The sequence below is a fragment of the Canis lupus genome, chromosome 7 (assembly GCF_011100685.1).
Source record: "Canis lupus familiaris isolate Mischka breed German Shepherd chromosome 7, alternate assembly UU_Cfam_GSD_1.0, whole genome shotgun sequence".
Taxonomy (NCBI): domain Eukaryota; kingdom Metazoa; phylum Chordata; class Mammalia; order Carnivora; family Canidae; genus Canis; species Canis lupus.
This window is the reverse complement of record NC_049228.1, coordinates 74,902,927-75,167,846: the sequence shown is the minus strand read 5'-3', so window position 1 is coordinate 75,167,846 and position 264,920 is coordinate 74,902,927. Positions and strand designations below refer to the sequence as shown.

Genomic DNA, 264,920 nt, shown 5'->3' with positions numbered 1-264,920 from the left:
AGAATTTCCCAAGTCTGTGCTTGTATGTTGACGTCATAAAAACAACAATGTGGTACTGAGTTTGTGGTCATCAGTTCTTTATTTAGAGACTGAGTTTTAACTCAGATAGTGAAAGCTGGAAATGTATTATGCATTCACCATGGTAGGCTCCACCGCAGGCAACAATATAGCAGTATACATAAAACATAGTCCCTATCAAGAGATTAAAAGTATTCAAAGAGAAGAAATTTGGGCAAATACTACATGTCTAGACCATGATCAGTAAATTGAAGAAGTGGGGTATTATTGGTGCTGTTTGTATAATTTTAGGGCAGTGGTGGGACTATGAGGTAGAATCTTGGGAAAGAAGAGCAAAGCTGGAGGCATTACACTTCCTGATTTCAAACTATATTACAAAATAACAGTAATCAAAAGAGTATGGGATTGGCATAAACAGACACATAGATAGGGGTGCCTAGCTGGCTCAGTCAATGGAGCATTTGACTTTGGATCTCAGGATCTCAGGATCAAACAAGAGTTTGAGCCCCTTGTTTGGTGTGGAGATTAATTGAAAATCTTAAAAGGGGTACCTGGGTGGCTTAGTCAGTTACACTTTATTTTTATTTTTATTTTTTTTAAAGATTTATTTATTTATTTATGATAGACAGAGAGAGAGAGAGAGACAGAGGCAGAGACACAGGAGGAGGGAGAAGCAGGCTCCATGCCGGGACCCTGACGTGGGACTTGATCCTGGGACTCCAGGATCGCGCCCTGGGCCAAAGGCAGGCGCTAAACTGCTGAGCCACCCAGGGATCCCCAGTCAGTTACACTTTTAATGTTGACTCATGATCAAGTCCAACTCTTGATCTCAACTCATGTCTTGATCTCAGGATTGTAAGTTCAAGTCTCATGTTGGGCTCTATTCTGGGTGTGGAGCCTACTACAAACAAACAAACAAACAAACAAACACACAAACACACAAACAAAATACCAGACACACAGATCAATGAAACAGAATAGAGATCCCGGAAATAAACTCATGCATATATGATCAATTGATTTATAACAAGGGAGGCAAGAAAATACAAGGGGAAAAGATGATGTCTCTTCAATAAATGGTGTTGGAATAACTGCACAAAACAGCAAAATAATAAAGTGCACTCATTAGCCAGTACACACTCTCCATGAAGGATGCCTTTGAAATGTGGGTACTAAATATGGCCAAGAACCTGTTAGGTGATTGGAGATGTCTCTACAGGCTCCAGAGTGATTTGCTACCCAATTCTGCCAGGTAACTGCATTTGCACACTTTCCACAATGGAGGCTACTCCACAATGAATTGAGGTGCGCTACTGTAATTGGAAATGTGTAGACATAAGACGAACAGCCCACTGTTTTGGATATTATAGAAAGCATGCCTATGAGTGGAAGAAGATTAGAAGCCATAACCACCAAGGGCTTTTTAAATCCAAACACTCTATGCCTTAAGGAAACTCTAGTTTTTCTGGGTTGAAGCATAAAGCCGCATCATCATTTCTCATCACAATGTATGCTAATGCTTCTGTGAGCAAGATGATAGAATGTCTGTACATGACTTTACTGGCTAATCTACCATATGAAATCTAGTTACCATGAGCAGTCAGATGGAGAAAAATGAATATGACGAAGAGAAGAGCCCAGGGAAAGGATTTTTCTGCTTGAATAAATAAAATTAAATCCCTTTCCACTGGGAAAAGCATATCAAATTCTAAAAGGAAGGAGCCACAACAATGGGAAATGGAGACTAGCCCCTAGCATAATGTTTTCCCAATATTTTTAAAAACCACAATCAGAAATACATTTTACATCATGATTCACTACACACACATACACCTAACTATAATAAAAGTTTTACAAAACAACACTTACCTTCATTAAGGGCAGGCTACTCTGACATTTTCTATTTTATTCTGGTTTTTAATAATTCTTTTGTGAAGCATAGCAAATATATAGAAGCATGCATGATGGTAAATGAGGAGCTTGATGAATTTTCACAGTGAAAATTCTATTTTATTCTGTTTGATTCTATTCTATTTCATTTTATTGTAGTTATTTTTTATTTAAGTAAAATATACATAATAGACAATTTACCATTTTGACAATTTTAAGCATACAGTTCTGTGGCATTAATTACATTCACATTGTATACCCATCACCACCATCCATCTCTAGACATTTTTCATTATCCCAAAATGAAACTCTGTCCCATTAAACAATAATCTCCCATTCCCTATCTCTCTGCCTTTGACAAGTACTTTTCATATCTACCTTTTGTACCTATGAATTTGACTACCCTAAGTACTTCATATAAATGGTATCATGCAGCCTTTTTTTTTGTGATTGGCTTATTTCACTTGACAAAATGTCCTCAAGATTCATCTATACGTAGCTTGTGTCAGAATTTCCTTCCTTTTCAAGATGGAATAATATTCCATTGTATGTATATACATTTTGCTTATCTCTTCATCTGCTGATGATATTTGGGTTGCTTCCACATTTTGATTATTGTGAATAATCTATTATGAACGTGGGCATAAAAATATAGTTTAAAAATGTTGGTTGCAACACATTAAATTGATTTTCTTGACCTTGAAAAATACTGGTGTACTAGTTGATGAATTGAAATCAAATGTACTATTTCCTTTGAGCCAGATTAAGCTAACCAGGGCACTTTCAGACTCTTCACTTTCCTTTCTTGAACTGAGAAAAGCCTTAGCATGCGCCAGAAGGGATGATGTAGGTGTGGAGTTTATTCCTTTAACAATAGAAATTGTCCAATTGTGAAATGTAATGCCTCACGGAGCAGAATCCCTCAATGCAGCCACTGCTCTGACATATACTAAAACCTTATTATCTCTGAAAGTGAGAGAGTTTGGTGGGCCAGCCAGTTTTTTTGGTCATGCTCAGGGTTGGGGTATATCTGAATAGTTACAATACCTACAGTTAAACCCCAAGACTAGCTGAACAGGACTTGCTCAGAAAACTTCTGAGTGTCCACAGACTGCTCTAAAAGTTGGTTATTGGTTTCTTTGGTTAACATACTGTACATCACTTCAAAATCAGTCTTATTAAGAAAAACTACTTTCCTGAGGCATCAGATGTCTATTGTTGCATAATAAATCCCCTAAAAAATGAGTAGCTTTGTACAACAGTAGGCCTTTGGGGTGGTGATTGGGCTGGCTTTGGTTGGCATTCCTGCTGTCTCTTCTGAGGTCACTTATGTGTCTGTAATCATTCGTTAGTGCCACTGGGGCTCTTTTCTCATGTGCTGGCAGGTGGCTGTGCCTCTTTCCACTGGTCTCTGCTTCATGGAGGCTAGCCCAAGTTTCTTCATGAGGACTCATGGTTCTGAGGAGAAAGAGAGAAGTTGCTGCAAGCTTAGGCTTGGAAATCCTACAATATCACCTTCTCCACCTTCTGTTAGCCAGAAGTCACAAGCCAGCTTAGATTCCAGGGGTGGTGAAACAAACACTACCTCTTGATGACAGGAGCAGCAAAGTTACATTGCAAGAGGGTGTGTGCACAGAGATGGGAGGGATTAGGATAAGCATCTTTGCTAACAATCTGCCACACCCTACTCTTGTGAAAAAAGTAGGTTTGACTCCATATTCCCATTTCTTTAAAATTTTTTAAGTTTAAATTCAATTTGCCAAAATATAGTATAACACCCAGTACTTGTTCCATCAAGTGCCCTCCTCAGTGCCTGTCACCCAGTTACCCCATCCCCCTGCCCACCTCCCCTTCCACAACCCTTTGTTTGTTTCCCAGAGTTAGGAGTCTCTCATGGTTTGTCTCCCTCTCTAATTTTTCCCCACTCAGTTTCCCTCTTTTCCCTTATAATTCTTTTCAGTATTTCTTATTTTCCATGTATAAGTGAAGCCATTTGATGATTGTCCTTCTCCGATTGACTTATTTCACTCACATATTCCCATTTCTGATAATGTGCTCTACAGATCTCCCTGCACACATATAAAATGATATATGTACAAGATTATTTACAGTAGCACTCTCTGTGATTAGAAGCAACCCAACTGTCCATTAACAGGAGACTAATGACCCGAACTGAAGCCATAACCAACTGAGCAACCCAGGCGCCCCTTTATTGTGTGCATTTCTTATTCACTTATTTAGCCCTGTGAATTTGGAATAATAAATTTTAACATTAATGCTTTTATTTCAGTCAGTGTTCATTATCTTCAATCAGAGATACCGAAACAAAATTAAAATTATATATTATATAAAGGGATCCCTGGGTGGCGCAGCGGTTTGGCGCCTGCCTTTGGCCCAGGGCGCGATCCTGGAGACCCGGGATCGAATCCCACATCAGGCTCCCGGTGCATGGAGCCTGCTTCTCCCTCTGCCTGTGTCTCTGCCTCATTCTCTCTCTCTCTCTGTGACTATCACAAATATATAAAAATTAAAATAAAATAAAATAAAATAAAACCTGTTTTAAAAAAAAATAAATAAAATTATATATTATATAAAATTCACATAACTAACCAAGAGTAAAAGAGATTCAAATAATGAAACTTTCAAATAATGTTGTTTGTAAGTTTATAGTATTTGCACTCCTGAAGTTACTAAAGTCTAAAACCGCACCAAGACTTTGCACCTATCCAAGGTGTGCTAATTTTTATTTAAGAAAAGGGTGAAGATAAGTTGTGTCCATTTCCTGTTGTTCCTGTCGCAGATTACCACAAACTTAGCAGTGTACAACATTTATTTTCTACCGGTTCTGGAGGTCAGAAGTCTAAAATGGATCGACAGGGCTACATTCCTTCTGGAGGCTTCAGGGGAGAATCTGTGTCCCTGCCATTTCCAGCTTCTGGAGGCTGCCCGAGTTCCTTGGCTCACAGCTCCTTCCTTCATCTTCTTAGCCAGCAGTGTAGCACTTTCCAGCCACTGTGTCCTTTCTTGTTTCTGGCCCTCCCGCCTTCCTCCTATAAGGATGACATTGGGCCCACTTGAATGATTCCACATCTAAAGATTCTTCACTTAATCACATCTGCAAAGCTCCTTTTGCCACAAAAAGTAGCAGAGTCACAGGTTCCAGAGGCTCCAGGACATCTTTGTGCGTGGGGAGGCGTTAATCTATCATGTTGATATATTTACTTTTGTCTGTATTTGCATAAAGAAACATTAAACGGATATATAAGAAAGTAACACAAATGGTTACTCATGGGGACTGTGAGGAATGTGGACAGGGTGGAAGAATTCTTTTTTTGGTAAGATTTTATTTATTTATTTGATAGAGAGAGAAAAGCAAGGGGAGGGGTAGAGGGAGAGGGAGAAACAGAATCGGAGCAGATTCCCCACTGAGGCAGCCCGGGTGGCCCAGCGGTTAGCGCCGCCTTCAGCCCAGGGCCTGACCCTGGAGGCCCGGGATCGAGTCCCACGTCGGGCTCCTGCACGGAGCCTGCTCCTCCCTCTGCTGTGTCCCTGCCTCTCTCTGTCTCTCTCTCTCTCATGAATAAATACAATCTTTAAAAAGGGGAAAAAACAAGAAGGCCCACTTCTGCGCCCCCGCCCCCCGCCCAGGCGCGCTCCAGGCTCCTCCAGGCGCGCTCCAGGGAGTCGGGAGGGAGGCGGGGAGGGATCCGCTGGTCACTTCCAGGGCCGCGGTGGCCCAAGGCCGCGGGGAGAGGCCCCGAGCAGCGGCGGGCGCTGGGCTGGCGGCGCCCACGAGGAAGGCTCTTCTGCCTTCGCGGCCGGTCCCCACCGAGACCCGACCCGGGGGCTCCCCGTCCTGGGCAGCAGCGCCTGTGGCCTTTGATCTCCGGCTGCATCAGAGGGAAGCTGCGCTTGGAGGGGGACGATTGCTTATTGTTTAAAGGTCTCCCGACCGGAGACCGCCCGGTTTTCCGCCGACGAGGAGCGGGGCGCATCCTCTGCTGGGTGACCAGTCAGCGCGGGTGCGGACGGAAGGGCCTGGGGGGCGGGGGGGGCTGCTCCCCCCCCCCGCCCCCCGCCAGTTCGTCGCGGGCCGGGGCCCTGCTGCGTGTCCTCCAGCTGCTCCAGTCGTTTCCTTCCTGTCTGCGCTTTAGGTGCCCCCAGGAGATGGGGGGGGGGGCAGACCCCCCGCGTGCAGGTGGCAAGCCCTGGCCTGGGAAGGGACCCTGGGGCTCAGAGGCTGGGCTGCTTGGTCCAGCCCTCGCGGGTGCAGCTGGGGGCTCGCGGGGCCACCGCCACCCTCTGCTCCCTTAGATCCCGCCAGCCCTCTTTCCAGCACCCGTCCCGGCCTCAAGGTCAAATGGGTAAGAAGATGTGGATGGATAGTAGCAATACAAGTAATAATAGGATTAAGTGATTCACACCTGGATTATAATTCTCATCCATCGCGGTCCTGTTACCCTCCTAAGGGGAAGCCTTCCTCCACAAGGTCATCTAGCAGGACTTTCTTGGCAGTGGGTGGGGAGGAGGACCATTCAAATGAGAAATTTGTATAATACAGGTGTGGTGACAGAAGGGAGAGGAAAATTCAGAGATTTCTAGCTCGGTGGGAGAAAGGCTAACAAGGTCTTAAGGGGCTGGAGGTACTGCAGGAAAATTTGGGCAGCTGGGATGGGAAGTGAAACTTGGGGAGGGGTGATATAGAAATGGGAGTTTGGGGAGAGTTTCCATGTGGACTATGGTGCAAATTCCCTTCTCCTTAAGTATCTTTAAAAATACATCTGTGAAGATCCAAATTGCTTTTCAGCGTGTTGGAATCTGGTGTGTGTTTATATATATATATATATATATATATATATATATATATATATATATATTTAAAGATTTTATTTATTCATGAGACACACACACACAGAGGGAGAGAGAGAGAGAGAGAGAGAGAGAGGCAGAGACACAGGCAGAGGGAGAAGCAGGCTCCATGCAGGGAGCCCGACATGGGACTCCAAGATCACACCCTGGGCTGAAGGCGGCGCTAAGCCACTGAGCCACCCAGGCTGCCCTCTATGTATATTTTTAAGTGCAGACCGGTCCAGGGAGGCTACTAGACCAGCAGTGCCAGCCTCCACCCAGGTTCCCTAGACAACAGTGCCATCATACTCTATGGGTGGCAGGTAGGGAATCCCAGGGCTTGGGGGTTCAGGGAAAGGACTGGGAGGCAAGGAAGGAGGGAAAGCAAATGAAAGGAGGTGTGATTCAGAGTCAGCCCTGGCCTCACAAGGAAGAGAGCAGGTGCACACAGGACATTCTGTAGAAGCTGTATGGGATCATTGCTCTTCAGATAGCCATTGGGGTGGGAACATGATTGAGCAGTTGATCTATCAGCTCCTTCTATCTCCTCTCATTGCCAAAGTGCACTCCCTGGGGGCATTAACCCCCTGTGTTTGTGTGTATGTTACCTGTTACTTGGTCCCTCTAAGCAGCCACCAGGACAGTTAGAACCTCTGGAGTCTGTTTGGTTCACACTCAGGGTGCTGGGGCTGTGGCCCTCACCCACAGTGGATGCTAGGGTGGCCTCCACTGACCAAGAGAGGCAAGACAGGAAGCCATGCTGGCTGGTAGTGACACAATTGTGGCTGTTCCTGGAGCAAGGAGCTGGGGCCTAGGGATCAGAGCAAGCAAATCTGGGGAGGCACACCAACTGGGAATGGTGTAGTACCTTTATGCTAATGCGGAAAGGCACATCCTCTTCAAACAATTGTGTTTCTATTTGTCGGGAAAGTTGTCATGATACATTTAATTTTGTTCGTAAAAGATTTGTACTCCCATCTGCCAGATTGTCATGATAAATAAATACATGAAAGGTGCTTGTGCAGTATACAACGTGTGATTGTCCATGGTCTTTTTTTTTAAGATTTTATTCATTTATTCATGATAGACAGAGAGACAGAGAGAGGCAGAGACACAGGCAGAGGGAGAAGCAGGCTCCATGCCGGGAGCCCGATGCGGGACTCGATCCCGGGACTCCAGGATCGCACTCTGGGCCAAAGGTAGTGATAAACCGCTGAGCCACCCAGGGATCCCCTGTCCATGGTCTTTAATTGGCCTCACGGGCCCAGGTCAAGAGTAGGCTGGTCCAGAAAGACCTTTATAAAGTCCTTTCACATTCCAAGGGAATGTTGATTTGTGAACACTGAACACAAATTTTCTGGAGGATTCTGGAAGGAGGAGACTCTCCAAGTGGGAATAAATGCCAAGTGAATGAGTGAATGAATGAATGAAATAGTCCAGTCACAGTGATGCTTTCCCTTTCCCTTTCCAACTGTCCACCCCCATCACCAACAAGCACCATTTTATATATTGAAATTAAGTGTCATGTTTCATTTTTAAAAAAGATTCCCCTGCTTAGAAATATAAACTGAAGCACCATTTTTTTTTCCCTAGGATATAGCAGAAACTTGGTAAACAATGGTTATTTGCTGGATGGCTCAGGGCTGTGTGAGCAACCCAGCTACCCACTGGGGCAACTTTGAGCAGTTTGGGTGGAAGACACATGTGCAGGAGGCAGTGGGATTTCCCCCCAGTGAGTGTACAGTGAGTCTACAGTTCCTAGACACTGAGGAACTGTGCTCTTGCTGTCTCCTCCTTTTTAATTGTCCTGTGGATTTCCTTCTTCCTTTAATAAACATCCTCTACTCGGAGCTAAGGGCAAAAACCCTATGATGAATCTCATCAGTGTACTTTTGAAGGTACATCATTAAAATAATAAACAAGAACAAAACTCGAGGATGAGGTTGTTTTGGAATCAGCCAGGTGAGCGTTAGCTCTCAGGCTGGGATCGTCTATTCAATTTTTGGATGAAAAAAAATTCTTGGATGATTCTGGACATAACTGTTCTGGGGCCAGGGGAAAAAAGATGCCAAATTGTCAAAACAGAACAGACTCCTCATGGATCCATGACTGTAGATAGTTGGGGTGACTCAGTAATTTTCCATGCCAGAGACCTGTTCCACCAAGCCTACATGAAACACAGGAAGAAAGACATTACCGACTTGGAAAAACTGGGACATGAAGCTATCTCTATTTGTAGGTTAAAAAAAAATTATTTCCATCCTTATCTTGTTCCAAAATGGCTTCAAGGTGGCTTACAGAGATACAAAGACTACAGCAAGAAGACATAATCCTCACACCAGTGAGAATGGGGAAAATTAACAAGGCAGGAAACCACAAATGTTGGAGAGGATGCGGAGAAATGGGAACCCTCCTGCACTGTTGGTGGGAATGTGAACTGGTGCAGCCACTCTGGAAAACTGTGTGGAGGTTCCTCAAAGAGTTAAAAATAGACCTGCCCTATGACCCAGCAATGCACTGTTGGGGATTTACCCCAAAGATACAGATGCAATGAAACGCCGGGACACCTGCACCCCGATGTTTCTAGCAGCAATGTCCACAATAGCCAAACTGTGGAAGGAGCCTTGGTGTCCAACGAAAGATGAATGGATAAAGAAGATGTGGTCTATGTACACAATGGAATATTCCTCAGCCATTAGAAATGACAAATACCCACCATTTGCTTCAACGTGGATGGAACTGGAGGGTATTATGCTGAGTGAAGTAAGTCAGTCGGAGAAGGACAAACATTATATGTTCTCATTCATTTGGGGAATATAAAAAATAGTGAAAGGGAATAGAAGGGAAGGGAGAAGAAATGGGTAGGAAATATCAGAAAGGGAGACAGAACATGAAGACTCCTAACTCTGAGAAATGAACTAGGGGTAATGGAAGGGGAGGAGGGCAGGGGGTGGGGGTGAATGGGTGATGGGCACTGAGGGGGGCACTTGACGGGATGAGCACTGGGTGTTATTCTGTATGTTGGCAAATTGAACACCAATAAAAAATAAATTTATTATTAAAAAAACATAATCCTGAAGTAGGAGAGCAAAAATAAAAATAAGGATAAAGGATGAGACAGCCTGCGGTTAATACAAAAATGCACCCTGATGGGCCATTAGATTTGACTCTAAGCTCTTCTTTTTCTACCAGAAGAGAGAAACCAGATAAGTTGACGAGACTAGGTCTAGAGTGAGAGGGACAGATACTCAGGGGAAAAGGAAGGCGTTTTGATGTGAGGAAATGGGGCAGTAGGGGAGAGCTAGCGGACGAAGCCACAACAGGACAGGAAGAAGCAGGAGATGGCAAAACATAGGCTTCGGTGCCCATGGAAATTTCCAGAAAGAAGCAGCCAATAGGCACGATTAGGCCAATCCTAAGTGGCCTGTTGTGTTAGGAGAATGACTTACTGTACCCGAGAACTCTGAGGAACAGACACCAGATACCACCTGCTGTTTTAATTTTGCTAGGTGATTTATAGAATTCTGCACACATATTCTCTGTGACTTGATTTTTTACATCCATCAGCCAACTCGACAAAATATTCTCGAGCCTGTTCTGTTTGGGCTGAGTAGCCTTCTTGTCGGCTCTTCTATATTTCAATAAGACTTCTGAATGCTTGAAGGATGGGGAGCTTGGTGCAGTATATTGGAAAGGGCATTGTTAGGACGTTAGAAGAACCTGGATTTAAAATCCAGCTCTTCCACTGAATACATATGCATAAGTGACCCTGACAAGAAGATGGAGATGAAGTGTCGTGGATGCCCCTTGTCCAGGATATGTTTAGTAAATGCTGGTTATGATTACTGAAAATAGCTCGTAATATCCTCAATACTCAAGGATCCAGGGTTGGGAAGCCTTAGCCCGTCTATTTCCTCCTCTAGAAACAGGAGAGAGTATATGAGTGGCTGGCTGCCAGGGTGTTATTCACTCAAAGTGATGTGGTCTAGTTCAATGCCTCTTAAGCTTTTTGACCGTGACCCAGAATATAAAATATATTTACCTTGCTACCCTATATACACATACTGACCTGTAACTGAAAAAAAAAAATCCTAAACCGGCACTGGGATATTTTCTTTTCCTTTCTCTTCCATTTAATGAAAAATGGTTGGTCAAGAGTCACTAAATTGATTTCATGACCTATTAGTGCACCTCACCATATAGCTTGAAAAACCCTGGTCTAAGTAAACTAGCTTGGTTCTATTAATATGGATCACATCAAGAGACAATGGATGCTTTCATTTTTAAAAAGCAAATTCTCCAGCTCCCATTCTCTAGAGATTGTTAAAAATTTAATATTGGTCATTATTATGGTTCTTTCAACCTGACCCTCTCAGGGTCCTGTGAAGGTCTTCCAGTCTCAGGCTGGCCAGTGCTGGGGGATAGCCTCCTGTTCTTGGGTCTGAGCTCTTATAGCCCTGAAAGCCTGGCTGAGGCCATGACTTCCATAATGAGCGAGCCCAGAATAGGCTTACTGGGCCTGGGACCCATGGACTCCAGGCACAACCCCTTCTGTGTACCATCCAGGCCATTCCCCTGAGGTCCTGCCCCCATATGGTGTTCTGAAATGCAGGAGGTCCCTCTCCTTCTGGACTGACTCTTCGTTCCCTTCCAAATCAAGGAGAATCTTCTAAGCTATGCTCAATTCTATTCTCTTCAGTATCCAAGCAATGTCAGAGCCTCTCCCTCACCTGGGGCAGAGGCTGTGCTGCTTATCTCTGTCCTGCTGCCCCGAAAGCCCAGGTCGCCTGGAATAAAATTCTCCTGTGCCTTCAATACCCACAGATAGGACTTGCAGGGTGGAGAGCGGTGGTAGAAAAAAACCCCGATCTTGGTATTTAAGATTATAGATTCTACTCTGGAATTGGCTTCTATAATGTGGTCCTTCAGGTATTGCACAGAACCCAGCACAGACTGATGCTCTCAAATATCTGTGAAATGAATGAATGAATGATTTGGGACAAGTTTTGACCTCTCTGGGCTTTGGTTTCCTCACGCATCTTCTGCCTTCGGCTCAAAGTGAAGGTTGGCATAGATGGTCCATGGAGCCCACTGTTCAGCTGGGATGTGCCAGGAAAAGCAGAGTCAGAACCCTTGGCTCCTCTCTATACCCAGAGTGGAAAAAAAGGGATAACTGAATGTAGTCACATTTGGTCTTACTGAAGACAATGTGCCTTTCCCCGCCCTCCACTGGGTGGAATTGACTATGTTTAGTTCTGATCTCATGTGCTTCAAAAAAACTGCTGCTTTCCAAGGCCTTCACTTAAAGAGTCAGTAGATTTAGTGATTTCTTTCCATCTCTATATTTCTCTTTTTAAGGGAGTTGAGAATTAAAGAAATTTTATTAAACCAGTTCCTCTGTTCCCCAGCTCTCTCTCCTCCACTGCCTACAAGTGACAAACAGCCCACCCTGGAGTTGTGCACCCCAGTGTGATGGCAGTTCCACCTGCCCTAGAATCCACAAAACCTTTGGAATGTGTGGACCAATTTATAGAAAACATACTTGTGTGAGAACTGGAAGCTTACTTGTTGGCCACCAGTTGCCCTAGACCTAAGGTAACAAATACCCTCCAAATGTAGACAGGCTCGGATGATGAAGATGGTGATGACTCCACGTGTTCCTTTCCCATGCCTTCTGTACTTTATGCAGGGAAGTTTAGAAAGTGGGTATTTTCTGCCCTAATTCTTCTCTTTTCTTTATATGAACTCTATGATTTTAGTCATGTAGGACTCCATTTAAATTAATATACCTGGAAAATTCTACTAACATTGTGTTCATTTTTTTTTAAGATTCTATTTATTTATTCATGAGAGCGAGAGAGAGAGAATGAGAGAGAGAGAGAGAGTCATAGACAGAGGGAGAAGCAGGATCCTCACAGGGATCCCGATGCGGGACTCGATCCTCAGACCCAGGATCATGCCCTGAGCTGAAGGCAGACGCTTAACTGCTGAGCCACCCAGGCATCCCCCTTTATGTTTTTATGATCCTTGTGTATACCTCTATTGATGCAATTATCATTCGTATGAAAATTTTCTGTTTACATGTCTATCTTCCGAACTAGATTGAGATCTTCCTTAGCATAGAAATTGTGCTTTTTTCATGTTTGTATCAACTTTGTATTTAACAAGGGGCCACCACACAGTTTATGACCAATAAATGTTCGTAAGATGAGTTGAATGTAAACATTTAACCCGAGGGCAGTTAGTCTGTAACACAGCCCAAGTGCTGACATTCCCAGCCCTGTGACCATAGCAGACGTCACTAGTTCATCACTGACCACAGTGGTCTTGCCCATGAAGCTGGGATATAGCCACTAGAATTTGTCTCAACGCAGCACTCTGAGCAGTAGCTATAAATAGACAGATCAAGGTTGGCACACAGGAGGAAATCTGTCACCTAATGTTACCCTTCCTGTAAGCGGCATTAGCTGACACACAAGGCCTGGGTCAGGGCCAGTGTCTGTCAGTGTTATGACCCACTGATTGTTTACGGCTAGCATCTGTTCTTAGTAATTAGTGCCCAACTCTGCCTAGGTTGTTTTGAGTATAACCCTGGGATCAGACCATCACTGATCATCCATCACTCATCCCTCAAGCTCAGTTTCACTCTTCCGTTCGAGGATTCGGATCTCTCTGACTCCCCCAGGTCTGAGAGGGGAGATACCATCTAGTCTTCCCCAGTGGCAGGAAGCACTGTCCCTGCTTCCACCTCAGCCAACCTCCTTTTCCACAAGGGCGGGGGGTGTCATTCTCATTCCCACAACACCTGAGATGCGAGGCATTGCCTGCCTGATGTGCTTAAAGAATGAAGCCCCCAAATGCCCACAGTGGTCTTGAAAGTGGAGATTCAGTGCCCTCAGTTCCCCAGGACCTTCCTGCTCCGTACTTGGCACAACTGCTGCTGGTTCCCACGGCGCTCAACAGGGAGCCTTGGACAGACGTTGATTATGCCAAGGGCTCAGAGGTGTTGCTGCTGCTGACACTGCCCTGTGGTCTTGCCCCCAATCTCTCCGTGGCCTCCCTTGCTGAGGTTAATCTCTGCTTCCTGGAGCTAACACAGCTGTCTTCCCAGCTATGACACAGACCATTTGCTTCACACAATTGTCGCTGTGCAATCGGATTTCCACCATACCACCTTTGCATTTGGTCACTTTGTGGTCCAGGAAAATATTCCGGCAACTACAGATCCTCTTTTGGAGAGAGAGAGAAGAGACGTTGTGTTGGACACTTCTTGTGCATCACTGCAAGATCCCTTGGTTTACCTGACCTTCGTTCCAGCCACGGTGACCAGCTCTCACGGCTCCGACCAGCTCCATGCGGGTGCAGCCTGCAAGCATCTTGCTTCAGGCCCAGGTTGTAGTCTCTTGCGTAGTGTCCTGGGGCTTTGCTGTTGACCTCATGGTGTAGAACTCGGAAATGTTCGGTGTCCACATATATGCAATCTGAAAGTATGAAGGTTTAGTGCCCAAAGGAAAAATCTTTAGCCAACATGAGATGAGAGCCGAGAAAATGCTTCTACTCTCTTACAAAAGATCCTGAGGTAGTATAAAATCTTCCAGACTATAATTATGTTTATATACAACTGTTCAATCTGTCTTGTGTATAAAGACAGTCTCTCCCTTCTCTCTCTCTTTGGTCTTTTTCTTTGTTGTATTTGTTGTCCAACATATAGTGCAGAAACAATTGACTATCCATGTACTCAAAGACAAACAAAACAAAAAAAGCCTCATTTCCATACACAAAAAATTATTCAAAATGTATCATTGATCTAAATGTAAGAACGAAAGCTATAAAACTTCTAGAGAGAAATATAGGAGAAATTCTGTAGAGTCTCCTTAGGGAAGATAAAGATTTATTACATGATACCAAATGTATGATATATTAAAGAAAAAATTGGTATGCAAAAATTCATCAAAATTAAAAAAAAAACTTGTATTCTTCAAAAGCTACCTTAAAAATGAAAAAACAATAAACTACGGAGTTGGAGTTAATTTTTGCAAATTATGTATCTGACAAAGGACTCACAGAATATATAAAGGGATCATACCATCAGAGCTAGTACAAGAAAACTCATTTCTTAAAAGAACAAATATTTGACTAGCCAGCAAAAATGATATATGAATGATTAATAAATACATGAAAAGATACTCAACATCAGTAGGGAAGTGAAATTAAAATCAAATAAGATACTACTATACACCCACTAAAATGGCTCTGCTCAAAACAGATAATAACAAGTATCAATGAGGATATGGAGAAACTGAAACACTATTACATTTTTGGTGGAATGTAAAGTAATAGGAGCCACTTTGTAAATTTTTTTTTACATTTTTTAATTTAAATTCAATTTGCCAACATATAGTACAACACCCAGCGCTCATCCCATCGAATGCCCTCCTGAGTGCCCAGTCACCCAGTTTGTAAATCATTTTTGAAGTTGATTGAATAAAGATACACTTACCATACGATCTTACAATTCCACTTCTAGGGAAATGAAAAACTCCAAGAAGAAAAAAAACTAATGTCCACACAAAGACTTGTACTCCTTCACTTGTGACTATTCATAGAAAAATTATTCACAATGACCTTAAGGTGGAAACCACCCAAAAGTCCATTAGCTGGGGAATGGATAAACAGAATAGGGAACATATCCATACAGTAGAATAGTACTTGGGATTAAACAAACAAACAAAACTACTGATGCAAAAAGAATGAAGCTCAAAAAAATTCTAACCAAGGGGCACCTAGGTGGCTCAGTTGGTTAAGCGTCTGACTGGGTTTGGCTCAGGTCATGATCTCATGGGTTGTGAGATCCAGCCCTGCCACGGGATCTGTGCTTAGGGGGAGTCTGCTTGAAGATTCTCTCCCTCTGCCCCTCCCCCGACTCATGCATGTATGTATGTGAACGCTTTCACTCAAATAAATAAATAAATCTTTATACAAAACAAAACATTCTAAGCAAAAGAACTCAGACACAAAAGATTATCCATTTTTGTTTCCATTTATATGAACTTTCTAAAAAAATGAAACTCTTCCATAGATAGAAAACAGACCAGTGGTTTTCTGAAACAGGTAGAGGGATGTGGGGGAAGGAGAGGAGTTGCTTTTATGGTTTGTGCTGCTGTGTTTTATTTAAATAATCTCTGCCAAAACCAAAGGCCTCTAAGATTTTCTCCTATGTTTTCTCCTAGAAGTTTTGTAGTTTCAGTTCTTTCCTCTGGGTCTCTGATCCATTTAATTTATGTCTATGGTGTAAGGTATAGATTGAAGCTCATTTTTGAACTGTGAATACATATTCAGTTGCTTCAGCAACTTTTGTTGAAAAGACTAGTTTTTCTCTACTGATCTGCCTTTGTACTTTTGTCAAAAATCAATCTATCATATATATGTGGATTTTTTTCTGGACTCTGTTCTGTTTCATTGATCCGTAATTTTGCCTAAACTTATCAATCTCTACCCAAAAAAACTCTTATAAAAAGTTGGTTATGGTTTTGTTACATCTATAGATCAATTCGGGGATAAGTGCCACTATAATTTCATAATCAAATTTATTAAAACCAGCAATTAAAAAAATCTCATAGGCAGCCAGAGGAAAAGGTCACATTACAGAGTAACAAAGACAAGAATGACAGCAGACTAACTTCTCATTAGTGAAGATGTAAGCCACAAAGAGTAGAGCTGGAGTTTGTAAAATGGAATCATAATCTAATAGACAAATGTGATCTATTTATGTTTATGTTATGATCCATTGAATTTTTTTCTGTTATCTTATTCTGTGTTTTCCATTTACTGTGGTCTCTCTCCTCTCCCTGACCTCCACCTCATTAGCCAGTCTTATTGTTGTCATTATTATTTACAGTCAGCGCTGATTAAGACTACCCATGTGTTTACCATGTGCTTCTGGCCTACCATTCACATCCAGTCTTCCTATAGAACATTCTATCCAGGCATTTCACGCAAGTCTGTAAGTAGTAAATTTACTCATCTGAAAACATCTTGATTTTGTTCTCAGTCTTGAGCGATGGCATCCGTGGGATAGAACTCTAGGGAGACAGTTGTTTTCCCCCTCAGAACTTTGAAATATCACTCCCTTGTCTTTGACTTCTGTGCTTAAGTCTGTCTTTTCTAGTATGATTGCCATTCTTTTTTTTTTTTTTTTTTTGATTGCCATTCTTTGATAAATAATCTGGTGGCTCTTGAAACTTTTTTTCTTTGTTTTTGATGATTTGGTATTTCATTATAATATGTTTCATTGGGATTATGTTTTTATTTTTCCTGCTTCGGTCCTGATATGTTCCTTTAATCCAAGACAGATTCCTTTTTAACCTTTTTTTTTTTAAAGTATTTTATTTATTTATTTGAGAGAGAGAGAGAGTGCACAAGCAGGTGGGGCAGAAGAAGCGAAAGAAGTATTTATTTATTTAAGAGAGACAGAGCATGAGTGGGGGATGAGGTGGGTAGGGGAGGGGCAGAGGGAGAGGGAGAAGCAAGCTCCCCACTGAGCAGGGAGCCCCATGTGGGGCTCGATCCCAGGACCCCAGGACCATGATGTGAGCAGAAGGCAGACGCTTAACTGACTGAGCCACTCAAGTGCCCCTGTTGATTTCTTTTGTAATTTTTAACAGACATATTTTGGCATTTCTTATTCAGCCTTTATGTATCTTAGCCTCTCTTTTCTCTTTTCATCCTAGGCCACAGGTTTCTTTTTTGGGGGAGAGAGTTATATTTCAATTCACTAATTTTCTACTTTCCTGGGTCTAATATGCTATTTCCCACCTACCACTTTAAAAAAAAATAATTTCCACACCCAAAGTGGGGCTTGAACTCATGACGGGGAAAATCAAAAGTGGGATGCTCTACTAACTGAGCCAGCCAGGGACCCCTCCACTACACTTTTAATTTCAATTATAACTTTTTTCCCTTTTTTAAAAGGAGGCTCCATGCTGGGAGCCACCCTGAGATCAAGACCTGAGCTGAGATCAAGAGTTGGTTGCTCAACTGACTGAGCCACCCAGGTGCCCCTATAATTATACCTTTTATTGCTACAATGTATATATGGTTTCCCATCAAAAACATGTTCTTCCCATATTATGCTGTACTTACAGTTTATATGCCCTCTTTTAGCTCTAAATATTTTAAACGAACTTATTTTATAATATCTTTCAGCTTGTCCTATTACCTTTAGTTTCGAGGAATGCAATTCTCCCGTTTGATGTTCCCTGTGACTCCCTTTCTTTGTGAGGTCTATAAATTTTTCTTGTGAATTTATCTTCGGTGAGTGTATCCAGACTACCGTGTATCCAGGAGTGTCTTAGTCAGCTTGGGCTGCCATAACAAAATACCACAGCTGGGGTGGCTTACACATAGAAATTTATTTTCTCACAATTCTGGAGGTGCTAGAAGTCCAAGGTGAATGTGTTACCGGCAGGTTTGGTTTCTCCTGAGGCCTTTGTCCATGTCTTAAAGATGGCCATTGAGAAATTCTCACATGGTGTCTCCTCTGTATGGGCATCCCTGGTGTCTCTCCTCTGCCTTTCTGAGAAACCCCAGTCCTATTGGATCAGGGCTCCACCCTTATAATCTCATTGAATCTTAATTGCCTCTTTAAAAGGCCCTGTCTTTAAATGCAATTACACTAGGGGCTAGAGCTTCAACATATAAATTCAGTTCATTGCAAGGGGTAAAGAAATGTCTCTAAGAACAGATTTACAGGGCCTCCTATGTGTTTCTAGTGGTTTCACCCATTTCAGGAGAGTTTTTCTATTAATTTCTTAGCATGAGGGTTGTCTCACCATATCCAAATCGTAAATTCAGACCTCACACCTCTATTTTGATATCTTGTGGGTGGCTGTTTTGGTCCAAAGATCAGAGTAGGTGGCTATCTTCTTGTTTCTTCTTCAGGCAAAGGTTTTCTATTCATAAGTTTATGAAAGAAATGAACATTTGAGATCCCAACATTATTCAAAACCATCCTTTTCCCATGATCCTGGCACTAATTCTCTTGTCTCCTGTGCTAAAACCTCAACTCCCAGCTTATAAGACCTTTATTTGGGTATGATAGTCCCAGGCCATGCTGCTTCCACTCCTCATACCATTCTGGCTTTGGTATCCTTTATATATTGGACCAGTTTCCTAAATCTTGTAAGGTGGGCTACCCATCTTTTAAGTCTATCCTTAGGGGGTTATACGTGTTTAGAGAAAGATGGTGGGAGAGGGCAACGAATCTGTCCCATGTCCACTCAGTCTATTATCCCGACCAAAATCATAATTCGGAAAGGCTTGTCTTCACTAGTTCCCTTTAATGGCCAGTATTGTTCCTTTAATTTCAAAGCTACATTCTCTGTTTTACACTGTACCACTTCCCTGTTTTCCTAATTGGGAGACATCTTTAAATCTGAGCTTACAAAAGATTATCAATGGATGAATGGTCACATTCTTCATGATTATAAGTTTACATTCTATGTAATCCTCCTCTTTGAGAAGATCAGGTTCTTCACTCCACTTGCCTTCTTTGGGGGAAATAGACTCTCCCCCTACCCCATCAATTACTTGAAAATTACAAATGCAACAAAAGTAATTGCCACCAGAGGAAAGGATTTTATTCCCTCTGTGGCCATAAAAAATGTGACTGGTCATGTTTCTGTAAAAAAAGGAAGGAAAATACACAAAACCCAATATATTTTCTCTGATTTCATAGATCAAAAGCATCGAAAAATGTTTTGGCAAAGCATAGCTGTAATGGAGACTGCACCATCTCTTGCTGACAAAACTCCTCAAACTCACATTTTCCTTTCTTTTCTGGGTAGGCTCTCAATGAAGTCTCCAGGGGGCTCTGTACTGACAGCAGCAATGAGCTGATGATGATGGAAAAACAACTCCCAATGGGATTTGCATAATAGACACTTCACAATAGAAGATGATATAACAATAATTACAAAAATAGGCAAAGGGCCAAGAGCTAATGGATTTCTAGCTCCATTTTCAGCAACACAGGTAGAATTCTGTTTTAAGAGATCTGATTCCATGCAATTTAAAGATCTGCTGATTTCAACATTTGGGGTCTCCTGCATTTGTTCTGATCTGTTTCTTCTGAGGAAAAAAAGAGGAAAAGATGACATTTACCTCCATGCAAATTACTTAAACTGGAAAAGGTTCATTTAGAAACTAAGAAAGATTCTATAGCTTACAGATTTAGCATAACAACCATTCCTTTCACATGTAAAGCTATTGGAAAATTGTGGCCCTAAAGTCCTTCTGATTGCAGCTAGAAGTGACAAAAATGAGGTAGGTGAACTTAACTATGAGCACAGACCATGCTTTTATGAGGTTCTGTGCACTGGTTATACTCTTCCATCAGTTCCTTCCACAAAAGAATTGGAGTCGTTGTGCCCCCTGGACCGATTCTCTAAATCAACCTGTGCGTCTCCACCATCCTGTCAGAACAACAATAAGGTTAATGACTGCTTTTTAAAAATATATATATTTTATTTATTTATTTGAGAGAGAAAAGGAGAAAGAGAGCATGAACAGGAAGGGGGGCAGAGGGAGAAACAGACTCCCTGCTAAGCAGGGAGCCCAATGTGGGGCCATATGTGGGGGATTGATTCGGGGGATCGATGCAGGGGATCTGTGAGGGCCTCCATCTTGGCACTCTGGGATCATGACCTGAGCCCAAGGCAGATGCTTAACCAACTGAGCCACACAGGTGCCCCTGTTAATGACTGCTTTTGATGACTAGGATGGGTGGCAAAAGTCCTAGCTCAATCTCAGGTCTCCTGTATCACCTTTCCTTATCCTGTCCAAGTTTACTTGCTTGTCTTTAAATAGTCTAACAAAAATATGAACCAACTATATTAGCCAAAGAGCTAATGTTAGGGAAAACCCAATCCAAAACAATATATAATGAAGCAGAATTCACTGAAGTTGAAAAGCAGTCAACATCAACATGTGCATGAGAGCTGTCACGGAGGATTAGCAGCTATGAGGTTGAGGGCACTGGGCTCTAATCTGAGATTCTAGAGACTTGGGCTGCAACCAGATAATATATGTCTCACCCTATACTAGTTAAAATGCTTTTAAGTAGCACAGATACAGAGGCATCTGTAGAATGAGGGCATCCAGCCATCTGTTACCATTCCTGATCCCCCGAATACAACCTTTTTGTGAGCTCCCCTGATCCCCTGAATACAACCTTCTTGTGAGCTCCCCTGAAGCTAGGCAATATGGCATCCTGCATCAAAGGGGTGGGGCTGGGAGGAAGAAGGGAGCAAAGAAAAATGGTTTCCAGAGTGGTTACATCTGGATACATCTGTGCATATACAATGAGTATTTTGGGCAATTTTATATAAAGCAAATTAATGCTATGCTTCATTTCCCTAAAGAGGGAGGACAAATATATTACTGGTCTGAATATGTTTTATCTGCCCTTGGCCCTAAGTCATTTATTTGTCTATTTACTTACCTATCCAACCAATATTTATTGAACATTTATTGTATGCTCCTTTCTAGGTGCTGGGGAGGCAGGCATAGATATAAAAGATACTCAAAAAATGTTAAAAAATAAAGCAAGATGAAGGGGGCAGCAAGTGACAGGGACTAAATAAAGGGGTGGCTTTTATTTGGGAGAACATAATGATGATAATAGATTTGCATAATAGCTGTTAGAAAAATACTGTGTTTTTTGATACTCAAGTGTTTTGTTTAGATTGACTTATACAATATATTACATTTCGGTCTTACACAATTCCACAAAGATAGTTTATATGTTCTTCCAAAAATAGGCTTACAAATCAAGTTATACAGTCATATTATCCTATTTGAGATCATTAAAACTCAAAGATGAAATGATATTCTGATTTCATGACTAGGACCAAGGTTTGAAAAGCAATATAATCACTGTCCCAACTGTCTTACTCCAGTTTTTCTCAAGTAAGCTAATCAAGATCTTTAAAAAAAAAAATCCGCTATGGTGGATATACAGTGTTATATTAGTTTCAGGTGTGGTACTTAGCTTCTGAGTCTTTCATTCCAATAATCATTCTATGAAAGAACCATTTTCTTCTATGATTAAAAAAAAGCCACACTATTTTCTTTTTTTTTTATGCACCTCTATGTTTATTGCAGCATTCTTTATAATAGCCAAGATATGGAAGCAACCTGTGTCCAGACAGATGAATGCATGTTTTGCATTTTCGATGTCATATTTTACATCATATTTTATTTATCTTTCAATTAATTATTATAGTTTTAGTTAATTTTACTATTCTTACACTTTTACTATGAAGGTTAAGGTAGTTGCTTTGAAAGTGATTGATCCACTACCTTTATTATATATTTACCATTTCCAGTGAGAATTTTACTTTTGTATGTTTTCTGTTATTAATTATTATTAATTCTTTTCAGTTTAGAGAAGTCCTTTCAACATTTCTTTTTATTTTATTTTATTTTATTTTATTTATTTTATTTTTTTTATTGGTTCAATTTACCAACATACAGAATAACCCCCAGTGCCCGTCACCCAATCACTCCCACCCCCCTCCCTCCTCCCCTTCTACCACCCCTAGTTCGTTTCCCAGAGTTAGCAGTCTTTACGTTCTGTCTCCCTTTCTGATATTTCCCACACATTTCTTCTCCCTTCCCTTATATTCCCTTTCACTATTATTTATATTCCCCACATGAATGAGAACATATGTTTGTCCTTCTCCGACTGACTTACTTCACTCAGCAAGCCACACTATTTTCTATGTAAAGGTGTATATTACATCGGATATTAATTGAACAATTAACTTCCAAGATGTCACAGGTTTTTTTTGTTTGTTTTTTTGTTTTCAGAAACAGATGACAGGATGGAGTTTGATGTATACAGTGTTTATTGCAGATCAATATGTATGGAACGGAGGTGAAGGAAGTGTGATTTCTTCATGGGAAAGATCAAATTTCAATGCAGGCCAATAATAGAGAGCTCTGGAGCAGAAATGGCCTGTTAGAGTGGTCCCATGTTGGGCTGATGTGGCTGGACCTATGTCTCCTACCACAACCACAATATGGGTCCCCCAGGAAGAGCATGTTCTTGGGCAAGTCAGCCCTCTGCAACTGAGGCAAGAAGCAGTGGGAGAATGTCCTCCAATGGTTGGCACAAGTCTTTCCTTGAAAGGGTTGCAGGCTCTGCATCTCCATGTCTACCACACAAAGATATCTATAAAACTCACAGGCTGGGTGCCTGTGTGGCTCAGTGGTTGAGCATCTGCCTTTGGCTCAAGTCGTGATCCCGGGGTTCTGGGATCGAGTCTTGCATCTGTCTTCCCGTGGGGAGCCTGCTTCTCCCTCTGTGTCTCTGCCTCTCTCTCTGTGTCTCTCATGAATAAATAAATAAAATCTTAAAAAAAATCCTTGCAGATCAACTGGAGAAATATTCATAATGTACTAATAGGCAGAAAGTTACCAAGTTTTGGTAATTTTGAATTAAGTTGCTATAAACAACCATGTGCAGGGTTTTGTGTAGACATAAGTTTTCAACTCCTTGAGTAAACAGCAAGGAGTTCTGTTGCTGAATCATAGGGTAAGGGTCTGTTTATATTTGTAAGAAATCCAAAATTGTTTTCCAAAGTGGCTGTGTCATGTTCATTCCCACTGCACCGAAGGAGAGTTCCAGTTGCTTCACATCCTTATCAGCACTTGGCCTTGTCAATGGCCTGAATTTGAGCCATTCTAACAGGTGTGTGTTAATTCATTTCAAATTAATTTTTTATGAAGCTCTCTGCTTTCAAATAATAAACATATTTGAAAGAAGTCCTAACTATGAATCTTTGAGTAATGAAGAACAGAAGAAAGGAAACTGTCCCAATGGAACCAGTTTCTGAGTAACACTACCTTGTCAAAGGCTTACCTTGATCAAAATCAGCCAAAGATTCATGTTTCTGTATGGTTCAAAACTGCTTTTTTATTACGTTGATAAATAATAGTTAAAAATAAAATACTAAACCAAATGATAAGAAAATGCTATTTCTTAATTTTGGCAGTGATAAATATTTGTACACTGATTATTTTAAATTCACTAAAATAATTCTAAAGCTGCTTATTGAATTGCTAATTAATAAAAAAAGAAGGTGCTTTTGGTACAGATTAGGTAAAAGTAGTTTTAAATCCTTCATATTTAGTTTTTAAAAAGATAGCTTAAATTTGACAGAAATCTTTGGGGGTGCAAGTAGTATCTGAAATATTAAAAAGTAACATGAGAGACTCCTAACTCTGGGAAACGAACACGCGGTAGTGGAAGGGGAGGTGGGCGGGGGGATGGGGTGACTGGGTGACAGGCACTGAGGGGGGCACTTGGCAGGATGAGCACTGGGTGTTATACTATACATTGACAAATAGAAATCCAATAAAAAATATACCAAAAAAAAAAAAGAAATACTAAAAAGTATAGCAAGGACTAGTTCTAGTGTGGTTGCTGAATTCTAAGGACGGTGGGTCTGCCTGAAGCAAGAGTGGCGTGGTGGAGCTATAGAACCTACGAGAGGTGGTGACACCAACCTGGGATTTGAAGACTCCTTCTTTTTCCTTCTATGCCAGCACAGATGGTAAAGGATAAAATCCAGGATTTTGGATTCTCGCTCCCCTTTACTGACTTCCACGCTGAATATGAAAAAGTTACTTGCAGAACTTTAAAAGCATCTCTGGTATTCCTTAGTGGGAAAAAAAAAATCACACTTTTCTAGATTTTTTTCCCCCTAAATAGGGCAGCTCTGCAAAGATGGAAAGACGAGGAAATGCTAAAAATAACTTTCCCTAATTAGTGGTAGCCAAACACATATGGGAAGACGGAAATAGTTTTCGATGGCCCAAAGCAAAACTGTGATGCAAAATGAACTCCCCAAGTGCAGGGGGTAATTAGAAACAGCCACCAAAACGTACTCAGGATGCTGCGGGGACAGCTGCCGAATGTGGAGGGAGGGGTTACGGTCCTGCAACTTCTTGGAACCTGCAGACATTGAGGAACTGACCCTGAAAACATTTATTCCTGTTATTTTTCACAAAGGTGTGGGTGCTGGGCTCCTTCTTGGAAAGTCAGAAATTCCGGATCTTCTAACAGAAATTCTAGGGAGGGGCATGTGATCTGACTTGCACATTTCAAGAAGCCCAGAGGCAAATGGCTCTGTTGCTGCTTCTCAGCTGGCAGGGATTTTGTTTTTGACTTCGGCATGTGGAGGAGAGCCACCTGTGGGCCGTGGGCAGCGATGAGAGGGCAGGACAGACTGCCAGGATCAGCATCACTCTGGGCTTTGGCCCAACTGACCAGCTGGCTTTCCTGCCTTGGAAATTTGGGCTGCCGCTCGGCCAGCTGGCTGGGCGCTCCTGCCAGGGCTGCCTTCCCGGGTGGGAGGGTTAACAGCTATGACCCACAGGGGCCGCCTGACCCGTCATGATGGGGCCACCCGGGACCTGAGCTGACCTGAAGGGCAGCCCCTCCACGCTACTGCCAATTTCCCTTTGTCATTGGCTTTCATGCCCGTTAATGATCCCAGAGAGTCAAATTCTCTTTTCTCTTCCTTGTCTCAGCGCAGATGGTCAATCAATGTATACCTGATGAGAGCAGTGGTTGATAAAGTACTGCATTGCTTTGTACTGGTCAGCACCCAGGGCCGGAGCCCCCAAGTGACCTCTCCGGGTCCCCCGGCCCTCCCCAGGGTCTCAGGGACGCAGGGCTCACGGCTGGCAGGGAATGTCCTTCAGGAGGGCAGCACGGTCTGCAGATGGGCCTGCATCCACCTTGCATGGTTGTTCAATACTGTGAAGTCAACCTCTGTGCGCACCTGTTCTTGTTCTTTCTCCCACTGACCCATAGTTTCTTACCTATTACCCCAAATTCTTTGGGGAATGCTTTTGGACACCTCCTTCTTCTATGCTCCTTCAAACAACTTACAGGCCAGTCTCCTTCCTTCCAGAACCCTGTGCTGGTTCACCTTTCCTGTGCTGAAGAACGGCCTGCCTTCCTCTGCTTTGGTCCGGTCCTGGCAGATGATGACCGATCTTCAGACAGTGCTCACCTCCTGGCAAAAGAGGCTGACCAGGGAAGGGGGAGGACTCTGGACATGCTGCACAGGCAGCCTGGCACTTACACCACAGCCAGACTCCCAAGGTTATTGGGAGCTGTTTCCTTGGCTGCTTCTATTCAGCAGGCTCAAGGGTGGAGCTCCCAGGCTGACCTCTTGCTCCCTGCCTGCTAATCAGTTCCCTCCAAAATGTAAACCAAGCCCCAGTGTTCCCAGATGAGCCTGCTTTCAGACAGCCTGCAGTTCTCTCTTCCTCTCCCTTGCCTCTCAATTATAAATCCTACTCTGCGTTTGTTCCCAGGCAGCACCCTCCTCACTCTCCTCCCTCCTGGGAGAGCGTGTTTGTAAACAGACATCCAGCTAAAGGTCCCTGAGTTACCCTGACACCAGAGGCATCCTCAGATCTCTCCTGGAGAAACCTGAACTCAGAATCGACAACCTTGTAGTCGTTGAAGGAGCCGCAGTTTCACGAGTTAGGTGGATGGACACACGCCTTTCCTGAGCACCCACCACATATGAGATTCTGTGTGCACAAAGATGACATGTTGGGAGACAATGTATTTCATGGGGTTCGAATTTCTGCTTTAGAGAAAGGAGGGAGAGAGTGAAAAGTGACAGGAAGAAGACAGAAGGGAATGGTGGCAGAGGATGAGGACACACCACTTTGGCCGGGGAACTCCCAGGCCATGTGTTGAGAGGAGGGTCCTCGGCCTGGGGAGGATGCAGCTGAGTTTCGATGGTGGCTTTGCAAAGGGCTAGGTGTGTGCCCTCACCATGCCTCAGTTTCCCTGACTGTGAAATGGGAGTAATCATACTACCTCATAGGGCTGTCCTGAGAATTACAGGAGACAATGCTCGTAAAGCGCCCAGCACAGAAATGTGGAATTAGCAGAAGCTATTGCTGTGTGAGCTTCACGGAGGAGACACCACCTGACCTGGCCCTAAAGCCCAGGCACGTGTGCACATAGGCCCAGGGGCCCAGGAGTGTTCATATAGAGTCGGGGACTCAGAGGCAACCAGGGCACGGTTCTTACCAGCAAAGGGCTTCTAAAGAACTGACAAATCTCATTGTTTTGGGCTGATAAGATGAATGATGCCAACCCTAATGATACCGTGTTTTAATAATAGCTATTAAAGAAAGCTGCTAATGAAAAAGACAAAGCACACAGGCGTCCACTGCAGCAAAGACTGTCAACTCGGGGACTGAAGGTATTCACAGGCGACAGATTTTCCCTGAGATGGTTATTTCTCCCCACGGTGGCTAGGGGGCGATGGAAGCATGCAAAAGCGGTGAGAACGTTTGCGTCCAGGCTTAGCTGCACGGCTGACAGGCCAGTCCTGTGCACGGCTCTGCTCACCTACAGCATCCATCCACCCCTGCCCCTGCCCCAAACACCCCACATGCCCATCCTCTCATCCCTTCCTGCCTTCTCTCTCCAAATACTTCCTGAAAGACTAAAATGTCTCAGCCTAATAGGTGCTAAGGAGCAGAAGTATATGGAAAACTCTATAGACGATAAATACTGAGTCTTAAATGTGGCATTAATCTGTCAGTTTGCCATGTTTGAGAAATGCCTATCTGTTAAGATGAGGTCTCATTCAAACCCTTGAAGGCTCCTTTAAAACTCATCCCTGTCTAAACACCGTTCAAAGTTTTGGGGACTACCCTCAATTTGAGGAAAAAAAGCCCCAACTCAACAGTGAAGTATGGAGAGTGTATGGCTTTGCCATCACAGTCTGAGCTGCAGCACGATCAGTGGCATGACCTCAGACAAGTCATTTAATCTCTCTGAGCCTCAGGTTTCTACAGCTCTAAAAGGTAACACATAATCCTACGTATGCATATGCGGCATTCAGTAGGCATTCGACAGGTGCTCCTTAGCCTCTGTTCTTTAGGAGGAAGAGAAAGGAGGGAAATGTGGCAACAATGTGGAGCTACATACTCCGTGTGCATGGCTGGCGACATGGCCACTGCACAAAAAGCATGGTCTATATGGACACACACAGGGAGCGTCCGTTGATTCCAGGGCTCTAAAACACTTGAAATCGTAGGGGAGAAAATCGAGATAGTCTGAAATATGCTTATTACGAGGCCAGGAGAATAGTTTAGTCCAACAGACATGTCTTGAGTGCTCCCTCTGTGTGGGGCAGGGGGTCAGGGAAGGGAAGATCAAGACAAGACCAGGTGGGAATCTGGCCAAGTGCAGAAGCTTCTTGAGCAATGGTGTGACACCTGTGCAAAGATACTGAGGAGAGGGGTGAAGAGGGAGAGAAAAGCCATAGAGTGAGGACATCTGCTCCCCTCCCTGCTTCCTGTGGATCTATTAATAGCTTGTGTCAGCTGGTTTCTGGGTAATTGGGTTTGATGGCTTAGCCTGGAGTTGATTGACATGTGTGCTGCGAGGGGCTCCTGGGGGAATCCCGAACTTGATTTAATCACGGTGAATTTTCCATGTCACAAAGTATTTTATGAACTGCAGGTGCCCTGGATGACCTAAGAAGATGTTTATTTAGGGGATATGGTGTTTGCTGTTAGAATAGGGGTGTTATGTGCAAGGAGGCACTTGGGTTTAGGACGCTTACACTTGACTGCAACTCCAAATTTGCTCCTTATTACTCACGGATCATTAGACATGCACCTGATGACTTCTAAGATAGAGCTTGTTGCAGAGTTCCCGGATGGCCCCCCAAATTCCTGTCCTTGGGATGCAGGTCCTGGATAATTCCCTCCTCCAGGTGTGGTGGGACCGTTGAATATGAAGGGATATCATGATTTTCTTACATCCCCTTTCTTACGGCAAAGGTGAGGGGATTTTGCTGAAGTAATTGAGGTACCAGGTCAGTTACTGTTGAGTTAATAAAAGGGAGATTATTCTGGTGGGCCTGACCTAATCAGGCATACTCTTGAAAAGAGGGTCTAGAGGTCGGAAACTGAAGTCAGGAGGATTTTCCTGATGGCCTTGAAGAAACAAGCTGCCATATTGTGGAGAAGACCACATGCCAGAGGACTACCGCAATGGAAGGTCAGTAAAAAGGTTAGGGACCTAGTGCAGCCACCATAGGAAACTTTGACTATCATTTCAGGGGCGGGCCATTTTGGAAGACCACAAGCAGTGGGCTCGGTGAGAAGAGATCATAGCCCAGCTGGCATCCTGACTGCAGCCTTGTGATACCCCGAGCACAGGCCACACGAAGCCATGCTGGACTCTTGATCCATAGAAGCGTGTCCATTTCAGCCTTTATACATTTACGGTAATTTGTTATTCAGCAATAGAAACTAACTCAGAACTTTAATTACCTACTTTACAAGGTCATTGTGGGAATTAGGGAAGAGGTATGCAAAGTGCTTGGCTTATAGAAGACCACGAATAAATGATATCTTTTAGTCCCATGATCCGTAACCATCCCATTATTTTTTAGGGGACATAAATCTCTCTTGAGTTGGGGGGCTCCCCTGACCCAGTGGATTGCCATCTGGGCAAGCTACCACACTGCCACCAGGAACCTGAAATTAGGACAAGCTTGAACGTACATCCCCCAGGATCAGTACCCCTGCGGCATCTGATAGGGCTGATCCCCCTCCCAGGCCTAGACATTACCCAGGGAAGCCATAAGAAGCAGAGTTTTTAGAGACACATTTAAAATGTACTTCTAAAATTTGTTATACAAATACATTGAAATGTATTTCTATACTAATGTTCGATTGATCAGCTCCCTGTGAAAATTGTGGGAAGTAAAAGAGCTAGTTAAAAACCCACCAGTATGTTAGCATCGAACCTAAATAGCTGTGAAACTAGAATCATGCTGGCCTGCGCCGGGCAGGGTGTCGCGAGACATAAGCTGGCCTGGCCTGACCACACATGAGTGATTAATTCCATATTATTTCTGCTCCCAGGCTGCAGCCACCTCCTCTCCAATGCGAGTGGTTTCTCCTCCTCCCCATAGAGTCCATGAGACTGAGTAGACCAACTGAAGTCTCAGTCTGGGCGGGGGATAGACTTGGCCTGTGGGAGGCATTTCATGAAACAAGCCACTGCCGAGCATCTCTTTGGGCAGAGCATTTGGAGGTAGAGTCAGGAAGCCAGCGAGCACCTGGGCCTGTGCACCCCGCCCTTGCCTCTGCTCTTGGGATTCTCCTCCACCTCTTGCCTTTGGGGCTCCTGCTCTCTCTTCTTCCCTCCTCATCACCCTTTCTCCAGGGCTCAGGAGTCAAAGAACAGGATTTAGTCTCTGGCTTCCATCTCAAGGGTATATCTGCTTTCAAAGCCTTTTCTATTACGAGGGATCAAAATGTCCTTGCTCCTCCTTACGGTAGATTTTGGCTCAGTGGCACCAGCGGGAGAGAGGGCATAAGCTCTGTGAATCACCGGGTTACTAACTTTCTCTTCTGGTGTATACTGGTTTCTCCTTCCCGTTATCCATGATGACTTTGTGGGTGCTCCTGTGTCCTGAGTATGCGAGCAGCACTACTGCATTCCACCGTGGCTGTGGCCCTAGGAGGCACATATTAGCCCCATTTCATGGGAAAGACAGGGAGGCCTGGGGGGGGTTAAGTCACATGCTCAAGTTGGCTCCAGGATTGGAAATGGCAACTGCCCCATCCTGCCCTTCTAACCCCCTTCAAGTTCTTCCCTGCTCTCTGTGGTGTCGACCAAGTCCTCTTCTCTTTGTAGCTTCCTTGTTCATTGGGTCTATTGCATGTGGTCTGTCTCCCTGCCTTTTCCCTGGCCCCCGATGAGAGTCTACCTGCCTATGAAGCCAGAGGCTTTTGTCAGTTATGTTCCCTGGGGTACCTGGTGGCTTAGAAGAGTACCTGCCTCCCAACAACGCTGAATACATTTTTAAAAAAGATTGAATTAATTAATTTATTTGAGAGAAAGTGCTCACGTGAGGTAGGAGGTGAGGGGTGGAAGGTTAAGGGCAGAGGGAGAGGGTGAAGGAGAGACAATCTAATCAAACTCTGTGCTGAGTAAAGACCCCGAGGCAGGGCTCGATCTCACTACCCTGGGATCATGACCTGAGTTGAAACCAAGAGTCAGATGCTTAACTGAGCCAGCCAGGCACCCTGAATAAACACTTTTTTAAATGAATAGATAAAAGTAGCTGAAGCAAGATTTCTAATGAAGTATCTTACCCCAACTTTAGTACCAACTTAGATATTGCCCAAAGCTCTTTTCTTTTCTTTTCTTTTCTTTTCTTTTCTTTTCTTTTCTTTTCTTTTCTTTTCTTTTCTTTTCTCTTTTCTTTTCTTTTCCTTTCTTTTTTCTTTACTTTTCTTTTCTTTCTTTCTTTTTTTTTTTTTTTTTGGTTTTTTTAATACATACAATTCATCTCTTTTGTGTCCTCTGAGGAAATAGGGTTTGGAAATTTTATGTAGATAAAGCAAGCCATCTGAACCCACTCCTTGAGCAGCTTTGCATTTGTTTCTACCCACTGACAGGGAGGTGTGTTTAGTTGTTGGTAGCCACATAAACCCATATTCATTTTAAGAGTTGAGCTCTTTGAACACCATGATGGAATGCATTAGTGCTGCCTTGGGAATCGCATCAGTGTAATGTTCAAGGCACACTTAGGGGTATTCATGCTTTTTGTTATTAGATTTTTCCATATAGCTACCAGCTTTGCATGTGTTTCTGCACCCAGACAGTAGCGTTTGTAAACACTGACACATCTCTCAACCTCTTTCCCAGCCCTCCCTGCCAACTGCCTTCCAAAAATGAACCCAACTCTGACTTGAACACGTGTTTGTGTGCATGTCCTGTGCCATTTTTCTGTATACTCCTTATATGGGAATGTTCTGGGATTTTCGTAGATTTTTTTTGTGTGTGGGATTCAATGTCTGCTTTAGTTGCTGCCTTACATAATTATTCTCTCTATTCATATACAGATTTATTGGTTTCAGAAGACTCCACGTGCAGTTTCTCATCCATTCTTCCCCCCCTGCCAGTGAGGTTAGCAAGACAGGCATAATTATTGGTGATATTCTATAAATGAGTAGGTTGATGCTCACAGAGGCTAAGTGTCTTTTCCAAGGCAACAAGGTAGTAGGAGGCAGAAGTGGGACCAGACCCAAGTGTTCTGAGGACATGCCCCAGACTTTCCCACTGTGCTACCCAGGCCTGCACTCCTGTTGGCTATGTGTCAAGTGCAGTGCCATGTATAATTAGGTGCTTAAAAAATGTTTTTGAGGCCGGTGTTTCTGCAGCTAAAGTAACAGTCCATGTGAACAGTGTAAAAATAATTGAGCTAAGAGAACAAAAATATAATCCAAGGCAATCAAAGAGGCTGAAGGGTATCATGTGAGGCACAAGGAATAAATAGATTGGGTGGAGAGAAGATAAATTCTTCTGACGAGGGACAGACTGAGTGGGAAAGAAAAAAAGAAAGCCTTACAAGGGTCTGGTGTTCTTCACTTTCAAATAGAAGACCTCTTTTATTCCTCAGACCAAACTCGTAGGCAGATGTTACTAGAATCACAATTTAATTGATGAAGATATTGCAGATCAGAGAATTTAGTGTTTTTTCAACTAGTAGTTGGCAGAGCTGGAATTTAAAGCAACATTTCTGCCTTTAAAGACTGAATTCTTTCAAGGGCAAAGCCTAGATTATTTTTCCTCCAAGAATTTGAAGTCAGTTTGGGTGCTTGCATAACGTCTAAGTTCTTCTCTCATGACAATGGTTGCCCTCTTCAGTGCTCCCTTTGTCTACTCAGTTCTAGAGGGATATAGTAGCCCACGTGACAAATATGAGTTCAAACCCCTGACTTACCACTTACTAGCTCTGCGAATTTAAGCAAGTTACTTCCGGTCTTTGTACCTCATTTTGTGATCTGTAAAATGAAGATAATGATAAATCTGGGCACATAGGATTGTTTTAAAGATCAAAGGAGATGTATATAAAGTACTCGCCACAGAGCCTAGCACCTAGAAAACCCTCACTAAATGTTAGTTGTCATTGTGCTGTGTGATAGAGCATTTGTCTGCTCTTTGTCTCAGGTTCTAAACTTTTGGAATTTCCTGAATGCTTGGACCCTGTGGACCACACCTGTGTTAATGCTACTGAGGTTACTCAGGGTGGGGCTTGTAGTGGTATCAGCCTGACTTCACCATTTCTGGGGAGAGGGGCTGGAATTTGAGTTCAATCACTTGGTCAATGATTTAGTCAATCATACCTGTGTAGTAAAATCCCAACAAAAGCACTGGATGCCCAAAGCTGCCCCAAGGTTGATGAGCATACTGATGTACCAGGAGGGTGACACATTTTGATTCCACAAGGAGAGGGCATGGAAGCTCCTTGTTCAGAACCTTTGCAAACCTTGCCTGATGGATCTCTTCATGGGGCCATTCCTGATTGTATCTTTTTTTTTTTCTTTTTTTAAATTTTTTTATTTTATTTTTTAAACTCCTAGCGTGGGGCCCAGTGTGGGGCTTGAGCTCAGGACCCTGAGATCAAGACCTGAGCTGAGATCAAGAGTCAAATACTTAATCAACTGAGCCACCCAGGCATCCCTTGGTTGTATCTTTTATAGTACAACTGTAATCATAAATATAGCACTTTCTGAGTTCTAGGAATCATTCTAATGAATTATTAAACCTGAGGGTGTCATGAGAACCCCAAATTCATAGCCAATCGGTTAGAAGTACAGGTGGCTTGGGGACCCTCAAACTAGCAGCATGTATCTGAAGTGAGCCAATGTGGATGGAGACTGTGCCCTTCACCTGTGGAGTCTGCTAACCTAGATGGTTAGAGGCAAAGGGGAAGTGCGGTGTTGCACTCTGTTCTCATTGGATCAAACATCACCTGTTCCAGAGAAAGAAACACTTGCCAGAAGGCCAGGTTCTAGGTCACAGGGGCAAGAAAAATAGACCACATTCCATCAGAAACTCAAATTCCTCCGCATGTTGGTCTTCCTTGGACTATGAAAGAAGGTGTCTTTGTGAACATTTCCAGGAATGGAGGTGGAAGTATGGGGCATAGCAGGGGTAAGTAGCGATAGACTTGGAATCCTATCCAAATTTGTTTGTAAGTGATGCGCCCTTGTTCTGAGGACACATTAATTCTTTCTGGAATTAAAATAGTGCTACTACTACTACTATTACTACCACTAACATTCCAGATAATCACTAAAGTGGCTTATTGAAAATCGACTATTTTGAACTACCTTCCTTTTTCCTGGACATTTGGGGCCCTTCTAAGCTCTCTCATCTCAAAAGCAGATTATTTTCCTGATGATAATCTCCCCCTCCTGGACACCTTCCAAACACTCCTAGTTGTATGGATTTTCTGGCCAAGGCTCCTTTTAGGGGGCTGGCCCCTGCTCCTCCTGTCCACACAACTTGGTCTGTGTCAGCACAGGGCGACACCGGATGCCCACCTTTCTCCCTGTGGTGGGTATCCTTTTCTCTCTTCCTTCTCAGAGTTTCAGATGTGCCTCTGTGTAAAAGCTTTCTGCTGCTTCTTGCCAAGACTTTTTTTTTTGCCTTTCCTCTAAATTCTGCCTTAAGACATAAATCTTCTCTGAAGTCTTTTATGGAGATTTTTGCACCAGAATGTTCCTATGATTTGTAGCAACTGAACAGCTATCTCCTCTTCTAGATTTATCCTGGAGGACAAGGAACAGCAAATGAGCCTATGGTAGAAGAAGAAATCAGGAGTATTTACTTCTGCAGTTCTGTGATAAAGATGAGGTTTTCCTTAGAAAAAGGAAAACAATGAGGGTGTTAAAAATGGACAAGATGCACATTCTAGAGGCGGTCTGAACTCCCTGACACAGTGAGCTGTGAGCGTCTGGGAGCTGGCGGGAAGACAGCAGATACTGAGCAAATGTGGCCAGGTCCGGGCCTGTCCCATCTCCAGCCCTGGACACAGACTGCTTCAGTTCTCTAGAGAAGGATGTCCCCAATTCTTAGGCACCCACAAACTCACCAGCTGTGACCTGAGTTTGCACCACCCATTTGGACCTGTTGGACAATAGCTCTTCTGTTGTAAAAACCAGAGCGACGAACAATTCCAAAGCTTTCACAGTTTTCTTCTCTGACAACCAAATGACACCCTTCAGAATCCCACCTTCTTAGAGCCTTTTCTTTGTATCCTAATCCTGTCTTTCCCTTTTCACTGAGAGAGAGTCACTGAACACACCCTTGGGTGAGCAAAGTGGCTTTCCCTTGTCTGGCAAGCAACCAACGTAGCTTGGTTTTTCTGGCTCTGGTTATCTTTGTTCGGTTTCAAAGCTGTCTCTGCTATTTAAGAAGAGATGTGACCTCGGGTAACCTTACCGAAACTCAGTCCTCTCAGATGAGGATAATAATAGTACTACCCTCAGAGAATTGTTTGAGGATTAAATAAGATAATCCACATAAGCACTTGGCATGGTACCTGGCACATAGTAAGCATTTTATAGCCGTTAGGGGGAAAAACGAAATGGCTGTAAAATAGACAGAAATCCCTAGAGTGCCATTTGACTTGGACACCTTGTTAGCCTTGACATTAGCAAGTACGGGAGGCTTAGTGCTTATCTCATCCACTGGGTCATTTGATTCTCCCAGCACTTTTCAGGAAATTCGGAGTGGGCGTTACTGCTATCACCTCACAGATGAGGAAACAAAGGCAAGGAGACTCTAGGTCTTAACCTGAGGTCACCGGTGTGTTAATGACAGGAAGCCTCCTGACTGGTGTTGCCTACGCTGGACCATGATGCTTCCCTCTCAGGACAAAATGTGAACAAAATGTGTGGATGAACAGTATATGGTTGACCCAGTAGACTTAGGTTGTCCAAACTCGGCAGGTTCCAAAGAAAGGTCTAGCCCTTGACTGGTTCCTGAGAGATAACTCTAAACCCAGGGAATATCTTGCCAGCAAGAGTGACTTTATTTACCAGGAGCACTGGGCCATGCCAGATAATCTATGACTGCAGTGTGATTTATGGTGGGCCCTTGGCCATGCTGCACCAGTTTGGAGATGCTGGAATCTGCATAGCTAAGGTCAGTCATGAGGGTACTCCATGCCTACATGACTGACCCCAATAAAATCCCTGGGCACCAAGGCTCTGTAAGTGTCCCTGATTGGCAAGATTTGGCACATAGTCTCACACCTTGTTCCTGGGTGAATGAAGTGCTTTCCTCAGGGCTCTAGTAGAACAGACAGTGGAAACTTTACTCCTGGAACTCCCCTGGACCTCTGAGCCTTTTCCCTTGGCTGATCTTATTTTATATATATATATATTTTATTTTTTAATGGTTTTATTTACTTGGGAGAGAAAGAGAGAAAGAGAGGGGGAGAGGAGAGAACAAGCCGGGGAGGGGCAGAGGGAGAGGGGGAAGCAGACTCCCTGCTGAGCAGGGACCCAAATGTGGGGCTCAATCCCAGGACCCTGGGATCACAACCTGAGCCGAAGGCAGTTGCTTAACCCACTGAGTCACCCAGTGCCCCCGTCCTTCCTGCCTTGGCTGATTTTAATCTGTATCCTTTCTCTGTAGTAAGCCATAACCATGGGTAAATCAGCTTTTCTGATTTCTGTGAATACTTCTAGTGAATCACTGAATCTGAGAGTGGTCGTCAGGATCCCTGACATAGTAGGGAACCAAGGATCTGCTGCCTCATGACTGAGAGAAAGACATGGCATATGGGAGGCTACATTTCTGCTTGGAGCCATGTGCATTCTCCCCACCGCCACCCCAGGCCTAGGCCACCACTCTAGTCTTCACTTCAGTCTGGAAGCAGTGAGTCTTGAGATCAGCCCTGTTAAGGTGGCTTTCCTGAGAATGATCATCTTTCCAAAAGTGCTGTGCTGGATTGGAAAGACAGGAAGCCTGCCTTTCTCCCAGCACGTTGGGTTTCCCTTAAGGAAATGGATTGAATTGAATCTGGAGGACATATTAGGTTTGAAAGTCAGTTAGATTCTGCCCCAGGGTCTCAGGCTTGGTGTATCTTCGCTGGGGGTGGGATGCCTGGCTCAGACAGTACAGATAGAGAGGATTCAGAGGCTCTTACACACTGGCATTTTGGTAATCCTGTACCAACGTGATGTGGGAAACTGACTCCACGCTGTGGGATTTCTATCCCGTGACTGATCTCCTGGGTAAGGTCTACAGAAATAAGCGAAGGTTATCTATGTGATTGGAATCCCACGCTGCGATCGCCTTGGCAACGAGGAGGATCAGAAAGGAGCTGGAAGGCTATCAGAAAGGACGAATACCCACCATTTGCTTCGATGTGGATAGAACTGGAGGGTATGATGCTGAGTGAAGTAGGTCAGTCTGAGAAGGACAATCATCACATGGTTTCACTCATATGGGGAATAGAAGAAATAGTGAAAGGGATTATAGGGGAAAGGAGGGGAACTGAGTGGGAAAAATTAGAGAAGGAGACAAACTATGAGAGACTCCTAACTCTGGGAAACAAACAAGGGGTAGTGGAAGGGGAGGTAGGTGGGGGATGGGGTGACTGGGTGATGGGCACTGAGGAGGGCACTTGATGGGATGAGCACTGGGTGTTATGCTAAATGTTGGTGAAAGGAACTTCAATAAAAACAAAACAAAACAAAAAAGAAAGAAAGAAAGGAGCTCTAAGGGAGTAGTGAGGATGGACAGGGCCGGGGAGTGGAGGAAGTTGTGAATCACCCCACAGGTTGGGGAAGTCGCTTCTCCACCATTTTATTAGCTTCCGTTCACTATTATAGATACTAGCCAAATATGCCATATTCTTGATTTTGAGCAAGTTCATCCTTTGGGGAGCACATTTTTCTCCTTTTGGTTCCCGTTTCCATTTAAAAATGCTAATTTTCTAGGCCAACATCTATTTCTTACTGTGGTTCTGACACTTGTGGAACTCTCCCCTCACTCTGTGTAGCCACTTTCTGTCATCTTTTGGGTCTTAGCTTCGATGTCACTTCCTCCTGGAAACTTCTCCCAGCCCCAAGTCTGGGGTAGGTTGTCATACGTGGTGGCTTTAAAATCTGCAGTGTCTTCCAGAACTCCCTTCCCTGTAAGTGTCCAGTCACGATGAGCCACCAGAGATTCTTGTAGGAGGTGAGAAGGGTGGAGATGAGGCAGCAGCCCTTCTGGAGCTGACACACATAATCTTGCACCTGCTGGCTCATCTCACTGGTGGGAGGCAGGGCGGGCCCTGAGTTGATCTCCCTTCCAGGGTCCCTTTTAGCTTCTCCCACTCCTGGGCCAGATGTACGTTTTCCTCCATGACAAAGGGGGTTGGCTTGTGCCTGACACCCACACCAAAGACAGAGGTGACAAGAGGACTTCTTTATCTCCCCTATTTTATGTCCATCTTTCTATCTATCATCTGTCTTCACAATAGCCTGTTGGAAGATGCCTTAGCGAGCTCCCACAATTGCATGAGGCCAGTCCCTGTGACAAATCTATCATCTATCATCTATCTATCTATCTATCTATCTATCTATCTATCTATCTATCATCTACTCATCTATTTACTACCTACCTACTTATTTTAGACAGATCAGGCTGCTATAACAAAATGCCACAGGCTGGGTGACTTATAAACAACAGAAATTTATTCTCATGGTTCTGTCAGACTTGGTGTCTGCTGAGGACCCTCTTCATCATTGATGTCCAACTTCTCACTGTGTCCTCACAGGGTGGACAAGAGAGGCAGCTCTCTGGGCTCTCTTTTATAAGGGCATGAGTTCCATTAGTGAGGGCTCCATCTTATGATGCTATCCACCTCCCAAAGCCCCCTCTCCTGACACTGTCACACTGGGGTTAGGTTTCAATGTATAAATTTAGAGGGGACACACATAGCCCCACTTGTGTTTTTATCTATCTTTTAGTGATTCTGCTTCTCTGAACCCTGATAGACCATCCCACCTACTTCTTAGCTATCCAAACTTCCCCTCAGAGCCTTTACCACACTGGGCTGTCATTTCCTGCAGCTCTCCAAGCATTCACCTGGATGTTCATTCCACCTACTTGCCGGAGGCCAGGACTTTGTGAAGGCAGGGACTGAGCATGGCTTGTTCTTGCTATATTCCCTGAGATAACAGTCTCTGGCAGAAAATAGGTGCTCAAGAAATATTTGATGCATGCAAAGTGAAATGGGTTTTATTTCCATTGGATCTTTTCCCTCCCTGTTCAGCAGGAGTTTGCTTTGACAGTTACTAGTGAGGACATGGGCACATTTCTTGTGCATACACAGGGATGAAAAAAGTCAATGTGCAGTAATTGTGGGAAGAAATAAGCATTTGGTTTGGCAATCTTTTGGCAAAATAAAATGCTTTAAATAATTTAATTGTACTTGGAGCTCATGTTTATGTAATTTCCATGCTTTTACTTTTAGACAAGTAAGCATGCTTATGAGCACACCAATCCATCCATTTCATTCTCTGCATTTCTTAAGTTTGCTCTAGAGGAGAAAGCTGGTCTGGGCAGCTAAGGCTTTAGGTGTCCGAGGCCAATGAAGGCTGACTTTTCTTGTTGTGTGGGCTCAGGTAAGTTATTTCAGTTCTCGGTTTCCCCTTCTGCAAAATTAGTTGGTAGGACCAGTTGATTCACCATCGGAAACTTTATATTTATCTTGTCAGTCTGACTTCTTCTACCAGCTGACATTGCCTACCTCATGACCATATAGCAGAATGGCATGATGTGGGGAAAATGCTCTGTGCTCATGAATAAAAGAAGATATTTAAGGTCAAAGTCTAAAATCCTGTCCTTGTGAGTTTTTTTTTAAGTGTGGTAAAATATATATACCACAGAATTTTCCATTTTAATCATCCTTAAGTGTACAGCTCAGTGGAACTGAGAACATTCATAATGGTATGCAACCAGTCCCACCAGCCATCTACAGAACTTTTTCATCATCCCAAACAGAAATTCGGTATCCATTGAAAAGCTCTACATTTCCTCTTCCCCGTGGCCCCCAACAACCACCATTGTACTGTCTGCCTCTATGTATTTAACACTCAGAATACCTCAAATAAGTGGAAGTATATAATATTTGTCCTTTTTTTGACTGGCTTATTCACTTAGCATAACAGCTTCAAGGTTCACTTATGTTATACCATGTGTCAGATTTCCTTTTTGTTTTTTTAAGGCTGAATAATATTCCATTGTATGGATGTAACAATTTTGTTTATCCATTCATTGTTTAATGGGCCTGCGGGTTGTTTCTACTTTCCCAGCTATTGTGAATAATCCTGCTATGAACATTGGTGTCCTCAAACATCTGCTCAAGTCCTTGCTTTTAATTCCTTTAGGTATCTATACCTGGTGGTATACTTGCTGGATCATATAATTTTTTTTTTTTTTTTTTTTATGATAGTCACACAGAGAGAGAGAGAAGCAGAGACATAGGCAGAGGGAGAAGCAGGCTCCATGCACCGGGAGCCTGACGTGGGATTCGATCCCGGGTCTCCAGGATCACGCCCCGGGCCAAAGGCAGGCGCTAAACCGCTGCGCCACCCAGGGATCCCTGGATCATATAATAGACTATGTTAATTTCTTGGAAAATTGCCAAACTGCCTTCCTAGTTCCTAATTTTTTTTAAAAGATTTTATTTATTTATTCATGAGAGACACACAGAGACAGTCAGAAACATAGGCAGAGGGAGAAACTGGCTCCTTGCAGGGAGCCCAACGTGGGACTCAATCCTAGACCGGGATCATGCCCTGAGCCAAAGGCAGACACTCAACCACTGAGCCACCCAGGTGTTCCCCTAGCTCCTAATTTTTAAAGTCTACCATCAGAATCTGACCAACCCCTTTGGTCAAGGGGTTATTATGTTGCTTTTAGAATTGGCTTTCATCTGCCAACCAGGAAGAGGGCCCTTGCCAGACATCAACTCTGTAGACACTTTAATCCTGAACTTTCTTAGCCTCTGAAACTATAAAAAATAAATGTTTAGTTTAAAATAATTGGTGTTGGGATCCCTGGGTGGCGCAGCGGTTTGGCGCCTGCCTTTGGCCCAGGGCGCGATCCTGGAGACCCGGGATCGAATCCCACATCGGGCTTCCGGTGCATGGAGCCTGCTTCTCCCTCTGCCTATGTCTCTGCCTCTCTCTTTCTCTCTCTGTGACTATCATAAATAAATAAAAATTAAAAAAAATAATAATAATTGGTGTTGAAGCCCAGGCCAAGTTAGAGAATGGGAGAGTAAATGCTTCAGAAAGATAGTGGGTTCAGATCATGGCTTTGTCACATCCTAGCTGTGTGATCGAGGAAATCATCACCCACCTTGACTGGTGGTTTCCACAACTGTGAAGTGAGTAGTATATGCTTTATTGCTTAGGGTCACTGAGGGATTGAACACACAGAAAGTATTTCATGTAGTGCCTGGCATAGAATAAAGGATAATGAAAATCAATCCCCTTCCTCCTTTGCATTTCATGGTCACATCCTCTCCACTTGGGTCCACCCTCTGCACCCCTTAGAGTCTGTCCTTCTGCTACACTCTTCTTAGAACACTTGAACCTGGCCCATCTGCATTCTTTCCAGGCCTCCCTCCCTGCAGATGCCATTTGGAAAGGAGTCCCTGACATGCTCTTGCCAAGGACTTAATAGTCCATAATTTAATGCACAGGCCTCCTGGAGGCATCTGTTTTTTTAAACAGGGCTTGAGCTTGCAACCAAAGGATGTGTCCTAACAGTGTTTCAGACACTTAGGCTAGAACCCTGAATGGTAGTGATGGAGTGGTTGACCTCCAGTATGCAGTTTAGATCCTGCTGTGGGCCCCACCATGGACTTTCTGCAGCCAAGAGCAGAGGAGATGAGGTAGATGGACTAATCAACCTGAAAAACCAAACCTGACTGGTCAGTTGTTGGAAACAGAGAGGAGACAAACATTTCTGACCAAACTTCTCAGAGGCAAAGTGACATTTCCACGGTTGAAATGGTCAACTCACAAAACCCCTGGAAGATGCTAAGTCAGCAAAGCAGACTGATGCCACTAAGTGACCCAGTGAGATCTTGTTCTGAAATGACCACTATAGACTAAGGCGATTTGGTATGATATGATCTCTTTTTGGCTAGGACTCCCCAGGCCTGGCAAGAATAAACCTCAAGCTCATATAGTTTGCTGGTATATGAAGGTGAAGTGAATGAATTTCAACCAGAAACTGAGGCACAGGCCCTCAAAATTAATTTTTGTATTTCATCCTAGTGCAAGAAGTTGTCTGATAGATGTAGTTTGTATACTAAAATATTGAAATTTCTGGGGCATCTTGATGGATTACAGAGACAAGGGATATATTCAAAACTGAGATGGTTTTAGAAATGCTAGAACATATGGTACCCATCCTAGTGAAACTCACTGCCAACACAGGAACCAAGAACAATAGGAATTTTTGGTGAGGTAAATTTGGAGACACTGCCAGAAAGTGGACTCTTCCTGTCCCTGTCCCTAATGCCTGTAGCCTTTGGCCAAATGCTGCCCATAGATGAAAAACAAGGTATCCCAGGAGGTTGCTAAGTGGATGACGCCATGTGGGGGAGCTGGGTTTGCACCACTGAGCCTGCCGCAGACTTGACAAGGCACATATGGTGCTCATTCTTGCAAATGTCAACTCCTCATTTCAAAACCTAAAAATGAATAAAGTGCATTTTAAACATTTATGCGCAGATCAATCGGGAATATGTTTCCAAGGATGTGAGTTTGATGCATGAAACTGTTTTCACACTGTGTCTTGCATATTCCCCTGGTAATCTGCTTTGTTCTGCCCTGCAGGGCACCAGGGGAATGGACTCACTGTTACTGAAGGGCATCATGCCTCTCTGCTCTAGTTCCACTGAAACTGCAGATTAAGTAGCTGTCCTCAAGTGGCTTTTAACCTTTAAGCCCTGCCTCGCTACTAAGACTGATGCCATACAACAAGCAGACTTTGGACAGGAAAATATCCTCAGGAGCATTTACGAATTTGACAAAATATGCAAACCTCTTTGCCTTTACCTTTAAGTGGTCATTGGCTGTGTTAGTCAGGATGGGCTAGGTTATGCTGCAGAAAGAAAATCCTCTGACAGAGGTATATTTCTTGTTCATGTTGTATGTCCAGCATAGGTCAGCACAGGTCAGCAGCTATGGAGGAGTGATCTGTTCCACATAGTGACTCAGGGACTCAGGCTAACAGAGGCTTTGCCATCTGTAATGTGGCTGGTGGCCTAGGAGAGAGATCCTGCATGGAGAGCTCCCATCTGCACTTCAGATCAGAAGTGACACATGTCACTTCCACTTGCAGTCACATGGCCCCATTCGATGGCAGGGAGGTTTGACCTGTAGTTTCTCCTGTGCCTGGGGGAAAGAAGACTTGGAAATAGAGCACTAGTAATGTCTATCAGATTTTCGAATTTCATTCATTCACTCACTTATTTATTCATCTAATGAGCCTGTACTGAGTGCAATTCTAGGTCCCGTGGAGGATATAGGCACATATAAAGTACACTTGCCCTCAAAATCGGGAGGTCCATATGCCTTGAAACAGCTGTATCTCAGGATGGCAAAGGTGAGTTTGGAGACTTTGACCACCCACACTTAAATGACTATGTCATTTGGAATCTCTCTTTCCTGGAAGATGGAGAAAAGGATTGCCCAGAGGAAGGGCAGGTCCAGGCAGCATCCGACAAGCAAATGCAGAAATTACAAATGGTCCCTACCATCAAGGACTTAGCAATCAAGTACCCTCTCACTATCTCTGCCACAGCCGCACTCCTGGGCCCTGGCAACCGAGATTGAGTAGAAGGGGTCGCGTTCACAGGAATGTTAGAAGATGTGAAAAGCAAGAATACCCTGGCTGATGACTTATAGTAGGCTTTGAGGCAGGGCTGGATCTGCCAGTCATCATGGCTCCTCTTAATACGGTCTCAGAATTTCTTTTGATTTTGTTATCAGGCCTGATAGTCAATGGATTTGAGATTCGCTTTGGTTATTGAGCAGCTTTGTTCAAAAATATACCCACTGCCCAGAGGATTCTGAAACTGATGGCTTTTGAGTATGAACTCTTTCAATCAAATATTTTTCCTTCCTAAGGCCTCACTGAACTTGGGGAAAGAGATTTGACTGAGGGTCAGGGATAGCAAGGCTAATTGGGGTGAAGGTCTTGGGGCATGACTATTGAAATTGGGCTTGGGGAAAGAAACACAGTAATCCAGGGGAAGAGGTGGTGTTTAGACCTTTGGGGATGACCGCACCTCGGATGGTGGGGAGGTCAGGGAGAATGGTTTGTTGAGTACTTGTTCAGGGCCAGCACAGAGCTGGGAGGTTCACATTCAGCTCGTTCTATCTTCCCAAGAGCCCCATGGGTTAGTCGTTAGCTCCACTATAAGAGAGCAACTAAGGTTCAAAGATAATAAGGAGTTTGTTCAAAGGGCTGGCAATGGCCAGAGGAGGGATTGAAAACTCCACACTCTTTCTCTGATGCTACTGACCTCTGGTCACTGGCCTCTCCCTCACTCCTGCAGTGCTAACCTCCTGGTGTCCACACAGCACTCAGGTCAGGCCTGGAAGGACCAGATTTCTCTGATTTTATAGTCAAATGGACCAGTTCAGAGATCTGCCTTATGTTGTTGATACTTTTCCTGTGGCAAAAGGTGCACTGAGCTCCAAGTTGCTTGCTTACAGATGCAGTGGAAAAAAATACAACTGCTCATGGAAGACTGCTCATATAATTAACCCTCTTAAAGATGGCCAAGTAGGCTTAAAGTGTTATTTTAATAGTTCCGGGATGGACTACTGTCAAAAATGTGAGTTCAAGCCCTGCATTGGGTGTAGTGCCTACTTAAAAAAATGAATAGGGGTCAGTTTTCCTTGTTAATTTGCAGGTAGGGCATCTGGGTTCACTTGGGTTCCTTCTAGAACTGGATCTACCACTAGTTAGCAGTTAATTGATGGGGATATCATTTAACCTGTCTGAGTCTCAGACTCTCTGAATCTCAACCTGAAAAATAAGTATAATGAACTGTGGGACTTCTAAATCGATTCAGCCCTCTGGGATTCTAGGATCTGTGAACAGTGGGATCACTGAGAAGACCAGTTCAGGATCAATGTGAGGTTTTAGGTCTTTTAAATTAGGAGATACGACGTTCTGGCCAACTTCCTGCTGCCTGGATGGACACCTGGCATATTATTTTCCATTTGGCACCTGTTCTAGTGTGTGATCAAATATTCTAGACACAATAATTTCTCAGAGCAGCAGAAAGGCTGCCTTTGGTTCTCCAGAGATTTGGAAAGGAACAAAAACAGGTGCAGGAAACAAATAAACCATTTAATGTTGTCATGGCCTGTTCTTTGGGAAGATTTGATCATCATTATGTGGCCTACTAACACATCGTTTTGAAGGCAAAGGAGTCACAAGAAGGTGACCTGCTAGCAGCTGCCTTTTCAAAGACAAGGCTCGACAAAGAAGTCTTTTCATGAAGGTCCAAGAACTTCAGGTTTAAAATAAGGATAAGAATTTTTCTATAACTACACATGAGAGCTTTTGCCTTGAAACCTTGGACACCTTCCTCTCAGAGAAAAACCTCACGTCTATGTGAAGTTCCTTTGCTTTTCTATGACTCGTTATTTGGTCAATTCAGGCTGTTTTGAGACGCCAGATTGTTGCTTGCTCAAGTCAATACGATAATTAAAAAACCGAGTCAAAGCAACTGTCCGGCACCTTGTAGACCAAACAACCTATTGCATGAACTACACAGACCACTTCTACAGCTCCCTAGATGAGATGGGCAAGATGGGAGATGCTTGCCTTCTTCCATCTTTAGGCAAGAATTAAGAGAGAGTGTGAGCAGACAGGAACGCACATTGATGTTGCATACACGTGGCTCTGCTTCAACAGAGTCTGACACATACGGGGGACAACTGTGAATGAAGATTCTCATTACAAACGTATTCTTTGGATTGCGAAACTATTTTGCTCTTTTGTCACTTTTCTTTGATGGATTCAATGCAATGTACTATAGGCAAAGCCCTCTGCTAGGAGGTGTGCACACAGAGATGTCTAGGAGACAGAATTCCATCCCTCAAAAAGCAGATGAGGAGGGATCTGAATACCTATAGAATTACTGTGTGTGTGTGTGTGTGTGTGTGTGTGTGTGTGTGTGTGTGAAGGACCGGATTACTGGTCACAAAGAAAGCCCACAGAGATCTGGTGGCAGGGGAGGGGAAGAGCTGGGATGCCAGAAGGGAGCTAGCAGTGGGCACACAAACAGCAGACTGACCCCAGCTATGTGGTGTTGGGGACTGCAAAATGAGAGGAGCACACTTAAAAGGCATATTTAAATGATCACTGTTAAAATTATGGTACAAAGATGTTAGCAGAAAGAGTAAGGAGGCAGAAGGATGAGACAAGCAAAGAGGTCTCAAAGGTGATGCCTTTTCATGTTCATCACCCCAATCTCACCAAGGTGCAGAACCCATCCCCTTCCCTATGGTCACCTCACTTCTGCTTGGTTCCTCCTAAACGTTACACCTGGCTGAACCTCTGGGATCCTGAAATGAAGAAACAGATAAGCAAGGGTGGGTGGCAGAAAAATGCCAGGGATATGCAGGGAGTATTGACTAGATCAGCTTGGTTGACACCTCTGGATTGTGGAAGCGAATGGTAGAAAATAAACCTAGAAGAATAAAAAGGGATCTGATTTTAGAAAACCCACTGAAGCCTGCGGACTTTGGTCTTTTATCAGTAGGCAGTGGAAATGTTTTGACCAGGGGAGTAATACAATCAAAATAATGCTTTAAGAATAGGAACACTCTGACTGTATTTAAGAATTTATTTACAGATAAACTACTTGGCAGAAAATCTTGGGTCAGCAGGGATTGAGGCTGGTATTCAAAACTAGGTTAGTAACCATTGTCACGACCCTTACTGACCTCCTTCTCATTTGGCCTTGATCACACATTCTTTGGAACTATAATCACCACCCTCTGCATGCTGAGCTATGACCAGGTAACTAGATCCCAAATTCACTGGAAGAGTCAGGGAATAATGCATTGTAACTGCTCAGGACGTGTTTCTTATTAGAAACGATGATGAGACAGGAAATTATAGTGGAAACCAATGGGAAAAGAACCAAATCTGTGAACCCTTGATTTGCACTCAACTTTTTAAGGGAGGATCTGTTGCTCAGGGAATAGAATTTGTGCAGAATTTGTATTTGAGACATAAGCAGTCTGTGTGAAAAGTTATGCCTGTTTCTTTTAACATTTGTTATATTATGAATATATATTTTAAACCCGTGAAAATACATTTAAAAATATGATCATGAATAACAGCAACAAATACATACATCTCCTGATGGGTTTACCTCCTCCAGTTGCTGGAGTAATCACAATGGTTCTCAAATGACCAAGGTGGACAATGAAGACCTTTTTAAGAGGCCAAAGTCTAAATTCATTAAAAGGGACAGTCCTATCAAAATTCGATCTTTCCTCTAAAGGCCCAAACAGCCCAGGTGCACTAGCTACTGTGCTTCATATCTTCAGCGCGTCCATTACAGACTTGGCAACTACTTCAGAACCTGGAGAGGCCAGCCAAAAGTTAGTCATTAACTAAGCGAGAGAATTCTTACTCAACTGAGTAAATGCAGACAAAGCATATGACTTTCTAAGAAAAATAAAGAGAGTAGGGTCCTCAAGGAACTCTTATAGGAGTAATAAAGTCATTGAGGACAGTTGTTATTCCCTCCCTCAGGTGAGGCAATGACTATTTTCTTGAATGTCCAATATGAAGTGAGCTCACTGATTCATTTTCTGATTTGTTTCTTTTTTTTTTTAAAGATTTTATTTATTTATTCATGAGAGAGACAGAGACAGAGGCAGAGGGAAAAGCAGGCTCCCTGTGGGGAACCGGATATGGCACTCAATCCCAGGACCCCAGGATCACAACCTGAGCCAAAGGCAGATGCTCAACCCCTGAACCATCCAGATGCCCTCCTGGTTCGTTTCTTAACCTACATTCTCTCTGTTGAGAGAAGGGGTGGTTAAAACCGATTCAGCTGACACATCACAGGTGAATAAAGTTTAAAAAAAAAAAAAGAAAAGAAAAAGAAAGAAAGCAGGCCAGCACCAAAGTGAGAAATGTCGAATGTGTTGCATTTATTCTCTATTACTAGAAGCCATGTCTGTTTTGTGTTGACAGTGGTCTTCCCAAAGAGACCAGCAGAAGCACTTGTTGATCAAGCAAAGTGGATGGTATTAGATCTATAGCAGGATGGGAGAATATGACATTGTTAGTTTTCGCAGGCCCTGACATAGAGAAATTAGGAAGAGGCAAAGGGAGGTTGTTAGGGCCTGGACTGAGTGACTTGAAGGCGTGTCTTGCAAGCAATGAATGGCATCAGATTGGACTGTTCAAGGCATTATAGCTTTGAATTGGTGAGCATAGGACGCAGGGGTCTTGAACTAAATCTTGGGGAGCAAGCTGTTAGTTTGATAAGCAAACCACTTTAATTGGGTCACAGTTTTATCTGCCAGGAGCAAGGATTGCATAGAGCAAGTAAGTACAAAGACCTTGTTGCTTGCTGCCTGGGCTGTTTAATGCAGGGGCAGTTCTCACTCTCATTCCCCACTTCTCCATCTTCTTTTCAGTTAATATACATCCTGAATCCAGGAGAAGAGGTAGGGCAGCCCTTCAGGGGGTTCCTGTTGTGTTTTGTGGAGGGGGCCTCGGCAGAATTTGCCAGCACAGCAGAAGTACTGGGCCTCACTGGGGAAGGGTGGGTCGCCTCTTGGGCCCAGATGGTCTGGGGGCCACTGTCAGATACACATCTTCAGGCCATCATTCTAGATGTTTCTGTCCCACATTTCAAGATCCCAGGTTTCCCCACCAGGGCCCTGGCCTTTGCCTAACAGGCCTGCCTTGGCTGAGCACAGCAACCTTCCTGGAGCTCCAGGACCCTCACAATGAGGTCTTCAGCCTGCATGTGGGCCATGTCTGTCATTCTTCTGCAGGAGATAAAGGCCCCTTTGTAAGCTCTCACAGAGACCCTATGTTAACAGCCCTCAGTTGCCCATTCTTCTTCTGCCGGACATCAAAACAGTGGTGGCACCCGCCCCTGCTGCTGTTTCTGCAGACATATGCCATCTGTATTTTTAAATGCCTACATCAAGGCACCTGTCATAACATTCTCCTCCACCAGGATATTCTCCAGGTCACCACTTGTGAGATCTGGAGCAACTGAGCCAATACCTTCCACCAGGAATGCCCCATCTGCCAACCAGAAGGACAAGCTCTTCACCTACTGGGAGGTGGGGAGCCTGGTCCTGCATCCCCATCAAATTGCCTGTTTTCTCAGACCATTCCTGCTTGCCCTCACTTGTGTTATTCTGGGTCCTCCCAGCATCAGATGCCACGAGAAGATTGTGCAAAAAACTTGTTGGGGGAAAGTCTATGAGAGGAAATGGGGAGGGGGTTGGGGGGGGAATGGAGGAGCGGCCAGATCACAAGGCAAGACTGGGCACAGTGAGGGAAGGAGGAAGGGAAGGAAGTCTAGATGGAAGCTTCCAGACTGCTTTGAAGTTCTCAGCGAGGTTCCCATCAGACTCCCAGGAAGGGCCTGCCCTACTATCCTGCTGTGCTGGTTCATGGGCAGGCAGCAGATCTTCATGCAAGGTCAGTAATCATTTCAGAGTTGGGCACCTGGGTGAATGAGAAACACTTTCACAGTGGCCGCACTTGCACAGGCTCACGATGGACAGACATGTGAGAAAGTGTTTCTTTTGCTTTCTTGTCATCATTTAAATATCAATTTTAACTGAGTAAAAAGCATAAGGTTTAAATTTTTATGATAATGTACTCTACAATTGCTAGGTTGGAATTTAAATCTGACTAAATCTTAGTTTCAAATTCATTTTGGGGGAAAAATGTGCATGTGATTAATTTAAAATATGAACATTTCCTTAACTTAATGTTCAAAGGGCCCCATGACCTAGTCCCAAACTCTTTGTCGCAATTCTGCACTCAGACCACATGATCTTACTTGGCATCGTTCGCTTTTATGAGTCTTCACCTTTGCTTTGCTATCCCGTCTTATCTAGTGCTCCCTTTCCTTTCATTCTCCACAAAGCAACATCTTGGATCCACATGAAACACGATTCCCATGCTTTCCTGATTTCTGAGTTGGAACAAGTCACTTCATAAGGGCTGTAAGATTCCTTGGAAAGACAGAAGGGGAAGTGTCCACTCGTGCCTGGAATTATGTTGGCCACTCTCATATAACTTGTGTTATCCTCACATCAACCCAGCACAGCAAATGCTATTATCCTTATGTCTACACCTTGTACTAGCTTTTTATGCTGCATAACGAATTGGCATAAATTTAGCAGCTTAAAATAACCCACGTTTATCGTCTCAGTTTCTGTGGATCAGGAGTCCTGGCACAACTTAGTTGGGTCCTCAGCAAAATAGCAGTCAGGGTCTTGACCAGGGCTGATTTCTCATCTGGAGGCTCAAAATGAGAAGGGTCGGCTTCCAAGCTCACGCAGAGTACTGGAAGGATTCACTTCCTCGTGGACATAGATCTGATGGTAGCTTGCTGCTTTAAATCCTTCAAGGAGAGCAAGCCTCTGGAGCAAATCTAACAAGGTGGAGTCTTATGTAACAGAACAGTCATGGGATGGCATGCCACCACCTTTGGCTTATTCTGTGGGACGGGGGTAACTCGCAGAGGCCATGGTGGCTGCCTTAAGGTCTATCCGCACACACATGTGAAGGCCCAAACTCAGCCAGATAGGTAATATTCTAACTAGCAAGAGGCAGATGTCAGAATTCTAACTTTATTCTAATTGAACCTAAAAGCTGCCTTCTTGACTCTAAGCCATATTCATTTATTTTATTATAGTTGGATGGTATGGAGGGATATAGTTACTTGGAGTGAAGGAGGCTGCAAAGTCGGGGTTCCTTATCTGCATAGCCGCCTCCAAGGCTTTGGGAGGGGCCCAGCAGGGGGTGGGTGTCAAAGTTTTGTGAACCCTGAAACCTACACAGAGTTGCAAAATAACAAACAAAATTGTTACGGCTCCTCCCAGGGACCTACCATGACCCTGCCAGTAAGGGGCTCTGAAGCTGAAGTTTCATGGCTTTGGGGTAAACCTGTCCCCCACCTCCCTCCACCACTGCGCCCCTGCCTGTTGACATGTCTTCCCCATTACACAGTCACTGGGATTGTTTACCTTATTGTCAACTACAGGACCTGGGAAATGGTAGTCATTCAAAAATATTGCACATCACCAAATCAGCAGGACCACCCTCTGAGCATGACCTCTTCTCTGGAAGTCTCCTTGCTCATTTCCCCCACCATGAGGGGGCGTTAGCCCCCCACCCTGCCTCCTTGCAGGGGGCGGGGTCCTCTCTGCTTCTCCCAGCCATAAGCCCTCCTCGCTTTACTTGCCCTCTGACCAGCTGGGCTTTCACAGAACAAACTTCTTCACTCTTTTTACTTTATGTGGAACCCATCCGGCAAAAACCCTAATCCTAGATAAGACAAAAAGTATGTATAGACTTTCTCACTTCTCTGGAGGAATTATGCACCAGAGCCCCTGGTCTCTCCGCTCCCCCCCCCCCCCCCCCCCCCCCCCCCCATGCTCTGGGAACACCATGTGCTACCGGGCTGCCTCATGCTCTTCCTTCTGTCTCCCTGGCCGCTTGCTCTCTCTCTCCAGATGATCCATTCAAGTATCACCTCTCCTGGACACCCACTCCTCCTCCTCCCCTTCAGCAGATGACTGAGCATCCCACTGCACAGAGAAAATAGAAGCCACCAGATGGAGATGCCCTGTCTGTCTGCGATCATCTCTGCAAACCTTCCATCTTCACCATTCCAATCTTTCTCCAGAGAGAACCCAGCCTCCCTCTGAGCCCAGGTAGCGACCCTCCTGAGCTCTGGATGCCACCTGCCCACCATGCCTCCTGCCTTCCCAGAAACCTCACACTCTGGGCCATTGTTCCTCTTTCTTTGCATTATCCCTTTTATCTTTTATTCAACTCCTCCCTCGCAAAGGGCCCTTCATCATCAGTTTTTAAGTCTGCAAACCAAGCCAATCCAAGTCAGAAGGGAAGAAAGGAAACCCTCCTCCCCCTCTCCCCATCCCTGAAACTGCTGCCGCCCTGTCTCTTCCCACTTCTTTGCAGCTCAGTTTCTCTAAGTTTACTTGCTGGCTGCCTCTTCCACTGCTCCAGTTCTCTGTCTTATTTAGGTATCCCACGATCACTGCATTGAAGGACTGTGTTAGCTTGTCATTGCGCTTGCTTTCTCCGCATGGGGTGACACCGCTGAGCTGCTGACTCCTTCCTGACATCCTGTCCTGCTTGCCTTCTGTGGAAGGTACAGCAGGTTGGCTCATTCAGTGTTCATTCCGCTCCTCTCTTGGCATACCTTCTTGGCAAAGGGGAGAACGCCAACAACAGCGTTTTCCATATATTCCCTGGCCACCGTTTTCAGCTGAGAGTCAGGTTCCAATCAGACTCCCTCGCAGAGGACTGGCAGGGATTGCGGTGTCTGTTGTGCAGGTGTGCCTCGGACAGGTACAATTAGGGGCGGGATGGCTCTGAGACCAGCAGCCGGGAGGAAGCTTCCAGACCAGCAGCTCCCCGATGATGCAGGCGGTAGCTCCTTTGGACAACTGTCTCTGCAGTGCGGTTTGCAGAGTTTTTCCTGGAAGCTCAGCTCGAAGCCTGTTTCCTTGCCTTTCCCGACAATTCTATAAGTTGCCTATGACTTTTGATAAATCTCTTTTATTTAAATTAGCTACTGTGGATTCTGCTGTCTGAGACTAAGAACATTGACCAAAACAGTGACTTTGTTTTTTTTTTTAAACTGATGAATCATTTATTTGGACAAAACAAAAATGTGTCCACATTGTTTCCTTTTATACAGAAACTGGGACATTTCAAATGTATTGTTTTTTTTTCTCTTTTCCAACAAAATTCATTTCCATCTGGTCCCAAGAACTGCTTCTCATTTTAGGCTTCATGTTTTAGTAACACACATGCACTAGTTACAGCCACAAGAGCATACTTGAATCTGGGGTGGTCATTTATTATTATGGTGACCATCCCAAAATATGGTAAAAAAAATCCTCTGGCTCACTGTGTCCTGCTTTTTGAGCCAGTTCTGGTCTTTTGTACAAGCCTTTATTGTCAAATGTATTATTATCTCCTTTAGACAAAATTTTGATGTTTGTCTTTTTCATGAATTTTGATTGCTCTATGAACTACTGAAATGTCCCGTCCCCAAACTTTAAAAACACCTGTTTCATCAGCACTAACAAGGTTTTCCTGGAAATTTGGTAGGAACAGAAGGCCTACCCTGAGAAAGGCTGGCTCTGTACTGCCACTCTTCACTTCCATGATGGGGGGCCCCCTGCCAGAGAGGATGGCCTATCACTGTCCTCATCTTCCCTGTGTCTCGAGGCTCCTCCTCCTTCTGTTTCCATCAGGCCACCACAGGGTCAGGTCCCAGGTCCTGCATCTTCTTACCCTTCCCCCTCCCTCAGTACTCTGATCCATGTCCACGGCTGTGGTCAGCCCCTATATAAAATGATGCATGGGTGGTATGTACAGATAAACCCTTTTCTGTTTATAACCAATGTGTTGTTGTTGTTTTTTAATTGAAGTATGGTTTGCATGCAATAGTATAGTAGTTTCAGGTGTACAACACAGTGGTTCAACATTTATGTACATTATAAGGTGATCACCAAGATAAGTGTAGCAACCAGCTGTTCCCATACAGAATTGTTACATATTGTTAGTTTTTTCATTGCTACCATACCAAATTACAGTAAACCTAGTGACTTAACGCAATGCCCATTTATCATCTCACAGTCCCATGGGTTAAAAGTGCTGGCACGGCGTGGTTCTGTGGGATCTCTCACTTAGTGTCCCACCGGCTGCCACCATCCCCTCTGGAGCCCCTAGGGATGAACCCACTTCCAGTCTTATTCAGGGTGTTGGCAGATTCAGGTTCCTGAGCTGCTAGGGCTGAAGCCCCTGTTTCCTTGCTGGCTGTCTGCTGGGAGCCTCTCTGGGTGAAGGTGAAGGCCCCCTGCTTGCCTCCTCAAATCAGCAGGACACATTGGGTCTCATGCCTTGAATGCCTCTGGCTTCTCCTTCAGCCTCGTTTTTTTCTGATGGCTCTTGGAGAAACCTCTTGGCTTTTAAATTTTTCTTTTTTCTTAATAATCTTTTTATTGAGATAAAATTCACATAACATGACATTCACCACTTTAAAGTATATAACTCAGTGGTTTTTAGTATATTGCCAATCTTAAGTAACCATTTCCACCGTCTAATTCCAGAACATTTCTGTCAGTCTAAAAGGGAACCAGGTGCTTGTTAGCAGTTACTCCCCTTTCTCGCTCCCTGTTCCCTGGCACCCACTAATATCTTCTGTCTCTATAGATTTCCCTATTTTGGGCATTTCGTATAAACAGAATCATATAATATGTGAATTTTTTGTGTCTGGCTTCATTCACTTAGCATGCTTTCAAAATTTGCCCAATATTGTGCCACATATCAATACTATAGTCCTTTATTTACGGAAAAATAATGTCCCATTATGTGGGTGTACCACATTTTGTTTATCCATTCAGCAATTGCTAGATTTTTTGGTTGTTTATGCCCCTTTGCTGTTGTGAATAAAGTTGCTGTGAATGTTCATGTAAAAGAATTCTTGTATAAACATAGATTTTCATGTGCCATAGCGTAGAATTGCTGGGTGAGATGGTGACTCCATGTTTAACCTCCTGAGGAATGGCCAAAATGTTTTTCCACAGAGGTTGCACCATCTTACATTCCCAGCAGCAATGTGCAGAGATTCTAGTTTCTCCACATTCTTGCCAACATTAGCTGTTTTCTTTTTCTTCTCATCTTATTATAGTCATCCTAGTCATATCTCATTGTGGATTTAACCTCCATTTCCCTAAAGACTAATAATGTTGAATGTGTTTTCAGGAGCTTGTTGAATACTTGTGCATCTTCTTTGGAGAAATATCTAATCAAGTCCTTTGCCTCCTTTTTAATTGGGAGCTTGGTATTTTATTGTTGAACTGTAAGAGTTCTTTGTATATTTAGGATACTAGAACCTTGTCAGAAATATGAGGTGCAAAAATTTTCTCCCACTCTTTTCACTTTCTTGATAGAACCTATGATGTACAGAGGTTTCAACTTTGATTAAATCCACTGCATCTATGTTTTCTTTAATTGCTTGTGTTTTGGGTGCCATATTTAAGAAAATTAAGAAAAGACAATTAAAGGTAAGAAAATTGCATTGCTTTTAAGGGCTCATGTGATTATATGGGACTCATATAGATTAATAAAGCTCCTAAACTTAATCACATCTACAAAGTCCCTTTTGGCACATAAGGTAACAGAATCCGACGATCCGGATGAGGACATCTTTGGGGGATCATTTTGCCTATGACAGCCAACTCCTTGACAACTGCTTCCAGGTATCTCAAGCCCTTCCAATTCAAAATATTCACAATATGGCCTCTTTTAGTGTTCACTAACCTAGTGAAGAGTATCATCTATCTATTTCAAAAGCCAAAGAGTTCAAGATCATTCTTGATCATTCCCTTTCTTACTTTCTATACCCTATTCTGTGGAACACGTCCTAGGCCAAGTTCTCTGATTTTTACCTTCCAAATTTCACAGGTATCTGTCTATTTTCTTCACTTCTATCAGTCTTGCCCACTTTTTGCTAGTGTTTCTGATTTTTAGTAAGTAACAGATATGATTGTAAGTGTAACATTATCTCTAAAACATTGAAAAATGTGCCTGATACATAGTTAGCTTTCAGTAAGTGTTAGCTACTATATTGCTGTTGTTAGCTTCAGAGAGAGACAAAATTCTTTAACAATGTCTGTGAGACCCTGTGTGGTTGGGTCCCTCCCCCTCTCTCAAACTCTACCTGGCAGTGGCCTCCCCTTGCTCTCTGTGCTCCATCCAGGCTCACCTTTCTCCAGATCCCTGTATTCCTCTGTTTTTTCTTTCACCCTGTGACCTTTGTCTGGATTTTACTTTTCTTTCCTCTCCTTCATCTGGTAAGCTCTCATCCTCTTCAAATTCCTCTAAGATGAGTAAGCTCTTATCTTACTTCACTGTAAGTGACACTTTCTCAGAGAAATCCCCTCTTCTCCTTAGGCTCTCATAGTATGGTGCACAGCTCCTAGTCACAGTAGCAATTTTACATTTTATGTAATTATTTGACTTATGACATTCTTCTTCACTAGACTGGATGTTCACCAAATAGTATCTAGCATTTAGCACAGTACATGGCATGAACTAGATGCCCAGTAAGTATTTGTAAACTAAATTTAAATTTTTATAGAATCCAAAAACATCATGGCTGAAGGTCAATCATTTTTATATGGAAATAAATGCAGACACTAAAACATCCTGGCAATTTTGGCCAATTATCTCAGGGATTATTTTTTGGCTTCCTAGACTGTTTGCTAGAGATAGTGGGCTGATTTTCTATAAGTCCAACCTATAGATAATATATTGGTTTTTGTAGACTGGTTATTATAGATCATGGGTTACTTTTCCACTTGCTGCAGACATGAATCAGAGTTCTATTTTTTTGTATGGTCTGGCCATCTTCCATTTGTATGTTCTGTCTCTCACTCGTATATATGAAAAAGGGGATCTAGGACCGTTAAGAGACTTGCCCAAGTCCACCGACCTTATAAAGAACATTTATCTAGTAATGTATACCTTACCCCACCAGCCCATCCCACTCATGCAGAAGGCTGTCTATACCTGTGGTGCAAATGATAAGTTTCTGTATAGTAATGTATGAATCAAAGGCTAAGAATCCTTTATAATATCGTTAAAGAGATTGAAGAGAGATTATAAAATAAGAAATTTTGAGTTGAGGGTGATAATATGGCATTTAGTCTTATGGTTATAGAAATCTGCACATCTTCCCTTGCGCAGCAAGTGAGTTAGCTTTCATTTTCTCCTGGTGTGGCAGGAGGGTGCAGACTGACTCATTTAAGTAGAGTTTTCCTTAAACCTTTAAGACTCAAGCTGACTGACATACAGGGCCGCATTAGACATATATGACTCTGAGGAAGGTAATTGTGTCAGGCATGGGAATAGAGAACTATAATTTGTAGACCTAGGAAAGGATCATTCTTAGCTTCAGGGAATTTCTTAAGGAAGCCCTTGTCTGGAATTCGGCTGGCTGAAAGATTTGTGTATCAAAAATCTCAGTGCCTGTTGTGGGGAACAGAGGCAGAAGAAAAATGATTAAACTTCCTTACTACCAACAGCCCATTGACAAGTCCTTGAAACAGGCAGAGTGTTTCTAGAAACTCAGCTGCCTTGATGTTAATACTTTGCTAAGGGCAAAAGGCAAGCCTACCTGGCCTGACCGCCAGGGTCCTGTAAGTCTACTTTAACATATAAAAATTCCTTTAGAAATTTCCCGTATCTCTAAATCCCCCAAGCATATGACCCACTCATATACATCTGAAGGGTCTTGTGACTAAGGTTTTATTAGATGGTAATAAATGACCTTTTTCCAGCAATAGCTAGCTCCATCAGGATCCTGGAAACCTTGCTTCCAAAATTCCTTAGTGACTGACTCTATCCCTATCCCCTCCTAACTTCAAAGTATATAATGGGCCACTTCTCATGACCCCATTGTAGTTCTTTCTGCCCACGGGCCCTGTCCCGGAGCTTTAACAAAACCATCTTTTTGCACCAAAGAGTCTCAAGAATTCTTTGTTGGCTGTAAGCTAAGAACCCTAACTTCTTTCCTACATACTGTGATTACCATCAGAATACAAGTGGCTTCTCAGTAGCCCCGTGGAGCAGGGCCCTGTGGGAGCTGCATTGGTGGAAGTATCTGTGGTCTATGTTGTTGAGCACACTGGGCAGCAGTAATGGTGTGCTGGGAAGCTGCCCACCTGGCCCACGGAGCTCTCTATTTAAGAGCCTGCCAGAGACAGGGTCAGGCTCCTACTGACTTGAGCCTGGTTTGGCTTGTACTCAGGCCTAATGGAAATAAAACTCCTCCCAAACTTGAAATATCTTCATTAAAAAAATAAGTATCCTTTAAAAATGTATTTTAAATTATAATTTAATTTACTATATGCCAATAATATATAAATAAATACGTAATACATAAATATAAAGTTATAATAAATTTAAAAATAAATATTTTAAATAAAATTACTCTCAAATAAGCTACTCATATATTTAAAGGAATTGTGCTATTTAAAAGGAGTTTTCCAGTGCAAAGAAAGAATTTAATAATATTGCAGGAGGGTTAATCCGCAGCCCTTTTGCAGGGTAACAAAGAGAACAAAGGATAAAAGAACCAACTGCTACTTTGCATGATAATGGGCTCACAGGCTCCTAGACAGGTGGGGGTCTGGTCTTTTTTTAAACCATTTATTTTGGAACTTTTCTCAAAAGAGTACGTTCTTTGGAATATTTTATGGCAAATCTCAGAAATAGTGTCTTGTCACTTGCAAATAAATATTTCCTTGCACATTTTTACCAGTTGAAAACAAAAAAATACCACGAGTACACTAAAAAAACCAATTCCTTAATAATATCATCTAAACCCTAGTCTATGTTTAAACCTTCGATTGTCTCAAAACTGTCATGATTAGGGTTCGTTTGTTTGAATCATGAACTAAAAAGGAGCTACATATTGCCTTTAGTTGTCATATCAGCAGGTCCTCTTGGATGAAGGAACACATTTTCTTGTAGTTGGTTGACACCAGGGAAGGAAGTCCAAATTCAGGCAGGTCTATGAAAGAGTGCAATAGGTTTAAAAAAATAATAATATTCTTTCATCATGATCACACTTTGTACATGAGACATCTAGGCATGTACTTCACTTCTAAAGAAACCTGAACACCACATTCCACCTCCCCACCTTGTTTAGTGATGGAGTTCAGGAGTTCTACTCCCTGGCACAGCAGAAGCAGAGTCATTCTATCTCCCCCTCGCCCTTCCTTCTTCTCCCGAGATAGGTCAACCCTCATATGAGAGGTGCCCTCCCCATACGCAAGGAAAGGAGCATCTTATTTCTGAAGACCTAGGGACTCAAAAAGAATCCTAACGGACAGCCTTTGCTAAGTGTCCAGCAGGTCCCTACACTCTCATACTCTGTAACCTGTCCTATTTCTGCATGACGGCCTGCTCTTGATCAAACCTAGTAGTAGAAAAGTACACACGTATAACTATTTCTTCTGGTCTTTCTTTTGTTTTTTGTTTGTTTTAAGATTTTATTTACTTATTTTTAAATTTTATTGATTTATTTGAGATTGAGAGAGAAAGAGAGAACAGAGGGAGAATGAGAGGGAGAAGCAGACTCTGGAGCCCCATGTGAGGTTTGATCCCAGGACCCTGAGATCACGACCTGAGCCAAAGGCAGATGCTCAACCCACTGAGCCACCTAGGTGCCCCTAAGATTTTATTTTGAAGTAACCCCTACTTCAATGTGGGGCTCCAGCTCATAACTCTGAGATTAAGAGTTGCACGCTCTACTGATTAAGCCTGCCAGGCGTGCCCTTGGTCCTCATATCCTTTAAAAGTTCTCTAGTCATGTAAAATTAACATTAAATATACTTGTATGCTTTTTTCCCCTGCTGATTTATCTTCATCAGTTTGATTTCCAGACCCAGCCAGGGACCCTAAGATGGTGGAGGAAACTTTATTTTTCCTCCCCTACATTGTTCTATTTCTGTTTTTGATAGAGATGTGGGTACAAGAATTAGCTCATTTTCCTGGTAGCTCTATAAATAATTAAAAATCCACTCTGACTGTAAGATCATTGATAATTGGTTTTTGCCTTGTCTGGGGAGACCACGGGGGTTTGGACCATCTGTGACAAAGGGGAGAGCAACTAGGGGGCAGCTGTATTCACGTCCATGGCTGAGGCCATTGGTGCTGCTGTCTCTCAGTGGCCCAGTGTTCCTGGTCTTCTAGAGAAGCTAGAAATCCAGATATTCAGGGGAAAACTTCTGAGTTAAAATGCTGGCAACTGATGAAAATGGAAAACAATATAGACATACCCACTCGCCATGTTTTGGCAGTGTTCCTGGTTGGTTTTCCTGTGCCTGCTCCAGGAAAGTGAAGTTTTCCAGAGTAAACCCCCACGTGGATTACCAGACTGCCTTTGGGTCACTGTCATCAGCCTAATCAGGCTGAAGGATCAGGATCAGTAGAAAATGATGTTTTCCTGTTGAGATTCGACGTATTTTCAGCCTTTCTCAGCCCTTGCTAGAAGTTAGTTGCTCAACATTGCTGTTACATCCTGACCAGTGTACACCCACCTACTTACTGCAGCTTACAGAATCCAGCTACTTGTACCTTCATGAATGTATGCAAAAAATATGTCTTTTTGCAGATTTAAACCCAACAAGTTATTAATTGAAATCATATAAATGCACTTTTTTGGTATCCTTATGTTCACACCGTGAACAGACATATTTCACTAATTTATATTTGGTTCCCTTGCTGGAAACGCTCAGGTTGCAAGGGGCTGTTGCCAATCCAACATATATAGAAATGTAATGAAAGCCCATAATTCGTATTTCTGTAGTTTGACGTATGTTCTGATCCAGGGGGATGGAGGTAAAATTTGTAGTTGAATTCCCTGGGGGTGGGGGGGAACGAGATGATTGTGGAACAAGATGTCTCTGTAAGATAAGCTATTTTCATGCATCACAGAAGCTCTTTCTTAGCCACAAGTGTGCTAACTATAAATCACTTTGTGTATACACATAAGGAGCATTTGGTTAGGCAAGTCCAAGTTACTGTTTGTACTCGAAAATGATAAACCTCCATTTCTTCAAAGAAAGAAGGAAAAGAAGATTTTCTCTTTGAAAAAACACTATAGAGCAAACACAGATTGTACACTACTTTTCCAAAATAAAATGCACAGCTAGAAGCATGGATTTTCTGGTTCACCTTGTTAAAAGATAAATGGAGGCACACTAAAAATTTTTAGAGTTTATTTATTTTTTAAAGATTTTATTTATTTATTCATGAAAATACGCAGAGAGGAGAGAGAGGCAGAGACACAGGCAGAGGGAGAAGCAGGCTCCATGCAAGGACCCCTATGTGGGACTTGATCCCAGGTCTCCAGGATCAGGCCCTGGGTTGAAGGCGGCACTAAACTGCTGAGCCACCCAGGCTGCCCTAGAATTTCTTTAAACAGAAATGCATTGAAATAGAGGGCAGAGCCAAAGCGGAAGTGGTTAGCTATCCCGGGAGAAGCCATGGGAAAGATTTACAGAGAGAAAATGAACAAGCAAAGTAAGGAAATTATCGATTGTTAACAGCTTAAAGCCTCGCTGGCTGTTGGTGATCGGTTGTCTTCAGGGTTTTGATTTTGTAACCTTGAGGCATTTACAGGCTTAGATTTCGGGTTGCTTACCAGCAGGCCACCACCATGGCATTACAGCCGCCTCAATCTAACGGCTTCCTTGTTTAATGAAGTTAACCTCGTCCAGTTAGTTGGCAGCTTGGGATTTGATTTCTGGTGTGTCTGATGGAGAACACAATCCCAGCCACCCACCCACTCTGAGAGCTCCTCAGCCAGCCTCAGCCTCACACCAGTGGCAGGAGCTGCAGTCTCAGTTGGAGGTAGCCTCTCCACCGCTCCCCAACCTTGTGGGGAAAGATTGATGCAGAATCAGCTGCCTCTGTTTCTCCAGCTGAGTACTTGTCAGTAGGTGGGATCTCTGGCACATCTACCAGGCTGCAGACAATGCCTCTGAATGGCTCAGAGTTTAAATTCCTGCCTGAGCATTGCCCTGCTCACTTTCTGTGTGCATTGTGCCCCAGACAAGGTCCATACACTTGCTTCTCAAGGACACCAGATGGTTGTCCCAAAGCTGTGCATGTGCCAGGTGGCTCTCTTCCCCTGGTCTGCTCTCCCACCTTCGTTCCTTTGCTCTGCAGAGGAGCAAGGCTTCCCGGGCTGGGCGCTTCCTCTTGCTCCTTTCCCCTACCTGTTCTCGCACCCCCATCCCTGCAGGTGCTAGGCTTCCCATCACGAGGATATCCCAGAACCCCAGACAGGTCCCCCGGCTTGTAAATGCTGCTGCTTCCAGGGCTCGCAGAATTCTACAGGCGTGCTTCTCAGCTCGGGGGGCTGGTGACATCCGTCACCACATCTATTCGTGGAGATTGCGTGTTTGGTTTTCTCACCTTGTAATAAAGAGGTTTCTTCCCTGGATCCCTTGCTCCCCCAAGTGTGTCCATAAACGAGCGGTACTGGCTAACCTTGGAGCTTGTCAGAAATGCCCGATGTTGGGCTCCTGGTGCATGGAGCCTGCTTCTCCCTCTGCCTGTGTCTCTGCGCCTCTCTCTCTCTCTCTCTGTGACTATCATAAATAAATAAAAATTAAAAAAAAAAAAAAAGAAATGCCCGATGTCAAACTCCACCCCAGACCTACCTAATCAGAACTGGCATTTTCACGAGATCTCAGGTGATCCATATGTACACGGAGGTTGGAGGAACTCGGCTCTAGGTAACCAGGGAAGGCTGTGGGCCTGAGGCTGGGGCCCACCAGCAGAGCTGCTCTTCCCCCTACTGCTGAACTGGACCAGTCCCTCCGCTAGTGAAACCTCAGTGCCCCTGCGGCTGCAGAGTCTTAGGAGTCCAGGCCCGGTTGGGGGCTGTGCATTTGTTGGAAGGACAAGAAAAGACTTCAGTGCTCTCATGATGAGACTCGTCTCTGGATTAGTTCATAATCCCCGAGTGACTCTAAAACTGACCTTGACCTAGCAAACCAGAATTCTATCAACGCTGGTGTTTGGCCCGCACTTTGTCTCTAGCTCCCCTTTCTAATGATCCCTGTTCCCAGAGAGCTATCCTACAATCCCATGCACGACCGTCCCTGAGATGCCAACTGTGTCCTGTCTGGAAGAGGTTCAATGTGTCCCCACCCCCACTGTGGAAAAACCAGTTGCCTCTATTTGCATATTAATATCAATGTACCTGACCTAGAAATTTGTTCTCCAGATTTTCTTTTGAACTGGCTATCAGATTTGCCTCCCTCCTGAGTCAAATAAAATCTTTATTACAGGTTCTTTTTTTTTTTTTTTTACTCTGAATGAGAGTCCTGATTGTCTCCTTTTTTCAAAATGATCTCCTAATTGCAACTACCTTTCTACTCTCATTCTGGTTTATGGACAGGTTTCTCAGCCTCTGCACTGTTGACATTTTGAGCTGGATCCCTCTTTGCTGAGGGGGCTGTCCTGCGCCTATGGTAGGAGGTTTTGCAACACCCTTGGCCTCTACCCACCAGATCCGATAGCGCTCCCCTCCCCATCCCACCGAGTCAGGGCAGCTCAAACCATCTCCTGACATTGTTAAATGTTCCCTAGGGGGCAAAACCACTCCCCCCTAAATACAGCCCCCCAAATTGTGAACCTCTGGTTTACAGTGAATACGCAAGACTCCGTGTCTTATCACTATTACACTGACAGATATTCTCTTGATATTTTCCTAAACGTAGGAGAGATGAGGAAATCTGCTGGGAATATCACGTTTCAGAAATTATGAAAGGTCATGAGAGCTTTGGGAAAAACAAACATTGCTGAAATCCAAGACAGAAGCCAAGAGAATTTTTTTTTTTTTTTTTTTTTTTTGGCAGAAGGCCTTTGGTTAAGGGAGATTTCAGTGCCCTGAGGTCATGAGGAGCCAGCTGGGGGAGCCCACCAGCTGCCAAGAGGAGGTGCGTGTTTGTTTTGGGCTTCTGTGGAGTTAGAGACTCGATGCCTGAGGTTGGTGATGGGTTGCAGAGCCGTTCTTACCCTCAGGGGGCCCCCTGGACCATAGGTCACTTGGACAGTCCTCCTTTCACTCACTTGCTCCTTCACTCATTCACTGACCTGCATCACTGGCCGGAAGCTGTGCGTCCTGGCTGAGGGGAGAGATGCAGAGATGCTGAGATACCTTCTCTCTGTCTTGAGAGTATTTAGTCTACAGGAAGAACAGCGATGTGGCCTCACAGCCGAGAGAGTAGCTTCTACTTAGAGAAGGATGCTCACTGCAGACTCTTCTATAGAATGTTCATCAGTACCCTAGGAGGTAGGAATGGCCCTTGTCAAAATCATTTGGCCACAAATGCAAGGGTTTATTTCTGGGCTCTCTGTTCTATTTCTTTGGTCTCTATGCCCGGTGCCACACTACTTTAGATTACCGTAGCTTTGTAGTAAGTTTTCAAGCCAGGAGGTATCAGTCCTCCAACTTTGTTCTTTTTCATGACTGCTTCGGTTATTCAAGCTCCTTTGTGATTCCATATGAATTTTATTTATTCTTTTATTTTGAAAGATTTTATTGATTTATCTGGCAGAGAGAGAGAGAGAGAGAGAGAGCACACAAGCAGGGGGAGTGGCAGAAGGAGAGGGAGAGGCCAGCTACCCGCTGAGCAAGGATTCCCCATGCAGGGCTCGATCCCAGGACCCCAGAATCATGACCTGAGCCGCAGGCAGACGCTTAACTGACTGAGCCCCCCGGACACCCCCGTATGAATTGTAGAAAGAGTGCCACTACTGGATTCCACGGCACACTTCCTGGAGCACTCTCTAGCATCAGGAAGTGTAGCTTCTCTTTGCTGCGTTGTGCTCTCTGTACTAAATCATCTGATCAACAGTCTGTCTCATTGCTTTGGATTTCCCACCCTTGGGATTAAGGGAGAACTTTCACATATCCTGAAGATATTGTTTGTTTTTTTTTTTAAAGATTTTATTTATTTATTCATGAGAGACATAGAGAGAGAGAAAGAGAGAGAGAGAGAGAGGCAGAGACACAGGTAGAGGGAGAAGCAGGCCCCATGCAGGAGCCCGATGTAGGACTCGATCCCCGGTCTCCAGGATCACACCCTGGGCTGCAGGCAGCACCAAACAGCTGGGCCATCAGGGCTGCCCTGAAGATGGTATCTTGCCCCACTCCTGAGAATTACTGTCTTCTGTGTATTTCTAGAGCCTAGAAGGTTGTTGTTGACTCGTTCCTTTAACTCCTATCTTACAGTATTTTTTCTGACTTTAACTAGAGCATTATAGGGTAATAATGAATATGCTTTTAAAATGACACTCCCTTGGTCCTGCCTCAGTGATCCTGGGATTCTCCGCCCCTCCTCCATTCAGAAGGTGACCCGCAGGGACAGGACAGACCTGGTGGCCGCCGGCGTTCCTGCCAGAGGCCCTCCGGGTGCTCCTCATCCAAGGGCTGTGCACTTGGATCGGGGAGCTTGGCTGCCTCGGGTGAGAGCTGCCCATGAGCTCCTTCCGGAGACACGCAGCCCAAGCCGAGACCCCTCCAAGTGCAGGCTCGTGAGCCCCGACGCAGATTCCGTGGACTCCCCCTGGACCTTTCTCAGCCAGGCCTTAACACTTGGGCTTCTGTTTGTCTCCATGTCACCCAGTTTTAGCAAGAATCCTGGTAGTCTGACAAACCCAGGTAAGTCCTGATGAGTTTAGGAAGAATCCTCTCCCCCCACACCCGTTCCTCTTGACCTCTGACAGGTTCTCACTGCCCCCGGGGGGGTGTCTGACAACCTGGCCTGTTCACCCAGAAGCCCCCTCATCCCCGATCTTTCCTCTTCCTCGTTTCCCCCCACTGACCCTGCCCCCTTGCCCCGTCCTACTCCTTGGCCATACACCCCCACTCTTCCTTGAGCTTGGAGTTGAGCCCAGCCTGTTCCCCGACTACAAACCCCCCTGCAGTGGTCCTCATACCTGTCACTGTAGTTCCCTGGCCATTCTCCAACAAGCACCATGAACAGTGTCTTCTTCAACAGTGCCTCTTCATGAGGAGGTGAGGGAGGCATTGCCCTCTGGTCTCAGTATCAGGAGAAGTTGTGCTTTTTGTGAATGTCTGGTTTGCTTTAGCTTCTAGAACTATCTTGCAATAGCACTTTTTCCCTGCATCAGGTGTGCAGAGCTAGATGGCGTGCATTTCTTTGTGCTACTCCTATCCTGCTTTTACTATTTTCATGGCCACTTCTTTTCTGATATCACTTCCCTTAGATGCTTACTTATCTTTAAATGTCATAGGGATCCCTGGGTGGTGCAGCGGTTTGGTGCCTGCCTTTGGCCCAGGGCATGATCCTGGAGACCCAGGATCGAATCCCACATCGGGCTCCCGGTGCATGGAGCCTGCTTCTCCCTCTGCTTGTGTCTCTGCCTCTCTCTCTCTCTCTGTGTGACTATCATAAAAAAAAAAAAAATGTCATATGCGTGTGTGTGTGTGTGTGTGTGTGTGTGTGCGTGTGTTTGTAAGCTGCCCCAAAACTTTATGGAACGTAGTTCATGTAAATAGATCTTTAAAAATAGATTGAAGTGTCATCCTCAATGAAACTTGGTCTCCCAGTTGCCCCCAGAGCCACACCAAACCCACCCAATCCTGCACTGGCCTCATGTCAACCCTAAGCTTTTCTGGAATGAAACTTAGTAAAACTTTTAATATATAAATAGGAAAAGCGTAACTTTGAAAAATAATCACATATTGGTCTACTTGCCAGAGGGGTCAATAGAGAGAGTTATCAAGTATATTAAATATTTCTAATCGTTAAAATGCCTAAGTGGCCTCGCCTCCCCACTCCAAACAAGTTCAAACACTAAATTAGTTAATGGTACTGCGCCTGCCTTTCATTTCCACAGATTGCTGTTTGTTTGGAGAGAATCTTAAAGCATCTGAGCTCTTAGAATACAATGTAAAAACAAAGCAGTCTTAAGCCCATCAGTGTTTTAAAAAAGAATAAAACAACCAAACATAATTGTGGTCTTTGGCTAACTTTCTAGAGAGAAGAAAACAAACCATCTGCCGTAACAGGCTGCTTTGGGGACGGCTGATCACAGGGCCGAATGAAACATTCATAGTAATTAGTGGCAGCCCTAGAATAGAAACTTCAGCAGTGCCTTTCCTGTTGTTATGGTGACAGTCCCCCCAAACAGCCCACCCCTCCTCTTCAAGGCGCTCAGCACTTTCTGTGGCCTTCCATCTGCTATGTGTCCTTGTTGACTGCAATGAAATTAAATTGACTGCTCATTTGTCACCCCACAGTAGTGTGTGTGTGTGTGTGTGTGTGTGTGTGTTGGGGTGTGGGAAGGAGGAGGACACTGATGAAGGAATGGGGGTGGGGAAGCTTGTCCCCTGAGCTCAGCAAGGGGTACAGGGGAGCAGCTGGCACATCAGCCCAGATCACCAGACAGGTGCCGTCAGGGGCTCCGACCTCGCCGACAGCTCACAGCGCCTGGGTGATGATGCAGGAGAGCTGGCCTCGGGACAAGCAGGCTGTTAACCTGCCAGGAGGAGGAGTGGTGCCCAGACCCCTGAGTTACCAAGACGTCCTTCATATTCACCCTCTACTTGTAGGTTGTTTCATCATTTCCACAAGTCCTTTAGAGGTTGTGAAGTGTCAGAAAGTCTCATTGCTCTGTCAAAAGTCTAAGGATTTGGCCAGGAAATCTGGTGTGCTCCCGAGCATAAAGTAGATTGTAAAGTGGAAATTGGGCTGCTTATTTTCCTTAGGGTCTTGTTCATCTTGGAGCTACGTGTTCAAGGCATTGATTTGAGTACCGATATCGTGTGCTGATGTCAACAGAGGCCCCAGGGGCTGCAAACTGTGCAGCCTGCTTAGGATGTAGCTTCTCCACCATGGCACTGAAGTCACGGACAGGACATGGACGTGCTTGTGAGAAATGTGTGCTGAACCTGGCAGAGGGTGTGTTTTCCTTGTCATAAGATCGGTAGGTTTTGGATATTTTATTCCTTTCGTAAATCTCCCCGTATTATGTTGCCCTGTGGACTAGACTGTTCTATAATGGATAGACTTGATGCCGTTTGTCTGGGCTGCTTAGTGAAGAGATCTCTCGAGAGTTCTGGGCAGAGGCGGAGCCGTCAGAGGGAGAGACTGCTAACAGGGAACACACACTTTCAGGGTGCACCTGTCCCTCTCCGTGTGAATTGCAGCCTCAAGGTCTGCCAGTTAGACTGCTGGTGTCTCCCTTGCTGAATTTTTGTGATGTTCATAGTCAGCTTTGAGGTTGTTGCACTTGATACATCCATGTTTATTTTAATATTTCCGTACTGGGGAGCCAGACTGTGCCATTCATCATGCATTCTCAGTTCTAAGGATACATTTCCAGTGTGACATTTTTAAACAGAACCTTGTTGGAGTTGATGATCTTTACGTAGGCTGGGCACAGTCCCGTGAAGGGAATCATGTGGAGCAGCAATTCTGAATTACAGAGTGTTGGAGCTGGAGGCTCGTAAGGAAGAAAGGCTAAGTCATGTCCGAGAGCTGCTCTTAGTGGCTGAGCTGGGACTGGGGTCTTGTAGTCTAATTTCATCAGAATGTTTGCGCACCTACAGTGAAGGGGAAGTTATAAGGAGAGACGTAGCGATTTCTGGTGTAGTCAGGAAGATGAGATGCAGGATTATGTCCCAACTGGGGATGTTCTAGGGCTGTGGGAGGCATGTGTGAGGTCATGTGCCCCAGGGGGCACCACAGCGTGTGGGCTCAGAGTGCCCGGGCCCAATTCTCTGCCCACCTCTTGCTGACTGCGTTATTGGGAAAATTATTTGAACTCTGTGACTTTTGTTTTCCCAATTGTAAATTGGGATTGGGAATACCTTCTTTGGGGAGTTATTGTCAAGATTTGCAGAGACAACGCAGAGGAGGTCTGGGCATACTGCCCGGCACAGAGTAAATGCCCGTTTTCATTAGTTATTCTCATCAGTCGAGCTAATCCCCATTGCTCCTTCCTGCCTGGCTCTTCACTCACTCATTTCTTAGACCTTAAGCTTCCCCTCCAGGCTCTCGGTAAATAGATGGTACATCTCTCCCTGCCAGGCAGCTGTTTAGGTTCCGATGGCAGATGGCCAGCGTCCCCATGCCATTAACATCTGACAGTCTTTGTGAACAGAAGTGGCTTAGGTCTGTCTTGGCCAGCATGATCCACAGCACCAGACTCATGGTTTCCGTTGGCAGTTCCCGACACCGGGGTGGGGGTGGGGGTGGATGGGGTGGGGGGTGGTCTGGCCTCACTCCCGGGGGTGGAGGCAGGCTGGGGAAGGCAGGGAGCCAACAGGAGTCCCTGGAGCCTTGTTCTCTATGCCGCCTGCCAGTCCTCCTGGAGGCCCCAGCCTTAAGCCTGCTTATCTTTATCTTTCAGGGTAAATTCATTCAACAAACATGCCCAGCACTGTGCTCAGTGCCAAGGACACAAAAGCAAGGATGACGGAGTTCTTGTCTTTGAGTTGCCCAGGGACTAGTGAGCTGGATGCCTAGACAGCATGATAGGGCCAACAATCAGCCATGAACATTTAGTGGTGTTTATCATAGAGGGTCAAGTAGCACCTGCCACATCTGTGAGGCTGAGTGTAGTTCCAGCACTCTTCCTAGGGGGTCTTAGGTCCTTTTGTCCTCATTGCAGGCTATGGCATAGGTGCATCATCCTCACTTTTCAGGTGAAGAAGCTAAGCCTAGAGAGGTTAATGACCTGGCCAAAGTCACCCAGTCTGGCTGTGTGTTGTTGGAGTCAAAATTTGCACACTATGTCAGATGTACGAAACCCATGCTACTCATCTGTGCCCGAGCCCGTCTAGTCCTGGATGAGATTCCTGCTGATGGTAGCACACATTTAAGCATGTTGTCCATCTCCTCCAGCACTTTCCAGTTTAAAACAGTAATTTGAAGTTCAACACCTTATCTGGGCTCTTTTCTTCATCTTTCTCCTCCTTCCACCGACGCATCATCTGTAGTCCAGGAAGAGCTCACGTTACCTCCAGGTGTGCTGCTCTCCACTGGCTCCCGCTGGCTGAGAAGTGAGTTGGCCTGATATTTTGGTAATGGTCTGGGGTCTCTGCTCTGGTAAGAGTGGTCCTGATTCTTTGATAGTTGCACAGGCCCTGATGCTGATGTGTCTATAGCTGATCTGATTTAAGATCTGGTTTCTAGCACAGAATCTAGGGTCTATACAACTCCAAATCCTTTGTCTTGTCTCCCCTTCTCCCCTCTTCCCTAGGCAACTCTTCCCCACCTCAGCTTGGGCTGGTGCTGTGGGTCTTGTGTGTTTCAGCCCTGACCTGATATGACCCTGGGAATAGTGAGAGCATCCTACTCTCTTGCCAATTTGCACCTGGCAGCCAATGGCTTCCCACCAGCAGCTCCCTATGAGGCTCCCCCAAAAGTCGTCTGGGACTCTCTGGATCCTAAACTGTCTTGTTCAGTCAGCCAAGCCTGGCTATTGATCTGTAAGCAGACTTTTTGGAATTTAGAAAACGCTTTCTCTCTCCACAAGTCTGAATTGTTTGACTACAGACTCCAGAAGGTCAGCCTTGAGACTCCATGTAGACCAAGAATCTCTTTGTTCTAGGTAGTTTCTATTTGTTCATCTTGGATGAGTGACAACCCTCATGGTTGAACTTCAAGGGTAGAAAGGCTACAGGGGAACAAACCAGCATGATGAGGATGGAGACATATTAGAAGACTCATCAAAGAGATTGTTACCCCCTAAATACAGCAGAGGCAGTATTTCTATACAGTCTTTGTGTGCCCTGGTGCCAATCTTTATGTGTGATTGTCATGGGCCTTAAATACTGGACTGGGGGTGGGGTAGGTGGGGCATGCTTTAGAAAAGGTGACTTCAGCTTAGTCTAGAAGATGGAGGGTTATGCTAATCAGTTGAGTGGCATAGTGTTAGGGACAAAAGTGATAGCCTGGGGAATGGAATGTGGGAACGCCTAGCAGTTTGTGGAATTGCATGTATTCATTTATTCATTCATTAAGTGTATTTTGAGCAGGCACTCCTGCCATGCCTGGGCTCAGAACTGAGGATGGAATGGCACTGGTATCACAGCTGAAAATCTAGCAAGTTTTTCTCTTCCCATCCATGGGGCCACTGGGTGACCCTGGGAACTGTGGTGCAGTGTTTGCTATGAAGAGCCCAGGAGACTGGAGGTGACAGGGGAGATGGTTACTTCTGATTAGACAAGCAGAATTTGCCAAATTAGTGGACATAGGCAGATGTACCATTTCTGATGGAATTGGTTTAGGTCCGTGTCTCAGTTATCTCTAGCTGGTGAACGATCCTTCCTGCCCTGACTCAGTGGTTTAAAACAACAACTGTTTTATTATTTTACTCGATCCTGACTGACTTAGTGGGGTGGTCCTTCTGCTCCTTATCATATCAGCTGGGGCTACAATCAACCAGGGTCATGACTGAGCTGGCTAGTCCATGGGCAACTCAAGTGAATTCCTGCTGTTAAGAGTACAATCAGACCTTTAAACTGCTAACCAAAGCTAAGGAATGAATATTCTCGAATGCAAATGTGACCGTGGGCTGCAACGCTCCTCAGGACCTTGGAGAGAGGCTATACCTGCTTTGCAGCACTTTATAGCGTTGATTGCTGAATATTTAATTCGTTGGGAAAAAAAAAAGGCTTTTCATGTTCAGTTATTACTCTTGTCATCAGAATTCTATCACATACTTAGGTTTCATGCTTTGTAGGGTTTTAGAGTCATCTGTGGTTATGTATTGGAGGATTCAGTAGCATAGGCAGAAAGTAAGACAGGCTTCATATTATTAAAGACCTTTTAATATTAATATAATATTTCTTTGAGAGTTTGTGATAAGAATTGTCCTACACATTTCCCGTGGTAAGAATAAAATGAGACCAGCTATGTGAAAGTACTTTGCATACTATAATTATCTCTAATAATCACTCAATAAATGTACTGTATAGATTTTGTTTTCACTTGTGTGCTTTTTACATCATGTTTTGGTCCCTGAATGACATTTTCTTGGCACTTGGGGAGATCTATTGGCCAATTTGAGGTTGTACCAATTTCTGTAAAAAATTGACGATATTTCTAGATACAAATACCAAACAGCCTTTGAATTGCTTGAAGACTCAGGATTGATGCTGGCCATTTTCTTGCTACACTGCCCCACATTTTTCATCTATAAGATGTGAGTCAAAATCTAGGCTTCAAAGAGAAGTTGGAAAGCATTACGTGAACAATGGGCTAAAGCACTTTGCAAATATATAGCACTGAACAATTGTAGCACTTTACTTACTATTATTATCCCTCAAAACATCTTGGGGTGTAGTATACCAGTCTTGTTGTCTATAGATCGTTTCAACTTCTCAAGAGATATCAGGGAATTTCTTCTTAACACTGAGGTTTATTAAGGTACAGCTTTATTTCCCCATCTTATGACAATACAGGATGTATTATTTCAGCTACTACTAACTTATAAAAATGTTGTTCAATTACACTTGTCTTAGCCTAAGTGAATGTACATCATTATGTTATATACACACAATTTGTAAAATAGTTGTCAGCTACAAACATTATCCTATACATTGAAGTTAGCAATGGGAAAATGCTGTTGTCACAGAAAATTGGACTCTGAAAATAGATAAATGTTCAGATGTTTACTTTTGAAATAGGAAGCATTCATCTTGTGACATTGACTTACAGTAGCTCTATTTCCATCATGAAAGTGCCAGGCAGGCAGTTATTGTCCTTGAAGAATATAAGAACTTCATCAGTACAGAAATAGTCTTTCCATTAAATGCCAGATATATTCCAAAGTCCTAGATGCCAATTCAACCTCTTGATATAAATTTTTTAAAATTTACATACTCTTTTGATACATACATAGTGTAAGCAATGATACAAAATTCAGAAGGTTCTAAAGAGAATAAAATGAAATATCCCCCTGCTCCCCTATCCTGCAGCCATCCCAGCCCCATCCTTGGAAACAAATGATAATAATTTCCTTTCTTGTGTATACTCCATCGATATTTTATGCATCTATAAGCATGTATCTATATCTTTCTTTTCTTTCCCAAATTGTGTCTCCTGCCCCCACACTCATTTCAGATGTATCTCAGAATGAGACTCTATTTGGAGATAAGGCCTTCACAGTGGTGATTAGGATGAAATGAGGTTGTATGGGTGGGTCTTAATCCCCAGTGAAGGTTGTTCTTATAAGAAGAGATTAGGACCTGGGCACACACAGAAGGGAGACCATGTGAAGGCCAAGGGGGTCCTACAAACCAAGGAAAGAGGTTCAGAAGAAACCAATACTGTCAATACTTTTTTTTTATAATAAATTTATTTTTTATTGGTGTTCAATTTGCCAACATACAGAATAACACCCAGTGCTCATCCTGTCAAGTGCCCCCCTCAGTGTCTGTCACCTATTCACCCCCACCCCCCACCCTCCTCCCCTTCCACCACCCCTAGTTCGTTTCTCAGAGTTAGGAGTCTTCATGTTCTGTCTCCCTTTCTGATATTTCCCACACATTTCTTCTCCCTTCCCTTATATTCCCTTTCACTATTATTTATATTCCCCAAATGAATGAGAACATACAATGTTTGTCCTTCTCCAATTGACTTACTTCACTCAGCATAATACCCTCCAGTTCCATCCACGTTGAAGCAAATGGTGGGTATTTGTCATTTCTAATGGCTGAGTAATATTCCATTGTATTAATAAACCACATCTTCTTTATCCATTCATCTTTCGATGGACACCTGCAACGTGAAAATAAAAGGTTGGAGAACCATTTACCATTCAAATGGTCCTCAAAAGAATGCAGGGGTAGCCATCCTTATATCAGATAAACTAAAATTTACCCCGAAGACTGTAGTGAGAGATGAAGAGGGACACTATATCATACTTAAAGGATCTATCCAACAAGAGGACTTAACAATCCTCAATATATATGCCCCGAATGTGGGAGCTGCCAAATATATCAATCAATTAATAACCAAAGTTAAGACATACTTATATAATAATACACTTATACTTGGTGACTTCAATCTAGCTCTTTCTATCCTCGATAGGTCTTCTAAGCACATCTCCAAAGAAACGAGAGCTTTAAATGATACATTGGACCAGATGGATTTCACAGATATCTACAGAACTTTACATCCAAACTCAACTGAATACACATTCTTCTCAAGTGCACATGGAACTTTCTCCAGAATAGATCACATACTGGGTCACAAATTGGGTCTGAACCGATACCAAAAGATTGGGATCATCCCCTGCATATTCTCAGACCATAATGCCTTGAAATTAGAACTAAATCACAACAAGAAGTTTGGAAGGACCTCAAACACTTGGAGGTTAAGGACCATCCTGCTAAAAGATGAAAGGGTCAACCAGGAAATTAAGGAAGAATTAAAAAGATTCATGGAAACTAATGAGAATGAAGATACAACCGTTCAAAATCTTTGGGATGCAGCAAAAGCAGTCCTGAGGGGGAAATACATCGCAATACAAGCATCCATTCAAAAACTGGAAAGAACTCGGTGTTCTGCCAATACTTTGATCTCAGATTTCTAGCCTCTAGAACCGTGCGAAAGTTTCTGTTGTTTTAGCCACCCAGGTGTGATATTCCTTACAGCAGTCTTAGCAAACCAACACACCCCTTCCTTTTACAAACTGCCAGCACACAACGCTCACTTTGCTGTGCCTTCCTTTTCACTTAGTGTATTGTAAAGAAGTACATAAAAGCTTCCTACTTCATTTTTTTTTGTATAAATACATGGATTCTTTTTATTGTATGGACTTAGCATAATTTATTTGACCACTCTCCACTGATGAACATTTAGATTATTTCCAGTATTTAAAAACAACACTGCAATGAGCACTGGGTGTTATAGTATATGTTGGCAAATTGAATTTAAATAAAATATTAAAGAATTAAAACAATACTGTAGATAAAAAAATAAATAAATAATCTTTTACATAACTAATTTCACACATGGACAGGTATATCCATGCAATCAATTTCTAGAAGTGGTATTGAGACAAGGAAACTGAAAGCACTTTATGAAAGTCTGCTTTTCTGCTACTTCTATTCTTGCTAAGACCTACACCCCTCCTTACACATGCCTTACACAACAGATAATGAATGTCCTCCTCCTAAAGGTCAAGGTGTTAATGATTTTTTTGGAGTGTTCCAGCACAGTAGATAATGCCTGAGGGGTGACTTGGGTGGGTAGGGTCATCATAAATGTTTTCCAAGACCACAGACTCACGGAGACCCTGGCTCCAGGGCATGAGTATCTTATGGAGGACACCCAAACACTTCTTCCTGGATGCCTCAGAGGACGCATGCACTGGACCACAATCCTCAATAAAAACCCCCAGACCCCAAGCAAAGACTAGACTCACTCTTTTTTCCTTTGTGAGCCTCCTGGACACTCTGTGTTTATTCATACTCTCTCTGTCTTCAATAAACTCTTTCCTTGCTTCCTCTTGACTTGCACTTGATTTCTATTTGCATGGAGCCAAAGACTTCCTTGGCTCGTCTTGGGGGACACCCTCTGGGTCCTCGGGCCCAGCCAGCCTGCATCAGTATTGATGGGCTTATGGGCATGTGCAGTAACATTTTTTACAGTCATTGATGGTTTGTCTTTCCTAGAGTATAGAGATTTGTGTGCCTCATAGAAGTACTGAGGGTAGTAGTAGTTTACGCTCCACTCCCTCCACAGTCTGTGTCTTGCCTTGGGAAGTATCATCTTGCATTTCTCTCATTATGAGTGGGGTTGAGCATCTTTTCATAAATTTAAAGGGTATTTGTATTTCATATTTTGGTTAAGCTTCTTTTCCTACAAAGCTTTTTTTTTTTTTTTTTTGGTATGGTAGATATCTTTATTTGTTAGAAAAATAGTCATTTTCAGTGACACAAGTGGCAAGCATTCCCTCAGTTTTTTTTTAATTTTTTTTTAATTTTTATTTATTTATGACAGTCACAGAGAGAGAGAGAGAGAGGCGCAGAGACACAGGCAGAGGGAGAAGCAGGCTCCATGCACCGGGAGCCCGACATGGGATTCGATCCCGGGTCTCCAGGATCGCTCCCTGGGCCAAAGGCAGGCACCAAACCGCTGTGCCACCCAGGGATCCTTATTCCCTCAGTTTTATTGGCCTTTTTATATATTGCTTCTGAGGTCATGTCAAAAAAATTTTAATGTAATTAGATTTATTATTTCCTGTTTTAATGATACAATGGCTTCTGATTCCAAATACACGGAGTTAGGTCAAACTTTGGAGATAAGGATACCACCCTCCACAAGACTGCCCTCACTTCAGACACCAGCCTCTATTCAGGCTCCCCAGGATCACTGGGCTTCAGTTCTGACCATGGGGCTGCAAGTTTGGGTGTTTCCACTACCCCTGCTGGTTGAATAATTCACCAAAACACCTCACAGAAGTCAGGGAAGGGCTGTTCAATTTTATAATTTCAGTTTTGTTATAGCAAAAAGGAAACAAATTAGAACCAGCCAAAAAAAATAAATAAATAAAAAAGAGAGAGAGAGAGAGACACCTAGGGTGAAGTCTGGGAGGGTCCTAAATGTGAAGCTTCTGGTGTCCTCTCCCTGTGGAGTCAGGATTCATCACCCTTCTGGCACATCAGTGTGTGACAATATGTAGAGTACTGGCAACTAGGGATGCTCACCTGAATGTTGATGTCCAATGGGGTTTTTTTTTTTTTTTTTAAGATTGATTGATTGATTATTTGAGAGAAAGAGAGAATCTCCAGCAGACTCCCACCAAGTGTGGAGACAGACACAGGGCTCCATCTCAACAACTCTGAGATCATGGCCTGAACTGAAACCAAGAGTTGGACGCTAAACTGACTAACCCACCCAGGTACCCCTGTCTAGTGTTCTTAATTGGAGTTTCACTATTAATTGAATCATTGGCCACTTCACTGAACTCAATCTCCAGCTCACCTGTCCCTTCCTGGGGAGTTGGGTTGATATCACGTGGCTCAAAGCCCCAGCCCTCTAATCACTAGCTGGTCTTCCTATATAACCAGCTCCCCTCAGAGTCATGTCCTTACTATAAACCCTCAGAGTCCACCATGAATAAGAGACATTCTTATTATTTGGGAATCTCCAAGGTTTTAGAGCTTATTTCCCAGGAACCAGAGGCAAAGACCAGCCAAATTCCTCATCACCCAGGATACAGATTCTGGATTTTGTATCATACGTAGAAAGTTCTTCCCTTTTTAAAGATTATTACAAAACTAAATTGCTCCAGAATTTCTACTACAACCTGATTATTCCATTTTTTCCCCAAAATATGTTTTTTGATCCATTTGGAACTTATCCTAGCTTATAGAATAAAGATTTAGCTTATTTTTTTCTAGACAGTTGTCTTAAAACATTTATTAAATAAACTATTTTTCTTCCGCTGATTGAAATGCCAGCCTTATGATATACCAAATTCCTGTATGGATCTAGACCTATTTCTTAATCTCTTAGGGTGTTCCATTGATCTATTTTTTATGTGTTCATACTGCACAGTTTGAATTATTACAGTTTTATAATTTATTATTTCAAATTAATATTAATAGTAAATTTCTGTAAACTTCTACAAAGCATTCTTTTGGAACAGATTTAAAATAAAATGCCAATTAGAGGTAAGATACCAATATAGCTGTCAGGTAAGTTGCCAGGATGTAATTGATCTGGCTTCTGAGCCATTTAGCAGCTTAGAGTAGGAATTGCTTCCAATTAATTCAGGCCCCTTTTATGCCAGAATTGAAGGTTACTCACCAAACTGTGTGCCATACTTTTGCCTTTTATGAGAAATCATTCAATCACATGCACAATTCTCACTGCATTGGAAATAGCCCAATGAACTGTAGCTTCTGTTCTTCCCCAGTGCATCAGAAGCACTGGCTTTCTCAATAGCCAGTTGTTGAATGGGTTGAGCACACACTTTCCTCATGCTTTCTGCCTCCTGCCCATCATGATCCCTGGGTGAAGTCAGCCACTTGCTCCCAGCAGACTCAATGGGCTTCCTTCTGCTCCTAACCAAGGTGAATCTAAGTCAGCCAGTCTAACCCCGGCCCAGGGTTGGAAGGACCTAGTTCTTTGTGGTCAACTCTGGTATTTTCACTTTCACACTGGATTTTTCCTCCAGACTAGGCAAAGAAAATTGGTGGAACAGACCACATACTTGTCTCTCTCATAGGTAAAAGTGAAGGATTGTGAGCTTGTCTGTGAATAGGGCACAAATTTTAGATCTTGCTTCTGTAGCATCAGCTGAGAAGATGAACTTTCAGAGTTCCCAATAAGGTTGTCCAAATGTCTGCCTTATCCTATCTTTCCATCTTATTTAATCTTTATATCCATCAGCATTTAAAGGCATGTAATGTGTTCTTCAATAGAAAACTATGGAAGTCCTATTTATTTATACATGTATTTATTTATATCAGACGAGGGTCAAATCCATCTACTGCTGAGCACTGTGTGATGGAGATGGAGGGGGTAACAGATAACAGAGGACCTCAGGTTTCAGAAAGCCTTTGAGGGATGAGGAGGTGAAGCATTAAGCCTGTACTTTTCATGGGAAAAACTGAGTTAAGAGAACTCAGGCTGTAAAGTGAATCCATAAGAACCTGTAAACCTTTGATGTTTTATTTCTCACTGTCCAGAAAGGACTTGAGGTGGTTTAAGTTTTATTGACATTTAAAAAAAAAAACTCTAGTAAAGTAGTATATTCACAAATATAAAAATCAATAAAATGTTATTATACATTAAATTAGTAATAACAGCTATTAAATGTTTGAACACAGGTTTCACCCTGCAGTCTGAAAGTGAAGCATTCCTATGACTTCCCTAAGCCAAAATGGTGTAAAGCAAAGAAGCAATTACCATTAATTTATACAGAAAAATTTGGAGTATTTCTGGATCTCTCTTTTCTGATTCCTTAGAACACATCTTGTTAAGGAGTGTACCAGATAAATCTAAGTACAGCATGGATGCTCACAGATAGCTCAAAGGTATGATGCTGGACACTGAGATGTTCTTTCCAGGGAAAGAGCTGGGAGGGGCCAGCCCTGCTGCTTGGGGTTGGTGCTGCCTCAGTAATGGCTGATTGCAAAACAAATGCTGAATGCTATTTTTGCTCTTTGCCTTTTTAGGTAAAAGCAAAAAATCTCTTTGGGTTTCTTCCAGTTAGCAAAAACATGTACTAATGTAGGTCTTTTGAAAAAGCCATGTGGTATAATGTGAATTTTTGCAAAACGGGGGACACCTGTATCTGTTTCCCTGAGGCAGAATGATTCATAAATATGAAGCCTTTTTATTATCGCAGGCACAGCAAAGACAGATAAGAAATGTGCTAAAGTTTTTGGCTTATAAATTCAAATGGTATGATGTAGAACAAGTGGAAAGGAGAAAAGTTGGGTGGAGTAGATATTATTGTAGGGTCTCTGGTGGCTGTCTTCTGGGCCATGACCAATCTAGCACCTGGAAACTAGTTGCCTGGTCCCTCCCTGGAGACTGCCCTCTACTCGCAGAAGACTGCCTCCCCTGAGATGATACCTCACCCCCTCCCTGAGGAGGTAGCTAGTGGCCAGTGACTGGCTAATGTGGGATACACAAGCCCTGCCTCCTTGCCTCAGTTTGGGCTCTAAAAGGCTGTCCCAGCTCCCCTTGGGACAGGCTGAAGCTGCAGTTTCCAATGCAGTAAGAGTGAGCTTCTCTTCCAGCCCCTACTCCCGCCTTTCTTCTGGAAATTAGCTAGAACAGGAGAAAGATCCTGTCCCAAGGAACTTCCCAGAGCTCATGACAGGGCCAGGAGACCCAGTATCAGAAAGTATGACATGGATAGTTGGTGACCCAGTCATAGTAGTTCATGGAAACTGACCTTGGAGGGTGTGGTAGGCAGGGTTCTAAGATTGCCACCCCCCATTCCCAGCCCTGGGTGGATGTACATCTTCTCCCAGCTATTCAAACACCCATCTAGGAACTGTTGTGTTGGCACTTTGTAAATGTGATTAAGTTTCCAGATCAGTTGGTGTCAAGATAGGGAGATTATCTAAAGGTGAACATGCTATCTAATCACATGAGCCCTTTAAAAGCATAGATTTTTTTCCATCTGGTTACAGAGAGGGAAGTCAGAAATTTGAAGCATATGAAGGATCTGATGTGCTCTTGCTGGCCTGAAGATGGAGAAGCATCTCTGTCAAGGACATGGATGACATCTAGATGCTGAGAGCCACTCCCAGGTAAGAGCCAGCATGGAAGCCAGGACCTTGGTCCCACAACCAAAAGGACTTGAATTCTGCCAACAAGAAGAATGATCTGGGAAGTAAATTTCCCCCAGAGCCTCCAGACAAGAACTGCCTGGTCAACACCTTGATTTTAGCCTTACCCTGAGCAGGAAGCCAGCCATGTCATGCAGGACATAAATGAGTGAGCTAATAAATGGGTGTTGCTTTAAGTCACTTAAGTTTGTGGCAGCTTGTTCTGTATGCAGCAATAGTAATACAGGGACAGCCTGAGTGGCTCAGCGGTTGAGCACCTGCCCCTGGTTCAGGGTGTGATCCCAGGGTCTCAGGATCGAGTCCCACATTGGGCTCCCTGCAGGGAGCCTGCTTCTCCCTCTGCCTGTGTCTCTGCCTCTCTATCTCTCATGAATAAATAAATAACATCTTAAAAAAAAAAAGGAAAACTAATACAGGGGGACAATGCCGATAAGCTCCTCCCACTGCACAAAACTGCATTTAAGTGGGTCCATTTGATAGTATTATGTCCTGGGAGAAGAGGGGAGGAGTCCTTTGAATGTGCCTAGCCCTGCACTCAAGAAAAAGAGGAACAGGAGGCCTTAACAGACTTTGGAGGAAAAAAAAAAAATCCTCATTGGGTCTGATTAAATTTATCTAAGACTAGATCAAGTTTGCAAAAAAGAGACAGAATAAGGACTCAAGTTAAAAATTAGTGTGAGATCTAAAAAAATAAAACACCTAAGAGAAAACACAGGCAGTAGTCTCTTGGACGTCAGCCTTAGCAACATTTTTATGGATCTGTCTTCTCAGATAAATAGAATAAAAGTAAAATTAAACCACTGGAACTACACCAAAATAAAAAGATTTAGCACAGCAAAGAAAATCTTCAACAACAAAAAAAAGGCAACTCACAGAATGGGAGAAGATATTTGCAAATGATAAATCTGGTAAGGGGTTAATATCCAAAATATGTAAAGAACTTCTACAACTCAAGACCAAAAGAACAAACAATTTGATTTTAAAATGGGCAGAGGACCTGAATAGACATTTTTCCAAAGAAGACATCCAGATGGCCAACAGGCACATGAAAAGATACTCAACATCTCTCATCATCAGAGAAATGCAAATCAAAACCACAATTCACCTCACTCCTGTCAGAAAGGCTAGTACCAAAAAGATAAGAAATAAGTATTGATGAGGATGTGGAGAAAGAGAATACTTGTGCTATCTCTATTGGTGGAAAATAAGTTGGTGCAGCTACCGTAGGAAACAGTATGAAAGTCACTTAAAGGGATCCCTGGGTGGCGCAGCGGTTTGGCGCCTGCCTTTGGCCCAGGGCGCGATCCTGGAGACCCGGGATCGAATCCCACATCGGGCTCCCGGTGCATGGAGCCTGCTTCTCCCTCTGCCTGTGTCTCTGCCTCTCTCTCTCTCTCTCTGTGACTATCATAAATAAATTAAAAAAAAAAATTAAAAAAAAAAAAGAAAGTCACTTAAAAAATTAGAAATACAATATGATCTAACAATGTCACTCCTTGGTATTTATCCAAAGAAAAGGAGAATACTAATTTGAAAAGAAATAAGCACTCCTATGTTAATTGTAGCATTGTTTACAGTAACCAAGATATGGAAGCAATGCAAGTGTCCATTGATAGGTAAGTGGTTAATTAAAGTAGGTGTGGTATATACACAATGGAATAGTATTCATGCATAAAAAAGAATAAGATCTTGCCATTAGCAACAACATGGTTGGACTTCAGGGTATTATGCTAAATGAAATAAGTCAGACATAGAAAGACAAATACCACATGATTTCACTTACATGTGTAATCTAAAAGACAAAACAAGTGAAGAAACAGACAGAAAACCAAACAGACTCTTCAATACAGAGAACAAACTGGTGGTTGCTGTGTTGGGGGAGTGGCAAATGGGTGAAATAGATGAAGGGGAGTAAGAGTACAAACTTCCAGTTATGATATAAACAGATCTTGGAGATGAAAAGTACAGCCTAGGGAATATAATCAATAATATTATATAATAATGTTGTATAATGTGACAGATGGTAGCTTCAGTTATTATGGTGGGCACTAAATAATGTATAGAATTATCAAATCTGTATGTTGCACACTTCAAAATAACATTGTATGTCAACTACACTTCAATAATAAATAAAATAATAATTAGTAAAATGAAGTTACATTTTTACACTTCTGAGTCCATGATATGTGAAATTTCTACTTACTGTGATTTGCATTTGGTTGTTAAAAGTGTTTAAGATTTAAAAAAAAAAAGTGTTTAAGACTTTCCTTACCCTGTAAATTTCTACAGGACACAATGATACATTTATCTTGTCCTGTTGCAGGCTATTCACATGCTAAGAAGGATTTCCCCATGCTCCCAGATCTTCGCTGAAATATGGATTAAAAGACTAAGAGAAACATCTACCAACTGCAACACATGAACCTGATTCAAACAAACTTTAAAAAAAAAAGTTATGAGATAATGGGGAAATTGGAACCCTGGTTGAATAGTTTACAGTGTTAAGAAAAATTATTGTTAATTTTCAAAGGTGTGATAATGGATATATACGTGCTTGGATGTAATCACACATAATGAAAGATTTATGGATGAAATAATATAATGTCTGAGATAATGTCTGAATAATCACGTGTGGGGCTGGGGGATTAAGTTCATAGCAGACACAAGTTTGGTCATGAGTTGATGGCTGTTGAATTTTGGGTAATGGGCACGTGGAGTTTCATTATATTCATTCATTATGACAAAATATTTATTCTTTTTTATTTTGTGTATTTGAAACTTTGCCTTAAAAGAAAAGAAGGCCATGTTGGTCCCATTCTGGTTTTGGTGACTGACATCACAGGCAGTCTGCTCCCTGCTGGGTGCAGGGCTCCTCTGAGGGCTGCCTCTTTGCCAAGCAGAAGCTGTTCCAGGTATGGCCTTTCCCTTGCTCCTTTCATTCCTCTCAAGGTGTCTTGGCAGAAATTCTACTGCTCTTCTTTTATATCATCTCTATTTCTGAACTCCACCTCATGCTTTTCCTAATTATTCCCAACAAAGAGAAACTTGAAATTCACGTATGCTGCTGCTGCACATCTTGTTGCTGAAATGGCTTACAGAAATAGCCCAAAGAGCAGAATTTGTGGCAAGGAAAGCATCTGGGGAAAGATTTCTGCTTTATTTTTCTTTAAAATAAGGATATTTAGCACAGGTCTCAGGAAACACATAGTGAACCACATTTCATTTTCCTATTAATTATATTTGAGCTGAGACACAGAAGTAAAAAAAAAAAAATTTCCTTTTTTTTAACAAGAAGTTTTTAATTCAACAACAAAGATGCATAACTTGATGGGAAACTATCTAGAAAACTATCATTTCCTTTAGAGTAATTTATCTCTACTTAATGTTACCTTGTGCTACATATAACAGCTACATACAAAAAATTGTAAAATCACCCTTGGTTTTACAATGATAAGTGAAAAACATTAAAATTCTCCAATTGAGCAAAGTATAGAAGAATTTTTATATGGGTTTTTTGTTGTTGTTGTTGTTGTTTTTGTTGTTGTTAAAGATTGATAGCAAAATAATTTTACTGGAATGCAAAGATAAGAAAGAACTAAAGGAGTGCGCCACAAATGGAGAAAGGGAATATTTCCATAGAGGCATTTCTCTCCATCCCATTTCCATTTGATTTCGATCAAAACATATCATTGTCCATTTACTAAAAAGCAACAATGAAAACCAGAATGCTTATGCATATACACCAATTATTTTCTGTGCAACAAAAGAATGGGGAGAGGGGAAATGAAAGAATAGAGAAAACTATACCATACGATACAATACTAGTCAGGGTGTGGCGGAACCAAATTGTGGTTTTCTAACTGGGAATGTCTTCTTAGTCTGGAGGAACAGAGTTCTGTAGTGAAGTAGTAGACTCCCTTTTTAGGAGACACCTCCGTCTGCTGCTGGAACACAATTGCATGTTCTTCATCCATTTCCAACTGGGCAGGTATGTCTGTTTAATGGATTGGCTGCTTGTCAAATCAGAATCTGATCTGCCTCACTGACAAATCCTATCATTCACAACAGGCTTTTATCAGTTTATGAAGTAGTGTATGCCTCCTAATCCTAAACTGCACTACAGAAACATCCTGACCTGCTATCTTCAAATTAATGAACGTAGTTCTCAGGCTTAACTCATTTCTTGGGCTCTTCATTGGCCATGGTGAGCCCCAAGGTCTCCTGAGCTGCAGCTTACAAAGAAGGTACCAGGTTGGCACTGAAAGGAGGATGGGCAGTGGCCAAAAAAGCATTTTCTGAAATAAAAAATAAGTCCCTTAGAAGTATAAATTTAATTTGTTTAGAACCTACTAGACCAGCGCAGGAGAAAATCTTTATCATGAGTTTATTTCCAGTTTATTAATTGTGAAATACCTGAGACTTAGCTAGAGAAGTCTCAAACTCCCAGGTAACTGACATACCTGTGTAAGAGAAAGCTCTTAGCTGGGCAAGGCTTCCCAATACAGCCTGAAGAGCAAGAACAGCCCAAAGAGCATCAAAAAAGTGTAAAAGACTTGAGAATGAAGTTAACAAAACAGAAGGTCGACTCGGAAAACTACAAAACATTGTTGAAAGAAATTAAGGAAGATCTGAATAAATGAGACGATATCTCAGGTTGAAGGATCGGAAGACTTAATGTATTGTCAAGATGACAGCACTCCCTGCAGTGATCCATAGAGTCATTCGCTGCCATCCTTATCAAAATTCTAGCTGAGTTCTTTGCAGAGATTCACATGAGGATCCTAAAACTCATATGGAAACACAAAAGACTCAGAAGAGCCAAAACATTCTTTAAAAAGAAGAGCAAAATTAGAGGACTCATTTCTTAAAATAAAAACTGATTTTAAAGCTACAGTAATCCAGACAGCATGCTACTAGCAGAAAGACAAACATATAGGTCAATAGAATAGACACATTTGCAGTTAACTGATTTTCAGTGGGTCTCAGGGCCATTCCATGGGAAAAAGACTAGTCTTTTTGATAAATTGTTCTTGGATAACCAGATAGTCACTTGTAAAAAAATGCAATTAGATGATGTACCATATACCACATACAGAAATTAACCCAAATGGATTTTTAAAAATCCCATTCTAAAACTATAACACTCTTTATAGGTATAAATCCTTGTCACTTTGGATTAGGTAATGATTTCTTAGGTATGACACCTAAAGCATAAGCAACCAAAGAAAACATTGGCAAATTGAACTTTATCAAAGTTAAAAACTTTTGTGGGGATCCCTGGGTGGCGCAGCGGTTTGGCGCCTGCCTTTGGCCTAGGGCGTGATCCTGGAGACCCGGGATCGAATCCCACGTCGCTCCCGGTGCGTGGAGCCTGCTTCTCCCTCTGCCTGTGGCTCTGCCTCTTTCTCTCTCTCTCTCTCTGTGTGACTATCATAAATAAATAAAATTAAAAAAAAAAAAACTTTTGTGGTTCAAAAGACACCATCAAGAAAAGTAAAAAACAACAACAAAAAACCCCTACATAATGGGAGAAAATATTTGTGAATCATATATCTGATAAAGCATTGATACTTAGAATATATAAAGAACTGTTACAATTTAATAATAAAAAGACATATAACCCAATTTAAAAATAGGTGAAGGATCAGAGTAGACATTCTCCAAAGAAGATATGCAAATAACCAAGAAGCACATGAAAAAACGTTCAACACCATTAGCCATCAGGCAAGTGCAACTCAAATTGCAGTGAGATACACTTCACACATACTAAGATAGCTATAATCACAAGGACAGATTGCTTTTTTGACCACTGCCACATGCCTCCCAAAAAGTGTCGGCAAAGTCATGGAGTGTTGACCCTCCAGCGTTGCTATTAAGAATGTAAAATAATGCAGCTGCTGTAGGAAATAGGTTGGCAGTTTCTCAAATGGTCAGATATAGAGTTACCATATGACCTCCCAATTTTACTCCTAGGTATATACCCAGGAGAAATGAAAACAAAGGTCTACACAAAGACTTGTATATGAATGTTTGTTGTAGCCTGGGGCTAGGTGACCCTTTCTGAGATGGTTTGTCACAGGGCAGGCTATTGGCTGATAGCTCAGCTGGGTCCGTGGTCCTGAGAACTTGGTCCTTTCTCCATGAGCTCCTCCATGGGCTGTTCTGCTTTTTTGTGTTATGGTGACTGGTTTCCAAGAAGGAGAAGGGGCATCCCAAGAGACTGGAAGCAGAAGCTGCTGGTTTCTTAGGGCCTGGATCTGGAAACTGTTACCATTACCTCTGTTACATTTTATTGGTCAAGCAGTCGCAGAGCCTGGATTCAAGAGTAGGGGACATTGACCTCCACTCTTGATGGGAAGCATGTTAAAATTTTGATGACATGTTTTATAACTGCCACACCCCATAGTAATTTCCAGAGCTGGGATATTAATCCAGGTATGTCTGAATCATAAAGTTCAAAGTCATAAAAACTCTGCTTTAGATTTCAGATAGGAGGGAGTGGCAGACCCTTCCCTATCAGGAGCAGGGATGGAAGAGTGGGAAAGCTATTTAAAAATTTTTAGTTGGGGGACACCTGGGTGGCTCAGCGGTTGGGCATCTGCCTTTGGCCTACGGTGTGATCCTCGAGTCCCGGGATCGAGTCCCACGTCAGGCTCCCTGCATGGAGCCTGCTTCTCCCTCTGCCTGTGTCTCTGCCTCTCTCTCTCTCTGTGTCTCTCATGAATAAATAAATAAAATATTTAAAAAATATATTTTTAGTTGGTTTTAGGAGGGGTGTTGCTGTTTTATTACCCTGCTCGTAATCATGACCATTTTGGAAAAAAAAAAAACCAACTATTTGCAGTATTTATGGCAAATTTCAATGATGTCATTTTAATGCTGAATATCTGAAGATGGGAAGGTCAGAGACGAGGCTATTAAAAGAACAAACAGAAGAAGGGCTTGTTTCCCTTTTAGCAACAGATCTGAAGACAGGACTTGCCATGAACAAAAAGAGCTCTGTCTATGCTTTGGTTTTGAAGGAGAAGAACAGTCTCTTTACAGTGGGCATGTCTTAACTCAACACCACATTACTCAGCTGGGCTTTAATCCTAGGGCTACAATCAAACCATTCAAAACCCCATCATTATACCTGACAGATGGGGCATGTGCCAGCGTGATTCAGACCTCGTAGCACATCAAAATGGGAAGTCAGGGCTTTGTTCAACTGTTGGTTTTACGATGCAAATAGAATCCAGGCTCTTTCCTATTTTATTCTGTTATTGTTCCCCCAAGGTTTTCCCCAGAGGATAGAGAAATTCCAGCCATTGCCCTCATTTGCTTTGGGCATCTTGGATTTTGATACCATTACAGATGAAGATTTGCATAAATCCCAGCTGCTAAAAGGCTGGCTTAAGTGAATACGTGGTAAGTAGGATCTTGGTGCCTGGATGAGACCAGGTGCCTGGGAGTGAAGCTGACACAACTGTGTGTGGGACTGGAGCATCGTTACCAAAACAATGCACTGAGTAGGTCCCGAGGTTTTTCTCGTGGTGCTAACAAGGAGAAAACAGTCATTTTTGCAAACCACTGAGCTTATTTTCCAGAGTCAGACATCCTTACTGGGATTCCTAAGAGCTGTTATCCTGGGCCAACTGGAACGACCTCACTTTCAGCTGGGCATAGGCTCTATCTGCCGCAACGCTGCCCCCGGGGTCCCGGTCCTCTGAGTGGTCCACGTATAAGGGCTCTGTGACGGCCATTCACAGGAGTGGCCTGCAGTCTTGGGAGAAGGACAACTGTGTAAACAGGCGGTTCTACTAAAGGAACAGGCAAAAATCTGCTTCGTGAGCTGATTTTCTGGAAGGAATTGTCTCCTTTGGACGAGAAAGGACAAGGAATCTGGCATGGGACAGAATGGCCACAGGGCCCAGAGAGAAGTTTTTTCTTTCTGCAGTGTCCTGCCCTGAGGGCTCAGGCAACTACCAACAACCTTCCCAGCATCTTTGCCTGGCCGGGCTGTTCAGCAATTTGCTGCTGCTTTGCACAGGCTGGAACCCTTCCGTCCCTAATGGACCAGAAGCCATTAGCACCATCGATCGCTGGCCAGGATGCAGCCCCAGCCCCTCCCTGGGTGGTTTATGATCTCAGTGCTGAGACAGAGCACCGACGGACTGTCTTCCCAAGATGCGGTCCGGGCGGCGCTAGGATTCTTTCAACACGAGCCTTTAAATCAGGAGCAGAGACCCCAGAGGTTGAAGCATTATAAAAAGTTAGGCAGGGTTTGAGGCTGACAATTTGACATCAGTGCCGGTCTGAGGCTGCACACTTGGAAAAGCAGCTGAACACTTTAAGGGGACAGGGCTGGCGGAATGGGAACCATCGGAAGAACAAAGTTTTGGTTGAGTGGTATCCTTTCATCTCTGGGGAAGTCAGGGTCAGGAGTAAAGGCTTAAGGTCCCTGTGACTCTCACCTCCTCCCTGTGGCCTTTGCCTTCTGCTTCTTCCAGAGGATGGTTTGTTTGCCTGGTGCCTCCAGTCAACCCTGTGGTTCCAGCAGCAATCTCACCCAGGGGCTTTAGAGATCAGAGGTTTCCTTGGGGTGCTGGTGGCAGGGGGTGACTGGTTTTTTTTTTTTAATTTTTATTTATTTATGAGAGAGAGAGAGAGAGAGAGAGAGGCAGAGACATAGGCAGAGGGAGAAGCAGGCTCCATGCACCGGGAGCCCCATGTGGGATTCGATCCTGGGTCTCCAGGATCTCGCCCTGGGCCAAAGGCAGGCGCCAAACCGCTGTGCCACCCAGGGATCCCGGGTGACTGGTTACATAGTACCAACTCTTTTTTTTTAATCCTTGTGTTAGGTATGATACTTAACATAAAATTTACTGTTTTAACCATTTTTAAGTGTGCAGTTCAATGGTATTAAGTGCACGCACATTGTTGTACATCCATTTCTACAAATTTTCCATCTTCCCAACAGAAAATTTATAGCCTTGGCACAATAACTTCCCAGTTGCCTTGTCCCCCCAGGCCTTGGCGGGGGGGCGGGGGGAGTAACCCATATAGATGAATATAACTACAAGGTACCTTATATAAATGGGTTCATACAATATTTGACCTTCTGTGACTGGCTTATTTCACTTAGCATCAAGGTTCATCACGTTGTAACATGTGTCAGAATTTCCTTCCTTGGTAAGGCTGGATAACAGTCCATTATGTGTTTATACCATATTTTGTTTACCATTCATCTATAGATGGACATTTAGGTTGTTTCCATCTTTGGATTGGAAATAATACTGCTATGAACATGAGTGCACAAATATCTAGAGTCCCTGTTTTCAACTGTCTTGGATATACTCAAAAGTGGATTTACTGAATCATATGGTGATTCTATGTTTAATGTTTTCAGGATTTGGTATACTGTTTTCCACCGCAGCAATGCACCAGGGTGCTAATTTCTCCACATCCTTGCCAACATTTGTTTTATTCTTTTTCTTCTTTTTTCCTTTAATGATAGCCATCCTAATAGAGGTGAAGTGGTGTCTCCTTGTGGTTTTGATTTGCATTTCCCTAAGGGAAATGCATTTGCATCCCTCATCATGTTGAGCATCTTTTCACATGCTTATTGGCCATCTGTTTATTTCTTTGGAGAAATGTCTATTTAAGTCTTTTGCCCATTTTTAAGTTGGGTTTTGTGGTTTGTTTTTGTTTTTATCTTTGAGCTGTAAGAGTTCTTTATATATTCTGGATATTAATCCTTTAACAGATAGATGATTTGTAAATATTTTCTCCCATTCTGTGAGCTGTGAAAGAGCCCATTCTTTCACTCTGTTGATAACATCCTTTGATGCACAAAGTTTTAAAATTTTGATGAAGTCTAATTTATCTATTAGTTCTTTTGTTGCTTATGCTTTTGGTGTCATATCCTAGAAATCATTGCCATATCCTAGAAATCATTGCCAAATCCAATGTCATGAAGATTTCCCCCTATGTTTTTCTCTAAGAGTTTAATACATTTAGTTCTTCTGTTTAGACCTTTGATCCATTTGGAGTTATTTTTTATATATTATATAAAGTAAAAGTCCAATTTCATTATTTTGCATGTAAATATCCAGTTTCCCTGCATCATTTGTTGAAAAGACTGTGCTTTCCCCATTGAATGGGGGAAAGTGCCTATTTTTTTTTTTTACTTTGGTAGATACTGCTCCCCTAAACCTTTCAGATTCCATATAGATCCAGGTAGATTTAAGTGTCTCTGTCATAAGCCTGAATGTGCTTTTAACCTTTGGGATCTGCCATCCACCCTGCATTCATAGGAATCAAATGTAGACCAGATTTAAGCAGGACTTAGGTTGTCTGGTTAGTACACAGTCAAAATTAGCCTTGACAATCTTTGTAGCACCATAAAATTACATTGAGTGACCCACCACAGAAAGTCAATCACAGCTGGCTTCCTCTTCTGTTTTATTATTTCTTAAAGATTTTATTTATTTACTCATGAGAGACAGAGAGAATGAGAGAGAGAGAGAGAGAGGCAGAGGGAGGCAGAGGGAGGCAGAGGCACAGGCAGAGGGAGAAGCAGGTTCCATGCAGGGAACCCAATGTGGGACTTGATCCTGAGTCTCCAGGATCAGGCCTTGGGCTGAAGGCGGCATTAAACCTCTGAGCCACCCGGGCTGCCCTCCTCTTCTGTTTTAGACCTGACTACTTTTTGATGTGGGTAGTGGAGAGGGAGTTGGGTTTGACCACCAGATGGAGTGATTGGTGTGCATTGAAGGACCATTTTCTTAATGAAAAATATGAATCTATACCAATAAAATCATTTCCAGGATATCTAGATACTCACAAGATGCCCTGTCCCAGGCAGAGATTGTCCACTGAAACAGCAAAGCCTTTGCTTCCACTCACTGCTCATTCCAAAGAATGTGTCCACTGGGTGAGGTGTGCTCCTGGCACTGTGTTAATTGTGTTTTCTCTCACTCTCTGCAGATTGCAAAAGGTTTAATTTGCATACGTTAAAAGGTATGTTGTATGGCTCCACTATGGGCCACAGGCAGCTGAACATCTGGCCTGTTTGTGGGTTCCAAAACCACTCCTTGTCTACCTTCATTTTGTTGCTCTTTGGGCTCCATTGGCTAGAAGTACATTGGTCTTCTGACTTCAGTATGGCTTTGGCCTTGGCTCCACTCCTGGATTAACTGCTCCCTGTAATTTGGCTTTTGGATGGCTGCAACTTCTTGGATCTTGGATTGTTGTTTGTTGAAGCTTGGTTGGCTTTCAAATTAACTTCTGAACTTGGACAGCTAGATTGCAGGGCTCAGGTTCACAATTGGAAGGCCTGCCCTTCCTCTGTCCCTGTGTGTGCCAGGCCACTGCCCAATGAGGGTTTTTCCTTCCTCCCCACCCTCCCGAGTAGAGAGAGAGAGAGAGAGAGCGATCAGATACTGAGGACTCCCAGGCTTCTGGAATCTGCTTCCCAGACTGACCCTAGATGCAAGTTGGAATCTCTGGTCTGGGGCTGGGTTCCTCTTCCTCTGGGACATCCTAGACCTTCCTGAGGGAGGAAGGAGACATTTCCTATCACTCCTGAAATATCATCTGGGATCTAGGTGGTCAATGTGGACTCTGTGACCACAAGGTCACTCTTCTCTGGACATTCCACCATTCAGGGTTATTGAAAAATGTCTTGTCAATTCTAGTTTTCCTTTACTCTTGATTTACTTCAGTGTGTTCACTAGTTAAATGTCACTGCTGGCTTTTTAGGGAAGACTCTTCGGTCCTGCACCCAGGGTATTATTAGCATTTCCTGGCACTGGCCACTGTCTTGAATTTCTCTGGGTAGACTGGCTAATTCCTCAGCTAATTCCAAGAGGGAGATCTTCCATGGTGCTCTCACCACTCATTTACAGTAGGAAACCAAACTGAACGAACCAAATCATAACGATATTTTCCACATTGAGAGGTCATGGCTATTTCCACCATGCTAAGAAGCTGGACCATCCCATATATGTCCACCTCCAGAGCTGGTGGGGAAGCCAAAGACACAGCTGATTGAAACAGAGATTCCCACTCATTGTAGTGCGAGCAGAATTGGGACACCTGTGGTCCTTGCCCATCCCCAGCATCCATAGATTTTCTGACAGAGTTTTTGAGCAGTATAAGAGGTGCCATTTCTTGAACATTTCCATGCACCATCTCTGTGCCAGATACTTTCTCTATACAAGATACTATACCTGTCCAGACAATGGTTTATCTTCACAACCCTTGGAAGATAATGCCCTTATCTTTGTAGAGAGGGCATTAAAATCTCTGATTCATGGTCAATGGAAACAGAGATCAGATGGTTCAAGCAGCTTGCCCAGGGTCACACTGGCTGGTGACTGGCAAATTCCGTGCTGCTTGATTCCAAACCTTTTATTTTGAACATTTTACCACATAAGTGCTTTCAAAATTGTGAAGTAGCTAAATCTCATCTTTATTGCTTTCAGCTTTTCTCCTTTCCGGTATACTCCATTTGTGACACCATAATTCACTACAGTACCTCACTTGGTCCTATGCCTTCAGGTGGAATCCTGAGCTACATTTTGTTTCCTAATTTTTCTCCTCATTCTGAAATAATTGGCCCCGGGGCCATCCCAGTAGGCTTGGCACTGGACTGGGTAATTCATTATGCAACAAGTTTGCAATATTAATAGAAGATAGTGGCTTCATCTGTCTTCCTTTTTATTATATATTTGCACTTTGATGGAACTCTAGTTCAGAGGACTGTTGGTAGGAATTTGAGGTACATAACAACTGAGGAATGGAAAACATTTTTGGACACGCCTTGTCAGTATCCTGCAAATTGCAAGTCATACCACAGAGGCCAAAGGGGACAGGCAGGCCACAAGGCTGACTGCTCCCTTGGCAGGGAGGGGAAAGACACCATCTCCTTCCTGACTCCCTTTCCATAAATGCTGAGATGAGACGGAAGAACTTTGTGGTCAGCACTGTAAGCACTCTGATGGGATATATGAGATCAGAGACACTGGAATCACCTCCAAGGAGCCAGACAGAAAGGCAAGCAAGACTGTGGTAGGGGACCAGTGTAGTGCAGACAGGTGGGGTTTAAACCCAAGATCTGCCACTTGTCTGATGCAACCATCACCCACTCTGGGCCTTAGTTTCCTAAGACAGGGATAGCAGCATTTATTTCACAGGTCTGCAAGGATTAAGGGAGTGCTCCACATGCTAAGAGTTAGTTATGCATGTTCTGGAAGAGCACTCAGCAAATGGTATCTCAGGAAGTGCAAAATACCACTAACTGTACACTCAAAAATGGTTATGATGGTAGATCTTACGCTACATATATATTATGGACTGAATAATTGAGACCGCCTTCTAAATTCTTATGTTGAATCCCAGCTCCCCAGTGTGAAGGTGTTTGGAGGTGGGGCCTCTGGGAAATTATTAGATCATGAAGGTGTTGATTTCTTGATGGGATTAGAAGAGGACAGTCGAAGAGGAGACAAGAGACAGCTTGCCCCCTCTGCTCTTCATCACATGAGCACACAGCAAGAAGATAGCCATCTGCAAACCAGAAAGAGAGCCTCACCAGACGATGGATCTGCCAGACATTGGCCTTAGACTTCCCCTCCTCCAGAACTATGAGAAATAAATTTGTTGTTTAAGCCACCCAGCCTGTGACGGATTTGTTATAGCAGCCCAAGCTGATAACATGGTGTATTTTTATTTAACGATTTTATTTATTCATTCATGAAAGACACATAGAGAGAGAGGCAGAGACACAGGCAGAGGGAGAAGCAGGCTCCATGCAGGGAGCCTGATGCAGGACTTGATTCCAGGACCCCAGGATCACGCTCTGAGCCAAAGGCAGATGCTCAACTGCTGAGCCACCCAGGTATCCCAAGACAGTGTATTTTAACCACAATCTTTAAAGGTGCAGAATGACACAGTGCTGATCCACAGTGCTCCCTTTCCTTGTTCTTCCCAGAATAAGACAATTTGCTGGGGGTAACACCTGACTTCTATCACATTTTAGCCAAATGTCACAGTGTTAGGGGGCATAGGCCTGGGTCTCCTATTTTGGAGAAGTTATTTGAGGCTTGGTTAGCGCCTCATTCTTATCCTATCACATGGAGGCTGAAAGTGGCCGTTCTGCCGTCAGCCACAGCAGAGTTGATGCAAAGAGATTAAGCCCTTGTGGCCACTGTGCTGGAGGAGGCAGTCTGGGCCATCTGCCCAAATGTATGTCAAGACCCAGTGACTCTGACTGAGTCTCAACAGATGAGCCACCTTCAGTCTCAACAGATGATCCACCCTCAGCCTCAAAGAAGGAAAATGGATTTGCAAAGAACGAATGGAGACGCCATCTTCTCCTGACAGAGGTAGATCCTGGCTGGGAGCACAGAATCTTGGATCCAGACAGCAGGGTCTCAGGAAATGGTGGGAAAGCAGTCAGGAGCTATCTCTTTGCTGCAGGTAGCTGGAAGGCACAGAGTAAATGGGAGGACGCAGAAGAGCCAGCAAGAAAGAGCGACAAGCCTTCAAGGGGGCTCAGTGACTTGTGAACAACCTGAGAACAGGCAGGAGGCAGGCATCAAAACTCCAAAACACCATGGCACAGGGGAGTCCCCTGGTGTGTGTGACCGTAGTCAAATGGGGCTTCCATTCCCACCATCAGTGAAACCTTGGAGTTTCTGCAGTGCAGCAACACGGATGAGTCTCAAAAACATGTTGAGGCAAAGAAGCTAGACAAAAGAGTACACATGGTCTGCTTCTATTTGTACGAAGTTCAAAGAGACCAACAAATTTAGGGTGGTGGAAATGTGAGCGGTTATATTCTGGCTAGGGACAGAGCTTTGGGTGGGGAGTGGCTGGAAAGGGAAGCAGGAAGGAACATTCTGAGGTGGTGGTTCTCTGTCTCCATTGGGTAGTGGTTACCAGGTGTAAAACTCAATGAAGAGTACACTTAAAACCTATGCAGTTTACTGACTTCTACTCTACCCCAATCAAATTAACTAATAAACACACACAATTATGTCCAAGTGTACAAAGCCTTGTGCTACATGTTTACAGGCTACAGGCATAAATCCCAATGAGAATCCGCTCTAAGGGAGTACAGAGCAGAGAGGGGGTCTAGGTCAGATGGGAGATATGGTCAAAATCCTAGAAGAAGAAAGCCGATAATAGTGTCCTTCGAGAGGTAGGTACAAAGGGCCACCAGAGGCTAGAGGGAGGAGGACTACTTCTAGCTGGAAGAACTGCACTGGGCTTCATAGGGGAAGCAGCGTATGAGTGGGACTTTCAAGGAGTTGGACAAGAACCAATCAGGTAGTAGTAGCAGCAGAATGAAAGCAGAGTGAGAGGATGTCTGGGAAGCGGCCCATGGTTCCATTTGGTTGAGGGGCAGGTCATGAGAAGAGAGCAGTGGAAGAAAAAGTTAAAAAGAAGGTGGGATCCATCTGCACAAGGGTCTTGAGTGTCAAGTGGAGGAGTCTGGGTTTAGTAGCAGGCAGTTGAAGCACGTCAAGCAGGGATGTGATACTGGCGTGATGTCCAGCTTAGACTCAGGAAGAAGGGTTCTTCACAGTGACGCTTGGTTTACAGCCACCTAGTGTCTTCTACCCAAAGAGAGATCCGTGACCAGCAGCACCGGAATCACCTGGGAGCCTATTAGAAAGGCAGACTGCCCAGTCGATTCCACCTAGGGAATCAGAATCTGCATTCTGACAAGATCTCCAGGGAGTTCTTGTGCACATCAAAGTTTAAAAAGCACTGAGGGGGGATCCCTGGGTGGTGCAGCGGTTTAGCACCTGCCTTTGGCCCAGGGTGCGATCCTGGAGTCCTGGGATCGAGTCCCACGTCAGGATCCCGGCATGGAGCCTGCTTCTCCCTCTGCCTGTGTCTCTGCCTCTCTCTCTCTCTCTGTCTATCATGAATGAATAAATAAATCTTAAAAAAAAAAAAAGCACTGAGGGGGGCACTTGTGGGACGAGCACTGGGTGTTATGCTATATGTTGGCAAATTGAACTCCAATAAAAAAAAATTTGAAAAAAAATTGAAAAAAAAAAGCACTGATCTACAGATTAGATAACGGAATACTGGTCTTGTGTGGAGACAGAGGGTCCTCAACCAATCCTTTGTTGCCTGAAATCCTGAGCACCATGGGGGGAATGTATGTAGATGAGGGATCTTTATGCTGTTGACTGCACTGGAACAACGGTTCATCTCTGGAGCCTACAGAAGAGCAAATGAAACTCAAGGTAAGGCAGGGGCAAAATACCCAAAGCAGAAGTGCGATTGCTTCTCCCTTTCACATTGGCATCTGACGGCAAAGGCCTCTCTGGGTTAGTAATGGTGGAATCAATATTCCTGACTATAGAGTGGAAGCCAGGAGTACTTCATTTGAATAATTTATCATCCCCCAGCATTAGGAATTGAAGACTTGCCAACTACAGAGTTCTTTAAAAGGTCATAGTCCCTTTTAATCATTTTCTCCCTGCCCTTTCAGGCCCGCTCCCCATATACCATGCCAGACTTTGTCAAGATAATTCTAGGTTGTTTTTTTTTTAGCACTTTTTAAAAAAAAATTTTATTTATTTACGATAGTCACACACACACACACACACACACACACACACACACACACACACAGAGGCAGAGACATAGGCAGAGGGAGAAGCAGGCTCCATGCACCGGGAGCCTGACGTGGGATTTGATCCCGGGTCTCCAGGATGGCGCCCTGAGCCAAAGGCAGGCGCTAAACCGCTGCGCCACCCGGGGATCCCCTGTTTGTTTGGTTTTTTTAAAGCTACTTTGTCTATAGTGAATTTTCCTGTTTAAAAGTCAGCTGACTTTTGAGAAGTGCTCCTGTTGGTTCCAAGCACAGTGAGGATCTGGTCAGTGAAGGCTACTGTTGCTGGGGTCCCCTGTGTTTGTATAACTCGTCCTGTCCTACAGCCCAGGTGCTTCAGTACCTGTCCTTGTCCCCCAGCCTATCTGAAGCTCGCATCTTGCCTGGTTCATGTAACAAAAATTTCTCCATCAATTTATATCATCAAATGTTCAGACACAAAGAAAAGTTGAAGGAATTTTAGTCATAACCATCCATCCACCCAATCACCTAGACTTTGCTATTGATATTTCCTATCTTTTTCTTATCCCATATTTATTTATTCATCTATCTGTCCTCCCACCCATCAATACATTTATATTTTTGGACACATTTGTGTGAGTTTTTTTTTTCCTGTTGACATAAAATCTATAATCAAAGCAATGCTCAAATCCTAAAGGTTCTCACTTCTTTAGTTTTGGTAACTGCCTAGATCTGTGTAACATAAGCTCCTACCCACCAAGCGACAGAACCTTCACCTACCCCAGAAAGTCCCCTCATGCCCTTTCCCGGCTGGTATCTAGCTCCTCCCTCGTCAGAGGCACCGCTGATCTGATCTTTTTCTATTGTAAGATACCTTTTTTTTTTTTTCTTGACAGATGCTTTTCTTTTTTTCATACGTTCATCTTGTCTATTCTAGGATATCAAATAAATGGAGTCCTGCATTATGTACAGTAGCACATGCTCTTTTTGGTCTGGCTTCTTTCACTTAGCCTGATTTTTAAAAAAGATTTTATTTATTTATTCATGAGAGACACAGAGAGAGGCTGAGACACAGGCAGAGGGAGAAGCAGGCTCTCTGCAGGACTCCATCCCAGGACCCTGGGATCATGCCCTGAGTCGAAGGCAGACACTCAACCACTGAGCCACACAGGTGCCCCAGCATGATGTTTTTGAGATTCATCTGCGTTGTGTCGTGTATTGGTCATTTGTTCCTTTTTCTTGCTGAGAAGTATCACACCATATGAATATACTGAGATTTGTATATCCATCTCCGTGTGGAGGGACACTTGAGAGTCCTCCATTTGGGATATTACACATATCCATTCTTTCATAAGGCTCATGGATATGTTTCATTTCACTTGGATAAATGCCCGGAATGGAACTTCTGAGCCATAGGGCAGGTACATGTTGTAGTCTCACACAAAACTCAGAGACTACAGTGCTGTCCCAATAATATATGGGTTCTAGTTGCTTCAGTGTTGGGACTGGTGTTTTTAATTTTAGCCATTCTAGTGGCTGAGTAGTGCTATCTTGTGGTTTTAATCATCTGTATCTTCCTGATGACTAATGGGATCCAGTGATTTGTCATGTGTTTATTGGCCAATGGTGAACCTTCTTTGCAAAGTACCTAATCATATCTTTTGACCTTTTAAAAATTGGGTTGTCTTTTTATTATTGAGTTATAACAGTTCTTTATTTGTCCCACATACTAGTTTTTAGTTTTGTGACTATTTTATCTAAGCCTATGGCTGGCCTCTTCATTTTCTTAACAGTCACTTGATGAACAAATGTTTTTAATTTTGGTGATGGCTAATTTCTCCATTTTTTTTCCTTTTATGATCACTGTTTTCTGTTTCCTGCCTAAGGAATGTTTCCCTACTCTTAGAGTCATAAAGATGTATGTTTTCCCTTAAAAGCTTTATTGCATTTATATTAACTTTTGCATTTAGGTTATAGCCCATCTCAGGTAACATTTTCTGTATAATGGAGGGGGGGACAGGTACTGAGATTTATTTTTTCCATGTGAACATCTACTTATTTCTACACCATTTGTTGAAATGACTCTCCTTTGTTTACTGTATTGCTTTGGAACCTTTGTAGAAAATCAAACCAACTTTTGCTTCTGGCCAAGTTTTGACATTGGATAACAGACAGCCCAGGAAAGGTCATTCATGAGAGAGGGGAGAGCAATGAGGTGGTCCTACCATGCCCACAGCTGACTGCCTGGAGAGTCTCCAAGCCACAGTGCAAGGAGGGGGACTCAATCTGTGGTCTTCTTCAGCAGAGGAGTCTGAGGAGGGGATTCAGGGAGATGAAGGCAGCTGGAATTTCCAAGGCAGAATGTCAGAGAGGGGAGGGGGAACTCTACTCTTTCAGGCTGTGAGCGAGGGGCATAGCCAGTGGGTGTAGTCAGTAGGTTGGGGTCTGTTATTGCTCTGTTACCTTCCTGGCACAGAGGCATGCTCTGCCTCAGTGGGTTGCTGTTACCTTGTGCTCCATGTGGGGCCTGTGGGGTCAGAGGGTTTCCTCCACCTGCTTCATTGGTTCCTGCCTGTCCCTCCATGCTTGTACCCCCCTCCAGGAGACTGCGGTGGCTTATTCCTCCGTGTTAGGCTTGTGTGAGGAGATGGGGGCTCTCAGTTCTTTGGATCCTCCCTCAGCTTTAGGCACGGTCTCCTGCCTGGCCCTAGTCCTTTTCACGATGCCTAGCAGAGGCCATGATGTTCCTGTGCTGCCTGTTGTCCAATGTTAAAACCATTATTTCACAGATTTTTGTCCAGGTTTCCAGTGTTTTTATGGCTCAATGGTAAATCTGGTCCCCATTATACCATCTTGGCCAGAAGCAAAACTTCATTTGATTTTTGACAAAGGCTCCAGAGTAATATGATAAAAAGAGCTTGCATGTGAGTGCAGACCACTGCCCCTTGTGTCTGGAGCTCCTAGTCATTCTAAACTGTGACACTTGGGCCACACTTAAGAATTGATGACATTCCAGCTATTTCCTTCCTACGTGCTTCTCATGGTAGCCACGTGTTCTTCATCTTGACCAAAGGTGAATCAGCTTGTGTCTGTCTTTTCTCAGCTTGTCACCCTTCAAAATCTTGTTCATTTCACTGTCTAGTGCCTTTACTTCTTTGATGGGTTCAAGAAAAGTGATGATTTTTTTTTAGAGTATTCAGCTTTTTCTTGTTCTTAGAGTGGAAGCCATGATCTCTTGCCAAGCGAAATGAATCTCTGCCTAGTTCCTTTTAACAAACATTTGTTGAGCGCCTTGCTTGCTGCGCTCTGCATCTGCCGAGGAGATACAACATGGTCTTTGCCGTGTGCTGGCTGAACAGCTCATGCATCAAGCTAGTGGCATCACAATAGGATGTGTTCACTGGTGGTATGCGTGGCACTCACTGGAACACTCAGGGGAGCCAGCACCCAGGCCTGTCTGAGCAGCCCTGGGGAGTTAAGCTGGTGCCAAAGTCTCATCACACAGAAGAGCAGTGATTTCCAGGTGGACAGAGGAGAGGAGGACCTCACTGGCAGAGAATCACCACACCTTTGTTCATGATGAGCTGTAAGAACACGGCTGTCCTTGTGGGTCCTGACACTGATTTCCAAATTCGCTGCCGGCTGCTAGAGCTCCCTGACTATCACGCCTCAGAGCCCAGGTTAGATACCACCTTGTTATCTTGATTTTTCTACCCGACAACAACCCGACACAATCACAAGCCTCATCTCCCACTGTCCTATCACAGCTGTGTTGAACACTCCCGTGTACACAGTTCCTGGGCCTTTCTCATGAACCCCAACAGGTTTTCCCATCTCTGCATTCGAGAGATGGTACGAGCTGGCTTGGTATGAGCTCAGAAAACCCTGGAAGAGCCGAAGTCAAAGAATGTTCCTGTCTGCCCCATCAGGGGTCAGATTGCTCTCTGGATCTTGGGTCTGAACGGTACTCTTGCCAAAACAGTGTCTGGGAGATTAATGTACAGATTCTGGAGTCAGTTTCTTTATTTCTGATTGAAGAGAGGGGACCATCTTATTTCAGGCTGTCACTCCCTCCCGGAATTTGCAAGTCTGGTCTTTTTAAATGTTAACTTTTAAGGAGCTAAATTATTCATTCATTCCTCTCACCCAGTGACATTTTGATTGCTGCATTCACTGTTTAAATTTTTGAATGCTCTCAGATTCTCTTTGCGCCTGTCTCGGCCTAGTGATAATGGCAAGAGGATGAGAAGGAACCGTTCGTTGGCTCTGCAGCCTTGGCTCCAACTGTAATTGTACAGAGCAAGTGTCACTTAGACCTGGGAGACAAGGAAGGCATCTGTTTTCAGATTTGACATTCTTTCCCATGAGAAATGCTTGCCCATGTGTTTTGTTCCTGCCTTTTGCTTTCGCCTCTTTGCCTCTTACCAGCAGAACAATGTCACATTTTTTCCAGAACACAGTTCAGTCTTGGGTATGTGGGATAAAAGGATGCTTTGAAATATAAAACTCGAAAAATGTCCTAACCAGTGGTGAATTTTGGAAGAGTTAGGGTCATTGGATGAAAGTGTAAAGAACGGTTTCTCTACACGTGCCCATCACTAATTATGCAGATGTTTCAAATAAGGAAGACGGCACGTAACTGCGGTTGCCCTTACGCTCCCAGTTTTCAAGGTGGCACAGCTGAGGCAGGAGTGCAATCCAGACATCAGGAAGGCAGAGTGGAGCATGGCTCCGGGAAGTCAGGGCAGGGCTGGTTCTTGAAGGCTGGGTCAGAGCTGCTCGGGCGAGGCCTCCCAGACGAAAGGCAGCAGGTGCCAGAGGTGCCAGGGCACAGTGTTAGCTGGTCTCAGATTCAATCTACACAATAGGAACTAAATACCTATTTTCTTCATCTCTCCCCTTTTACGTATGCTGTATTTTTCCCTTTGTCTTCCAGCGAAACCACCCCACCGCCTAAAACATGAGCTCTTTGCAGATGATAGGTTCACATTGCTGTCCCTGCCCTATTTAATCTCTCTGTCTCATTTCTGTTTGACTCTCATTCCTTTTGTGATTTGACTTCACATCTCTTCCCACAGCCCTCCTGATGGCCTCTTTCCCCTCTTGCGTCCCGCAGCCACCTCTGTCCCCTTCCACCTGCCAGTGTGCAGCAAGCCAACTGTCTCCTTCTGAAGATGAATGTGGCACCGGGGTCTGGAGCAATTGGCAAATAATTACAGAAAGCTCTGTTTATATTTTCCTCACTAATATCCGCTTAACAAATGTTTGTTGAATACCTGCTGTTGAGATAGGCATATGCACAGAAATCCTCGTACATCTAGTCAAATCATAGGTGATATGAAGTATTAGAAGGCAAAAGTGCTATATAGCCCCAGAGGACTTCCCTTTAGGATGCTCATGGGAAGCTTAACAAGTGTGGTGATCTGGGGTAGATGGGGAGGGGTCTCAGGCTTGGAGGGGTCTGAAGGTCAGTCAGTTTGGATGGCCCTTTAACCAAAATATCTTATTTCTATCCTTTTACCAAAACAAGAAATGTCCATGTGACCACATTGCTAGAACCCCTTCCGTGGTCTTAGTAGGGGCCCGTGAGTACAAGTCCTAAAGCTTAAATCTCATTGGCTTCACAGTACATCTGCCACTGGAGATGATGTTTGAGTTTTTTTTTTATATATATATATGTATTTATTCATGAGAGACACAGAGAGAGAGAGAGACAGAGACACAGGCAGAAGGAGAAGCAGGCCCTCCAGGGAGCCCGATGCAGGACTCGATCCCAGGACCCCGGGATCACGCCCTGAGCCAAAGGCAGATGCTCAACCACTGAGCCACCCAGACACCCTGAGTTGGGTTTTGAAGGCTGTCTAGGAGTTTTCCAGCTAAAGAAAGAACGCAATAACCAACCTGGCAAAGCTATTTGTATCTGCAAGGGCCAAAGACGTGAAAATGATGTGTATGACAACATTGATTGTATGGGGTGAGTGATGGGGGATGATATCAGAGAAACCATCCTGGGGTCAGATCCAAGATGATCTTGATGTCTCAGGAGTTTTTTTTTTTTTTTTTAAGATTAAAAAAAAACTTTTTAAAGATTTTATTTGACACACACACACACACACACACACACAGAGCACAAGCAGGGAGAGGGAGAGGGAGAAGCAGGCGCTCTGCTGAGCAGGGAGCCCAACATGGGGCTCGATCCCGGGGCCCCGGGATCATGACCTGAGTCAAAGGCAGATGCTTAACTGACTGAGCCACCCAGGCACCCCTCAGGAGTTTTGATTATGTCATATACTCAAGAGAGTTTTTCACAAAAGAATAGTATGACCAGATTCGTTTTCAAACAACTCTTCTAGAGAGAGATGAATAATAATTTGTTATTAGAAGTACCTAAAAACCCTTGATGACTGATATCTACTTCCCGAGTCCAGAGTTACTGAGGTTTCAATGAATGAATCTGATATAAATAGAATCTATTTATATATGAATCTATATAAATAGATCCTATAAAAATATACAACGAAGTGGGTATAAAGCAAGTTTCGGAACACTGAAACTGTATGATATCATTTATGTAAAAAAAAAAAAGTATAAATCCTACCACACTGTGTCCTGTTTCTGGATGCACACACCACACGCTCTCAGGAACCTCACCGTATTTCCCCTAGGAGCAATGATTCAATGTAATTTACGTAATATATAAATGTTAGCAAATGTTAACTATTGATTTTGAATAGGGGATAAATGAGTATTTTTCTGCTATTCTTTGTTAGTCTCTGTAATTTTGTTCAAAAAGAAAAGAAACAATTTGGGGTGTAAACATGGGGTGATTTAAAAATTTTTCTTTCCCGTTAAATTGATATTAGCTTGATATATCTCACATATATGTATATATGTGAGAACTGATATTTACAGTTTTCACATTAAAAAAATCAAAAGGAGAGGTCAGGGACTTCTGAATCAAGGATATCAAGGGAGAAGCCCGCTAAGGTAATCTTTAGCACCAGATAAACATCGAAAGACTTGTTCTCAGCCTCTGCATTAGTCTCGGATTGGACCCAGACTTCACTGGCTCACTCTGGAATCTGTGTTCAGAGTTGCATGAGGCCTCCAGAGCATTCTAATCCATCTCAGTTGGCCATACCTCATCTGTTGGTCTTTCTAACCCCAGCGCTGAGCTGACAAAAGTCACATGGTGCCAGGAGACAGGGGTTCCCGGCTGGAGGAAGACAGACGCCAGTCAGAACAAGGCCCCTGCCCAGAGCACCACCCAAGGGGCAGCCTTTGGAGTCAGTGGGGCGGCCAGACATGGAGCCGGGTCCCCGTGTACCTCCAAGTTGCTCTGATGCTTGCCTGGTTCAGATGAAAGCCAGGAGCTTTGCTTTTCATCTTTATAGGATGGAGAAAGTTGTTCTGTCTTTCTCTTTCCAAATCAGCAACACTTGCTATCATTTAGTGAAAAATAGAGGAAGTGAGGCTATTTTGGCGTCAGATGCGGTACTGGAACTCTTAGGCCTATTTTCAATCTATCATAGCAACACAACAAACATAAAACATCCTTATTCTAGTCTTGTTTCATGTATTTTTCCCCAGACTATTTTCAATCATCAAAGAATAAATGAGTTGCCCCTTAAGCTGGGCAGTTTACCAAGATGCTGCTCCAAAACGGAAAGAGTATTTATCGTTTTTCTAATGCTGAGTCAGGGAGGGCTTTGTATTTGGATATTGCATGTTTGGGGTTTATTCACTCAACTCCTGTTTTTTATTGGGTTCAATGTCTCCAGTACGTCAGGAAATCAAGAGGGAGCCAGCAAAAAAGGTCCCTGAGTCCTTAAGGTGCATGTACATCTAGTGAGATAATTAGAGGAAATAATTAAAGAATAAACTGAAGCCAATGGTCCACGTGGCTGCATGGTCTGTCTTCAGCAGAGGACTCAGAATCGTCCTCACCACCTTGACTCCTTCATCCAGCCCTTCTACATTGTTGACGATCCATCCAACAGATAAGCTTCTCTTCAATATGTCAGTGACCTTCACTTTGACTGCTTTTCAAACACATTGTTCCTGGGGTCATAGTCTTCATTGTGTTATCGCCTGGAAGTGTTCTGTCTCTGAGATCAGAAGCTTCAATGTTTTGCTCAGGCCATCTGCAGAGACTGCGACAAGGCCTTTAATTGTCACTGTTCAGAATGAAGCCTGCGTTTTCTAGTCTCCCTTCTAACTAGGTGTGGTGATGTGACTCAGTAGTACTAGTTTGACGGGATGTAAACAGAAGCTATAAATGCAATTCTTGAAAACTGTCCTAATAGGAAGGGGCAATTCATTCTTTACTCCTTCCCTTGCATTGGGTGGAATAAGGCTGTGATAACTGGGGCGTGAGCGGCCGTATTGGGCCATGAGTTAGAAGCTATCATTGAGGTTGAGGGTGACAGAGCAACTTGCTTCCTTATGATTTTGGATGTGGGCTCTGCATTTGCCTGTTTCCATGGGCTAAACTAGTCTTGTTTATGGTATTCTTGGTTTTCTGTCCCTGGTAGCCAATCCCAATGCTCAAGTTTGTAGCTCTCTTTTTGTCATTATGTTTCTATCTCAACCTCATCAAGACCACAGTCCTCTTTACTCCAGATTCTCTCTTGATATTATTTCCTTCACCATCCAAAAAGAAATTGATCCACTGTCCTCCTGGCCGTGCAATGAAGGCTCTGTTTGTAGATCTGATTCTGGAGGAAAGCCTGCTTCTCTCACAGCTATGGCTGAAGCCCAGGGGACAACAATTTTACCAAGACCACTGATCCTGCAGAGGGGCCGATGGCACTGAGCACAACTCAGGGCTGTGTGCTGCTTCGTAAGTGGCATTGAGCAGAGCCCACGGAAGGATGCATGCCTGTTCAAGGAGACCCTATGGATACAGATGGTCCTTTTATAGCTGTTGCCTCAGCAGAAGTCTCAGGCTTCTGTGAACTGTAGCCCAGACAGGGAAGCATTGCAGAGAATGAGGTGGGACTGGGCCCCATCCTCGGCTCGCAGGTTAGGAGGAACCACCACCTCCTTAATAAGAAGGAGGCTGTGATCCGCAGCCCGTGTTTGTGATTCTGATCTGGATGCTGTGTTGGAGTATTTCCTAACGTAGGTGTGAGTAAAGTCAGTCACTATAAATCCTTTTGCTATCCTCGTGGAACTCTGAATTCAAGAACCTAGCTAGATAGATTTTACAAGGAAAATTTGAATTGGAAGGGCCCCGTCTGAGTCAAGAGTCTCATCCTCAAAGCGGATAAACTGAAACGATGTCGTTGTGGGGTTCACCTTTGTTTGCATCTGCTACTCACAGGGTAGAAGGGGCCCAGCCTCTGTGTGCTTAGTACTGCAGTATCCTACACGGATACTGCCTATAGTGAAGTGGAATTACGCCTTTCTCTTGTGCTGGACTCAGGAGTTCCTTGACACAGGTCTCTACTGACTCATCTCCATATCCCTGCAACCAAGACTGGAATTCAGTAGATACTTAATGAATATTTTTGTTGATTGACCAAGTAAACGAATCTTGACTACCATATGAATATGTAATTAGGCCTTACAGTGGAAACATAATCACATAATAGTAACTCAGCTGACTGGATTTATTGAAAGGAAAGACTATCCACAGGCACTTACAGAGTGTAAGTGAATTAACTTACACTCATCTTAAGATCTGTAAGATGATACTGTTCCTGGAGTAATGTAGGAATGGCATGTGATCAGATGTTGGAAGGAAGGTTGGATTATGGTTGGCCTCGTGGTCCATGTAGAATTGTGTTGTGACTAACAGAAGGGCACATAAGGCCCACATGATCTGTATTCACAGCTCTCTCTCTCTCTTGCCCTTCACGTGTATGAGAAAGAACAAGTGGTACGAAATAGCTCCTTGCCCCAGGAGATCCTGGTGTACAGCCCATAATAGGAGATGCTCTGGAAGGGGGAGAAAGTTTTGCCCTGGCTGCTTAGTGTAGGGTAGCCAGTTGGCCTGGAGCTACAGTTCCCTGAGAGATGGGTTGGCCCACTTAGGGGGGAATTGTGGCTTTGGGGTGACATGACCCTTAGGTGCATCTTAGGTGGGGGATAACTGTTAATGCCCTGGTGAAGGTTATCAGGTGGCTTTTCCTTGTGGGAGCCATGGATCTATTATTAGGGCTTTCATGAAAACATCTTTTGACAAATTCCACTGATGGTCTTTTGTTACTCATACAGTGTCCCACTACCATTTTTCCCTTCCTTTTCCTACAAAACCATCCCTTCTTCTGAGCTGAGAGAATGTACTGAGGATCTCTGAATAACCAGTGCCTCAGCATGAACGAGAACATGAAGTAAATGGAGGATGGACAGATGGATGGCTGGCTGGGTGGGTGGACAGGGGATGACTGAACAAACAGGAAGAAACTTATGATAATAATAAAGGAGTAAAACCAAGAATTAGGGCGGAGGCCTAGGGCATCTCTGTGTCATCTGGTTTGGCCGGCAGATAGGCATCTAGTTATCAGAGCCCAACAGTAGCCTAAAACCCGATCGGGATTTGAAGCACACCCTAGTCTAAGCCCTGCTCATTTGTTACCTTGTGTCTGTAAATGCTTCATGATGGCATAACCTGCACAATTAAGACAACAACGGACATTGGAGAGCAGTGATTAGGGGAGGAAGGAAATAATTTGTGTATATTTCCAGGAAGATTTTGAGAAATGGCTTATTCACGTGGGTCACCTATTTTTGATAAAATGTCTTCTTACAGAAGCACAGTACTCGACAAAAGTCTGCACACGAATGCTCTTGGCCTCAGGCCACCTCAGACACTGGTGTGCCTCTGTCCTCAATCACCCTTGGTGTCTGGTGCAACGGCTCAGCTCGGGTTGAAACCAGCTTTGTTTGCAACTGTGTGTTTGCCAACATTTTCAAATGGCACCACAATGCATCTCAATATGTGTTGATACCGTAGCAAATGCTTGGCTGGGCAGTTTTTCTCTGTGATAGGTCTGGTGCCAAAGCTGTCAGTAACTTGCGGACAGGAACCCAGTCTGTTCCGGCTCCTACCACGTGGCCAGCCCCAGTGGAGAGCCAAGCACTTGGTAGAGATCAGGCGTTTGCTGAGTGACTGAACGAAAGGCACCACTGTCGAGAGCACTGGAGTGGGACTTGTCTTTTCGGGTCTAAGGCGGGGGGTCTTTTTACAAGGTCTCTGGGTTCTGACTCCTCATAAACCACCTGTGGGGCTTAACCAGTTTTATTTGCAGGTGATTGCAGAGGATTGAGCTTCTCATCTCTGTGATACCATTGCTGAGCCACCAGCAGAGGAGCCATACTGTCCCTTGGGCCTTAAGGCCCTTGAGCTTCATCTTGTCCTAACATGCTGTCCTGAATGTATGTGCTTGTGCATGTGCCTCCTTCTCTGGAGGCAGGAATCAGCTTTATTTGACTCTCATCCAGAGTCTAGCAGAGTAGCCTGTATGGGTGGGCACTTGCTATGTGTTTGTTGAGCGAATGGGCAAATGGACACAGAACCTCACTGCTGCACTTCACAGATGGCCCCCAAATGGTACACGGGAGGAAACAGATCACTAATGATGTGTTTCTGCAGATATTTAGAAATGCTACTGGAAGCTTTCTGCACTGAGCTGGGACAGAGGATAAATGGTGCAGAAGGAGCACCTGTTGGCTGCTGGGTGTGAGCACAGGCTTTGGGTCAGATGATTCAGGATCTGAGCAGCTATTTCCACAATTATTGCCTATAAACAACCTAACCTCTCTGAGACTCAGTTTCCTCATCTATAAGATGCTTAGGATTATTGTAGTAAATAGGATAATACCTGGTACACGGCTGAGTGCTGAATAAATGATTGTTACCATGTTAGTTATTAATTATAATTCTTGCATGTATTAGGCCCAGCCAGTGATTGTGGGGCTTAGGTGGAGGAGGAACACAAACTGGCCAGTTTACTGGAGGCAAAGGGAGACGGGAGGTTTCCAACAGCTCCCTGCTCCAGTCACCCTTTGTCTTCTTCCCATGAAATAGCTCAGGATCTGCTTGGCCCATAGTGGGAAGGGGCCTCTGAGAGGTGCCCTGGGAGTGGGGAAGGGCCAAGCGACCAGAGGACTTGCATGACTGAAAGTTGTAGAAAGGACTGAGGAAGAATGACTAATGGGAGACAGGCACTCCATTCAGGTCCCCAAATCATAACTGTATTAAATGAATGATGTGTATGAAAGTACTCTGTGAAGCCATGGCTGTGTCTGCAAATCATAGCTATTAGCATCACAGTGTGCTTATTATGGTGCCGTGGGTGGTTCTGCCAGGCAGGGCATCTTTCAGGTTTCTTGGGTTAGGCTATATTCCTTAAATGTTAAGGCATTTATTTATATTTATTAAAAATTTATTATTCCTTAAATGTCCTCCCACCCCCCCAAAATTAGAAACAAGAGTATTGAACCCAACAAAGCACTTTTTTTTATAATAAATTTATTTTTTATTGGTGTTCAATTTGCCAACATACAGAATAACACCCAGTGCTCATCCCGTCTAGTGCTCCCCTCAGTGCCCGCCACCCAGTCACCCCCACCCCTGCCCTCCTCCCCTTCCACCACCCCTAGTTCGTTTCCCAGAGTTAGGAGTCTTCCATGTTCTGTCTCCCTTTCTGATATTTCCCACACATTTCTTCTCCCTTCCCCTCTATTCCCTTTCACTATTATTTATATTCCCCAAATGAATGAGAACATATAATGTTTGTCCTTCTCCGACTGACTTACTTCACTCAGCATAATACCCTCCAGTTCCATCCACGTCGATGCAAATGGTGGGTATTTGTCGTTTCTAATGGCTGAGGAATATTCCATTGTATACATAGACCACAGCTTCTTTATCCATTCATCTTTCAATGGACACCGAGGCTCCTTCCACAGTTTGGCTATTGTGAACATTGCTGCTAGAAACATCGGGGTGCAGGTGTCCCGGCGTTTCATTGCATCTGAATCTTTGGGGTAAATCCCCAACAGTGCAATTGCTGGGTCGTAGGGCAGGTCTATTTTTAACTCTTTGAGGAACCTCCACACAGTTTTCCAGAGTGGCTGCACCAGTTCACATCCCCACCAACAGTGCAAGAGGGTTCCCTTTTCTCCACATCCTCTCCCACATTTGTTGTTTCCTGTGTCGTTAATTTTCCCCATTCTCACTGGTGTGAGGTGGGATCTCATCGTGGTTTTGATTTGTATTTCCCTGATGGCAAGTGATGCGGAGCATTTTCTCATGTGTTTGTTGGCCATGTCTATGTCTTCCTCTGTGAGATTTCTCTTCATGTCTTTTGCCCATTTCATGATTGGATTGTTTGTTTCTTTGGTGTTGAGTTTAATAAGTTCTTTATAGATCTTGGAAACTAGCCCTTTATCTGATATGTCATTTGCAAATATCTTCTCCCATTCTGTAGGTTGTCTTTTAGTTTTGTTGACTGTATCCTTTGCTGTGCAAAAGCTTCTTATCTTGATGAAGTCCCAATAGTTCATTTTTGCTTTTGTTTCTTTTGCCTTCGTGGATGTATCTTGCAAGAAGTTGCTGTGGCTGAGTTCAAAAAGGGTGTTGCCTGTGTTCTCCTCTAGGATTTTGATGGAATCTTGTCTCACATTTAGATCTTTCATCCATTTTGAGTGTATCTTTGTGTCTGGTGCAAGAGAGTGGTCTAGTTTCATTCTTCTGCATGTGGATGTCTAATTTTCCCAGCACCATTTATTGAAGAGACTGTCTTTCTTCCGGTGGATAGTCTTTCCTCCTTTGTTGAATATTAGTTGACCATAAAGTTGAGGGTCAACTTCTGGATTCTCTATTCTGTTCCACTGATCTATGTGTCTGTTTTTGTGCCAGTACCACACTGTCTTGATGACCACAGCTTTGTAGTACAACCTGAAATCTGGCATTCTGATGCCCCCAGCTAGGGTTTTCTTTTTTAATATTCCCCTGGCTATTCGGGGTCTTTTCTGATTCCACACAAATCTTAAGATGATTTGTTCCAACTCTCTGAAGAAAGTCCATGGTATTTTGATAGGGATTGCATTAAACGTGTACATTGCCCTGGGTAACATTGATATTTTCACAATATTAATTCTTCCAATCCATGAGCATGGAATATTTTTCCATCTCTTTGTGTCTTCCTCAATTTCTTTCAGAAGTGTTCTATAGTTTTTAGGGTATAGATCCTTTACCTCTTTGGTTAGGTTTATTCCTAGGTATCTTATGCTTTTGGGTGCCATTGTAAATGGGATTGACTCCTTAATTTCTCTTTCTTCAGTCTCATTGTTAGTGTATAGAAATGCCACTGACTTCTGGGCATTGATTTTGTATCCTGCCACACTGCCGAATTGCTGTATGAGTTCTAGCAATCTTGGGGTGGAGGCTTTTGGGTTTTCTATGTAGAGCATCATGTCATCGGTGAGGAGGGAGAGTTCGACTTCTTCTTTGCCAATTCGAATGCCTTTAATGTCTTTTTGTTGTCTGATTGCCGAGGCTAGGACTTCCAGTACTATGTTGAATAGCAGGGGTGAGAGTGGACATCCCTGTCTTGTTCCTGATCTTAGGGGAAAGGCTCCCAGTGCTTCCCCATTGAGAATGATATTTGCTGTGGGCTTTTCGTAGATGGCTTTTAAGATGTTGAGGAATGTTCCCTCTATCCCTACACTCTGAAGAGTTTTGATCAGGAATGGATGCTGTATTTTGTCAAATGCTTTCTCTGCATCTATTGAGAGGATCATATGGTTCTTGTTTTTTCTCTTGCTGATATGATGAATCACATTGATTGTTTTACGAGTGTTGAACCAGCCTTGTGTCCCGGGAATAAATCCTACTTGGTCATGGTGAATAATTTTCTTAATGTACTGTTGGATCCTATTGGCTAGTATCTTGTTGAGAATTTTTGCATCCATGTTCATCAGGGATATTGGTCTGTAAGTCTGTAATTCCCCTTTTTGGTGGGGTCTTTGTCTGGTTTTGGAATTAAGGTGATGCTGGCCTCATAGAATGAATTTGGAAGTACTCCATCTCTTGCTATCTTTCCAAATAGCTTTAGTAGAATAGGTATGGTTTCTTCTTCAAATGTTTGATAGAATTCCCCTGGGAAGCCATCTGGCCCTGGACTTTTGTGTCTTGGGAGGTTTTTGATGACTGCTTCAATTTCCTCCCTGGTTATTGGCCTGTTCAGGTTTTCTATTTCTTCCAGTTCCAGTTTTGGTAGTTTGTGGCTTTTCAGAAATGTGTCCATTTCTTCTAGATTGCCTAATTTATTGGCATATAGCTGTTCATAATATGTTTTTAAGATCGTTTGTATTTCCTTGGTGTTGGTAGTGATCTCTCCTTTCTCATTCATGGTTTTATTAATTTGAGTCTTCTCTCTCTCCTTTTTAATAAGGCTGGCTAATGGTTTATCTATCTTATTAATTCTTTCAAAGAACCAACTCCTGGTTCTGTTGATCTGTTCCACAGATCTTCTGGTCTCGATTTCATTGAGTTCTGCTTGAATCTTTATTAACTCTCTTCTTCTGCTGGGTGTAGGATCTATTTGCTGTTTTTTCTCTAGCTCCTTTAGGTGTAAGGTTAGCTTTTGTATTTGAGATCTTTTCAGTTTTTGGATGGATGCTTGTATTGTGATGTATTTCCCCCTCAGGACAGCCTTTGCTGCATCCCAAAGATTTTGAACGGTTGTATCTTCATTCTCATTAGTTTCCATGAATCTTTTTAATTCTTAATTTCCTGGTTGACCCTTTCATCTTTTAGCAAGATGGTCCTTAGCCTCCACATGTTTGAAGTCTTTCCAAACTTCTTGCCAACAAAGCACTTCTTGAGGACCTGCTAATTTGTGCAGGGCACTGTGAAGTTACATGGAAGAGAAACCCTACCTTCATGGGCTCACAACCCAGTGCACCTGCAAAGTCACATTGCCTTAATTCAGGGTTCCAAGGAGGCCAGGAATAGATCCCTTGGGCTTTTGTATTATTCGAGTGGGAGAGCAAAATGAGGGGGCAGAAAGCTGGAAGTACAGACGCCTTCTTTGGCAAGTGCACAGCCATATGCTGGGAGTGTGCTGCCCACGGGAGTGCTCCTGCCCAGGAGAAAGCAGATCTAAAGGCAGAAGAGGAGGTAGGTGTCTGGCCTCCAAAGCACATGCCCTATCCACTCACCTGGAGCAGTGACTTGAAGCCCAATTTACCATTTCGACCTGTTTGGTCGAAATGCCAGTCATGTGCTCACCAGATGTGGGTACCGATGCTCCTGAGTGATGTGTGCGAGGTGTCGCTAGGCCACCAGGCAGCTGGGCTCCTGGCACTTCCCGACCGGTCCCCATTTTGCCCCCCAGCCCCACTGCGCTCAGTGCAGACCCAGGCCTGGCCCAGTGGTGGTGGAAGCTGCCCACTGTCCAGCTGGGCGCCTGGGTAGCCAGTTAAGGCTGGATCTGACCTCTGCAGTGGCCACTGGCTGCTTTATGGGGCATCAGTGCCTTGAGTATAGTGTCCCAAATTTCACTTAAAAAAAAAAAAAAAAAAAAGAAAGAAAAAGTCTGCTTGGTTCTGGCTCCTCCCCAAAGTGGGTCAGGGTAAATTTAGACAGGATCTTTAGTGGCTCCGAGAATTCAATTTGTTCAATTCGCTTTAAGTTCAATTTGAGCTTGACCTCTGAGGACACAGTGTTCTCAGGGGAAGATGTTCCTGCCTTGTTATTCTGGGGTTTTGCTTTAACCAGTATGGCCTGGGAAGGGCCTTCAGGATGGAGGTGTAGCCAACAAGGCAAGAAGTGACTGGAGAGACCCTCTTTTGTGGCCGAGGGAAAGGTGGCTTTTCATACCCAGAAATCCTCTCTGCTTTCTCAAAATTGCCAGCACAAGTGACCCTACAACCCTGCAACCCCATAACCCCTAGGGGTAAAGTCTGACTTAGCAAAGCTGTGGCTGCTCCAGAATTCCTATAGAGGAGTGACCTTGGGGGCTCATCCTAGTTGAATGGGGACTCGGAAAATTTTTGAAACTGTTTTCATGTTCCATCGCAGTGAAAAGTTAATAGTTCCTATTAAATAAAGGGGTGAGGGGATAATAGAGATGAGAAGAGGTAGGCTAAATACCCCTGTCTCCCCCTTCCAGGCCTGCCCCAGCCAACCCTGGTGCTGCTCCCACCAAAGTCATGGTTTTGGCTCTTGCTCACATGGCAGGTGTGGGGTGGGAGGGCACGTGGAGCAGGGCACTGGCCCCTCCCTAGTGTTGAACACATATTTTAAGTAAACAAAGTAAACCTGTGGTCATATACGAGGCTGCCAGGAGCCTCATCTAGTTCTGTGCTTCTATACTTTCCCTTCAAAGGATTACATTCAGAAATGTAGAAGTGCCTTGAGCACTTTCCCTGCCTTCTCCGGAATCCATGAAGCAAATGTAAATAATGCGTTCCCGGTGCCCGAGTTCATCCTTCTGTGTAAGGAGTTATGTGAGGGTTTAACAGGCCATGATCCCTTTAGGAAGGGCACCATGTTAATACAAGAAACAGTTGTGATCACACTGAGAAAAGGATTCTGGTCACATTGGTCAACTGAGGCTAATGTTACAATCTTGAAAGAGATGAACTCAATGAAATTGAAGACATGACTTGGTCTCAAGCTCCAGGGCAGAAGCAGTTGATCTGATTTGGGCCCAGGTCCACTGGGCAATCTAAATGTGTTCCATAGCAGGGTCACTTCAACAAGGTGACCTGGCCCCGTGTGTTCACCAGAGCAGGGTGGGGAATGGAGTGGGTCTGAGGCAGCTGCAAGCAGCTGTACGGTAAAGCCTCGGGATGAGTTTCGCTTTGCCAATTATTACCGTGTAACCTTGAAGCAATCAATGACTTTTCTGATCCTGTTCCTTTAGCTATGAGATTAGGGCAACAGCCTGATTTACAGGATAATTGAGGGAATGAAATGAGATGATATTCCCTTGTGTTTCTGGAGCAGTTCTTGGAGGACAGACACAGCGCTGACCCACTGTTTCAGTCTCCACAGCACCTAATGAGGTTATTCCCATCGTATGGAATGGAAAAACTGAACTCCAGAGACGGTAAGGACCATGACCACAGCCAGTGTCAGAAGTGGTATAAAACAGAATTAATTTGGATGGGGATCAATTCTTTAAAACTTCTTACACCCAGGTCTCACCCTAGAGCAAGTATATATCAAAAGTCTGGGTTAAGAGACAGGCTTTTATTTTATTTTATTTTTATTATTTTCTTTTATTTTTTTAAGCCCAGGTGATTCCAGTGTCCAGTGATGTTTGGAAACCACTAGGTTAAGAAATTTTCTACTGGTGGTTCTTGGTCCTGGCTGCAGTGGACCACCAGGGAAACATCTAAAATATACTGATGGCCACACCCACGGGAGTCTGATTTATGTGGCCAGGCCTTCCGGGCCTTATGCTACTTGGATGATTCTCAAACATAGTCCAGTAGAGACTGCTGTGCTAAGTTGCAGGGAAAGCACCCCCAGAAAATGGTTGCGTTCTTCCATTACTTAACACATCACCTTGGTCAGTTTGCTCTTAAGGTCTCTTCCAATCATTACTTGTAATTCTCTGGGGCAGTCACTACTCACCTTTGTCTCAACTGGCTGGCACAAGGGAGGAGCTCAAGCCATATTTCTCCAACAGCAAGTGAAACTAGGAAGAAGCAAGGAGCAGGGAGCAGCATCGCTGGAATCTTTGACCTGTCCGGTCCTGCTTCATACATGTAGTCAATCAGTTCCATAAGAAGCACAGGTCTGCCTTCATCTGCCCTCTTGGCTAAAGGAACTGGAATATTTTTTTATTCTGAATTCGAAGAATTCAATAAGAAAAATAATAACTGTTTACATAACTTTAAGTTCTCTTATGACTTTGTTAGCATGAAGTAGCACTTCTCCATGTTATGTGAAAATTTGAGCTGTTTGGATTTCCTCATATCATTCATACACGTATTTGTATTTTTTGGACCATTATTTCTGTCAGGATGGGCTAACGTATGCTGCATTAATGAACAATTCCCAAATCTCAGTGGCTTAACACAACAAGGACATATTTGTCCCTCATGCTGCATATTTAAAGTTGGCCTGTGTATGACAGTCACTCAGGGGCCCAGCCAGAGGGACATATGCTCCCACAACTGCCAAGGCACAAGATAAGTGGTGTACTAGCTCTTTAAACTTCCAGCAGGGGCAGCCTAGGTGGCTTAGCGGTTGAATGTCTACCTTCAGCTCAAGGCGTGATCCTGGAGACCCGGGATTGAGGCCCACATCAGGCTCCCTGCATGGAGCCTGCTTCTCCCTCTGCCTGTGTTTCTGCCTCTCTCTCTCGCTCTCTCTGTGTGTGTGTCTCTCATGAATAAATAAATAAAATCTTTAAAAAAAAAAAAACTTCCAGCAGGAAGTGACACCTATGGCTTTTTATTCGCAATTCATTGGCAGAGAGCCACATACAACTTCAAAGGGGGTAGGAAGAGTGATTTTATTATATGCTCAGGAGTACATGGAATATTCATGAAGAGCTCTAATAACTAACACAACCACATTCACACCTAGCTCCTTTTTTATTAGCGCTCCCTTGAGAACACTGGCTCTGTCCAGAGTCTAACTTGCAGGTCAACAGGCATGCACCCATGATAAGACAGTAGATGAGGCTGGTGGCACCACTAGGAATGTCATGTCTGAGCCTTCTAGTGAAAAAGGGGAAAAGTGGCTCCTTCTACAAAGTGCCATAGAAGATGGTAGGAAGGAGTAACTGGCATTTCTGCTAGGGCAGTCCTTATTCTGGAAGGACTATATTGGGATGGATGGCAGTGTCCTGAGGGTCAGGATGGATGAACAACTTTTCTCCCTTTGGTTTCCTTTCCAATAAAGTTTAGGTCAGTGTCATATTAGATAAAAATACCAGTTCAATATAACAAAGTCATTGAAAATAATTTTGAATATATCCTGGAAAATCCGAAAGGAGTATTACATGGATAACTCTGACAGTACTCCCTAAAGTTCTTCTCACTCTCTCCTTTTCCTCGCTATGTCCACCTGGAGAAACCTTATGCATCCTTGAAGACACTTACGAAACAGATTAGTCTGTGGTCCCCTAGACCATCGCTCCAGGCAGAACTAATCTCTTTTATACGCTCAGTCTATACTTACATATACTATTATGATACTTATTACATTATAGGGTATTGTGACATTATTTAATCATTTTATTTAACAAAACCTAGAGTCAGGCACTCTTCTAGGTGCTTCATAAGCATTATCTTACTTAATCCTCATAATGTAACTATTAGGTGATTACTACTATATGTATATTTTTTAATTTTCATAGGAGGAAACAGGATCAGAGGGCATGGGTAACTTTCTTGAGGGTGTCTGGTTAGAAAATAATGGAGCAGGATTTGAACCAAGGAAATTGGACACCCTTGACCTGGTCATGAGTCTCTTGGGAGCTGACTGTCACATTTGTGTTTGTATTCCCACAGGCCTAGCCCAGTCCCTGGTCATTAAGACTGTTTTTTAAACGAACGAGCACAGTATTCAAACCTGTTGATGGACTGTAACTTATTAGTCTGTTTCCAGATTTCACTGTATAATTTGTGCTGCCATGAAATCTGCTTTACAAATTACATTGGTTTCATTGGGGTTATTTGGGGGTAAATTCCCCTAGGTGAAATGATTCAAGAAGTATAAACAGTTTTATAGATAATTGCTTAATCACGCTCCAGAAATTTGGGATTTAGAATTCCACCAGCTATTCTTAGGTGTGCCTATTTCGTCAGAGTAGCTTCAGGGCTTCGTTTTTATTTTAATCCGTTAAAAGTTAAAAGTGAATTTAGAGGGGGCCAATGCAGGCCGTGGGTTGACGAATGATGAATTGCTCTAGGCAGACTGTTGGGATTATGAGGTTTGGAGTGCTGGAGCTGTGTTGAAGTTTACTAGCTCATTGGGAGGTTACAGAAGCTTCTGTCATTGGAATGGGGTGGGTTCTTTCAATCTAATGGACGGAATTTGGCCTAGGAGAAACTGCATTGGCTCGCTTTTGTGTTCTGATCCCATTCGTTTAGATTAGGTTGTTCAGCCCTTACCACTGCCTGGCCCCAGCCCTCCCCAAGCATCCCTGTGCCTCGAGTCCTCAGCTGTCCCCCTACAGAGACAGGCCACTTGTATTAAATTACAAATGATGGATAAGAGCTCAGAAGCGCCAACTTCCTTGTGAAGGATCAGAGCTTAAAAACAAAACAAAATGCAACAACACGGGAATACAAGCCTTGCTGTGTGATTTTATGGCCCTGAAGGGACAGCAGTTAAGAAGGAAGACCGGTTCTTTTGGGCCCAAGGCCATGGGCAGGACTGCTGGCCCCGCCTGAGAGGCCCAGGCCGCAGAATAGGGGCTTCCTTCAGCTTTAATCTGAACAACTGGGGTAGATTCTGGAGGTAGGCGGTGGGGCCTGCAGAATCCTCAGCAGCAGATTCTAAAGCCTGGTTCTTGACGAGCAGCAAATGACAATCCTGGTGGTGGCATGGCTTATAAGAACAGGAGCACAAAAACTGCCCAAGCCACCATCATGGCTTCTCTGGGTCAACACAACTGTCATTGGCCAGGAAGCCTTCCAATCCTGGCCTGTTCTTATCCTTACATCACTGTAATTTTCTAACAAGTAATTCCCCTACTTTAAATTCTCCCAGTCGATTTTTTTCCCCCACCTACCCGAAAATCCAAACCCTTTCCTGTGGGCCACGGGGCCTCTCCCAAGCCCCTGTCTCTCCCTCTTGCCCAGGCCACAATGGCCTTCTTCTGCTTCCGGAAACACACTGGGCTCATGCGCGCTCCTCATCCTAGCTTCGCACCAGCTATTCCCCCTGCCTGGCTGGCAGCCCCCAGCTGCTCCTTGCCTTGGCTCAAACGGTGTCTCCCCAGGGACGCCTTTCAGTTCCTCTCCACCACACTCCCACCTGTGTGCTCCTGGTCCTTGTCACTAGGACACAGCTCTGCAAAATCCGTAGCTTGTCTTTTCTGATCATGTCTGAGGTTCCTAACCCCTAGTAGAGTATCTTACACACAATAAACCTTGATCCTCACAAGCCCGGGAAGTAGGTATTACTGTTGCTGTTTTTCAAAGGAGTCTTCAAGAGCTGGCCCAAGATTGCTCTACTTTGAGTGTTTAAAGCAGAATTCACATCCAGATTTTCCCACTCCCGGTGCCATAATGATTCTAGTGACCCAGGGCGTATTACAGACCCAGGCTCATCAGATCCATTCAAACAGCCAACTCGCTTATGACTCAGCCTGATATCTTGCTACACTGGTTCCAGCGCACACTGCATTCAAAGAAAGATGTGGAAAGGGCTAGATGCAAACCAAAGAAAAGCAAGGTGAGCAGAAGACGTACTGGTGGCCTCATGAAACAACTATGCCTAAAAGTTAAAGACACCAAAGTGCCTCAGCCACATACATTGATTGGTGAGTGTCTTAATTATCCACAAATTGCCTCCTTTTGGCAACTGGGGAATGCTTAAGGTTGCCTAAAATAACCAAAGCATGTCCTTTTGTTTTAAAAACAGACACATTGGGGGACGCCTGGGTGGCTCAGTGGTTGAGCATCTGCCTTTGGCTCAGGTTGTGACACCAGGGTCCTGGGATTGAGTCCTGCATCAGGCTCCCTGCATGGAGCCTGCTTCTCCCTCTGCCTGTGTCTCTGACTCTCTCTCTGTGTCTCTCTCATGAATAAATAAATAAAATCTTTTTTAAAAAAGTAGGCACATTACCATCAACTGATGAATGAATAAACAACATGTAAGTATATCCATATAATGGAAGAGTGTCCAACTATAAAAGGACAAAGCACTGATGCATGCTACAGTATGGCTGAACCTCAAAAACACTATGCTAAGGGAAAGAAGCCAGACAGAAAGGGCCACCTATTGTGTGATTTCATTTATATGAAATATCTGGAATAGATAAATCCACAGACTGAAAACAGATCCGCAGGTGCCAAGGGCTGGGAGGACTGACTGCCAAATGCCTATTTCCTTTTGGGGGAGCTGAAAAATGTTCTGGGTTTAGACAATGCTGATGGTTGCACCACATTGCGAATGCTCTAAATGCCATGGAATTGTATACTTTAAAATGGTTAAAATGGTAAATTTTATGTTATGTGTATTTTACAATAAAAAAATCAGGAAAAAAATCAGGGAGTTAGAAAATAAGAAATAATACTTGTACTGCTCGGCTACTTTTTTTTTTTCTCAGCTACCTTTTGAACAAAGTAAATATGCTCAATTCTAGCCATTTTAATTTTTAAAAAGAGGCTGAGGGTCATCTGGAGGGCTCAGTCGGTTGAGTGTCTGCCTTCGGCTCAGGTCATGATCCCAGGGTCCTGGGATTGAGCCCCACATAAGGCTTCCTGCTCAGTGGGGAGTCTGCTCCTCGCTCTTCCTGACCCTCCCCCAGCTTGTTCTCTCTCTCTCAAATAATTAACATCTTTTTTTAGAAAGACATTAAAACACAAAGGTACTAAATAAAAATTAGAATCACAGAATGCACAGATACTAAAAAAAAAAAAAAGCCCAGGTCGAGTACAGTTTGATGAGAATGGTCTCTGGGCTGCTGGTGCTGGTTGCCACCCAGTGGGCAGGGCACGCCCCATGTGTGGGCGCTGCTAGCTGGGCTCCGGGAATCGGTTTCTGCCTCTCTCTTGAGGACATAAAAGCAAGTGGCACATTGAGGACGGCTCCTGAAGACATCAGCAGACACTCCTTGCAGGCTGGGCCCTGATGTACGTGCTCCTCTTTCAGAGCCCAGCATTACCTGCTTAGCTGCCCAGCCATTCACTTGGGCAGGAGTACAGAACATGATTTCATCCGACTTGCTGTCTTGCTTTCTCAGGAGCTGGAGTAGTTCCACAACAAATGGACTCAAGAATACCTATGTCCAACTCTTAGAAAATTGGGTGATCGGAGAAGTTCCAAGCTGGCTTTCAAGGCACTGGGACCAGCATGGTGTGGCTTTGCTCACCCCAGGCTCCGCTTCTGCTCCTGAGAGCCTGTTACTGCCCCGCTCTGATGTACAACTGCCACCACCTCACATTCTGCTCCTCTCTTCTCCCAACCCAACATCTCTCCCTGCCTTTACACTGAAATCTTGCTCATTCTTGAGGTCCAACTCAAGCCCTACTCTACTTAGGATTTACACCACGGCGTTCTTGCATTTTGTTTTAGTGCTTGGGAATTTTATCTCCTCCAACCAGATCGCATGTTTTTTCTGATGACCAGACCTCTTCTAACTCTGGGGCACCCCGTAGTCGTACACAACCTGCGCTGCCTGCCAGGCAACTTCTCCTCTGTTCTGCCAACCTCTGGTTCTCCTCTGCTGGGCAAATGTGTCAGCGACTGGCTCAGGGAGTGACATGTGAGTAACAGGAGACCCATGAGATTTATGACACCTGGGGCTTTTGCTGGAGCCACCAGAAAGAGATCTTCTTTATCCATGAGTTGATAAACTGATAGGGGCTGCTGGGGACCATCGTAGCTGACTCTCAGATGATTGAGAAGCGAGCCCACAGAAGGGAGCAGAGCCAGGGGGCAGAGCAGAGTCCTGATGGCACTGTCGGAGGCTCTGGATTGTAACCGCGCTTGATGCTAGCACTTCTCCACTTATGAGGGCCAACAACTTCCCTTCTTCCTGCTGGTTGGTTGCTTCCAACTGGAGATACACTAATGCGCCTTCCAGCATTTACTGTGGGCAGGGCACATGGTAGGCACAAAAGGTTTGCTGACTTGGCAGTTTGTTTGCCGCTAGGTCTAGAGTAGTCAGGTGGAGTGTTTTTTGCATTAAACATTGTTATTGTGGTAAAATATACGTTGACATTCACCATTTTAATCATTTTAAGTGTAGAGTTCGTTGGCATTAGGGACATTCACATTGTTGTGTAACCATCACCACCATCTGTTGCCAGAACATCCCAATCAGAAACCATATCCACTAAACACTAACTCTCTGTTCTTTCCTCTCCCCAACTCCTGGTAACCATTATTTTACTTTTTGTGTCTGTGAATTTGACTACTTTATGTACTTCCAAGAAGTGGAATCATACAATAGTTATTTTTGTGATTATTTTGTGATTATTTCATTTAACATAGCATCCTCATGATTGGTGCATGTGGTAGGCAGCATGTGCCAGACTTCCCTGGCTTTCTAAGGCTGAACATTCCGGAGCATGTACACACCACATCTCATTTACTCACTCACTGATTGACAGGTTGTTTCCACCGGTTGGCTTTGTGGATCGCGCTGCTGTGACTATCAGTGCGCAGATAGTTCAAGTCCCAGCTTTCATTTCTTCTGGGCCTGTGGCCACAGCTGCTGGGGCACAGATAATTGTTTCACCTCAGGACCCATCCTGCTGTTCTCCACAGCGGCTGCACAAACAGCACCCCAGGGTTCCAGCATCTCCACGTTCTCACCAATAGATGGTATTTTCCATTTTAGGGGAAAATATTTAACTTAAAGGTAGAACTGTTGTAATGCTGGGAATAGAGCTTATTCTGTTAGCCAGTCTAGAGAAGGACAGCACTGTTGAGTCAATGGGACATGAAGGCCAGAAGCTTCGGCCCAAAGTAGTTCTTTCACTCTTTACCAGCATCACCTCTTTATAAACTCCCTACTCTGTTACACACTGACAGGCCGGGTGACACCTCTTTGTCAGGGAGGGAAGCCGGTCCTGGTGATTGGCCACTCCCCCTTTCCCAGGGAGGGGAGAGGGAGAGAGGCCAGGCACATTTTGACTTGTGGGTAACAGTTGCCTCACACCTCCATGCCCGCCATGTTTTCAACCAGAAGTTGCCTTGTCATCAACCCCAGGGCGCTCTTATGGAGAAGAGGGAAGCTGTGGCATACCAGGTGCTCACGGTGTACCCCCAGTGAGGTGTGTTAGCAGCTGTTGCCTCTTTACAGGACCTCCCCTTTTCCTCGTTCCCCTGGCTACGGAAAACTATTGCTTGAGCCCTTAGGGGAAGATGGAGGGCATGTGAAACATGAGGTCCCGGAACAGGCTGCCATCTTGAAAGGCTTTATTTCTACTTCATCATTGTCTCATACAGACTCTGAGGGACCATCCTTTGCTTCAGTTTGGTACCCTCCGGACTTTTTGCAGTGCTTTTCCTTAAACAAGAAAATTTTGAGTAAACACTGTATATTGCCAGTTCATCTTTAACAATAATTTAAAAATGCCATTGCTGTTGTATCTCAATGCAAGAGGACAACGATGAAAGTACAGTACGAGGGATTCACAACGTATTACAGTGGGACAGATGACTCACACTTACGCAATGGTAGGACCACAGTAGCAGTATGTACATGCACCCCAGAGCGCTTCGAACCCAAAGACATGCAAGTCGAGTAGAGTACGTGGATTATACAGCAAATTTGGTAAGCCCAGCTGAGGACTCTGTACCTTTGCAAGAATGCTGACGTGTATCCCCTCCAGTAGAGAGGATATCCGTCTTGTCGACTGGCTTCATGGCTTTTTCACTATAAAAAGTTCACTGAATCAGTCTGAAGCATTTCAAAAATTCTTAAAAAACAAGAACACTGACAAAATGAAGTTAACTTAAAACACTCTACTTCAATGTGGGAACAAATCAAACCAAGGCGTAACAGTGCAAATTTAACAGAGAGGCAGTCAGTATTGAGAGCAAGGGTGTTCAGAATCTCTTAAAATGTACATCTTTAAAACTTTTATTTTTTAAATTTATATCTTATCTAGCTTTTTTGTTTAATATACTGTGTAAAAAAGATGGAGACAAAAATAGTTTTCTGAGCTATGAAAAAAATTAAGTTATTACAGGCACGTTTACGGTTTCGTTCTAGAAACATCTCAGGTTCACAGGTTGGACATTCAGCAGCTGTGTGTTTTTTAAAAACATTCTTTGACCTTGGGAAAGCTAGATCTTTCCTTGTGGGTGGAGCTTGGTTGATGACAGCGTGGTTATGCAAATTACAGGGAATCATTCCCTGATAATCCATGCAAACTTGCACTCGTCACAGGTGTGTCTTCTCCCCCGGTGGCTCCTCATCGCCGAGCTCCTCCAAGGAGGCTGGGTCTCCGGGTGACTGAGCCAGTGAGGCAGTGGGGGAATGTGAGGCCCAACGGGACGGAAGGCGACGGTTTGCTGGTCTCTCGGGCCTGGAGAAGCAGGGTTCTAGGGATGGAGCTAGTGCGGAACAAGGTAGTTCCTTCAAAGCCGAGAAAGAGAAAGACAGGGTTACTCAGAACCACAGTTCCTTTGTGGGGGGAAGGGGGTGACTCTCCCCAAACACACTTCTCAACAGACTCCAGTTAAATGCAATGGATTAGGGGCAACTTCCCAATGTTAATTTATACTTGCTCCAGGAGAATAACAAAATGGTCAGTGAAAAATTCAAACAGATGATCAGTGACAGAGGAATGAGAAGATAGCAAATTATGATCAAAATATGGCAATGCTGTGAGATGGGTATGTTTACACAAGCATCTTCAGAATTGGGCTAGAGCCTATGGAAGGTGGGGGAAAGCCACAGGCCACCTGGTCATGGTCTGACTTGGCTGACCCCATCCTTCTGGCCCTCCTGAGTGATCTATTAGCCACAGTGACCTGGCCCTAAAAGGCCAGTCTCCCTACCCTTTGGTCTGTTGGAGGCCCATGAAGAGACGGATGATTTATCCAGCTGTATTAGCAAAAAGACTCACCTTAAAACGAACTCTGCTACTGTTTATTCCAAGTTGACTGACAGTGGGTTAAACAAACTCCCACAACATGGAAAAAAAATGCTGCAGGCAGAAATTTTAACTTCGGTCTGGTTTTTAATGACTCTTCCCTGCTGCAGCATTTTAGAAAGTGGCATCAGAGTGTGCTTGTGCTTCTGTTATAGGCATCCTACGCCTTCTGAGAACAGATAATGCAAGACACACTCAACTGTGGGGCAGACCACCTATAATACATCTTCCCGGGCCAAGGCTCCTTTTCTGGTGTTAACGAATGTCCAGCTACTTGTCCTTAGTCTGCAGGCTAGGAAACAAGGATGCCCAAACCTGGAGTCTGCTGGTGCACGAAGAGTGCGGGTGGTGGGAGGAAACCCGAGTTCACCGGGCGGAACCCACCTGCCCAGGTGACACTCAAACAAGAAAAAGCTGAGATGGTAAGCCACTGCAATGAAGAATGACAGCAAATACAGGCTCTCAGAGCCCAAAGGGAAGGACATCAGAGGACGGACATAGATGTGACAAGCAAGTGCAGAGGCCAGGATGAGGAGGGTTTAGTCTGCAGAGCAGGGAGTGACAGTGGAGAAGAGACGGTGGGCTGTATCCATGGGCACAGTGAGGACTAAGGAGAAGAGGGGAGGCAGAGCGCCGCCTTGGGGCTTCTGGAAGAGTGATGGAGTGAGGTGGGCCTTGCTTCCCCGTGGGCCCCACGGGAAATGGCATGAACACTGAGATACTTCTAAACATCCCCGGCCTCCTTGTGACGGCAGTTGTAGCAGAGGATGGGGAAACCTTGATTAGCAAAGTGCTAGGCTGGTGGGAACCATGGCAACCAGGAAGACCTCGCCCACAAAGGCCTGAAATAGCTGAAATGCAAACTAGGTGGGGTGAGCTGTCCTCTCCTCACCTCAGCCCTGCTATGCACATGCGTGGAGGTGCATGGTTTAGGACACCTGCTACTGCTTTGTCTTTTTCTGTCTCTGCTCCTCCTATTGTCAGATTTGTGTGTTGTGTGTTTGTATTGTGTATGTTGTGTAGTATATAAGTGTGTTGTGTATGTGTGACATCATGTTGTGTACAAGTATGTGCCTTGTATGAGGATGTTATGTGTGCATCGTGGGTCATTTTGTGCATGAGTGTCATGTGCTGCATGTGCTATGTATGAGTGTGTGGTGTGTGCCAGGTGTGAATACTGAGATGGCTGCTATCATGGGTTTTTTCCAACACCGCTGCAGCCCATTGCCACCTGGCCGATACTGAACCAGAACGGGCTTTTGATTAGACAGCGTGGTGCCACTTCTTCATCATGTGAACCCCTATAGGGAGAAATGTGTGACCGGGTTCAAGAATGGACTCTTTCTTTAGTAACACACCAGTACATACATGCAAATGGTCCCGTCCTTCCCTAAGAAGCCACTGCAATGGCTTAAAATGTGGCCATTTTATCTTGAGAGCACCTTTTTAGTCTTTGAGAGCCAACTGCATTTTTGTATTTAACACTCTGAGTTAAGACTAGTGGGTGAGGTGGGTGGGTGACTAATTCGTGATCAGACATAAAACTGGTATTTTTTCACATGCCTCGATTCAGGCTCAGATGGCAATTCTGTGAGACTATTTTTTGGAGCAAGGGATGGCTTTGTTGTTGATTCATCCAACAAATATTTATTGAGCACTTACTACATCACCTATGGTGATCACTTCGAAGGACAAGATACATTTGGATTTATTCCTTCTGGTGCGGGTGTTGAAAGAGAGAGAAAAGCCTCATCGAATTATGGTCACATCTCATTATAGCATCTAGTAGTGTACGTGTGCCTCCAGGATACCAGCGAGCAGGGACAGGCCACCTGGGAACATATTCGGCTCACAGATCCCCACCGACCAGGCCTCTCTGCCAGAGACAGTCCCTTCTCCAGCCAATATACCTTTACTCCTATGAGAGCAGAGAGTGGAAATCTCAGCAGGATTTCTTCGGTACTCTGTGCGGCCACTGGGAATGTCTAGGCTTGCCCATCTGTCCCTGAATGTGGACTGTAGGCCAGTGCAGGTGGTGGGCTCTATGGTCAGGGCAGATCTACCTGGCACGTTTCAGCCTTGTTTCTGAGGCTGAATCGTGGCATTTCTGACGCCAACCAACCCCAGGTTACACAGATGACCTTTCCAGACGGTGTGCAAAGAAGGTAGAAAGCACTTACGGCGTGAGGCCGGCAGGGCTAGAGTTCCCAGGGGGCAGTTAGTAAGACAGTTTGGTTCTGGACAGAACAGACAGAGAAAGAAAAGAAAAGCAAGTAGGTTGGAAAGTACTTTTTAAACAAGAAGAACAGTAAAGGTTTAAAGTCAACAAGCCTGGTGGTAGTTCCAGGGACAGCTATCAGGAGAAACATGGGGCCTGCAGAAACGGGCAGGTGCACCCCGGGTACGCAGACCTCTCTCTGCATGGGTCCAGGTGGTTTGGAGCATGGAAGGACCCTCACTGCAGAACAACATCCGATCTCTCCCCTCTGCTTTCTGTTCTTCCCTGATTGGCCCTTTAGCACTTAACATTTCAGAAACCCTTTGGTGTGCATAGAGATGGAAGTCACATGACTGTTGTATTTGAAACAGAGGATTAAATGGTCTGTTTTTGTCACAATGATCACATGGTTACTGCTCACACTAAAAGTTTCCCCTTGTATTTTCCACTAGACACAGGAGGGAAGAATAGCACTGCATTTCCAGATTATTCTTTCCCTTCACACCATAACTCATCTCTTAGCTTCTCCGCATGATAGAACTGGTGCTACAGTATCAAGAGAAAAAAAGAGGATAAATATAGCCATGGGACAGGAGTGAGAAAAGACAAGGGAGATTTCCCGCCATGCCCCCAGCCAGGGAGGCCAATGTCCAGGCATCCAGGGAACATTTAGGGAAGGGCCCACTGCGGGGTGCTCAGGGCAGGTTGGACAATCAGCACAAGTCCTGGTGATTTTGGAATGAAAACCCAGAACTACTTATTACATAATTTAGGGGATGATGGGAAGGGATTTCCAATGGGCCTATTACAGGAAGTCAATTTAGATAGGAACAATGTCACTGGAATCTAGAACAAGCAAAATACCAACAGGAAAGGAAACAGGAGCCCATAGTATTTAATCTCTGCCAGTGAGTGCTCCAGGCAAGTACTGAATTCCCCGAATTAGCCGATCATCTCTTTGGTAGCAAACACACCCAGTGAGAAGATAATTTAAATGGACATTTTACAGAGAGGACCAAAGTGGCAGGGGGATGGGCATAGCTCCGTACTGATAAATTCGTTTTCATGCCTTAGAGCTGCTTTAGCCATTAAGCGGTTGTCTTTCTATTATCATAGATTGCTTGGAGCATTCACTGTAACTCAAAGCCCTTTTTGGTTCCTAAACATTAATTTCTCTTTAGTTTCTAATATTAATGGACATCACAGACCAGCCAGTTAATGCTTTGGGCCAGAGCCCTGATTCCTCCAGAGCCCTAAGGAGGTAGGGCATTCACACAAATAAGCCTTCTGCAGAACTAAGTCACTTACCTGAGACCCCTGGAGGGTCGGGGGTAAAAGCAGCCTGCAGAAGACACCTGAGAACACTCAATCACGGTGTTTGTTCTTCTCAGAGCACATAAACAACTTTATCACAAAGACTCATGTTCAGAACAGAGCCAATGTACCATCGATATTAGGTTGAATGAAATGGCAATTGCCATTTCTGTAGGTCACGGGTAATTTCACGTGGTTTGACCTCCTTCAGATTTAAACTCTACATTGTCAGTTGACTCCAACTTGATAGGTTAGACTGGGGGCTATTGTTTCCCCTTGACCCCCACCCCGGGGGAAACGTGGGTCTGGAGGTAACATAGGAAACACACACCTGCCTCATCTCCTCACCTGTGAAGCCAGGGCTACCTGGGCCATGGCGGGAGAGCAGGGGGGCGGCCCTGGGAGCGTATTTCTCTCCTCTCTGACCCTTGCCATCTCAGAGCTGCCTCGCCTGGGGAATGGTTACGGATATATCTGGGTGTGGAGTCTGTTCCTCAGGGCTAGTGGTGAATCAGCCTCACCCTCAAGTCTACATGCGGGATCACAGTGTCTGCCGAGGGCAGGGAACATGTGCTGCTTCACTGCACCAGGCCCGCAGCCCCACCCTCTCATTCCCAGCATTACTGTCAGGCTTTGTTTTGTTTCGCTCATTCTTGAAGTGGAAATGAGGATTGTTTTTAATGTGGCGTGGTATGGACATACGGCATGTGGATATGCATTAGAACAACATTCAAGGTTGACCCATTGGTGAATAATGTTAAGGGGGATGTAATAATATCGCAGGGTAATAGCAGGTGACGGGATGTGTGGTCATATAGACTGTGATAATATGACAGATGTAAGGGCGATAATAACAATAACCACATTGTATGAAGGCAGGAATTTGATCTTATCCATCTGTCTCACCTGGTTTTATTGCCAGGGAGATTCGTGGTCGTAGAGGGCATGGGATTTGTGAGACAGAGGGCTGCTATTCTGTACTGACGCCAGCACTGGAATCCAGACATTCTTGTACGTTCCTGATGAAGCACGTTCTAGTGTCCACACTATTACACCCTCTCCGGCATACCTCTTGTGTTGTCCTGGATAAAGATCTGGAGCACGCAGAGAACCCTGACGTGACTCTCACACACTTCACACACACACATTTCTAGGACACAAATTCACACAGAAAGAGGGCAAATTATAACCCCAAGTGAAAAGCCCAGATAGACAGATGAGCACCATCAGCTAGATCAGACAAGAGAACCTGAACCAAACCCTGAGCTACATCTTCAAGAAAAGATCACTGAGGACAATAATAGGAACTTTTCTTTAGGAGCAGCTTGGGCCTTATGTTTCAGCCTGTTCCATTCTCCCATAAACCCTGTATCTTCCCAGCTCACAAGAACCTATTCCTGAAACCAGATGACCTAGCAAAACCCCAGCTTTACATGTGTTTTCTTGACATTTGAACAGAAGAGCCAGTGCGGGGGACGGTTGGAATACTCAGCCTTATTACCTCGATGGACCCTGGTTCAGCTTTGATGGTTTCTCCCATGTGGCTGTCACTGTTAAGACTTGGGGGCCCGTGGGGGGCCTGCCTCCTCTCCTCCTTTAAGGCATGCTCCAACAGCTTCTTGTTGAGGATCCGGGCTACGTTCTCAGTGAACGTGTAACCAGGGGGAGCGGATAAGTCCTGCCTCAAGGGCGTGCCCTCTCCCCCTTCCTCCCTCCAAGTCTCTGAGCCAGCCCCGATGGGGCTGGGGGACCGGCCCCGGGAACTGGGGCCCGTTTCCTGGCCTGGGCCCAGCTCGGGCCGGGGTTCTGCTGAGCGAGATCGGCTCCCGGCCCGAGTCCCCTTCTGGAAGGGGTCCTGCACCACGGGGCTGTGGTCGATGATGTTGAAGAGGCTGGAGAGGCCATCGTTGATGGCGGTGTGCACCGGGCTCTCCCTCGTGGTGGTGGAACGGGCCCAGGCGGACTCGCTGCACCCCTTTGGGGCCAGCCCCAGGGAGGTCCTGCTGTTGGGCGGCTCAGCTTTGGGGAGGGGCTTCCTCTGCAGCTTGGGAGACCCGTACTTGGGGGAGCAGCACGTGCGTTCGAACTTGGCCTGCACCTTCTCGATGGCGGGGGCCATCTGCCGGCTCCGAAGGCCACGGGAAGGAGATGACGCGGGCGTGGCCCCGCCCCCGGCCTTGGGAGTGAGACACTTGTGGGGGCTGCTGGTGACGGCGCTGCCACGCAGGGCTTCGGTCTGCAGGCCAATGGTGATGGTCTGGACGGTCTGTGTTCCCGTCGTCCGGGACCCATTGGTCTGGCAGGCCATGTCCTTGAGCGGAGGCTTGGGGGGGCCAGAGCAGATGGCGTTCCTGACCGAGAAGGCCACCTCCTTCATGTCATCACTCATGTTCTTGGACATCTGCAGGCCGTGCAGCGAGGAGGCAAAACCCAGGGGGGCGCAGAGGGCACTTTCGAGGGGGCGCAGCCCTCCCTCCACATAGTCTCGGGGGTGCCTGGAGGGGGCGCAAGGCCACCTGCTGAGCACGTGTTCTGAGGGACCCCCTTTTGTGTCTCCAGTGCCCCCCCTGGCTCTGCTAGTTGGAAACGGGCACTCGGGCTCGGCCCGGCCCTTGCCCTCGCTGCCCGCCACCACGATGCCATCCATCCTACGGACCGCGGGCGGGCTGTGCAGCACCCGCACCCCGGCCTGCTCCGCGCACATGGGGCTCCGAAGGGGCTGCTTCTGGCAGTGCTCTGGGCTGGTCATGGTGTCCGTAGTCATGGTGACACTCGTGGTGAGGTACCAGGAGGAGTCAGGGAAAGGCTCTGCACCAGCCTCGCTCCCTGCCCGCCCCCCCTCGGTCCTGTCTGCCCAGGGCTCCGGGGGCCTCTCGTCCCAGTTCTTGCTGTTGAACTCCTCGATGTACTTCAGATCATCAGGAGACAGGGGCGGAGTGATGTCCTCCTTGCTGCTGGTGGCGGGGACGCCCTTCTCCGGCAGGAAGGGAGAAACGTCCATCAGACGCTGGAACTCAGACATGGAGGACACAGACACGGCCCTGGGGAAGGTGGGGGAGAAAAGGGTGTCAGCTGCCTGCCAGCCGGGCAGCCTGCTGACCTGCCACCCTGCACCCCCGACCCAGCGCGGCACGCATGTGCTGCCCAAGGGACAGGTGCCTGTTGTGTGTCAGTCTCCATGCAGGCCAGCGGGAACACTTTCTGGCTCCTTGATGTTCTCTACTCTTGAGCTGCCCTGTGGATGTTTGATGAACTTTTAACAGCTCTGGAATTGTTCCAGGAGCCTTATATTTGTCAGAATGGAATACAGGCAGCCCTCAAATATTATGGGAACAAGCTGGAGGCTGAGCTCTGGGGTGGTCAGGGTTCAGCTCCAAACCCACTTTGGAATGGTTTCATTTTGGCCTGTGGATGCTCTAGAGGAAGGAGGACATCTGGCTGATGAATGCCCTCAAATCCTAACCTACTAGGAGTTTCCTGAGTTCCAGGTATTGTGGCAGATGCTTGCACTGCTGACAGGAAAGCAGCCCTGTCCTGATCCAAACCCAGCTAATGGTATATGCAGGGGGGTGGGCACCACAACATCACAGCTATAATCTGACGTCCTGTTCGCCCACTGGCCTCATCATCTATTGGATGAACTTCTACGGAAGTACAGTTGACCCCTGAACGATACAGGGGTTAGGGCATCTGACCCCCATGTAGTCGAAAATCCATGTACAATTTTTGACTCCCCCCAACTTAACTACTAAGAGCCAACTGTTGAACAGAAGCCTTATTGATGTATAAACAATCTATGAACACATATTTTGTATACGTATTAAATACTGTATTCTTAAAATAAGTTAACGAAAGAAAATGTTAATAAGAAAACCATAGGGGATCCCTGGGTGGCACAGTGGTTTGGCGCCTGCCTTTGGCCCGGGGCGCGATCCTGGAGACCCGGGATCGAATCCCACGTCGGGCTCCCTGCATGGAGCCTGCTTCTCCCTCTGCCTGTGTCTCTGCCTCTCTGTCTCTCTCTGTGTGGCTATCATGAATAAATAAATAAAATTTTTTAAAAAAAGAAAAAGAAAACCATAAGGAGGGGCACCTGGGTGGCTCAGTTGGTTAAGTGTCTGCCTTCAGCTCAGGTCATGATCCCGGGGTCCTGGGATTGAGCCCCATGTTGGGCTTCCTGCTCAACAGGGAGTCTGCTTCTCCCTATTCCTCTGCCCTTCCTCCCCGTCCCCACTCATGCTCTTTCTCTCAAATAAAAAATTAAATCTTAAAAAAAAAGAGAAAACCATAAGGAAGACAATATACATTTATAGTACTATATTAACTGGAAAAAAATCCGTATCTAAGTGGACCCATGTTGTTCAATCCATGTTGTTCAGGGGTCAACTGTACTAACTAACCTCCAGAGACCAAACAGAAGATGTGAAGCAAAGGAGGGAAGTGGAAGGTGTGACAGGTGGGCACTAATTTCCAAACACCACTTCCAACAGAAACGTCGTCTGGCCCGGCTGAAATCCACCAGCAGGGCCCAGTTCTTCCCTTCCCTCTGCTTCCCTCCTTTATAGCCAAAGCCTGTTTTTTTGTTCTTGCTCCTCCTGAATTCCTGGATAAGAGGAAGATGCCTGCACACACACACATATACCATGTGGGGGTGAAGATAGGTAAGCTAAAGGAACAGCCAGTTTGGGGTAAGTGCTCCCTGATGGATGTGCATTTGGATGTAGATTCCTCAATATATTAGTGCTTTCACTGAATATATTTCTATTTGGTATGAATTTCCTGACTACCTCCTATAGCCCAGGGTGGGCACCCTAGAGGGTCCAGGATTCTGCAATGCTCAGACAGGAGCTGGCTGGAGCACCCAGGCAGCCTGTCAAGCCCCCCAGGGCAAAGCAGTGGCGGCCAGGAAGGCTTGGGGCTGGCCCTGCCTGTGAGCTTGGACCTGGGCTCTCTGGCTGGGGTGGAGGGGAGGCACCCAGACTGTCTCTGCCACTACACCACTTTTTCATAGGACATCTTGCTATCTGCACACCCCAAACAAGTTTAAACACCTAGGGTTTTTTTTTTTTAAGATTTTATTTATTTATTCATAGACACAGAGAGAGAGAGAGAGGCAGGGACACAGGTAGAGGGAGAAGCAGGCTCCATTCAGGGAGCCCGATGCGGGACTCGATCCCGGGTCTCCGGGATCACACCCCAGGCTGCAGGCGGCGCCAAACCACTGCGCCATGGGGGCTGCCCACACCTAGGGTTTCAGATCAGCACAAGTGCTGCCAGACAGGTCCCAGACAGAGAGTACGTGGGCCGCTCCACTGCACGAACCACTAGCGGTGCTGAGGCCAGGACTGGGGTCTGTGTACCACAGAAGTGGCAAAAAGCTCTGGGTGCCTCTGCCCTCACCCTGGGGACGCATGCTCTTGTGGATACCACTCTGGCATAAAAGAGAGCAGACTACGGATCCTGGTGGGCCTTCTAGCTTGTTATTTCTCACAAGAGGCAAAAGTGAGTGGTATTTTTTTGTTAGAAACCATCTACAAACTCTCCTATGGCCTGATGAATAACGGTAAGCTGGCTCCCAACTAGCACTGAAAATAAAAAGAAATCGAAGGAACAGGTCAATTTATTAAGCTTTCCAGCAAGTGTGATTTCTCTTCTTGCCTCTGGGGCCAAGTCCAGGGGTTGCTGAATTACTAATGAGCTTCAGAATGCTGTTCACTGGGGGCTGGAAGTGCTCTATGGGTACCGAAACCCCAACCCTATCTATATTCCTTGGACACTGCTTGTCTAAGCCCCATTTCTGCCTCCAGGGCTTGGATGGATTTTGTGGAACAGAGGCGTTTTGGGCAGAAAAAGGGGACACATCAGCCTTAGCAGTGGCCAAACCTAAGATACAAAACCAGACACATCTGAAATATGTGCCATTGTGTGAAGGTACAAGGAAGAAAGCATGGAGGGAAGACAGGAAACTTCTTTTTTTTTTTTTTTTTTTTGACAGGAAACTTCTTGAAGCAAGAAGGAGAAGGGGATGGTGGGGATGACACACAAGTACCCCTCTCACCTCAGACATTCTGATATCTAAGTTTTAATAATATTTCTGATATTGTGATGTTTGAGTTCTCATTTCAGTTTAACTTTTCTAAGTATGGATGACTTTTGAAATTAATAGTAGCAATTAAGATAAAAAATAAGAGGCGAGCCTGTTTAGCTCAGTCAGTGGAACGTATGACTTTTGATCTTGGGGTTGTGAGTTCGAACCCCACGTTGGGTGTAGAGATTACTAAAAAAATAAACTTTTTAAAAAAGATAAAAAATCAGAGCTAGTATACCCAGAAGAGCTCTGTGAAGATAGTTAAACTCTGTTGACTGTGTCTGGCATTGCTTTGTTTTATGTGTAGTAACACATTTAAGCTGTAAAGCAATTTAAATGCCTTCTGTCTAAGATGAGGAAACTGAGGCACAAGGTAGTTAGTTACCCAGCTCACCTCAGGGCATATGGCTAGCGAGAGGCAGAAGTGCATTTGAAACCAGGCTCTAGTTCTCGAATGCAGCCTTGGATGGTCTGAGAAAGACCAGTCAAGGCAGAGCCTGAAGGACAGAAACGCACCACACGCATTTGGGATGGTTGTGGATGAACCTGATACAGGGCAACATGGGGAGGAGACAGTGATTCATGGACTTGAAGTTCCTAGGAAAACCAGGGATGAGGCGATCTGGAAACAGCCAATTGCCCTGAGAAGAAGTTTCCTGGGGTGGAAACAGCATGTGTTCATCTATAAAGAAGCATGTGTGTGAGGGTGGGGTGTGTGCGTCGGGGGTTGTGTATGGGAAATCTTTGTACTTTCCACTCAGTTGTATGTTTTTAATGTTTAAATGTAAACAAATCTGTTTAGATGTGTCTTTTCAGATACATCCTATCATATATATTTTGGGTCATATGTGACAACCAGTATCACCAGCATCACTCACTTGGAATTTATTTGTGGTTTACTGCCGGGAAATATTTTAATAAATCCTCCCAGCAGAGCTTTAAATGCACAGTATATGAAATGTCTCATGGCATATCAAGTGGGAGTCTTTCCAGACCAAATGAGACGAGAGGGGTTTCTGTGGACTTTTCAGAAATCACTGAACACAACATTCTTTTATACACACAGTCCACAGCTGTAACTGTCCTCACCATGACACTACCGCCCACACCAGTGCAGCTAGTCTCTGGCCTTTCTTGCTAATAATAGGAAATTCTGTATTTACAAAATCAATCATAATAAAGCCACTACTTATTTAGAAGTGTTACTTTAAGTCCTTTTGAAGACAGTCTTCAGCGACAGGATAGAATTTTAAGACCAAGAGGTTTTAATTTCGGTAGCCTACTACTGTTTTCGTTACTCTTACTTACCTTTGAAGATTTCCCTTGTGATTTTCTTCTTCCTATAAAGAAGAAATAAGATCGTCTGAATCTGTTCATATTGGTTGCCAGGCAGCTTCAATGTGCTAAGTGATTTGTTTTGCTCTTCTGCCATAGGAAAATACCATTTAGAATATACACTGAGGCCAGGTGTTGGTTGGGAATGCTCCTGACCCCCAGCTCTTTGAACTATAATAAAACGAGGACCTGCAGTGTGAGGAGGGACTGCAGCTCCTGCCGTCCAGGAAGGAGCCCATGTGAGTGAGAAAAACTGGCTATATACTTCATCATGAAGGAGGTAGCTCTCCCGTGCTTTCTCAAAGGAAGCTAGTATATGAATTTCAAGGCTGGCTGTTGTAATGACACATACGTGTGTGTGTGTGTGTGTGTAAGAAAGAGAGAGACAGAGACAGAGAGGAGGAGGTGGGGAAAAGGAAGACGTGGCTCCCCATAGAGGAAGTTAGGTGGCTAGGCCCCTTGGTCTAAGCCTCACTTTAGAAGTCGATGCAACCGCCTTTGGCTTGAGCACATTCTCGGTTGTGAGCATTGCCATTTGGAATCAGAGGCGAGCTTATAATGACTTACTGACTTTTGTTCAGGACCCCAGTCACTGTGGACTGGGACCAGGGCAGGCTCCCAACCTGCTTCCTCTCTGCTGTGCAACTGCACCATGGGAGTTGCCAATAGATCAAACAGGGTGGCGCACTAGTGATGTCATGCCACCTGGCCATATACTGCGGAGAAGGCACCTTGCCTCATGGACATCTGGCTGAAGTCTAGCTGCCCCACATTTCAACACTACTTCGCATGAACTCTTAGAAGTCTGTCTCTGGACTGGCTTAGGGACAGGTACAGCAACTGTTAAACCGACTTACATGTAACGATTCCTAAAATCCAACCCAGTTTTAAAACCCAGTTGTAGGGATCCCTGGGTGGCGCAGCGGTTTAGCGCCTGCCTTTGGCCCAGGGCGCGATCCTGGAGACCCAGGATCGAATCCCACATCGGGCTCCCGGTATATGGAGCCTGCTTCTCCCTCTGCCTATGTCTCTGCCTCTGTCTCTCTCTCTGTGTGTGACTATCATAAATAAATAAAAATTAAAAAAATAAATAAATAAATAAATAAAACCCAGTTGTAGAAGGGGAATCACTAGAAAAACCTGACATTGTGCCATGGAAATTTCAGCCCAGAGCTTACTTAGCTCACTGATTTGTTGATCTAATTTTTGTATGGCTTCTAAGTGTTGGGACTTGTTCCCCCCTTCTTTGCACAGTATAAGAATTTATAGCATGTCATTGTTTAGTAATACTATTTCCAGACGTGAGGTACTTTCCTTAGAACAGATTCCTTTTTTGTTACCAGCAAGTTGTTTAGAATCAGAAGGCTGTTATGATTTAAAGAGAGGTTGAAGACCTATACTCCTGAGAATAAACTGTCTCCTCCTGTGTGTTTCATTGGACCAGCTCATGTATGAGACCTTTTGTTTACACGGGACACAGTTCTATGTCTCCAAACTCTCCAAACCTGAAACATGGTGGTAGAGGGAACTGCCTGCAGCACTCACTAGGAGCTTGGGGTCAGGGCCACCAAGCAGAACTCTTGGCACCATGAATTTTTCATGCTTACTCAGCCCAGAGGCTGCGATTTGCAAATCCCAGGCCTGCTGGCCACGTGGACAGGTTTCCTGACAACCCCCTTGGTCCTGCAGCAGTTAACTGGACCCCAAATCCCAGGCCGACCTGGGGGAGGCAGTTCCTGAACTCCCGCTGGGGCTCTCGGGCTGGAGGCTCCTCTGGCTCGTCATCTAGAGACAAGGCGTCCAAGTAGAGGTTTTCCCGTGCTGAACATCTGTCTGATTCCTTCAGCTTGGACAGCGGCCGGTCTTCGAATGGGGTGGAGTCGGTGTCTGCACAGGACCACATCCCCAAGGGACGGGGCATTCGGGGGCTTCCTGGATGGGCAAAGGGGCGGATGGTGCCTTCTTTTTGATCACAGAGGAAACTGCCACTTCTCCGGGGACTGTTTTCTTTCTGCAACTTCAGGGTTTTAAAAATGAAAACAATTAGCCTCACTTTTCTGTATGTGGCTCTCCCTAAGACCACTGCTCCGCCATGATCTGCACTATGCTTGCGTCCATCGGAAAGACTGTGAGAAGCAAATGTTCTTAAAGTTCTGGCCTTAATTTCATAAGTAATACAACATTACAGACGCTTTTACTAAAAAAAATAAAATAAAATCACAATTTTATCTGGACTGGAAAATCTACATTAATCACACACACAAGCCAATTCCTGCTGAGTAGAATATATATATTACTATATACAACATGGTGTACTGTCCACGGGACATTATACATTTATTTTTAAAAAACTGAACATTGTTAAATGACATATTTAGAGCTCTCTTTTATACTTTCAGAACTTAAGGAAAACCATTGGCGATAGCAAACTTCTGAGGGTGAATCTGATTTTCCTCACCAGCAGAGTTTCCTCCTTAGGTCACTATTATTTCCAAGTCCTTTGGAATGAGTCCTGCATATAATCCAAGGGATTGAACTGGGTTGTAACCATAGGGTGTCAGAAACAATTTCTAACTTTGCTTGAGAGGGTTAATTAAACCTTAGCTATCAAGTTAATTCAAGATCTGGTCTGACTTAAAAACAAAAAATAAGCTGCATACTTTAGAGCTAAACCTTTTTTTTTTTTTTTGCCTGACTTGGAAAATTCAGGAAGCAACAGTGGGCAAAACACAGGACCCTCTGGGATTCGGAAGGCCTGAGTTGGAGCCATTGTCCTGTGGCTTGCCGGCTTGCTAGCAGATGTGAAGTTCCCAGCTGTCCCCAGCTCAGTGTTCTCATCTGTAAAATGGGGACAGATGCCTGTTGTAGAGGGGAGGTGTGCAGGGGCCACTGGCCAGACAAGTCCAGCCGGGCGCACTGTTTGTCCATGAGACCCCTGCTCACCCTCCCTGGGGTCGGTGTGCAATACACGCCTTGTTGATTTACAGCTCTAGAACAAACCATGTGGAGCCACTTAGGAAGGGAGCCAGTGTGAAATCACAGGGACAGGCAGGATATGATGAGCAGGGCGGATGCTTACTCCCTAGAGAAGCTGTAATGCACTGCTTTCCCCGGACTCTCCAGACCTTTCCTCACTGCCTTCCTTTTGAAACATGCACAGAAAGCACAGTGGAGGGCTGAGGAGAGTTCCACCTGGGTGTCTCCACTGGGGTTGTTACTGGGTGACATGCTCTCACACTCCACCACATCAGCTGCCCTTCTGACTAAGAAAACTATCTGAAGGGTGAAAGTGACACCCTGGATTTGTTGAAGAAAGATTTTCAGTCCTTAAGGGTTCTACAACTCCCTTGGAAGCATTAATTTACTTCTTAGCCAAGCATCTTTCACAGAATACACCTGTAGGTCTCAAGGGATGCCTTCATCCATGGGCTGGAAGTGAGAGTGGCATGTGCATCATCAGGAACCAAGCCACGTGAAATAAAGGAGACAAAGGACTTTCACTCATTTTTAGTAATTTCTGAGATGGTGGATTATTTGAGAAAGACGGAGATTCAAGTGGCCAGAGCCTAAACGTTAGCCTCTGAGGTGGGGTCACCATCGAATTAGGGAACAAGCTGACCACTCTGAGTTTCAGCTTGGCCCCTCTGATCTCTCCTGTCCCTCAACCCCAAGGCACAGTTCTTCCCAGTTCTCTTCAAGATGCTAAACTGTTTTCTTTAAAACACAAACAAAAACGAACAACAAAAAGGGAAAGCTTTTTATTATGTTCATCTAACGTATGCCAGCGCAATTTAGTTTCAACACATGATCATCTCTAAGCTATTCTGGGCAAGGAATTAAAATGCAAGAATCACACTCGGAGCTGCAAATGCACACCGAGGGTGTGTGTGAAGAGGAGGAAAGAATGACTAAGGAGGAGGGCTTTGAACGAGCACACTTTAGCTCGGCACAGTGGGAATTCAAAAATAAATGCAGGCAGCCAGGAGCAAAACACACTAAAGCTGGTCAGTGTTAGGTTTCCTGAAAACGAACTGGAATGGGTATCTGCTGCTGAGATGCCTCTGGGATGTTGTAATAGAATAATGGGTCCTTAAAAGGATAGGGTTTCCTAGGAGAGTCATTTCAGACCAGCCATCAGCACCTACTGTATTTCCAATCCTGCAGTAGAACAACTTTTACCGCAAATAGAAAAAGAAAAGACTTGCATTTCAAATAATACAGGAAATGATAAACCCTCAACAGTGTCACCTTACCCAAACTGGTCAAAGGAAAAAAAGGTCACCTTGTGGACAGGTTTTAAAAGAATGGCCTTTCAGGTTGTAGAGGCAGCTGATTTAAGGAAGTTGCTGGAAGGAGGCTGGAATGACACATGGTCTTTAGTATGGCGGCGAGTCCTAGATCATCTGCATGTTAACTGGGAATTTAATTCTAAGGAGAAATGTAGTGTGACTCCATAAAAGGTAACTATCGCCCAATCAAATTTGGACTGGGACAAGAGATGCTGATAAGATAGATGACATGTGTTAAGTGACCTTAACCGCATTCCCATAGTCATCCGTCATATAAAATGCCTCATGTGGTACAGAAATTATGTAGGAATTTAATGACACCGGACAAGTATGAAGCATGTGTTCTGAAAGTGGAAAATGGATTTAGTGTTACTTCCTTCACCAACTGTATTATGTTATCACATTCAAGGTTACACGGCTCACCAAGTAGTCAAATATCAAGAGCATACCTTATGAAGAATGTTCACCTGGATTTCTTGTTTATCTATGGAATGTGGAGCTAAAAATTAAATGAATGATAAACAAAATCTATACACATATACACGCTTCAGTCAATTTCCTCTTTTCCAGAGAATGCCTGTAACTGCTTCATCTAATTTTTGGGATCAGGCGCTAAGATTTATAAAATCTTCTTTTAAAATGCTGAATATTTGGGGGAAAAGGCTGGATTTATTTTTAAAAGCCACAACTGCATATCTGAAGCATCATTCACTGGCAGCAAATCCTCTTCTAAAAACAGCAGTGAGATCATTGTACAAAGCCTGTGGGATCCACTGCACAGATTTCAGGAACAGATGAGCGCCTGGAACCCATGTGTCTTGAATCCATTATGCTCAAAGATGTTAACCTTGAGGACTCAAGTTCTTAGGCTATCGGCTCAGCAGAACTGCTATAGTCCTGACACAGAATACTGATGTGAATCAGAAATGGGGTTCAGCACAGGCCCACAGTTACTCTTCAAAATACAGTCTTAAAATGGGGTGATTGCTCCTCCTGAAGAGTCATTAACTCTTCAAAAGTTGATTATCATTGGATGTCCTACTACTTCTTCCTTTACTAGGAGTTGCTCATTCCCAAAAGTAAGACCCTATAAGACTTGCTTAAATTATATCCAAGGTGTGATTTCCAAAAACAAGCCATGATAAGACCAAAGAGCCTCCAGATAACAGGCAAAGTGGACCCCAGAAGGGCATGACAGGGATTATGATGGCCTTACTGTGGTACAGGAGGGACAGACTGCTCACAGAGGGAATGCCAAGAGGGAACCTTCTTGATAACATGGTGCCCGGAGTTACTGAGAAACCAGTTAGCTGAGGCTGGATCTGATAGATCTGTGACCACTTGGCAAACACACGTTTGCTCCTGTAATTTCCACCTAACAACTTATCTGTCCAGTAGAACCTAGGTACACTGGGGATTTAATACAGAAGATTCTTCTCAAATGATGCATCTCTAGGCCAAACAGGAAGTGGCCACCTTTCTTTTGATAGAATTTGGGGAATTTTGAAATGAGCCATATCAAATGTCAATATGGTGACTCAGTTATGTGAGTAATTAAAACTAGGAAGAACTTCCACCCCATTCTATTCTATCTGCAGTGTGCCTTCTTCTCAACAGTTTCTGAGCCAAAGGCTCCTGGCTTTTTATTTTTTATTATTTTTTTAGTTCATTCACCTTCTCTTGCTCCCCTGCAGCATGCAGAAACTAACTGTGGCCATTGCACCTGCCTAACACAGGTATTATGTCTGGTGATGATAGAGCACATTTTTCAAAAAGCTCCCACATAAATGCAGGCAGTATAAGCATTTGTGATAGAGTAAAAAGGTTACTTTTCCTGAAGTCAGTTTCTTATTGATTAATATGTTTCCTTGAGGCCTCATAAATGTATAAGTGTGACAGGCTGAAATAAATGCAAAAATACATATATGCTATGTAAAAATCTAGACAGAGAAGAATTTCAAAACTTCATCAGTTTCATGTGAAAATTTAATTTGTGCATCACTCAGGTGTGACCAATGCAAATGGTCCCAAGTCTGATGTTATGCAGAGAATGATTCTCTGGAAGATAAAAATACAACTCTCCCTCTCCTCCTGAGTTCATCTGGGTGTTTGAATGTTTGTTTAGCTGAAGAGGATGAGCAACCAGCTCCCTCCCCTGACTATGGTCCTACCTAATCACAGCTCAGCAATATCCACAGCAGGTGCAAACAGCCTGATTTCCAACTTAATTCAGCAATTTCTTTACTAAAGGACAGGAATTCCATTCAAGTTGGAGCAGTCACTGTGACCACATCTCTAGGGGGCAAACTTAAAATGTAGTTTGCTTTTTTGGCAGGAATCACCTTACTAGACCTGAAATAATCTCATCTTTCCAGTTTAGTCTTTAAATTCCTTTGACTGTTACCCTGCCCCCCAGCCCTGACCACAGACATACTATACAGATAGACACATACAAGGAAGTTACCTCCAAACTTTGCAACAAAAGGATCTGTGTAATGGAAGGGTAGAGTCTGGGTCTCCAATGCTAGAAATTCTATGACATTTTTCCTCTTCCTCTGGAAGCCTGTGAAACATCCTGATGGAGTTAGGACCTCTAATAGCCTGATTTTTTTTTTTCCTCTAAGTGCTCTTATTTCCAGGTCAGTTTAGTTGTCTGTACTCCCTTCCCTGTTGGTGGGTGCCTGGGTGGTTCCTTACCTGTTCTATTCTCCACAAGAGCTCCTTCTTCTGCTGCTCCCATTCCTGCCGGTCTCTGTCTAGACGGCTAAGAAGTTCCACCTTCTCCCGGCTCCAGTTCTTCTCACTGTGATGGATCTGCCAGCGCAGGTCCATGACCAGGCCATGACTGTCAGTGAGGAGCTTCTGATGCATCTCTCTTTCCTTCTTGAATGCCCCTTTGCTGTCGGTGGAAGAGCATGCTTCTCCCAAATTCTTCTCAGTCTTCTCTTCCAGCTGGCAAGGAAAAAAGGCATAGACCTTAGTTCCTGGCAAATCTTATATTAACAGGTGGAGAAAATCTTAGCATGTCTGCATATCATTCCTGGAAATGTGTTTAAGCCAAGATTGACCAATCTCATGGAAGAAAACAATTCTCATTTTTGAAGTCCTAATTACAAACATCTGATATAGAGAGTCACACAAAACATAAAGCAGGGAGTTCACTTAGCTTCCTGTGTCTGCTTCTTAGCTCCACTTCCTATCTCGGTTACCACCATATCTTGCTTATCCTTCTATAAAGTTCCTTGAGGGCAGGTGCATGTCTGTCCTAAATCCTCAGAGAAACTAGGGATGGAGCAGTGGGGGTACCTACCAGTCTGCAATAAATATCCATTTACCATCCATGAGATTAAATACCAAAGCAAACAAATTAGCAGAAAAATTTCCATCTAGACCTATCCTATGCAAACTGCTGAAAACTGAACAGGACACCCTGGAGGCAGACAGAAAGCCACAGGATACACAGAAGCATACAGACATGAGTGACAGCACACCTCTCCTCTGACACATGTAAGTCAGAGGATGATGGAGTGGCATCCTTCAGGGGCCGAAGGGGGAAACTTGTCAACCTGGATAGACTGCTATGCTCAGCAATAATATCTTTTGAAAATAAAGGGAAAAAAAAGGCTTTTTCAACATATTAAAGTTAAAAAAAAATCATGGCCAGCAGACCAGTGTTTTAAGAAATGATGGATGTTTTCAGGCAGAAGGATCAGGACACTAAGACACTGATGTACACAAAATATGAACACTGGGAATGACATAAGAAATACAAATAAAGCTCATTTCCCCTCTATTTTTAATTGCTTTCAAATATTATTGAGTGTTGGATGCAAAAACAGTTGTAATGTACTGTGTGTTTGTGGAACGTTACATGAAGCAAGCTGTGGCAACAGCAGCAGAGGATGGGAAGAGGGAGTTAGGAGCACACTGTTGCTGTGTAACATGATAGATTTTAGTGAAAGATTGATAAATGTAAAGATGTTTCTTTTTCCTATTCTAGTTCAGCAGACCCCTGGATTTTTACCTATGAACCATGTTACTCCATTCAATTCTTTTTTTTTTTTTGGTATAATATAATTTATTTTTATTTTATTTTTTATAATAAATTTATTTTTTATTGGTGTTCAATTTACCAACATACAGAATAACACCCAGTGCTCATCCTGTCAAGTGCCCCCCTCAGTGCCCGTCACCCATTCACCCCCACCCCCTGCCCTCCTCCCCTTCCATTACCCCTAGTTCGTTTCCCAGAGTTAGGAGTCTTCATGTTCTGTCTCCCTTTCTGATATTTCCCACCCATTTCTTCTCCCTTCCCTTATATTCCCTTTCACTATTATTTATATTCCCCAAATGAATGAGAACATACAATGCTTGTCCTTCTCCGATTGACTTACTTCACTCAGCATAATACCCTCCAGTTCCATCCACGTTGAAGCAAATGGTGGGTATTTGTCATTTCTAATGGCTGAGTAATATTCCATTGTATACATAAACCACATCTTCTTTATCCATTCATCTTTCGATGGACACCGAGGCTCCTTCCACAGTTTGGCTATTGTGAACATTGCTGCTAGAAACATCGGGGTGCAGGTGTCCTGGCGTTTCATTGCATCTGAATCTTTGGGGTAAATCCCCAACAGTGCAATTGCTGGGTCGTAGGGCAGATCTATTTTTAACTCTTTGAGGAACCTCCACACAGTTTCCCAGAGTGGCTGCACCAGTTCACATTCCCACCAACAGTGTAAGAGGGTTCCCCTTTCTCCACATCCTCTCCAACATTTGTGGTTTCCTGCCTTGTTAATTTTCCCCATTCTCACTGGTGTGAGGTGGGATCTCATCGTGGTTTTGATTTGTATTTCCCTGATGGCAAGTGATGCAGAGCATTTTCTCATGTGCGTGTTGGCCATGTCTATGTCTTCCTCTGTGAGATTTCTGTTCATGTCTTTTGCCCATTTCATGATTGGATTGTTTGTTTCTTTGGTGTTGAGTTTAAGAAGTTCTTTATAGATCTTGGAAACTAGCCCTTTATCTGATATGTCATTTGCAAATATCTTCTCCCATTCTGTAGGTTGTCTTTGAGTTTTGTTGACTGTATCCTTTGCTGTGCAAAAGCTTCTTATCTTGATGAAGTCCCAATAGTTCATTTTTGCTTTTGTTTCTTTTGCCTTCGTGCATGTATCTTGCAAGAAGTTGCTGTGGCTGAGTTCAAAAAGGGTGTTGCCTGTGTTCTCCTCTAGGATTTTGATGGAATCTTGTCTCACATTTAGATCTTTCATCCATTTTGAGTTTATCTTTGTGTATGGTGTAAGAGAGTGGTCTAGTTTCATTCTTCTGCATGTGGATGTCCAATTTTCCCAGCACCATTTATTGAAGAGACTGTCTTTCTTCCGGTGGATAGTCTTTCCTCCTTTATCGAATATTAGTTGACCATAAAGGTCAGGGTCCACTTCTGGGTTCTCTATTCTGTTCCATTGATCTATGTGTTTGTTTTTGTGCCAGTACCACACTGTCTTGATGACCACAGCTTTGTAGTACAACCTGGAATCTGGCATTCTGATGCCCCCAGATATGGTTTTCTTTTTTAAAATTTCCCTGGCTATTCGGGGTCTTTTCTGATTCTACACAAATCTTAAAATAATTTGTTCTAACTCTGAAGAAAGTCCATGGTATTTTGATAGGGATTGCATTAAACGTGTACATTGCCCTGGGTAATATTGACATTTTCACAATATTAATTCTGCCAATCCATGAGGATGGAATATTTTTCCATCTCTTTGTATCTTCCTCAATTTCTTTCAGAAGTGTTCTATAGTTTTTAGGGTATAGATCCTTTACCTCTTTGGTTAGGTTTATTCCTAAGTATCTTATGCTTTTGGGTGCAATTGTAAATGGGATTGACTCCTTAATTTCTCTTTCTTCAGTCTCATTGTTAGTGTATAGAAATGCCACTGACTTCTGGGCATTGATTTTGTATCCTGCCACGCTACCAAATTGCTGTATGAGTTCTAGCAATCTTGGAGTGGAGGCTTTTGGGTTTTCGATGTAGAGTATCATGTCATCTGCGAAGAGGGAGAGTTTGACTTCTTCTTTGCCAATTTGAATGCCTTTAATGTCTTTTTGTTGCCTGATTGCTGAGGCTAGGACTTCCAGTACTATGTTGAATAGCAGTGGTGAGAATGGACATCCCTGTCTTGTTCCTGACTCCATTCAATTCTAATGATTTCTAATCCATTCTCTTCCTTGAAGCCAGAATAATCTTTTAAAAATGTCAATCAGGATGCTTTACTTCCATGATAAAATCAGGATTAATGTTTCAATCTTTCACGCATTCTTCTTTTCCTGCATACCTGACCCGGTGCAGCTCCTCAGATATGCTTATTCCTTTGCTCATTATGCTTTTGTTATCTGAAACGTCCTTTCTCTCCTTTTCTATGTACCCCCTCCTATTCATCTTCTGAGACTCATTCTAAGCAGGACTTTCACAAGCAACCCCTCTCTGAGCCCTCAGACTGAGGTGTCTGGCCCACACACCCTTATTTCCTGACAGCACAGTGTGCAGGTCTGGCAGGGCACTCATTACACTATTATAAATTACAGCCCTCGTCTGGATCTCCCATTGCACTGAGAGTCCCTCAAAAAATAATCTTCTTGTTGCTGGATCCTTGGCATCTAGAACAAGGCCTGACTTGAGAGTTAATTAAAGGAATTACAGATTTGGCCATGGAAACAACATGGCCTCCACAGAGATAAAATACTTAACTTCTGATAAATACTTAATTCACCTCTTTTACTTTTAAGTAGAAGAGAGTAAAGATGGGAGTATTATAAATGAACTAGCTTCAGCTCACCTTCATTGCTCCCTGGGCTGCAAATGTTTCAAGAAACTTTTGAATGATTTGGGCGGAAGATGAATCTTTACCTATTACCACCTGGTTTCTAGGTTTGAAGTCCTAATTTTATTTCTTGGTGCCTAGTGATTCTCCCTGAGGCTTGATGAGTAGCACATGTGTGGGTGGATACAGGTTTCTCTAAAACAAAGATGAAATATTTTGAAATTGGCTCATATCAAAGATTAGGCCTCCTTTCTTTAGCTACCCTTAACATTTTTGAAAATATTTAGCTTTCTCCCCCATAAACATATTTTAAAATAGATTTCAAGGCAGCTCACCGGAGAGCATCCTTACTCATTTTTCCTCCACTGCTGACTCTTCAGGCTGTGCACTAAGATAAACAGAGCATCTAGTAAGAATCTTCTACCAGGCAAGTAGGCAGGATTCACAACGGGGTCAGCAGCTCTACCAGCCTGGCCTGATGCTTTGGTTTTGCTACGCTTTGCTGCTTCCTCTGCAGAGAAGACAATGTCTCTACTATACCTGGGACTATAAGTCTGAATCCACTGCTCCCCCTGCCCAGCTGGCAATGCAGTTGAACCTATGAGTACCAAGGGAGCTGTTTTCTTTTGGCATGACAGACACTTTCAGCTTTTATCAAGGCCATTTGGAAGATGTCTCCTTTCTGGGCAATTTCTTTTCTCTTTTCTTTTCTAGCCAATTCATATAAAATTTTAATTACTTTAGGATTTGCCTCAAAATAAGGCTTAGAAAGTCGATGATCAAGGATGTACAGACTTTTCCTCCCATCATGATCAAGGGGCTGAAAGAAACCTGGAGAAACAATCTGAGGGGAGGAGGTGATACTGATTTTAGGGGTTTCCAGGGAGACTCAAGGCAGGAGGTGATCCTGCTTTTAAGGGTTTCCAGGGAGAAAACACTTAGAAAAGAATGTTTCTGGCTACGTCTGGCCTTACAACCATGGCCATGGCCTAAAATTTCCAAGGAGGCTCTGGTCTATTGGGAGGGTGGAGGCAGTACTCCGTTCTTTCCACTCGAGCACTAAAGTCTCCATGATCTGAGATCAGCCACTTCCTCTGGGCCTCCATTTCCTCCTGGGGAAATAAAGACTTGGAAACTGATCAGACTTCTCGGGCATGTAGTGGAAGGCCTACAAACTCTTTTCAGTGTTTGGAGAAATCTAAAGGAATCTAAATGTTTTCCTTTTCCAAAGATAACTGAAGTCACAATCTGCATTTTCTTTGCATCTATCTGAACTAAGTCCATGTGTTCTGATCACCACTTCACCCTGACTGTCCTTTGAGGGGGCTAAATACAGACTTGTTCAAGCAGAATGGGAAAATAAATGCTACTGTCAAAAGGTGCTCAGTGGAGACTGTGTTTCACACTTGGGACAGTGAATAGGAGAGAAGGAGGTGCCTTGGAAAGGCTGGGAAGTTGTGTGAGTGTGTTCTAAGTAGGCTCCAGCACAGGACTTGAACTCATGACCCTGAGATCAAGACCTGAGCTAAGATCAAGAGTCAGACACTTAACCGGCTGAGCCCCCCAGGCACCCCAAGGCTGGGAATTTTAAGGAGACAAAGGCACCCCACTTTCCCCCTGGAGGATCTGAGGAACTGTAAAGATCGCCATGGATCTGAGGAACTGTGCCTTCTCCCCACCTGGCCCAGATGGCAGAGGAGGAGCTGGGGAGACCCAGGACAGACCCCGCAGGCAGGCACCTGTTCCAGGCGGCAGGTAAGTGCAGCCCACTCCACGTCCCAGGCGGCCTTGTCGCTGGCGTACTGCTGCTGCAGCCGCCGCCGTGCATGCTCGTCCTCCCGCAGCTCGGCGCGCAGGTCCTCCAGCAGGCTCTTGAGTGCACTGAACAGCTGCTGGTTTTCCACCACCTGCGGGAGGAAACACAGGGTTGGCTGTGCCACTCATGCAAGGGTATTCTTCAGGGCGTCAAGGTGGTGCTGGGTTGTGCGCAAGGTGCCATCATAATGGGTGCAGAACAAGTGAAAAGTCTGCAGTTAGTGGGATGGAGCCGGGGGGCGGGGGTTCCTATGTTGCCAGCACTTGGACTCCGATGCTGAGACCCCTCAGGGCCTGGTGGGATAGGAGGAGGGGGTCCGGCACTTGGGCCAGAAGCAGGAAGGAGGTAGCTGCAGGAGGGCACCGGGAACCCAGAAACCAGGGCTACCAGAATGCCCCACATGACTTCATACATCCAAAGCTATGCTTGGGGATGCAGATCTGGCAAGACATAAACACCTATCGATGCTGTCATTTTGATACCAGCCATCGAACCAGAAGGGAATAAACACTCTGTGTCTCTTATAAACATTGGATGGTCATACTCTGACTTGGATGGGTAAGTATGGCCACAGGGCAAAGGGCACTGTGAGCTTTAATCAAAGCCAAATGTAAGTGCTTGAGTTGTTCATGAGGGCTTCCTCACGGTCCTGAGATGGAATCACCATGCCCCTCCTTTCTGCTGTACCAACAGCACAAATAACCACACACCTGCTTGATTTCCTGTGCTGCCTGGGGCCACTCCATCACTGCGTGAGTGCATGGGGGACAGATGCAAACTGACCCGCTCCTGTATTTCCAGTGTCTCACACAATGCTCAGCTCATGTGAAGTATGCAAAGAGGTCAGATAAATGAAAAAGGGATTTCTATCACTGATCTGCTTATACCTAATGTAAAAGATTTTATATTTTCTAAAATTCATCCTGCCCTTTGAAAGCCCATTTCAAAACCACGATTACTATCTTAGTATGTCTCAGCATGGGCATGCTTTCAGAAAGGTTCATCCAAGTGAATTAAATACTGAACCAGTTATGGTACCTCGATGATAAAAGCCCCACGAGCTCATCTCTTCCAATCTGATGGAAAACACTGAAAGTGCATCATGAGCTCCCAGCTGCCCTGATCCCAGGACAATCTTGGTTGGTGCATTTACAAGGCAGGGAGAATCAAAGCACTCCCAGTCCTGCTGGAATCAGAATGTCTCAACTTTGGGAACACAGAGCCCCTTGCTCTCAGAGAGACTCCCCTCTGCTTGATAAACCTGTCATGCCAAGGGCAGTAGGACAGTGCCTCCAGCTCTCTTCCACCATGTGGAGGGCCTGTCACGCTCCTAAAACCATCTCATGAATCCCCTAAACACACCTGCATGTAGATAAAAGTGGACAGCCACACTTGGGAAGAATTTAAGATTCTTTGGCTAGCCCTATATTTGGATTTAAATAAAGTTGAATTAGAAAAGAGAAACTCCTTAACACGAGCAGATTTATTCCTGAAAATTCCCCAGTTTTCCCTGTAATTTGTCTGGAGTTATAATATTATATGTGGTAGAAAGGCCTATTTGTTAACATTTATTGCTTTTTGGGTGTTCTTCCCCTTAATCACCAATTTTTACTTTACTAGCTCTGAGACTAAAGCCAGTTAGAGTATAATCCAGTTAGCATTTGCAAGATTCAGCAGCTAGAGAACCTTCTAAAACTGCTACACGTTCCTTCCAACCACCCGAATAAAAGTAAGTTACCACTGCACTCAAAGAGGTGCTCAGGATATGTGTACAACTGTAATTAATGCAGAACATTTTCTTTCAACTCCACACCAAAAGTATTTAAAAATTATATAAGTGGAGGTGAGTGAGAAGAAGTGCTGCAAAAATCTTTTCAGAAATACACATCTCTTTGAGTACAGAATTTGTTTGAAAAACTATATTTTATAGTTGATTTACTTGGTATTTTCATCTTTGGATTTAAAAATTTTAAAACATCACTACTTTTTAATTCAAAGTATTTTAAGCATAAAGTAATGGGAATATTTTGATCTAGTCTGAGTAGTCATGTAATTCTCGCTGAAGAAAAAGCAGAAAACCATGTCATCAGTTCTTGTATGTGATTAATACCTCCCTACAAATCCCACTTTGTGAATGTAGTCAGCCTGAGGGGTTCTTAGCCCCACACCAAATTGCTCAGATAACCTTAGGAGATTTGTGGTCCTCTAAAGCAGGAATTCACATAACAGTCTTTTGCAGACTGAAATTTTGGTTCCTCTGGAAGTAAGTACTTTCTGGCATTAGGAAATATCAGATTAAATAAAATTAAGCCGTAATGTTTTCATGCACATTTGCATCAGAATCATCAACATAATGTGCCATTATCCCAGTATAATATTAATCATCCTGGAATGAGTTCAAAACTTGCTTTGGGATAAAGGTGGCCAAAGGAAGCAAGGGAGTCCACAGAATCGATATTATTGGTACTTGTTATATAATCACCCAGGAACGGCATGTGACATGGCAAGAAGCCAGACTAGTTCTCTGCCATTGGTATAAAACACCAAGGTCTGATGTGCAAATAAAAATGTCTGAAGACTCAGCTGGGCATGATGCTTCTAAACTTTTTTGCATACAAAAAGCCCAGTAATGAAAAGTAATACTAATTGTTTCTAACAGAGGGTGTGTTAGATCAGGTGTGCCAATCACTCAACTACACAACCTTACTTGCATCTCCCATCAATCCTGGGCACATACTATTCCATTTCCTGTGTTACAGAGGAGGAATTAGGGCATGCAGCAACATAGCATAGATAGGGTCTCCTGCTGAGAAGTACAGAGCATGGGCTGCAGTCTGGGTCTGTCCCATCAAGGCTGGACAAAACAAGCCAAGATCTCTAAATTCGGGCATTATACTCTACCCAGGTTCTGTTTTATTTTGTTTTATTATTTTTTTTTAATTTTGCCTTAAAAGAAGCCATCTAAACTCTGGAAACAAATCCCCCCCCCCCCCCCCAATATCAATGGAAATAATATTAGTGAGCCATCCTGAAAGAATGCCTAAAAATTACTTGCCTTACTTTTTCTCCCTGTGAGGGCCATTGCTGGGTAATATTTTGGGTAAAAAGATGAGCCTAATCAAGTTAAGAATGGAATGAAGATTCTCTGGGCCATTTAGAGGTCTTTGGGTTAAAGTCTTGGACACAGAGCTTTCTGAACCTTCTGTGCCAGGGGCCCAATTATGCAACCTTTTAGTTTATATATCTGTTAAATACAGGCCAATTTCAATTAAGAAGACCAATTTTTCAACCTCTCCAAGATCAGCTGGTTGGTCTTCTTGCAAAGAAGCCGGATAAAATGGCCTCACCATTCCCTTTTCCTCAGGCTAAGAGCATTTCAGCCCTTCCAAGCTCATCTCTCTTGGGTGCTTAAAATAATCCCAAAATTGGGATCAGGAGCTTGACAGTGCTATAAAATGTTAAACTTTATAAAAGGTTCAAGGCTGGGCTTCAGCCAGTAAGACTGCTACTCAAATATACAATAAATATTATTAATAGAAAGTGAAAAGGAAGTTTCTGGGAAAGGTAACACACCAAGATATTTGTGATGCAATGCCAGCTATTTGATAAAATCATTCTTGCCTAAGATTTATAAGATAATGTGTTTCATAGTTCTGAGAAAGAGCTAAACTACCATCAACCACTTTGCTTGTATATTGTATATTGACCAGCTGCTGTGGGTTAACCCACAGAAAGCCAGACAACCTCTAATTCCTATTCATGTAGGCTAGCCAGGAGTTCTAGAACGCTATGGTAGCTGTCCCTGACCCCCAACACAGGCATAGTTTCTATTTCATACTTATAAAGAGGGGGACCTCACATCCTATTCAATAAAGTAACTCCTCCACCAGCAAGAGTCCCAAGACAAGTCCTTTACTGTGAGATCAGACAGTAACACATCCAGCAATATCTTAATAAATAAGCCACTTACCATTCTTACTGTCAGTGTTCCACTCAGGTTAATTTTAAGATTCTTTTCTAAAACTACTATCCTCCCACAGATAAAAGAGAATGAGTCACTGAAAACTGACCATGAAAATCCCTGATGGAGGGAGACGAGAGATTCATTTATGTACGAAAATCATTTGTCCTCTAGCTGAGAATACGCCAGGTGATTGGGGGCATGTGGGCTCCAGACAGCAGATCGCCATAATTTTCAGAAAGCTTTCCAAGAATAAATGTGGGTTTGTGAAAGAAGTGATGGACATATATTTAGTAAGTTATAATCCCAAGTTATCAGCCAAAGGATTCAAAGAAATCAGAGCAGGTGTGGTGAAAATCAAGTGACCGGATGGGAATAAATCACTTGTGTGCGAGGTTTAGGGTTTGTTACACACTCAGAAAAGCAGGTCATAAACTGCTGACCATGGCTGATGCTGGGAGGTAGAGAGACCCCTTTCCTGAGTAGCCTCCTAGTACTTGTGGCTCTTCACTCCTATGCCCTTGCTATTTGTGTGGTAACAGAATAAACACAAACACACAGCAAACAGAAAATGTTTCATAACTATAAGCTCTGATCTGGTTCCTTTTATGGAGAGTTGCCTGTCTCCTAGGTGAGGTTATAAAGCTGTAGAGTCTGAAGAATAAATCATGATACAACATACAAAATTGAAGGTAAAAGTGATCCAGGCTCAAGAGGAGAAAAGAAAAGGTTAGGAGATCACATTTCTGATGTATAGGCCTTGTCTGGCAGAAGTGCTCTTTTTGAAAGCTTCTGCATCTTGGGCAAAGCAAAAGCGTGGGCACCAAGGTGAGTTGACATCTGGGAGGCCTAGGGAGCCAAAGGCACTCTATGGGAGAGAGGCTGACTTTTACTGAGGGGAGCTTCTGAAGGCCATAAGCTCTAGATGAGTCCTGGATGTATGAGTGACAAAGGTCCAAAGGAACAGACTCTACTCGGTCCTAGAGCTGGGTCCTGTGGAGACTCTTTAGTGACCAGCTGTAGTTGCAGAGTAACATGAAACATAATTTCATTAGCTCTTACTCTGGATTTTATTTTTAAGATTTTATTTATTCATGAGAGAGAGAGAGAGAGAGAGAGAGAGAGAGAGGCAGAGACACAGGCAGAGGGAGAAGCAGGCTTCCTGCGGGGAGCCCGATGTGGGACTTGATCCCAGAATCATGACATGAGCCAAGGGCAGACACTCAACCACTGAGCCACCTAGGTGTCCCTCTTGCTCTGAATTTTAAATTAGGTCCTATATATGTACACAGGTGCTTTAATAAAGAATATTGTGTCACATCCCTGAGTGAAAAAGTAACTTCTCTTTGAGTAAATTAATCCAATATACAGATTATTAGCTGGTGGAGGCCCAGGGCCATAATCCTGGCACTATAGTCACCTTGCATTAAAAATCTTGATTTCAGGGCAGCCCAGGTGGCTCAGCAGTTTAGCACTGTCTTCAGCCCAGGGTGTGATCCTGGAGACCCAGGATCGAGTCCCACGTCAGGCTCCGTGCATGGAGCCTGCTTCTCCCTCTACCTGTGTCTCTGCCTCTCTATCTCTCTCTCTCTCCTGTGTCTCTCATGAATAAATGAATAAAATCTTTTAAAAAAATCTTGATTTCAAAAAACAAAAAACAAAACAAAATAAATCTTGATTTCAGGAATTACTAGAAAGCATAAAATGCATATGTAGCCTTAGGTCTCAAAAGCTTAATGTAAGTGGCCAGCATCCTGGAGCTCACTGAAAACTATACAGTAAGCTTTTGCATATTTACCAGCTCTTCCAGAAGGCTGGGCAAACTGAAAGTGCTTTCTGTTCTCGAGGACAATTGGGTTGCTATGGCTAGATCGCTGGTTCTGTAACTAAAAATCAGTCAATAGGGCACATTCACAGAGCCGAACATTTTCCAACCTGATAATTTTTTATGAACTATTTCCAAGGACGACTTGATACGAGTACATTTTTTTTTTAAATCTCTCTGGATGGGATACATTTTGCCATCAACTGTGTTCAGCTGTGCCAATGTTCACCAGGACACAGGGCAAAGACCAAGGCCTGGGAAATTGTGTCACTTGCCAATTTCACCTTGGGAAAGGAGGTAGGCCACGTTGCCCATTCTGCTTATCACCTTGGCAGGTTCTCAGAGTTTCTGAAAAGGGTGCGGCTCTCAGGGACACGTGTTCTTGCTCTTGCAGGCAGGCTGCCTCGCTAATACCCATGCCACGAAAGGGCAAGGCAAATCTGCTAACTGAGAATGTTCACTCCCAGGCAAGCAGCTGTCGTACAGTAGAGCTCATTAATCTCCTGTCTTCTGATGGACAGCGTTGTGCATTTAACTCCTACAGACGGATGGATGGGGCCATGACAGGCATGATTCTACCCGTCCCCACCATACCCTGCAGGCACCCCATGTGCCTCTACTGCATATTGTGCAAAGTGGGAAGTCACAGCTCCATCTCTACTTTTGAGGGGGACAGTAAAAACATCAGCTTTGGAAGGAGGAGGCAAAGAGAGATGACATTAAAATATACTGAATGGGAGGTTCCAGCTGAGTGACTTTACATTATTTTCCACCCCCAGGGTAACATTTTCCATGAGAATTGTTTAGAAAACCAGATGTGTTACATTTTTCCCCTTTTCCCATGCATCTGGACACATGCGTGGGAAACACCCAACACATGACCTCAGATGCAGCAGGTTTAGGGCTGAGTGGCAATCAGTGAAAGCTATTTGAGTTAATCGCAGATCTTTTATAGAACTGACATCTCTTTTAAAAATAATAAAAATGGTATGCTTTAGAGGATTATTTGTGAAGTAGCATTTTATTTTCTAACTAGATCAATTGCTGGAAAACTCCTTCTAGGAGCCAAAATCTCCCCAGGGACACTGGCACAATGACAAACTTCCTAATAACTGTAATTAAACATCCATTTGAAAGTATAACCTCTTTCTTGAGTCATATTATTCAGGGAAAATGCAGGGTGGATGGGTGTGCATAGAAAACAACTCTTCAGTTGTGAAAACCTGATTTGTTTGCAAAGAGAAAGCAGGCGGGGTGGGGGGGAATACACATATCCTCTGGGCCCTGTGCTCAGACATCATGACTTTTCTCCTTTGGATCTGAGCCACAGTTCGGATGACAGCCCTCTACCACTTGACCCTCTGAGGCTCTGGGCTGAGGGAGGAGCCACAGTTGTGGCGTCCAGCACACAGGGAGTGCCCAGAAATGTCTGCGGTTGAGTGGCCATGGCCACACCCGGGCTAACTGTGTGCTTTAGGGCCACCCGGTCCTGCCCGTCACCCCAGAGCCAATGGCTTAGGGCTTGGGGCCTCCGGGTCTGCCCTACAGCACCCTCAAAGAAGCAACATAAGGTCAGAAAGGACTCAGACCAGAAGGTCTGGGAGCAAGGAAGCTTTAACACTGGGTCCCTCCTAGGGTCTCAGCACCCCAAACCCAACACAGCTGCTGTTTTGTAGAGAAGCGCAAAAATCTGGGTGGCATCAATAGTATCTTTTGGTTTAGTAAGCAGCGGCTATCTGCTTAATAATTAATAAATAAACGTGGGCTTTGGCAATGTTAATGATTATCTCATATTATACACTGAAATCCCATCTCTATATACGCTTTGATTTTTTTAAGTGTCATCAAATATTTTTACTTCAGGTGGCCCCAAAGAACCTAAAACACTTTATGCATGTTTAGAATTAAAATAAAAATACTTTTTCTTTCCTTCTTATGCATTATGTTGCCAAACTGGTGATGCTGCCGATACCTGTCCCAATCTCCAATTGATCTGATCCTACTATGCTCCTTATTTATGCATGTAAGCCAGATGAACTCATGGGCTGACACTGAAATCAAGTCTTAATGATATGATTTCCAGCACAAATACAGCAACTAACAACTATAGGCAGTCAGAGTTTTTCTGCTCTGTGGAACACCAGCACATAAAATGACAACGCAGACGTAGACCAGGAGTGTCCTCACCCAGGTGTGGGACCTCGGCACTCACCTGCCTGTGGAGCTGTCTCCCATGTGTAGGCTGTAGTCTCGATCCATGGTCACCAATCTGCACAGGGGAGTGTGGAGGATGCTCTCCCAGCGGAAAGCCGCAGCCCGGACCGTTGTCATCTTGGTCTGGGCCGTCCCCCTTCGGGTCCCCCTGCACTCCAAGCTCACCAAGCCTGGGGAGGGTCTCTGGATGCTCGCTCTGAAAACAGCAGGAGACAACGATCTCACCTCCACCCAAATCCTTTGCTGTACAGCCTGGTTTTTATTATTAGAGGGTAATTCTCCACTTTCTAGCTTATCAAGTCTTGACTTCTCAGCCGTTTTCCAAATATGCCCATTTAGCCCATTGCACTTGCTGGCCAACTTCTTCACTTAAATAGCACACAGTGGGTACGTAACTGTGAAAAGATTAGAAGAAAAGATTTTCTAATCTTACTTCTAATCTTATCATTTGTGAGTTAATTTGATAATGAAACATCTTATGATTTATAATTATTGATTATAGTTATGGTTTTATAAGCTAGAGGAAGAGGAACTCCAAAGTACTGATCAGCAGGAGACTTTATAATCACATCTAGGCTTGGCTTAATGATGGTTTTCTATGTCATGGCTATTTGGAAGCAGGCTGAATTAATTTTGAAAGACTTTCCTTCCTCCCTGAAGAAAGAGAATCAATGTATCTTCCCCTTCAAAGGACGACTTAACATTACATACAGTGGAAAGCAGATAGGTCCTTGGGAGCTAAAAGGAAGCCAGTGTTTATGATGCCTTGAAGTAGCTGGCAGGAGGTTGGAAGGCAAGGCCCAAAGCAGCTTGCAGAGCTAGGGGTCACATTGACTGAATCAATGAGAATCAATCAGAAAGCAAATGACTCTGTTCTGGTTCTGTGATGAATCTGGGAATGGAGGCATAAGAAGGAGCACAGATGCAAATTCCAGAGGTGGCAAAACTCTGACCCATCTGGAACCTAGCAGAGAAGACCCTTAGCAAACTGCATGGGCAGGAAGGGCTCTAGCACTGAAGAACAAAACTGAAATGGAGAGAAGAGAGAAAGATTTAGAACTAGGTTTGATAAACCAGCAAGGCAGCATGAGAGACTGACAGGACCTCAGGGTGACAACTTTCAGGAGTTCACAGGTCATAGCAACAGAAGAGTTCATAGCAACAGAAGAAATGCCGCACATCCTTGCCGCATAGTGGAGTCAGAGACCAGGACTCTGAAGACGAGGCCGAAGTCACAGCACAGAATTCTTGGTCTGATATAGAACTGGACAACCTGTGGCACTTCCCTTGCCCAGACTGGACTTGAGGAAAGAATGTGAACAGAACATGACTTTGTGTGTAGGGTGCAGAGGGACAGCAGAGCCTAGTGGTCAAGAACAGAAGTGATGCAAATAAACTGAACTCTCCAGGGGCAGGGATGGGGCAGGTACCTCAGTGAAATCCTCGCCTTCTTCCTCCATCTGCTTCCCTTGTCGCCAGTGCCTCAGCAGCCATCTGAGTTTGACGTAGAAAAGGAAAATGTTCTGCTTCATAGACCGGAGCTCCTGCTGCATCAGGTTCCTCTCATCACTCCAGGTTTGCTCATGGAGGGTGTTCTGCAAAGCCAGGCTGTGCATTTCCAGTTCTTTCCACCTCAAGGCGTACAGGTGCTCCTCCTCCATCTTGAGGGGAAAGAGAGACAGCGTGATAGCAGCTCTTCTGATTTGCCACCCAAAACAAGTCTTTGCAAAATGCTACTCAATCTTTATCATTTTGCACCTGGGACATGAAACATAGAGGCCCTTAAAGTTCAGCAAACTCCCTGAGATGTGTACTTACTTTTTAGAAAACCTCAAGGCTTTTCTGATTCAGAAGCAAACATTATTTCAAACTAAGGTGTTCTAATAAGTTCTCAATGTCAAGTCTCTTGTGGTGTTTTGGGACGCCTCTAAACTTCTTCAGGAAAATTGATTCTCGGATATATGGCTTACAGCTGACTTCCATGCAGATTCCATTTGCCCTCTGTCTGTGGGTTTGCAAAAGACACACTATAATTGTAAGGTGGTGGGGGGGCGCTAAGTGGAAACTCTTCCCCTTGGCTTCCTGAGCTTACTGGTGCACACAGCTCCCAGGAGCAAGCTGATGGAGGGGCCCACAGAGAGTGGGACAGAGGCAGGTCGGGGCAGGGGGTGGGGGCAGTAGGGTTTTCCTGGACACAAGGCCCTCTGCCTCATATGGTGGACAAATAGGAAAGTAAGTTGAGAACCTCCTTCCACACTTAGGACTTCACAGTCCTATTAGCTACAAGTAACTCTTAGGGAAATACAGCATGCTGAAAAAGCAGTGTTTTCCATTTCTATGTTAAGTTCCTGCTTTTCAAGGTCGGTACAGGCACGCTTCCAAGCAATAAACAATGATTATGTCCACAATGACTAAGCAAAGGGGTGTGAATAAAATCTTATTGCACAGATAAGGGCACAAGAATAATATCTATAGTAGCTAAAGTGACAGGATGACAGCTTTCTGTTCCACAGACCCCCTCAAAAAAGGGGTTTGAATGCCAGCCTGTAGTTATCAGCTGTCCTCTCCTAATTCCTAATTCAACACTCTCTCTTGGCCAAAACCCAAGGCGTTGAGTTTTGTTTTGTCTTGTTTTCCCAAAGTACTGGATTAGGGCTCAGAAACCATGAGGATGTGACTATGGCTGCCTGAGGTCAATACCAATACGCCCTACATGTGAACACCAGTGAAGAGTGAGAGGTAGCTCTGGGAAGGTCCCGGGTCTGCACAGACACTTGTGTGCCACTGTCATAATACCAGATCTTTTTTTTTTTTTTTTCACTTCAAGCTGAGATAACACAAAATAGTGGTGATTTTAATTCATCATCTTGGCAGCTCTCAAAGTCCCACCATGTGTTCCTATCCCTGTGGGCACAAGAGCAGGATGACTGGGGAGAGGGGGTAACATACCATTTTGGAAATCAGCATTTGCAATTTACTTGCGGAATTACGTCAGGTCATCCACTGACTAGGAAGGCTTCAGTTTTCTTGGTAGCAAAAGGAAGCTAACTCAAGATGTGAAGAGTGAGCGCCTAGCTCATGGCAGGTAGGCCAGAGACACTGGAGTCTTAGTCGATGGAGGCGCAGCCCTGGGAAGGGATGTTCTCTCGCCCTCTCATTTGCAGCCTCCTGGAAATGTTCCTTCCTGCCTGGCTCTGACTTCCCCACTGCCCTGGTTGCCTCCTCCTGTTCCATGACTCTAAGCACTTCCCAAGGCCCAAGAGTTGGTCCTCTTCCCTTGGGACACGTCAGGGGACACGGACCGGACCATTTGCCTCTGAACAAGCCAGGATGACCTCTCACCCCCTCCAAACAAGGTTTGCAGCCCAATCTCCAACACACTCCTTTTATCCTAAATTCAAGTATAGACACACCTGGGACCTTGCCATTTTGCTATTAGCATCTGCAGGGATAAACTCACTTCTTTAACATGATTTTTGGTGCAGGAAAAAAAGTTAAATTATTTAGGAAATGAGTGCCTGTGTCTACCAATCCCTTCTCCTAGCAACTCTGGGAAAGGATTTAACAGATAATGGGTAATTGGCCAGCAACAGGTTATTCTAAGATAAGCTAGAAAAGTTAACAAGGCTGCAGTTCAATTAATGGCAGTTTTCTGAAGACCACCATTTAGGGTGAGTTGTTGTTATTTCCTATCAGAAAATTTACCTAACATTGAGCAAGTTTACAAATCTGCAGGACAACAAAAGTTATGGACACACTTCCCTGTCCAGGTCCTTAATTAAGGCCTATATTTGCTGGCTATGGCTGCAGGAAAACAATGGGTTAGATGTTAGGAAGAACTTCCCAAGACCACAATGTCAATACTGAAAAGCATGGTTTAGAGGAGGAAGGTGGACAGTTCTCTTTGTGAGATGTTGGAGGGGCAGCTCAACTGGATGATCCTCCAGCCCTGGGAGCCCGGGAGTCCAGGAGCCTGTGTGCAATAGACAGCTCTCTTGCAAATACATCTTGTCATGTGCCTCCAAGGGGCTCCACGGTCAGAGCCCTGCCCTGGCCGTGCTGAAATCGTGTTACATATTTACCTTCCGAATCTTGTTTGTAAATTTCTCTGTCTCCTCTTGATGCAGTCTGGTCGCCTGCGCAAGCTGACCCTGCAGCTCCTCTAGCGATACACTCTGTTCAGGTAAAACAGGGGGGCCCCTGAGCTGATCGGTGGGATAAAGGAAGGGGTTTAGTGGAGGCGAGAACTCTGCCTGACGTGAAGACGCAGGACAGACATCTGGACAAGCCAGGAACACACACGGACGACACAGTACGTGCGGGCACCGCAGCAGTGGAGTGAGTCTGCGGCAGCTCCCCTGAGGTCCTGCCCTGGGCTCTGGGGTCATCTGTGATGGGCAACCCCGGCCGCCCTCGTCTCTCACCTGGGAGACAGGTGCGTAGTGGTTGCCTGTCACCCGAACGTGGACTACCACAGTCCCCACCACCCAGGCTGAGAGAAGGGAACCAGGGTGCACCAGAGGTGGCCCTGCTACCACAGCAGCTGCTGGACAGCTTTTTCAAATGCTGGGGTGGTCAGAGCTGGTGATTATGATCAAGTTGAGAATGGCCAGCTCACACCAGTCATCTCTGAGATTCATTGCCCATTCAATTCATTCCAGGTTGAGGCATTAATTTGCTCATAGGCTTTCTTAGTAGAGATTTTCCTGCCCCATAGAGAGTGTATTTGTTTCCTCTGGGCAGTCCTGCCCTGGGCACTCAGGATAAGTAGGGGTGGGGTGCTTTCAGGGACTAGAAACATCCTTTCAGTTGCATGCACAGCTTAAGAGGTACTGCACAAAGATCTGCTTATTACATGTTAGTTCAAAAATAGTTAAAGAAATATTGTTTTAATGCCCTTTATTGGTAAAGTCTACCTATTAGTAAAAGCCTGTCTTTTGTGCCTTTTATGTCCAAATGGTAATGATAGAGAAGTCAGAGCTACTATTTTTTTAATAAAGTGTATTTTCTAAGAAATGGAAACAGTTATATTAAAAATCTCGGGCATTGTTAAAATCAAAGCATGATGTTTCACCCACTTGTTTATGCTAGTTGAGGATAGGGGTTCATAAACCCAGGGACCAGAGTGATTGTCACAATAAAAATAGATGTCATCCTATCGGTTCATTCTGATGAGCTCATCTGTTCTTTCTCACGGAGGATACTGTTCACCCATCCTAATCGGATGTGACTTAGGTTGTCATGACTGAAAATCATGCCCCAAGAACAGGAAATGTTGGTGGGGGAGGAAAGAGCAGATCTCTTCCTTTAGCCCAAGGGATGACCAGGAGGTCACAGGAAGGATGGAGACAGAAAATCGGAGACACTGGGATTCACCAACTTCTGATAAAATTTTTGAAAGCTAGAAATTTAAGCTCATCCTACTTTCAAGAAATCAAGAACTACTGAGGACGTTCTTGCCTCTTTGAGTTGCTCATTATTAGGGAAAATTACTATAGACTTTTATCTACTGAGCCAGGCTTCCAGTTCTCTCTGAAAAGAAGCATTTCTTTACTCCAGTGACTAATTTCTTATTTTTAAGAGAACTATTTTACTGTTTTTTTAACATGTATGGTCCTTTACAGCAATGACTTAATCTTTTCTCTTGTTGGCTTGCCTTCCGTACTTGTGAACACATTTACTTTGTAGTCTCTATCTGATACTCTAGAATCTGAAGGTCTGTCTTGGAGTTGCATCCTGCTGTTGGCCATCACCTGTCACTCCAGGTGCTTATTTTTGGCTTGCGTGTTTGCAGTTTTGGATCGTGAGTTCATCTTCAGTGGGGAGTTAGGTGTGATCTTGTATGTAATGTGGATTGAGAATGTACCTCCAGATGGGGTTTGCGATTGCAGCAGCCAGTGACAGAACATGAACTTTCCTTTCTTGGGGACTCCTAGGTGACATCAGTTGGGGACTCCTAGGACTTGGGGACTCCTAGGACCACCAGGTGACATCAGTTCAAAGCTGATGCTGGTGAAGCTGTCAGTATGATTATGCGGGGGAGACTTCATGTTGGTAGACAAGCTTCCCTCTACCAGCAGGCAGATGTCTCTCCGGGTGAGACCTACACAGTGTGCAGCCCTTGGGGGCTCTGGATCATTGTTCTCTCTGTGTTGGGCCCAAGGCTCTGTCCCTGTGCAGCTATTAATAACAAGGCTCTGGGCTATCAATTCTGGCAACCATCCCCCTAACCTGCTTACCTAAAGCACAGATTCTGCTGCTCTGATGTTCACTTCTGAAATTAATTCCAACTCCTGAAGATTTTCCTAAATTTTGGGGGAATCCAGCTACATATTTAAAAGGACATTTTATATTTTATGCAGCACTTGATTCAACAAGTATTTATTGAGCACCTATAGTACTCATCACTGTACTGGGGATTTAGGAGGATGTAGAACTGCCCCCAAATCCTCGCCCTCCTGGGGTGTCCTTTCTGGAGGTTTAGGTATTTTGCACAGGAGTGTCTTCAGGTGACCTAGGCTACTCTCTTCCCAGCTTTACTTTTTAGGTATTCATTAGTCTGTACATTTAAGATATAAAAATCTTCCATATTTTGATGCATCTGATACTAACCCAAGGCTCCATATGAATAGACACTGAAAAAAGTATCCTCAGGAAGACTTTCTTACATGAAAACCAAAGATCTGTTAATTTAGTTTCTATATATTAAACCAAATGAGGTAGTTTGGTTTTAATAAATAATGTGCATAAACTGTTTTTATTTTAAACAAATAAATGAGCCTCATACTTCAGCATTGTTTGATTTAAAAATGTGTCCCTCTGTTAGAACCACATCTGAAGGGTCACAGAAAAGGACCACTTAAGTCCTGTGAAGTTGTTCACCTGAAGCATCAAATTTACCTACAGTGGCTCCGCATCATCTGTGGAGACTAGTTAACAACAAGAACTGTTAGAGCCTCCTCATCTACTAGAAGCTTTACTTTCCTTTATTGCCCATTTTTGCTAATGGAATTTTAAAACTCCTGCAGACAAGTAACTGTTCCTAGCTGGGATGCCGTCACTCCAGTGTTACAAAAAACAAAATACAAACAGGCTATGGTCAAAGTTTCAGTTCAGAATTATTCTACTGTCATATAACTGCATCCAACCACATCCATGGGGAGAAAGTGTTCCCATGACACATCGATCTCCTCTAGAAAATAAAGTCTTCCCTTCATCACCAAGTTCCCAAAGTGTTGCTTCTAAAAACCATCCCTTGCCCACTTACCTAAGATTCTGGTTATACATCAAACAAATTGACCTCTCTTCGAAGTCAGTCTATTGAAACAAATACCATCCTTAACTTGATCCCAAGGCTGTGGAGATGTATCAACCTTGACGTCACAACCACCTTCCCTGGCAGTGTTCTGAAAGCCACTGCCCATGCTTTCCCCGCAGTTGGGTCCTACACCAACTGACAATGCTAATTTCCTGGACATCTTCAGAGAGAGTGGCTTATAGATCACTTTCCACACTTAAGAAGATACCTGCATTATCTCCAAGCAAAAACAGGGATGTTTTTCATTATAGTCCCTATAAACAATGCTACTTAAATAGTAGGATTCTATTCTACTTCTATCTCCAGGACTTCATTTTCTGGTGAGTTCCATTTTGTTCTGGCCAGTTTTGTTACTGCTTCTTCCAAAAGCCATATATGAGATCAACACATGTGTCCACATACTTGGCATAAAACCCCACGTCATTTTATCGTGGCTGCTATATTCACAGCTGGGGCATGAGGAGTCACAAATGCTTCATGTGCATTGTTGATTAAGGGATCAAAGGAGGAGCTAGGGAAGAGAGCTCTTTGAGATTTCTGATCTAGAAACTCAATCCTCTGGGCACAGGTTTGGTTTCATTTAGTCTGAAATGTGACCAGTGCCCATGCTTGGCCACTTCTCATTCAGGACTATTTTTAAGGTGCCCTGCACATTCCAAGCTGCACATTCTATGCACTGCTCTCTTTTAACAAGTTAGAATCTCTTAGCAGATCTGTCAAAAGCCATAGGGAGCAAAGTCAGGGAAGAAATCTGGTGCATGGTAGGAGAATCTAGTTAACATCTACTGAGATGAATAGGCACCAGAAATATCTGTCCTTCTGAAGTCTGTTTTGTTCCCCCCCCTTCCCCGAGCTGCTAATTTTGGTACACTTGCATTTAATGGGTTAGTGGGTATTAGTGCATTCTGACGTCAGCTTTTTCTGCCTATAACTGTTTCAAGAGTGCTGGGTGTGGATCATCCTCTCTCTTCCTAAGATTAGCATATACACTATCTGAGCAGTAGGCCTTCTGTTGCACAGATTTGTCATCTCCTGAAATTCTGGAGTGTTACAATGTGGCTTTTCCTTCTCTCCTTCTTGGTGCTATTGCTGCTAGTGGTACTAGTACTGGAAGTAGTGGTTTAATCCAGCCCAAATGTCCATATATCCCAAAATAACAAGACATCGTCTCTCCTCTTACTCCAAATATGAAAATCTATAAGGTAAAAAAGCATAGAAGGCATCTCACACATGGAACTTGAGAAATTGATGCTTTTTAAAAACTCCAGCTTAAACACAGCAAGTTTTTTTTTCCTCTTTTAAGCTATTGATACTAGGTGTCCTATCAGCTCCCGACCCCAAGAAACTAAGGACAGAGCTAAGGGAAATTCACACATGTGTAGTAGTAATTGGCTTGCACCAACAATTAGTTAATTTCAAGGACAATGTTAGAGGAAGGAAGAGCACTGCTTGAGGCATGTTGGCTTCAGTCTTGGCCTCATTCTAGATCCAAGTGACCAAGTGTACCTTTCCTGCAGTTATGGTGGTGCTCTGTGCTGTCGGGTCCATGTGGGAATCTTCACCAGGAGCAGCGTCTGGGTCAGGCTGCTCTGCTCACTGACCGGAGCTCTGTGCATAGTTTTCCATGATAGCCTCACAGGAAAGTTGTGGCCAATGGATCCATGGATGTTTTCATTAAGACTTCTAAGAGTTCTGCCTCTAGCATTGTCCATTGTACAGTTCTTTAACTCACCGTAGTACTGAAAGATCAAACTAAGCAGGGGACATGCTCCACAGGGACAGAGCAGGTCCTCTAAGACTGTGACTCTATGAGGGATCTATGTTGGTCTCCTCTCATGAAAGGAAGAACTACAGAGCTATCAAAGTGGTCCTAGGATATGTTTTATCTTTTAAAAAATATTTTAAAATATAATGTGTTTGCATACGTAATTGAGAGTCTTCCGTGTGAAATGCCTTAGAGGATAAAGAAGTCAGAACACAAGATGTCTAAGTCTTGATTAATACTATTCCTTTTAGGAAATTATGCTTGCCTTTCACCATGAGTTTTAAAATTTTCTCATCAAGCTCTGTAAGATTAAAGGAAATCGAACAGATGTTCAAAGGAAGCAACATACCATGGCAAGAGAGCCAGATGTGTAGTCAGTGACCTGAGTGACCTCAAGGAGACGGAGCTCTTCTGAGCAGCGCTCCTCATGGCAAGGTGGGGAGAGGGCTGAAGCAGGCGCAAGAAGACTGTTCTAGACCACTCATCCACCAAACCTCCCGAGGGGTTTCCTGGAGAGCCACCTCACTCTCAGACCTCCATTTTCTTGTTCACAGAATGGGGGAAATTAGCCTGAAGATCTGACATTCCCTTCTGAGCTACATTGTGCAGTGACCCCAAGTCGTCACATGGCACCAGCTAGCTCTGCTAATCTACCTCTTCTGGAGGTGTATCTTCCCACAACACTCAGTTTGATTCAACCAACTAGGTTTCTCTCTCCAAAGCTGCTGGTTTCCAAAGCCACGTGATGCCATGCGTGTAGACAGCAGGCAACGGGGAAAATTATCAATGCCCCAGTGTTAAGCAACATTTTATCAGAGTTTAGCTAAACAAGGCGACATGTGACATGCCTTGTGTGATGACCATATGGGAAGGAAGCAGCAGCTATCCTCAAGCAGCTATCCCAGAGAACAGGGCTGCCGTGTTAAGCCAGAGCCATGCTTAGATAGGATCAGGAAACTGCCAGGGAAAAATGAGAAAGGGCTACAGTGGGCAGAGGAGATTGGACCCACAACGAGCAGAGCTAGGACACCCCTTCCCACCTAGCGGTCTTTGGTGGCAGGACACAGTTGGCTCTTTATTATTAGTCAGACTTTAATTCACACAATATTTAGCATCGTTCATGGTTACTTTCTCAGCCAACGGCTCCTCGGCTCTGGGAATCATCCACATATAATCACATAAAGCAGATAGGACAGTATTTTTCTTCCCATTTCACAGATGAGAAAACGGGCTGAGATTTGCTTGAGAAACAAAGCTGGTAATGGACAGAGCTAGGCTAGAGCCCAGGGCCCCTGATGCCCATGCCAGAGTTGATTCTAGCAGAGTGGCATCCCTGCTAGAAAGAGCTAGTGTAGTGTTCATGGAAGACTAGGAAGTGTGCTTTCCTGAGGCTGTCATCCTGGAGATGAATAATTCAATTCTTCTGAAATGTACATAATTGTGAGTGTTCTACTGCTCAGGCAACCAGCATTCTCAGATGAAGACCCTTTGTGGGGCACAGGCTGATGGAAGGAGCTTATTGTGGAAGTTTCAGAGAGTTGTAAGACACAGGAGTCACCAAACCCACATTTGTTTTTATGTAAGCTTTTCGAGGGTAGTTTTCATGTTACCGTGTGCCCAAATCAATGAGGGTAGAGATGTGACCTACTCTCTCCTATAGGACAAGGGAAAAGCCCAGATGGGAGATCTGTGAATTCAGGCCTGGGTTAAGCCAGCAGTTCCGTGTGCACCTGTGACGGCAGGACCCACAGCAAAACAAGGCACTGTCCACAAGGTGAGCTGAAAGGTGCAGGTGCTACTCTGCCCCAAGTGCCTCCCTGAGCATCAATCCCTAGTCAAATGCCTAACTTTTTTTTGCTGTGTGAGCTTCGGTGTCTTTGTCACCCCTGCTGTCTGGAAGCCACCAGGTCCCTTAGAGCTGAGCAGTAACATCCCTCGGGGACTGATGAATTAAGAATTTTCAGCTAGACCTTTTTGAATGTGGCACATGGTGCTCTATCCTTGCAATAACCTGCCATGACCAGCGGTATCAGAGCCAGGGATTCATTCCTCGGGGACACCTGTCTCTCTGTGGTGGGTAGAATTACTTGCCAGGAAGAGCTTGTCACTGCCAGGACTGCTGACAACTGTTTCATGTGATGGAGTATCTATGGTGGCCTCTATGGTGGCTGGGAGCTTTGTTGACAAGAGGTGGCTATGGTGACAGAGAATGCTGAAGAGCCCCCAGTGCTGGGAGTACACTCCCTGATTCTGGCCCCTGGCTGGAGCACTGTCACTGGCAACTACAGGACAGGCCACATGAGACACAGGGAAGGACAGTTTCCTCCAGACCAGCAAAGACAGTGCTTGGTTTTCATACCTGTTTTCTTGACTGTTGGACACAAAGCTACAGGACACTCACAGGTTAGTCCCCTATGTCTTGCTACATGTCCAGGCGTCCACAGGCAGGACGATGGTCGTCTGACCCAAGGTGTGGCAGTTCGCCCGCATTCACCCTGAGCAGACCCTCCCATTCCAGTTGCATGCAATGGACTTGGATTTCAGTGAAGCCCCGCCTGGTTGCGTATCTGCCCACCATGTCCCTCGAGGGCCCCAGACCCCGGTAGGAAACATCACACAGCCAGCCACACAGCCCAAGGAGGGATGGGAGGGCAGGGCAGGGGTTGCCGGCCGCTGGGACCAGCCAGGCGCTGACCTCTAGACTGAAGCAGCTCTGGCCTCCCTGCCGGCAGCTCCCGACGTCCCCATCAGCGCGGCGGTGCAGCTGCTCTGGCTCGTCCCCGCACTCCTGCCCCGGCTGCCACTCCAGCTGACCTCTCAGTTTGGACTGTTTAGGTGCATGGGAGGGATTGGGTTGGGTTTGGTTCTGAATTTTAAATAAACAATGAAGGATAAGGGGGTAGGGGTAGGGAGGGGAGGCTAAAGAAAACAAAGATGGGTAACAGAGACCACAGACACCACCACCGGATGGGGAAGAGCATGAACAGACGCAGTGCCGGGAAAGAGAGCCACAAGAACAGAACCCAGATGGGGATGAGCAAAATGGTAGCTGAAAGGTCTGAAAAGCAAAAAGGGAAACAGAATGGGGAGGAAGGCGGAACACTGGTTATGAGGCGCATGCAATGGGGATGCGTGAATCGAGACTCCACCGCAAGCACACTACCCATGAAGGATACGGAAACAAGGCTCCTCCTTCCTCGCTTGTGGTCGAGCAGCAAAAGCCATAATCCAGGCGGCAGCTGGGTCATGCACCCAAGGGCGATGCATAGGAAAGCAGTCCTTGGAAGGCCACTCCACTCCGCCCTCACCCTCGGCTCGGGGAGGGCAGCGACTTTCTCCATCAGAACCATCTTTCTCCTGGGGCCAGCTCCCCACTCTGGCTCATCTTCCAGTGGGAGTGGCTGCCTAGGGCCTTTCGGACCTGTACTGCGTCCCTTTGGCCATCAACCCAAGTAGGGATGCAAACGCTCCTGGGCAAGTCTGCTAAGTATCCTGACTGTGAAATGAGTTTGTACTTTGTTTAAACTCCTCTGGCTTCTTCATCAAGACAGCTGGTCATTTGAGACATCAAAAAAAAAAAAAAAAAAAAAAAGGAGAAAGGACAGACTGCGTCGACCCCTATCGCTTCCATTGGGGTGAGCCTTGTGTCATGAGGGAGGGCCTCTAAGCCAAGAGCACCGGCGCAGTTAAAAAAAAAAAAGAAGAAGAAGAAGAAGAAGGGGAGGAAAATAAAATAAAACTAAAAAAAAAAAAAACAAAAAAACCAACCAATAGAAAGGATTTGGTTGACACTTGAGGCTTTAGTACAATGCAGGTTTGAAATCATAACCAAGCAGCCGTGAGCAGAATGAGTTCAAGTGCAGCAATGCCAGCAAGAAGGAGGAAGAGCAAAACGGAGCAGGGAGGCAGAGCCAGGAGCCCCCTTACCTGCAGGTCCGGGACCAGCTCCTTCCCCAGGTTCCCGACGGGGGAGTCCCGGGACACGGAAGTGACGGTGGAGAGAAAGCTGGAAGACTCTGTGAGGTGAGGCAGGGGGGACAGGCCTTCCAGGCGCTCCCGCAGGCCATCCCCGATTCGGTTCACCTGCTCCAGGAAGGCCTGCAGCTCCTTCCTGAAAGCCTTCATCCTCGAGTTGATGGTCCCCAGCAGTGGGGGCTCCTTCTTGCCCCCCTCGCCCGTCCCCCCCGCCCCCTGGATGTCGGGCCCTGGCAAGGCCTCGCCACTGCCCAGCAGCCCCACATCGTCCCCGAAGCCCGCGGTGTCCGTGATGAGGCGCTCCACTGTTCGCTCCAGGCGCTCAGCCTCGTGCTTTATGCTCGCCAGGCACTCGGTGTCCTCCCTGGCCCGCAGGAGCTCGGCGGGACACGGCTCGCTCGCCTCCGATGGCTTTCCGCTGCCGAAGCCCGACGTCTTCTCGCACATCTCCTCTGAGTCGCTCTCCCCGCCAATAGGGCCCTCCCGCTTGGGCTGGGGCTGGCGGCCTTCCTCCCCATCGCTCTCCTTCTTGCCCTGGTCGCTGTCTGCGTCGCTGTCCCGGGGGCTGGGGGCACGCAGGCCTAGGTGGGCAGCCAGGTCATAGCGCTGCATATTGGACAGTAGCACCCGGTTCTCATACTGCAGCTTCAGCACCTTCCCACTGAGCTCATTGATCTGTAGCCGTGCCGACTTGAGCTCCTCCTGCAGAGGGGCCCCGCTGCCCACGCCCTTGCCCGCGCCATCCGCCAGCCACCCTGGCTCCGGCCGAGGCTCAAACTTGAACTTGTTCAGCTCATGGGTCAGCTGCCGGTTGTGGTCTTCGATCTCAGATATGGACCTCCGGAGCAGCTCCGCTTCCTCCTCCACGAACTGCAGGTGCCGGCGGAGCTCCGTCGAGGACTCCAGGGAGTCACCGAAGGGTGAGGTAGGAATGCCTGTGATGTGGTCCCGGCCTGTACCCTCTCGCTCGTACTGGAGCCTCATGTCCTCCATTTCTGCTTTGAGGCCTCGGTTCTCCACCTCCAGTTCCACAATCTTCCGGCCCAAGATGTTGGCCTCTTCCTCCACCAACTTCAAGCGCAGCTTCAGCTCAGCCTCCCTGGTGCTGGGCGGCCCCCCGGCTTCCCCCGTGGGGAGGGGGCTGTCCACGTCTCCATAGAGGGCCTTGTACTTCTGGAGCTCCTGTTCCAGCTCGTCCTTCTCCTTCCCCAGCTTGGCCATCTTTTTACGCATCAGGGAGCCTTCCTCTTTGGCAAACTGAAGCTGGCACTTCAAATCGGCACTGTCATCCTGCCAGGAGAGAACAGCCCGAGAGAAGGGTTATTTGAAAATACCAAATGTTCGTGTTTTGGATGATTTCCCTCACACCTCGCCCCCAACACACAGACACACAAACACAAAACAATGATATTTCTATCAGTGCATCGAGTTACAGGTAGAAGGAGCCAAGGCAGAGCCAAGGTGAGCCCAGGCCTTCACAGAAGGAACACTGCAAAGGCCTATCTGTTGCTTTGTCACAGAAACCAAAGAAACCAAACAGTGCATTTGGAAAAAACAGGTACATGGAGTCCATCATACAGGTGATGGGTGAAGGGGATGGAAAATGAAATGCAGCCCAGTGCCTGTGGGAACACACTGGTCCTTCATTTCACTTTGTGGGTCCAATCTGACTAATCACCAGTACTAGGTACCAGAACCCCTGAGAGGTACCAGAGTCCCTCACTAAGCCTGGTATAGCAGACAGGCTTCAGTAGCTGCTTCTACCTGTTGTCACTCCCTCCCTCCACAGTGTGGACCTCCCTCATGTAGAGTGGCCAGCCACCCACTGGTATTACCAGCACGGGGAAGCCCCGATCAGAGCCTGGCACTGCCCAGATGTTCTGAGACCCCGAGACATGGCAATTCACCTCTATTTCTCCCCTGGCCTCCCCTGCTCCAGCGTATCACAAGGATGACATGAGGACAGACATGGGATGAAAGGCAGGAGGGGGCTTTGGAACCTGCTCTGTGGAGTAAGTATCATGCTCTTTCAGTTAGGATGAACTGTGACCGTAGACCTAACCCCTGAGTTACTGACAACGTTTCACCAGGCAAGGGCCACGTCAGAGCCTTTGCTTCTGTCTCATTCCCTTTACTTGCTGCAACACAGCGGGAGATGAAACTCAGAAACTCAAGGCCAGAGTTAAGTGTTTCAAAATCAGGGAAGTGGTTCTCACTGAAATCGCTAGAGGGTTCTGGAGGGTCACCAAAGCACTCTCTGCTACTAAAAGCCCATATGATGTGGCTGAGGTCCTGAAGGCATATTTAGGACCATTTGGGAAGTTGATTCTGCCTTTCCAGGGCAGATCCCAATGCCTGAGAATCGTATGGACTCTGATGTGGGCTTACACAAGTATTTCAGTGAATTCAGTGAATGGGAAAAATGAGCGATTGCATGAATCATTCCTCTTTGATTGGCTATCAGAAGCTTCAGAAGGACAAAGTCCTTGGCAAAGGCTTCCCCATCACCCAGAGAGACTCAACAATGAGGTCCATGGTAGCCATTCCCCAGCAGCCCCAGGGGAGGGAGAGTCAACAAACCAAACTCCTGAACAAGTCAACTCTGGGGAAGAATGAACTTTCAGATCATTGTGCTCAAATGGTTAGGCAGCTTTCACACTCAGGGAATAGGGCTATTCTTTGCCATGTTCTTCCTGCATGCTCCCCATTGGGTAGCAAGATATACAAATACCCACCTTGGTGTCTCCCAACTGTCCTCCTTCTATCCTGTCTAGATCCTGCCTCCTACAGCCCAAACCCATGGAAGGAAACAAAAATGACGTGACAGGGAAGAAAAATCTAAGGCCAACTGTGAGCCAAAGGCCATGTGGCTGTAAAGACACATTGTATATAATCCTAATACTAAGGGAAAAAAGCATGATTTTTTGCATGTTTGTTTGTTCATTCATTCATTCTTTCAGTGAATGTCGGGGATCATTATGTATCAGAAACTGGTACATTACTTTTAATTGACCCCAGCTTCTTAAAACTGTCGAAAACAGATCAAAAGCAGCCTTTTATTTATTTGATAAACATAGATTTACAAGAATCTGTGCATCCAAATACACAGAAAGAGGTCTCTGCTGTTCACAGGAAGAAACAGAGTTTAAATGAGCAAACATACATCCCAGTGGAGACAGACTGTGAACACTATGTAAAAGGATTAGTTTGGGAGTGAAAAGCCTAGGATGGGAAGACAGTGAGGTGCTCCTGGCCCCAAAATTCACTTGATAGCCAGCATATGTTCTTTGTCCCAAATCACCTAAATGGTCCTGTCTCTACCCTGAAGTGCAGAGAAATTCATCTTGGTGCCTGTGGACAGCAGCTAGTATCATGGAAGAGATCACCAGACCCAAGGGGACGCCACCACCTGCCCACTTGGAGCCTGGGCAGACCCAGGAATGGGCATGACCACCTACTGTGACCAATGTCCGGCCCCCACTTCCATGGACATCTGCAGCTCTTGAGGCCCTAGTATGGTGGAGGAAGGTTGGAAATGGGCAGACAAGGGGCAGCGTTACCTGCATAGATCAGGCAGTTTTGGTCTCAGACCAAGATCTGGGAGTCCTGGGGGATCTTTCCTGAGGGTCTTCCCCTAAAAGTTGAACTCAGAAACCGAGTAAAGGGGTGGGATCTCTGAGAGGTCTGGGGAACCCAGGCCTTCCCCAACGGTTCTGAAACACTCAGCTCCAAGTGCTCAGGGTAGACAATCTCACAGAGCTCTCACATCACTGTCATTTCCGGAAACCTTAAACCTCACATCTCCTCTCCCCCGTCCACCACTCCCCATAAGTCTGACTACAACCAGAATTGTTCTCCTCCTCCTTGAACTGAGACCCCTGTCCATTCGAGAAGCAAGATTCTAGGACACACTTCAAGGAGGGTCCAATGCATAGGTTACCTGAAGACTGATAAAGTATCCCGAAAGTCTTCTTGTTCCTTAAAAGCAGAAACTACAACACATACCAGGAATTCTAACATGATTAAAGCGTGTTGTCATTTCTACTCAATACCCATGCACGACACTTAGATCTGCCACCAGTGCTAAAGCAGTTTTCCAAAGAAAGACAATCTCTGAAGCCAAGGGAATGTATGCATTTGGCAGAAGGGTCAGACTTGCCCACTCTGGTCTGGGTGGCTGGAGCTGGGCGCTGCCCAGGTGTGGTAGGGGGAGGCCTGGGGAGCCAGGCTCAGCCTGTTCTAGGGGCAGGGAGCTACTCCTTCTCAGAAGATGGGGAATCACAACCTCAGTGGGAGCAGCAGGAGACTGGATTCCCATCTTGTAACTACACACTTTCTAACACTCTGCCAAATTCCAGGGGAGGGTCTAGGCTGAATCCTGAGCTGAAGGATACCAAGCTCTGGTTTCAAAAGATCATGAGATAGCTCCAGGAATGCAGAATCAATGCAGAAGGTCCAATCAGACTTTCCACACAACACAAGTCCTGTTGCAGGCAGAGAAGGCAAGCATGGTACAGAAGGGAGGACACACATGGGACCATCGCCATCACCACCACCACCACCACCACCACCACCACCACCAGCCGGAAAAGGCCTTGTCAAGCAACAAAAATATATCGCTCTGGGTATATATTCTTTGGCTTGCAAGTCTGATGTCCAGCCAGCACCCCAAGCGCTGACTACGCACATTCCTACCTTGCGCCGGGGTGCCAGTTTCCTTTGAGTTTTGGTTGTAGACCTGCAGTTTCCAAGGCGCTCGGTTCCACCACTCTGCTGGACAGAAACTCCTTTCTCAATGATAGTACAGGCAGAGGGGGAGCGGAACACATTCCCGGTGCCCGGAGTATTTCGCAAACACTCCTGAGTGTTGCTCAGCCTGAGTCACCCACAGGGGACTGCAGTGCCATGCTGGTCATTCCAGAATGGGGAAGAGGTTACCCTTTTAAGGGAGATCCTCCCTGCTCAAGAGCCAGGAAGCTGAAATGTACTCGAAGCCCATGAGGGTCCAAGACCCCAGCACAGAGCCTGCAGATTTTAGTTTCCCTGTTATCAGTAGATGTCAAAGTGAGATTAGGAGTAGAGAAGCCCAAAGGGAAAGGTTAATCTTTGACATTCTTCCTTCTTCACATGGCCCAGCCCTCCTTGAAGGCTATGCTGGGCATCAGTGAGTTTGGATAATGGCACAACCAAAGCCAATTGAGGGTGGAGTTCACGGGGCAGGCCAGTGGAACTCCAAGTTACTGGGACTTCTTGCGCCTATCAAATTACTCCTTGCTCTGAGAGCTTGGGTTGCTGATACCCCACTCAGGCCTTTGTTCTCTCCAATACCTAATGCTAGCAAGATCCTTTTTTTTTTTTTTTTTTCAAAGAAGAAGAAGAAGAAGAAAGGAATCCAGTAAAGCAAGTGTTCAAAAGAGCTCAGGAAGTTCTGCAGAACACAAGTTGTGTACACAGAAAGGGTGAGGCTTGTGCCATCTCCCAGTGAGACCATTTCACTTTTAATTAGGACAGTTTAGGATACTGTTCAGCTTGCACATTAAAAAACAAACAAACAAAAAAACCCCCAAAAAACACAAACCAACCCAACACCTAAAACAATAGCTTATGAATGACCCAATAGCACAGAGGCCATACTATTTTACTGTGTGAATGATGCTGAAGGCCAAAATATGTCTTATCATTTGTGAGTACTGCCAGAGAGCCCTAAATTATATCAAATTATGTTTTGCAGAGTCCGTTTGTTCTCGTCTTTCTTGAAGAAGTCACCAGCTTATCAGTGCGAGAAACAAAAACAGAGAAGCTGGTGGTTTAGAGTGAACCTTTTCACCCTATGGAGATTTTGAATGAGTCCACATTTTTTGGCAGGTAATGTTTCTTTGAATATTTTAAAGGCAATACTAACACTTTGGAGACAATTCAAAATGAAGTGACTGCCCCTCAAGAGATGTAACATTAGAACAATGCCTCTGCTTACCTGGTTAAAGGTTTTCTTTTCTTTGTATGTTTCTCGGTTGCCTCTTCTTTTCAGGGAACTCTGAAATAGATCCAAGGGACATTCAGTTATGGGAGGAGGTCACATGCAAGAGCTATGCTAGGGTCACATTGTCCCCACCAGTCAGGGGCACATGTAATGGACTGAGGCTCTTTTTTTTTCCCCACTGGAATCAAGGAACCACTTAGAGTCAATGTTTAAAAACTGGTGAGAGAGCTTAGCAAGGTCTTTGAGCCATCATGATTGTATTTGGAGTATTCCTCAATTATTCAGTTTAATGATAATGGACGTTGGTTTGGATAATTTATAAAAATGGGAAGATAGGAGAAAGGTAGGCAGTATTTCTGGAGCTACCTTACCTTTCTTAATTATGTTTTGTTGGGGCTAATATCAAAATTAATTAGTGTTTCCTGAGTACCTATGGATAAATGGTCAGATCACAAAGTGATAGGAAGGGAGAGAAGGGTGGCCTGCGCTTATGGAAAAAACCTAATCCAGGATGCAGCATTCTCCATGCACAGCCCCCTCCAACTCATGACTAAACCTACATCTTAAAGGTCTTGTAGGTCCATAATACATTCATGTGAAGAGGCCCTGACTGTCCTTCACTGGGCTAGGTCCCTGCCTAGTTTCATATACAATGCAGCACACCCCTGCCTGCTATCAGCAAGAAATATGTCTGAAATACAAACATGAATAGAAATAAAAGGGTAGGGACGCCTGGGTGGCTCAGCGGTTGAGCGTCTGCCTTCAGCTCAGGGCGTGATTCCGGGTTGGGGATTGAGTCCCTCATCAGGTTTTCTGCGCGGAGCTTGCTTCTCCCTCTGCCTGTGTCTCTGCCTCTCTCTGTGTGTGTCTCTCATGAATAAATAAATAAAATTTTAAAAATAAAAAAAAATAAAAGGGCCAAGAGATGTCTGAAATAGAACAGCAGGGAGCCAAGGCACTCCCTGCTAATGTAACGTATGAAGACCAAGAGAACTGGCTGGAAGAGCGAGAAGCATCCTAGGAGGCGAGACACACAGATGTGAAACCTTGAAAAGATGAACAAAATCCTGAGATAAGCGGGGAGAAGGTGGTTTGGAAAGTTAAAGACTTGTCGGCTCTCCTTTAGACCCCAGCAAGCCAGTGAGTGGGAAGGCGGTCTCCCTGATGGCTACCTGCCCACTTCTGCAGCCTTGCCCTACACAAGGCATGAGGCATGGACCTGGAACATTGGACCCTCCTGGAGTTCATCAGAAGGGGGCTCAGAGCCTCTCTGCTCATTCCTTTGCAGCAGTGCCCCTGCCCAAACAGACTGGGAAGGAGGCTCTCATGCAAGTCACTTCTATCAGGGTCAGACCTACGGTAATGAACTTAGATCTATGTGTATTCAAAATGCCTCACTCACAGAAGGCCAGGGAGTGCCATTTAATGGATGAATTTCAGGGCTATGAAACAATTAAAAATTCCAGCCGTCCCTTAGCCTCTAGGGGGCCAGAGGCCTGGAGGAAAGAAAGGCAATTGAGAGAGTGAGAAGATTACAGAATCAGCATGAAGTGTGGGCACTCTCAGGTCAGCCACGGTGCAGTGTGTGGAAGCTTACTGTTTAGGGTTAGGGTTAGGGTTACGGTTAGCTGCAGAAGCAGCTTTGTTTCCTTTAGTCTTTCTGGTAAAAGCAGGGTCAAACCACAAAGATATAACGAATCTCTTCCAACAGGTTATGTTAAACCTGTCTTAAGAAGAGCTTGAGATTTACTGCCCATAGTCCGTAGGCTTTCCAAGATTCTTTGCGCTGCAATGAAGGAGCTTCTTTGATTTGAATGAGCTGAACAAGATGAACACTTCTGATGGTTCACTACAGAGAAGAGTTACAATAAAGAAGCAAGGAGACAAACCATTCCAGAGGCTTCAGCCTCTGGGACTTAACTCTAGGACTGCAGTGAATGGTGAGCCTGCCTCTGCAAGCCACCCTGCACTGCAACATGTTCTCCCAATGAATGCAAAGCACATTCTGCACACCCAAGAGGAGAGTGAGATGAAGTGAGATGAAAGCTGGAAATGGAGACAGAAGAATGATGGTGCCATTTAGGTGGGGGGAAGAAGGGCCTAGGCGAGCTCCTGCTGGGAGGCAGCCAATGGGGAGCCTGTGTACGGATTCCTCTGACTCTTCTGATGGGTCTTTCTCCTTGCTAAGCCCCGAGTACAACTGCCTCTGAGTCCTGTGATCCTTCTAGTGAATCACAGAATAGGTGGGGGGCTGTAGGATTCCCAACACGGATCCCAGTCACAGTGACAACTAAAATGACGAACAATGCGAAGATTAAAGTTAACCAGAAATTGGCCAAGACCTCTACGAAAGAAACCATACAATTTTGGTGACAGACATAAAGAAATGCTTGATGCTGTCCGAGGGAAAGACCTTATTTTATAAAGATGTCACATTTCCCCCACATCATTGTAAGTACAACATCATTTTAACCAAATTCCTCTCTTTCCATATATATATATATATATATATATATACACACACACACACACATATGTGTATATATATGGAAACTATTTACGAGTGTGTATATACATACACACATACATACACACACATGCTATTTGCACAGATGTGAGAGGGGAGCGAAGAGTACGGAAAGACTTGACACGGTGACTCAAAAATTCATCTAGACCAGGGGTTGGCAAACTAAGGCCTTCAGGACAAATCAACCCACAGCCTGTTTTATAAATGAGTTGCATCGGAGCACAGTTTTGTCTATTACTGTCTGCTTCTACTTTGTACCACAGAAGCAGAGCTGAGTAGCAGTGACACACCATATGGTCTGTAGAACCTACAACATTTACTATCTGGCCCTTTTCAGAAAGCTTGCTGACCTCTGGTCTAGAAAAATAAATTGGTAACAAGAGCCAAGAACACTTTGAAAAGGAAGAAAAATGACAGTAGGTTTGCACTACTAGACATAAAAATACAGTATAATGGTTTGGTGCTGGTACAAAATTAGATAAATGGAACAAAACACAAAGCTCAGAGATAAACCAGAGAGGAAACTATCCAGAACTAAGTCCCAGAGGCTGAGAGTAGATGAGCTTTTAACAACTGATACAAATAGCATCTTAAAAGTAGGGGAAAGAATGGCCTATTTTGTAGATGTTGGAGGGACAATTAGCACAGGGAAAAAAAAAAAAAAGGAAGATCAATACCATGTATCAAAAAAAAAAAATTCCAGATGAATTAAAAACCAAGATGCATGAAATCATAAAGGAACTAGAAAGAAAGCAATGAATTTCTGTTTGTTCTTGGGGCATAGCTTTTTTTCTGTGTTTACAGAGAAACAAAAGCCAACACATCCAACAAAAAGATTGGTCATGTGGATTGGTAAGACTCTAAATGTTTATGTATCAAAAAAATCATTTATTAAAAAGCAAAAATCAAATGACCAAATGGGCAAAAAAAAGATTTTCCTAGTGTAAGGCGGACAAAAGAGTGATATTTGGCAAGCAACAGGAAAACTGCTGTAATTAAAAAATTAATGGTCGACAAACACATGATTACTTGCAATTGAAATAAAGTATCATTTTTTCACTTGGAGGTCTGCACACCAAAAGACTCATGACACCTAATGTTAGCAGATGTCCACAGAGGCAGGCACTTCCGTCCAGATCAGTGAGTGAGGATTTCCACGGCATTCCCGGCAGGCAACTGAGCATGGCAAAGGCACACAGTGTGTGCCAGGAATTCCACCTCTGGAAATGACTTAAGTCCTGGAAATGACTCAGATGGCCCTCACTTAACCAGTATTAATCCAATATCTACTATGTTGCCTTGTCTGGGCAACAGAGTAACAAGTCTTTGGGTTTTTAGAAACTTATATGAGAGTATGCAGAGTCAGACAATAAGAAAGGAAACAATAAGAATAAAATAAGTTCAGGGACCTAAGGGAACAGCAGAGATGGGGAGGAAGATTCATGGGTCACAATGTTGATCACACTACCTTGTATAATAGTGAATGAATTCTGTGGAGGGCGTTAAAATTAAGTTTTTGAAGAATTTTTAAAGATTCAGGAGAAATACAACACATTAAAAGAAAAATGCAGGTTATAAACGGCATGTATCTTGTGATTTCAATTTACAGCTGATACAATGCAAATATATGCACGTATTATGTATGTACGTCGGAAATGCAGACTGGAGAAACAGGTATCAAGTATTTCATCCTACAGTGACAGAATTGTGGGTGATTTTAATTTTCTTTTTTTGTGGCTTTTTATAGTCTCTAAATTACCTAGAGTGAATATGATTTCCTTTACAATTAAAAAAAAAAACAACTCAGGGAATTATTAAAGAGGTCAGAGAAAAGAGGCCATCACTGATCTCTGATGAAGGATTACAGTGGTGTTTTATCAGAAATTATCTGCCAGCTTCTTGGATCTCTTTTTGTAAGCTGACGTTGTTTTCATTAGCCTGGCATTTCTGGTATAATCTATGTGTATATCGGCTAAAAAGGCCAGGAAGCCCCCTGAGGAGTGAGGGAATCCACCAGGTACTGCACTGCACTGCAGGTCCCCAGCATCTGGCTCCCTCTCGCCGACTGCCAGGTAGTCACAAGGCCCCCAGCCTGGGGTAGAATGTCTTTCTGGGCTCACCTGCTACGAGTCTCATCCAAGGTAGCTAGCTGAGTGCTTTGGGTATACTGGCCAAGGGACCCTGGGTGTAGGATGATTCATATGCACGTAATTCATGGCCAGTTTATTTCCCTAGATGACTCAGAGATCCAGTGGAGAATCTCTTCCAAGAAACAATAAGAAAAAGAAGAAAATGTTGACCATCAAATAAACTGAACCCAGAACAGGGGATTTGCTTGCTGATTCATTCTGCTCCTTTTTAGTCTGGCCAACTGCCAACAAATCAACTCTAAGTTCCTATAGAAAAGGGGGAAAATTGAGTTTCTGACTCCAAACTGAATCCATCTAAGGCTGATGCATTTGCTGAGTATTGAAAATGATTAAATAAAATACGAAGTTAGGCAATTATTTGGACTTTCAAGTCATTTCTTAATGTTTCCTATTTGAAGTTAGCCAGTTTCTTCCAGGCAATTTCAGAAAAAGGAACAAGCTCTCAATTGCTAAAGCATTTCAGAGATAGGGCTTTGAGCTTAAAATTTAGATTAGTAATAAAGAGAGACAAAAATTAGGATGCTGTGAATCATGAGTGAGGATGGGAAAGAGGGTACAGATGTAGGCAGATGACTTTCAGAATTCTTACAGATCCTTATTATTTAGAAGTTGTTTAGGCTTTTTTGGGCTGATTTACAGCACATGTGCTTATAAAATTAGAATAAGAACATGAAGGTACACAGGCCTTCTTTCTTTTTAGGAGAGGGTTACCAAGATTCTTTCATCCACATTAGACCTCACGTAAGTGTTGTGGGATGTGAAGGGTACGAATTATTAGCTTCTCCTCCAGCTAGAAGCACCAGATCCTGGCTGGTAGATACCTTTTCACTTTTCAGCTCCCAGAGAGCTCCCAGGGAGACCAGTTCTCAACATGCCATGGAACCACTGCACTCAGCTGAAGTCCACTGCACCAATGTTATACTGCAGGGCCCTGTAAACCAGCCCCCCTCGGATTCATACCCTACGTGGCCACAACCACTTTCTCTTGGCTGTTTGGGAGAATAATGGCAGATATTAACAATTACCATTTCTTGGGCACATACTCATGCCAGGAGCAATGATAAACTCTTTCTTTCTTCCTTTCTTTTTAAAATTATGATAGAGAATGAGAAAGAGGCAGAGGGAAAGGGAGAATGTCAAGAAGTCTTCCCGCTGAGTGTAAAGCCCGACATGGGGCTCAATCTCATGACCCTGAGATTGTGACCTGAGCAGAAACCAAAAGTCAGATGCTCAACCCACTGAGCCACCCGGGTGCCCCACTAAACTCTTTCTTTACATGTCTGATCTAATCTCCTCCTCACAAAAGCCCTGAAGGGCATACATTATTATCACTGATAAATAGACAAGAAGATACATCAGAAGTAAGGTGATGTCTCCAGGTGCCCCAATCTCAGAGGTGGGGCTCCAACCCGAGCCTGACTCTGCCTCCTTCTTCACAGTCACAGCCCTGAGACCCTCCCGGCTGACCTCTGGGCCTCTGACAGCCCAATCTGCCAATCTGGGCTGCTTTTCTTTTTGTTTTCTTGAGGTTTTCAAGCCCCAAACTGCTGAGTCTTCTCACACAAAGAGCCTCTCCTTTCTCTAGCAAAAGAGCACAAAGCGCTATTACCAGAATGGTTGCAAATTGCTCTGCTCACGAGGTACCTCATGGCTGTGAAATATTTGTTGGCACTGGTGATTTCTGAGGATCTGAGGCTGCGGACAGCACAGGTCCTTATATGGAAAAGACAGAAACTATGATCAGAGGACAAAATACCACAAAGTAAGTGAGGAGAGGAGAAGAAACTACATTGAAATGCTCTGGTGGAAGAAAGGTAACAGCCATAAATGTCAGAGCTGGTTCAGATCCCAGCACCCACAGCTAAGAGGGAGGAGGCCAAGAGGACAACAGCCTGGCCACAAGCCACAGCACCTGGACTGCGAGACCCACCTCAGAGGGACAGAGACCACCAGCACACCCAGGCTACCTACCAAATGCCACTTTTTCTTGGGAAGAGACAGGTTGCTGCTTGTGCACATTTGGGGAACAAGACACATATCTGCTTTGCAGTAGAGACTGGTTGATGCATTTTAAGACTCAGAGACATTAATTTGGAGGCCTAGTATTTGGAAAATTGTGGCAAAAACATACTACAACACAGCACAAAATAAATGAAACTGAAGGTGATAAAGCAACAGTGTAGATTATTAATATGCAAACAGAAACAATGGAAAATCTGACCATCACAAGACCAAAATGATGATTCTACAAAAAATAGTGTCCTTCCTCAAAATTACAGGAACTCCCAGTGGGCACACACAGGCACTCAGGAACATCATCAAGCATTGCATGAAATATTGAATTAGAATCTCTATTTCAGAAGCTTCCACTGACTCACTTAGGTAATAAATAAGTGCCCCTAGGGCTTCATGAAAGTTGAAAATCTACAAAAATGTATGCTATTTGTCAAGTAGAACTGAAGATAAGGTTTGTGTCTTATTAATAATAATCAGTTCCTGGCTCCCATTGGTCTGGCAAAAATATACTAGTTCACTGAGAGATGCAAATTATAGGCAAATTATTTCCCAGTCTAACAAAACAATACAAAAGAGTTAGAAGTACTTTGAGAAACAAAACAAAGCTGGGGTGGCTGGATGGCTTGGTCAGTAAAGCATGTGACTCTTGATCTTGGGGCCATGGGTTTGAATACCATGTTGTGTAGAGATTGCTTTAAAAAAAGAAGAGCCAAAAAATACAAACAAGTGATATATTAAAATGTTGTCCCCTTTTTGCAGAAAATTAATCACTCATTTTTTTCAGGTGCACATAACATAAGAAAATATTTAGTACTTTGTTCAGTTTTCGAACAAAAGAGCATATGAAAAAGTTCTGAATTACTTGTGGTATATTTCATAATAATCAGCCATAACATACTTTGGATCTTCTAAATTTACTCTGAGTATTGTTCTAAATGATAGAGTGTGCTATGAATAAAATTTATGTACACATTTATCAAAATTCAGTGAATATAAATTTAAGATCTGTGCATTTCAATGTACATAAATTAACTCAAAAAAAGTATAAGCAGGAACAGCTGGGTGGCTCAGTGGTTGAGCATCTGCCTTTGGCTCAAGGTCCGGGGATAGAGTCCCACATCAAGCTCCCTGTGAGGAAGGAGCCTATTTCTTCCTCTGTCTATATCTCTGTCTATATCTCTGCCTCTCTCCTCCCTAGTGGAGTCCTACCTCAGCAGCAGCGGCATTATTTTTATTTTTATTTTTTACAAGATTGATTTATTAACTATGATACATACCACATAAGGCCTTTTCAAATTTTTACACCATTCCCATTGAGACGAGTACAATACTTGGTAGCAAATACATGATTTTAAAAAACAAAACCAAACAAAACCACCTCAGCCAGAGATGCTTCAGCCTTAGTCAATGGCTGACCATGCACTAAATCAGGTTGGAGGCTCAAAAAAACCCCACGTTTTTTTTTGTTTGTTTGTTTGTTTTTGTTTTTAAAAAAGGTCTGGAAATTAAGCAAACATTCCTAACACCAACGAGAGGATGTCCTGGTTAAAGCCCCTAAAATACATAGAAATAATTGTTATACTTTCTTTACATACAGTTCTCCATTTTTGCTGCAAAACAGAAATTTAGGCCCATGGCCAGACTACTAACACATATCAATACCATTAATATGCTTTTTTCTCAGGAAACTCAAAATATTTGTTAATTCAACATATATAAAGACAATTTAACATGTGTCTTTTATGAATAAATAAATAAAAATATTTTTTAAAAAAGGTATAAGCAAAAATTTAGTTAACAGTGTATATTTACTCATTCATTTGGGGAATATAAATAATAGTGAAAGGAAAAATAAGGGAAGGGAGAAGAAATGTGTGGGAAATATCAGAAAGGGAGACAGAACATAAAGACTGCTAACTCTGGGAAACGAACTAAGGGTGGTAGAAGGGGAGGAGGGCGGGGGGTGGGAGTGAATGGGTGACGGGCACTGGGTGTTATTCTGTATGTTAGTAAATTGAACACCAATAAAAAAATAAATTAAAAAAAAAAAAACAGTGTATATTTAAGGAAAGTGGATTGGTGGCTACATTTTCAAATGTTTAAAAAATAAGATGGGTTAATAGATAAAGAGATGGATAGATAAATATATGATAAATCATGTACAATAAAATGTTAATGCAGAATTTAGATGGTGAGTATACTAGTGTTCACTATAAAATTCCTTAAGCTTTACTATACGTCTGAAAATTTCCATAGTGTTGGAAAAAAATCATGCATATAGATTTCCAATTTCACTGAAAACAGCTGATACAATATTGTACAGCCACTAAAAATTATGATTACCAAAAATTTTTAATGACATGGGAAATTCTTCATAAAATGCCAACCTTTGAGATGTAGGATAAAAACATAAATTGAGTATCTCATCAAGATTAAATATTTTTGTCTTGTAAATATTTAGAAGCAAATACACTAAAATGCTAACAGGTCTTAGCAATGGGCAGCAGCACTGTGGGTGACTTCATGTTTTTCTTTACAGATTTTTTAAAAATTTCCCTGTAACAGTCAAAATTATTTTATATTATTTTTTCAAATCAGAAAAGTTATATTTTAAGGATAAGAGAATTGAGCCATAATGCAAACACACCCACTAAATCTACTACTGTGTTGCTTAGGCCCCGTCTCCCCTGAAAGCAAAGCCCTCAATGGACCAATGACCTCAAGCCCTCAAGTGAGATAGAAAGGAAATTAAGCTAAGGGATTAGCCCCTAGGCAGGATTAGCTCTGTGCTGCTGGAGATCATCAAATATATTCTCACACAGAGGACAAAGGAGGGCCTAATGGACATCTGGGGACACAAATGGATCTGAGATTCTAATCACCTCCCCAGCTGATGGCTTCCTCTTGAAGAGGCTCCCTGACCAGGCAGAGGCTGACTTGCTGACCCGTGTCTGTCCTGGAGCCCTGTTATCTGGAGGCACCACTCAGCTCCATTAATCATCCACCAAAGGCACTGAAATCTGGAAAGCATCACTGGCTAGCATTCTGCATAAGGCCAATCCTGTCCCTTTGGTAAATCATCTGCAATTCTCATCTCCAAACCAGAGCACCTGGGATTTCCGCCTCTAACGCACACTCTAGAGTGACTGAAGGGGAGAATGGAGATGTTCGCCCCATGGTTTCGTGACTCCTACGGAGCCAAAGCTCTCTTTATTCCCTGTTAGCCTGCACCACCATTTGGGGACGGCAGAGGATTCAATTAGGCAAGACAGTAACTGAGCTTCGAAATGAGGGGCAGGATGCTACTTGCTCTTGCAGCCAGAGAAACTCCCAAGGGCCCAGGAGCTGTGCAGACACTGTTGGAAGGGGCTGGCCTCTCCTGTGTCCTGAGGTGGGCCAACCAGTGAACACAGGGAAAGAATCATGCTTCCGGCAGAATATAACCTGGGAGGAACAGGACATCATGGCAGGAATATGGGCCCTGGGCTAAGGACACACACAGAGCAGAGCAGAGGGAAGGCCCTGGGTTGGAGCAGCACTCTGTGGAAGAATGCAGACAGCCCTGGGTCCAGGTGATTAAGAGCAAGGAAGCCAGTTCTAGGATCTGTGGTGCTGTCTTCCGTGAACACATAGGAAAGAAGCCTGATGCCCAAAACCATGCATATTTCTGTTAGCCTATCATATCGATGAGACAGATCTAGACATATTGATCTAGACAGTGCTTAAAAACAATCAGCTGCCAGACCAGGTATACCTATTGCAGCCCCTCAACAGTTAAAGCAGGGGGGCCACCATAAGAGCCACTGTCATCGGCAAAGTCTTCCCTTCAGCCGACCGGGCCCCATGCTCTCACACTGATGGTGGCTGTGTCACAGAGCCCAAGGGCAGAAGGGTTCTTTATTTGGACTCAGCAACAGCATTTTGTTAGGATGGGCTGCATATAAATCCATTTGTGCAATCAAGCCAGATCCTAATGGCTTCTGAGTCGACAGAGGACAGAGGCTTAATCAGGAAACGCTGTCTGCCGGCAAGCTCATCCTGCTTCCTTCTCTGATGCATCTTCAGGACCACTGCCCACTGGGAAGATCACTCATCTCTGACAAGCCTGCGGCCTTGCTTCTGAGCCCTCGCCTGCCCCATGGTAAGCGCAGATGTCCCTGGTACCTCCAACCTTCAGATCTTTCAATGCTCCTATTCAGCAAAATCACCCCCACCCATAGCAGCTTGGGTTGGGAAGAGTGTAAAGAAAGGGATACTGCACAGGCCCACAGCACCTTATCTCTCCCAGTCTCCGGGACCAAGAGCAGGAATGGTGGTAAACTTGCAAAGGTTGCCTGATGCAGCTAAGGATGTGTGTGTGTGTGTGGGGGGACTATGCCTCACTTTGGGGTGTTTTCTCTGAAGCAGGGATGAGGCTATTGATGGCTCAGCGACTTGGGGCTGAGGTATCTTTGCTTTGCCCAACAGCCATCTGTTCAGACATCTCTGGCCCCCTTGGGTTCACCAGAGCAAGTTCCTGTTCGATGTTTCCATTCTCCTCACATCACCAAACCTTTTTCAGGTTTCCAGAAAGAAAGTCACAGCCAGGTGCCAATCCCTTCACTCCCACCTGCTCTGTTCCTGCCTTGCTCAGGCGCACATGTGTGACCAGCACCACACATCTACTTGGGAAGCCACAGTGCTTCAGCAAATTAGCTGGAGTTCACAGAAAGAGTCCTCTGGAGGTTTAAGTAGCAAACAGTCTGGAAATGAGAAAATGCTGGTGGAAAGGCCATTTTTCATTCCAGTGGATGTCCACACAGCTCACACTTCCACAGGGTTTTGGTCACTTATCTCTGTATCCCACTAATTCACTCTGACTCTCCGGTTAGGCACTTTATTTCTTCCTTTATCATCTGGAGGACCCACACCTGAGAGCTTTCAGGTTGTATGTGGAATTTCAATTTTTTTTTTTTAAGTTGGCTCTACACCGAGAGTAGAGCCCAACGTGGGGCTTGAATTCACAACCCTGAGATCATGACCTGAGCTGAGATCAAGAGTCAGATGCTTTAACTGACTCAGCCACCCAGGCACCCCCTCAATTGGTTTTAAAAAGCTTTCAGAGTATGGCTTTAGAGAAACTTCATAAATTTGAATAAGTTTTTTGTATTCCAAAATTGGTTCACATCTTCATGAATTTTTAGCTTTCTAGCAAGCATGTGAAAACATGTATGTTTTGTGTGTAAAGGGGAAAGGTGGATGAAGACCACAGGCATTCATGTCCAAGTCAAGATACATCACTCATGGTCTGTGACACTGGGCTCGTTCCTTGAGCTCCTGGCACCCCAATTTCCATATTTTAAAGTGGTAATAATACTAATACCTATTTTATATAAAGGTTTCTTATAAGGACTAAATGAAATAGTATGTTCAGTAAAATGATAGCCGTGAAAAGCAAACATTAGTTAACTAATTATGATTCTTTTCTTATTAACATTTTCAGATGCTAATCATCTTCTCCCCAAAGTAGAGAGTAAAAACCATTATTATTCATTTAGGCTTTCTTCTCTCTACAGGACCAAAACCAATGTTTACAAAAATGTCTTTTTCACTACATGAGAAACGTTATGTTTGAAGTGTCCACTTTTTCAGCTGTGTGGTTTCTGTATATTCTTTTTTTGCATATGTAATGGAAATTGGATATTTTAGAACTTTAAATTCCTATCACAGGTCACATAAACAAATCTATTGTCTGTTACCAAGTCACAGAGGAAATTTTAACTTAAAAAGAACTTCTCTCCCACACTGAGCGGATGTTACCTCCATCATTTCAGGGAGGTGAGTAGGTCAGATTTTCTACAATGCACTTATATGTGCCAAGAACCACTGGCAAAGATGCGCAGGATGAGTCAAACCATGAGGAGAAAAATGAGGACACATGCTCTCCCTCACCATCAGATCCTGTCCGAGATAAATTCTCGGGAGGCACTCCTCCATGTGACTGACGAGGTTTTTGCATATTAACATAAAGTGAATACCAAGGCTTAGGGAGATGGGCTGAACGGTGGGATAAGGAAAAGCATCAATCAGGGGACTGGGAAATAAAGAGAAAAAATATTATGAAAGTTCTTCCACAAAACAGCTTCTGTCTTTGGTTTCATATGGAAACTGAGATGCACCGAGAGTGGGATGTGTTCTGGAAAGACCTCCTTGCTAGTCATGGCATCAGCCAGGTGTGCAAATACAGAAATCTCATTCGGATATAAACCAACATCCAATTGGGAAAAAAATGAGAAAAGAGAGATTCCATACTTTCTAGGCACTCAGGGCAGGTCAGCCTCGTGTGTCCTGTTTGGCCCCCCATGGAAGCCCCACCGGCCTGCCGCCTGTCTGTCAGGAGGGCCCCTCTGGTGATATGGTTCTTTTCTTGGACACTGTCTTCCACCTTATTTCTAAACCCCCAAAACTGTCTGGGTTTCAGCTGTCCATTTTCTTCCACACAACTGAAAATGGACACACTGTCTGGTCACAAGGTCTCCCGCACTCTGCACAGATACTGCACATTTTGTTATGAATTGGGACATTCTGAATGGGCTTGATTATGAATTCACATTCTAGGGTAGACATGTTCTGTGGGAGGCTAGCAGACTATCCCGGGCTACAAAATGTAGAGGGTTCTAGATACCAAAAGATAATTAAGACACTGATAAAGAGGAGGAAGTATGGGCAGAAACTGAAATATAAGGGAGCACAGAAGCAGCGGTGGTGATTGTGAGGGTGGTGACAGGCAGAGACACAGCCTACAAAGCCCTGTGGTGGGGCAGGCTTTCCCCACACCGCCCCCCAACCTTCTTCTCTCATGCTCACCTCCACCTCTTGCCTGTGTCCAGAGCCCCAGATCTCTTTTCCGTCACCTGCACACAGAGGGTCCCCACTTGGTATCCTTCTGTCACACCGTGTACCCCATCAGTTGATACCTTATTCCTTTGTTTTGTTTGCCACTTATAATGCTCCAGTCTCCATCCTGTGGCGGGGGGGGGGGGGGGGCACAGCCTCCTTAATCTGTCCTGAAGAATGGAAGCCATGTGCTTCTCATCGACCCCTCTCTCCTTACCCTACATCTGTAACATGCCATCCACTGCACATAATTGCTTGCATTTGTCCTTCTCTTCTGCAGCTAAGACTAGATCACCTGGGCCATTTTTTTTTTGGAAGTCTCCCTGATGGTGACTACCCCTCATGCTATTTAGTAAGGTTTTCTTGGGGTGGAGGGCTCTGTGGTACTGCCATCTTGTTTATATGTCACTGTGCATTTGCCAGATGGCTTGCCTCAGGCTCAAAGACCATGTGCATTTTGTCTGTGGTGTCCATGGGCACGAGGGCAGATTTAACTATCCAGACTGCACAACACAGCCTCAATGGCTGGTTTTCATGGCAGCAAGTGGATGCTACTCCCTGATGTGGCCTTCCACCTTCTCTTGGAAAATCTCAACCTCCAGAAAGATACCTTTTTAAACACACTGATTATCAGAGATGAAAGCAGATACTTGCACAATAAAATTCACAGCAGCCAAAAGATGCAAGCAATCCAAATGCCCAGATGAGTGGATAAGCAAAATATGCTGTGTTCATACAATGGAATATTATTCAGCCATAAAAAGGAAGGACATTTTGATACATTGATGAATCTTGAAAACATGGTAGGTGATATAAGCCAGACAAAAAAAGTAAAAATATTGCACAATTCCACTAATATGGGATACCTAGATGAGGCAAATTCATAGAGACATAAAGTAGAATAGAGGTTACCAGGGGTTGAGCGAGGGAAGAACAAGGATTTACTATTTAATAGATGCAGTTTCTGTTGGGATGATGGAAAGTTCTGGAAATAGTGGTGATAGTTGTGCAACACTGTGAAGGTCTCCAATGCCACTAAATTATATACTTAAGAAGGATAAAAATGGTAAATTTTATATTTCAGCACAGTAAAAAAAACAAAAACAAAAACAAAAACTAACTATATCTAAAATAGTCAAAGAGCCTTCTCCCTCTGCCTGTGTCTTTGCCTCTCTCTCTCTCTATCATAAATAAATAAAACATTTAAAAAATTTTTTTAAAAAAGGGGGATCCCTGGGTGGCTCAGCGGTTTAGCGCCGGTCTTTGGCCCAGGGCGCGATCCTGGAGCCCCAGGATCAAGTCCCACATCAGGCTCCCGGCATGGAGCCTGTCTCTCCCTCTGCCTGTGTCTTTGCCTCTCTCTCTCTCTCTCTCTCTCTCTCTCTGTCTATCATAAATAAATAAAATATTTTAAAAAATTTTTAAATAAAATAAAATAAAATAAGTCAAAGAGCCGTAACAAAGCACTCCAAATAAACCTCTAGCAATGGATCACTATCGCTTATATTGTGGGTGTCACTGTACAATCCTGTGATTTATTTCATTTTCCATGTATACGATGCTATAGATTCTCTCTTTCCTTTTATGGCTAAGAAGCTAAGATTCACTGGTACTGTTTTTAATCTGTAAAACACACATTCAGATGGATTCAAACTGTTTATAAATGTTTTGAAGGCAGCTTTTAAACAGCGACCAAAGCTTTAGCAAGTTTTTTTCCTCAGAGGCCTTGCTTTTTTCTTTTTTTTTTTTTTAATAATGGCACATTTTAAAATTGTATTTTATGTATTTATGTATGTATTTATGTATCATCAAAAGTAGTTTTTCCTCTATTGACATTTTCATTCCATACATTTTCACCCACTATTACATGCGGGCTCCCTTCATAAGAAACATAATTTCCCTGTGGTCATAACTTACTTGTGGAAAAAAATTCTTTTTTTTTTTTTTTTGGAAAAAAATTCTAAAATTTACCAGAAAATCTGGATTTTTTCATAGAGGTATAAAATATTGAAACTTATTGGAAGCAATGCAGCGGTATCTTCTTCTACAATACTTTGATTGCTTTTTGCATACATACACAGAAAAACATTGCTTCTTACAGAAATGGGGGAAGAAAACAGAATGAAAGGTGAAAAGTACAGACGCCTGGGGCTCAGTGGTTGAGCATCTGCCTTTGGCTCAGGTCATGATCCTGGGGTCCTCGGATTGAGTCCTGCATGGGGCTCCCCATGGGGAGCCTGCTTCTCCCTCCCTATGTCTCTGCCTCTCTCTGTGTCTCTCATGGATAAAATCTTTAAAAAAAGAAAAAAAGGAAAAAGCAGTTGGGGAGACTGGAGGTTAACAGGGGGACAAGACAAGGGAACAGGGCAATCACTGTGTTCTGCTCCTAGACTGAGCTCTAGCCAACCAGCTACCTTATCAGCCTCTGTGGCAACTGAGATGTCAGGACCCTGACACTTGCTTTCTGGTGGGTCAGCATGGCAAACCTGGTGATGTGACAAGACACCAGTGAAGGACGACCATCAGGCAGGTTAGCAAACACGCTGCTCGCTAATAACCTAATAATTAATTCCACCGTAGCCAAACACCTTATATTCAAGATCTGTCTTCCTCATAACACCTCTGTGAGGTGGGTGTCATTATTCACATTTCATGTGTGAAGGGAAGTAACTCACTCACCACCACCAGCGGGACTTGAACCCAGGCTCTTCATAGAGCTGAGCTGCCTCTCTGATGAGGAAGCTTAGAAGCAAAGGGGGTCAGAGCCCCAGGTGGGCTGCTCAATGCCATTTTGACTGTGCTCACCTTCCAGGTGGACCTGTGAGGTTGGCCCAAGTCCCACAAGAGTATGCAACAAAAAATAATGCTGTGCAGTTGATATTTGGGGGGCTATAAAAGGGGCAAAGTGGTGGCTAAGCACTTCTTGTCCCACTGGAGTCACTTAATGTTTATCTGTCCTTTGTTCATAATGAGAGCAGAGCTAGCCTCTAAAAATGCTAGCCTCTAAAAGGGATCCCTGGGTGGCTCAGCGGTTTAGCGCCTGCCTTTGGCCCAGGGCACGATCCTGGAGACCCGGGATCGAGTTCTGCGTCAGGCTCCTGGCATGGAGCCTGCTTCTCCCTCCTCCTGTGTCTCTGCCTCTCTCCCTCTCTCTCTCTTTCTCTATCATAAATAAATAAATCTTTAAAAAAAAATAAAAATGCTAGCCTCTAAAGATGCCCTAAACCATGAGCCCTTCTGGGCCCCCTCTAGAAGTTGGAATCCCAAACACACCACTGTCCTACCCATCAGGACACCCACAGCTCACTGCTGTGTCTCCCACTCTGCCCTCCTCAAGCCTGGGCATCCTGCAGACCCAAGTCAAGTGTTCCTTGGGTTACTGGTGGGCACAGAAAACCTATTATAATAAGTTTGTCATTTATGGACACTACACTTTTCTCTAGAAATTTATGCCAATTATAAACTTCTCTAAAAATCCTGGGTTTGAAAGGACAGGATTCTTTTAATAAGGGTCTCACCATGGTGTTCTGCTTTTTAAACCTCCTTTCTTCCCAGGAGACTGTTTCCACCTTGTGACAAATCAGAACCTCTTCAACTTCCCCATTAGAAGGGTCGCAGAGGGTGCTGGGGGTAGGGGGCAGCACTCTCACATGAATTCAGAGCACAGAAAGGACAGGAGAAAGAACCCTTTGTCCCATGCATTCTTGGCTGCATGGAAGAAATCATAAGTAACTCCTGAACCTCAAGGAGTCTATTTCCAGCAGTCTTTGAAGTCAACTGTATTCTCTCAGAATTCCTCCTGAACTTGGTTCCTCTGTACAGCCAGAGACTAGCTAGGCCCTAAGCATGGGTACAAGTATTGAGCTCCAGGAAGAATCCTGAAAACATGTCACAATTTTCTTCTGCCTGGAGAAGCAGCAGCATTCACTTGTAGAGCTTTAACCACACAGATGCACTTTACAGAAAGGCTTGTCAGACACTGTCGATGAGTTTAAAAGCACTCGGCATAATCTCTGTACTATCGACTTAAGTCTTTCCACTCCAAGGCAATTTTCCTCTAAAAGTGATCTTAAATGCAGAATACAAAATAATAACAATGCCTCTTAACACACTCCCCATCCCTTTTGACCTGTATTCTTCTGTTCCTCTGTGATTACTATCCTACACTGCTATTCTGGAGGAGGCACTTCTACTGTATTTTGCAGTCTGCAATAAGTGGAGAAAAGGAGGAGGAGTCGTTGAGAGAAATCTACACTGTTGGCATATTCAGCCCTCTTCATTTGTTTTGAACTCCACATCCAGTTCCCCTGGCTATCGGCACGCTCTTATTATTGGCGACCTACTGTGTGATAACTAACACCTAATAACAAGAATTCACAATTCACTGAGGTCCCCTGGCTCTTGAGAGACAAATGAGTGCCTAAATACATAGTTAAGCATTAACCATTTACAGAAAACAGCACAAAGTAACACAATCATAGCTCAAGTAAAACCAGACTTCTATAGACTTAAGTCATTTGTGTTCAGTTAGTATCCTCAGAGTGCCAAGCTCATCACAGATGAGATTAATCAATCTGAAAAAAGCTATCCATTGTCTTTACTCCAAATCCTACAGATGAAGAAAAACCCAGGTGATGGGCAGTGCTGTCATCCATATCTTCACCCGAAAATGTAAAGTGAGCCACAATTAGATAACTGGAAAAATCTCTCTAGTGTAGTTTGGCATCATTCCAGAGGAAAGGATTAGCAGAGTTGGTGCTACCATCTAGATTATGAGTCACAAAACCTCCTTTTATCTTTCTTGGATAAAAAGCTGACAAACCGGTCTTTAAACCCTTGTTTAGCCAATTCCATAGTTATAAAACCAGCTATAGAATATCTCTATCAGGGATCACTGGGTGGCTCAGTGGTTTAGAGCCTGCCTTTGGCTCAGGGCGTGATCCTGGAGTCCTGGGATGGAGTCCCACATTGGGCTCCCTGCATGGAGCCTGCTTCTCCCTCTGCGTGTGTCTCTGCCCACCCCCCAGCCCCCCGCCCGTCTCTTGTGAATAAATCAATAAAATATTTTTTAAAAAAGAATATTTCTATCAAATGAACATATACAATTATTATGTTTATTAATGTATTAATATTAATAATACTAAAACAATGAAAGTAGGAAATGATAGTATTTAATACAGTAAAAACATATTCCTTTTAAAGAACTATGATACTTTACCAGACCACTGAGATATTGTGATGTGTGATAAATATGTATTTGGTCTTTACTGGTATTTGTCTTTCTGGTACAGACCTTGGAACTTCCTAAATGATAAGAGTGATAAGGATGTGTCGATACTCATAATAAACCCGTCACCACACCTGAGCTTATGTTAATGAGGTGACTTTTGGAAAGCTCCTATATCATCTAAAGGGATCTTAGGTGGAGGCTGATCACCCCAAGAACCAACCATATAATAAGGGAACTTTTGACCCCATCCTCAGACTTTCAGGAAGGAGAGAAGGGCTGCAGATGGCCAGTGATTTAATCAATTGTGTCTATATAATGAAATCTCCATAAAATCCAAAAGGATGGGGTTTGGAAAGCTTCTCTAAGACTTGGGGAGAGTGATGTACTCTGAGAGCATGGAAGCTCCTCATCCTTCCCAAGTACCTCAACCTATGTATCTGGCTATTTCTGAAGTACATCCTCTTATAATAAACGGATAATCTAGTAAATAAAATGTTTCTCTGAGTTCTGTGAACTGCTCTAGCAAACTAATCAAACCCCAGGAGGGCATTGTTGGAACCTCTGATCCACAGCTGGGGGGTCAGAAGCACAGGTGACAACCCGGCCTTGTTGTGACTGGCATCTGAAGTGGGGAAGCAGGAGGAGGGCAGTCTTTTGTAGAAATGAGCCTCTAACCTGTGCGATCTGATGCTATCTCCAGGTAGACAGTCAGGACTGAGTTAATTGCTGGGTGGTATGAAAAAAAACCTCACATATCAGAATTGGTGTCAGAATCAAATCCTCATAGATCACTTCAAAAATGCAAATGACCTCTTTTTTCGTTAAATGTGTGTCTCCAAACATACCTTTGTGTCCTGCAACATTTTGTGGGTTAGAACCTGAGGGCTGAGCTGTTTCCGGTCACATGCCCTTGGGACCTCCAAGATCTTCCATGAGAGGTAATATTCACACTTCACCTGCTCCTAGATGTTCCTGCTCCTGGCCTTCTCTGGGTTTGTTACTGTCCCACATTTCCTGTGAATCACCTGTCACAAAATATACTGGAGATTGTCCTGATCATCTTTAGTTCCTACAGTGACTGTTTGCTATTGGGGCATCCTCAGGGAAGGAGGGGTTCCAGGGATATAAAAGATTTCCAGGGACATAACACCTTCTCCTGTAGAAGCTAAAGCTTCAAACAATAGAGTTAACCGTTGGAGGTAACTATGAGGTTCTAGAATCCTGAAAGTTTGAGACCTGGTAGGAGAGCACGGTGGTGGCCCACAGGCCTCAGTAGTGGGAAAGTTAGTATTTTTAATTTCCAATTACTCTTTTAGAAAATATATTCTGCTTTTCCTGTTTCCTTAAGTGGAATTTAAAGAGTACAGGTCAACCTTGTCCTCATGTCTGGGGTTCTATTATCAACTTTTGGGGGATTGCCAGGGGCTTTCTGGCTGACTATACCCTGGAGCCAACACCATCGCCTCACTCATCATTAGGGCATCAGGGGAGCCTTTCCTTTGCCCTGCTCCAGCGTGACCATTCCAGTGGCAAATCAGTTAGGGGCTGGGGTACTGGATGATCCCAGACATTAAAAGTAGGGAAAAATCCAGGGACATCTGCCTTCTGCTCAGGTCATGATCTCAGGGTCCTGAGATTGAGCCTCGCATTAGGCTCCCTGATCAGTGGGGAGTCTACTTCTCCCCCTCTCTCTGCCCCTCTCCTAGCTCCTTCTCTCTCCCTCTCTCTCACTCAGATAAGTAAATAAAATCTTAAAAAAAAAAAAAAAAGAAGTAAGGAAAAACCCAGCTAATATGAGGGAGAATGACTCTAGGAGGAGACCTTGCCCACTACATGCATCACCTGGCATTCCAACAGCTTCTCTGGGGCCTTGGGGCCTTTTTTTTAAGGACTCTGGGGTTTGTGACCCTGTTTTCAGATGTGTAAAGCTGACAACACCTGAGTTCAGATAAAGACACACTTTCATCTCTATCTTCTTTTTCTCTGTTTCCTGTAGTCTCTGAATTTTTCTTTTTTCCAAAAAATTTGCCTCTATCCTTCCATATTGCTGAAACTCTACATAATGGGAATCTGAATCTCTTGCTGTTAATATATACAATTCTTTTCATGGCTAGCTACAGCTAAAATCTCACACCGTTCCATAATGGAAATGTGATAAGGGCCAGAAGTCACCAAACTGCCTTACGACCTCCTCAAAGTCTGTGACCCTACAAAAGGGACCACAGCACTCATGTGCTAAAGCTCAGGCATCCCACTGCTGGGACAGAGCTGTTTGCCCTCACTCCTTGCCTGCTCATTCTAATTCTGAATACAAGTCTATAAATAGATGAAAATGATCGTCTTTGTGTGACGTTTTATGACTTGCTGCATAACTTCTCCATCAAGCCCTGTTCCCTGCACAACTCCCTGTGAGCACACTTTCTGTGCACTTTATAGGACTGTATTCTCTCCCAGAGGTGACAGTTTGTCTTTCAAAGGTGCCTTAGACATTAAAAATAGTCACGACCCATCACAAAATAGGTCAGGTTATCCTGGGGGCCCCAGAGAGATATCCTGGAATTCTAAGAAGCTGCCCTGACATCAGGAGGATTTTCTGGGACAGTGTTGGTCCCAGAGAAAGCAAGGAGAAGGGCACGAGATGCCCATGACACGTCCTTGGTAGGAATGAAGCCTTGCTTGGTTGTCACTCTCTCATCAAAAGGAACAATCACACACGCTGCAAGCATCAGGCCTGCAGAATTACCTTGCCACCACCCGACCACTTCCTAAATTTGAGCTTGGCAAGCAAAGATAATCAAGGACTAAAGACCTTTTATTTATTTATTTTTGTTGGCCCATGTGGTAGTTTTCATATAAAACAACAACAGTGACAAAAACCAAAGCCCCCAAAGCACTTGCAACCCTGACATCCAAAGGCCCCAGTCCTGGCCCTTGTCCTGTCACTTGTGTGACGTCAGGCAAGTCCTTTGGCATTCCTGAGTCACAGCCCCCCCGGGTAGACCAGTTAGCTTTTAACTCACAGAGCAAAAGTGCGTGAGGAGCGGCCTGTGGCGTGGGAGCACTTGGCGTTACTCCAATGTGCTGTATCGTTTTGCGGCCTCTCAAATGAAGCTACCTAAGGACCATGTTTTCAGTGCCTTTCAAGTTAAGTGCTTCCCTCTCCAATAGGAGCAAACAGTACTCAAAGCCAGGTGTGGCTCTTTGATATTGTCATGTAGAAAGGACCCAAGAGAGCTGGGGCAGAATTAGGGAGAGTAGTTTTTTTTTTCCTTTCCCTTTCCCTTTCCTTTCTTTTTTCTTTTCTTTTCTTTTCTTTTCTTTTCTTTTCTTTTCTTTTCTTTTTTCTTTTCTTTTCTTTTCTTTTCCATTTCAGGTGAGCTCCATCTGCAAGCTATTTTTTTCCCACCAAAAAGCCTGAAATACTAAACACTGTTTCCATAAATACTCCTATGCTTCACACATCAGAGAGACAGAGGCAGAGAGAAATGAAGAACAAGAGACCATTACAAGAGGCAGAGAATTGGGCAGGGGCGGAGGGAGGCAGTAGCAGGTAGTAGGCATTCTGCAGAACTACATGCATCTGCACTACAGCTATTAGCAACCACAGTGGCTTTGGCTACAGGAATACATACCAACTAAAAAATATGTAACCATTCTTGATAGAAATGTTATAAAATGATTTGGTTCAGTTTTCCCTCTGACATCAATGGTATTTCATTATGGAGCACTTGATAGGTTGACTTGGTCATTCCAGGTAAGCCTGTCTCATTATTCTAGTATGTTCTAAAACCAAGGGCAAGGACTGAGTCATCCACTGCCACCATACTTCCAGTGGTGCCTGGTGGAATGTTATGCACACTGGAGATATTTTATAGATTACTGTTAAAGTGGGGGTGGTATTTTTTCAAGCAGTTGCTTCATAGGGTCTATAGGAAAAGCAACAGAATTCTCAAATAGTTTGAAATAAGAGTTTCTATATATTTTAAATTTGTAATCTATATAACCAAATTAAATTCTGTGAAATGGTTCTTCATTAAACAGATGCAATTTTCAAAACTCCTCTCAGATGTATGGCATCATCATATATTTATATTTTCATATCATTAGAAGACCATCTAGGGACGCCTGGGTGGTTCAGCGGTTGAGCATCTGTCTGCTTTCGGCTCAGGGCGTGATCCTGGAGTCCCGGGATTGAGTCCCATGTCGGGCTCCCTGCATGGAGCCTGCTTCTCCCTCTGCCTGTGTCTCTGTTTCTCTCTCTGTGTCTCTCATAAATAAATAAATAAAATCTTAAAAAAATAAAAGAAGGCTGTCTCCATGGGTCTCTCACATTTCTACATTTGTTTTAAGTCTTTATTTATTTGAGAGAGAGAAAGAAAGAGAGAGAAAGAGAGCAAGAGAAAACGAGCATAAGTGGAGAGGGGCGGAGGGAGAAGCAGACTCCCTGCTGAACAGGGAGTCTGACGTGGGCTTGATCCCAGGACTCCAGGATCATGACTTGAGCCGAAGGCAGATGCTTAACCAACTGAGCCCAGCGGTAGACTAGTCAGTGTCCCGAGCACATATAAGGTGGACAAGGCTAAACTATGATGTAGGGCAGGTGTATTTTCGACTTATGTTTTCAATTTACGATGAACCCATCGTGTTTATTGGAAAATAACACACTGTGAGTCAAGATCCGCATTTTGATGTTCTCACTTAAAATACTGGACGATGTTTAATTTTATCTCAGTTTCCAAGTCAACCCTGCTTTGGCATCATCTCCCAGATCAGCCCCCTCCTCTCTGTCATGAAGATGTCCCAGATTCAAAGCACTGGAGTCCTCTCCAGCTCTCCTCTTCCCTTCGTTTTGTTCTTACAGGCTCAGTCTCCTTTGAAGATACTTCCACTTTTATCATTCCTCTTCCTCTTCAGCTTCACTATCCCAACCCAGCTCTTCACCAGCTCATGCTCAGGTCAGTGAAATAGCTGTCCAAAGAGATCCCACTGACTCCATCTGCCCCAACTCAAACCATTTCTAACCTAACCTAGTCATCAACATGACAACAACAAAAAAATACTTTTTCATTATGATGTCTCCCTCTTCCAAAAAAGTCAATGGCTCTCCTTGAGCAAGCAGCTAAGTCTGCTTATGCTGCACCTGCCCCATATCTCATCCAACACCTATCCCAGCCTGAGCTGGATCTGTGGGATCCAGAACAGTAAGATAGTTTGCTCTGGGTCCTAACTGTTTAAGGTATGCACCCAAAGCCCCCAAGAATAAAAAGTGATGGTTTTTAGTGTTCATATATAGGAAATGAGCGTCAAAACCAGCACTGCAGTGGGAAATCATTTCAGGAAATTTAAATTACCTTGTTACAAAACAGTATCAACCTGGGGCAACTGGGTGGCTCAGCTGGTTAAGCATCTGCCTTCAGCTCAGGTCATGATCTCCAAGTTCCTGGGATCCAGTCCCACATCGCATCAGGGCTCTCTGCTCAGTGGGGAGTCTGGTTCCCCCTCTCCCTCTGCCCTTTCCCCCAGCTTTCTTTTGCCAGAACACAGAGAAGCTACGTCCAAACACGTTCAAAAGTTCCTTATAAACATTCAAGTCAAACTGCACAATCAGCAACAGCTTGAGCCTTACAAACCTCTGTTTTGCACAAATATTTTCTTCTCAATAGAATCCAGACAACATAACCCATGTGCTGAGAGACATGTACCTGGAGCAGGAAAACTCTCAGCCACATGTCCACACCCACTTGTCCTGTTTTGGGTCTGGTGCCCAGAGCATCCACCTAGCCAACCCTGAGCAACGCCGTGGGGACCTGGCCAAGATGCCCACTGCACAGTGATGCAGCACGCTCCCTGACAGCTTCTCACCATCTTCCCCATCACTGTTTCCCACTGCATGTCAACATACAAATAGAAAGTGGCACTGCAGGCCTCAGCCCCAGCAGAGTTGCAGGTGACCACCCTGTGACTCCCTAAATAAGTTTTTATAGGCCAGTTGCTTCATTGTAATGAAGAAAAAGTACTCTAATTAGCCAAGAACTCCCTCAAGTCAGATGGATAATCTGATTATAGCTGCAATGGATTCAGAAAGTATGTTAATAATCTCATCACAACTCCTCCCACACCAAGAAAAAAATGTTCTCAGGTCTTTTGCAGAGCAGTGTCCTCTGGATTCACTCATTTGAGGTCCAACTCCGTAACCAAATGGAGCTGGTTTGGAAGAGCTGGTGACCTTCGAGAACTCCTCACTGCTCTCTATCTGATTAGAGGATAGATAATTTCTTCCTCACCCACCCAGCCAGCCAGGAGACAAGCACGCACTGCCCTGGTGCTGAGGACCCAGCCCTCAGCCAGAGACACAAAGAGGGGCAGCAGGGCCCCGCCCTCAAGCAGGGCGTGCTCCAGATCTGGGCGTGCTCCAGGTCTGGGCTCGCTCCAGGCCTGTCCGGCTTTGGCAGTCAGATGCATTTAGCCAACCAGCTGACAACAACTTTAATATTCCCTATGGATTACCAGAAACAAAGTCAAAATGCATTTTTATGTCAGCAAATCTTTACCCCATTCAAACATCAGAACAATTAGGTGCTAGTATCTTTATTTTATAGTTGCTGACACTGAAGTTCAAATACTCAAAGCAACCTGCCTCTGTCACCTAGTTACAAAGTGACAGAGGAGGATCAGACGTCCCCACAGTGCCAGGCCTGGGCTCTACAGCACCATATACCAGTTTTCACGGAAGACAGTGTTCGCACAAGTGTTTAGCAGGTTGCAAAAGCCTTTACTGGCTAGTGGACCTGCTGCTACGGCACCTGCCTTGGCTCAGGCTGCTCTTCTCATTTAGATCACCTCACACAGCCTCCTCACCGGCGTCTCTTCTCCTGCGTCATTCTACTGTCATTCTGCTGCCAGTTATCTTCCCAACAATGGCTCTGATGGTGTTAGGCCCCTTTGAAGTCCTCTTGTGGTGCCTCACTGCCTTCAGAATAACCTCCCACGCTCTGAGCCCAGACAACAGATTCATGTGGTCTATCCTTGGCCAGTCTGACCTGTCCAGTCTCACCTCTGGCCACTCTACACGCCACATCCCTCTTGGTCCCACACAGTCTGAGTCTCAGCTTCCCCTCCTAGTGCTCCCTTACTGTGATGTGACTTCATTACCGCTAGGGCCCATGGCCAGGGCCGCTGCACTTGGGTGTGCTGCGGTTCACCTGCTATTCTCTCATTGCTCTTTAATGTCGCTATGAACTAAGTTTGGAGACACTGCGCAGGGAAGAATGTCCCGGAAATGGAAAATGCTGCTGGCTGATGAAAAGTACCACCTTTTGCTGCTGCCAAACAGATAAGGTAAGTGGCCAAATATCTCGGAAGGTCATCTGAGGCAAGGCCAGGGTCTCCATTTATAACAGAACTAAAAGTAGAGATGAAGCATGACATTGTGAGGGTGGCATCACATGCTAGTGGGGCCAGCAGAGGACACTTCGTTTGTCCTTGTGCATGAGAAAGTACTTTGAAACTTAAGTGATCATGACAAGCCCTTAGAAGGAGCTGTGGTCACCCAGGATGACTGGCTATAATATGCAAGGATCCCATTCTGGTCCCAGTTTACAAATCATATGGCTTCCTTCATCAACAAAGTCTTGCACAGTGGGAAAAATTCAGGCTCCTGGTGCCTAATGCCAGGCTAAGAAGTTTACTTCACTTGCCAGAAAGCAAGTCGCAGTGTTTTCTGAGCCTGGAAGTGCCCGCCATGGGAGCTCTTTAGGATGAGCCACAGGGCAGCTCTGAGCAGAGCTGAGTGGAGGGGAGGAACAAGGCAAGGGTCCCTCATGGGAACAGTTTGAGTGTGAGCCTCAGAGAATGGAACAGAAAGGACACAACCAGGGACCCTGGCATTTTGAGGATCTTGCTTTGGAAACTGAAGACCAGTGGTACCACCACAACACAGAAATGAGGAAGGGGAGCTGGCATGTGGACAATGTCCAGCTGGCTCTCTGGGCAACCTGAGGGAGCCCCCCACCTCTCTCAGCAGGATTTCAGGAGGGGTACAGAAGGGAGAGGTGGCGAGGAACAGAGCCCCAGGACTGTGCTGCTCAAGCTGTCTCTCTAGGAGCAATTTAAGAAAAATACAATAAAATGAATTTCTGAAAAAAAGAAATAGAAAATGCAAGCACAAGTTCTGTGCCTGGATGACACAGCAGTGTGAAATTCCTACAAGAATTTCTAAGGATTTACTCTCCACTTCTGTGCCTGCTTCGGTGTTGTGGGTTGAATTGTGTCTCCCAGAAAGATACACTAAAGTCCTAATCCCCACTACCTAGGAATGTACCCTTGGTTAGAAATAGGGTCTTAATAGGTAAATCAAGTTAAGATGGATTCATTTGGAGTAGGGTGGGCCTTAATCCAATATGACTCATGTCCTCGTCAGAAGAGGAGAAGAGACAGAGATAGATGCATAGAGGGAAGGTGCCCTGGTAACACATCAGAGGTAGAGTTTGTAGTTGGGTAGCTGTAAGCCCAGGACTGCCCAGAAATGCCCAGGGACACAAGAAGTGAAGAGGGAAGCATGGAATGGATTCTCCTTTAGAGCCTGCAGAGAGAGTATGGCCCTTGCAACACCCTGATGTCAGACTTCTAGACTCCAGATCTGTGAGAGAATACATTTCTGTTTTTTAAGATGCCCAATTTGTGGCACTTTGTGATGACAACCCAGGGCAACCAGGTAGTACCCGGGGTGGGGAGACTGGCCAGCACCAGGGGTCTGGTAGGGAAGGTCTGGGGCTCTGGACCTAGCCACTCCAGAAGGTTGGTCTTCCTCTCAGATTTTCAATGGCAAGAGCCAGCCATTACAGATGCCTGGGAACAATGAGCTCCATGATGACAAGTGGGCCCCTCGTGACAAGGCCCAGTGTTAGTGGAGAGAAGGAAACTGGCAAGTTCATACCCCCAAGCTAAACCTTAAACTGGCTCCCCTGTCTGTTCAGCTTTCGTCTCCTTTCTCTGAGAATGGAAAAGCAATCTTTTTTGCATTTACAGTGTCATGAGGACAGACCTTTCCCATGAAAAGCCCAGAGAAGTCAGCCCAATTAAAAAAAAAAAATACCACTGAAGGTACACCCAATCCTCAGGTATTTCTTCATTACTATTGGATATAATGAGGTAATTTTCTGTTTACTCATCCCACATCAATAAACCCACACCCATCACTTCAGGCACTCTGGGTTCGGCCACAGCGAAGACTCCACTCTTTGGGGAGTGAGGCTGAGAACCTTCCAGCAGGGTCTGCAGATCCCAAAAGTGCAGATACCCTGGGAAAAAGCTTCCTCATAAGAAGGAAAACCACCAATTTACTTCCAACCTTATTTTAACTCTAAATAGAATAAGGAACTGTGTGAGAAAGCACCTGCTTTAACATCTCCAGGTTTTTCAGGATTGAAATTGTGTGGGACCCCCTCTCTGCTCCCCAAATAACAACTCTGATACCAGCACTGAGAGCTCATGCATATGTCCTAGGCAATCCAGACATATCATCTCAAGTCCTCACAATAACCTGGCTAGGTAGGAACGAGTGACTTCAATTAGAAAAGAAAATGCCAGCCTCCCAGAAAACATCGCTTCCAGTGGAGACACGATGGGAAAAGAGGTCACGAAAATACCTGCCAATGGGTGAAACAGATGAAGGGGATTAAGAGCACACCAAACATGATGAGTACCAAGTAATGCAGGGATTCAGTAATGCTGAATCACTATACTGTGCACTTGAAACTAATACAACACTGCATGTTAATTATACCTCAATGAAAAAAAGTTACAATTAAAAACAATCTGTTACATGGGGGGTACCTGGGTGGCTTAGTTGGCTAAGTGTCTGCCTTCAGCTGAGGTCCTGATCCCGGGGTCCTGGGATGGGGCCCCTTGTTGGGCTCCCTGCCCAGCGAGGGGCCTGCTTCTCCTTCTACTCCCTGCTAGTGCTATTTTGGTTGCTATCTCTGTCTCTCGCTCTCAAATAAAGAAAGAAAAATATTCTTTAAAAAGAATTCTGTCATGGGGAAACCAACACTGTCACCCCTTTAGTTCTGCACGGTGTGGTGTTTCATTACACCCACCTCAAATTACCTGTGATAAACTTGCTGACCACCTCTCCTTATTTCTTCAGAATAAAGACATGGAAAAATATAAGACAGCATTGCCAGATCTGACCCTGAGAGGTCTGCCAGTTACCTCTAAAGAGAGCTGAAGAGCTATTTTGACTAACAGAACCATATATTATACCAGAATTTTGCAACCTATTAAATGTGTAAATATTCCCCCTCCATGGTGATGGTTCTTAGGGAAGAGCAGAAAAGTCAGAGTCTGCTGGCATGGTTTTTCACAAACATCCACACACATACACACTTTTTCAGGATTCATTTGTCAGAATGGAAATGTCCGCAGTTTGCAAAAGCTTCTTGATGACCTGGGACACATCCCACTCTAAGCTGAAACAATTCAACAAAAGGTGCTAGAACAACTGGTCACCCATGGGGGTGGGGGGGCAAACTAAAAATACTCCCTCATTCACACCCTATCATAGAAGATAAATCTCATTTGGGCCAAAAACTTAATTGTAAAAATTGTCAAACCTATAAAATTATAGGAAAATATGTTTGTGACCTTGGGGTATGTACCATGAAAAAAAAGACTGTTACATTTAACCACATGAAAATGTAAACTTCTGTTCAAAAGTTACCAACTATACATTGTAGTGAGCACTGCATAATGTACAGAATTATCAAATCACTATGTTGTATGCCTGAAGTAAATATAATGTTGTAAGTCAACTATACTTCAATTAAAAAGAGGAGATTACAAAAATATGAAAAAGATACATCACAAACAAGAAGACATTTTGCAGCATCTGTAAACTAAAACCATATATCATCTAATTCAGAAGACTGGCAAAAATTTTGAGTCTGACCACATAAGGGTTGGCATGGACATAAAAACACACAAAATTTGATAAACCATTTGGCATTAGCTAGTAAAACTGAATTTATGCAAAGGACTTGAGTAGACATTTGTATAAGGAAGACCTACAAATGGCCAACAGGCGCATGAAAAGACGCTCAACATCACCAACTGGGAGATGCAAGTCAAAACCATAATGAAATACCTCTTTAACCCGTTATGGTGGATACTATAAAATTACAAAATAAAACACAAAAGTGTTTATAAGGACATCTAGAAATTGGAACTCATTGCTGATGGGAATGTAAAATGGTGCACCCATTGTGGAAAAAAGAAAAGTGGTTCCTCAAAACATTACAAATAGGATTAATTCCATCGAGGCACCTGGGTGGCACAGTCAGTTGGGCGACCGACTTAATTTCGTTGGCTCAGGTGCTGATCTCAGGGTTGTGAGATGGAGCCTGTGTTGGGCTCTGTGCTCAATGGGGAGTCTGCTTGAGACTCCCTCTCCTCTCTCTGTCCTTCCCTTACCCCTTCTCTCTAAAATAAATAAATCTTTTAAAAAGTTAGGATTACCATATAATCCAGAAATTCCACAGAATTAAAAGTGAGACTTGAATAGATATTTATATACCGATGTTCATAGCAGTATTATTCACAATAGTCAAGAAGTAGAAGCAACCCAACTGTCTGATGGATGAACAGATAAACAGAATGTGATACACATATACAATGGGATATTTTTCAGCCTTAACAAGGAATGAGATTCTGATACAAGTTAAAACATGAATGAACCTTGAGGATTATGCTCAGTGAAATAAGCATAAAAGGACAAATACTATATGGTTCCACTTATTTGAGATGCCCAGAGTAGTCAAATTCATAGAGACAGTATGTAGAATGGTGGTTTCCAGGGGCTGGATGGAAGCAAAATGGGGAGTCATCGTTTAATGGACATAAAGTTTTAGTTTTGCAAGATGTAAAATGTTCTGAAGATAGATGGCGGTGATGGCTGCACAATGTAATACAAATAATGCCACTGAACTGTACATCTAAAAATTGTTAAAATGATACATTTTATGTTACATATATATTATCAAAATTTTTAAAAATTAAAAAATCAAATTGAACGTGTGCACACCCTGTAGCCTAGCACACCTAGTCCTAAGAATAGACATTAGAGAAGTTATAGTGCGTGGGAACCAGAGACAGAGAGGCATGTGCACAGAAACATGGTTCTGTAATAACAACAACCTAGAAGTAACCAAACCAAAAAGACAAAGAGAAGAGATTCTGACAGTAACAATGCATGAACTACAGCTACACACATCAGAATAGATGACTATCAAAAATATATCATCAAGTGATATAGTATGTTGTAGAATATCTACAGGACTACCCCACTCCTTTGCTTTTTCAAAATAAGCAACACTAAACAATATACTTCTTTGGGATATATACATAGTTGGCAAACTATAAAGAAAAACAAGGAAGAGGGTGGGCAGATGGGGTAACGTAGGTGACGGGCATTAAGGAGGGCACATGATGTGATGAGCACTGGGTGTTACATGCAACTGATGAATTACTGAAAACTACACATGAAACTGATGATGTGCTGTATGTTGGGTAACTGAATGTAAATTTAAAAAAGAAAACTAAAAACAAGGAAGAAATCAACACAATTTACGATAATGTTGTGTGAAGTGTAGGAGAGAGTCATATATGGATTTTCAAACCAACTGGTAATGTTCTATTGCCTAAGATGGGCATTCTTCCTGCTATTCTGCTTTAAGTTTTACATACATATAAAATTAACATACAAAAATTTTATAAGTTCATATATATACATATATACTTAAAATACATCATTTTTATATGTGACGTAGTTGATATTTACAAAAATCATCTAAAAATTAAGATCACATTTATAAATGAGAGGCTCCAAGTCTTGAACCTTCTCAAATAATAGGAGGCAGGAAAGATTCCTTCCTCTTATCCTCCCTTTGCTGCCCAGGCCAGCACCGTGGGTCATAGGATCAGTGGAGACCCCACCTAAGTGGGTTGGCTGCCTTGTTCTGGACTCCCAAGCTTTCCCTGCACAGGCGTCTCCTTGTCATCAGAACAAGAAACCATGGCACCGGGTGGGGGAATGAGGAGCTCTCCTACAGAATTTCAATGTAGCCCCAATCCTTGCAACAAAAAGGAGGAACAGAACACAATATGTGAGTGCCCCAGCCTTTAATAAAGGGGGCCCGCGGCTATTCACACAACTGGACAGATGTCACGCTGTGGTTCAAATGGGACATATACAGATTAGAGTTCATACACTCTAACAAAAGTATCCAGACTCATTAAAGTAAAAAATAAAACAGAAGGAATGTGTCAAAGACAAAAAGATAAAGAAATATGAGATTCAGCCCTAAGCAGCGGCAGGAGGCAGAGTGAGGAACAGAAACCAGGTTGAGTTTTTATCTCTGCATTTCCAATAAATCTTCTGGTGTGACTAAACTGTGTAATTTGCAATGAAAATCATGCTCTGAGAAGATGGAAAAAAATATATGGTATCCCTTAGAGGAGGAAATCAGGAGCTACAAAAGTTAAAAGGGCTTGAAAAATACCAGCAATACTTAAATCAAAAAGGAACTTCTGGAAAACCTATTATTACTTGTGTCACTAGAGGAAAATGTGAGCTAGCAGAATGGCATAATGGAAAAAGAACACCAGACAGGAAACCTAAGATCTGATAGGCAACCACCTGCACCCAGTGCACAGCAGAAAAAGTACTAAATCTAACAACTCTGGGTGAGAGTCTCAGCTCTGCCACTGACTAGCCACATGACAGAGGGCAGGTCTGAGAGCCACTCTGAACCTCAGTTTTTCTATCATTAAAGCAGGAATATAAAAATGCCTACTTCAAAGATGAGACAAGTTCTTGGGAGCATTTAATACCCAATACCCTGTGATACATAATAAATGTTATTATTTATTTGCCTCAGTTTCCCAACTGTGCAACTCCAAGAAGGAAGAAATGAGCTATAACCTCACTGGCTCTACAGTTTTCCTTCTCTGCTGTGATAGGCAGAATAATTCCCCCCTCCATGTCCACTTCCTCAATCCAGGGGACCTGTGACTATATTATTCCATATGGCAGAGGGTGGTTAAGGTTGCTAATCAGCTGATCTTATAATAGGAAGATTATCCTGAATTATCCAGGTGGGTCCAGTGTAATCAGAGGGAACTTAAAAATGGAAAAAGGAGGCAGAGGAGAGAATCAGAGATCTCATCCTGCCATCACTGGATCTGAAGATGGACGATGAGGGTTGGAGCCAAGCAAGGGAGATGCACCCAGAAGCTGAGAAGGGCAAGGAAATGGATTCTCTTTTTGAGCCTCCAGGAAGGAATGCAGCCCTGCAAAACCTTCATTTTAGCCAGTGAGACTAAACTACAGTACTGTGAGGTAATAAATCTGCATTGTTTTGAGGCCACTAAGCTTGTAGTAATTTGTTACTACCTCAGCTACTACACAGCTTTACTGGTTTCCAACAGCCTTCCCTGAGACCTAAGCCCCACACACACAGCGTGTCTAAGCCACGGAATCTCAGGTCCAGGCTTCCAGCTGCCTCAAGCCGGCTTGTTCTTAGGGCCATAGGCCAGTCTGTGATACTGTCTGACCCACTGTGCTTGGGACTGGACCTATACCGTGCTGGGAAGTAGAATCGTGCAGAAAAAGGAAAAGAAAAGTACTCCAAGACACTAGCACACTAGTAATGTAATACATGATTACATTTATCAATTCATTTAGAGAGGTTATATATTTGCGTGTGGATACACAATTTTTAAAAATGTGTTTAAACCTTACACAACTGCTAGAATGATGTTCTGTGCCAAATAACAGGAAGATCTCCCTGAATACAAGGTTAGAGTATCTTTTATAGCTTCTCCACCCTGGGCTTCTCTGGCTCTTGGCTCCATGCAAAGCAGTTCAAACTCATTCAAATTTCCCACAGAGTTTTAAGTTAATAAGGTGATGTACTCTTAATTGTGTTAAGCAGAAAAATAATACTAATGATTTCTATTACCAACCCCAAAGGAAATGTCTGAGGCATACAAGGTGGATGAGTTGCATATTCATCTTGAAAATCCACAGCATTATTGCTGTCATTATTATACTTGCTCCCTGAAAAGTCAAGGTTTTGTGAGCTTTGCTACGGGGGAAATGCATCAATGATGGGCTCCTTGAGTTTGTTACTACGTGCTCTGCATTTTCTGTTTGAAAAATAAGGAATTCAGAAGTACTAAATGTAAGTATGTGTAGATATTTGGGATTTGCTTTAAAATACTCCCCATTGGATCCCTGGGTGGCTCAGCGGTTTAGCGCCTGCCTTTGGCTCAGGAGACCAAAGGAGACCTGGGATCGAATCCCACGTCGGGCTCCCGGTGCATGGAGCCTGCTTCTCCCTCTGCCTATGTCTCTGCCTCTCTCTCTCTCTCTGTGTGTGTGTGACTATTGTAAATAAATAAAAATTAAAAATAAATAAAAAATAAAATACTCCCCATTAAGGAAGGGAGGATGCGATGAAAGGAGGAATAGATGAAACAAGACGAGTAAAATGGTGATAATGGTTGAAGCTGGGTGAAGAATATCTGCAGGTTCATTACACCATTCTCTCAAATACTATCTATGTTTGAAACTCTCCATAATTAACAACAATTTAAAATCAGGTCTGTTTCCTACACACTCCCACCAAACTGGGGCTGGGTGTCCCTTGGAAAAGTGATTTTTTGCCGCTTGACAAGGCCAGGCATGCTCCAGTAACAGGGCAGCCCCTGAGAAGGCAGGTGGCAGTTCCTTGGGGGGAGCGAGCTGAACTGGGAGAACGAAAGTAACTGGAATAGGGATGAGGGTCAAGAGAAGTAGGCATGTCTTGAAGACACAGCTTTACTGGTTTCCAGCAGCTTTCCCTGAGACCCAAGCCCTCCTCCTACACAGTGTGACCCAGCCATGGGAACTCGGGCCCAGGCTTCCAGCTGCCTCAAGCTGGCTTGTTCCAAGGGCCGTTTAACTCTCCATTAACTTGATTTGATGAGCTGCTGGATGGCCACCAGGCGCACCGAGAAATAACTCCCGAACAGCAAGCACATCGAAATTTACCACATCCATTAACTGATATATGAGCCTGTACTGTTTGGCACAAAAGCAAATCATTGCTGTTTTCTGATTTCCCTTCATTGTCTCTCCTGGTTTGTGTGGGCCTTGTGTTGACTCCACTTACCTCTCATAGTTGTCTATTTAGCTATTATTCCACTTATTTTACCCATCCCCAAATCATTTTTCCCCATAATCTCTTATTTAGCATGGCACTTGCTATCACTATCCATATAATTTTTGCGGACCTGAAGGACATTTCAAGGCAAAAATCCTACAACCCTCAAATCATTCTCTCATCCCACTTCAAAACGTTCACAGAACCAAGCATCTTGATGTATGAGACCAGAGCAGTCAACAAGGACTCAAGAAAAATCTTAACCATGCCATGTAACCATTCTGGGCCCTGACAAAAGGAGATAGTTCGGGGTACTTAGTGAAGAGTGGCATTTGTGGGGAGAAGACTTGGAGGCAAAAGATCCATTTTAATATTCAATCCTCAACTCCCTTCACCAACTGTAAGAGCAACTACATCCGAGGTATCACCCTGGTCCAATGGATATGACAATGAAGACCACAGTCCCTGCTCTGAGGAAGCTTATTGCCCAGCAGCTATAGGCTTTCTAAATAAATGCTCTACGATTAAGTTCTTTAATCTCCTTGGGCTTCAGGGCACCTGTCCAATGGGTGATAAAACAGCCGATCAGCTTGCTCCAAGAGCTATAAAGTGCAAGTAAAACCAAAGCATGTATGAAGCACTACCCCAAAATGGCCATTACCTTATTTCTCAAGGATTTCTCATGCCTGAGCAGGTTCCAGCTTCCCTGAATGCATATGCATAAGAGAACTCTCCAGATTGGATTTTGGTTAGTGGAAAAACAACCTAGCTAAAGTTAAGTGAGCAAAAGATCAACCTACGACTATTTCTTTACTAACCAACTAATAAGACAGTTTTGCCTCCAAACTCACTCAGCAGAATGGGCTCTAGGAGACATTGATATGTTTTCCAAGGAGAGAACAGTTGTTTTCATAACTCTGAGAAAGGAAATGTGATTCTCATCTCTTTATAAACATAGATATTTGCAGCAACCCTTTGTATGGCCCTTAAACATGCACACAGACCTCCCCCTGACTGAAGACCTGGGGTCAGGTGCTGCTGTTTCACCAAGGTGATGTTCCTGAGTTACTCTCACCTCTCTGAATATAAGACAGAGATGCTGATGTTGGTCTCTGGAAGATGTATCCTTAATAACATGGAAAAAACATCCCATCTAGGATAAGATGTCTTATAATCACCATTGATATAGGGATTTCTAAGGGAAGGTCATTCATGCTTCTGCTGGAACACCTTTCTGGCACCACCTCTTCCCCACTGTACACAGGTGCATGTGCACACCCCCATCCTATTGGCGGATGGGCTTTCTAGTGGAGCAGCCCCTGCTTGCCCCTTATTCTCCATACACGTCAGCAATCACATTTCAGAGTATATATTTTTGGATGAACATATGTCATTCACCCAAACACACCATTTCCAGACTTCAGTGACGTCTTCTACAAGCTACTTTACTTTTTTTATTTTTTAAAGATTTTATTTATCTATTCATGAGAGACACAGAGAGAGAGACAGAAACACAGGCAGAGGGAGAAGTAGGCTCCCTGTGGGGAGCCCAATGTGGGACTTGATCCCAGGACCCTGGGATCACGACCTGTGCCAAAAGCAGACATTCAACCACTGGGCCACCCAGGTGCCCTCATGGACTCTCACTTTAGCGTAGTATCTGCTACTCAAGGTTCTAAGGTTCTCACTCTGTTGAGTCTGTTTTGCTAATGTATTACAGCTGCTGCAGAATCATTCAGGGCAGGCGTTAGGCAAGAAGGACTCGGTGAGCCCCTCCTTCTGACTGCCAAAGCACCATGTTCTACCCTTATACTCAGACAAGGTCAGTCTACTCAGACTTTAAAAGGCAGTTCTTGTGCAAAACTGTATAATGTAGAAGGATGGAAAGACAATCTGAAAAGAAACAGCTCTGCTTTCCAATCCAAAAGCAGAAGAAATGCCGTATCTTCATTATCTGCAACTCACATCAGGTCAACTAGACCTTCACAGTCTCCCTTAAGGTAGTTTTCTAATTATTTGTGTTTATTGGCCAATATTTCTCAAAATATTAAAGACAACCATTTCAAAAATCATGTTACAGCCCCAAAGGGGTTCATATTAAGAGTATAAAAAGACTATAAAAAATAGTCTTGCAAGAGAAGGCAAAAATCACCTTAGTTGTTCATTCTTTGAATTTCCTATTGTATGTAAACTAAGGATAAAAATACATTTGTGACACCTATAAATGCAAAGACATTATTAGTACATACAGTAACTTAACTAGAATGACAATACTGCCTTACAAGCAGATAGTGCATAAAATTATCTTTTATCTTTTTTTTTTTTTTTTTTTGAGAGAGAGAGAGAGCGTGCGAACTGTGGGGAGGAGCAGAGAGAGGGGGAAAGAGTCTTAAAACAGGCCCCACATTGAGCTCAGAGCCCAATGTGGGGCTCGATCTTAACTGACTGAGCCACCCAGGTGCCCCTAAAAGTATCTTTTAAAAATTATACTAGTAATCTCAGAGCAGAGGCAGAAAATGGGCTTCTAAATCTTTTCAGTCAGATGGCTGCCCAAGAAAAGAAAGTCCTCTAGTATGGAAACAGACCAGGCAAGACGTTTTTGGAAGGAAATGCCATTAGCCATGATGTCATTGACTAAACTATTGCTTCTTGAACAGGATTGAAGGAGAAATACGAAAAGTAAAAATTATGTTTCTTAGACCAGATGCAATCTGGTCAGAATGACAGGATGGCTGCCTCAGAGAGGCTGTATTTAGTGGATATAGATTTTAATTTCTAAAAGCTCTGACTGAAATCTTATGCTACAGGTCTGTGCACCATGATATGTGCCTGACAAACATTGCTAGGCACCTGGACCCAGACATCGGGCAAATACACCCAGAACCAGGCACAGTGGGTCATTATACTCAAAGTGATCCTTAACACAAGAAATGAGGAAAGTGTACTAAAGTCCCAAAAGGGATTCACCTCAAGACTCATTACAGCAAAACTGCAGCAGTAACAAGAAAATCTTAAAATGAACCAGAGGGAAAGGTCAGGTTACCAACAAAGAATGACAATAGGCTAAGAGCTACTAATAGACATGAAAAAATTGGTACCAAAAATAGATACCAAAAATAATGGAATCATGCATTTAGGAATACTGAGACAAAGTAACTGTTAACCTAAAATTCTCTACCAAATTAAATTATTATTTTAGAGTCAAAGTAATGCTACTTTTTTTTAGATATATGAAGACCTCTATTAGAAATGATCTCCTACTTCTGCTTGCTGAAATAACACTAAAAGATGTGTCCCAGCTAGAGGGAAACAGAACCCAGAAAGAAAAGTAGTAACTTGGGTTGGTAAATGTAGGTCTAAATGGTGAATCAACACTAGTACTTACTATTTAAAGAGAAACAAATGGAAGCTTAAGATAGGGGGTAGGAGGGGGGTGAGAGTGACTCAATGTCAATGTCAAGTCACAATGTCATAAGGAGCCTATCTCATTTAGGAGAAATGGTAAATATACTTTAAGAGAGTTTATTAAAATTTGTAAAGGCAATCAGTAAAAGAACAGAGAGAGAAGATACAACTTCTAAACCCACAGAGGGAATGAAAAACAAGTCTAATGTTTTGACAGAAAGCAGGAAGGTGAAAAAAAAGAAGAAGAAATATGGTAGCAGGAAATATAAAACAAGATAGTAGAATTAAGTCTAGCTAATAAGTCTGGAATAAGTGCACCCTATTAAGACAAGCTCAGATTATCCCTCACACACACACATACACACAGCTATTGAAAACATGACATGGAAAAGCTGAACACCAGTAGAAAAATTACACCAGCAAAAAATACCTAAAAGAACACTGGTGAAGCAATCTTGGTATCAGACAAATTAGAATATAAGGCAAAAGCATTAACAGGGATGAAGAATATAATAATAGGAAAAGAACAATCTACCAAGTTGTAGCAATTGTGGATTTTTGTGCATCTAATAATAAAGCACCAAACACTTCCCCCAAACAAAGTCATTTTCTTTATTTTACCTAAATGGCCCATAAAAGCAACAGACAAGAAAGCCAGCCCACTAGTCAGAGGGTCCCACTGGTCGGGTGGGGCTGTGTCCTTGATTTAGCAACAGTTTCTGTTCAGCAGCTATTTATGAAGCCCTGAACAGTCCCAATTCTTGGGCAATTCTGAAGGTACCAAGGGCTGTTTTCCTTTTCCATGTGTCATGGGACTCAAATCCAACCAATTTTTTCAGAGTGAGAGGATGACAAAGGGGATTCAAATAAAGGGAGACACCCCCAAGCCCAGCTGCCCTGGAGTTAGGCACCTGTTTGGCATCTTCAATGGTTTCTGCTCACATTGCCTGCTGTCTATGAGCTTCTGAAGCCAGCTCTGAGAACAGCACCCCCCATCCCCACCCCCTCCCAGCCAGCCCAGCCCACTGGCTTCTGCCTCTGGCCACCCGGCACCTTTCTTCCTCCACACTCCAGAAGCCGCCTAAACCAGCCCAGTCTTTAAATACAGGAAGAAGTAACATTACCCTAGGCCACTTCTTATTGCTTTCTCAAAAACTTATCCTTAAAACTCATGAACTTTAAACTCCCCTGTCTCTGTTTAAATTCTTTACTACTAAATGTCAAACAGAGCCTAGTGCAAGAACCAAACAAAACTCTTTATAGTAAATATCAACCACTCTACTAAGTTCAGTTTCATCTGTTTGCTGTTTTTAAGATGAAGATGAAAGTAAAGGAGGAACCTCTGCGTGAACGTCTGGCCTCCCAGGACTTGTCTACCTCGTAGGAGAGAACGTGAAGGGTTAGGATACAGGCAGTATTCCAGGTGGGTTATAGGACTCTTCTAAAAAGGAGCTATGCGAAAGCCTTCCCAAATCTTAGAGGAAAGTTTTAAAATCCCTTCATGTTTCCTTAGGTACCTAACTCAAGTGGGAAGTAATCTGGACATGAGACATAATGGGGCTTATCCAAGGGAATTACTAAAAAGTATGTACATGTCATATTCCATTGATTTTTAAGATACGCATTTCACATCTTTATATCTCTGAGCTCAGGTTGCATACTACCATCTATGTCATGTCATAATTTAATTGGCAGTATGTTTTACTTGCTCTTAACGTTACATATTTTCATGATAACAATTAGTGGAATATAGTTTGTCGATGGAAATGGCCATAGCCAGACTGACTCTGTGACACAACATTAAAAAAAAAATAAGGTGGATTCCATCCTCTACTTTCTCTATTTCTTTGTTTTGTAAATACATAGCCTTAATGTGTAACAGTGGGCATGTTTATATGTTTCGCACATAAGCCCCACTTCTCTTCCAGAAAGGGAGAGCATTTTGATTAAAAAAAAAAAAAACAAACAAGTATTTGCTCTGTCCCGTGTAAAGCCAAGGTTACCCATTGGTGTAAGGTCCTGTCTGCTTTTTGCAAGTTGTGTGACCTACAGCAAGTTACATAACATCACTGAGGTTCCATTTTCTTGGCTGAAAATGGGTCCACTCCATCCAGCTCATCCGATTGCATAAGGATGCAATCAGATGAGGTTCTTTGAGCACTGAGTGCCGTGTCTGGCACCCAGGAAACCATCGGTTGTGTCTGGGAGAGGACTTCTCACTTGTTCTGTTCGAGGGGCCCCACCTGCTTCTCCCCACTGCCTGTAGCTACTCCCCTTCCCACCCCCACTAGAAAAACTCTTAGCAGAGTGAGATCCCGGGGCTAGCAAACCACCCTTCACCTCTTCCGTCCTTCTCCTGTCAAGGTGTTTGAATAAGATCCTGGTACTCAAGTGATATGGTCTCAGAGGCCCATGAGAGGCTCAGAGGCTGCTGGAGGCTGGCAGGAGGAAGGGAGAGACTGATGCAGGAACATCACTGCATTCTAATGAGGGTTCTTGTCCTGCCTCTGCCCTGGAGTAACAGAGCCCCACGCCATCCTCACCATCCAAGACAGCTAGAAAGGTGTGCTTTCTAGGTGAGTGCAAGGGGAAGATGATAGAAGAGGGGGAAAAAGCTTACCTGGTGGTGGTGGGAGTGTGTGAATTTGATGAGTGGCATGTTAAAACAAACCACAGAGAGGCAAAGGCCACTGTCATGCACATGCTAGAATCTGGCCTCCCACTTGTTTTAGGAAAACTCTAATTAATGGACAGGAAGCCACACAGTCACTGCCCTTTACAATTTCTGCGGTCATAAACATACAGCTCAAGACTGAGTTGGCGACCTCACTAGAGCAATTACATGCTGTAGCTCAATTGTCTGGGGCCTCGGCTTTGATGGAAAGAGGTCACTCTAAGGCCTCATCTTCTTAAATGCCTTTTCTGGAAACTCTTATTTTACCCTTCTTAACCTAACCAACCTGCAGCAGCTCTCCTGAGTGGGAACCAATTAGCTATGATTATGGAGATGCTCTAGACACACCATCTCGAGACAGTGTCCACTGCTGATCTATCACCTAAGAAAGTTAAAAAAACATGCTGCCTGGGTCCAGCCCTCAGGGGTGGTGATGTAACTGGCCTGGGTGTGGCCTGGGCATCAGGATTCTTAAAAGTTCCCCAGGGATTTTGCTGTGCAGCCAGGGAGCACCGGGGGCTAAAGGGTTCAGCCTCCACAAGCACTGGTAAGATCCCTCTCACTATCTAATAAAAGCAGTGCTGCAAGATGCACCTTGTCTGAACCTGCTCTGAGCACTGATGTTCTCTAACCCTCTTGCAAAAGAAAAAGACGCAAATGTCTGCATGATCATTTCAAAGGGTGTCTCTGAAAATGTCTTGCAAGCAGTTGACAGCAAAGGCAAATGTGTCCTGCCCACCTCTGACCCACCTCTTCACAGGGTTAAGAAAACACAGGCCAGTCGGCCCTCCAGAAAACAGAGTAGTTATTAGAAAAGCTCTGGATTTCTAGGACTTGAAGTCAGATATAGTAAGAAAGCAGATAAGAGAGCTTTCCTAATGTGCTAGGACAAACCTTGTACAGTCCCCTCATGATCGTGTCAAACAAATCCTTCTGTAAGAAGAAGGAAACTGACTCCATGGTAATGGCCAAATGCATCCACATCACCATGTGCTCACTGGGTCAATCAGGATTCTTCCTCTGAAGCTCGGGGGTGTGGTGGCTAAAGGGAGGTGTCCAGCTTGGTTTTCAGTGGGTTTTCTTTCCCACTAGGGAAGATTCTGGTCCCTTTCCCAAGGATATTTGGCAATGCCCACTGTCATTGTCACAAAGGGAGAGAGGATTGTTACTTGCATATGGTAAAGAGGGGCCACGAATGCTGTCAATCATTTTGCAATGCACAGGGCAGCACCCTACTACAATGAATTATCCAGCCCCAAATGGCCATAGTACTGAGGCTTAAGAAACCCAGGTAATTTCAACGCGTGATATTCCCATGATGGTTATATGACATCTGAACCGCATCACTTAGGTGATTCCATTAGTAACCTTGTTTAAAAATAAATCCAAGCCCAAACCAAAAATCTTGGGAGACAAACACAAAACTCCCAGTGTTATTTCAAAATTGAAAAGCAAAAGAGTGGCAAGGCCCAGCAGCTAACATGGAATTGGTGGGAAAACTGCATTCATCTGACATGAGAGAACCTCCTGCAATTATTTCTAGCAAGAGTGTTTAAAGCTCTTAATCAAGGATGCCTGGGTGGCTCAGCAGTTGAGCATCTGCCTTTGGCTCAGGTTGTGATCCTGGGGCCCTGGGATAGAGTCCAACATGGGGCTCCCTACATGGAGCCTGCTTCTCCCACTGCCTGTGTCTCTGCCTCTCTCTCTGTGTCTCATGAATAAATAAATAAAATCTTTAAATAAATAAACTCCTGATCATTGTAAGTGTTTTAAACACACAGTATTAGACCCAAACTGAGGCAACTGTTGCATAAAATTACATCATCTTTAAATCATACTTTTCCTATGATTTATAAATATAATAAATGGAAGATTCTCAGAAATGATTCTGTTTCATTAATTTATGAGAAAAGTTTTTAATACCCATGAATAAACATAGACGGTCAAGCATTTGAAAGCCTCTTCACATCCCCAATGTTCCTCTGGCCCTTGAACTGACTACAGAGAAATGCCTGGTACCCTGACGCCCCACCTCTGGTTTCCCCAAACTGCCCTCTTGCTCACTCCACTCCTCTGGCCAGAGAAATGAAGCCACATGTGATGGGAGGACAACAGACAAAGGTCTACTCCAACTCTTCAGAATGAAGTAATAAACATAAATATGTGCTTGATAAATAAACATTGCTTTGTCTGGGCAATCTGCTCACATCAGCATCTAAAACTCAACAGCAACCACATTCAAATGCCAACCACCTGATGAACACGCCCCACATTTTCTAAATTCCCTCATTCCAGTAAAATTACTGTGGGTCATGAGAAAGAGCACCTGGGTTGTTGGGGAACAAATGAGAACCCAACTGCCTCACGTGACTGTTCTTTTCAATAAAAGGATGAACCAACCTGTACGAGTAAACCATAAGGGAAAATGCTCTGGGAGAGCTTAGGGTCTCTCTCTTCTTAGATGCTCATGCTTAGGTCAGAAATGCAAACGCTGCTGGAGCAACTGCAACAGCAAGACATTCTGTATGCTTGTACAATTATATATAGATACAACTTGGTGTCTTTTCAAAGCTGAGTAATTTTTTATTACTAGGGGGAAAAATGAAAACAGCTTATTTGGCTCATAACCATACCACTCAGTCTATGATGACTCTCACTTGAGGCAGAGAAATACCCAGAAAGTATACTCAGGAAATAGAGCACACCATGTAGTGTTTTCTAAGCATTTCTATTTCTCTGACTCTTGATTCTGCATTTGAAGATAAATTACCTAAATTCTATCACATAAATAACAATGACACAGAGCATATAACTTTGACAGACTCAAGTATCAAAAGTAGACTTTGAACAGAGTAGAATTTTTTTATTCTATATTCCAGTTATTTTTAAAGACAAGCAATATGAACACAGTATCTGTTTCACTGTGATTCACAAGTTCCAGTAGGAACTACACGGCAGTAGGTAACATGTTCATAGGACGCACCCATGTTATAAAAGATGCCCATCTGCCAAAAAAATGTTGTGTTGAGGGACGAGAAGAAAGAGTTGCGTGTTAAATCTCTGGAAGAAATGAGTGTAGCTTGCAAACCAAAGGCTGCTCACACAGCATTGCCATTCCTGATACGGCCATCCCAAATGGGCCATCCTCAGCCTGAAAGATCGCCTGAACACCTCTAGTTGCTGGGAAAGACATGCTGCAGGAAACAGCTACAGAGGAGGCCACCCAGCTCAGAGGGGACAACTGGGTATGGCACGATCCCAGCAATGGTCATCCTGAGCATGTCTGAATACACAGCAGGCTGATGAACAAAAAGCAGCTTTCCTTATCACTAACCAAACAGGGTGATTTCATGACCCACACACAGTCATTGTCAAAATACATGACCTAGAGTGGAATTACTGGTTTGTATTAACTGTCCTGAAGTAAACATTTACAGAATCAGAAATTCCTCACCAGGAGATCTGTAAATACATTATGGCTCTTTCTCAAGGAGAAAAAAAGGATGATGAAACTTTCATTCATTCAACAAATATTTCCTGAATGCTTGATAAGTGCAGGGATGTGCCCACACACATCTGCATCCTATAAGGCAGAGGTATGAGTGTTCTCAAATGTCACTGAGACTCAAACTGCTAGTTGGAGCAGACACAGCACTTTCAAGATTTATAATGCTAAGTAATCAAGGCTGTATTGGCAGAGATCAATGGAACAGAACAGAGAACCCCGAAGTAGACCTACACAGATATGTCCAACTGAGTTTCAACAACGTGTAAACTAATTCAACGGAGGGGAAAACAACCTTTTCAACACATGGAGCTGGAGCAATTAGACATCTGTAAATGAACTTGACCTAAGTCTCATGCCTTACACAAAAATGAATTAAAAATGGACCATGGACAAGGATGCAGAGAAAGAGGAACCTTCTTATGCTGTTGGTGGGAATGCACACTGGTGCTGCCACTCTGGAAAACAGTATGGAGGTTCCTCAAAAAGTTAAAAATACAACTACCCTATGATCCAGCAACCATAATCCTGGATATTTACCCAAAGAATACAAAAATGCTGATTTGAAGGGGCACACACACCCCAATGTTTATAGCAGCATTATCAACAATTGCCAAACTACAGAAAGAGCCCAAATGTCCATCGATTAATGAGCGGATAAAGAAGTATGTATACACACACACACACACACACACACACACACAATGGAATATTACTTAGCCATCAAAAAGAATGAAATCTTACCATTTGCAATGATATGGATGGAGCTAGAGAGTATTATGCTAAGCGAAATAAGTCAGTCAGAGAAAGACAAATACCATATGATTTTACTCATATGTGGAATTTAAGAAACAGACAGATGAACATATGGGTAGGGGAAAAAAGAGAGGGAAACAAACTATAACGGATTCTTAACTACAAAGAACAAACTGAGGGTTGCCAGAGGGGAGGTGGGTGGGGGATGGGTTAAATGGATGATGAGTATTAAGGAGGGTACTTGTGATAAGCATGGGGTGGTTATACATAAGTGATCAATCATTGAATTCTACTCTTGAAACCAGTATTGTACTATATACAACTAGAATTTTGTTAAAAAGTGTACCATGGATTTAAATATAAAAACATAAAACATTTCAAAAATAGAAAATATTCAGAATCTAGGGCTAGGCAAAGAGCATTTATAATTGATACTATAAAACGAAATATTTATAAATTGAACTTCCATCAAAATTAAAATCATTTGCCAGAAGGGAGAAAGACTCCACTGAAAGGATAAAAGACAGGCTTGGAGTGAGAGAAAATATTTGCAAACTATATATTCAACAAAGCACTAGTATCTAGAATATAGAACAAACTCTGAAAACTCAACAGTAGTTTTTTTTTTAAAAAAAAAGACAAAATCAATAAGCAATCCAATTAGAAAATGAGCAAAAAACAAAGATACATTACACCAAAGAGGAAATATACATGGCAAATATCAAATGAAAATACATGCAACATCTCTAGCCATCAGGGAAATGGAAATTAAAGCCACAATGAGGGGTGCCCGATTGGCTCTGTCAGTGGAGCATGTGACTCTTGATCTCGGGGCTGTAAGTTTGAACCCCATGTTGGGTGTAGAGATTACTTAAAACTAAAATATTAAAAATAATAATAATAGGGACACTTGAGTGGCTCAGTTGGTTAAGTATATACCTTCAGCTCAGGTCATGATCCTGGGTCCTTGGATCCTGGGTCCTGGGGCTCCCTGCTCAGTGGGGAGCCTGCTGCTCTTTCTGCTGCTTTGCCTGTCACTCCCTCTGCTTGTGCTCACTCTCTCTGACAAATAAGTAAAATTTTTAAAATAATAATAATAATAAAATAAAACCACAATGAAGTATCACTTTTTTTTAAGGATTCTTTTTTTTTAATTTTTTTAAAAATTTATTTATGATAGTCACACAACACAGAGAGAGAGAGAGAGAGAGAGAGGCAGAGACACAGGCAGAGGGAGAAGCAGGCTCCATGCACTGGGAGCCCGACGTGGGATTCGATCCTGGGTCTCCAGGATCGCGCCCTGGGCCAAAGGCAGGCGCTAAACCGCTGCGCCACCCAGGGATCCCGAAGTATCACTTTCAGATGACTAAAATAAAAAGCAGTGATAATACCAAATGCTGGCAAGGATGCCGGGAAACTGGAGCACCCCTTCATTGCTGGGTTAAATGGTATAGCCACTCTGGAAGACAGTTTGGCACATTCTTCATAAAAAAAAAAAAAAGAGAGAGAGAGAGAGAGAGAACACTAAATATGCAACTACTATACAGCTCAGGAAGTGACATCCCAGGCATTTATCCCATAGAAATTAAGACTTACGTTCCCACAAAAACCTGCACACAAATGCTCACAGCAAGTCTATTTGTAAAAGCCCCAAACTGGACACAATCTGGATGTCTTGCATCTAGTGAGTGGGTGAATGATGAAACGCTGGTGCATGCATCCCTTAGAACACTACTCAGCAGTGAAAGGGTACCAACTACCAAAAGGCACAACAATGTGGATGAATCTCTGGAGAATGCTGCAGAATGAAAAAAGCCAATCCCAGAAGGTTACATACTGAATGATTCTATTTACATAACAGTCCTGAATGAGAAAACTATCAAAACGGAGAATATAGCAGTTGCGAAGGATAGAGGTGGAGACAGGAGAGGAGTGGGTACAGCCATAAAAGCTCACCATGAGGGATCCATGGGGTGATGGCACCATTCCATAGCTTGATGGAATCAATGGGGCTCTCCTGGGTCTGACACCGTATTAGAGTTTACTGCTGGGGGAAGCTGGGTAAAGGAACATGAGACCTCTCTGTATTATTTCTTACACCTGCATGCGAATTTACAAGGTATCTCAAAACAAAAAATTTAGGGGGAGCTCACCGCAAATGGCAGTCCGTTATCGGTACAGGGCTGGAGCGCCACAGCCCTCTGGGGCAATTGGGAGAAGCCAGTGGTTAGGCGGGCCGGCTCCGGAGCTGCCTTTGCCCTAGATCCAGGGAATGGAAGGAGGTGGCTAAGCCCCATTCCCATTGGGAGAGGTGGTCCCTGCGAACGTGGGTCCAGTGGCATAGGGCCCTAGATCCCAGGACACCCAAGTGGACAAAGCCGGCGATCCTGCGTTCCCCCTCAGGACAGGCGGAAACGGGGAGGGCACAGGACAGCGAGGACTCTCCTGACACTGGGAGCCCCCAAGCTGTGCAGATCGGCACACCCGTGCCAACCTGGGGAGCATCTAGGCCAGTGTGGACTGGGAGACTGTGGGTAGTTACCCACTGGGAGCTGACTCCAGAGCTGGAGACCTGGCCACCGCCAATGTTGTTTTTCATCCTTGTTTCACCTAGTGCCTGGGACAGGGCAGGGCCACCAGGGAACAGAGGCCTCACTGGATAAAGAGCTCACACCGAGCCCAGCGCGGCAGCGGGGGGGGGGGGGGACTCCCCCAAGTACCCATACCTGAGACTCAGCGCAGCAGGCCCCTCCCCTAGAGGGCCAGCTGGAAGGACAGGGGAAGAGCAAGTTCTTGACCAAGCAGCACTGGAAAGCTCCAGGACTGAGGGAAAATAGTATATAGAACTAGAGGGTCCTTATTTTTATTTTTCCATTATGGTTTTTATATCAGTCTAAAATTTCCAGTATTTTTTTCTCTTTTCCCACCTTAACTGCAATATTTTACCAACTCTTCATTTTTGAGTTGTTTCCTTTTTGACTTTCATACTTCTACAATTGGATGTCTTAGATATATTTTACACTTCTGGATTCCCTTCAACGTATTCCATTTAATTTTGGGAGATATACAAGATATGGTTATTTGTTTTTTGTTATTTTTTCTGCCTCATTTTGTTTTACACTGGTGGAAGTTAGTATCTTCTAAAACAAAGATGAATGGGTCAACCAGGAAATCAGAGAAGAATTAAAAAGATTCATGGAAAGTAATGAAAATGAAGATACAACCGTTCAAAATCTTTGGGATACAGCAGAAGCGGTCCTAAGAGGGAAATACATCGCAATACAAGTATCCCTCAAAAAATTGGAAAAAAACTCAAATATACAAGCTAACCTCCCACCTAAAGGAACTTGAGAAAGAACAGCAAATAAAACCTACACGAAGCAGAAGAAAAGAGATAATAAAGATTTGAGAAGAACACAATGAAATAGAGACCAGAAGAACTGTAGAACAGATCAACAAATCCAGGAGTTGGTTCTTTGAAGGAATTAATAAGATAGATAAACTATTAACCAGCCTTATTAAAAAGAAAAAACATTCAAATTAATAAAGTCATGAATGAAAGAGGAGAGATCACAACCAATACCACGGAAATACAAACGATTTTTTAAAATGTATTATGAGAAGCTATATGCCAATAAATTAGGCAATCCAAAAGAAATGGATGTATTTCTGGAAAACCACAAATTACCAAAACTGGAACACGAAGAAATAGAAAACCCAAACAGGCCAATAACCAGGGAGGAAATTGAAGCAGTCATCAAAAACCTCCCAAGACACAAAAGTCCAGGGCCAGATGACTTCCCAGGGTAATTCTCTAACTTTTAAAGAAGAAACAATAATGCCTATTCTACTAAAGCTGTTCCGAAAGATAGAAAGGGACGGAATACTTCCAAACTTGCTTTATGAGGCCAGCATCACCTTTATTCCAAAACCAAAGACCCCAGCAAAAAGGAGAATTATAGACCAATATCCCTGATGAACACAGATGCAAAAATTCTCAACAGGATACTAGCCAATAGGATCCAACAGCACATTAAGAGGATTAGTCACCATGACCAACTGGGATTTATCCCTGGGATTCAAGGCTGATTCAACACCCATAAAACAATCAACATGATAGATCACATCAACAAGAGAAAAAACAAGAACCATATGATCCTCTCAATAGATGCAGAGAAAGCATTTGACAAAATATAGCATCCATTCCTGATTAAAACTCTTCAAAGTGTAGGGATAGAGAGAACATTCCTCTGTAACTTAAAAACCATTTACGAAAAGTACACACTGAATATCGTTATCAATGGAGAAAACCTGAGAGCCTTTCCCCTAAGATTAGGAACACGACAGGGATGTCCACTCTCATCACTGCTATTCAACATAGTCCTAGAAGTCCTAGCCTCAGCAATCAGACAACAACAACAAAAAAGCATATAAATTGGCAAAGAAGTCAAACTCTCCCTCTTCACAGATGACATGATACCATATATAGAAAACCCAAAAGACTCCACCCCAAGATTGCTAGAACTCATACAGCAATTCAGCAATGTGGCAGGATACAAAATTAATGCCCAGAAGTCAGTGGCATTTCTATACACTAACAATGAGATTGAAGAAAGATAAATTAAGGAGTCAATCTCATTTACAATTGCACCCAAAAGCATAAGATACCTAGGAATAAACCTAACCAAAGAGGTGAAGCTTCTATACCCTAAAAACTCCAGAACACTTCTGAAAGAAATTGAGGAAGACACAAAGAGATGGAAAAACATTCCATGCTTATGGATTGGAAGAATAAATATTGTGAAAATGTCTATACTACCCAGAGCAATTTACACTTTTAATGAAATCTCTAATCAAAATACCATAGACTTTCTTCACAGAGTTGGAACAAATAATCCTAAAATTTATATGGAACCAGAAAAGACCTTGAATAGCCAGAGGAATATTGAAAAAGAAAACCAATGCCAGAGGCATCACAATGCCGAATTTCAAGCTGTACTACAAAGCCGTGATCATCAAGACAGTGTGGTACTGGCACAAAAACAGACACACAGATCAATGGAACAGAATAGAGAACCCAGAAATGGGCCATCAACTCTATGGTCAACTAATATTTGAAAAGCAGGAAAGACTATCCACTGGAAAAAAGACAAGTCTCTTCAATAAATAGTGCTGGGAAAATTAGACAGCCACATGCAGAACAATGAAACGAGACCATTCTCTTAACACCATACACAGAGATAAACTCAAAATGGATGAAAGATCTAAATGTGAGACAAGAATCCATCAAAATCCTGGAGGAGAACACAGGCAACACCCCTTTTTTTAATAATAAATTTATTTTTTATTGGTGTTCAATTTGTCAACATACAGAATAACACCCAGTGCTCATCCCGTCAAGTGCCCCCCTCAGTGCCCGTCACCCAGTCACCCCCAACCCTTGCCCTCCTCCCCTTCCACCACCCCTAGTTCATTTCCCAGAGTTAGGAGTCTTCATGTTCTGTCTTCCTTTCTGATATTTCCTACCCATTTCTTCTCCCTTCCCTTCTATTCCCTTTCACTATTATTTATCTTCCCCAAATGAATGAGAACATACAATGTTTGTCCTTCTCCGATTGACTTACTTCACTCAGCATAATACCCTCCAGTTCCATCCACGTTGAAGCAAATGGTGGGTATTTGTCATTTCTAATGGCTGAGGAATATTCCATTGTATACATAGACCACAGCTTCTTTATCCATTCATCTTTCAATGGACACCGAGGCTCCTTCCACAGTTTGGCTATTGTGAACATTGCTGCTAGAAACATCGGGGTGCAGGTGTCCCGGTGTTTCATTGCATCTGTATCTTTGGGGTAAATCCCCAGCAGTGCAATTGCTGGGTCATAGGGCAGGTCTATTTTTAACTCTTTGAGGAACCTCCACACAGTTTTCCAGAGTGGCTGCACCAGTTCACATTCCCACCAACAGTGCAAGAGGGTTCCCCTTTCTCCACATCCTCTCCAACATTTGTGGTTTCCTGCCTTGTTAATGTTTCCCATTCTCACTGGTGTGAGGTGGTATCTCTTTGTGGTTTTGATTTGTATTTCCCTGATGGCAAGTGATGCAGAGCATTTTCTCATGTGCATGTTGGCCATGTCTTTGTCTTCCTCTGTGAGATTTCTGTTCATGTCTTTTGCCCATTTCATGATTGGATTGTTTGTTTCTTTGATGTTGAGTTTAATAAGTTCTTTATAGATCTTGGACACTAGCCCTTTATCTGATACGTCATTTGCAAATATCTTCTCCCATTCTGTAGGTTGTCTTTGAGTTTTGTTGACTGTATCCTTTGCTGTGCAAAAGCTTATCTTGATGAAGTCCCAATAGTTCATTTTTGCTTTTGTTTCTTTTGCCTTCATGGATGTATCTTGCAAGAAATTACTGTGGCCGAGTTCAAAAAGGGTGTTGCCTGTGTTCTCCTCTAGGATTTTGATGGAATCTTGTCTCACATTTAGATCTTTCATCCATTTTGAGTTTATCTTTGTGTATGGTGAAAGAGAGTGGTCTGGTTTCGTTCTTCTGCATGTGGATGTCCAATTTTCCCAGCACCATTTATTGAAGAGACTGTCTTTCTTCCAGTGGATAGTCTTTGCTCCTTTGTCGAATATTAGTTGACCATAATGTTGAGGGTCCACTTCTGGGTTCTCTATTCTGTTCCATTGATCTATGTGTCTGTTTTTGTGCCAGTACCACACTGTCTTGATGACCACAGCTTTGTAGTACAGCCTGAAATCTGGCATTGTGATGCCCCCAGCTATGGTTTTCTTTTTTAAAATTCCCCTGGCTATTCGGGGTCTTTTCTGATTCCACACAAATCTTAAAATAATTTGTTCTAACTCTCTGAAGAAAGTCCATGGTATTTTGATAGGGATTGCATTAAACGTGTAAATTGCCCTGGGTAACATTGACATTTTCACAATATTAATTCTGCCAATCCATGAGCATGGAATATTTTTCCATCTCTTTGTGTCTTCCTCAATTTCTTTCAGAAGTGTTCTATAGTTTTTAGGGTATAGATCCTTTACCTCTTTGGTTAGGTTTATTCCTAGGTATCTTATGCTTTTGGGTGCAATTGTAAATGGCAACACCCTTTTTGAATTTGGCCACAGTAACTTCTTGCAAGATACAGCTATGAAGGCAAAGGAAACAAAAACAAAAATATACTACTGGGACTTAATCAGGATAAAAAGCTTCTGCACAGCAAAAGAAACAAACAAAACTAAAAGATAACCTATGGAATGGAGAAGAGATTTGCAAATGACATATCAGATAAAAGGCTAGTATCCAAGATCTATAAAGAACTTATTAAACTCAACAACCAAGAAACAAACGATCCAATCATGAAATGGGCAAAAGACATGAACAGACATTTCTCCAAAGAAGACATAGACATGGCCAACAAGCACATGAGAAAATGCTCTACATCCCTTGCCATCAGGGAAATACAAATCAAAACCATAATGAGACCCCACCTCACAACAGTGAGAATGGTAAAAATTAACAAGACAGGAACCAGCAAATGTTGGAGAGGATGTAAAGAAGGGGGAACCCTCTTGTACTGTTGGTGGGAATGCAAACTGGTACAGCCACTCTGGAAAACAGTGTGGGGGTTCCTCAAGAAGCTAAAAATAGAGCTACCCTGTGACCCAGCAATTGTACTACTGGGTATTTACCCCAAAGATACAGATTTGTGAAATGCCAGGACACCTGCACCCCAATGTTCATAGCAGCAATGTCCACAATAGCCAAACTGGAAGGAGCCTTGATGTCCATCAAAAGATGAATGGATAAAGAAGATGTGGTCTCTATATACAATGGAATATTACTCAGCCATCAGAAAGGGCGAATATCCACCATTTCCTTCAACATGGATGGAACTGGAGGGTTTTATGCTGAGTGAAATAAGTCAATCGGAGAAGGACAATCATCATATGGTTTTACTCATATGGGGAATATAAGAAATAGTGAAAGGGATTATAAGGAAAAGGAGGGGAACGGAGTGGGAAAAATTAGAGAGGGAGACAAACCATGAGAGACTCCTAACTCTGGGAAACAAAGGGTTGCAAAAGGGGAGGTGTGCAGGGGATTGGGATAACTTGGTGATGCACACTGAGGAGGGCACTAGATAGGATGAACACTGGGTGTTATACTAGATGTCGGCAAGTTGAACTTAAATAAAAACAAAAAGAAAAAAACAAAAAATAAAAATAAAAAATACCATACTAAAGATACTAAGAAGTAAACAGGGTATGTTTCCAATTTCATATGAAAAATGAGCTATATCTCTGGGACATTAGCATGATGGAAACCGTCTCCCTCTACTCTTTGAACTTTCTTTAGCAACCATGTAATGGTTTAATCATATGAAAATGTTTGTTCAGAGGTCAGAAAAGTATTCTAGAAAGCTTCAAGGAGGAGGTGGCATTTCTGGGTGAATCTTAAAGAATGGGCAGCATTTCAACAGGTAGAGGAGGTTATCTTGGCATAATCTTGCAGAAAGAATGGCAGATACCGGTGAGCTAGATAGGAGGGAGAGGGCCCAGGAGGACTCCCACGGGAGCGAATGGTAAGATAGTCTGGGGGGCCTGAGCTCACTCTCTTCAAAGGCAAATTCTGCTCTCCTTCCTATAATTTTCTCAGTAGAGATGAAAGAAGCAGCATAATAAATACTTCTAAAAGTAGAAATTAATTTTATATGGAAGCATTAATAGGTCAAAGACACAGGTGCCCTTCTTTGCCAACCCATCAGAGCAATGAACCTGCAGCTGCTCTCTCCTCCAGCAGCTTCCCCTAAAGATCATGGTCAAGCTGGCTCCACAAGTGCTTACCTCCTGCTCCAACCCAGGAACCCGCCTGTCCCTTCTGGGCCTACAGGGAAGGAAGGAGGCGGGGCTAGAGTTAAGGTTGGCAGGAAAGGAGGAGTGGAGGCTTTCTGAGAGTCTGGAGACCTGGAATAGCTGCCATTCACCACCCACCCAGCACTTGGTTTCCTTGGGTAGGTAATGGGGAGATCGGTTAACTCATCTCCAGGATTTTTCTGGCTCCGATGCTCAGTTAGCCTGAGGTCCCCAGGCCTGGGCCTGGCCATGCGTGTGCCTTCACACCTGGCCACAGGAAAGCTGTCAGACTCAGTTACTCCTTCTGGAGTCCTGCTTGTGTCCTCTGTGTCCTCACCACCATTTTCTTTCCTTTCCAATGTAGCAGCCACACTATGTGAAAGTAACATAGCCTTCTGGCAGCAAAACTTAACAAAATAGCATAACCTAAGAAATGAAAGCATTTCAAAAACTCGAACTTGGGCAAGCTCCACATCCCTTCTGGAGCCTACACCACAGCTCATCACAAAGAAGCAAATGCACCTGCTCAGGGGGCATGGAAGAGAGTACTCATGGAAGAGAGTACGAGGATCACTATGAAGTGAGTCACAGGACTAGCCTTCTAGAAGACTTTGGTGTGATTCTGTCTTGATTTTGACAAGAAGTGGCTCCAAAGGCACTCGTTCTGAGTGACCAGAACAGACTGTGATGGGCTTTCCCTGTGCCCTTCCAGCAACAGTGTGAAATCAGTCATTAGCATTATTTATGGTTGTTTAAACTGAACACATGTCCCCTTTCTTCCCAGGCAAAACTGTCCCATTTACAGTTTAAACATTCAAAATCATTTATGCCGAGTCTTCCTGCAGTTGCTGCCCTGTTCCTAATCCTCCCTGCCCTGTGAACTCTGGATTTTCCGGCCTGATAGTTACTCCCTCAGTTGAGGTGGCTCTATTCTAATCCCATCCCTGCCTCCTGGTCTGATCAGAACCTATAAAAGGCCATTTCCCTCCAGACTCCTGTGGGAAAACTGTATGTATATACACAAGCACACACACACACACACACACACAAATACTTACATGTGCATACACACACACCAGACTCTACCCGTGTTTTAGTGTTTGGGAAGAAGACTTAACCAGACACCCTGATCCTTCCTGCTCCCACTCTCATCCCATTTCACATCATTATTGACTCAGCAGGCCAGCTAACTGGGATATCATTCAGGGCACTGCATTTCTTCCCACTTCCTGTTCTCCAGTTGGAGTCACCCTGCCTCCCTAACTCATGAGACCAGCAAATAGAACCATGCTACCTATTCCTTCCGAGGTATCTTGGAAAGCCTACCAAACAAACACCAAGGATGCTTGCCTGGATTCTACATGCCCAGCCAGCCTATAGTCCACCACTGCCTGGGCCAAGAGCGAGGTCCTGAGTGACTCCATAGCAGCTGCCAACAACCTGGTCAGTGTCCAAGGAGATGCCCTGGCATGGGGACTCTGCCCAAAGATGCTTCACACTGGCTCACTCAAGCATATCTTTTTCTTATAAGGAGGACCATAAAGTCTGGAAATAAAATGTTTTATTAAACTGTAGCGTAATAGCAATAAACCATTATTATAGTTTGTACACCCATGCTTCCAGACTTTATAGCTGCCTGATAGTTTGAATGCAATGACACACAAAGAAAACTTCTCACCCACTGGTTGAGAGAAAAGCAGAAAGACTGTCTTAGTCTGATCAGGCTGCTGTAACACAAATACTATGGACCAGGTGGCTTAAAGAACAAGCATTTATTTCTCACAGTTCTGAAGGCTGGGAAACCTAAGATCACGATGCTGGTAGACTGGGTGTCTAGTTGAGAACCCACTTTCTGGTTCACAGACAGCCACCTCCTCACTGTGTCCTCGCATGGTAGAAGGGGAAAGGGAACTCTGGGGTCTATTTGAAAAAATCCCATCCATAAGGGCTCCCCATCTTCATAATCCAATCACTTCACAAAGGATCCACCTCCTCAGTCCATCAGACTGGGAACTAGGATTTAACAAATGAATTGGCAGGGGGCCTCTAGCAGATACCTAGAGAGAATACGGAAGTAGAAGCCATGATGTAGCAGAATCCGTGAGTTTAAAAAAAGCTTTGGGATAAATGGGAACTAGTGAGTAGCAGAGTAGAAGGAAATGAACAGAGAAAGGCAGGGACAAAAGTGCTAAGTCATGAAATGGAAGACCACTGGGGTTACTCGTGGACTCCAGAGCCCTACTAGAAAAGTTCCCGTTGCACCCTCAAGGGTCACATCCTGTTTTGGCAACACAGCACACTGAGCTATCTGAACCATCCCCCAATAAACAGCTAAAGAAAACATAAAAAGTAGAAAATGTATACACAGTTGACTGACACATTCTCAAAAGGAAAATACTCTAGTACCAGAAATGCATAAAAGATGAAGGGAGTAGAGGGCAGGAGGGAATGGTGGAAGTTATCATACCCAGAAATGGGCACTCCAGCCATGGCTGTGAGAAGAATCTTTGATAAATGCACCCAGACAACCCACTGAAGGATGCACACTATGGAAAGGAAACTGAAAATCACTTGGGGAGTGGGGAGAGTAATAACCTGCTCAGGACACTGGGTGGTGACAAAAGAAAAATCTGTCAAGTATAAAAATATTTAGATGTAAGCCACATGCAAGTCTGATACCCAAATGACACAACCCCCTTGGCACACAACTCCATGAGCCCAAAATTAACAAGTGTAGTTGGACCAATACTACTACTGAGGCATTTGGTAAAGACCAATGCAAAATCTCACTAGGAGGACATTTCAACAAACTTCATGGAATTTCCACTAAGAGATGAGGTCGTCTTAGAGCTCATAAAAAAACTCACTTCGGGTGAGAGATAGAAAATCTGACAAACAGAGGGATTGGGAACACCAAGAACTCAAGATAATGGAACAAACTGAAAGAAGCTATGACTTTCAAATGTTTCTAAATTTAAGGAAGAAATAACAGATGATAAGGAAAAAAGAAATTTATGAAAACAGAACAAGCAAATTTTAAAAAATTCATTTCACTGAAATGAAAACTTAGTGGATAAATAATTCTTTTGTAAAGAGGAGAATTCATAACTTGGACAAGAAATGAAGAAATTATTCAAAATCAAGCACAGTGGGGTGCCTAGGTGGCTCAGTCAGTTGGGCATCCACCTCTTGGTTTCAGCTCAGGTTATGATCTCTTGGGTCCTGGAATTGAGCCCCACCTTGGACCCTGCTCAGTTGGGAGTCTGCTTAAGATTCTCTCCCTCTGTCCCTCCTCCCACACTCTCTCATATGCATACACTCTCTCTCTAAAATAAATAATCTTTAAAAAATATATAAAGCATGAGAGATAATATTTTTTAAAAAAAAAAAGGACAATTAGGTGAGATGGAGGATGGAATAAGAATGGCCAACAGAATTTCCCACATAAGACTAATAGGAATTCTAGAAGTGATACAGAAGAAACACTACTTAAAGACATAATTTCACTTTTGAACATTAATCAAAGAGTAATCAAATTTCATGAAAAACAGAACAGATTTGACAATGAGTGCTGCATAAAATAAAAAATGAATCTAGATACATCTGGTTGAAACCACAGAATACCAAATACAAAAGAAAAACATAAAAGTAAGCAGGAAGTAAAGACAAATCATCTACAAAAATAAGAATTACGTGACAGCAAACCTCTTGATAGAAAGTAGAGCCAGAAGATAATAAAAAACACTATCTTTGAAGTGTTAGGATACTATGCCCAACTAAATATCTTTCAAGACTGAGGATTACATAAAAGCATTTTTAGGGCAGCGTGGGTGGCTCAGCAGTTTAGCACCTGCCTTTGGCCCAGGATGTAATCCTGGAGTCCCGGGATTGAGTCCCACATGGGGCTCCCTGCATGGAGCCTGCTTCTCCCTCTGTCTGTGCCTCTGCTTCTCTCTCTCTCTGTCTCTCAAGAATAAATAAATAAAAATCTTAAAAAAAAAAGCATTTTTAGACAATATCATTTACTGAAAGAAAACTACTCAAGATATATTAATAGATCAGAAAGAAGTAAACTGAACTAAGAAGGAATAACATTCAAAAAAGGAAAATGATAACAGATTGGGAAATATGTAAATGAATCTAAATAAGCATTTACTGTTAAATTAGTCAACTTTTGGGGAATAATACTATTCCATTTTTCAAGATGGAAAAAGTTTTAAAAGATAAAACTAAAATGATAAAGCTAAACCCAAATGATACTATATAATAATAGTATGAAACACAGGAGCTGATTGGAGTTGAAGTTTTCTAAGAATTATATTCCTTATATTATTATAGATAATATATTCCTTATATTATTAAGAAGAAGTATGGGGATAATAATTAGTTTTAGACATCAAGTCAAACATGCATGTTAAATATGTAAGAGTAATTATCAAAACAATAATAGAATATACAAATTCCTAATCAAGTGAAAGAACATGAGAATTGAAAACTCAATCAAAGAGAAATCAACATAAAAAATAAAAAAAAAGAAACGAAGAAAAGGCACAGAATTTACAAACATAAAATACAGTGATAATAAATTCAAACACATCAATAACCATAATAAATGTAAATGGATTAAATTCACAATTTTTTAGAAGATATTATCAGATTCCATTTTTTAAAAAAACAGCTAGACCATTCACAAGAATACAGCTAAAACATAAGGACATAGAAATACGGAAACTAACAGAAGCACAAAACTATACCAGGCAAATTAAAAAAAAAAAAAAAGAATACATTAGAATAAAGAGATTATTATCAAATGATAAAGGGAACAATTCATCAATAATAAACAGTTCTAAAAAAAGTTCTAAATCTATATCCATTTATATTCAAAATATATAAGCAAAATTTGACAGATTACAAAAAATATAAATATAAAATTACAACAGATGATTTTCACATGTTTATCTAAATAGATATATTTAGCAGACAAAACTATAGAAGATAAAAAATTGAACACAATCAATAAATAATCTAAAAAACTTTTTCAAAATTGCAACAATCCACTAATTGACTGTAAATTAAACTTACAACCACCATTTAAAAAAACAGAACTGAATAGAATTGAAAATATTAAAGTGTATCCCCAATGGCAAAGATAAGCATTATTTGGTGAAACCTTTATGTTTATATTTGGAGTGATAATACAAAATCTACTGCTTGCTGTTATAGTTAAAGTTTGAAAGTTTTAATCTAATGGATTTAAAGTCTTCACCCCAAAATTGGAGTATTTCCTCTCAAGCACTCAAGAAATATTTTCAAAATGTTAGCCATCTCCTAGCCACAGAAGAAGTCTCAACCAAACCCAGAAAATCAGTATCATATCCTGAATGGTGCTGAAAGGTGTCCTGCAAGAGCTGACTGTGGGTTCGTTCAACAATCCTAGGATGGGTTAAAGGGGTAAAGACAGTCAAAATATATAAACTTCCAGTTAAAATAAATAAATTAGTCATGGGCTGTAATGTACAGCATAATGACCATAGTTAATAATACTGTATTGCATATTTGAAAATTGCTAAGAGAGATCTTAGAAGTTCTCATCACAGGAAAAGAAATTTTTGAACCCCTGTGTTTAACAAGGAATGTTAACTAGTTATTGTGGTGATCATTTTGCAATACATACAATAGTGAACCATTACACCCTAAGTAAATAAATATGTTATATGTCAATTATACCTTAATAAGAAAAACAAAACAAAAAGCCCAGTTCCCTGGAATGATCTACAACATGTCTCTGTGCCTTACAAGTGCCAACTAACTTGGCCAGTTATTTTTCTGCCTAACATGTAATAAGTATTGAAAAATTTTTGGTAGAACGAAATACTGTTCAGTGGAGGCAATCTTCAAGAAGCTGAAACTAAGCTAAGATAAACCATTTTCAATCTGTCAAGATATTTCATCACAGAGTTGAGTACTAGAAGAAATATGCCCCCCAAAAAAGGCAAAAATGTTTTGAGCTTGCACAAGTGGAGGGGTGTATGGGTGTTGGGTGTGTACCATGATGTGAATATGCACAAGGGAAACAGGCAAGCAAGGTAGCTAAACCTGAAGGGACAATTCCAAATAGTTTCATATTGCCAACCTTCTTTAATCACCTTATCTATCAATGGAGACAGTGACTTTTCTAAGACCCACTTAAAGGGGACCAGAGGGCACAGATTCTTCTCATCTTGCTCTACTGCCTTTTATTTCACTCCAGGGTTTATGGCAGTAGAGAGGGAGAACTAGCTGGGAGACAGGGATGGCCCCTGGCAGGAAGGGTCTTCATGCTAAAGAGCTAGACAATCAGGAGCCGGTAAGTTCAGCTGCTTAAGCAGAGAATCACATTGCCAGATTCGGGGGGTTTGTCGGAGATAAAATAGAAGGGAGAGACCAGAGATAGTGCTTGCCTTTAATGTGTTGACTGCATAGAGTCAGCCTTCAAATATCCACTTGACAGAAGACTGGTCAAAGTTCAGATAGATTAGAGAATCTAAAAATTGTTATTTGAGAAACTGACCATCTTATAGTGTGCAACTCAGTGGCATTTAGTACACTTACATTGTTGTGCAGCCGTCACCTCTATCTAGTTTAAAACCTTTTCATGACCCCAGAAACTGACCCCACACGCATGAAGCAGTCTTCTCCCTTCTCCCCAGCCCCTGGAAACCACTAATCTGTTTTCTGGCTCAGGATTTATCTATCCTGAATCCTTCTGATAAATGGAATTGTGCACTATGGCCAGCTTTTTTTTTACTTGGCCTATGTTTGCAGTTCATCCGTGGTACAGAATGTATCAGTGAGACAGAAAACCCCCAAGACTGAAAAAGCAGAAGAGCAGAACCTGAAGGCCATCTCGGTGTGAGCAGTAAGAGAGCTAATGGGATCTGTCATTGCTCAAGCCTGAAGAACCGTAGCGCCATTAACATAAATGGCAAAGACAGGAAAGATTCAGGTGGGGATGAGGGTGACAAGTCTGTTTCTGGACGCTCTTTGGAGTGCTAGGGGAAATCCATCTTGGAGAGGTCCACCGGGCAGCTGAACAGTCTGCAGAGATGAACCCAGCAGCAGTTCCAGAACTGAAGAGGCACCAAGATGGGCTGTTCTACTGTCCTCTAAGGCTGAGAGGGACACAGTCATGGTCATCCACAGCTACTTCTGTCACTGAGAGACGCAGGCAACGCACAAACTCTCTGTGCCTTTGCCAGAACCCAACTCATCCGATTACAAAACTTCAGAGGTGAACAATAAGGAGCCGGACTCAAGATAGAGAAAATATTTATCCTCACCCTAGAGCAAAGCCTATAGTGCATTCTGTTCTGGTTTCGGTAAAAGGAATCCATTCATGAAGACCACAGCTGGCACTTTCCAATAATTATCTCCTCTACCACCTTTGAACCTTGGATCGCCTAGTTCCATCATTCTCTGCTTCCAGCACAGTCTACAGCATCTGCCTTCCTCAGACTACTGTCAGTTCTAGGATTCATTTAGAACCATGAAGTCTGGTGTAAATACAGTCTCACAAGTCTGACTGCAGTTCTGCAGGTAAATACAGTTGCATCCCAATCGAGCAATCTCTGTGAGTAAATTTAACCTGTAAAGTAAGAGAGAGGCTGGCCCTGCCACCTTCTCTGTGTACATCCAGCCTGAGCCAACATCACAGCTTCTGAAAATCCTTGCCTCACCCCTGCCTGGCTCTAATGTCAGTAATCATTTTTCTCCCTGAAGAGCTATTTGTGACCTGATGCCAAGTCCTACACAAATCCACTTCCATGTGTGCAAGATAAACTTTGCTGGCTTTAACTATTTATTTACTTATGTGTATATGTAATTTAAGTATTTATATGTAAGCACACACACATATAAAACTTATAAAATATACTCCTAAGATGTTTTTTATATCCTCAAGGTCTGGAGCAAACTGGAAATTCTGAGAAAAGAAACCATTATGGCAAACCTTGTAGCAAACTTAGATCAAAGGAGAAAGAAGGGAGTAAATGACTAGCAACTCTTAGAGGTAAGAGACTGACAAGAGGAGAAGAAATTCCCCCAGTCCCAGGGGTAAGTACACAAGTAAGTTAAGGAGCAAGGGTTACCCCTGATGAAAGAACATTCTTAGACTCTACCTCCTCCTCTGTGAAGTTCACCAAGTCCCCAGGTAAGCTGTGGTCACCAGAGCTCCACGTTGTCGCCCTTCATTCACTCCCTCACCCTGCGAGTCCCTGACAGTGCCTAAGTGCCAGGCACTGTTCTAGGAATGGAGACCCCACAGTGAACTCCACAGACACACCCTTTTCCCACAGAGCTCAAGTGCTGGAGGCACATTCATGAAGGTGACAGAGAAATAAAACTCACGGCAATTTCAGACAACTGCTGACAACACACATGCAATTCACCAAAATCTATAACATCTGTGTCAGATGGGAAGGCGGATAGGATGGCCGGGTGGAGGCAGGGACAACTTCAGTGTGGAAGTGTGGAGAGCCAGGTGGCTGAGGTGAGATGTCAGCAGAGACCTGAAGGCAGGGGCCTGAACCCCAGGGATGTGGATCTCTGGAAAAAATATGTTGTGCCTTCCCAACCTCAAGGAACAGCAGGACACCTGAGCAGCTGTGAGGGGGCGAGGGTGATGCAGAGAGGTAGCAACACCAGCTCCTTTGCTGTGATTTATTTGTTTTGCTATCCATTTGTCAAATGAACTGTAAGCATCTTGGGAACAGAGCCTGTACTGCCCTATCCACATTTGCACTCCCAGGGCAAGGTGTGGAGCCTGAGTTAAGTGTGGGCAGGTGGACAGCTGGATGGATGAGGAATAACTGGGTGAATCAGGAGACTTGTCCAAAGGGAAAATGAACTAAGTGAGACTATTAGCAGGTAATAATGCTGGCTGGTAAAGCCCTAACCAATAGTTTTTAAATCCACCAATATGCAGGATATTTTTAAAGAACATATTCAGCTTTAATCTTATAATGGAAGTCAACAACAAAACAACATTTGCATTACTGTGTGCAAAGGGAAATATGTATCTATGTGTGTGTATGTATATATATGTATGCTTTTCTACACTGCTTGGCTAGAATGCATTTACTCCCTAAAATAGAAAGGAAAAAAAAAACACTGTATTTAAACCATATTGCCTAAAAATAGATATAGGTAGAAGACACATATTATTTGTTTACACAGCTTTAATAGACAACCATATTTTCCAGCTCATTGGAAGAGGAGATTTGAGGAAAAAGCCACTGCTTAATTTTGTATTCTAGTAATAATATACTCCATTTGGACCAATAAGAGGAATTAATGGCCAGCTCATCTGAAGGGAAACGAAAAAAAGTAGCTTTAGACCATGGTTCACCACGCCTTTTCTGTAGAGGGTCAAACAGCAAATATTTTAGGCTTTGCAAGCAACATCCAGTCTCTGTCATATAGTCTTCCTTACTTCTTTAGGTTTGTATTTGTATGCTTGTTGTTTTACAATGCTATGAAAAACGTAAAAACCATTCTTGGTTTCTGGGCCATACAAACAAACCATAGTTCACCAAATGGGACTCCTGGAGTTCCAAGCCCCTAACAATTAAACCCAAGAAAGAAATCCCCGTGTATTTTGGGATTACCTCTTTCAGTCTCTCCAGCTCATTTTGGAGGGCCTGTTTAGATATCTCCACTTCAATCATCTGCTGCCGGAGACTTTCATTTTCATCCTCTGCTTTAGCACGCTTTTCCTCCACGGTTTCAAGTTCATGATGCAATCTGACAGATACATCTTTGGCTACCTGTAACGACCAAGAGAGATCATCATTAGAAGGTGAAGCAGAGGCAGAATCATTAAGTGATAGGAGATCACAGTAAAGGGCAAAGACCCTGCCAATATTAACAAGCCTATCTTTAAAGAAGGAGGGTGTTAGTTTCAAACATGAAATTCACATTAGGAGCGAGAATACGACCTTTACCTTTATCTGGAATAAAAGGCTACTGCCGCTAGCCCTACCTCCTTATAGAGTGCCAACAAGAATGCCAATTCCGCTCATGCACACATGCTTTAATGATAAATTAGAAACAATAACAGTAAAAATAACAATCAATTAATCAATCAACATTTCTGTTCCCTAAGGCAATACTAAAGCTACCTGCTGAAAAAAAACAAAACAATCCTGTAAAATAACATAGTCAAGTTTTCGATTGTCTACTGTGGTAAAACATCTGAATGTCAAAGCAGTTAAACATTTTTACCTTCTAAAAGGAAACAAGGCAAGAGATTTTGCAAGAGAAATATAAATCACCCTTACATCCCACTGAATGACATTTTGTGAGTGGTTTATAGATTTGATAGAATTACAAAGATTCTTTTCCTGTTATCATAATGAAAGGCAAAATGAGAGTTCATAAGTACTCCTATAATAAGGAGGACATTATGCATAATTCATCTCTTGATAAATGATTTGATAATTGGGGCATGAGAGAAGCCATGCTACCCATGAAGAGAGAAAATGGTATAATATCTGCAATTTCTTCACCTCATTCCCATTTCTGCCAGTGGTTTTCCAAAACACCTTAGACAATTAGCTTCATCCTATTTCTCTTTCAGTTAAATCAAACTCTACTACCCTTGGGTTATGGTCATTTCAGATTTTCTGCATTCTAGAAACTTAAGTAACAAGGAAAAGATTGATTATACTCAACCATAAAGGTGGTCTTTGACTATCATTGAACTGATAATAGATTTTTTAAATATTCCAGATCTTTAGAAAGTGCTTCTATACCATTCTATATAACTGTCAGATGAAGTGGCAAATATCAATTCTTTTTTTTTTTAATTGTAGGTCCTTTACTATGATTTCTTTTCCTTAGGTTTTAAGATTCCAGTTCAAATGACAGGTTTAAATCTTGGGCTGTCAAAGCCATATGACTATATCTATCCTATAAACCATAAGGTGAATGAAGACTGTGCATGCTGAAATCTGTTGAGAGAGAGAGAGAGAACTGCTACCAGAATGAAAGAACTGTGTTTAAGTGGGTCCGAAGGGCTGCCAGTCTCAGACCTGCAATCCTGCCCTCTCTTCCCTCCACCCAGAAGCCCCTTCTGGGAATGAAGGCCCCATCAGCCCCACTCACCCACCTTTAAATCCTGCTCTAGACTCCGGATGAGCTCACCATCCACCTGACCAGTCTCAGCCACTTTCAGGCTCTTCTGCTCAGCTTTCCTGAGGCGGTACTGCAGGATTCGGCAGTTTTTATGAGCACGGTCCAGCTCTCGCCGAAGCTCCTGCAGCTGGTAAACATCTTCCTCTAAGTAACTGTCTCTCATCTCTTCCATTTCAGCACGGAGTTCATCCAATTCATCCTAGACAAGCCAGACAGAGCAGGTTTATAAGCCATGTCCACCAGGAAAAGGATGGCATCTCCTATCCACCCCTCCTCTGCAATACTAAACATTAACTACCTGTGCACTTACCCATTGGCTTATGGCCACACCTGTGAGACAGGACACAGGGACCTCTGGAAATGGTCACATGAGATAGTATCATCAGATGTCTGTTCAAATCTCATGGATTCAGAAACTAAAAATCAGGATGGATTATTCATTGCAGACTGCCAGCATTTATTCCATTCCCAATATTTTCTTACATAATCTGAATCATAAATGAAATCAACTCTGCAGACAACTAAACCTTTAGATTCAAACCAACATGACCTGAACCTTATCTCTAGGCCACAATCTAGGTACTTAGAGGAGCTGGACAGAGCCTCACCTTCAAAGGCTATAAATTTTAGTGGGATCACAACTGAACTGCCCTGGAATTATAACATACCTACAAATGTCCCTAAAACTCTGCTCCACCACGCAAGTCTCATCACTGACTATGTGACTCACAATTCCAAAGATATAACTTTTTCTTTATGTCAAATATACACTGGGTTTGGTTTTTTTCCACTCACTTGGCCTTTATTTCCCATCTCCGCTTTGCTCTGGCCCAGTATGAAGACACTGTGGGTGCAGAAGAAACCCAGGACTTGTTCCTTGCCCTGCTCCTTTGCTCCCATTCCACAGCCACTCCAGCGCTGTCACCCAACAGCAGCATACCTGCAGGGCACTTGCTCCCCAGTGGCTGCAGACCCCAGCTAGCGCCTGCCTTCAACCCTCCCAAGGGAGCAGTTCACACACAGGCGAGTCATGTGGGGCTCCCTGCTTCCCTTTAGCCAATTCCCCACCCAGAGTTATTCCTGACTATGTTACTCAAACCTTACCCTTCAAACCTTCCCATCACACTGAGAAAATTCTTCAAAGCATTCCCCAGGGTCTCTGAGCTGCCCCTTCCTTCCCTGCCACACTGCTGGTCTTGCAGGGTCTGGACTGTTAGGGCCCTCCCACCTGTTCTACCCTCTCCTTAAAATGTTCCTCCCCAGTTATTACAGAGCTCATTGTCACATCATCTGGAAGGTACACACACAGTACCTTCCTGACCACCCATCCCCCAACCCACCCCCACCCCGCCACACCCCGTCTCTAATCCTTCTTGCCTTGCTCTGTGTTCTTCCTGCCTTGCATCCCCAGCTACTAGTTGCTTGTGCCTCTTCCTATTCCTGTCTGGGTGCCCATGCTGAAATGTAAGCTCTGTGAGGGCAGACCCCTTGAGTGGCTGCTCCTCCCCGTTCCCAGCACCCCAAGTGGGGTGAGCTAAACAGCAGGCCCTCAACACATGAACATCAGGTAGGACCTACAAAGACCAACTCGTAAAGATGGCCAAAATTGAACGCAAATGCACCTTTGTTTTGTTCCAGTCTTATAACCTAATTACAAAAAATTGTTCCCAAACCCACAGATGTAGCTGCAATGTGCAAGACAGAAATTCCATTGAAGTATCACAGAAGATTTTAACGAGGAATAATTTGGAAGGTGGGAGATTAAGAAAAGCATTCTAGGAATTTTTTTATTAGTCTGATAATTGAAGATTTAAATGCCTCCAGACTCGGATACACTCAGTAATTCCTATTTGTTTTGTTGAATTAACTTTGAGGGTCAAGAAGAAAACTCTCCATGATGTGGACACCCTCAGTTGTCAGCTAGTGTCCTGCTGTTGTTTGTTACTACTCTCTCCACTCTCATTAATCCTGCATTTGTTCCTAAAAGCAGGGATTTACTTAGAATAAAGAATGAGAGCTTCCCAACATCAAAGCCTCAGGTAGATAAGAAATTGACCAGAAGGGAATCTCCTGAGGAACAGTTTATCCTGGAAAAGTTTAAGTATACCAAATAAATTGGGAATGGAAAAACACAACTTGGCACAAACGGGGTCAAGACCGTTACCTAGCCAACCTCAACCATATGCAATGGTCTGTTGGAAAGAGCCCAGGTGTGTTGCATCTCATTCCCCCAAACCCCAGCCTGTAGGCTTCTCCCCAACCTGTCCACATTACCCTAACCAAGACAATGGCCTACTCACTGACCATGATTCCAAATGGAGCCTGTCTGAACAGACTGCCGAGAGGAATGGATGTTAAAGAAGAAAGCGGTAAATCAATAAAATTACTAAGATGGTTTTTCTCAGCTTCTCGGTGCTCTTACAAAATTCTATAGCAGCAATCATAACCTCATTAAAAATCTAAGATGTTCTAGTGTGTATTAAAAAAAAAGGAAATTTTAACATTGAAAAGTGTCGTGAAGTATAAGCAACTTTTGTTTCGTTTCTGTTTTCCTTCACAGAGATCTCTTCCTACACATCATGTCCCTAGGAGGACAGCTCCCTGGGCCTGGGAATTCATGGACCAAGCCTGGAAGCCAGTCAGGTGAACATACGTAAACAGGATGGACAGGCTGGGCTCCTCAGGGAACGGGAAGACACAGCTCTTTCAGGAAAGTCTTTGCCAATGTCCAGCAAAGAGTAAATTGGCAGGCTGATCCCTACACTGAGGTCGTGATGCTGCTGTCTGGAGCCACGCTGCTGTGTGGAGCCACGCTCCTGACCCAACCCATGCTGGAGGAGACCAACTAACTACAGACTGCAAGCTTTAACACAGGCCTTGTGGATGTCAATCTTCTGGTGAAGATTAGGTAATTAGTCCTGAATCTTCAAAATTAAGGTCAAGTTTCCCTTGGGTTCTACCCATTGTATGTGATGGGCTGACTTTCAGAGAGAGCCTATTCTCTATGCTTGTGTCAGAGTACAGTTAAAAGGTAATTGTTTTATTGCATAACTGATAAATAGTTCAATACAAGCAATGATCATGATGTGTATATGTATACATATAAATATACAGTAACTGTGGCCATTCTGTTCATGGAAGGAATCGTCTGTGATTGCTTTTCCTTCTAGAAAGCATATCTATAAAAGCCAAAGCCATTAATGCCTGGAATTACCTGTTACTCAAACAAAGTTTTTAAAGTGCAAAACAGCCATAAGAAAACATAAGATGCAACTTTCAGGTATAAAGCTGTTCTCTAGCTTTCAGATTTTGTACCAGGAGGACCCTCATCGACCTGAATATCAAATGCTGGATGTGTTCAATATATGTGTAAACAATCACTGCAGGCTAAGAAAAAAGAGTATATAAGGGCTAGGTGAACCTGCACCCCCTAAATCATTCAGTAGGCCAGATGTAAACAGCTAACATTTTTGGCCTAAATAATCACCAACATTAGTTGCACTGAAAGGAAAAGTTGGGAGAGACCATAATTACATGTATTGGAATCATGGCTTTTATAACTGATATTTTATCTAAATCTGTAGAACAGAAGACATCTTTTTCATTCAACACTTTACCTTCATTACTCACCCTATTCTCACCCTGCCAGGAACATATTATCCATTTCATGGACAAGGAGAGCAAATCCACGCTGGTTAACATGTCCAAAGCCTCATAGCTAATAAACAGAAGCTAGACTGCAAAACCACATGCTCTTTTCAGTGAATACTATAAATTATTTGCAACAACCAGGAAAAATGAAACAATAGTAAGCCTTAAATCATGATTTTAAAAGCCCACCATAGGTGTGACAATAATGAAGCAAGTTAACACTTTTAGATCTCGATAACATTTCCTGAGGGCCCATAATCTCAATTCTAAACATTTAAATGCCTTTTCAGACACTAATCTGGTACAGAGATGAGACCAAGGCCAGTGTTCCAACTCTTTTCGTAGAGCCTTGAAAAAAAAAAGCAGTTTTCAGGTTCAGTGAAAAGAAGTTACAAGAAAAGCAAATTATAAACCACGTAAACTGGCAGCAGACATTTGAAAAGCAAAAACTGTGATTATTCGGATTAGGGTCACGAAGGATAGTGATTTTCAAGCTACCATTACTTTAATTTTCTGACAGCACACTCTAATTTAGAACACGTTGTATTAAAGAACCTTAAAAATGTCTGGCATTTAAATGTTTAAGAAAAGCAAATCAAGCAGAACATATGTTTCTAGCAAATATAATTTAGATGTAGTAAGTAAAAGTAGAAAATTGCTGGGGCTTTTTTTTTTTATACACAGAAACTAAGAAAAAACTTGCCCTTAATCAACAGTTTTATAAAGAATTAACATCAGGTTTGCTGTGTACTTCACTGTTCGATCATTACCTCATTGAAAAGCTAATTTAGTTTTAATTAAATCTATTTTTCAAATTTCATATATAAAATGAAATCTTGAGGTAGTGTGAAGCTCCCCAACTACTCCCCTTTGCCTGCAGATATCAGATCGAGCCTTATTATATACACCAAATTACAGAAATAATGAGGTACCATGTGTGCACTACAGTAAACCAAGATTAAAATAGAGCATTTCAATGAAAACAGTTTTACCCACACACAAAAAAATAAAAACTAAGTCCACAGTATCTTAATTTAAGGGATGCAAACTCTTGATCGTACTGATAGTTTTATTCAAATCAATCTCCTTTAAGCAATTTGAGATCAATAACTAGTTCCACATTAATATCTTAATAACCCTTCTTTAAATAGACCCCAATTTGGACAGGGGAGCAGTCATCTGACTATGCCTGCAATAATTCCATCTTCTGGGAGTTGCAGACAGAAACGATCGTCTGTCATAATATACAAATAATCCACCTCATTTCCCTCTGGACAATGAAAATGTTCTCTGCACAGTCCCAGCTGTAGCTAAGAAGGCATGGGGACCGCTACCATTGTTTACCAAGTGACAGTTCACCCAGCAGCTGATGGGCTCTGTTTGCCCTGGTCTACATTATCTTGCCACCTAAGATGATTAGAGCCGCTCTTTCGCAGGCTGAATAAAGAATGGGTGTGGAAAGTGGAATGTCAGGAAAGAATAGGACCACTGTCCACTTTAACCCTTCTAAAAGAAAGGGGGAGGAGGAGCTCAACACTTGAGCTGTTCAGAACTGTTTACTCTGGCTCAGAGTGTCCACTCCAGGCCATGCCGAGCACCTGGAATCCAAAGAGCCAAATTTAACAGAACCATTTCAGAGCTTGAAACTCAAAAGCCTACTCAGTGAGAGACAGGATGGTAAGGTTGGATCAGTGGTGATGCACTGCAACCTATAAAACCTCAAATGACCCTGCCAATAACCTCCCTTGGGAAATCACTCCTCTCTAATGATCGGATGTCGTCTGTCCTAGTACCTAGCAGTGACTTTATTGTTTTAAACAAAAATAATTCTTGGGCAGCCCCGGTGGCTTAGCGGTTTAGCGCCGCCTTCAGCCCAGGGCGTGATCCTGGAGACCCAGGATTGAGTCCCACGTCGGGCTCCCTGCATGGAGTCTGCTTCTCCCTCTGCCTGTGTCTCTGCCTCTCTCTCTCTCTGTCTCTCTCTCTGTCTCTGTCTCTAATAAATAAATAAAATCTTTTTTAAAAAAATAAACAAAAATAATTCTTATGAAATCACTGAGAAAGCAGGGAGAAAAAAAAAAAAAAGCAGCCCTTCGCCACATCAACCCGTGCCCATCCTGTAGGACATTGGTGCTTTGGAGAACACTATTTGGACACATCACCAGTAACTCAAAGAGCATTTTCAAAATAGGCCAATAAACTCAAAGTGATTAAATCCTCCCAAAAAGCCCATGGAAAGAGAACATAATTAATATGTTCATGATGAGCACTAAGACAGTTCTGATTGTCTCAGAGCACTCGAGCAAAACACGGTGGTGGCAGGCAGACAGGAAGGCAGCGAATACACCAGCAACATTTTGTGGATGTTCTCGTCAGTGAGAAACATGCCTGGGTTCCCTGTGAAATAGAAGCAAAGGCCTCCGGACAACTGAACTCAACTGCTCACCTTATCTCTGAAGACTTCCAAACATATGTAAGTTCATCGGGGGTAAAGGGACAAGACTGCTTTTCTGACTGTGCTTTTGTGCAAAAAGCCAGCCACCTGGGGGGTGAATAATGGCGCATTTTTCATCTAGCCTCCTTGGTGGCCTTTGATGAAGGTAGAAGAGGAAGAGGAAGCAGAGTCCAGGATGCCCCATACAGCTCCACACAGCACAGCCCAACGTACGTACTTCTCTCTTGACATCTATTTTAAAAAATACAGCAGGCTGGCTAAAAACCAAGAGAACGCCACTTGAATTTCCTGATCACATAAGACATCCCCCTATGGTTCTGCAGACCTTCTGTATCTGCTTGATCACTCTTTGGTCATCCTAGCTCGGGAAGTATGACAGTTTTGTACAGTTAATGGTGACAGAACTGACTTGGGAAAGAATGGGATACCTAACATGGTCACAATCCTCCAGAATATACCAGAGTAAAATTTCTGGGCCGCGCCTCCTCTTGTTAGGTAGCATCTGAATAGAGGGATGCTTCGCCTAATCAGAGAGTTCTGTGCGACGTTCCCTAAGACAGCAGTAGGTCAAGGACGCACTTTTGTCTACCATGAGCAAAAAGTACCAGCGAGCAACAAGGGCAACAGAAAGAGAAGCTCCGATCTCTAAGGTGCTCTAAACACCCCGTGCCAACGCATACCTCCCACCCCTGCCCCTTGAGGCCACTTGTGATCACAGGCCCATTCTGCACAAGTGGGCACACTCACTGACCTTTAGTCTACCAGGACTATTGTGTTTTTTTGCCCAAATTGAACTCCTGGAACTTAAGCTCCTGAATAACCAAACACGTTAACTCACATCTATATTTGCGTGTGGACTTCTGATTTCCTTCAGAAGCTCCCTTCAGAGCTCCTCTATCTACTTCTCTCTCCTGCTGTCAGGAGGGAAGGCCGGGAGATACACTCAGGCAGAGTGAATGGTGGGCCGTGACACTTTCTCTCCAGGAACCAGCAACTGAATGTTTCCCACAAATTAAACCTTGTCAGTGGGATTTATATGCCCATCTGTACACAGGCTAGTAGAGAGGTGTTCATTATGGCCCTTTCACCTAAAATGAAAAGAGGTCCCCTAGGAGAGCTCAACAGTGGGAACATTTCAAGCTCATAACAACACTAAAGCAAGCCAGCTACAGTGAGAAAATCAGCCTTGCTGGGAACAGGGATGCAGCCTGGTGCAGGGAAAAAGGCAAAGGTTCTGGAGCAGGAAAAAGAGAAGCTGCACCTCCTACTAGCTATATGGCCTTGGGTTAGTCAGTTAAATGTTCTGGGTTTCCAGCATCCTTGTCTGCGAAATTGGGGTTCTGATAAATATGACAAGTACACCCTATGTTGCTGTGAAGACTCACTGAAATATCAAATATACCAGCCCAGACTCCAGGATCAGACACCCAGCTCATTCCCTGAGAATCTACCAAGGTGAAGGATAAAGCAAATAAACAGTCACCCGGGAATGAACTCTGAAATGACCGTCGAGCTGCCTACCTTAGGATCAAAGATGCAACGAGAAACAGCTTTTCTCTTACAGAACCCTCAATTTCCTGTTGCTTAGCAGGTCACGATTTGGATAAACATCATTTAATCAGAAACACTGTGGGTCAGGGATCATGCTAAGAGCTGCAGTTATATAACCCAACAAGAGGATCTTTCTTGCCCTTAGGGAGTTTACATTTGTTGAAAATTTATTACAAAAGTGCTGGCTTCAAGATGGAGTCACATACTACTTCACTGCCCTTTCTCTTCAGCACCTCTGAAAATCACTCTGGTGTCTATTACACAAGAGTGGGTGACACAGGCAAATGTAATACTTGAAACATCTTACTCCAAACTCCTACTATGTTCTCACCTCTCCTCTGCCTCACTGCTACCTCTTTGCAGGCAAAACAGCTACTGGGCTGTCAGTTGGGGAGAACAGCTCCTGATTCAAGATTTCGGTTTAGAAAACTCAGCAGCGAGCCTATTCTAATGTCAGCTTGAACGGCACACTTAACCACCTTAAAAGCCCATGCCCTTGGTCCCGCTGGCCAAAAACTGGGCCTCATTTGGGTAGGTCCAACATTTGCTTAGAAAAAGTACGAATCAGATAACCCAGATAGAGGAGCGCCATCCACTGGTTTAGGAGGAGATCCATATTAGAGTCTTAACAGAAGCATGAAAAGATTTGTACCGCTGCAGTTATTTACTAACTTGAAGACTATAATAAAGTAATTGCCCCCAAACCAATCCCCCTTATTTTGTCTCGAGTCACTTCAAATTGTCGAGACCCCAACACTAAGTCCTCTGTTCTGCAGGCAGGCCCAAGCTGCCCTCCTCCTGGGAGGAGTAAATGGAAGTAGGATTGAGTGCCCCAAAGCTAACAAGACCAAGAGGCCCTTAATAGCAAGACCTCATGAAAAAGACTCAGACAAAGGCAGCAGAGGTTGCAATTCCCTCGAAAGTGCTGGCGTGCAGGGGCAATCAAGTGGCCTCTTCTGACACGAAAAACGGGCTTTTATGGTCGCCCACAAAGGACTGGCGACTGGCTGGACAACCAGCCAACCCCTTGCCCCTCAACCCGGGACACACACTCATGGGAGCCCTGAACTTAAGTTTTATCGCCAAAAACAGGGAGCTCCCCCTCCCCCGCCCCAGCTAGAGAAGCAGAGGGGGCCTCACTTCTTTAACCGCAGGAAAAGCATCTGGCACATCCGCCGCCTCGCCAGAGCAGGCTGCGAACTGCACACACCTGCACTAGGCCCGGACCAGAGCTCCTCGGCTAGGGGCGGCCCGACCCCAGAGGCGAGGGGGTGGGGGTGTCAGCTGTGACCCTCTCCCCCAGCACGTCTACAGGGGCAAAGGCGTCAGCAGGCAGCAGCAAGACTCCAGAAACAAGAGAAGCCAAGTGGGGGGAGAACCTGGCCAGACCCACAGGTCTCGCTGCTCCTTCCAGAAGTTTTAGCTCTAAGTTCCCGAAGCCCATGTGCGCGGGGGCGGGAGAGTGAAGGGCAGACGGGGGAGAGCGTGCGCGTCGCGCCGGGGCCGGGCAGGCCGGGCTCGCGGGTCCCCGCCGGCGCCCAGGCCTCGGGGGTCGCCTCCGGACACCCGCGGCGGGGCCGCTGCCGCTCACCTTGAGATAGTCGTTCTCGGAGCGCAGCTCCTCCATCTCCCGCAGCAGCTCCTCCTCCACCGCCGCCGGCACCAGCCGCGTCTGCTCGCCCGGGCCGGGATCCTTGGGGGTCCCGGGGCCCGTTGGCTCGAGCGGCGCGCGCCCCCCGGCATCCTCGGCCACAGCCGATCCCGGGGCCCCCGCGGGGCCCGCGGCCGGGCTGCTGCGACCCCCGAGGCAGGCGCCGGGGGCGGGGGGCGCGGCGAGGAGCGCGGGGGGCTCGGGCGGCGCCGCGGGGTTCGTCGTGGGGGCTCCCCGCGGCGGTTCCCGGTCGCTGGAGCCGGTGCCGGACTCGGCGTCGCTACTGGCGGCGGGGGGCAGGCGCTGCTCGTCGGACAGGGGCTCGGAGGGGCAGTCGGAGAGGTCGGAGCTGCTGTCGGTGTGGCTGATGCGCGACCCGGGAGCCGGGGGGCCGGCCGAGGAGGTCACGGCGAGGATCACGGCGGGGATCGCGGCGGCGGGGCCCGGGGGCCCGGGGGCCCGGGCGGGGGGCGCGCCGGGGCCGCGTCGGGCTCTGCGGCCCTTGGCGGCGGCGGGCGGCGGCTCGGTCCCGGGGGGCGGCGGCGGCGGCGGCGGCGGCCTCCCCGCCCGGGGCAGCGGCTCCGCGGGCGCCGTGCGCGCCGCCCTCCTGAGGCCCGGGGCGGCCTTGGCGCCGCCCGCTGCCCTGGCCCCGGCGCCCGGCGGCGGCTTGTCCTTCGCGCCCGGGGCGCCGCCGCTGCGCCGAGAGAGGCGGCCGGGCGCGGCCGGGGTGCCCGGCGAGGGCGGTGCTTTGCCCGCGAGGCTGGGCGCGCGCGGGGCGGCGGGCGCCGGGGCTCGACCCGAGGAGGGGGCGGCCGGGGCCGGGCCGGGCGCGGGGGTGCGGCCGTGCAGGTCCTTGAGGAAGGGTCTGGCGGGCGAGGGCGCGCGGTGCAGCCGCCGACGCTCGGCCAGCGGGTGGAGGTGGTGGTGGCGGTGGTGCTGCCCCGGCGGCAGCGGCTTCGCGTCCGGGGCGCCCCCGCCCGCGAGGCCGTTCAGCGTCTCCATGGCCGGGTCCCGGGCCGCGGGCGGCAGCTGTGCGGGCAGATGCTCGGGGCGGCGGCGGCGGCGGCGTCGGCGGCGGCGTGCAGCCTCCCCGCGCGCCCCGCTCATCACCGGCCCCCGGCCCCGCCCGGTCTGCGCCCCGCGCTCCCGCGCCGCCGCCGTGCCCCGCGCACCCCCGGCGCCCCGGATCCCCGCGGGGCTGGCCGCCGCCGCCGCCGCCGCCGCCGCCGCCCGGCTCTCCCCTCGCTGAGGTCACCGCCGCTCGCCTTCACCCGGTCAGCGGCGCGGCTCCCCGCCGCTCGCATCCCCAGACACCGGCACCGGCCGCCGGCGGCGCGCTCCCCGCCCACGGCCGCCCAGCTCCCCGCCCGCGCGGAGAGGAACTGCACGCGCGCTCCCCGCCTCCCGCGCCCGCTCCCGCTCCCGCCTCCCGCGCCCCGCGCCCCGCCTCCCGCCTCCCGCCTCCCGCCTCCCGCCGCCGGCGCCGCGGTGGGGCGGGGCCTGCGCTCCCGGGCCTTGGCGCGGGCGCCCTCGCGGCCTCCGAGGCTCCGGGGCCGGCGCGCAGGGCCGCGGAGGGGAGGCCGCCGCCGGGGTGCAGCGGGCGGGCGAGACGGGAGCGGCCCCCCGGGTGCGCGCGGGAGGTGCCACCGCCCCCCGCGGGCCGCCGCCTTCCCGCCGCCGTGTCCGCAGGCCCAGCGCTCCGTGAGGGGTCGGCTGGTGCCCGAGGCGGCGGCCACGTCAGGACGGGCAGCCCCGCGGCCTCCGGAGCTCGGGGAAGGAGGCGCCGCTGCGGAAACGGGGGCGGCAGCTCGCCGGGCTCGGGGTCCGCGAGGGGACTCGCGTCCGTGGCTGCGGCGGGGAGCATTGTGTCCTGTAGCCCTCGTGACGCGCCCCACTTGGAGTCGCCGTCTTCTCTTCTCGAAGGATGAGGACGCGGCCGGGGCGGTGAGGCGGGGGCTGCAGCCCGGCCGGGGCGGGGTCGGCTGCACCCCGAGCCCGAGGCGCGCCCAGCCCTGCGTGCCGTCCCCTCGCGGAGCCCCGCGTGCGAGTCCCGGAGCGGCCCCCGAGGGCCCAGCGCGGGCCCCCGACCCTTCCAAGCCTCGGTCCCGTTGCCTGCGTAATTTAAACATACTGCGGGCCACCCGAGCGTTGGGAGGATTAACTGGGCAGATGTGAGAAACGCCGTGCACGCTGCGAAGCACTGTTCGGGTATCCTCGAGTGCAGGCTTCGGGTGTTGGGGAATACGCAGAGGAGTAAGGCCCAGCCGTGCTCCACGCTTGGCCTTGCCAGGAGGCAAAGGGACGGGCAGGAATTACGAGCTGCTAGGGTTGAAAGGAGAGAAAATGAGTGGGAAATACCAGAGAGGGAGACAGAACAGGAGAGACTCCTAACTCTGGGAAACGAGCAAGGGGTGGTGGAAGGGGAGGAGGGCAGGGGTGGGGGTGACTGGGTGACGGGCACTGAGGGGGGCACTTGACGGGATGAGCACTGGGTGTTATGCTATGTGTTGGGAAGTTGAACTCCAATAAAAAAAAAAAAAAGAAATTAAAGTGCCTGGAATTTAAATTGTAACTTGAGGAACTGTAAAATGTTATTCAGGAGGTAATGTATTTAGAGAAGCATTAATGAACTAATAAATAACATAAGTTATAAAGTACACGAAACATTAAATTTACCATCTTAACCATTAAAAAAAAAAAAAAAAACGAGTTGCTAGGGTGGGCATCTGCCCCCGCCTGGGAAGATTGTTTTCCCCCAAGTACAGGGTGTAGCTGGGTGCCCGGGATTTACGGAGCAAGGGCTGTAGGTGAGAGATCCCTGGAGGGGGTGTGCAACCAAATATCCTGGGGCTATTATCCTAAAGCCTGGGGGAGCCTTTGGAGGATTGTGAGGCTGGCTGATCTGATTTGCCTAGAAAGATCCCAGGGGCAGATGCGGTGAAAGAGAGACCCATGGGGAGGGGGGGGGGTGCAGTCAGTGGTGGCAACAGGTACAGACCAGGGGGCGGTGGCAGTAGGAGTTGAGAAAAGAAGACAGACTTGTAAAGCTACAAGGAAAAAAAGGCTCCTAAGTCTAAGATCTTAACCACAAATTACCCTACCTAGCCACCTCCTTCAAAAAATACAGGATGAAGTGATTTTTTAAGAACCACTGTCAATCAGGAGAGTCGTGCTCCCAGAGACATCCTGTCTGCTTCTCCTTAGATGCTGGCCGCCGTACTGGGCCATGCTCTGTGGCTGGGCTTGGAGGGCTCTGGAACCCCGTTCCTCTCTGCGGCCCTTCGCCTTTTCTGTAATTTATCTGGCAATTCCACCAAATGTGTGACAGCACACGCAGAATAGTCTGTCCTGCACTGCCTTTGACACAACAGCTAATAAGACCACAGCCATATGTCATGGAGTGTTGGAAGAAAACAGACACTGGTAAGCACCAGCACTGCAGAAGGGGTGGGGTGCCCAGCAGGCAGGGGGGGTGGGGGTGGGGTACAGGGGGCAACAGCCAGCTCTCCCCTAGAGGGCGCTCCAACTCTACCCCCTCAGGTGATGGTCAGAAAGCGGCATCAGGGGTAGCTCAGAGGCCAGGACCTTCACACGGAACCTCCTCTAGTGACCCAGAAGTCTCCAGAACCCTGCATTTCTGAAGAATTATGTCCAGGACTCCTAGCACAAGGGGGCCAGCTCCTGACACCATATATAATCCTGCAAAAGGCCACCTGAAAGCGTTCCCATAAATTAGTCTTCCAAAAATACTAGCCAGATGACCGTACCCTCAGGTAGTGAGTTAAGCAAAATCTGTACTCTGAAGTTTTAGCCTGGCAACTGGTTCTGCTGACCCTTGGCAAGGAGGCGTTCAAGAATGCTTTCTTTTTCTGATATTCAGTGAGGTATAGGTATAAAAAGATAGCTGCTTATGTGATAGATGGTTGTAAAGCTACATGTGATATTTCAAAAATTTTGTTGTTCTATCAAGTTCGTCTAAACGTGTTGGGGGTTACTATTTAAAGGAAGCTTGAGATGCTTTCTTCTGGAAAAACAACAACAAAATCCCATGTGAGTGTGCTCTTCCTCGACTGCTCTCTACAGAAGAGCACAATTGATAAGGGTTGGTTTTCCAGGTTCCTGGGTTTGCTGATGGCTTTTGGCAAGTAGAGATTGGAGCGTTAACAACAAGAGAGAAACCAGGGTTATTCCCTTCTTTCTCTGCCTCTAGTGGCTTCTTCACAGTGACCCGGTCTCCTCTGTGGACTGGCTTATTGGGGTTCCAGCTTTCAGTGGATGACCTGAAGCCTGTGGTAACTCCGCCTTCTCCTCCCCCTACCTCCCAGTCAAGGCTTCCTGTGGTTGCAGTTCTCTGGGTTACTTCACTATCTCCTGTTTGGTTCTTGTCTGTTTGTTTGTTTTTAAGATTTTATTTATTATTTATTCATGAGAGACAGAGAGAGAGGCAGAGACACAGGCAGAGGGAGAAGCAGGCTCCATACTGGGAGCCCGATGTGGGACTCGATCCCTGGACTCTGGGATCACACCCTGAGCCAAAGGCAGATGCTCAACCGCTAAGCCACCCAGGCGTCCCTCCCTCTGCCTTTCTTCCTGTTTCTTTTTGGAACTCCTTCCAAAGCTGTGTGTGAAATTCTGGAGGACAAATGTAGAGACCAAGATAGAGAGAGATGTACCCTAAATCTGAACTGAAGACAATGTCCCATCAAAGGATGTCTCCTAGGGCCAGTCTTTTGGGGGTAAGAGGAGAATCTCCCTCTCATCTGAGAGCCAAAGGGATATACATGAGGGTAGAAAGGAGGCCCTTTTTGCTTTTGTCCAGTGGTTCTCCATGAGCGTTGAAGCACTTTTATGGGCATTTTGGAATTTGTTGGTGTATTTTTTGTTGTCGTGACAGTTGGGTTGTGGGGCACTTTTGGAATTTAGGAGAGGGGTCGGGGAGGCCAGATATCACAATATGCCCAGAGAGGAACTGCTCCTCATACTGTCCAACTTCCAAATGCCCTTCTGAAACATTCATATAGGTTCAAAACAAAACAAAACAAAAAACTATCATTATTTGAGCCTAGAATGTAACTGTCTTACTCTGTTTGAGCAGTGATAGCAGAGTACCATGGATGGGGTGGCTTCTAAACAACGTAAATTTATTTCTCACAGCTCTGGAGTCTGGAGTCTGAGCTCAGGGGTACCTGCATGGTCAAGGGTGAGAGCTTTTTCCCTGACTGCAGACTGCCGTTTTCTTCTGTCCCCACGTGGGGACATGTGTCTGGTGTTCTCCCTCTGGGGAGGGGAACTGAGTGGGAAAAATTAGAGAGGGAGACAAACCCTGAGAGACTCCTAACTGTGGGAAACAAACAAGGGGTTGTGGAAGAGGAGGTGGGCAGGGGGATGGGGTAACTGGGTGACGGGCACTGAGAACGGCACTTGATGGGATGAGTACTGGGTGTTATACTATATGTTGGCAAATTGAACTTAAATTAAAAAAAAATGGGGTCTCATTTATACCAGCACTAATTCCATTCATGAAAGCTCCACCAGGGATCCCCTCTCTCTCAAACCCTCCCAAACCCCAGTATCTATGAAAACAACCCTAAAAATTCTGCTTTATGTGTAAAACTATTGTGTTTATGTGTAAATAGTGCTGTCGATGTTTGTGTCCCTCTCATCCCCCAATTCATGTGAAATCCTAATGCCCAATGTGATGGTCTCAGGAGGTAGGGTGTTTGGGAAGGGGTTAGCTCGGTGTGGTGGAGATTTACAATGACTTCATCTTCAGTCATTTTGTCATTGATGGCAACGCCACTTAAAGTATTTGAGTCCTCACCGTAATGCACCTGTATTTGCCTGCATTTTAGCAATTGCCTCTATGTATAGAATCTAACTACTGAACTATATGTATTTTCTGGTGTATTTGTACCTAAGCTTTAATGTGGAAATACATAATATTTTATTATAAATTGCTTTCTTATTTTTTCTCTTGTATATTATCAATAGAGCATTATATTGATTTTTAAAGATATGTTTAGTAGAGTGATGCACACATAATGAATCTCATTTCAGGACAGTAAGGGCTCCTGTAAGAAAAGAGGGTGCTATGCTCTGATATGGTGGAGAGCCACAGCTCCTGCGGGGACAGCTAAGCTGTGTTGGAGGATGTCCCCTAGTGGTGGGTGTTGTGATGGCATCCCTTCCCCAGCACGGGAGAAAAGGAGTCTGCAAGTGATTCTAAGAGACTTCCTCTCGTTAAACAGGGCGGTATTCCTTACAAAGGTTTAGACATGTTTGCTAACTTTACATTTAGAAATTTGAGTCCCTTCTTCTAATAACATTACTGCTAAAATTTTTTAAATTATGTTTTAAAAGTCATTTTGTGATTCTAAGTTTGATGCACATGGAAAATACATTGTTAAATAAGGAAAACTAATCAAAATTCTCTACCTTTCCCGTCAGCAGCACGTATACTCCAAAAAAACTAAGGGAAATTAATGTGTTATGTTGACATCCCCTTAATTTAGAACATTACAGATTTCATTATGCAGCTTCCGAAATGTACAACACGTGTGTTTGCTTTTTTTTTTGTTTGTTTGCTTTTATTGTAATTTACTATTATTTATATCTCTATCCACACAGTTACTACCTTTCAAAACAGAAATGATGTGAAATAGAAGATGTCAGTAATCACTTCATCTCACTGCTTAGCTTCCCCAACTACAGAGCAATTCTTTCCATATAAGATAAGAGCAGGGGGACGCCTGGGTGGCTCAGCGGTTGAGCGCCTGCCTTTGGCCCAGGGTGTGATCCTGCAGTCCCAGGATCGAGTCCCACATCAGGCTCCCTGCGTGGAGCCTGCTTCTCTCTCTGCTTCTCTCTCTGCTTCTCTCTCTGCTATGTCTCTGCCTCTCTCTCTCTCTGTGTCTCTCATGAATAAATGAATAAAGTCTTAAAAAAATAAAATTAATAAGTAAAAGAGTAGGTTTATGCAGAAAGCAAAAATAGATCAATGGATTTATAGAAGATTCCATAGCACATAGTACTTATGAAAATGTTTCCCAAATAATTCAGGAAATACAACACTACAAAAGATCATGCATATAAATACATTTTAATTACTATTTCTATGTAAAATTACTGTCAAGCTAAGTTTACCAATAAGGCAATAGAACAATGCAAGTTCTGTGTCTGATCACAATGATATGTTCACTTACCTTGGACAAAATAGCTCAGTCTTCCTGGGCTTTTGAGGCCTCATCTATAAAATTAGGGAGTTGGGGCACCTGGGTGGTTAAGTCAATTAAGCATCTCTCTTCAACTCAGGTCATGATCTCAGGGTGCTGGGATCAAGCCCCACATTGGACTCCCTGCTCAGCAGGGAGTCTGCTTCTCCCTCTCCCTCTGCCAGTCCCTCTTTCTCTCTCAAATAAATAAATAAAATCTTTTAAAGAATAAAATAAAATCAGGAACTTGAACTTAAATAAGCTTCAATGTATATCCCAGCTTCATGAATCTTGGGGTTGAGGTGAATTGGTGCTTGTTATTTTAATTATCAACATGGGATTATCTGTAGCATACTGTAGGCCACCTCTCTTCATTCTCAGACAAAATGTACCAGGAAATAGAAACCAATTTTAATAGAAGAACAGTATAATTAAGAAGGTTAATATGATGGAATAAATATGACAAATGTTAGTTATGCATATTCCTGATTATCCTATTGAGGCAAACTATTGAGAGTTAATTTTTTAAAGATTTCATTTATTTTATTTTAGAGAGAGAGTGAGCAGGGGAAAGGGACAGCGGGAGAGGGAGAGAATCTCAAGCAGATTCCACACTGAGCGTGGAGCCCAATGAGGGGCTCCATCTCATGACCCTGAGATTATGACCTGAGCTGAAACCAAGAGTCAGATGCTCAACCAACTGAGCCACCCAGGTGCCCTAAAAGTTAATCATGCTTTCTAAGTCGCCCTCAGTATTATTACTTAGAATAAGTACATTTCACATTTGTCTTTTTAAATACTATCTGATCTGAGAATTTGCACTTGATCTTAGCCAAAAGGCTGAGAAGCGATTAATCTGAGAATTTGAATGCAGAATGAGGCATTGGAAAGCTTGCCATCCTGTTCTTTTGTCAGCCCCTCTCTAGGAAACCCCAGGAAACCCACTGGTTGGTTTTTTTTCCCCCCCATTGGTTGTTATTCTGAAGTAGTCCTCCTATAATTAAGTCCTCCAATCCATAATTAGGGTGATCATAATCAGACTATAGAAAATATGAGAATGAAGGGGCACTATTAATAATAATATGAGACAACAGGCATGAACTGGACCTGAACAGGCAGCCCAGGTCACCCTATGACTAAAGCACATTCCTCAAGGTAAGAATATCTCCAAATTGGATCAGACTGACTCATCTTTATGTCCATGTAACTAAGGAGACATGAAGTCTTTGTTTTGTCTAACTCTCTTATATATAATTGGATAGAAGACTGGTTATTTTTTTCCAGATTTTATTTATTTTTTTCATAAGAGACACGGAGAGAGGCAGAGACATGGGCAGAGGGACTCAATCCCAGGACTCCAGGATCATGTCCTGAGCCAAAGGCAGACGCTCAACCACTAAGCCACCCAGGCGTCCTGTGGAAAGAAGACTGTTAAAGAAGCTTTGTAGCCTGTCCATCCACTTACTCGTTTATACACATGTTCTTTCAAAGATTGTTCGTTGAACACCTTCGAAAATGCTAGGCTACATACAGATACTGGGAATAGCGGGGATGAAAAGAATGGCATCCGCCTTTACGGGGCTCATAATCTCCTACTCCTACAGAGAATATTTTAAGAGAAAAGCTGCCCTTGACATCTGGACCTGGCCTCCACTATCACCTAGGCCTTCATATTCCTAGGATCTGGCCCGGATCTCCCTGGTGTTCTCCTGTTAAACATAAACAATGTCACAGAGCCTCAGCATCAGACAAGGCCACTCTGGGACCATGATGGGTCACGACTGAAACCTAAGAACTCTCTCAGTAATCATATCTGAATGTAGACGAAACATGAACATTCCCTAAACCACACAAATGCTTAGACATCCCTCTTTAATCCCTAATTGGAGTGACTGCAGCTTCTTACCCATTATAGTTTCAGCCTTGCTGCATTGTTCCTCCTTCTGTAAGATTCATTGAGATACCCAATCAGAATGACCCCCACTTCCTGACAGCATCCAAGCTATAGCAGAGTCCCACGTCATTAAGCCCTCCCCCAAATCCCCCAAGTCCAAATCTATGCTCTCTTTAATATCCTCCTACCAAAGGCTCAGTGTCCTCCTTTCTCCCTCGCTGCCTTGATCAATAATCCCAACTTATTCAGCTGCAGGGGTGTTGCTTCTGGTGACTCGGTAATTAGGACAGTCAGCGTAAGGCAAGGAATCCAGCTGAAACAGAATCTAGCAACCATTCTCTTCTACAAATATATGAATATGTGAAACACAGTCTTCATGCTTTAATGGTTCTTGTTTGTCCTTGAAAAAAGACTGTATAAATATTGAGAAATCATTACCTATATATTTAAAGACTAAGTCTCTCAGCAGCTAAACCTTCTCAGTAGCTGCCCAGATCAAAGCCTACTCTGGAGATGATGCTGATAGATAGTCCCTTCAGCTCCACAAATTGCTTTTGTTCTACAGTGACATGAGGATCTTATTTTTTGCACCAACATAACATCATTTTATAATCCAGGATATAGCATTCAGTGATTTCATGAACTCCCAATTCCTTTCAGCCATGCATCTTGATTTGTTTACTTATTTCTATCTTCTCTGTACGGTGCTTCTCAAATATCATCAAGGAGTTTGGAAATGTATCAAGTACTGAAAAATTAAATAACAGAGAAGCATAGAAAGAGGAGATAGCGAAAATAAAAATTCATTGCCTATTCAGCATTTCAAAGAAATGAAGGACAGTATTTGAAGGATTTAATTGTTTTCATCCCTAAAAAGATAAGAGAAATAGAATGGAATGAGCTGTCTCTTTTTTTTTTTTTTTTTTTTTTTTTTTTAGCTGTCTTCTTTAAAAGTACAATTGCAAGTTCTCAGAATAAGTGTTGCCCAGGCTGAAGGCTGTGTTTCAGAAAATGCTACAGAGAAGATTGTTATCTGGACCCAGGTTCTTTTACAACTTTGGAGATGTATTCTTGGCTGTCTTCTATAGAGTATAACCTTGTCGAGTACAGAGCCACAGGGCAATACAGAAATCTGCACATAGTAGATAGTGTTTTCTAACCACTGGAGCAAGAGGGGGTCGAGAAGGAAGACAGCTCGGAATGTGCATAGCTGGAAAGCAACAAGAGCTACTGCCATTACTATGGCTTTCCTTCTGGTCTTTGTTCCTTGAGAAGACAAGAGTAGTATCTTCGTTGTTGTCGGTGTCTTGAATATTCTACACACTGAGAACACTCCACACATATCAGGATTTTATGTCATCATAAAAGTTGCCTATCTCTTTCTGTGCTCCCACTCTTCAAAGTTTCTACAAATGTATCATCAAGGTCAAGGGACTTGTTACTTATAACTTAGAAGAATTGTCTGTCTGTTTCAGGCTCTCGCCTCTTCAGGGATGTTGGCCATCCATCTATTCACTCTGGGAGATTCTAGAACCTTAGACAACATTCTATCAAGGAGAACATCCTGGCTTTCATTTTTGCTTTATTCACTGAAAATGATGGAGGCCAAAGCTTTTCTTTAGACTATGTCTACAGGTACTTGCAGGGCAAGAAGGTGGGAGCAAAGTATGGTTATCCTATAGCATTTCAAGTAGAAATTCATTTTAATCTTAGTTAAAGAGGTGGGAAAATCAAGATGAAAAGCATCAACATTTAATACCTCCTAGATGCCTGGGATTTTTAAAGTGAATTACACTTTTAAAAAGGCAGATTCACACCCTTTAAAGAATGTGTTAAGGGACGCCTGGTTGGCTCAGTGGTTGAGTATCTGCCTTTGGCTCAGGGCATGATCCTGGGGTCCCGGGATCAAGTCTCACATCGGGCTCCCTGCGTGGAGCCTGCCTCTCTCTCTGCCTGTGTCTCTGCCTCTCTCTTTCTGTGTCTCTCATGAATAAATAAATAAAATATTAAAAAAAAATAATTTGTTGATTCAGGAGCTGCTGGGAGCAGCTGAGGGCTCCTGGGAATTTTGAGAGGTCTGGATCCATGACTGAGTGAGCAAGGGCGCTGGTGGCACTGGGAGGCTTTCCTTTAGAATCAGGACCTGCACCAACCAGGACTTGCTTGGTGCTTCAAAGAAGCACAAATGATCTAGGACCTCTATCCTATTATTTTTTATTCTTGCTACTTCCTTTGTTGGCACTCCCACTGAAAATGATGACATATGACATAAAATAAAAAGAGAAGATCAGCAACCCCTTCCTCCTTCCCTGCTCCTCCTAAGCCAAAGGTTACGAGTGTGGCAAAAAATGTGCAAATATCAAGGAGCAAAACCAAAAGAGCTGAATTAGTTTGGGGCAGCGTGCATCATGCGGGGTGCAGTGAACAGCAGCCTGAGGGCTTGCCCAGTTACTCTAAGAAAGCACAAGCCAGTAGCTGAGAGCTAGACCCCAATGCAAGACCCCAGCATTGCCAACTTGTATCCTCGGATAAGTCACCTACTCTCTGTGCTTCAGTTCTCTTATAAAATGGTGATGATTATGGTGCCTAACTCATAGGGTTGGTGTGAGGATTACATTTTTTAAAAAAGATTTATTCATTTAATTTTGAGAGAGAGAGAGAGAGAGAGTGAGCACAAGGTTAGGGGCAGAAGGAGAGGGAGAGTCTTTTTTTTTTTTTTTTATTCATGAAAGACACAGAGACAAGGCAGAGACACAGGCAGGGGGAGAAGCAGGCTCCATACAAGAAGTCTGACGTGGGACTCGATCCCCGGACTCCAGGATCACACCCCGGGCCAAAGGCAAGCACCAAACCACTGAGCCACCTGGGCTGCCCGGGAGAGAGAGTGTTGAGCACAGAGCCTGATGCAGGGCTCAATCTCACAGGACTTGAACTGGAAATCAAGAGTCAGACTCTTAACTGACTCCACCACCCAGGCGCCCCTGAGGATTACATTTTAATACACACAGATATTGAAAATCATATTACTCAGCATCCAGCAAGACCTGAATGAAGATTAGCTATTGCTAGTGGAGATGAAGGTATGAAACAACATATCACTTTTTTAAAAAGATTTTATTTATTTATTCACAAGAGACACAGAGAGGTGGAGACATAGGCGAGAGGGAGAAGCAGGCTCCCCCTGGGGAGCCCGATTCAGGACTTGATCCCAGGACTCCGGGATCATGACCTGAGCCAAAGGCAGACACTAAACCACTGAGCCACCCAGGTGCCCCTGAAGCAATGTATCATTGATTCATGATACCAGCATCTCTGAGTCTGTGCCCACCAACCAACTTCCTGATGATAATTCAGCTTCCTATTTAAATCTGCTTACAGGCAAAGAATGTGCTTGATAGTCCATTTCTCACTGGAAAATTATGAATAGGTATTCCAATTGGCAAATTAAAAAAAAAAAAAAAGGAAGAAAACATGCAGAGGGAAGTAATTAAGTCTGGTCAGGCTTTATGGTGGAGGTAGCAAATGAGGCTTATCAAATGGAATAATGGGTCTAGATATGCTTGTTCTCTCAGTGTTACAGATGGAGAAACCAAGCCACAAAGAAAAGTAATTCAACAAGCCTCCCACCACCAGTTAGTGGCAGAGCCAGACTTTGCACGCAGATGTGCTCTATCAGTGTACACCCATTGCCATACCCCTAAACTACCTCCCAGCATATGCTGCTGCCTTCCCCACAGGTGGGGAGACTCCAGCATGGCATATGGACCTTGCCTAGGGATGACAGGAGGCTGACTTCACAGGATGCACAGAGGACAGATATGCTAGAGAGGCAAGTAGAAGGAAAGAACTAGCCATCATCAGGCAGGTAATAGCCATGGATGTCTTGCTTCTTCATGGGAAATTTAGTTTTTTTATTTTTTATTTTTTTAAAGATTTTATTTATTTATTCATGAGAGACACACACACACAGAGAGAGAGAGAGAGAGGCAGAGACACAGGCAGAGGGAGAAGCAGGCTCCATGCAGGGAGCCCGACATGGGGATCCCGGATCTCCAGGATCAGGCTCTGGGCTGAAGGCGGCTCTAAACCGCTGAACAACCCAGGCTACCCCTTCATGGGAAATTTAATGCTAGATGTCTATTCTCTTGGTTCAGAAAGCCAGGAGCATTTCTTTATTTCCATTCATCAGTGAGATGATGGTGGAAGGAGAGTTTCATATTTAGCAGGAATCAGAGGTCTTTGGGAGTGCAGAGTCCATACAGGAAAAAATGAGTTCTGCACAAAATAATTCTATATAAGTTAAAATTGGAAAAGGTGGGGAAGCAGTTTTTTTTTTAAAATAAATGTTATTTACTTACTCATGAGAGACAGAGAGAGAGAGAGGCAGAGACACAGGCAGAGGGAGAAACAGGCTCCAAGAAGGGAGCCTGACATGGGACTCGATCCCAGGTCTCCAAGATCATGCCCTGGGCTGAAGGCGGCGCTAAACCGCTGAGCCACCGGGGCTGCCTGGGAAGCAATTTTTTAATTAAAAATATGACTAGGGCCATTGGGTGATGAGCAGCATGATCCCTGTATGGTGACCTAGGGAAAGACTGACCTTGAGCACCTGAAACAAACTGGCTGTCTTTAGGTTCCTCCAGAAGTTTAAGTGTGGTCTTGGAGTGTGTTGCTCGAGAGGCGCAAAGGAAGAAGCAATTAGATTCTTTGGAAAACAGAGGCATGAGGGAAATGACTTGTGATTTTTCCCATGTCCATTTGACAACACTGCTGTGTTTGGACCTGTTTCTCTTTGTGCTACATCGTGGAATACACAATGGACAAGTGCCAGCCCACCAAGAATACTGTTGGGTTGCATTTCCTTGCTATCGGATAAATAATTAATTTTGATCCATGCCTTCAAAAACAGTAAGTATCTCAATTTCAGATGTTTATTTGAGCACAGAGATAATGTGGTCAGATTCAAAGCTGATTTAATAAAATGGCTTAGGAAAGCCCTTGATAATAGTAATAGCATCATAGATGTGAAAATCATGTGGACACCTGGGTGGCTCAGTTGGCTGAGCATCCAGCTCTTGATTTCAGCTCAGGTCATGATCTCAGGCTCCTTGCTCAGTGGGGAGTCTGCTTGAGATTCTCGTCCTCCCTCTCCCTCCCTTCTCCATCTCTCTCTCAAATAAATAAATAAATAAATAAATAAATAAATAAATAAATAATCTTTTTTTTAAGAAAATAAAACATGTCACTGGTGTACATGATGTCACTGATGATTTTGCATATGTGTGTGGAATTGACTTAGCTTCTTAGGCCACAAATTTGGATGTTTTTAGCTCCTTGTCTCCCATGGCAGTCTTTCCCACATTAATAACTAGGGAGAGAGTTGCCACAGTCCCATCCCTGTTTGTCTACTTTGAAGGACGTTGAGGTTTCACTGGAGCTATGTGCTGTCTGAGGGTTGATCTAAGGAGGTAAAAGGATAGCCAAGGGTCTGCCCCTGAAACTCTACTTGGAAGGCACTTTCAGAGGACAGAGGAGGGAGCTGATGCTTGCAAGAAGAGAAGATACTTTTTGATCCTTTCCTGACCCTTTAAGTTGGTTCTGGGCTCCCAAAGGTCCATCTTTCTTCTCTCTCTCTGCTTCCCCCAAAGACTTCTAAGCCAATCAATTCAGAGACTTAGGTTCTCCTTGAGCATTTTCTATATGCAGGACACAGCCATCAACCATGCCCTTCATGATGCCCCTACCTCAGCCCCTGACCTCTACCCTGCACACTGTCCAAGCTCTCTGAAGTCCTCTGGGTAATGACTGACCCCCATTTCCTGTCGTTGCAAGCTTGGCCAGCTTCAGGGCACAGCACGGGAGCAGAATGCCTAACCTGAACTTATGGCATATGATTTCAACATTTCCATATTTATCCTTCACAAACAACCAGGACCAGGTTGTATACACATTTCAGTCTGAGAGATGCTCTGCCAATC

At 44.1% G+C, this 264,920-nt stretch overlaps 1 protein-coding gene, 3 long non-coding RNA genes and 1 pseudogene across 17 annotated transcripts; 3 read left to right on the top strand and 2 right to left on the bottom strand.

Annotated features, from left to right (window-relative positions):
• Positions 1-67,388: 67,388 nt before the first annotated feature.
• On the top strand, positions 67,389-82,700 carry LOC106559069. Of its 2 annotated transcripts, none has more exons than XR_005361733.1 (3): positions 67,389-67,525; positions 79,713-79,832; positions 82,195-82,700. It is a non-coding gene; the product is annotated as an uncharacterized LOC106559069 (long non-coding RNA). The 2 variants fall into 2 exon arrangements; XR_005361732.1 differs by lacking the exon at positions 67,389-67,525 and adding an exon at positions 78,402-78,602.
• A 992-nt stretch (positions 82,701-83,692) lies between these two features.
• LOC100856403 lies at positions 83,693-84,074 on the bottom strand (annotated as a pseudogene).
• A 15,809-nt stretch (positions 84,075-99,883) lies between these two features.
• LOC111096822 lies at positions 99,884-115,766 on the top strand. The gene is made up of 3 exons (XR_005362681.1): positions 99,884-100,127; positions 114,416-114,518; positions 115,104-115,766. It is a non-coding gene; the product is annotated as an uncharacterized LOC111096822 (long non-coding RNA).
• A 6,741-nt stretch (positions 115,767-122,507) lies between these two features.
• MTCL1 (microtubule crosslinking factor 1) lies at positions 122,508-250,839 on the bottom strand. 12 transcript variants are annotated; one of them, XR_005362678.1, is made up of 17 exons: positions 249,778-250,839; positions 240,504-240,728; positions 239,002-239,160; positions 175,135-175,194; positions 169,113-170,450; positions 167,881-168,012; positions 160,185-160,277; positions 157,533-157,763; positions 156,101-156,298; positions 147,966-148,193; positions 142,151-142,405; positions 136,885-137,181; positions 135,138-135,169; positions 129,243-130,782; positions 128,648-128,835; positions 126,390-126,446; positions 123,621-123,689 (listed from the first exon to the last, which is right to left on the bottom strand). XR_005362678.1 is itself a non-coding variant. In XM_038543844.1 (16 exons), the coding sequence occupies exons 1-16, from the start codon at positions 249,811-249,813 to the stop codon at positions 123,495-123,497; spliced, it is 5,097 nt and encodes a 1,698-aa protein (XP_038399772.1). In that variant the 5' UTR covers positions 249,814-249,934; the 3' UTR covers positions 122,508-123,494. The 12 variants fall into 12 exon arrangements, 10 of the variants coding, with proteins under 10 accessions (XP_038399772.1, XP_038399773.1, XP_038399765.1 ...); XM_038543844.1 differs by lacking the exons at positions 126,390-126,446; positions 128,648-128,835 and adding an exon at positions 173,856-173,933 and having other exon boundaries at positions 122,508-123,689; positions 249,778-249,934; XM_038543845.1 differs by lacking the exons at positions 126,390-126,446; positions 128,648-128,835 and adding an exon at positions 173,856-173,930 and having other exon boundaries at positions 122,508-123,689; positions 249,778-249,934.
• LOC111096821 lies at positions 167,408-180,136 on the top strand. Of its 2 annotated transcripts, XR_005362679.1 has the most exons (4): positions 167,408-167,588; positions 174,892-175,025; positions 179,277-179,341; positions 179,903-180,136. It is a non-coding gene; the product is annotated as an uncharacterized LOC111096821 (long non-coding RNA). The 2 variants fall into 2 exon arrangements; XR_005362680.1 differs by lacking the exon at positions 179,277-179,341.
• Positions 250,840-264,920: the final 14,081 nt, after the last annotated feature.

What these genes read in the sequence shown, in the direction of transcription:
- MTCL1 (XM_038543837.1), bottom strand. Translation starts at nt 250,839, where the DNA reads ATGGAGACGCTGAACGGCCTCGCGGGCGGGGGCGCCCCGGACGCGAAG. An exon ending in GTCTAGAGCAGGATTTAAAG is followed by an intron (nt 239,161 to 240,503) that starts GTGGGTGAGTGG and finishes TGGTCGTTACAG; the next exon opens with GTAGCCAAAGATGTATCTGT. An exon ending in AGAGCTGCTTCAGTCTAGAG is followed by an intron (nt 160,278 to 167,880) that starts GTCAGCGCCTGG and finishes TTACCTGAACAG; the next exon opens with AGTGTATCGCTAGAGGAGCT.